The following is a 288358-nucleotide window of genomic DNA, read 5'->3' as shown; positions in this document are numbered from 1 at the left end:
TGCACACATGCATGCACACACATGCACATGCACACATATGCACACTCACATGCACACACACAAGCACATGCACACACACAAGCACACACACACTGACATGCACATGTACACACACAAGCACATGAACACGCACAAGCACACACACACTGGCACACACACACTGGCACACACACACACTGGCACACACATACACACACACACACACACACACACACACACACACATGCACGCACACACACACACACTCTCTTTAAAAGTAAACTGTTTTAAATGAATATTCTGTACCCGGGTACCAGTCTGAGACTGTGGTGTCACGTAAATGCCTTAATTGACATGTAGAACACTTCAGGAGGAAGTCAGGAGGTAAGCAGTAGATATCCCATGAAGTGTAGATTTAAGCAGAGTACGTTACAGATGAGCAGAGGAAGAAGAGGAGTGGGCATCCGCTACCCAGGGAGGCTAGATGTACCTGTGTAATTGTCACTCATGGAATATAGAGGGAGAGGGCAGGGGTCAGAAGACATCAAAAGCACACCATGCAGGCGCAAGGTTCCCTGCATGGCAGGCATACAAAGAGGAAAGAGAAGACACAACATAGCTCACCACCCCCTTTATGGAACAGAAAGAGAAAAGTAAAAGAAGACTAGAGGGAGAGAACAGTGAAGAACTAGCAACATGAACCGCCCACCAATATGGAGAATATGCCATATTTATTTATTTTATTTTTTCTAACGCACAATACAGCCATAAGTCTCAGGGTGCACACAAGACAAAACTGGGCTGACAACCAAAATCATGGTCCAGTGAAGGGGGTAGAAGAGTAATCAGTAACTGAGCAAGGTTAAAGAGATGGCTCTTGATCATTTTCTTGAAGTCAGTCAAGATTTGTATCTTTCTTAGATCAGGAGGGAAAGCATTCCAAGCTAAGAGACCCTGGACATTGAACTTAGTGCCACCAAACTCTCTGAGCCTGAATTTGGGTTGGTAGAGTCTAGCCTGGTCAGAGGACCTGAGAGTGTGGCTCGGTTGACAGACCTTAGTGCGATCAATGAGATATGAGGGTGCCACGTGATTCTGGCACTTGTGACTGAGCGTTAGGACCTTTGTGTATAACAAAGTGGAGCTCCCTTGTAGCGTTGATGATGTGAACGGGTCTTGCAAGACCACGAGTGGGGCATACTGCACCATGTTGAATCACTTGCAGCACTGTGAAATTTGCCTGAAGGGTGCCCAGGAAAAAGCTTTTACAGTGGTCCAGGCACGAGTTAGAGAACTATTCTTAGATGACTAGATGACACGAAAGGGCGAATGTGGCCGAGACGTTTATTAATATAGCCACAAGAGGCCCGAAGGAAAGCAATATGAGGTTTCATGGTGAGTTCTGCTTTGAGCATGACACCAAGAGTCTTCACGATCTTGGCCACCGTGCTGTTAGTACCAGTGATAGTGAAACTCTGATAACCAGCCGGCAGTTTTTTTAACCTGGGCCCAGAAGCAACTTTCAAGAGTTCCATTTTATCACTGTTCAGGGCGAGGGTGCTAGTTGCCATCCAGACCTGAATGGAGCCATAGATCTCAACAATGGTTGCTGCATCCTGTGCATAAATGTCTGAGAGCTTCAGGACTACCTGGGTGTCGTCGGCATAGTTAGCATATTGAACACCCAGGTCATCTAGAAGCATTAAAAAAGGCAGGATGTACATGTTGAAAAGAGTCGGTGAGATACAGAATCCCTGTGGTACCCCATAGGAGACGGCAGTGGGATTGGATCCTGCATCATCAATGGCAACCCTTGCGTTACAAGGCCTCAGGAACGGGACAACCCACTGGGCGACAACTCCTGAGCAACCTGCCACATCCTGCAACCTGATGACCAGAAGTGAGTGATCAACCAGGTCAAAGGCTGTCTAAAGGTCCAACAGCTTCAGAAGGACAGGTTGATGTTCATCCACGGTACTGGATAGATTAGATTTTAAATCTAGAAGGGCACTTTCTGTTCCATGTCTACCTCTAAAGCCTGTCAAGGGTCAAGAATATTGTGTCTCTCATATAACTCTGCAATTGGAGATAGGACACTCGATCCAGAATTCTAAGCAAAAAAGGCACTTTCGTAATAGGACTATCGCATTTTGCCTTGAAGGAATCAAGATTGTTCTTTTTCAAAAGCGGGGTGATCGAGGCTTATTTCTGGAACTGGGGCACGTGACCTTCAGCAAAGGAAAGGCTCACCAGTTTCGTCGCCCAGGGAGCTAGAATGTCCAGACAGGTTTTAAAAAATACTGGAGGGGCAAATGTCACCATGACAGACAGAAGTAGTTGTAGATGTAGAGAGAAATAGATGGCGGGTTCACTTTCATGGCCAGCTAAAAAGGAAAGCACACAAATTCCAAACAAAGACAGCATCACAAGGTGCACAGATTATGAGAGATCCTGGTAGAACCCATTCCTTCCTATACACGGAAATGGGTGCCTTTCACACAACTAATAATGTTAAGGTATCGCTGTTGGCAAATGCTGCACATCACCAGTTGCATATAGCAGGTGTTATTAAATATGTTTGTATGTTTTAGTAAATAGTTGGCTATGACATCGGATTATTCTCTTAAACTCTATCAAATTCCCTCTACCCGTCCTCACATTTTAGTAAAATAGTAAATCAGATTCAAGTACATATCATAATTTGGCAACAGTGAAGCATTGCAGATCACAAGGGAATAGACAGTTAATTCATGGTGATAGTTGTACCTGTGGCAAGATGTTAAGTGGACATTGAAGTTAAATTGGTAGTTCATGTCAAGCAGGAGGTGAATGGCGTCTGATACAGGGTGAATGGTGTCTGATGCAAGACCAATGTAAGGAAATACGTCAGTTCTGTAAAGGGACTGTGAACATAGCTGCAAATACATTATCGTTTAACAGCGCAGGCAATAGGATGCTTGATTGTGCAGCCGCATGTCATATGCTGTGGTGATACCATGGGGGTAGCCTGGCTGAGGAGGGTAGCGTTAGTTTGCGAGGCACAGAAGAGACATAGATTCCCATAGAGATGAAGGAATCTGAATTTTAAGACACAGAGGACTGTGCATCTATTACTTAGGGAGGCTACATGTTACTGCCTAATGGATTCTGATGGAATGTACCGAGACCGACGATATCCCCCACGCCCACACAAACACCACACAGGCCCACGGTTACATGCATGGCGCCAAGGTTACATGCATGTAAGGCGTTCAAGGAGAACAGAGAAAACCCGATATGACACACACCTTTCGTTGTGGGTGTGGTGTGAAACTTCTGTGGGATCTTTAGCCTTCCCTAAACGGAATCAAGAAAATCAAGTGTTGTTTGGTAACCTCTTTCTGATCCCTGGCTGGGGGATCTAATAAAGGTGCCGAGTAACACTCTCGCTATCTGCACCTCCAGCTAGGGTTCGCTTCCAGTAGTCATAGATATATGTGAATTGCAATGACTGCTCCTTGCAAGTTCCAAAGTGGGTGGCAGGAGGCTCCAGGAGATGGAGGCGGGGCCCAAGGGGGGGTGACCTCCCCTAGTTCCGACACCGTTTCCCACCATGTTGTTTATGTGTGGGAAGTTTGGGAGTAAGTTCACATTTTGTGTGTGAATAAAGCCTGCATCACTCCAGCTCTTGATCTGTTGTATGTAAAACCTCTAGGATAACATGTGGATAGGAAACTCGGAGGGATGCAGCGATAATCTACAGCTCTCAGAAGCACGGTTACAGCACACCGTATGGAGTATAGCACGTGATTGCGACTACTGGATTTTATAAACAACTAAACAACTGTCACATACATAAATGTGACCACCCCCCGCTTGGAGGGAACACTGTACTGGTTAAAAGTTGAAGACAGCCCACAGGCAAGCAATATACGTGTGCTCACAAACTCATAAAACTTTGGACAGTTTATGGATATTTTAAGCATTGCTCTACCACAAATGTAGAGTGGTCTTCACTTCGAACAGGCACCTCCGTGTGTTGGGTTCATTGAGTCATAGAGGGTCGGCCGGAGGAAGGGATTCTCCTCAGGTTTAATGTTTATGTGCAAGTCTCTTATGGTTTTTGACCTGAAGAGCGGATGGACTGCTCAGGTTTCATGCTTCTGTGCGAGCCTCTTATGGTTTCTGGCCTGAAGATCAGATGAAGTCCTTGGTTCCATACTTCTCTGCAGGTCTCTTCCAGTTTCTGGCCTGAAGAGAGCATGGAGTGCTCAGATTTCATGCTTCTGTGCAGTCTCTTCCGTTTTGTGGCCTGAAGACCGGATAGAGTGCTCAGATTTCATGCTTCTCGGAAAGTCTCTTCCAGTTTCTGGCCTGAAGAGTGGATGGAGTGCTAAGGATTCATGCTTCTGTGCAAGTCCCTTCCAGTTTCTGGCCTGAAGAGTGGATGGAGTGCTCAGGTTGCATGCTTCTCTGCAAGTCTCTTCTAGTTTCAGGCCTGAAGAGCGCAAGGAGTGCTCAAGTGTCATGCTTTTGTGCAAGTCTCTTCCAGTTTCTGGCCTGAAGAATGATGGAGTGCCTCAGTTTCATGCTTCTATACAAGCCTCTTCTGGATTATGGCCTGCAGAGTGGATGGAGTGCTCAGGTGTCATGCTTTTGTGCAAGTCTCTTCCAGTTTCTGGCCTGAAGAGTGATGGAGTGCTCAGGTTTCAGCTTCTCTGCAAGTCTCTTCCGTTTTTTTACCTGAAGAGTGCATGGAGTGCTCAGGTTTCATGCTTCTTTGCAAATCTCTTCTGGTTTCTGGCCTGTAGAGTGGATGGAGTGCTCAGGTGTGATGCTTCTTTGCAAGTCTCTTCTCGTTTCTGTCCTGAAGAGTGCATGCAGTGCTCAGGTTTCATGCTTCCGTGCAAGTCTCTTCCAGTTTCTGGCCTGAAGAGTCATGGAATGCTCAGGTGTCATGCTTTTGTGCAAGTCTCTTCCAGTTTCTGTCCTGAAGAGTGATAGAGTGCTCATGTTTCAGCTTCTCTGCAAGTCTCTTCCGTTTTTTTACCTGAAGAGTGCATGGAGTGCTCAGGTTTCATGCTTCTTTGCAAGTCTCTTCTGGTTTCTGGCCTGTAGAGTGGATGGAGTGCTCAGGTGTCATGCTTCTTTGCAAGGGTCTTCTCATTTCTGCCCTGAAGAGTGCATGGAGTGCTCAGGTTTCATGCTTCCATGCAAGTCTCTTCCAGTTTCTGGCCTGAAGAGTCATGGAATGCTCAGGTGTCATGCTTCTGTGCAAGTCTCTTCCAGTTTCTGTCCTGAAGAGTGATGGAGTGCTCCTGTTTCAGCTTCTCTGCAAGTCTCTTCCATTTTTTTACCTGAAGAGTGCATGGAGTGCTCAGGTTTCATGTTTCTTTTCAAGTCTCTTTTGGTTTCTGGCCTGTAGAGTGGATGAAGTGCTCAGGCGTCATGCTTCTTTGCAAGTCTCTTTGGGTTTCTGGTGCTCATGTGTCATGCTTCTTTACAAGTCTCTTCTGGTTTCTGGCTTGTAGAGTGGATGTCAGGTCAGGTTTCATGCTTTTGTGCAAGTCTCTTCCAGTTTCTGGCCTGAAGAACGGATGGAGTGCTCAGGTTTCAGCTTCTCTGCAAGTCTCCTCTGGTTTTTTACCTGAAGAGTGCATTGAGTGCTCAGGTTTCAGCTTCTATGCAAGTCTCTTCTGGTTTTTTACCTGAAGAGTGCATGGAGTGCTCAGGTTTCATGCATCTTTGCAAGTCTCTTCTGGTTTCTGGCCTGTAGAGTGAATGGAGTCCTCAGGTGTCATGATTCTTTGCAAGTCTCTTCTGGTTTCTGACCTGAAGAGTGCACAGAGTGCTCAGGTGTCATGCTTCTGTGCACGTCTCTTCCAGTTTCTGGCCTGAAGAGTGATGGAGTGCTCAGGTTTCAGCTTCTCTGCAGGTCTCCTCTGGTTTTTTACCTGAAGAGGGCCTGGAGTGCTCAGGTTTCAGCTTCTCTGCAAGTCTCTTCTGGTGTTTTACCTGAAGAGTGCATGGAGTGCTCAGGTTTCATGCATCTTTGCAAGTCTCTTCTGGTTTCTGGCCTGTAGAGTGGATGGAGTGCTCAGGTGTCATGCTTCTTTGCAAGTCTCTTCTGGTTTCTGACCTGAAGAGCGCACAGAGTGCTCAGGTGTCATGCTTCTGTGCACGTCTCTTCCAGTTTCTGGCCTGCAGAGTGATGGAGAGCTCAGGTTTCAGCTTGTCTGCAAGTCTCTTCCGTTTCTTTACCTGAAGAGTGCATGGAGTGCTCAGTTGTCATGCTTCTTTGCAAGTCTCTTCTGGTTTCTGTTCTGTAGAGTGGATGGAGTACTCAGGTGTCATGCTTCTTTGCAAGTCTCTTGTGGTTTCTGGCCTGTAGAGTGGATGGAGTGCTCAGGTGTCATGCTTCTTTGCAAGACTCTTCTGGTTTCTGGCTTGTAGAGTGGATGGAGTGGTCAGGTTTCATGCTTTTGTGCAAGTCTGTTCCAGTTTCTGGCTTGAAGAGCGGATGGAGTGCTCAGGTTTCAGCTTCTCTGCAAGTCTCTTCTGGTTTTTTACCTGAAGAGTGCATGGAGTGCTCAGGTTTCAGCTTCTCTGCAAGTCTCTTCTGTTTTTTTTTTACCTGAAGAGTGCATGGAGTGCTCAGGTTTCATGCTTCTTTGCAAGTCTCTTCGGGTTTCTGGCCTGTGGAGTGGATGGAGTGCTCAGGTTTCATGCTTCTTTGCAAGTCTCTTCTGGTTTCTGGCCTGTAGAGTGGATGGAGTGCTCAGTTGTCATGCTTCTTTGCAAGTCTCTTCTGGTTTCTGGCCTGTAGAGTGCATGGAGTGCACAGTAATCAGGCTTCGCTTTGTTCTACATTTGTTCCTTTAATGATTTCCCTCATTCTTCTATCATGTCTTTCACTATAAGGGGTTGCTCATGAACTTGCTTCTTTGCAAGTCTCTTCTGATTTCTGACCTGTAGAGTTGGATGGACTGCTCAGGTTTCATGCTTTTGTGCAAGTCTCTTCCAGTTTCTGGCCTGAAGAGCGGATGGAGTGCTCAGGTTTCAGCTTCTCTGCAAGTCTCTTCTGGTTTCTGGCCTGTAGAGTGGATGGAGTGCTCAGGTTTCAGCTCCTCTGCAAGTCTCTTCTGGTTTTTTACCTGAAGAGTGCATGGAGTGCTCAGGTTCCATGCTTCTTTGCAAGTCTCTTCGGGTTTCTGGCCTGTAGAGTGGATGGAGTGCTCAGGTGTCATGCTTCTTTGCAAGTATCTTCTGGTTTCTGGCCTGTAGAGTGGATGGAGTGCTCAGGTTTCAGCTTCTCTGCAAGTCTCTTCTGGTTTCTGGCCTGTAGAGTGGATGGACTGCTCAGGTTTCAGCTTCTCTGCAAGTCGCTTCTGGTTTTTTACCTGAAGAGTGCATGGAGTGCACAGTAATCAGGCTTCACTTTGTTCTACATTTGTTCCTTTAATGATTTCCCTCATTCCTCTATCATGTCTTTCACTATAAGGGGTTGCTCATGAACTTAAGCCTCTTCCCCTGGAGAGTCTGTCCTGCTGATGGAAGGGTTTTTAACCTTTAAGCATTGCTTTACATTGTGATCCTTTAATTCTTAAGATACTTAGCCACTCACCCTGGCGTTCAGGTGCTTTATTCATGTAACATTCAATTTCCACGAACCTACAGTCTTGTCTGTTATTTTATTTATTTTACCTCCTTCTTGCCTTTACTGCTGCAATGATTAACTCGAATCGCTTTCAAATAAAACGTGATTAGAGAAGTTCATATTAGTCTTGAGTCTTATTTCAATCGAATTGTTCTGAAATCCCTCAATGAGTAATAGGGGAGTTTCAGGCTTTCAATTTCATAAGATATCGTTTGCTCAGAGTATATATGGGCAGCGTGGGTAGAGCACACCACAATCACTAGGGCAATGCAAAAACAGAAATATTACAACTGACCATATGACTGCCTCTGCAATTTCATATCCTCATACATACGTGACCATCCTAGGGCCCTTCACTGCTTCACAGTGAGTCTGGGTGGTGGTTAATTGATGGCACATCAGCGTGGGGTACAAAATGGCTGTTTTTCAGAAAAGAAATGTCTGAAAAGGTTGATTAATGGGCCGGGGAGATGCAGACTTTGTCTGGGCAAAAGAACGTATCAAATGATGCCTGGTTAGGGAAGTGAAACATTGCTCTGCCAGACATGCCGATTATACTTCCATTTAACAAGGCACCTCACATGTTGAGTGTTTTGGACCACAAACTAGGTACCCGAGGAACGATTCTCTTTGAGCTTCTTTTTAAGTCTGCACTGGCTCCTGGGTCTGGAAGTGGATGGACGGTTTGGAGGCCAAGCTTCACTTTGTTCTACATTTTTTCCATTTCATTACTGCTCTGATTATTCTTTAACTAAAGTATGTATTTCCTTTATTTTGCAGGCGTAAGCCTCAACACCTGGAGAGACTGCCCTGTTGGTGGATGCGTGTTTTGCTTTCGTGTATCATTTTCTAGTAGGATCCGTTCCTTCTTCTGGCACGCAGACATCTCTCCCTGGCCACGTGTAGCTTTCTTTAATTTATATTCTCATATTTATGTGCATCTGCAGGACTCTATGATATTTTATTTTACCTCCTTCTTCCGGTCCTGCTACGTCGACTGCACACTTGATGCCGAGCTTCGCAGGTCTCCGCTTGCAGCCAGAGGTGCACCGGCGGCAACATTGTCACCTCTCAACACTTTTCACATGGACAGAGGGTCCTCGGTTCCTCCGCTCCTCTCGCCACTTTCTCTGGTCACCTGGAGTTGGCATAGAGCCAGCTATGCTCTGTTCAGTTTGAGATGCCATGAGCCCAGCCAGTCTGAAGTGGCTCTTTCTTGATTTCTGGACGAGTCCCTAGTTGGAGGATCAGCTAGGCAGGTAGAGTGTCGGCCTGAGGTTAGTTCGGAGGCCCTGCTGCAGCTCATCCTGATCCTGATGTGCTGTAATCCTGATTCCAGACGCAGGGAACTGGGGAGGTTTCCCAGTAGGCCTCTCTATCATGGGCCCCTTTTCTGTGGGTACCCTGGTTTTCTGCGGCTCTTATTCCATGTTTGCTTTTTTGTAGAAAACACTATCATCAAGCTGACCCAAAAGATATATGTTTTTAAAATGCATAAATAAAGGCACAACAATTGAAAAGGAGTTAAACAAATTAATTCCAAAAGTGATTACTCAAAGGAAAGTATAGCAACAGAAGTTCATGCAGTACAAACAAACGTATACATTAAAACTGAGATATTTTACAAATATATCACTGAGGGGCGTAGTTAGCAGCCACCAAGTTGGCCACTTAAGTTCCCCCTATCACTAACCATCCCATTTATGTGACTTTCTCACAATCTACTAATGCAGATTTCACTTCCGGCCAAGGGTGGGCCAATCTGTGCAGAGCATGATGATACATCTTGTTCCATTATGCATATTCTTAACCCCTTAACTGCCAGGCTATTACGCAACTCTATGCAAAAATGACGAGCATACTCGTCCTTGGCACGTTATCAATCCCTGGAGTTTCGAAAATAAACTCCCATGAATTTAGCAAAGTGCTGAACATAAAATAACTATACACAATTCAGGATGTACAAATACACATCACCAAATTAACGAGAAGACATAGATAGGAAATCATTTTTCAAGTGGGAATGAAAAAGTGAGAAAGAGGAAAGTGAATGGAGAACAAGAGGAAGGTTATTCCACTATCTGGTAAGAAGCAGGGAAAAGCGCCAAAACATGGTTAGGCACAGGGAACTGTCAAAGAGAAATTGTGATTGTGATGGAAGAGTACGAGGCGGAGATCAGCAATATACCAAGGCAGAGGGTTAAGGAAGAACCAAGCCTCCTTAAAGACATTTGAGAACAATACAAAGAAAGTAGAATAACAAACCAGTTTCAAAACTCAGCCATCAGAGGGAAGACAGAGAAGGATAGATGGGAATCACGAGTAGAAAGACAGAACTGCATACAAAGAGCCTAGTGATAGACAGAGGAAAAAGCAGCCTGATGATTACCAGGAAGTCCAAAATGAAGAGCAGAACAATAGTCAAGTAGTAAGAAAACAAGGGCAGACATTAGAAGTATTGCAAGGAGAAAGGTACAAAATGGAGGAGCTTTTTGAATGCTAAACAGATTAAAACAACAAGGTCTAGCAACAGCTGAGACATGTAGCGAGAAAGAGGGGATGCAATATATCAAATAAGATTAAACATTTGTGTGCACAGATGAGGAAAGCGAGAGAAAAGAGGGAGGGAAAGAGATATAGACAGGTGGCAGAGATGATGGAATAATAGAGGCAAGAAAGAACATGAACTAACATTTAGAAGGATTAGGGTGAAGGAAATTAGCTGACATCCAAGATCGAATTGTTATCAATCAGATGGAGGGAGGAAAGTGACGAGAGAAATTTAAGGATGTTAAAGAGAAAAGATGTGTGAGTTAATAGCATAGAAGTGGTGAGAGAAACCAAACAATGCGATAATAGAAGATTGTATAAATGGAGTAGAAAGAATGGCTGAGCACAGATCCATGAAGGACAATCTAGCGTGACACTTTTTTCTAGCTCAAGTGACAAAATAAGTCAGTGAGGTAATATCAAACTGAGATGGGACAGAGTAGAAGGAAGAACAGCATGGTCCACAGTGTGAAAAGCTAAAGAGAGGTGAAGAATAAAAAGCGAAGAGTGTTTGCCATTGTGTGCAGAGCGGAGAGATAGATACATAGATTATGATATGGCCATTTAAGTGGAATAGAATGGATGAGAGAACTGATTAAAGTGATCAGAAACATGAGCGTAGACTATGTGCTCAAGAAGTTTAGAAATCAAGGGAAGAATAGTCATGTGATGTGACAGAAACTTTAAGGCAAGGAATGATCAAGTGACCATTTTATAGAATTGGGAGAAAAGATTCATGTTTGAATTCAGTAGGTAAAGAAGCCATCGACAAAGAAGTATTCAACAGAAATGTTAGATAGGAAAGAATGAGAGGATAGATTTTAGGAATAAATGAAAGAGGAAACCATAGTTGAGCCTGAGATAGAGAAACTGTAACATCTGACTCAGACAGAGAATAAAAACAAGTTATAGAGGACGAAGATAAGAACAAGAATCAGTGAGGTCTGATTGTTGCGTAGACAAAATAGAGGAAAGAAGGCGTGCACCTTTAGAGATGAAAAAATTGTCAAAGTCAAATGCAGAGAGAGAGGAGGATAGAGAAGGATCAGGAGATTGAGGGGACACGATATAAGTAAGACATTTAAATAGACAATGAGAGTGATGCACATTGGTCATTAAAAGGTAAGCATAATACTGCCATGTTGTTGACAGTAATGAAGTATTATAGGAAGCGTGAACAAAAGAAAGAAGATAAAGGTCATCGAGAGAATGCAACTTCTTCCAACGGTGCTCAGCGTGGCGAAGAACGTGACAAGAGGTTCAGAGAGAGGTAGCCCTCCAGGGCTGAGAGGGCGTACGAGAGGGAGAAAACGGTATAGGTTGATAAAGCAAGTCAATAGTAGTATGTAACATAGATGTATGAGAGAACGATGTGGAATCAGCCGACAGATATGATGAAGCATTCAAATGAGCAAGAGAAGGGATTGTAGTACAAATATGGGAGATAGGCTTGAAAGCTTAAAACTTATGACTATAAATAAACAAGGATGAAGAGGTGTGTGGGGAGGAATTGGGAACCATAAAAGACAGTCAAAAATAATGGTAGGAGTAAACTGGAGAGGCAGAAACCGCACAAGACAGAAAGATAACACAGAAAATTATTCTTAGGAAGGTCCTGAAGTATAAGAAGGAGGAGTAGGAATGTGTGGACAGGTAACACGAATCTAGAATGGAAAGGAGAAGAATAGAAGTGTGTGTGGGACCAGGATGGAGATTGAAATCAACAAGTAGAATAACAAGAAAGTCAGAGGGACAAATAGAGGAAAGTAAAGAATGCCTGAGCTGCCAAATGTTTGATTCGGTATAATCCTCCATGATGTCATCATGAATAATCCTGTTTGATGGATTGTGTTAATGATATGATATGATATAGCATTTATAACGCACCAATACACAAGTATTATGAGGCAAGGGAGAGGGGGACAGGGGGGAGACAGACAACAATCGTACTAGGCCAGGTGTCATTCAGATTGTGCAAGTGCATGGGAAGGGTGAAGGGGGAAAGTGCAGTACAAAGGATAATAGAACAAATAACAATAAATAAAAGTAAGACCAGCAAGTGCAAGGTTAAGCGCAGACAACAGATGTCAAGTGCTGGTGGTGGGACTGTAGGGATACAGAAACAGTCCCCAAGTGCGGGGTTTGCCAGGAAGTCAGTGCAGGTGTTTGTGACTGGTGGGGAGGGACCTGGGCCCGCGTCAAAAAGGGTGGTCAGGTAACCAATGCAGTTTTGGTTTCAGTCAGGAGATCAGCAGGGGTGAGGGGGAGACAAAGCAGAAGCAAAGAGAAAGGTTTTGAGGTGCTTCCGGATGATTCTCCTCAAGTTTCAGGGAGGCAGGGAGTCTGTTCTAGAGGGAGGCTCCAGCCGAAGAAAGAGATCTACCACCAACTCGTTGCTTGGAGAAGCGACTGACCCTGAGGGATTTCAAGGTGGGTGAGCAAAGAGCTTGAGAAGGAAGATATTTAGGAAGAAAGAGTTGGAGGTATTGAGTTGGAGGTATTGAGGCCCCAGGCCCCAGACAGCCTTGTGGAGAATGCAGAGGGTTTTGAACTTAATCCTTGCAGCTACTGCGAGCCAGTGAAGAGATTTCAGTCCAGGAGAGATACGATCCCTGGGATTGAGGCTAAGAACAAGTCTCACAGTCCTGTTCTGGATGAGTTGCAGAGGGCGGAGAGTGGAAGTAGGCAGATTTAGAAAGAGGCTGTTGCAGTAATCCAACCTAGAGAGAGTCAGAGTTTACTGCATACAATCAATATTGCTAATTCCCTGTCTATTTCCATTATTCAAAATCAGCTGCCAAATGATCATTGTAGCTAGCAGCTCCGATACCTGATCATCAGTATTGATAACTTGCCCATTGTCATTATTATAAATACTCCGCAGGTCAATATTGCTAATCACTTTTCTTGCTTTCATTTTTTCTAATCACTTGCCATCTGGTCAAAATTGGAAATTCTTCTTGAGAACACTTTTTCCCAATACCGTCAAATGTTAATCCTGTCTGAAACCATTATTGCTTTTCAAGATGCAGCACTGTGGGTATTGTTAGCCAGTACACTTACAAATGTGCTTGAAATGAAGAGGTTGGGTTATAATGTAAACATGCCTTTGGTGTAGAAATACCCTTAAACTGCTTTAAGACCACATTCTTTTGTTTAAAATTTGGAAATATGTCACAGTAATTCATGGTTTGTGGGAGATTTCCTGTTTACAGAAAGATTGTGCAGGGCTGCCTAACACGATTGATCCCAACATTGATTGACTCATGTCCAATTTTTACTTCAGAAAAGGGGGCTGAGTCCCTTTTCTATTTCTATTGTGGTGACTGTGGCGAGAGCCGAGAATGGAACGCGAAGCTCCAGTGCAGCAGGTAAGTGGGGAGGAAGGGCGGGTGTGGGGCAAGAGGTGCAGGATGTCTTTGGCACCGGTGGGGAGGGTATGGGCATTGAGAGGCAACATGGAGTGGCTCCCCACAATCAAGATGGTGGCACCCGGGAAAGTGCTTGGAGTGGCTGGAGAAAAGTGGGCGGTACACAGTGTTTTCTCGCCACCTGCTTGGCTGAGCACACTTCCCTGGGTGCAAATTGATTAGATGCCCCTTCGTTGGAAACCGAGTCATGGAAGGTAGTTTTCCTACACACATAGAGCAGAATGAAGGGAGTCTCATTACTAAGTAGGGACTTCTTCAATTTCCGAGATAAGGGAGCATCAGATCATGGAGTAAATGTAACAGAACTGACAAATGCCATGAAACATACAAGCACATGATATTCAAACTCTTAGTAGAATACATTGAGGCTGCATTCAATTAGAAGCACACACTTTGGATGAAATCATAAGTCTGTAAAACAGAGGAGCCTAGTGAATCAAGTGGACAAATAGCAAATGTTGCTAAATAATCATCTACCTTGAAAAAGTGCCTGCGAGGCACGAAACACATGTTGGTAGGAGATAGCAGAAGGAAGAACTTTGTGACCGGCCATCTAGTAACAATTAGGAAAAAAGAACTGCGTGATAAAAACCTGCATTAATATTTGTGATGAAATGTATAGTTTATACGATTTTGAAAATCTGTACAGATTACAATTTGTGTTTTGAATAAATTACTATAAGTAATTCAATCAATTAATTGTCGGATCCACACACAGTGTATTGAGTGCGGCTATATTGCAGGTGTTAAACGTGTCATGAGGAATTGCATTCCATGTGCATGTGTGGTCAATTATTCGGGGATGACATCCCCATGTATACAAGTGAAATGTATTTATTTATGATTTGAAGCACAGGTCCTTATACAAGTTGCTTCTGCTCACAAAAAAAGAGCTGCAGATTCCTCTCATGAACAACAGAGGAACTTTCATCAGCAATTGTATATTTATTCGGTAACTCAGTCAATTTGCCTGCTCGCTTTCCAGGAGACACGGGTCTCTTGTTTACTGAGGAAGAGACCCCTGCGGTCCTGAAAGCTAGCACATATGCATAGATAGCCTAAGGAAGGTGAGATCCACTAAGGTTTTACCACATAAGCTTGTAACCCCACCAAATCCCAATGTCTGCAGTTACCTGGGAGCATCGGTCCTACAGTACACACTCATACTAAATTTGATTGCAGTTGATTGAATTTGTTGCTGTGGCGCTTGCTCGGACAATCCCATATTGGGCTTTATTTGTATATATATTTGTATCTTCAGGAATGAAAGGGTAAGTGATAGAAACAGAATGTGTGAGGCAAAGACAGAGAAAGAGGAAATTGACATTTTAGGGGAAGAGCACGTTTGCAGAAAAATATCATTGCATGTATTAGAGAAGGCAGGTCATGGTATGATAGCATAGTGTGATGTGCTATTATTTGATTTTTTTTGTTGGCATTGTGTTTTAATGTGTTAGCAAAGTAGTGCACAGATAACAGACTGTTTATTGTTTTTCACAGTAGTCAATACTTTTCAGCCAGTGGCTCTTCTTCAGATGTCTGCTAGCAGCCATCTTCCTTTTGCTTTTCTGACCTCTGAGAAGTAATCATGTCGCTGTGCCCCATACGGGATGCTTGCCTGCCTGCCTGGGTTTTGCCGGAGGCATATTCTGTCACCGTCTTGTTTGCAGAGAAGGATGACATGTTATATCTTCTTTCCAGTAGCCTGGGGTTGCAGCAGCAGGAGCTTTCCTGCTTGAGGGTCTGTAGCTACATGCTTTTTTTCCCAGCCCACTGTGTTGCTGTAGCCTACAGTGAGTGCCCCCTGCCCCGTTTCTAGGGGACTGGTGAGGCTACATATGGAGGGATCGTTTCTATAGAACATGTTCCATGGTAATTAGTTTCTACATGTCGCCTTCTTTATGTGATGAGTTAATTGCCTCTCTTTAGTATCCTAATCGGTGCTACTCTAAGGGGCTGGTTGTAGATTTGGTGGCATTCGCAGTTCTAACACCCCCAGTCTGATTTCCTATTATCATAAGAGATAATGGTAATTCACCAGCTCATTTAGGATTTCTTTATTTCGCCATTATGGACTCCTTCGTGGATAGGCTGATTTTATTGCCGGTGCTAGTTGTGCCTGTATCATTACCAGTATTAGCATAATTGACCTAAAAACATTTGACCTAAAACATTTCATCGCATTTGTTTGACCTTTTCTTAGGTCAAATTTAATTACATATGTATATATGGGGGTGGGTAAGGCTATAGATTAGGTTGATGGGAAGTGGGATGGTTTTGTGAGGGGGTCTCCACCCACATTTTAGACCGGAAAATGTGCTGAATGGCATCATGAGTTTTTATTAACGCCAATACCATCTTCCAGTTTGAGTTGGAAACTAACAGCCTGAACCAATTTGTGTACTTAGTTTTTAATTTGGCAGTTTCCAATTTCAAAATATTTGATGAAAGAGGTACATCTCTCTTGGTAATTGTGATGGGCAAAAAAAGTTTCGCTTTTTGCCATGTATGACCATATCAAAAATTGGGAGGACTCCTTTATGTTGCATATAAAAGTTTAGGCCCACCGATTTTGGGCCACAACAATGATAGCAAAACTAGCATGTCTTCATTTGCAGCCAACAGTAACACGGCAGGAGTATAAGGACTAACCAATGCTAAGGCATTTATTTTTCCTACGTTTGCTTCTGTCCATACAATGTGGTTACCCTTCCCATTGCAGGTGATACTGGACAGCTCACTTGCTTTTTTACTCAACATTTTGAGATCCAGAGTCACCTGCAGCATCGCCTGGTCACTAAGGGTGGTGTGTTTAATCACATGTTTTGTAACTAGGCAGTGAATGGCCCTTGTGGCAAAAAGGCAGTCAAGACAAGTAGCACTTGCCCCTGCTTTCCTGGTCTTTACGCAAAGTAAAGTATCACAATTAGGCAACAAAGGTTCAAGGCCAAAATGCAGAAGCCCGTCGGACCATTTACGTCACTTCCTGAGTAACCCCAAGCTATGTTTATTGAAAACATCTTCCCCACATTCCAACCTTATTTCACCCTCAATACCAATACAATGGGCATTCAGGTCACCAGCCAATATAAAGTTTGTTCCACTAGGGAATGGCTCCCAGTTTTCCAAGTTCTTAATTACCTGGGAAAGCAATGCTGTGGTCTGGACACCGTCCGGGGGATCGTCGATGTTAATAACAAGGGTCTTTGTGTCTGCCGTGGGAAATCTTTTAATCACTACTGCCATGTAATTTGTATTGGCTATGCCTACATCATAACTATAAGCATCCAAACTCATAGCCATCAAGAACTAAAGTGGGCGTTAACCTATTTTCCTGAAAATGGAATATATCACTGGAACATAAAGCCATCCACCCCCCTAGGTTGCACTAAGAAAGAGTTATTCCCTCTGGTATTCCATGACAATAAAACCAAGGATGATGAGATACTTCTCTGTCAATTTCCAGATTCATCGGTAACGCTGCACTTACTGCACCAATGTCCTTCATCTATTTTGCCCGAATAATAAGGTCTATGTGCAAATTGTTTTTTTGCATGCTGTACATTGTTATAAGGCAAATAGCTCTTTTTCTCTTCAATTGGTCACAGTGTAATAGGAGAACTCGCTCGTTTGGCCTATGGCGCTATAGCTGTAGCTCGTAGCCAAATGTCCTTATTTGGTCAACCTATGCCAATACATGTTCTACGACCACCGGGGAGACAAATGTCACTGTTGCCCAATTGCTTGGACTGAAAATGTTCGGTAGCACTATATTAACAATGTCATTCGTGGTCACAATGCTCACTTCAGGTATTTGTTAAAACAATTGAATTAAATTTGCCCAGTTCAAAAGGGGCTTGCATCTCTAGGGAGATGTGTCGACTATTAACAAGAACGTGGACTGATGTTCGAGTGTGCTGTAGTTTGTCGGCATCAGTACCAATGGAACAATGTAGATGACTTAGTTTTCCAGCCTCAAATTGGCAATGTACAGGTTGTAAGCAGGAAGGTCCCTTGGTTCATTTATTTGTAGACTCGTATGAAGACTCGCTACGCTAGCCGCGGTTGCCACACATTCCCATTGTGTTTCCACATTGCTAGTTGTAATCACTGAAGTGGGTACTCGCGTAACAGCCACTAGATTCTCCAGCCGGGGCTGAAGTGGTATGGTCGATGGTGAAGCCGTAATAGAGGAGTCGAGCACCTGTAGCCATGTGTCCAGAGTCCCTGCTTTTATGACATTTGTGTCAATAAGCCGAGAGTGCTGCGTTTGGGCCTTGACCTTTTCTAGATCTGTTTTTCTATGGTCCTTTTTCATATTTGCAGTTTCAGCTCGGCTGCTAGAGTTTGGTGGTCACTTGAAGCGATCCCATTCTGGGTTTTATTCCTCCTCTTTTTTTGTTTTTTTGTGGGTTTGCCTAGATTTCGTACTGGGGTCATCTTGCTTTGCTTTAAGACTAGTAGCTGATGTATGTAAAGACTTCTGCTCAAGAATACTTGCCCCTCGACCACTGCATTTTCTATATCACCATAATGTGTCTGGGATTGTATCTACATTGAGGGTGGGGTGTTCAGCATACTTGAATCAAAAATATACCCTCCAGGTGAGGATCCAATCTCCTCGTCTTGTAGAGAAGGCGATGGTCCAGGAACTGGGCTTACACTATTAGTCAATATACTGTTGACTACTTTCACGAATTAATGTTTGATGGCCTGTTGTTCGTGCACTAATATCGAACCTAAACCAAATATAGCATCAACCATAACAGCCACTGTGTTTAGTCTGGGATTAAAAGCAGGGTCAGACTAGGACAAGAAATAGGCCCGGTCACCCAAAAAAAATGTAGCTCTCCCCTTGCGTCAAAAAAGTGGCCCACCCTTCGCCTAACGACCCTTGACATCTGATGAGATCACTGGAAGTGATGTCTTTTGACACTACCGCAAAGTGACATCCCGGGAAGCGATGATACACGAACTTTCAGCCCTTGACAAAACAGGAAGTGCCATCAAATAGCGTTGTTCCTAACTACACTAAATTACTGTGAATCCTAGCAGACGTCCAAGGCCAAATGATGATATATTATTGTCTAGCACTTACGCTTAAACTCTTTTTTATAGAACAAATATGCATACAATATCTCCCAAACTGTGTTGGTACTCCTAAGGATGAAAGGCTTTTTTTTCTTCTAATCCGGCCCAGGCATGGACAGAAACCAGCCCCCACTTCCCAGGGACGATTTCAGCCCGGCCACGGGCCAAAAGGCCGAGGGTCCAATGCGACCGTGATTAAAAGAGGTTACTTGATTAATCAAATTGTTTGTTTGAAAAGAGGCACTATTGTCGGTGATACTAGTTTCCAGCTCCATTTTGTGCGACTCGGCTATGCGCTCTAGGTTGGGACTTGCAGACAAGTTGGGGCCAGTGATGTTAATAGACTCATGTTGTTCAGTGTTTATCTCACCACCCAGAGATTTGCGTCATAGGTCTAAACACAAATTTAAAAAGGAGTTGCAGTTGTCAATGTTGTTGTTCGAAAAAGGGGAGCTGGCTGCATTTTATAAGCACCTTTCGTCACAAGTGTCTCCCATAACAGCATCTGCTGGAGAGAAAAAACAGTGATATTATGGTCTCCAGCTTTGCTGCCTCCACTACCCTGGCCTGCTGCACTTTCGATTACCATAGTAACTCCCTGTGGCATTCTAGTATTTGAGGACTTGGTTGCCGTCTTCGTAGTGTGTAGATTTAGTCTCATTTTGTGTGAGGACAGTGTGTAATGTTGAGCTTCACTCCTCAAAATATATGCTCGTGGTGGTGAATGTTTACCCAGCGTCTGTTTATTTTTCATTGTTGTTGAGAATAGTTTCAAAAGACTTTTTGAGAACAACTACTCCTTCCAATGAAAAGATGCCGAGGCAGCTGTGCCTTTACCTCAGTGTTTTTATGGTGTTGGGTATTTAATTTTAAACGTGTTTCTGCAAATGGGGGATAATCCCAACTTTTTAGACCTCATCGGGTCACCTCAAGATCACACCTCTCACCACTCCATCTGTGTTTTTTATGCCGGTGGCTACAGGCGATGATTAGCAACCGAGCCCTCACACACTCAGGCAGCTGACCATGCCAAGAGTGGAAAAACCACTCCTCTCCCGGTGAGCATGTGTCAACTGGCTATCAAGGGCTAATGTCAAAATGTGTGTGGGGCACCCAAAGTACTTGGGGAGGGGAGGTACTTTAAGCTTTTAGGCTTTAGATAATGTTTAAGCACTCAACATGAGCGTTCACCCCAAATTAGATACATTTACACAAGCTTAGGGTTTCAAATAATTTGAGCAGTCAACGTTGGCCTTCACCCAGAGTTGACTCGATTTACACAAGCTCTCTTCACACCGCAACTATGTTCCTAACCGTAGACCAAAAGCATGGTGTTCACCATGCGAGAGCCGTGGCAGCCCCGCGCCCATCAAAAAGCCTTAAACCAACTGCCGACTAGCCACACAGCACCTGTCTCGAGGTTTACAGTTACGCTTTGCCTGCGACTCTTTGCCCAGGAATCAGGGTCGACAGCTGATAGCAGTATGATGAAACAATGGCGTCAGCGTGAACTTCAAAATCAGCAGGATGGCTAGTCACACGCTTACCTCAACCACGAGATGACACCCTGCCAGAACAAGCCCAACAACACCAGCAGGAAGCCCGGCATACGAGACACCTACGCTCACCAACAGCCGGATCAATCGGATCGCTCACGCTCCCCTCCATTTCTTCACCAAGACTAAAGGAATGAACCTAGAAGCGTGCACTTGCGTGTGTCAAGCCACACTGAGCCTGTCAACAGCTCTCAGCCGCTTCCGACACAAGCCACGGAAGAATAAGGGATTTCTAACCTAATATCTAGGCAGCATTATGTGTTCAATCTTAGAAGCAGGTTGGAATTTGTATCTACATTATAGGATTATTTGCAGAACAATTGTAGACTTGGGTGGCTTTTTTTTCTTGCTTGTCCATTCTTTGATCACAATATGTAAGACTGTCTGCAAATTGTTTTCTCCTTCAGTATGTACTTTTCAGGCACTATGGCCCTCATTCCGAGTTTGGAGGTAGTCATGGCGCTATTAGTAAATCCCCATTCAACAAACCATTCCCCATTCCCATTCGAGCCCCCATAGGGAGCAGGGAGACCAGGGAGCAAATAGCGGTACCCTTATTTGCTCCCTGGTCGCTTTGCGGCTCCCGCTAAGGGACCTCGGAATAGGGCGCAACCAGCACCGGTGTCCTTACTGGTGCCGGTAATCCCTTTGCGCCAAACCTGGAATGAGGGTGTATGTGTGGTGAAACATTGTGTTTTTTTTCATACTGTACATCTTGAATGCTGGCCATGATGGATCCCTATTTTAGGTAGTCTGCTTCCTGACTGTCAGTGAGGGGGTAGCTTCTTAAAGTAGTCTGCCTTTTTTCTACCACCATCTAATGCACTCCTGCATGTAGTTTAGCTCTTTCATTTTAGAAGCAAGCTGTGCTAGCCAGTGCCTTGAAGCACTTGAGTTCGACGGTCCCAGAACATTGGTCGGTGGATTGTGGTCTTTTTGAAGGCAGAAATGTCCACACCAGATGAACATGTGAATATGGATCACAGCTATTGGGCAAGTTAATTGGGCAAGCCGGTAAAACAGCTCAGCGGGTTGAGCACTCGCTGCTGCAATCTGAGCATGATCTGCAGGTCGCAGGTTAGAATCCCGGCAAGGCCAACTCAGCCTTTCAACCTTCCGAGGTCAATAAATGAGTACCAATTTCGGTTGGGTGATATTGTATGTAAATATGTGCTCTATATAAATAACACATCATTATCATTAATATCTTCATTTGGATAATTGAGTAGTGCCTCTTAGTGTCTGATAGGGACTTTGATGCCAATCAATTTGTTCTCATGGAGTGTATGCCTTCATGTTTAAGGGTCACTCCTAACCCTTGCACTGACATCTATAAACACAATGGTTGCAAGCAATGAGTTCAAAGGCTGCAGGCATGGAGTCTTCCAAGTGGATGCATTGTCTTTGAAAATGCCTCTCTGCAGTCTTCTGACTGCATTAATTGTGCTCCTTTGCAAAGAAGGGCCTGGATGCACCAAGTGGTGGTCTTTTCATAATGCTGTTCATACATTTTGAATAATATTCAGCCAGCTCCAAGAATTACTTCTGTTGCTCTTGGTCAGCAGGCCTAAGCACTTCTGTATTGCTTTAAACCAAGCTTTCCAAGGGGTACACTACTTCTCGTAAGATTGATGAACCAACTGTGCATATGCTTCTGGAGTAAATGGCATTTTTCTCTCCAGGAGTCCAATCCATATGTCTCTCCTCTGGTCAACGATTAGTAACATTGCATCATGATTGTAATTTGATGGGCAGTAGATCATAGTGTAACCTTGGAAATGCTTCAATGCGCTTCAGCACAAGGGTCATTAGTCTTTGCAACATGTGCTGTGGAAAGCAGTCCACATAGGCATTCTGATGTCCTGGAAAACCCTTGATGTGTTGGTGAATGCTGTGAGGTGTCTAGAGGATGAGTGCAGTTTCACCTGGTGATAGGTAGTCCCCATGGCCAACTTCAGAAGAACAGTGGTGCCCTTCAGGAGTAAGGGAAGTTCTGAGATGTTAAGAAAAAATGGACAGTCATCACAGATGCCATCTCTTTTCAAACTGGTGATGGTCCACACACAGCCAAAAGGTTTTACGTTTTGTATTTCTTGTGTCTATAATTGGGTGGCTTCCACCGGTTCTATTACATCTGAGTAGATCACTTTGGACCATATACAGATCAGTTCTTGCCATAAGAGGAACTCCTCCAACATTTTGCTTTCCTGAATGATTTACGCCCACAAATCATGGTGTCCAGTGATAAAGTTGCCTGATAAATGGCCACCAGGGGGCGACATTTCCCCAAAAATGCAACCTCATTAAAATCAAACACTTTCCCCAAATAGTCTACGATGGAGTTTATAATATGAAATTATATCCCTCCTAGAATATTTAGGGAAATATTTTAGGGGTGCAGTGACGGCAAAGGCACTTACCTTGCGGCATTATCCCATGAAACTCAAATAATTTCAAGGTTTCAATCGCCAGGAAAAATCCAGCCATATAGAGCTATATAATGTGAGTGTAGAGCCATGACTTGATGCTCTGCTTTTGGGTCCCATTTCACATTCACTCTTGCTTGGTAAGGCACCCAAGGAGTGGGCTGTTCCATTCCATGATAAAAAAAAAAAACCTCTACCATGCGTGGTTCTGTCTTTGAATCTGATGTCACATGTAAAATGCTTCCTATCAACGGGTGAAGGCTCCTCATCACAGCTGACCGGAAGCTTGCTTCCACCTATAACTTCTTGTAAGTGTCTTGGAAAAAGAAAGTGAAGTAGGCCTCTGAATCATCAACCATGTGTGCTGGACCGTCCCCCAAGACATATCTTCCAGGGGCTTTGATAAATGCAAGGGCTTGGATCAATGCTGATAAAATAAAGTTGCCTGTCTTCTGTGTGCTTCAATATGTTCGCAGAGCATGACCCCTCTGCTGCACCTATTCGGTATCTGTATCTGCAGTTGCTGTCATATTTGCTGGCCTACATGCCTTGGCATGGTGCCTTGCTCTGGAGAACTTTGTGCACCAGTTGTTGTCTACCACGCGTTGCACACTGTTATTGGCAAGATGGCTCCTCCTGCGGCAGTGGAAACATTCTGGCTCCTGCCTGTTGGCATGTGTCTTGGTTCTCTGTTGGCTGCCACAATAACCTCTTTAATTTCTGCACCCTCGATTGACTTCAAGTCGATCAGCTTCTTGTTTTAAAAATGTATTTATAAAAAAAAAGGTAACACTCTTAAGATTTAATATAGGGCAATAAAAGTACAATATCAAGGCTAATATACAAGAATTAGGTCAAATAAATTCAATAGAACTTTATACAGTATTTACAGGGGGCATGTCCCCCAAAAAGATAGAGAAAAGAGAGGGATAGACAGAAACAGGGGGCCGAGGAGACAAGGAAAAGAGAACAAAAAAGTGCCCGCAGAACAGAAAGAGAAGGAAAGGGAGAGGATAAAAAAAGGGGGGAGGGGTGTTTCGGAATTTCACACATAACGATAATTGAAGACATTCCAGTTACATTCATGCTTCTCTTGTTGCCATGGTGGGGTCCTTGCTTCCCAATTCTTTCTTTCAATGTGCAGGTTCCTGCACCCGAGCAGTCAGTTCGATGTGTCTCAGTAGCTCGCCAATGTAGGCACCAAGGTCGCAGGAGATGGCTAATTCTCACCGAGTGGTTTTCTGCCCATCAGCAGTCTAGTTAGTGTCTTATTTCAAGTTGTAGAAATTGATTTTATGCTTCAAAGAGGTTCCTTTATCCCAAAGTGCTTCTTCCCTTAATGGATGGCCTCCTCATATCTGTCTCTGCCTGTCGTTTAGGATCCATCAGCATCAGGCAGGAGTGTGTTAAATATGTGTTGGCATCAACTCTCCAAAGCGTTGATCGCGCTCCTACGTTTTGATGGTCAGTCCAAACCAAGCACCTCCATGTACTGCGCCTATCCATATGTACAAATTGGCGGAGACATCATTCATACATTTATCTGTAATGTCCCTCTCATAAAACGAAGCACCGATCCTAGGAGATATCTACATTAGGCCAGCATAAGCTTCAGGGCATAGTAGGCCCTCTTTCACGTATTTTTTCACTTAGAGACGAGAGTATGGTAGGAGGAAATCCTGTAGCTTTTTAAGTTTTAAGAGGTTGAGCCCAGGGATATGTGTGCATGGTGGGTAATACCAATTCTGCCAATTCTGACTTTTCTAAGAGGAGAAAAGGCCCTTTCTTGAGATTGCATCCAAAATTGGTGAACGTGTTATCCTAAGCCTAGGGACCACAGGCCCATGATGCTCTCTTTAAAGGAAACGTATTTAAAGATGTCATGGTCCAAATGCACAATTTTACCTCACTGAACAAGGGTCAAATATGTATCAGGAAGGTTCTTCCCTCAAAGGTTTCAACCAGCGCCTGGGAAAGTTTTCACTTCACGACAGCTTTCTCAAAGCTCATTCTTCCCACACCAATGTAGAACCAAAGAAGAGACAGAGAACAGGCTACCTCTCCCTCAAACGCACAGGGGGTGCTTGGCAAAAACCTACTAAGAGCTAGTAAGTATTTAGACTAGCTATAGAGGATCACACTGGCATCATCGAAACATGCAGATAAAATAAAGTTTAATTAAGAACAGAACAGCATGTTAAAAAGATGAACAAAAGGGCATAGGTACACTTTTGTCGAACAGTATCAACATATTTACACTTGTAACATCATGAGTACCAAATACAGGGTGAATAAATGTGCTGTAACATATTCCAGACACATTTTGTACTGTCCAACCCATGTAGAACAAGAGGGTTACTCTCAGGATCCGCTCTACCAGTGGGTGCCATAGCTCCTTCGATGCCTAACACAGAGGAAACTGCAAAGCAGACAACAGCACACACAAGATCATCCTTTCTCCTGTAGATCAATCCAAATACCTCAAACGATTCTTTCCTGATGGTGGTTTATTTCAGACACACACTTTCCCTGCACAATTGCAAAACAACAACATCAAATTCTTGGTTTCTGAATATTATTGTGAATGTCTTTATTGTTTGCTTGTTAGGGTTCTATTCTCCAGACCTTTGAGCTGGTCCCTCCTTTTTCTTTAGTTTTTGACAAGGACAGTTGAGTGCTAATCGATTGGGAAACTAAAGGGTACCTCAAAGAAAGTTGTTCTACCATCTCCAATTCATCCCAAATCTTCATCAACATCTTTCAAGGACCAAAGCGTGAACTGGTGTTTGCAGACATTTCGGAATAGACAGATTCATTATTGAACAGTCACTCTTTAACCCTAAGAATGGGTGATGATGATGGACCTGAAGGAAGAAAAGCTGGTGGTATAGATTTGGCTTCCCATCAATCCTTCGTTCATTTTCGATGCAATGATATGATATGATATGATATGGCATTTGTAACGCGCCTATACACAAGTGTTTCAAGGCGTGATGAGGCAAGGGAGGGGGAACAGGGGAGGAAAGATAATGATCCTACTAGGCTAGGTGTCATTCAGATTGCGCAAGTGCATGGGAAGGGGGAAAGGGAAAAAGTGCGAGGGTGCAGGGGGAGGGGAAAGTACAATACATGGGATGAAGGGTATGTATAAATAATGGCCAGCATGTGGCAAGTGGAAGGTAAGTGCGGGTAGGGGGACTCTAGGGGTACATAAACATTCTCCAAGTGCAGGGTAGCCAGGGAGGCAGTGCAGGTGAGCAACTGGCTGGGCCGGGCCTGGGAGCAGAGAGGGAGGCCATGTAACCAGTGCAGTTTCAGCCAGGAATTAGCGTGGGGGTGGGGGAGAGAGAAAGCAGAAGCAAAGAGGAAGGTTTTGAGGTGCTTCCGGAGCCGGAGATGGTTCTCCTCAAGTTTCAGGGAGGCAGGAAGGCTATTCCAGAGGGAGGCTCCTGCCGAAGCGAGAGATCTACCACCAACTCGTTGCTTGGAGAAGCGGCTGACCCTGAGGGAGTTGGAGGCGGATGAGCGAAGAGCTCGGGAAGGACGATATTTAGGCAGAGAGAGTTGGAGGTATTTCGGCCCCAGTCCCCAGAAGGCCTTGTGGACAATGCAAAGGGTTTTGAATTTAATCCTCGCAGCCACCGGGAGCCAGTGCAGAGATTTCAGTCCTGGAGAGATACGATCCCTGGGCTTGAGGCCAAGGACAAGTCTGGCAGTCCTGTTCTGGATATGTTGCAGAGGGCGTAGAGTAGAGGCAGGCAGATTTAGATAGAGGCTGTTACAGTAGTCCAGCCTAGAGAGAACCAGGGCTCAGGAGACAGTGAGCTTCTGAGGGAAGGTGAGGAAAGGAAGAATACCTCTGAGGAGGTTCAGGTGGTAATGGGACTTCTTAGAGACGTCAGAGATGTGAGGGCAAAAGGAGAGTGTGGAGTTGAAGATGACCCCTAGGTTGTTTGCCTTACAGGTGGGAACAGGAAGAGGGCCCAGAGAGGCAGACCAGAGAGTTGCAGGAAAGGAGGGAGTCGGTGTGCCGATGAGTAGAATCTCAGTCTTACTGGCATTAAGGCAGAGGTCATTGGCTGCACACCACTCCTGGATAGCAGACAGACAGTCACAGATGAGAGAAGGAGAGGAGGAGGCCGAGGGTAGCCTGAAAATGAGCTGGGTATCATCCGCATAGCACTGAAAATTGCGGCAGAGAGCGGCGATGCGGTGGGCAAGGAGTGACAGGTATTGGTTGAAACGCCAGGGAGAGAGGTTGGATCCCTGGGGGACACCACAGGTAGAGAAAAAGATATCAGAGAGGAAAGACCCAAGTTAGACCTGGGAGGGTCGATCGGAGAGGAAGGAAGTCAGCCAAGCCAGAGCCTGACCAGTGACACCCAGGTTATCATGGAGGCGGTTGAGCAGGGTGGCATGGATGACAATGTCAAAGGCAGAAGAGAGATCAAGCAAGATGAGGACGCAGGGGGTGTTGGAGCCAATAGATGGACGTGGCAATTTTTATCCCCCTCCCTCCCATCATGTTCCACCAAACTCCACAGATCGATCATGACTTTCTTAAGACCAAGAGGGGTAAGGATGATGATATAAGTAATTGATACGCTACTCTTTCTTTATGATCGTTCATCTCTGGAACAGCAGCTCCAAACAACATTCTCCCTCCTTCATCAAATTGAGCCGGAAAGTATTTTGCTTTAGGAACTCATAATCGATCGGACGGGAAATACAGGCAGTAATATTATTCTCATCTGTTTTTTGAGTTACTGTTCGACTGATACTGAGGCACCTAGTGTTGGTGATTTCAATACGTCTGACACCTTTTCTAAACAGTCCATTCATATCGGGGCTTTGCTATAGATTCAAAGACGTGCACCCATTTTCCGGCAATAAAGAATATCTTGAGAATGACTACCCTCCAAATACTGCCAAGAGTAGAAGTCATGCTTTATGCTTCAAAGCAAGGAGAGTTGGAAACAAGACAAACACAAACACATCTTTCTTAGTTCCATGTTGTGTCTCGCCAGGAATACGCAAGTGGAACTCCTCTGGTGGCTTAACACATAGAACCCTGAAACTCCAGACCCATTTTTAGTCCTCCTCCAGATATAGTCTTAAGCCAATAGAGGGGTCTGATGTGCAAGCAAAGGAGATGCTTCAGCAGTCACCACGTCAGTATCAACATGTGCACACTCATTGATTAGACCTATTTTGGGGTTCTTTAATTCTACAGAGTCTAGTATAAAACCAGGTCATTTACTCTGTGTTGACTTGCAACTCAGCATCAGGTACATATATCATCGGAAATGGATGAGGACAAGGAATTTGCTGAATTGGGAATATTTCTCTTTAAACAATATATCTCCTAGGTTCGTCAATTGTAGTAGGGTAATGTCTTTCCAGATAGCTATTTGAAAGGATCCATAGGATGCTCCACCACTCCATTTGTGCTTCAATTCATAGCACTTTGAGGGTATTATTCAAATCTATCTGTTGCCCCGAACTCTGAATCCCAACTAATGCATGTGTTCAGATTTGGGCCAGATCCAGAGATATGTATTCTAAACACTTCCCTTTCAAACAGAGGGACCTTAGTTTTGATAATCTGATACATTGTTTCCAGCCCCACACATGTGTCCATCAATTTGTATAGACTATGGTTTCCTTCTCTTCAGGGAGAGGCATCTGGCAGTGGTCATGAGCTACTTCTTAAAAATAAATCACATTTGATGACATGGAATATTTAATGGCTTTGTGGTTTCTGCCAGACTTCCAGAGTTTGCATTACAGATGATCAAAGACTCCTGAACTCCAGCAAAAAATATTCCAACTACAAGTCGGCATGTGTCAGCTGGGTACCACTTTCACAGAAAGGGTCACCAAATCCTTATCTGACACTCCCGTAGAAAGGATACATTTCTTAAACCAGTCAATTATTTTATGCCCAGCCATTTCAGCAGGCCATGAGTTATTGCAGAGTGAACCTATCGTTAAACAGCACTCGATTAAGAGCGTTTTAATGTCTATTAGTGAAATAAAGCAGCTCTGCACGCACTTCAGGTCACTTACAGGTAACTTCCATTATTCTTCTTATCAAGATACCAACTGGCTCCCATCACCCAGGCTTGATCTCTCCAAAGGCCTGGATTTGAACACTTTTAAGTAAACACTCTCCCACTCAGACATACAGAAAACTTCTCTCAGCATTCTCTCTGATATCATATGTTCCATGCATCCATCAAAGCACACTAGAACACATCACCCAGCTCTCATCACATGCTAAGCAAGCACTATACAACAAATCTCCCTTCCTTTCCCAGCTCTCATCACATGCCAAGCAAGCGCAACACAACAAATCTCCCTTCCTTTCCCAGCTCTCATCACATGCCAAGCAAGCGCAATACAACACATCTCCCTTCCTTTCCCAGCTCTCATCACATGCCAAGCAAGCGCAATACAACTCATCTCCCTTCCCTTCCTAGCACTCTCCAAGGGTGGTCACTGAATAATGGGATGCACAAGCAGCACTCGCACACACACATACACATGCACACACACCACTCGTCTCTCACACAAAATCAAACACAGACATCTTTTTGTGAACAAGCGGTGTAGCTCTACAGCACATAAGGGGGCATGACCCTTTACCGCCGACCACCTCTCACGCAAGAGAGCATAATCCCACACAAGTTAATACTCCACACACTGAAAGTGATAGTCCCATACCCAGCACCACATCCTCGGCATGTTTTTAAAGAGTGAGTGTCGCTCATTTGCCAACCACTCTCACAGCAGTTCTACACCAATGCCTACCCCACACACCAGAAGCAATAGTCCCAAAGCTTTACTAAACTTGGGCCCAGATTCACAGAGAGTTTTCCAATGGGATTTCACCATTTGTAAAATACTTCTGTGAATCAGGCGTGGTGTTGTGTAAAGAGCACAAGGTTGCTCTGTTCCATTGACTACCACACACAATGGAAGCGGTAGTCCCATACATTCACCATATGACTAACCCACACACCACAAGTGGTAGCCCAATATTTTCACCATATGACTAACCCACACACCACAAGCGGTAGTCCCATAGTTTCACCATATTACTAACCCACACACCACAAGCGGTAGTCCCATACATTCACCATATGACTAACCCACACACCACAAGTGGTAGTCCCATACTTTCACCATATGACAAACCTACACACCACAAGCGGTAGTCCCATACTCTGCACCATATAAACATGGCACACTTTTACTCAGCCTGGTGTGACTCTGGGGTTACCACAAACTGACACCTGGTGCAGACCCATACACTTTACATCTGCCTGTCACAACATAAGCATTGCAATCTTGACATGTTCTAATATTCACCCCACTACAAAATTGCAATGTTCTGCGACAAAACTAAAAATCCAAACTGTGTCAACAGTGAAGCTGCTAATTCTCAACATGCTAGCCTTACTACCCTACACAGTCATACCAATGACATCCTAACATTGCACTTTCACATGACATCCGACAAGGTATCCATTCCGTAGCGGTCCTTGCTGCTTTCAAGCCCACATCATTCCTAAACCTGCAATTTCGAAAGGAGTCCAGCCCTGGCACATTTAAACACTAACAGTTCTCGTGTCAACCTTTCTAACAAATGCTCATTCACACCCCAGACACGAAATACGTGCAATAACTATGCCATACTGAACTGTTGTTAAGCAATAAACATGTCACCCCAATTCCGGCGACCCCTAACACTTTAGCCAAATTGCTTTTCCCCTTCACATAACATCTCCAGAGCAAACCGTCATTGTTCCGTGCAGGCACCACTCCTTCTCACTGCTCGGTCGCTTTGCACAATTTCTTTTTCTTTCCCGTCATGTTTCTCCTTGAAAAGAAAGAGTCCATACTCCCGACGTGCTCATTCACGTGAGGAATGATCACGTGCCATTGACGCCGAAATCCCTGCACAGCAATGCCCTTAATTTTCCATTGTCTCAGACCTCACAAAAAGAAGTCTCCAGCGCTTCGATACACTTCCAACATTTTTTTCTTTTTAGAGGCAATACAAACATCGCGTTGACTCTGCTCTACCACACGTCGGGCACACGCAGCAAGGTCATTTTCTTTTATGACAGTGGGGCATCGACACAACGCCATCACTACAGCCATAACCCGTGCATCTGTCCATTTTTGACCCATTACTTAGCAATAACTCATTCCTCTTTTTCCTCCAGAAAAGTGTCACATGAGTCTTGCTTTGTTTTTTGGCATAAAAAGGCTGCAGATTTATTTTCCACAATATCATAAAACACACTGCACACATTAGTGGAAATAATTCTGAAGATGCGGCGACTGCTCCGTGTCCAACAACCTGCTTCCCCCTTTCCTTCCAAAAGTCCATCATAGGCCCACACTCCCAGCCCTTTGCGCCTGAGCCTCGCCTGCCCATGCAGGTGTTTTTGGGCGGGGAGAGTGCTGTTTCCTTGGGGGAAACTGAGCCCTTGTTCCCCCAGACGCCCTTGCCGTTTAGGCTCGCAAGGGGCGCTGGTCTGGGAAGAGCGAAGACCCTTCCAGCTTTCTCCTGGCTCATCCGGAGTCTGTCTCTTGTGTTTGGTTGCCCAAACACCGCCACGCCACAGGTGGGTTACCGCCCACCGTGGCTACCCCCTGCTTCCTTCCTTACATTTCTTGGATTTCTGTGCAAAGGTTCCAGAAGAATAGCTCCAACCCCATTGGTGATAAATGTACCCCATCTTTCAGAAAATACTCAATTAATCAAGCCGTGCCTGCTCTGACCAACACCCCTGCCCGTGTCAGAGCCCCCCTTCCCAGGCTTGTCGGGTCGGTACTTCCCAGGTGTATGGCCAATATGTCTGGCTTTTGCTGTTTCCCTGGCAATATGCGCACTTGCCTCTGCAGCTGAGCCATTTCATCCCGGCACCCTACCCAGACCAATCTCATTTTCCCCCCAAAGCTGCTGGTGTGGAGAAAAGGTGGCATGTCGATTTTATATTTTTTCCGGCCTGATATACCTCTTAACCCCCCCAGACCTCCTTTCCCATTGCTAACAGATCAACACCATCTTTTTAGAGATTATTCAGTGGAATTTAAGATGCTAAGGCTATGTCTGCTGTACTTCTGCCTTCGCCACCTTTCCCTCTTGCTCTGCCTTACCAGGGCGTGCCTGCTCTGGGACCCTTTTTCCTCTGTCCCCTTTCCATCCTGCTCCGCCTTAACCAGCGCGTGCCTGTTCTGGGACACTTTTTCATCTGTCCCCTTTCCATCCTGCTCCGCCTTAACCAGGGCGGGCCTGGTCTGGGACAGTTTTGCCTCTGTCCCTTTCCATCCTGTTCCGCCTTAACCAAAATGGGCCTGCTCTGGGACACTTCTGCCCCTGCCACCTTTCCAACTTGTTCCTCCTACTGCACCCGCAATAGGTTCCTCACCAGTTTTACTCGGCTAAAGCTCCCCAGCTAACTTAACATTGCTCTGCCTACCCTTGCAGGAGTTACCATGCTGAGGGAGCGCCGTTCTTGCTGGGTGAAGTAGAGCTTTTGTTCCTTAGTTAGAATTTCAGGCGCCACATTTGCTTTACTTCCCCTTTTCTCAGTCCTCTCCCTTTGTTATCAGGCTAAACTCGCCCCACAAGAATCCCCGGTCTTGTGCCGTCTTTCCTCATTTTACATTTCCAGGAGTTTTTACTGATTTCCACTATGGAGGTCTATCCCTATTGCTGACCACTGTCTGCCTTCCACTGGTTTATACTACGGTGGATATTGAGTTAATCCGCCCATGCCTGCTCTGTTTAACACATCTCCAGGAGCTTAGTGCACATTGTGCCCAATTTCCAGTGAAATTTCCCCTGCCCCATGCTGGCCAATGCACTCGCTCTCTTGTATATTCCACCAGGGGCTACATACTCCACCCATAGAAATTCATCTACCCCATTATAGACTAATGCTCCCCCCCACCTTAACCTTGCTCCGCCTGCTGCAAGCTACCAGCTGGGGGATCGCCGTTCTAGACGGGCGAAGCTGACTTTTTAGTCCTTTGTTAGACTTGTACCTCTTCATTCTTTTCCCCCTTGTCCCAGCCCAGGTTCCATTTTTACTTGTCCTGCACGCACTACCTCCCAACTTTCACATGAGGGCTTCCCCTTTGCATTTTACTTACCATGTAAGGCAGCTGCCATAACCAAGAAGACTGCCTCTCTTCAGGCGTACCCAGTAGTGCTATCCCACAACTTTATATTGCTACCTGCCATGTACACCTTTACCACTGTTACTTGATCACTTTCATTGGTCGGATGCAAGGCTGCACTGACCCTGCTACCTGTGCCTTTAAACACGTTCCTGCTGCTCTCGGTGTACCACACAGCGTTGTTTAATAACAAGTACTTCTTAAGCCCCAACCAGACTGCTCCCCACCTCGCATCATGTTACAGCTTTGTTACGTGTGTACGCCTGACAACTGGCCCCCCGTCCTAACTCAGAGCTCTCGGTATCCCCAAACCAGTGATCAGATTAATCTAATCCCAAACCTATAGAACGGGCTGGCCTTGCCGAACTGTTAACCTGTCCCGCATTGAATATTTTCTTTGAATTCATGCATTAAATCTGACCTTGGGTCTCGAGCCGCAGTTAGGTCTGTCGGCCAGCCACTTCACCACTGCACTATATAACATGATGAAAATTACAAATAAGTGAAGGTGAAAGGTCCCTTTTTGATGCTGCGAGTTTCGGGGAAAACATTTGTATTGGTTCTTGGAAGTTAAAATGCACACCTTTAAATGTTTTCCAAACACTGGTAGACCTTGGCCTGCTAATTTCTGGCGATGTCACATCCCATTGTAATTGTTTCCGGGACCCCCTTCCCCCTTTAATTATTGGGACTTGACCCTGGCAGCAACTGCAACGCTGTGTGCCCAACTGGGCACAGCAACAGTCCGTCTCTGGTTTCCCCAAATCGTGTAATATGCAATAGCCCTGCCACCCAGAGTTGTTTTATAGAGTTACCCCCCTACCAAGCGCCTCAACTTGTGTTAAGTGGCTCTGGTTGCAAGAAAAGGAGAAGGAAGGAGGGTCATGCTCGCTCGGCCCACCAGTCTCAATTTGGCATGCCTGGCTTACAAGCGTACTACAGTACGCTGTCCTGGGCCTATCCCGCTCAGAGGGACGATGTGCATGCCCATAGAAGCTCTAACTGAGCCGTCGACCAACAGTAAAAATAGGGAGGGAACCCCAAATCTTCCAAACAATCACAAAAGGGATAGGTCTGCAGCTACCAATCCAGCAGGGTGGATGATATTAAAACCCACTCGACCCAAGGCTTTCGCCACCCATTCTATCCCTTGGCCTCTTCTGGTTGAGGTTGGCGTGCCGCTTTGCAAGCTAAACCCCATCCTGGCCGGTCGTACTTTGCAACTTAACTACCACCTTCTACCCCCATTTACCAAAACATTCTTTATGCCCCTGCTGCAAATCATAGCCTACCCCATTCGTTTACCAAAGCCTGCTAACTGCTTCCCATGGGCGACTCTTAATTCCTGGAAGCCCATGTCAGACTGACTGTAACCAAGGCCCAATTCTATGTCCTGTCGCCCCGTTCCTTGCATCTGAGGTAATAAAACACCAATTGCTTCACCCCTTCTCCCCATGCAAGTTTTTTCTGTCCGTTGGTGACCCAGAAGTGTCAGCATGCTGCCCTTATTTGTCCCCCACCGCCAATGCGTAACCGCGCCCCTTCGCCCTTTCTCTCATCTAACAGTGGTAAGTACACCCACTTTCGAACATGGGCCTTGACGCACCACGCCCCACACCGTGCAATTCACAAGTAATAACTACCTAAGCACAGGCATCCTGCTTGCAGTTTGCCGCTCCGCCTTTCGTCCTCCCTGCCTCGTGGTGCTCCCCCAAACGTTGGAAAGAGGCATGCCATCATCCTTGTAGCGCACCTTTGCGCTCCCATACTTAAGGTAAGGCGTCATTCCATACTGTTTATAGCACCCATTTGCCTTCCCTGCCCAGTGCCGCTCCCCCATCCCTTGGGAAGAGTAATATCTGCTTGTACCGCCGTTGCAACCGTCACATCCTCCCTTTCGAACCGAATGTTTAAATAGTTCCCAAGGTAGACTTTGATGGTAACAATTGTCGCAACTTGTGCCATTTAAAGACTACTGTCCCGTAACTGGTCAAAACTACTAGATGCACAGTGAAGTAATACACCCTAGAAGCTTAATCGCATTGTCACCTTTGTGACGCCCATAACCGAGCAAATAATACTAAACCAGTTGCCCACTAATACTACCGTCAGTACAACCGTAATGGAAGAATACATGGCCGCATTTCTAAAACATCTATCATATTTGAGACACAAGTATTAAGGTTATTCATAACGTGCTTCATACCCAGAAGTTTCTATGCGCGGACCGAACCTGGGGTGCTTTGTACCGTCGTGCTTCCAAGATGACCACGTTATCCCTTGAGCTATCCCCCACTTCTTTCCTAACGTTAGAATGCAGAATTAAAACCAAACTGCTACGAACCACCCCAGATGGCACCCGAACCCACGACCCATGGTTCCTTAACCATTAGGCAACTGAGGCCACTCGACAAAAGCTTTACCTTTACCATCTGGCAGACCAGCCTGCTGTGACCGCCTGATCCCAACTGCAACATTCCCCGCATCTGAACCCTGGGTGGGCATATGATCCATACCCCTTAGCCTGACAACCCCAGGTGCAATATGCAAAATAAAAATGCACGCTCTGCAGCCGTCCTTAGTGTGCATACCTTCCTCTGTGAACACTCGCGCATTGCTGCATACTGGGCTCGCTATAAATGACCCTAATGTTCCTTATGGTGATAGTGTGGACCCTCCAGCCTGGGCGCGTTATCCTTCACCCTACAGTAGGAACATATTACAACTACCTCCTCCTCGCATTATTAGTAGACCCGGCGCCCTATCCGATGCATCCTGCTTACCCCCCGCCGCACTTTCATTCCCATCGTGCGAGTTGACTATGGAATGCATTATGAATTGTTTGTTAAACCACCGGCATTACATGGCCGTTACCTCTTGCTGACCCGCGGCATGGGACTTTTTCACTATACTTTATTCCATGCCCCACAAAGGCACCACGCAGCGCGGGGGCCGTGTCGTGCTCGGAGACCATGACACTCCTTCAAAAGCAGCGCCTGCTGCCAAGCTGCAAATCCAAGCCCGTGAATAATAACGTTTCACACAGTGTAAGCCGTTCCACATTACCCCATAACTGCTTCTCTGTTCCAGTGCATTTTACCCTGGTGCCTAGCAGCCATGCGGTCGTAACCCGCAGTACAGCAAGCCGCCTTTTCCTTCTTACAATGCCCCTGTGTGGCAACCCAGATTGAGTCCACGCCGGTGGCCCCCCCTGCCTCACGTGCTGCTAGGAGGGAATGCCCGCCGCACCTAGCCCTCGCGGCAAAGGCCGGTGCTCGCACCGCCCTTCACTCCCACTTTCTTCTAGTCGGGTGGAGGAAATGCCGGGCCTCCAGGCCTCTTGACAAGGATAGGCGCTGGCCGCCACCCATCAACTCCACACCCTACCTTAGTTAGGCCCGCAGAATTCCGGAATCGACCGCTGCTCTTCCAGCTACACCACTCCCGGACCTCTTCCTGGGCTGGATGTTCTGGAACTGCTCTTCATCCTGCGCAACCGGAACCAGGAGCTGAAAACGATGTAATTAAAGGAGTGCACCCAACTTATGGAGTTGTTACATATTAATAATAACGTGTCAATTCATATATATCACACCACAAAATTCTTTTGATTAACACAGGAAAACCTTGCATCCAGGATGGGCACAATACATTTATAATCACATTCTTTTACCTGACCTGTTTCGATAACAATGTGTATATACTGTTGAGTTATTGTATTATGTGGTTAATGTACTTTTTAAGTCATTGCCAGAAAATAACTATTTAACCTTTTGACTACCAAACCTGAGCAAATACTGTCATGAATTATACCAGGGAAGATAGGTGTCATACATCAAAGTGTGTAATCTTTGGAAAATCATGCAATCTCATCATGCCTGAGCTACCAATATTGGGAGCCCATAAAAACAATTTAGTTTGCAACTTTCGCAATTAAATAGAATCTGCTCTCAAGTCACTCAAGTCACTAAACTTTAGTTAAGTATAATTATTGGTTATTTAAATAGTGCTTTTGCCAAACCACTACACATAGAACATATTCTCATACAAACAAAAGTTGGTACTGATTTATCGACCTTGGGAGGATGAAAGGCAGAGTTGGCCTTGCCAGTTTTAGAGTCTTCGACCTGCATATCACACAGACAGTGCAGACGTGAGCACTCAACCTACTGAGCTACCTAGTTACATATTAATAATACACTGTTCATTCATATAGTGCACAACATAAAGTTCTCTTGGCTTACACATGAAAACCTTGCATCCCGTATGGGAAAAATAAACATATCACATTGTTTTTGCCTGACCCATTTTCATAATGTATATAACATGTCAGGTCAATTTATTGTGTGATTTCTCTACTTTTCCAAGCCATTGCTAGACAAATAAGTATTTAACATTTTTATTACCAAAATTTAGCAAATACTGATTGATATGAAGTATACCTGGGAAGATATGTGGTTAAGTTCTTACATTGCCGGGTGGGACACAATCCTTGTTTCGCTACTTATACAAAGTGTATAATTCTGGGCAAAACATGCAATCTCATCGTGCCTGATCTACCAAAATTGGGAGCCCAAAAAAGCAATTCAGTTTGCAACTTTTCTTATGAGATCAGATCTACTCTCAAGGGTCACTAAACTCTACTTAATGATAATTGTTGGTTATTTAAATAGTGCTTTCCCCAAACCACTATAGATAAAAAATATTCACATACAATTATCACCCAACCAAAGTTGACACTGATTTATCGACCTCGGAAAGATTAAAGGCTGTGTTGGCCTTTCCAATATTAGAGTATTTGACCTGCAGATCACATGCACATCATAGAAGCAAGCATTCAACCCACTGAGCAACCTTGTTACATATTAAAAAGATAGTGTTGATTCATATAATGCACAGCAAACACCCCTTGGCTTACACATTAAAACCTTAATGTTAACACCAATGATGCCATAGAGTACTGAAGATCAATGTCACTTTTTGTAATGTTATTTTCTGTGATGTTTCTCATGTCAAGCCATACCATAGGCATTTGGGAGCCTGCATGCATTTTGTAGTACAGGGCTTTCAAAAAACAAGGCAGGCCACAAAGAAGAATCTAACAGTCAGTGTGTTATTTCACTGTGTTGTGTATAAGCAAAATTCCTTTTTCCACAAATGATAACATAAGAAGTATGTTTGTATGATGCTAAGTGTGCAGACACAAACTGCTTCTGATGTGCCACTGCCATCGGTCCTAAAGTGGCCTGAAAAGTTATTTTGTCAAGGGAAGGTGACTCCCGCTATGTGGTGGAGGGGAAGGAGAGGATTGTTTACAGCGTGGGGTACAAAGGCTGCAAAAGAAACCTCAAGGCCCGGGAACTGATAATGAAGGAGTGCAGCTTGGGCAGAGGAATCTGGGCAGAGCCCCAGGGGACTGAAGTTGTGGATCAGCCAAAGTAACCCCCAAGGTCAGAAACAGGGGGTTTTCAGGGGGTGGGGGGCTTCAGAGTTCAAAGGCCTAGAAAAGGGAGGATGCTCAAAGGGAATGAGATAATCGACCCAGCCCCAGCGAACTAGAAGGGGAGCGGGAATGGTGCAGTGGGGGCTAGAAAAGAGAAGAAATGCCATGCAAAGAGTGCAGGGCCCCAAGGGATGGGTGTGTGGCTGGGCCATTAAAACCTCAGGGACCGGGTCACACCAACCTGGGTCAGTGAAGAGTGCAATGCAAGCAGACAGGAAGGGAGAGACAGGGGTAACACTTGTGATGTGCAGAAACAAACTTCACTCTTCTTTGCAGCGTCTCCCGGCCCTTCAGCATGCACGCACCTTCAGGAACATTTACAGGGTGCAGGCCATAACCACAGGCACCCTGCTAAATATAGGCCCAGTTGCCATGGCAGCTCTGTCCTCCTTGTGGGAGGCATGTCAGCCGCACCTGCTCTCTACTCAGGCTCGGACTGGCCTATAGGGCAATAGGCCCATGGCCGAACCAAAAACGTCAAATGCTGGTGTGGGATAGTTTTTTGGATCAAAGTGGGCCACTTTTTGGCCAATGTGAGTCAGTTTGATGAGTTACTTCACTAGGCGGCTAGTAGTTGTGACCAGTGCTGCTGAATAAATATTCTTTAAAATGCACAATTTGCATCACATTTTATCACAAAACTCCCCCTTTTGGGTACTATTCAAAAAGTTTAACAAAAGGCATGATTAGCCATTTGATACCTCCTTCCCATGCCCCTTCTCTCTCTCTGCACTTGCAAGCTCTGAATGCTCACAAGGCCTAGTAAAACTGCCTCTGTCTCTGTTCATCATTGCTATTTAATTTGCCTTCTATCGCCGCTGTTCCCTCCACTTTGCCCGCTGGGCACTTGGAAACACAATTTCTTGATGTATAAGCACCTTAGAAATGCACAATATATAAAATGAATACATTAATAAACAAAACTCTTATTGCAAACCAGATTTTTTACTTGTCTATATCTTTGATGGTGGCATTGTTACATACTAAATTATTAAACGGAGGGCCTTGAAAGTAAAATTCAACATAGGTAAAACATAATGGTGTGCATATTATTTGGGTGGGATTTAAACTTCCTTGAGAGAGATGCTTCATCATTCATATAGTCTCAAATTATCTGACAGATGAATTGGGAATAATTCCATGAAGGCATCCTTTTCCACCTCCTCTTATTGGGACAGAAGATTGTTGGGTGTTGAAGGGGTGACCTATTTATTTATTTTTTTTGTGCATTTTTTTAATGCGCTTACACAGCCCGGGGGTATCGAGGCGCTGTTACAGGAATATGTCTCTTAGTTGCGTATTTATAACACGCTTAATACCCAGAGGATTCTAAGCGTGGACCCGGGGATCAAACCTGTGTTGCTTCGTGTCGTCTTGTTTTCAATGCGAGCACGTTGCTGCTGAGCTATCCTCCCCACACCCAGTAAAACAAGCTTCTGAGGAATACAGTGTTGCCCTTCCAATCAACACAAGGTATCCTACAACAGGAGAAGAATATATAGCTACAAGACCTACCATTCATTTTTGACCTGCTATGAGAGTGCCCACCTGGGATCACTTCTGGTTTTCCACTGAATACGCTCTGCTACTTTTGAACCCGCATGGGACCTTCCATTGGCGTTTCTCACCTACACATCTTTCTGCCCATCGCTGCGCTAGAAGGGTCTGGGAAGTGGGATCCCTTCTCTGTTCCTTGCAATTCCTACCTTGTCGGGCCTGTGTGCCTGGTTCTACCCCCTAGCTCAGTGTCTGCCTAATGAGGATTTCCTCCCTCCATTTTAATAAGGATAGCTGGCTTCCACTCCGGGGAACCAGAGAAGAGGCAGTGAATAATCTGCTGGAAGTCAGCATGACAGTCAAGATGGATCTTGAATGTACGAGGGCCTCCACATCCAGCAGATCCCTGCTGGTGACCTTTGCTGCTGGTCATGCAGATCCAATTCCTGCTCTTCAAGTCATTGGGTCAAATTTGCGAACACCTAGGCTAATGTGCTGGCAGCAATCCATTTACTGCAACAGATTCTTTAATAGATCCACCAGGTGGGTGGTCTCCTCCTCCCTGGTAGCTTTCCAGGGGTCTCAATATCTAGTTGCCAAGCTACCACTAGGTCTACTACCCCAGAAACCTTTATTGTCCACTATCATCTGTGCCTGTCCAGACATTACTCTCCATCTGGTAAAAATGTTCCAAATGCTAAACTTTACGCAATTGGGTATAATATGATATGATAATATATGGCATTTATACCGCGCCTATACACAAGTGTTTCAAGGCGTGACGAGGCAAGGGAGGGGAAATAGAGGGAGGGCAGAGACAGCGATTCTACTAGGCCAGGTGACATTGAGATTGCGCAAGTGCGGAGAAGAGCGAGGGCAGTGCAGTGCATAGGATAACAGTAAAATAAATAAGAAAATAAATAATAAATAAATAAAGTGTGGCCAGCTGATGGCAAGTGCAGGGGTAAGTGCAGACATCAGGTGTGAAGTGCTAGTAGGGGCTGTAGGGATACAGAACAGTCCCCGGGTGCAAGGGATGCCAGGGGGGCAGTGCAGGTGTGCAGCTGGCGGGGAGGAGACCTGGGCCTGAGATCAGAGGTTAGCCAGGTAAGCCAGTGCAATTTCAGATTCAGCCAGGAAATATAAATAAAATGCACTTGAGTGCATGGACGCTAAACTGGTGGTTTTTATGCTGTGACTATGTGTACCCAACCCTGCTTGGTATATCCTCTTCTTCGAGGACTGGAACAAGGTATCATGGGTATATTCAAGATCCAGTAATTGCCTCACACTGGTTCCTGCTCTTTCTCATCCCAGTCCTACTCGCTGATCCTCCAATCCTGGAATGTCAGGACCCAGTCACCTGGCGTGGTAGTACACAGGGATATGTTTGAGTGGTTGTGGTCTTTATCCCCTCTGGACGAGGGATGAGCCATTAGATGACAGAGAAAAACAGTTTCAGAAAATGTTGCTTGTCTCTGAGGTGTGGTTCACTACTTCTTTGAGGACCCGGTCAATTAGGACTTGCTGTAATGAAGGTTACAGGCGAGAAATTTGAGCATTATCTGGCGAGAAATCTGAGCATTATCAGGCGAGAATTATCAGGCGAGAAATCTGAGCATTATCAGGCGTGAAATCTGAGCATTATCAGGCGAGAAATCTGAGCATTATCTGGTATATCATTATGTCCCATTCCGTTCAGGAGATGGTAGTCCAGTCTGTTTGTATTTTTGCTATTAGGTGGCACTTAAGCATGATCTATAAGACACAACATTTTAGGGTACAGTTAGGGGATTGATGAGATTCGATGGAGGACACACAGCTTGTGGGTGTTGTTTCGGAGTATACCCACCCATTGACTAGCCATGGCCATAGTAATTCCTATAGCCATTACCACCCATGTCCCGCCACATCCTCCTGTGATCTATTTGAGCTAGCTCAATCAAGCAGTAACATCAATCGTTGTGCTGTGATGGCATGCAACTGTTAACTCTAAATATTTGTCTGAGAATTAATGGCTTAATTGAAACTGTATATCCGCTACTCTTGTAATGAAAATGAGTTAAACAAGTGTGCCTTTCTACCACTTGATGTATAAGCACTGAAGTCTTGTTAAAAAAGCCAGAATTAGCAATGGCAACAAGTGTAGCTTGTTTCTGGGTATTCGGCAGCCATTTGACATGCTCTGCTATCATAGATCCAGGTACTCAAACCCCTTTCCAGTTGTTGGCAAGGGTGTATGATTATAGTAGTCCCTGGCAAATGTCTATTGCATGCTTATAGTTGGCATAGCCAATACTTGTTCTATCTGCATTCTGGGACTGGTAACAAACCTAGATTTGAAATGGGGAAGACCAGCACTACAAGTTGCAGCTTGCAAAGAAACAACTGGGACAGGAGCAGCACCTTGCATATGGCCACAGAATGCAGAACAGTGTCTGCTCATTCTTTGCCTGAACGACTATAACCTGTAAGTGTTGTTGCTAACAATAATAGTAAAGCAGACAATGCAGATTACTCGCCTCTTTGCTCTTTAATAGAATCTCAACCTCCACTCACTCTATCGCGACAGATGCTACCATTCATAGAAGAGGCTGAAGGATTTGCCAGATGTGGTTGAGAGGAGTCGCACTTTGAAGATGTTGCTTCTGAAATATGGCGCCTGAGTCAGAGAGCCTAAATCAAGCAGTGCAAAAGGCAGAATTATGACCAAGCAGCAGGGGCATAGGCGATGTTTACTATCAAGGCATGGGTCCAGAGCAGTCCCACAGGATACATACATAACTGCTAATTGCTTCCATCTGCCACATCCCTGCACGATCCATGTGGATGCGGGCTGGACGAGCGCGCACCTGTTCCCAATAACTCGCTTCTGTTCGATATAGAGGGACGAGACAGACGCACAAACAGTAGCAACAGCAGAGAGAGGGCCATTTCAACCCCATGAAAACATGTAATCCGGACCAAAACCACAGAGCCGTGTCAAAAACAGCAAAGCAACCTCATCCCTCAGCCTTGGAAAATGGCCCCTCTGGAACAAATGACACATTATTTCCAGAGAAAAGTGATTTATCTTTGATGTCAGTGTTTAAATTGCGCATTGCAGAGCTCTAAGTGTTCCTATGGCCATGCGCAAGAAGACCATCCAGTCTGACATTTGCTTTGAGTTATGGGACTTGTAGTTTTCCATGAAGTCAAAAGGGGGAGGGGAAACAGCAAGTCCCAGAATCCAAATAGAAAAAAAAAAAAAGAAAATAACAAGACTGCAAGCCCTTCTCACGGCTGGCCACAGGAATATTGAGAGCTCTGCCATTCTGAACGATTGACACACAAGTGTAGCTTTTTTGAAAAAGGCACAGGAAGGTTTCCTGACACTTATGGCAATGGTCCAACATAAAACAAGCAAGGTGCAGGGTTTGTGGCTGCCTGTGAGCGTTCAGTGTGACCATACATCTCCTCTGTTATTGTTTCATTTTATGAATGATGTCACTTTTTGTTTTCTATCATAATTAGTTACATACATTAGGAAATGTAGTTCTGCTTTTAGCATGAACAGTAAATGTCCCTTTCGAGTCATTTACTGTTCAGTTGAGTATCATTAAGTTGAATGACAGTGAGCTCTATCGTGTGCTATGCTACCCAAAGGAAATACTATGCATTTAAATGACGGTATAGAACATAAGGGAATCAATGAGGTCCACACGTCTGATCTGCATCCCAACAGCATCTCATGTCGGCACTGTGCTGCATCCTCCGCCTTCTCTGGGATTATGCAATCTCCATCTCTGCCAAGGCAGCAGTCAGGTCTCCTTTATACTGATGCTACCGACCAGCTCTTTTATAAACACACTCATCCTGAAATTGGCTCTGTGATGAAACAACTTTGGGGGTACCCGTGGTCCAGGGAAAAAATATCGGTTTCTAAACTATCAATCAGCCCCACACCTCCACTATACCAGAAGGGATCCGAACAGATTGGAAACACATGTAAATTATAAACTTCCTTGTCCAATTTTGGCAACGTGGACGGAACGGCAGGCTTATCTCTGCAAGGTTGTGGATAGTTGGCTAGTTGCAACACAGCAAAAATACATTTATTACCCAATGATAAAAGGGCCTATCCAGTCAAGGTTGTATACAAATATCTAATTAATTATTATACAGGCAGTTCTAGCACACTACAAAATACAACCCACACTTTAAAGGAACACAGAAGACAGACAGTTTCACAAAGGAAAGGGATGCACTCTGGATACTGACAGGAGGGCAGTCGGTTAAGCAATCAGTCTTAACTGTCAAGGTTATTTGGTTTCAGCACCAAGGAGCAAAAGGTTGTAAATGTCACTAGGTGCTTTTGGAGAAGGTCCAGGGGGACAGAACCACAATGTACCTGGTGCTTGAGATGATCCTGATGCTAGACAGTGTCAAGTCGGTTCCAGGATGCTTTGCAGTTCCTGCCACAGATTTCAAGCTGGGAGAAATCTGCAGGTATCAAAGGAGCAGTCAGTTTGGCAAGCAAGACTGCGTGGATGACTGCAGGCTGGCCTACACTGCGGCTTAGGGCCAGGTATCGTTGTCTCTGTGCTGGTTGGCGGATCTGAAACGCTGGTCAAGGCGTCTCGGATGGCTTTTGTGACTGTAGCGTGACAACAGTAAGTGGTGCAGCCGGTCATGGTTGAAGGGCTTGACTGCCTCGAAAATGTCCTTAAAAGATGGACGCTGGTTCATGCTTGTTGTGGCAGTCCTAGCCTCTTCGCAGGGCTCATGTCATCCTTTAAGGAGGTTGGCCCAAAGCTGAGTAGAATGTTTTGCAGGCAGCAGCCTTGACCTTTGTTGAGAGACTTTCTGGAACTTCCCACCTAGGAAACTTGCTGGCAGAACCTAGCAGGCATGCTGTGTGCTGGCTGGGTACCGGTTCTGGAGCTGCTGGACATGTGCTCTCTGTCCGTATCTCCCTCTATTCCATGGCAGATGTTTAAGAGAGGGATCTTGCTTCCCTCTTGGAAATCCTGGCCTACCTTCACTGGTGTAAGATATAAGGCAGACTGTACCTTGAGCCAAGTTCCAAATGAGTCCTTCTTCTAAGCCCTTTCAAAGTCATTGAATGATCTGCTAAGTGAGGAGCTCAGCCCTCTTTTAAAGTCAAATGGGCCCCAGTGATTGGTGCAGGCTAAGCATACCTTAATGAACTAATCCTGGGTTCCTACCAACAATCTTCTGTTATGCGTGAGGTCAGGACCAGAGTGCTTTGCAACAGGAAAGGTAAGAGGTGAGAACATGTCCTCCTAAGTCCCACCCATCTTCCTGTCTGTTGTAGATCAAATTGTCTCTCTGATTAACTGAGCCCTCTGTGGCTCTTGATCAAAGCACATGTCTCCCTTGAAGTTGTGTGTTGAGAACAGACTTCTGTCTCCCTCAAATCACATACGTAGTCCCTCTGAAAGTGGTCCTCTATGCAGGGGTTGCCTACAGTAACAGTGGACCCAGACATGCCTTTCACTGTCCTTCATACTGAGGGGTGGGAACTAGCTTCAAGATGACACATTACATATCCAAGAGGTGTTAGTCCTGCCTTCCTCTTGTCCATTCTGCATTCAAACCTGACACAGGCCTGTTCCAATTAACTCCTATTAGTATGCGCTGCCACCAGCATTTTTGACAATAGGAAGGCATATCCATGGAGCCTTTTATATTTGTATTAGGCTACCCATGGCCTGAGGAAGGTGGTGTCTTCCCCCTTCTTAAGATGCTTTGATGTACCTGTGGCTGTCACATTCCAGCTGAACATGACAGGGGAGGATGGCTCCTGTAGGCTTTGTCCTCCCGGAGTAATGTCTCGAGAGGATAGCTCAGGGGCAACGTGCTTGCCTTGAAAACAAGACAACATGGAGAAACACTCGACTATGTGTTTGGTGCGCGGTGAGCAGGGAAAATGTGTGCGGAATGGCCCCACACATTTTCGGATGCTGATCTCTCATTATTCATTTTCATTTCCAAAAAATCCAAAAAGCCCAGACGAGCGCACACTCATCATGCGGGTGGTCGAATTCCTCAAAGGCTCACCATGCACACGCTTCCTCATCTACATCAGGGCTCTGAAACTTTTGGCTCTCTCCATGTTTTGTGCTACAACTCCGTTTGGAAATAGCCAGCAAAGGCACGCAGAGGCCTTGTTGTAGGATAGCATAAGCATTAGTCCTAAACATCTGGAAATCCTCAGCACTGTTCTACATCATGTTGATAGACACCCTGGCATATGATTGCAGCACTGTGGCATGGAAATAAGCAATTCTCATGGCAGTTTTTTTCAGGTATATTAAATGTTTTAGCTTAAAGGAACAAAGAAAGGTATAATAGATGTTGCAGTCATAATGTTCAAAACTGGTGTAATCTCTCCAGGAATGTATTTAATAATTGGTTGCCGTTTTTGATTGGGGAGACATCACTCTGCTTCTGACACTGCTGCAGTGTTAAGGCATACACTTTCCCTTTTTGTGCACCCAGTGTCTCAAACTGGTGAATACATTTCTTATAGCCCTGCACATGGTTTAGGAATGTGAAGAAATAACACGTTTTAGAATGTTGTAGGCCCTTAAAGTTTGGATTACTATGTAGAGCTCTCAATTTTCTCCATGACTGGTGTGAGCAGCTCATCCAGTGTGGTTCTTTTTTGAATTGTGGCACAAGTATTCTTGCCAGTATGAAACCAGGGACTACAACTACCAGAAATCTTAGAATAAAACGCAGTCTCGAGAATTCTGTAAGTAATGGTCACCTCTTCTAAACTGCAAGTGCAATTGCTGGCCTTTGGGGACGGAATATATTTGGAAAAACTTGAGCAGTTAATACTGAATTAAACCCATGATAGAGTAGCTTGCCCAGTCCTGTATCTTCCTTTGATGTCTGATATTTACAACCCTGCGTTTATCAAGGGAAACACAAAACTATAAGTACCAAAATGCAAAGCAAAGTATCCAAGCATAAATGCCAACATGCACAAAGTCATATGGTATATTTTCATTCAGTCCTGCTTGATTCTTTGCATTCTTGGACTTTCAATCCTGGATTTATTATGGGAAAAGGGAAAACTACACGTCCCAGAATGCAAAGAGAAACTCTGGACTCGATTCACATTTCCAAAATGGCATTGAGCATGCTGCCTTGTATGCTTAAGTGAACAAACTGTTCCCTCTTAACAAAACAAAAAGATGAGATGGCTGCCTGAGATCCATTAGCCACACGTCCCTTCACATCATGCCCAGTACGATAGTCGCTTGCTTTGTTCCTCCCCTCCCTTTCTGTACCCCTCTCCCTCACCTTGTGTTTTTCTCCAACTCTACCAGAAATGTAGTCAGGCATAGTACCGTACTCTCGTGTCTGTTTACATTTCCTTCCCACTCTCCCCCTCCCTTACTTGTCCATGTCTTAGCTCTTGCACTATCCAAAATGTCATCAGGCCATGCCATGTATCATGCCCTGTAAGAATGTCATTGTATTTTCCCTTGTTACCTCCCTTGCCTTGAAGCACTTGGAAACACATTAGGCGCTATATAAATAAACTATCATATCATGTGATTTAGCTAAGACAGTGACAAGGCTGTTTAGGAGCAAGATTCGAAGGGTTACCAGGAAGTAATCTAGGCATTCGTATGTCAGGGGGAGTGGTTCGCATGTTCTGAATTACTAATCTCACTAGTTAGCCGGAGGTGCCTTACATGATATGCAGAGCTCTCAATCTGTCAAATGCGGTCGCTTGTCCGGTACTGTTCTTTTATGAGTTTTGGGAATGGCTCACATGCCAACATGCCCCATTCTATTCTAGAGATGCTGGTAGCAACTGTTTTTTTTTTACTTTGAATTCTGGGAAATGTAGTTTTGCTTTAAGCATGATAGTTCCAGATTTGCACGTCGCAGAACTCGAGCAAAATGATCTGCTTCCATATTTGGAGGTACGACATTCCCAGTGTTGGCATTTCACTTTTCCATTAATTGCCCGTTGCCAGTTGGTGTCTTGGCACTCTGCAACTGAATACAAGGACCGAAGTAAAACTAAGGTGAAGGCAAAGACAAGGAGGGGAGTAAGAGTCATCTGGCAACCCCAATATACTGAGTTAGTCGTACTGGGATAAGAGAATGCGACCTGCTGCAGGGCAATCGCTGTTACCTGCATCCATTTATTTTAAACAGGGTTGTTTTGAAATGTACACAAGAAATTAGGACTTCACAGGTTGCAGTTGTCACATATAATAATAATTTGGCATTTATATAGCGCTACGAACCCTCAGGTACCCACGGTGTGCCGTGCTCATTTATCGACCTCAGAAGGATGAAAGGCTGAGTTTGCGTTAGCAGGCTCTGCAGGGATGTCTAAGCGGGCGCTCTACTCGCTGTGCCACTTGACCGGTTAGAAGAGTATATATAACACACGAAGAGTCTGCCTTGAGAAAACTGCAGACATGCGCTGTGTTTACCTTCTGGAGCTGGGTGGCAACATCAGCAGCACAGCAGTGCGGCCATGATGAGGCCTCAGCAGCACAGCAGAGCCGCCATGATGAGGCCTCAGCAGCACAGCAGTGCGGCCATGATGAGGCCTCAGCAGCACAGCAGAGCCGCCATGATGAGGCCTCAGCCGCACAGCAGAGCCGCCATGATGAGGCCTCAGCCGCACAGCAGAGCCGCCATGATGAGGCCTCAGCAGCACAGCAGAGCACAGCAGAGCCGCCATGATGAGGCCTCAGCAGCACAGCCGTGCGGCCATGATGAGGCCTCGGCAGCACAGCAGAGCCGCCATGATGAGGCCTCAGCCGCACAGCAGAGCCGCCATGATGAGGCCTCAGCAGCACAGCAGAGCCGCCATGATGAGGCCTCAGCAGCACAGCAGAGCCGCCATAATGAGGCCTCAGCCGCACAGCAGAGCCGCCATGATGAGGCCTCAGCAGCACAGCAGAGCCGCCATGATGAGGCCTCAGCCGCACAGCAGAGCCGCCATGATGAGGCCTCAGCCGCACAGCAGAGCCGCCATGATGAGGCCTCAGCCGCACAGCAGAGCCAGCCGCACAGCAGAGCCGCCATGATGAGGCCTCAGCCGCACAGCAGAGCCGCCATGATGGGGCCTCAGCCGCGCAGCAGAGCCGCCATGATGAGGCCTCAGCAGCACAGCCGTGCGGCCATGATGAGGCCTCGGCAGCACAGCAGAGCCGCCATGATGAGGCCTCAGCCGCACAGCAGAGCCGCCATGATGAGGCCTCGGCCGCACAGCAGAGCCGCCATGATGAGGCCTCAGCAGCACAGCAGAGCCGCCATGATGAGGCCTCCGCAGCACAGCAGAGCCGCCATGATGAGGCCTCAGCCGCACAGCAGAGCCGGCATGATGAGGCCTCAGCAGCACAGCAGAGCCGCCATGATGAGGCCTCAGCAGCACAGCAGCCGCCATGATGAGGCCTCAGCCGCACAGCAGAGCCGCCATGATGAGGCCTCAGCAGCACAGCAGAGCCGCCATGATGAGGCCTCAGCCGCACAGCAGAGCCGCCATGATGAGGCCTCAGCCGCACAGCAGAGCCGCCATGATGAGGCCTCAGCAGCTCAGCATGATGAGAGCTGTGAGGGATGTGAACAGCACGGGCTGCGTTGACAATGCAGCACTGGACGTCCACACGGATGAAGCTAGAGGACACATTGGTTTGTACGAACAAAGAAAATAACACCTCCCCAAGCACATAAGCAAGTACAAGGTTAATAGCTTCTATGTTTCCCCAGGACCAGACACATTATTCATATTTGAAAGGCTGGCTATACGCTTTCACATATAGTCTAGTGCTCGGTCTCAATTAAGCAGCAGCAGCAGCAAAGGAAACCCGATATGAGATGCTGACTGCAGGAGGGGGGCTTTCAGAATATAATATGATAGAGAGGCTCTATGTTTTAACATGTGAAACAATACTTTGATAACTGCACTTCTGTTAGTTCCAGCTCAATTTAACATGTGTATGCTGTTATTTTGAAGAAGATCATATTATATAAGTATCATTTTAATAAACCTATACTTTATTTGTAAAATTGCTTTCTCAGTGATGCCATTTTGCTGAGAGGGTGGACAGGCACAATGGATCATGGGATCTCTTCTCCAGTAAAGGGAAGGAGACAGGAACACGTACAGGGAACCATTCGGGGTGGGGATTGGATTAACGCATGTGAAAAGAGGAAGGGATATAAACTCTACAGCCAGATTTGTATTGAGCATAAAAAAACGGGGTACACTGCAAAATTACTTGAATTCTTGTCCAGGTGGGAGGTATATGAGAGCATTTCCGCGGATGAGGTGCAATATGATTTATACTGTTGAGATTCTGTTTATTATAGGAAAATGGGCGAATTATTTATTTATTGTTTATTTATATAGTGCTTATACTCAGGTGAAGTACTTCAAAGCGCTTCAAGTTGGAAAGGGTACTAGGGAATACAGTAAATACTCTTAGGCCTTGAAGATTCTGAATAATCTAAAGAGAAAAACTAACATACTAGGCCTCATGACCTTTCTCCTAGTGCAAGTGCATGAAGTGGGACAGATGAGACCAAGCTCAGGGGAGAGGGTGGAGAACGGTGAGGAGGGGATGGGGGTGACAGGACAGATGAACTAACTGGTCCTAGTACATTTCGGTCATGAATACGTACAGACGGTGGTGCAGAGACGGAGGGCAGGGAGGGGAACAAAGAGTCTGGTCCAGCAGGGCCCTGGGTTAAGTGCAGAGAGGTTGCCCCGCTCAAGAAGCGTAAGCTCAAAGTGCAGTAATGTTGAACAAAGTGCTGCGGACCGAGGCAAGTGCAAAAGACTGGCAGGGAGCCTGGGACCTGTAGGCTCTGGAGGTGAACCAGGCAACCAGTCAGAAAAAAAACTGAAAGGAGTTAGGGAGGAGAAGGAGGGTAGGCAGAAAAGAAAGGTGGTTAACAGGGGAGAGGGAGGGAGAAGGAGGAAGAGAAAAGGAAGGTCTTGAATAGTTTCCAGAACGTAAGGTGCTCTGGCTCAAGACGGAGAGAGGCAGGGAGGCAGTGCCAGAGGGAAGCACCTGCTGAGGATGCAGATCTACCCCCCCAAATCTCTGTTTGTGAGAGTGGCGCACCGACAGAGAGTTAGAGGAGGACGCGGCGAGGACTGTAGAGGGATAGTGTTGTAGATACCCCAGCCCCAGAAAGTCTTGTGGTTTATGCAGAGGGTCTTGAACTTCATCCTTGCAATCACGGGGAGCCAGTGGAGGGATTTCAGCACCAGAGAGATGCGGTCCCTGGGCTTGAGGACAAGGAAAATTCTTGCAGTTCTGTTCTGAATGAGTTGTAGAGGATGGAGAGTAGAAGTAAGAAGACTGAGAAAGAGGCTGTTGCAATAATTCAGCCTAGAGAGAATCAGAGCATTCGAGGTGATGAGCCTCTGGGGGAAAGCGGGAAAAGGTAGAATACCTCTGAGGAGGTGCAGTTGGTAGTTGGACGTTTTGGAGATGTCTGAGATGTCAGAAGAGAAGGAGAGAGTGGATTCGAAGATGAACCCAAGATTTCTTGCCGCATTGGTAGGTGAGGGCGCAGGGCCAAGGGAGGCAGGCCAGTGAGAAAGTGGGAAAGCGGGAGCAGGGGTCCCAATGAGGACAATCTCTGTCTTACTGGCATTGAGGCATAGATCATTAGCAGCACACTAGGACGGAATTGTGGACAGAGAGGCAGGGATGAGCAAGGTGGAGGAGGCCGAGGGTAGTAATAATGTCTGTAGCTATTGCTCTGGTGTAATAGAAACACTGACAGGTCATTTTTAGTATGCCATTCTGGAAAAAGATCTATTTTTTTTTTTAAAGAATACATCCACAGAGGCGTGGCCTTTGGATACATAAGAGGAATGCAATTGTTAAGACATGTTTTGTCATACTTTGTTGTATACGGTTTGTAATAAACCAATGCATAATAAAAAAACACAGACGGTAGCATTTTGAGTTGAATCTTTCATTCCTAAAAAATGCTCATGCTCTTTGTGAATCAGGAGGTAGAGGTGTGATGTGTTATGCATTTCGAGCACCCAATCGAAATAGCCAATAATTTCAAAATAATGTCATCATGAATGTCTTGTAAGGGGTGGGATAATGACCTTGAAGAACTCATGCAGACGAATGCAGGTTTGGGAAATATCCAGAGCAGACAGAAGGAGGGTCCAGGGAGAATACCATTGATGTATATATAGACAGACTGATTTTAACAGACTTAACCATTTTGGAAGAGGAGTTTCAAAAGCTTTTGGGGGAGGTCTAGTCCAGATTGGGACTGAAGGAGAAGGGGTCCATTTTTAAGAAGCAGAACCATAGAGTGGGAGTTGGTTGCTGTAAGTAAATGACGACCACACTGACGTCCACGAATCGAGGGGAGATTTGCCACAGGGAACCAGTAGATTCACCACCCTGCCCAAAATCCTGGGGTCAAGTGCCCATTAAAGAAGCCTTGTAAGTAAAAGAACGGATACATTGAAATAAAATTTAAAAGTTATATTCTCATAGAATCTAACATGATGCCAGGAGTATGGACCGAGGCTTAGTAGTAGTAGTAGTTATTGTCATTTATATAGCACCTTTTCCCATTTATATGGCCTCAATGCGCTTTGTGGTAGGAATACCCTCACGGACTAAAGTCCAGGAATGGGAACATTCTCAGAAACAGATAAGATTGCGTGTGTTGAGATGGCCAAGATTAGGAATTAGGTAGGCTGGCTAGGCTCCAGTAAGCAACAGCAGGAGGTCAGGCATCCGGATGGGTGCTGACAAAGGTCATGACAGAGCGCTAGTGCAGGAACCTCGATATGTGACCAGCTAGCCCGAAAGCTATCATACGTTGTCACTGTATTTTAAGGGCAGAGGTGTGGCGGCAAGTCTGGTGTAAGGGGAGAAGCCGTTACGTGTCTAGCTAGACCAAACTTGTCATAGACGTAGCTGCATTCTAAATTGTGTGGATGGATAACTGTGCCTGCGGCACATGTCCACCGAAGTGGTGTGTTTATACGTACCTTTACCTCAGATGGAGCTTATGTTTCATCTGGCAATGTCATCCGATCATCCAGGGATGAGAAATGAATTAATGCGCCTTGTTTTCACAGAGGCAAAACTACATCTTTGTCTGTGATGTATGTCATGCAACAATCATACAGATTAGCAGCGATTAAGCGATCTGTTGATGACCATAGTGTAAATAATAAGTCCTCAATGAACCTATTTGCAAGTATTTTAAGGGTCTAATAAAGGAGCGGATAACAGGGGGAAAAGAATCCCAAAAATCACCTGTCGGAAGGCTGGTTTTTCCTTTCAATTTTTTCCCTAGAAAATGCAATGTCAATTTAAAAGGACACATTTGAATTGCATTTCAATTTTAGGCCACACAGGCATTAAAGTGCTTTGCCATAAGCTAACTCCCGAGTGTCCTATTGATTCACTCACTATTTTGATTTCCTAATTTCGCAAATGAATGCCATTTCAAAGCTGCTGTACCTTATGTTTACCAAAGCATTTTAAAATGTAACTGATTTAAAATTAAGCTGTGGTTTTATCGCGTTTCATGTAACGTTAAACGGTCTTGTTTGGAATCAATGTCCACTAGTCATTCCAAACAAGACCAAGGTTTGTATTTGTTTTGACTAAAGATTTCTAATGCAATCTCATTGTTTATTATTCATAGAAAGATAGAATCAGGCAAAGTGAATTCGTCTGGGATTGTGATGTGTCCTGCTTCTCTTTGTCAACAGTCAAATATGATGTACCCCTTAACTGCATACTCGTCCTCAGCACTATAACTGCTGGGCTATTATGTATGTCTATGCAAATAGGACGAGCATACTTGTCCTCAGCACTATAACTGATGGGCTATTATGCATGTCTATGCAAATAGTACGAGCATACTCGTCCTCAGTTAAGCAAGCAGCTTGTTTTAAGAGACAGGGTCGAACTGTCAATTATTGTGTGGTTTATGTTTAAATAAAAAGGAATAGTTACAACACAGCTTGTTTCTAGCCCCAGAGAGTGGGGGTGAATTCATGCTGTGCCAGACCACCAGACTGAGGTTACCCAGGTCCGTAAAAAGGACCTGAAATAATGTTTGGTGTAAGTCTTATTTTGGAGTGGATTGTTAAGCGTTCCTGAATGGGACAACCTGTGCTCAGTTATTAACTATCATTACATTATCTGCATGAGGAAAGTAACATCAAAGCTATACTCTGAGAGGAATTAAAAACAGGCATTTATTTGTTAAATGTCTCCAGTGTTTACCGTTACAGCCAGACTCCTAATGCGGACCTTATCAAATAATTTGGACCTGTAGAATGCAGTGTTTTTGTTTTTTCAGTTACTTGTGCTTTGATGAAATTACATTGAGTCATCAACACACCAGCCTCTTTAACTTCCCCAGTTTATACTATGGTGGTTGGGCCCCCATTTCCTTTAACTCCATCTCAATTCTAGGAATGTCAAAGATGTAGTGATTCTTCCTTCCTTTCTAGTACCAACGTCATCCCAAACTCTCTTGCCATATCCTGGAAGTCCTCTTTAATTACTGCATGAAATGCTGCAAACTACCAGCTTTCCATTTGTCATAAGTATTCCACCTAAACTGTTTGCCCTACATGATCTGGCTCACCTGGCAGCAGGAATAAGGCAGATCTGACACCACACTGAACCATTCTTACCCCTTCCCCTGGGTAATGCTCTGAGACCACACTCAAGTGTGCTAATTTACTTGGCTGGAAGGTCCTCTTCTGCCCCTTGCCTGCCCTGTACTTTCTTCCATTACCTCTAACCATAATAGCATAAAACAGGCGAATATGCACAGTGTTTGGATCTATGTCACAACTAAGAGGCTGTGCTAGGGCATGAACCTATATTAAATTATTAAATGCCCAGCACGCTGCCCTCACACATTCTGTCTGCTGTGTGCAAACTCACCCTCACCTGTGTGATACATCCCAGGAAAAGTTTAAAACACAACAAACGACTACTGGGTGTTTGGACAGCAGCCACCAGATTAGTATATATATATATATATATATATATATATATATATATATATATATATATATATATGTTATGGTTAAGTTGCTCAGCCCATCGGAAGAGAACTTTTTGGCGGCTTATAACTTCACCCCCCCCCGGCACCCTGTACGAATCTTCAGAAAACTCAGAAAAAAACAAATATGGCCCATCAGATTGATTCTGCGAAGTGTGGTGAGGTTTTGTCCAGAAGGGGCAAAGCTATAGGCGGGTCCTACAATGTGTGGTTTTTACCCATGGATGCAATGGAAAACAAATTTGCTCATGTCTACAGCCCAAACTGCTGGACGGAATCTCACTAAATTTGTGGCAGGAGCCGAGGCTTGGTCCCGAAAGCATGCTTTTGTAATGTTCACCAAATTTGTGGCAGGAGCCGCAGCTGGGTCCCAAAAGAGTACTTTTTTAAAATTTGGTGTAAATCCGTCCAGTAGTTGTTTTTAAAATGGGCAATAAGTAGGTAAAAAAACAATTAGTGATTTCTGGGTTTGGTCCGTGGACTTACTTCTCTGGTAGGGCCGCAGAGGGGCCTCCAATTGGTCCAGAAGGCGGTGTGAAGTCCATGGACATCAGACGCCTCCACTGATTGAATGGTGAAAAGCGTGAGGTGCGTCATCTTTTCTGAAATGCCCACCATGGTGTATCCGCAGAGAGTCACAGGTGACTGCAGTGGGGAAAAAGTCTGGAAAACACATTTTGGGTTATTTGGTGGTGAGAGAGGGGGTGAGAAGGGTTGGGGAATGGAAAAAAGATGATAGATGATATGGGGCTATTTTTATAGGTGGAAAAAGGTCGGACAGGTGTCATTGCGGTCCACGAACACCACAGTAGCTTGCAGACAATGCAGTGAACGGACGGCCTCGGAAACACATTTAGAGTTATTTGGTGGGTGAAAGAGGGTTTGGAAAGGGTAGGGGAGTTGAACAAAGTTGATATGGAGCTGTTCTATAGGTGGAAAAAAGGGTGTGCAGATGCTGCTGAGTCCGCAGTCTATTTCAGTGACTGTGGACATCATTTTGATTGCAGGGTGTTCAAGGACAGCTTAATTAGTTGACGATGTATGAGGGCCCCAAGAATATGACCACTGGCCACAACCACTGCAGTAGTAATATGTGTATAGTAATTATAGGTAAAGTAGTGGAGGCATAAAGTGTTTGTAATATGGTGGACTTATATAATAGAACTATTTATGGTACATATGATTGTAGTACAATTGAGGATAGTACTTATAGAATATATGTTTGATTATACTCGGTATGGTTCAATTCATGAATGGTGTGCCACCAATGATCTCAGCCTTAATACCAGTAAGACTGAGATCCTCCTCATTGGGACACCCACTCCCTCCTTTCCTCTCTCTCTCTGGCTACCAAATCTGGGCCCTTCCTGCTCCTTCCTGTGAGGCTAAGAACCTTGATTTCATCTTTGACTCCTCCCTCTTCTTCTCTCCTCACATCTCTGATATCTCTAATAAGTAAACCTATCAGCTGCACCTCCTCAGAGGTATTATTCCTTTTCTGCTCACTTTCTACAGAGTGCTGGTCCTCTGTAGGCTGGACTATAGCAACAGCCTCTTTCTAAATTTTCTTTCCTCTACTCTTCAAACTTTACAACGTATCCAGAACAGGACCTTAGCCTTGGCCTTAAACCCAAGGATTGCATCTCTCCAGCACTGACATCTCTTCACTGTCTCCCTGTAGCTGCAAGGATCAACTTCAAGACCCTCTGCATTGTCCACAAGGCTTTTGGGGGCCTGGGACCACTCAACCTCCAAATTTCTCTTCCAAAACATCTTCCTTCTTGAGCTCTCTGCTCATCCACCTCCAACTCCCTGAGAGTCAGACGCTTCTCCAAGATCTATCTCCTCTTCTGGGCCCTCCCTCTAGAACAGCCTCTCTCAAAATTGAGCAGAACCACCTCTGGTTCTGGAAGCAACACAAGACCTTAATTTTCTCTTCTGCTTTCTCTCTTCCTCTCCCTGCTGATGCACCCGACTGCTTTGCGCACTGGTCACCTGGTCACCCTCTGAACACGGGCGCAGGCTCCTGCATGTCCAGTTGCCTTTACACTGCCTCCAGGCTCCACAGCACTTAATGCTCTGTATCTACAACCCTACATTCCCTTCTCTCTGCACTTATGAGCTGCCTGCTGGCTGCACTTGTGAGTTAATTGTACTTCCTCCTTCCCCTCCCCCCTGGCACTTCTCCCCTTCCCTCTTCCCTGCACTTGCGTGTTCTGAATGACACAAGGCCTCGTAAGATCGTTATTTTGCCCACCCTTGTTTCCCCCTCCCTGTCTTGTCATGCCTAAAAACAGGGGCATTATAAATGCCACATCATATCATATCATATCATATCAAATGGATAAATATACAAATCGTTCCTTATGGATGTGATGTTGTGAAAAATGGTTGCAGAGAGTGCATGTATGTTTCCACATGTATGAAATCTAGACAATTTCATTTACAGGGATATTTGATGGGCCTGCAGATTTTTCTGGAGAAGAACCATGTGTGTCTTAGTTTTCTGATGGACATGCAGTTGTCTTTGTATTAGACAGATTTGTGGTTTTATTTTTTGATGCAGAGGAGTTGGTTGTTGTTTCTTTAGCGGTATTAGTGGGAGACCTGTTATAGATTCTGTTTGTATTAGTTCTCTTTTTAAAGGTATCCTTTTTTGAGGTACAGGGTACATTTCTAGATGGGGGTGTATAGTGCACATAGACTGTTGTATTCCAGGATGCAAGGAATGTCAGGGTTGACTTTGCATCAAAGTTAACTAGGAATAGACCATTGAGTGTAGGCTGACGTGAAAGTGCTATGTGACTCATACCTTCTTTAAAGACTGTGCTGCCAATGTCAATCAATGCTTGTTCTAGGGTTAGACCTTGTGATTTGTGAATAGTGACATCATATGCAAGAGATAGTGAATATTGTTCTCTGTATCTGTACATATTTTTGAAACGAAGGTACCATGCTATTGTGCAGCCAATTTCTTTAACGTCTGCAAGTTTGTCAAAGTGAATGTTGACAAACTGAATGGTGTTGTTATGTGGTCATGGTTGAAGCCAGCAGCTATACCAATTGGTCCATTGACTAAACTTTGTTCTATGTCAAGGTTACATTTTGGAATTATTCTCCATTCCAGGCGTGTTGGAGATACATTTGTCTAAGCTATTTAGTTGTGCTGTTGCTTGTTAACACATGACAAGTGTCATGCTGTGCACTTCTAGTTTGTCCATGGAGCTGATATGCAGAATGGATTGCGTTTATTTTTCAAAATTGTCTTGTTGAATTGTCTACAGCTTGCAAGGGTTGGCATTAAGGACATGCCTTTTAGATGGTGTTGAGTTAATTGTTCCATGGCATGAGGAGCAGATGTGTTTCGTCCATATAGCTCATGGATCAGTCTACTATTTAAGATGGATTTTGCATCTTTGGTAAGCAGACCAGTTCTAATGCTTTTTAAAATGTTAGCATAGCTGAGGTCTGCAGATTGACTCATGTTTTGAGTTAGTTCTTTGTAGTGAAAATGTTGCCAGAGATTTACATTTCCATTGCTGCCGAGCGCATTGTGGCATTGTTTGTGCTCTTATGATTTGAAATTAGGTTGACCTTTTACTAGTGTTAACTGTACGGAGTCTCCAAAAACAATAACAGGTTTTCCTCCAAACAATACTTTGTTGTTGGTTTTTAGGTCTTCTTGCATTCTGAGATGCATTAAAGCCAACTTGAGGTTGGAAACCATGCTTACTTCATCTATCAGGAGCATGTTCATGTGTTTCAGAATTCTGCATACTTCAGTAGCAGCTTCTGATGATGATTTGTAGCATTCTAATTTGTTTTGGTGTTCTACTGGGAGGAACAGTAGTAGGTGTAAAGTTACACCTACTATGTTACACCTACTATGTTGTAGGCAGCTAAATCTGTGGGGGCTGTTACTACAGCCGAAAGGTTGCTGTCCATTAAGTTTTGTAGAAATGTGCTGATTATTTTAATTAAGAATATTTTACCAGAACCAGCTTCACCACTTATATAGAAGAGCAGATCTGTATAATGTTTACAGGTTTTAGTTTCATGTTTAAAAGAATGCTCAATTTCTTGAGTGATCTCTAGATAAATGGTAGCGGTTCATCATTTAGCTGTGATTCGAACACTGACAAGTATTCCTCAGATTTTTTATATTGATATGTTGTATTTTCTACCTCATTCATGGCTATTTCTTGTTCATTTAGAATGAGTGGTTCTCCAAGTGGTTCTTGATTTGCTGTAAGAGAAGGTTGACTACCCTCAGGAGTACCTTTATCTAGTTGATCTTCAATTTCTTGCTCTTATAGGCGTTCATTGTCCCAGATTTCTTTGTATTTTTTGAAATTATCATTTGTAATACTGCTTTCATTTGCTTTGAATGCAGCTTACATGAGTAATAGTCATCTAATAATTTTCTTTTCTTTTCTCCAAAGTTTAGAAAGTTGGAGTAGGGCCATGTAATACAGTTTTCTATGCTGTGGAGATTCAAACTTTATATGATTAATTAGACTAGGTTTCATGAGTTTCACTGGGCTTCCTTCATAAATTGAGACTGAATATTTGCCAGTAGTCTCCTGTAGTGTGACATTGTTTTTGTACGTGTAGTTTTAGGCAATGTCGTACAGACAACTGTTTTCCAAAGCAGTACTTCTGTTTGGGTAGCATGTGTCAATTAAATTGCTTTTTAAATGTCCTAGCTTTTGGGATAATTTGTAGCTATGTTTTATATCTCTTGGTCAATTTTAGCACTCTTTTCCGGGATGAAGCAGGACCAAGGTTCAGCTAGACAAAGTGTTCAGATTTGTCATATAAGGCTGTGCCTGTTAAACGGTCTGTACTAAGAGCATTCACATTCTCTGTGGGAGAGCATGTCTATACCAAAGCTGTAAAAACGTTGTGATCATATTTTGTCAGATATGTCATCCCAGAGGTTTTTTTTAGCTCTATTTTGTCAGCTTTGGTGAGATAGGCTGTGACAAACTTTTTTGCAGAGGAATTATCTGCAATGTATTGTATGACTTTGTTTGCATCCCACAAGAGGGTAATGATTGCATTGTAATCAATAATGTACTTGGATGTTTTATTCATTTTAATGTTGTATGTGTTTTTTTTGGGATTTGCCTTTTACCTTGTGTCTAACAGACGACATCAAGATATTTACAAGTCCTTTTGTGCAAACTGGTCTAGGGAAGCCAAAGCGACATTTGGTATAGTATAGTATTTGTTTTTATAACTACGTTGGCAGTATTTGCCACACTTATGTTTTTGGAAGTGCAAGATTTGTGTATGTAGGTCACTGTCTGTGGTTTCTGAAGGGATGCCGCAGGTAATGTATTTTTCAATAAACTGTAAAACAGTAGCGTCACTAACATGGCCAAAGTTAGGAGCATGTTCTAACCACAAAAGCATGTGCATGTTTGGTGATCCTCTAGATTGATATTCTTTCTCCAAAAGATGTGTTGTACTTCTCAGAGCGGAGGAGAAGTTTTATTGCAGATGAAGTGCAGCATGCTATGAAGCAATGGTGAACGTATCATTGAAAGGGACAAGAGAACAGAGTTCTCCGGCTATTTTTATATCTATTCCATCTTTGTTTTGGTTTGTGGTGTGTAAGAAATAGTGCAAGTAATTCCATGCATACTCTGCACAAACCATGTCAGTAGGCCTAGGTTCCTTAGCATACAATGTACATCAGCGTGATGTCAGAACCAGTATTCTTTTGTACCACGCATGTTTTCCAAGAGATTTGTTATACTTGTCTATAAATCTTCATCTTTGTCTTTTATTATTTAAAGTGGTTGGGTAGCAGACATGTTTAAAAAGTTAGAGCCTGTTTTCAATATGTGTGCAACTCTGTAACATTGAGTTGCTAGTTCGCTTTTGAACAGGAGGTGGAAAATGTATTCAACATTTTGTCTGAATCTGGGGTCTTCAGAATACATTCTTAAAGAGCGATATTCTGATGCACTAATTTGTGTAGACCTCTCATCATATCTTCCTTTTTTTCCTCTAGGAAAGAGTAGAGGAAAAGAACATACTTCTACACTTTGTCCCCATATGTTCATTGGGGATCCTCTGGCTTCACATTTGATATGTTTCTAATGCATCATCAATGGTGTCTTTGGAGTGTAGTGGGTGAATTGTATACTGGTATAAAATGTTGGTTGCCGTAACAGGATCTACATGTTCAAATTGCTCAGTTGCTGGTGAGTTGTAGAGCTTGTCTAACTTTGTTTAAATCAACTAGTTGTTGCCAAATTGTGTTGACTTTTGTTGGCACACCATTAACTAGTAAACTCAAAGATTGATATATTGCTCGCTGTACTCCTAGAGTTTCTACATATTCTTTGAGATCTAATGGCAAATATACTACTCTGCCACAGATGCCCTTTAGTAACTCGGATGAAGGTAATTTGGCTGGAGTCAGTTGAAAGCGTATTATATCTTGAAATGAGTTTACTGTTTGGATTATAATGTTCTCATACAAGATATGTTTTTGAGGAGCTTTTGGAAGTGGTAGTGTTTCTAAGTTATTAGTGATAGCACATGATGGCATTTAGTTATTTTCAAGCTTTGTGCTGCAGTACACGCAAACTATTGAGCGGTCCGTTATTTTGTATTTAGTTTCTGCTGTTAGATTTAAAGCTAATTGGAACCATTGGAATTCCCCATTGTCCTCTATTTTGTAGGATACATCATTCTGCGACAACAGACACATTCATGGTTTGGTATTCCAGCAGATGTGTTTTCAAACTTGGATATTTCTCTTTTATATGTCTTCCTTAGGAGATTGGTGTTCATGAGGTTTTCGGTAATGTTTTCTAAAGTTACAGAATTTTCTAAGTCAACTTTAGTTCTAAAGTATTTACTTTGGTTGTGTCCTATTTCTTGAAACATTTCTTTGCCTGTTCCATGTAGGAGAATGTTATTTAAATGTTGCAGTTCTAGAGCAGGACTTTTTGCATAGTATAGTCTATGCACAAGATTCCGTGTAGCAGAATGGTCTGTTGCTAACATTTTGATGTGGTGGGAGGTGCTTTTGCAAGCAGTTCCCGAAATGCAGGCTAATGAATGTCCCCGCAGACCAGTGTGGCTGCACACTGGACAGGAGTCCATTGCTTGTAAAGTTTTCATTCTACTTTTGTATTCTAGCTTAACATAGTGATAGAGGAATTGTTGTAAACATTTAAAGGATTGTTGGCATATGTTAAGCTGCATGTCCATGTGTACACTGGATGGTTTGTTTGGTGAAAGAGGAATTTGGTTGAAAGTTTGTTGGGGACGTTTTTTTTATAAGGGTTCTTTTGCCATGATGGTGTCTTCTACCATTTCATACCCTCGACCATTATTGTCTAAGGCTATTGTTTTTTGTTATTCTTGTTTATAAGCTTCTTCATTAAAATATTGTTCTGTACTGCTTGAGTGAATCAATTCCCCATCACATAAGTTTGACAAGATCTCTATATTGACACTGTGCATGTTAAGAAATACTTTTTTGTAATTATACATTGTTTATAGGTGGATGACTATATGGTTTGGTTTTATTCTTTTCTGCTCTATTTTTCCCTTCTTTTCCATGGAGTTACTTTTAGTAGGCATTTTTTGTGTCTTTTGGGAAAAGAGAACGTTTGGGGTTGAACGTTGTGCAATGTATATGCATGTATTGTGAATGGGTGTGTGAGTGTGATTGGAGAGCTTTATACAGTGCTGTTTGATTGTGAGGTGACAGATGAGATGTGGTTGGGAAAGTTGGGAGAGTTAGAGTTTGTAGAGGTGTGCTGGCATTGGGTTAGTGAGTAAGAGAGTAGTGGTGTGATTCAACCAGTAGGGAAATTGTGCTGGTTTTAGGAAAACAGTGGGTGTTGCAATGGTGGTGTTTGGATGGGAATAGGGAGAGTGTGAATTATGCAGTATAATGAGTTAGAGTGAAAGACATGTTGGTTTGAAAACAGTAGTCTGAGGTAATACATAGTGGAACTGTGCTGTTGTAATTACATACATATACATGGTACATTAATGTACTTTGTAGGATGCGAAGGGTATTCTTTTTCTGGTTGGTTTTTGTCTTTGGCAATGTGCCTCTTTCCAGTAATTGTAAAATAAAGTTAGTGGGTATATGTGGTAATGGTGAAGTACTTTAAGTAAGCAAGGTTGATATCAATGAAGGTAGGAGGAGTTGTTGGAAAAACAGTTAATGAAATTGCTGTACTTTTAAAAAAAATGTTTTTTGGAGCATTTTCATGAAAGTTGAGAAAAACTCTGTGTGTAACGTTTTGTAAAAGAGAAGAACAGTTGATAGAAAAGATTTGTGGTACACTTTTAAATGGCAGTTGGTGTGTGGACATTTAATATGTCAAATCAAAGCTGCCAAAATGGCACATTTTACCACCAATATTGAGTCCTCTCTCTCTCAGCCAAGGGCCCTGTTCACTGCTGTCAAGGATCTTGCGTCGGTCTCATTTCTTTATCTCTAAGATTGATACTATTAGACAAACCATCTCTTTGACAGTGACAAGATCCGGACCCATAGACAACACCATCCCTTTTCTCGCTGTCTCTATCCTACCACTGCTAACATTTGGTTCACCTTACCGATTTATACAGAGGAAACTGTCCTGATGGCTATTGGAAAAATTAAGTCATGTTCCCCCTCGGATGCTATCCCTCTACGGGTTATGAAAGATATTGCTCCTAATCTGTTATCAGAGATTACTAAAGCTATAAATGACTCTCTTCAAACAGGGTCTGTCCCACAGGAACTGAAATATGCTAGGGTGATCCCTCTTTTGAAAAAACCTACCTTGGACCCTACCACTCACTCTACTTTTTGCCCTATTTCACTTCTCCCCTTTCTGGCTAAACTCTTAGAGTCACTGGTGTCCGCCCCTACTATCTACTTTCTTAGAATCCACTAACCTTCTGGACCCGGTTCAGTCCGGGTTCCATCCTGGTCGTGGCACAGAGAGTGTTCTGGTCACCGTTCTAGTCGATATGACCAGGCTGGTGGATGCAGGTGGAGTGGGTGCCCTGATTTTGTTAGACCTATCAGCGGCCTTCGACACGGTCGACCACTCCATCCTGCTATCTCGTCTTGCCCAGTTTGGCATATCAGGGCAGGTACTAGCATGGTTCAGTTCATTCCTTGCAGACTGTATTCAGACCCTTTCGATGCCCCCTTTTCTTTCTGCTCCTTGTCACCTCAGCTGTGGAGTGCCACAGGGCTCCTCCGTGTCGCCAATATTGTTTAACATCTACATTTGGGCCCTTGTGTGTCTCATCCGCTCACCCAGATACTGATCAGATTAGATCTTGATCAGTCTGAATTGTCGTCGTGCCTACGGGAGTGCCTGACAGCTGTTGGAGAGTGGATGAACCACAATTGGCTCAAATTGAATGGTGATAAGACTGAGGTGATGGTGGTGGGCTATCCCCCTAATCCCACACTCTGGCTGTCCTCCTTTTGGCCCTCTTCCCAGGGACCCCTGCCGATTACAGTTAAGAAAGTGAAACAATGGTGGTGTGATGCTATCTGCAACTCTGTCCAAGGACCAACAAGTCTCTGTGGTCTGTGGTCTGTCAGGCTGGCCATTTTCAGCTGACAATTCTGAGGAGAGTACTACCTCTGATTCCGGTCCCATTACACCCTCCAGTGGTAGCAGCCATGGTTCTATCACAAATAAACTACTGCAACTCCCTGTATCTAGCCCAACCCAAGCGCTTGATCAAACATCTGCAGCAGCTGCAGAATTTGGCCATTAGGGTAGCTACGGGCACTCCTTTTGGAGCTCACATCTCCCCTGTGTTATGGACCCTGCATTGGCTTCCTGTGGCCCAACTGGTAGAATTGAAGGCTCTGTGTATTGTACACTGTGCCCTCCATGGTCAGGGAGAGGAGTATCTCCAAGCCAAGTTTATGCACTATCAGCCCACCCGTAACCTGCGATCAGCCCCTTCCGAACAACTTGCTGTGCAAAAGCACAACAGAGATCGGGTTGGTAGCCGGTTCTTCACTATCGCTGCAGCAGTTCTGTGGAATAGTTTCCCACTGACCATCAAGAAAACCCCTAACTACTTAGAACATTAGAAGGCGGGTCAAAATCTACTAATTTTAAATCTTCATGGGGCTGTCTCTATCTCTTCTAGCGCCATTTTGCCTTTGGGCGACTGTGCACTTTATAAGAACTGTTAACATAACATAACATAACATAACATAACATAACATAACATAACATAACATAACATAACATATGTTAGGAGCATATGTATACTTGCCAACATTATGCATTTTAATCTGTAGGTGTTTACATAGGCCTACATTTTTTGTTTGCATTCTGGGATTTATAGCTGCACTTTTCACATTATAAAAGTTGCAGTACAAGTCCCAGACAAGTCCCAGATTGTAGAGATAAAATCAGGATTGGATAAGCACCTAAACATTGGAATGGGTGATGTTGGGATGTATGCATGTACTGCCAACAGATTAAACTAACACACTATAACTGCCACTTAAAAATGGTTTACAAATTTATTCCATTTGCTTTTCCTTGCTTGTATAAAAAAAAACATTGTGCTGCTATAAATACACATATGTTTTTTTAAAGTTTTATGACGATGCTTTTAAAAAGAAACATTTTGAAATGCACAGCATTTTATATTTTTCATGCTATATAAATGTCACAGTTCCTAAATCCATTAAAACTAATTTCCCTTTAAACATATTGTCTAAAAATGTGACAATTGCAATCACATATAGGATGTTACTTCCCGCCATCAAAGCACTCCACCATGCTTCCATCCCTTGTATCCGATACTCAGATAAGAGGTGTCCACATTGTTTTGTACGTCTCTCTTTCAGAGCTGGGCCTGAAATAAGTAGGTGTTTCAAAGTTTCAAAGTTTCCAAAACAGAATCGTCATTAAAGAAATGACACATGTTTCCTTCGGTCAAGCCACTAATCGCCAGAATCTCATTTGTAGGATGACCTCCAGCTTTCGTTGCTCCGGCGAGATATGTGCTACCGATTGATAGTTGGCAGATGATTTCCGTTTCATTATCCAGTCCAGCTCTTTCAATTTAGTCTTGATCCATGTGGGATTAGCGAGTAGTAGCCCCATTGAACCCCCAATTTCTTCCTGTTTACTACTAATTTTAATTTTCCAGCTGTTCAACATGTCATTTTGAGACAATGTTATTTCCATGTGTAACATTTCTAGAGTTTCTGGGCGTAACAGGGAAACACATTTCCAGAATAGGGCAATGCTTTTCCAGTCCACCATTGATTTCAATGAGGAAAGGCTAAACTCCTTCCAAATTATTTGAATTAGGGTCGATTGAGGGATACCCAAAACTCTTTTCCAGAATAACCCTTCCAAGTGGGGCCATACCGACTCTGGAATACTGGGCATTGCCTCTGATCCATACGTTATTGCTGGGACCACCTTGGATTTATGGAAAGTCAATACTGGCACTATTGAGAAATGATCAAACCTCCAATTCAAGGCACATGCTTGACTAGTAAGGGCTTTTAGTTTGGCTTTTAGATGGGAGATCATTGGGGCCTCTGATTTTGTGTCACTAAGCCAGGCACTGAGGTACATGAACAAGGTCAATTGTTCAATACGCTGTTCGTCCAAGAACCAAGAGTGCTGGTTCTTTCCCCTGTCAGTCTCCAAAACTCAAAATGTTGGTTTTAGCCTTATTGATCTCCAGGCCGTTGGGTTTGATGAAGCTCTGCAAAGAGTCTAATTGGCGTTGGAGTCCTGCTGGTGTTTGGTCTGTTAAGACTACGTCATCCGCATGCTGTATGCGTGGTAGCTTGACTCCCCCCACCATTGAAGGAAAGGCTCTTGTCAAATCAGGCTCCATTATATTGGCCAAGACAAAGTTAAACATGGCTGATGCCATTGGACAGTCCTGCTTGACTCCTTTAAATGTGGCAATTTCATTGGATAAAAGGCCAGATTTATCCAACCGAACTCTCCGGGTGGTTGTATTGGAATGCATGGCCTTTATCAGATCCAAAAGATCTGTTGGGCAGTTCTTAGCTTCAAATTTTCTCCAATGTTTCTGGCAGTTGCTCTGGTCGAATGCCTTGACCAGATCGACAAAGGCCATTAAGATCTTAGGCTTTGCATTGCGGGAACGGGCCTCAAGTACATTGAGTATGAATATGTTAACTGAGGTCCCAATACCCTTTATAAAATTTGTTTGGAACAGGTCATTAAAGCTTGATTGCGTGCACCATTTACAAAAGTGGTCCAGTATTATTGCACCATAAAGTTTCCCGATTATATCGAGGAGGGCAATGGGCTGCTAGTTTTTAGGATTAATACACTCCCCTTTTTTGAATAAAGGTACCACTATCACCCACATCTAGGAACTTAGAATTCTGTAGACTGTAGTTACCTGGACCAGCAATGCGTTTATAAAGTTAGCTCAATCTTCTGGGTGCTCCTTCAACATGTGATTTAATAGACTGTCTGGGCCGGGTGCTCGCAAGCTGCTCAGTTGGCATATACGCTTTTGGATGTCACTGGAATTGACTGAAAGAACCCAAGGCTCAAGCCCAATGACAGACAAGACGGTAACATTTTTATTTGGCTCCACAGCATAACATTATTTTAAATGCTGGATCCAACAAAGATCACTAATAGGGTTTGTTTGTTTGTTGTTTGTCTGGACACCTACCACTTTTATGACCAAAAAGCCCTTAAATTTTTGCCTGCAAGTGCCCTGAGCATATTTTTGTAGTCATTCTGGTATGTTATCAGTATACTAGAATAAAGCCAGTTCTTAAACTTCCTTTTTTGCAAGTGGGTATTTTCTTGAACTTTGAATGATGATGCTTTACTAGCCACCTTAGGAAGCCTTCTGACCACGTTTCTGCGGGCAACCAATTATTCATTGAAAACATGGGGGTGATTCACCAGGGACCGGACCCTCTTACTAGATTTGGTAGAGTAAAGTTCCAAGAGTGGTGTATACTCCACTGTAGAGCCCACCACTTTAAAGTCTGGCAAGAGTTTTTTGATGTTGTCGTTTGCAAGTTTTATCCTGGCTCCACCATTGCAGCATTACACTTCCAGGAGCATCCTTTGATGGGGCGTATGAAGAGCCGTCCATTCCATGCATAACATGTGTGGGTCACTGTTCTTTGTTTTGACCACTTTAAATGACACAACCAATTGAAGAAGCTGTCGAGGGACAAAGATATAATCTATCACAAAAGAATGGTCCTTACTCTGCCATGTTGCCTGAGGTGGTGTGTCTTCCTTGGTATTTCCGTTCAACATGGGCATGTCCTTTGTGTCCATCAATGAACCCACATGGCACCTCTGATGTATCGAGGACTTCCATAAACCATGTCTTGGTGATGGGAATTGTTGATCAAACATGATGTGTTTATATCACCACATATAATCATATTTCGTGTCTGTTCATTTATGTATGTGTCGTCGATCAGGTCAGAAATCTGATCGATAAAACACTCATTGGATATTGACACAGGGTTCTAATCAAATTTGATTACAACTAGTTTAACTGGATTCTCTGGACCCTGTAAATTGTCAGCAGTTTCCCTTCTAATAAGAAGTTCTTGTGACTGGGGAGTCAATGAGATTGATTTAGTTAAGTTCAGTGAGCTACCAGATTTGACAGACATCAGGAAACCAGAAGATGGACGTCCTTTTTTCCCTTTGATGGCTGCACTCAGTGATGTCTCAAAACCATCAAGAATCGGGGTCTCAGACGGCCATGTTTCTTGCAGGCATAAAAAAACGAAGTCTCCCAGGTTTGTTTCACTAATTTTGGTAAGATGACTAAAGCTTCTGGTGTGTCACAAGGCCATTTTTGATTGCTGGATCGTCACACTGTTTTCAAGATCTGGTGAGGGCTGGGATGATATTACTTTGGGCAGCTTGAATTGCTAAAGCCTGTCTCTATAGGGAGAGCGCTCTCAGCAGCCATGACCAATCCTGTGTTTCACTGCTCACCGACTGTACTGATGGAAGCGCTCTACTACTACTAACTAGATGGGAAGAGAGTTCTGGTTTGATTGTTACATTCAACTTTGGTACCACACTGACCGGTACTCTTACTGTATGAAAAGGATCTAGGTAATTTCCGCCCGGGTTTGTGCACCAGGCTTCTTTGATAACAACACTGTTGATTGAGCCCTTAGCTCCAAGGTTTGTTCCAGATGATCGAGCCAGAGACGCTGGTAAGGCCTCCGTCTCTGAGACCTTGACTGTTGTCAAATCAAAACCCAGCATCAAAAGGCTGCATCCATCAACATGTTCTTAACAACTGGAGAACTAATGTGCATATAAATCTGATCCATTCTATGTTTGTCACTAAACTCGATAATCCTCAGACCTTCGGATGCCAATTGCTTCAAATTCGGAATACAATGGAAAAGATCTAACATCGTTCTTCGGTTGAGGATTAAATTGTCATTTTTATCCAGGACTCTTTCAAGCTTAAGAGAATGATGTTTTGAATTTTGAGTTAGGGGCCCCTGCGCCCTTTTATTTGTTTGCTCAGAAATATTAGTCCGTTCACCGTTCGTCCCCGAGAGCTCTTTACTGGCTTTGTTTGTGAATGAGATAAACCCGGATTACTATCTTGGTTCAGGTTGGGCACCGTCTTTGTTATTCTAACTTTATTTGTTGTAGCCAGAGAAGTCGGGGCAAATCTGACATTAAGATCAGAAGTCTTTTTCCCCAAAGCTGGTTCTATGCCACAATTTGCCTCCAATTTGCGCGCACCACAGCAAGTACACTCAAGTACTGTTGGCTGTTTGGCTGGTCCTGCTGTTACCACACCTCTGCAACAACTCTTTCACTGGATTGAACTCAATTGGGTTTAATCACTTACCCCCAACTGGACTTTAATGTGGACTTTAATATTACGCTTATACTGTGTTTTATAATGCTAATCTCCCTTTTTTAATCTGTTTTTCTGTTCAGTCACGCCCACTTCTTGACGTGCCTTCAAATACTAACTCCTGTGCGCAGCAGCGCGCGCGCACCATAGCAAGTACACTCAAGTACTGTCGGCTGTCCGCTGTGCCGCTGTGCTGCTGTGCTGCCACAGCACTCTGCCATACCACTGGGCTTTCTTGTGCCGCTGTGTTGCTACGGCACTCTGTTACACCACTGGGCTTCTCTGTGGAGCAGTTAAACGCTGCCACTGCCTTGCCGCCCTGCCCCTCGGTTGAGTTGCTGCTTTTGCCTTGTGGTTTCCACTGTACTGCACTGTTTCCTGGGAGATTTGCTTCCTTAGTTCCCCCTCCCTTTTCTCTCCTTCCACCTTGCTTGTGTTGAGCTTGTGTGGCCCCGCTGCATTTTTGCCGTCACAAAGCTCCCTGTTGTTTTCGACTGCTCGGGATTAAAGTTGTAGTAATCCCCCCCCCCCCCTGGGCCGTTAACTGTTAACTCAACGACGTGTTACAAGGTGCCCGCCCCCTGTAGGTGAAATCATTTCTTTTTGTGCCTGCCCTTCTTATATTATCTCTAATTTGTCCCTCAGCTTACGGAGTGCTCGTCTGCTTCACCATCTAAAAATATTGAAGCACTGAATATCATCCAAACTATCCAAAGCGCAGCTACCAAGTTGGAAGTTTGTAACAGACCTTAAGAAATTCATGTGCACTTAAATTATTCTACCAACCAACATAAAGTATGTTTAGGTTAACCTCCGGAATGCCACCTCCACCTCCTTGCTATGCTCCTTGATTACCAGTACATATACGACTGGGGTTCCATCTCTCAGCCATTGCTGGCAACCCTGTAGCTCCAGGCTCATTATACATGAGACAACCTGTGCCAACTTTGACTCATTTTTTTTCCTCCAACCTTAAGGAGACCTCAGAAGCAAACATCATCCACCTGAAAAATCTGGGAGAGAAAACTCCCGTAACTTGTCTGTCTGACAAAATTATGCAAGAATGTTATGACAACCAACCCTCCCTCCTTGATGAACGTGTATTTCACACTCCCTGCTTCATTCCCGAGACACACTTTAATTCTATCCATGAGCTAAGATCATTGCCACATTCAGCCTTGTATTCAGAGGTCCTTAATGGAACGAATAACGGGTCTCTAAACAATGCTTTCCATAATGTGAATTCAGTAGGTGGAGAAAAAAAAAGACAAAAATGAAAACAAAAATGATGATAAAATAAATTCTACTCTTCTCCCTCCCTCTCCACTCACTCAATCAACGCAAAATCTGACCAAAGTGATTTGTATGCCCCCTCCTTTCATTCAGTCAAGAAGGTCACAGTTAATGAACTCTCTGAATCCAGGCTTTCCAATTCCCCAGAACTGTTTCCAACAGACTGTCCAAATGACATCATATCCTCTCCGGACACTGCAATGTCTGATAACTCTGAAGTTCCATCATTTGCCAAACCTACCCCTCGTCCCTACTTTGGCTTTCCCTCACTTCCTAATTCAGCTATAGAATCAGCCATCACGGCCATAAATATCTTGATATTTACATTGACTAAACTTTTTGAAATACTTGACTCTCGTGCTAGTTCCCAGGATTTAACACTAATTAATATCATTAGCAAAATTGACGCAAATGTTGTATTCCTTCCTGCTGCGAGTGACGACATACCTGAGGGTCCTGACCCTGAAAATGAGAATCAAATTTCCGATCAGATCAGTCTCTAGTCCCCCTGAGATATCAACTGTATTCGAGGAGGAAATGTGTGCCAAATCTGAATCAAATCCTATACCTCCTACAGAAAAACAAATAAAAATAAAATCCATTATATGAGATCTTTAATCGTCTTTCTCGGAATAAGAGATGAAAACGTAAAAAGACACAATAAGACGAAATCCTGTCAACTTTCAAATACTGTATTAGACCCTCCAGCTGAAAATCCTCAAGCAAAAAAACAAAGAACCAAATTTTCACAAAAAAAACAAATCAGCTGCATCAAAAACCAAAATGTTTGTAGCCAACATTACTCTACCTCCTCAGCAAGAACTTTCTTCTGCTGCTTTCCGTGGCAGAATCAAATGCTGTACCCCTGAAACCTCTCATCCGGGTCTTGGACTCCCCTTGTCAGGTGTGCCGTCACTTAAAGGTAAGGATTCTGATTCTATAACACCATGTTTAGAGCCTGTACCACCGATAAGTGATGCTGAAATAACAAATAATGATCTGCCCAATGATGATCTTATGAATTAATCAGTCTATTCAAATAATGACATGTCTGTTTTGGAAACTGTCCATCAAAGTTTGCACCAAGACAGATCACGACCACCATCCCGAAACCCAACATTTTGCATTATTTTAGATCATGACTCAAATCCATTTACGACTTTGGAGCAAAAGACAAAAAAACTGGTGAAGCGAGCTCCTTTTTCCAAAGATTCTCCGCCAAGAGCTCAAGGTAATACAGAGAATAACAAATTTAACCCTCTACCTTCTTCCGATAACATAAATGCTGAAGATCCTCTCAATCTACCACCTGCTGGGGATATTCCTATTACTACTTTCCCTGACAAAGAAGCCAAACACGAGGATGAGTGGTTACCCAAACTCCTATCAAACGAAACCTTGAGGCTCACCATGATTGATATAATTTGCTACAATCCCTTCCCGAACAGGGTGACAATATTAACAATATTTCATGCCATCCCGCAACTGAAACACAGCAAATCAGCAGACATCGATGGTGTTTCTTACCCTATTCCAGCCTATCAAGATATTGTCGAAATCAAAATACCCTCTCTAATAGTCAAAAACTATGTATGGGACCAAAGACAGTTACTGCTTCAAAAGGGTCTCCTAGTTGAACCTATACCTGCTCCGATCCCTAATCCTGACCAGCATCAAATGCCTGGATCTAAAAATCAAAGCCTGGCCCAGACTCTCCCTAATCCATCATGTAGCAATTGTAACACAAACCCACAAAATCCACTCCACCTCAAAAATCTAAATGGGCGTGGGTATCTAGTTCCAGACACTTTGAAAATGAGAACTGTTAGCCACCCAATGTGCCCCAACATCAGTGCACCCTGATCTCCTGGAACACTCGTGGCTTCTCGCACTTACTCAAGTCCAAATCTCTTTTATTTAATAAATATGACAAAGTCATATTACAAGAAACGTGGATGACCACCACTCCGGTTTGGCCTGACCATCAACTATTATCAATTAGTGCCTCTAAACCAGCTAAGGGCAGACCAGCAGCTGGTCTTCTTGTAGCAGTAAGAATTGACGCGCAACTATCTATTACCTCGTGGAAGAGCCCAGATCCTGGGATCCAGCCAGTCTTAATCACGACCGTTAATAAAGACCACCCTTCTTTCCGAAGACTGTAATTATAAATATATACTGGAACCCAGCCTCTGTGACCTCCTCCAAATTTGCTGATAACATTGAGTCAATACTTGATCAGATTCTTTTAGAGACAGATATTGCCAACACAATAATTGCTGGGGATTTCAATAGGAAGTTGATATGCCGTTCTGATCACTCAATCAATTTGAGATCAGCAAACTAGTTATCGCTAATGAAAACTAGAAATTTCGCAACGATAAATGGTACCTTCCCATATGAGGTACCTCCAAGACCAACTTGGACTAGAGGTAATTCTCAGTCTACACTAGACTATGTTTTTATCTCTAATGATTCAACTAAATCAATACCCAACTTCCAACCACAGCTAGCGATCATCATTTAGTTGGACTATCTTGGAGACCCCACACCAAACAAAATTTTGAATATTATAAAGGCTCAATCCAAATAAATAATATGATGACTCGCATTCAGTGGATCCCTTTTCGCATTCATTATTTATAACAACTTCTGCAAGTAGACCAAGAGGCAGTAGAAAAAACTCACTATAATTATTTAATCCAAATCATTATTCAATCGACTACGCAATATAACAAACCAAGTTTTGTTCACAAACACAAATGGAACCCTGATATAGCCAACCTTAGATCAAAATTACGACGTGACATAAGATCACTACCTTCACACGATAACCAAGCAAAAACTAAAAAACAAATACAGAAATCAAATTAAACAAATAACAGCAGCACTGAAACAAAATAATGCTTAAACAATGCTAAAAGCACTCCTGTCTAAAAAAAAAATAGGAGAAATATGGAAAGTAATAAACAGAACAGAACCAACAGCCCAAAAAGCCACGTTATTAAATACCATTGATCAGAGGACATGGACAAAACACTATGAGAAACTTCTACTTAAATCTACAGAAGAACTAATTGGCAAGAAACCAGTCAGTTCTGATACCAAAGGCCTAGAGTTTGATAATCTTGATAGAATCATAATAATCAAGAAACTAAATAACTTGCGGGCTCCTGGTCCTGATATGATAACCAATGCAATTTTAAAAGAAAACCCGGAAGCCTTGGCTGATGTTTTACACTTCATTTTTAAAAACGTTATAAGCCAAGATAAATGTCCTCCATCATGGCAGGAAGCAATTATAATTCAGATTTTTAAAGCAGGTGACAGACTTGACCCTATGAAATACCACCCATTAGCTCTTTTGGGTGTGCCGGGAAAAATCTTTGCAAGACTAGTGGTTAGAGATTTTACAAAATGGCTCCACGAACAGGAATCTAATGGACCCTTATCAATCTGGTTTGGTTCCAGGCATTGGTACTTCTTTACATTTATTTATCATCTCTGCACTCAAATCACAAGCTATTCATAAGAAACAAACAATATATCTTGCTTTAGTAGATTTTAAACAAGCGTTTGACTCCATCTCTCGTTCCTTGTTATGGGAAAAACGTTTAAATGCCAACTGGCCTCCTTACATTTTTAATCTGATCTTATTTTTTTACTCTAACACGAGCATAAAAATTAAACTTACAACTGGCGGCCTTCTGGCAAACACAATAAGAACAAACACTGGGCTGGAACAAGGCTGTCCATTCGCTTCAATTCTTTTTAACTTTTATATTTCTGATTTTTTTAAGGAATTGATCAAGGTGCAGTCTTTTTCACCCCGCTTGACATCTCTGACCATCCCTTATCTGTTATATGCAAGTGATATGGTTATTTTCGACAAAACCCCAAAAGGTCTTCAGAGGAAATTAGCTGCATTATCACAATATGCTGAAGTAAACAAACTAGAAATCAACATCAAAAAACAAAAATTTTAATTTTCCATCACTTAGCGAAAAAAACAAATACTAAATTTAACTGATTTATCACAAAATATCCTCTTAAAAAAATGAATCAGTGCAAATATCTTGGAATTAACATCAACTCAGATGTACCGGATAAACCATACAAAGAAGAACGTATTAATAGGATGAAACTTTTATCAATTCAAGCAAAAGCCATGCAAAGGAAGTATGGTCTGTTTTCACTGATCCCTGCTCGTATGTTTTATTCACAGAAAGCTGTTCCCATAATCACATATGGGAGTCAGACTAAAATCATGACTAAGCAAGTAAATTGGTACTATCTAGAGGGACAATATTGATAAGCAATACTGCCGGTCCCCTAAGCTGCCCAATAGTTATAATTCGCTATGAACTAGGCTTGTCCTCTCTATCTGTGGTTGTTTCCTGGGCCATGATAGCTTCATACCGAAAGGCACGTCTTGCCACAGATTGCTCTAAAAATGTATTCTCAGCTTTTAAAGACATGATGCAATCTGTAAACAATACTTCAATATCTTCTTGGCTACAACAGTGCAAAAAGTCTCTCTCAGAAGCAGACATTTCTCTCAAAGAACTGCTTGAATTTCCAGATAAGGCGAAACTTAAGCTGCTTAGACACGACTAGATTAACACAAGAGAAAAATGTCTCCACTATTCAGCCTTTAAAGCAAGTCATTTTATTGAGAAAGCATTGAATGATATTCCAAAATATATCCTTACATTCCCAGATAGATCTTATGTGGATATTTTTTTACGCTTTAGGCTAAATTTACTTCCAACTAATATCAAACTTGTACAATATTCTAGAGATCTAACGTTAAGCTCAACTTGTAGATTTTGCAAAATATCTAAGAATGAGGAATCCTCCTTCTATCTAATTCTGGAATGTCCTTCTCTGTTGGAATTAAGGATAAAACATTTTTATAAGTTTATTAAAAATAGAGAGTTGTTGACTAAAGAACAATTATGGAATGAGATATTCAATACATCAAAGGATTCACTAATTATAGCCACTGTCACTATCTCAATGAACTGAATTTGGGAGAAAAAAAAACGATGCCCTCATAATTTCTCATAGAAATGAAAAAAATGTTCTAATCTATGTATTTTGGATTTTGTATCTAATTAATCTAACTGTGTTTTTAAGATTGGTCACACTGTTTTAAATGTATGATGTATTATTCTTGTTTTTAATAATGGAGATGTCTGTTTTAAACATATTTGATATGAGATAACATATGTACCCATAGTTGTAACCGATTGAAAAAGTTGAATTTTCAACTAAAACAATTTCAATAAAAAAATTAGAAAACAATAGTTTTGATCAAGTCACACTTTGTGGTTTCATTCATTAGACATCCTTTTTCTCTTCTTCGACATAGTGACAAAGGGGAGTGAGGCGGGAACCGTGGGCTAGGGGCGTGATGGAGATTCCACCCCTACCACAGTTTGGAGAAGCCCTGTTGCCCTGCCCCCCTCAAATTGTCCATTTCCTCATTCATCAATGGAATATTTCGAGAGGTCAATTAAGATCAGAAGCGTGGGACTCATCTCACTAGCAATGGCCTCATGGAAGGGTACTGCATCCTTGGCCACTGGAATGGTTGAAGGGGCACTAATACTCAGAGGGTTATTTACTTTTAAGCTTGATATTATCTGAGCTGGTTTAGGGGCTCCTCTCTTAAAAGTCTGTTGTTGAGAGAGAGGAGCCATAGATCTTGTTTGTGGAAGATCTTGAAGGGGCTGCTCTTCGAACAACTCATTCCTACCATTCAAGGAAGACTTTTTGTGAGCAAAGATGGCAAAAGCTCGGTCACTTGAACATTCCACCAGGCACTGGATTTGTTCTGCATCTTGTTCTCAAAGAATGCATGGGCTGTATTTTTTCACTAATACAGCAGCAATCGTCGCCCGAGGCACTGTTTGTGCACACATTGGGATCAGGTCTGCTTGCTCCTCTTGTAGATCTACTTGGTGCAAAACACTTATTGTTTGTGTGGAGTTCGAGATCTAGCTCACTGACATGTCTCTAACTGGGCTTTCCCACTCCTAAATTCGGGTTTTCAGTACTTGGATGCCACCCGATGCTCGTTTGCAGTGACAAATCCCTCGAGAAAAACAAGTTTTGAGTGCATCATCGCCAACAAGGTTGCATGATCCTTAAGGTATCATTCAGATGTTCAGACAATTTTTTAAACGGCGCAAGGGCAATAGTAATTGTAGACATCATTGTAAATAGATTGCGTTTGTCTTTTCTGGATGATGCATTAATTTGTAGTTTACGAGGGCTTTGTTCGGGGTGGTTGCCGTTGGAAGAAGTGATGACTGAGGTCGACAGCAGGGACCTGTCCCCTAGAGCCTGGGTGATACTATTAGAATTATAATGTATTTGATTGAGCTGCAGGCTCTCGGATTCTATCAGTGCCCCACCGAGTCCCGCCTGAGGCATTTCAGGCATCTATGAAGGGCCAGACCAGTTAATCTCATTATGCTTGTTGATGTGGGAAGATCTCTGAGGTTCGTGTTGCTCCCGGGACTTGTTGAATGTCCGATGGTGCAGAGGCGTTAACAGCAGCAGTCCCATGGAACCTCCTAGGACGACCTTTGATCGCCAGAGTTCTCCAAAATCACGTCCATAGTCACTTCCATATTGTTTATTGAGCACTCAAAGTCATTCACCACTATTTGTTCTTCATTAGGAAGAAGAGACTGATTTTGGAGGCTCTGAATTGGACATGTCGTTGCAGTTTCTTTACACAAACCTGGCCTGATAAATGGGGCAAAATTGTAGGCTTCTGTGGTTTTCTGTGTTAGCACCACAGTGCTTTGCTTCAACTGATTTTCTTTGGATTGGTTGGCATAGGCTTCTATGCCTTCTGGCATTTCTGCGTCGAATAGATCTCCTGTCACCCAGACACTCTTTGAGGTGGCAGGCTTAGACAACCTGGATGATGGTAATGTGATACTTGGTTGACGGTCCTTCAGCGTCGCTTTCCGATATGTCCTTGGTTGCTTCCCACTTTTACTCACTTCCTTAGTTGGCAAAGGGGTGTTTTTATTAGGTCTGTTGGGCACAAAGCATGGAAATTGCTTCACGGTGTTTACAGCTGGTGATAATTGTTTGCCAATATATTTAAGAGAGTCCAGGCACACCATCAAAGAAGCTGGGTCGAGTGAGGGTAAATTGTCATTTTCACGAGTCAATTAACTTTTTTCAAATTGAATGGTCACATCATTCAGCTGCAAAGTTACTCTCAAAAGCCCAGGCAGCAGGTCTGGGTGCCAGGTGCCGTGTTTCCCAGAGGAAGTGCGCCAAGAGGGCTCCCTGGGCATATGGGCCCTCACTGAGAACGTACCTGATGCCACAGGCAGTCCTGGTCCCTTTAAAACTAAAGGAGTGTGGGAAGTCTAGGTCACTTTGACGTGATAAACATCCTCCATGGCTGCATCCGGCCTCTTCTCAATGATAAGCAGGGCTGTGTGTGCAAGTCCGAGAGCCCCACTTGCAGCGTTTTGAGCACACGCGGCAGTGGTGACCCACCTGCTGATTTTGCTGTTTCAATTTCCTACAAGCCTCCCAAGACAGCGCTTGTGAGGATTGGGCTTCCACCAGGGGGAAGTAGTGAGGTTCCTGCATAGGAAGTATATGAGCATAATGTCTCAGATAGTTCCCCCCTCCATACCTCTTACAGCCGGCAGATTCTCCAAAGACAGAGTGATTATTAACATGTGAGACACGGGCAACTGAGGGAATCGGGAGATGGGCAGCTCAGTCAATATTAAAGATTGTGGGTTGGGGGAAGACAGCAATGAGATGGTCAAAGTTGTCATTTTGCAGTGTCTTACCCGCCTCAGTCACTAGATGCATTCTGCTCTCTTATATACAAGGCTGGGGCAGCCTCAGGTCAAAACTGCCTGTTGTCAACATTGGAGCCGGATAGCCTTCCTTCCGGCTCTTCAAATTCCTTAGAGTCCTACCTTCCTCCCTGGGGCCCACCTTACACCAGACACTCAGCCACACTCTGCTACTCTCCACTCTGCTCTTCTAGTTGGTAATGAAGGCAGGCGTTTGCTGGAGTAGGTGAGGTCTCCAATGAAGCTAGGCAAAAGACTTCCGGTGGCAGCAGCAACAGGGAAAAATATGTAGGCAGCATTCCCAGGCACACCAGACACAATATTTTCTAAAATACAGGCATCTCCGCACTATGTCTTGTTAGATGCCGATCTTGTTGAACCTTGAAATATAAATCTTGGATAGTTTTACAGTAGTGTATGATACAGAGGCCATGGATTAACAGGAGACATGTATTCTCAGAGTTCAAGTGTACATCTGAAGTGTTGAACTGAGATGACAGGGTTAGCTGTAGAGGTTTTCACACTCTTTGAATGCAAACAATATTGAAATATTGATAACATGAAAGTGGAAAGGGTAGAAGGGGTTCACCTGTGTCTCAGAGTCCGGGGACAGCGTGGTAGTCCGTGGACAGCACATGCAACATCTCTGTATTTTGGGGAAGAGGACATGTAAAGGGGACTATGGGGATTGGCCGATTAGGTTTTCTGGGTGTGGTGTACAGGAAGAGAGGGTAGCAGGAGTTTGATTTGCAGGAGTTATGAGAGCACTGAAAATGGGTATCGCTATGTGTTTGAGAAGGCAGAGACTGTTGAGTTTCTGGGACCCTTCAATTTAGTCATTGAAGGTTTATGCTGTAAATCATGGCATCTTTGGAAGTATTGGCTTGGCAGAAGTGAAAGTTTTGTGGCATGTAGTTATTTGCTTAAACTAGACAAGTTTGTTTTTTCATTTTGTGAGAGTATGGCTCACTTTAAATGTCCAGACATTGCAATTGTGCAAATGCAGATGCGACAGTGTGGAGTGTCTGACTCCAGTATATTTGCAGGTTGCCCTGAAGGATTTCTTTAAAAGCCTTATATATTTTTTTCCTGCTGCCAACATTATATTTTCTGAATAAATAATAGGCAAACATGGAGCTGTCCAACAAACATTTTCAGTCCACAAATGAAAGAATCAAGGCAGATTCAATAACTATGTATCTGCTTTTTTAGATGCTGCAGGAATGTCATCTTTTATTGAGAGTGACAATATAAGGTTGATGGTGTGAATTGTTTTTGTGAAGATGGCGTTTATTTCACAGATGGATAGGGGACTGTGGGGATCAGCCAATCAGGTTTCCTTGGTGTGGTGTACAGGAACAGAGTGCGGCAGGAGTTTTGTTAGCAGGAGTTGTGAGAGCTATGACAATGGCTATTGCTATGTGTTTGAGAAGTCAGAGTGTGTGGTTTTTGGGAGACTCTTGGGTCCATTGTTTGAAGAAGTATGCAGAGCAGTGTGGGTTGGTGGATAATCTTGGATTCAATGAATGTGAAGTTTCATGGTATGGAGTGGGAGAAATGAAGCGTGTGGACTTGCTCCCATTTTGTTCAAATTTGGTTCAATTGAAACATCCAGGCATTATTATTCTTCATTGTGGAGGAAACGGTTATGTCACTGGAATTTCATTGCAGTTTGAAATGAAAGAGACATCGGGAAAGTTGAAGAAAATGTTCCAAAAATCAAAAATAATTTTTCTCGCATTGCTCACAAACAGATGTGGATGCGTTCAAGTTCATTTTGTCTGCAAATGGAAAAAGGCCAAAACGAGGTACAACATCAATAAAGCTGTGTATGCTTTTCTGCGAGATGTTGGCAAGAACACTACATTTGACATTGCCAACATTTTCAGAGAGATGGAGTCCTTCTAACCGATGTGGGTAATCAGATTTTTCTGGAAAACATTCAAAATGCTTTGAAGCAGTTTTTTTGTCAAAGTGTGAAGAAATAATACAATTCAGTAAAATATTTCTTAGTTCAGTTTAAAATATGAAAAAATATATAAAAGCCAAAAAACAGAACCATCATTTTTTAACCCAAAACAATTAAAATGATTTCAGTTCTCCCACCCCACGCTAGATTTCCATGGACTGCCATGCTGTCAATGAACTATGCAGGCTGCTTTTCACTTCTATCTATTTTTTAACAGTGAAAGGTGGCTCCTAAAGGAACTTTTTAGTGTTTTTATGGTTTTGTAATTTCTTTAGATTTTTATCTTTTACAGGAGAGCAAGTTGATGTCATCTTTGATGTCCTGGGTGTTAGTCTTACCAGGGCACAGAGGTGCCGTGAGTTATGGTTACTTAGCGTTTTTTGGTTTGCTTGTAACCATAACGTCCCTTAGTGCAACTTAACAATAAGATCCCTTTAATAAAGGTTTTCAGTGAATATATGTATATAAGTATTCCCGAGGTTTTTTTAATTCATTACTTCATTTGAAATATCATTGATTTATGAAACTAGCGATACTTTAGCAACATTTGATTGGATGTATGAATAGTCAAAATATTTCAAGATAAATGTGCATATAAAGCTATTTATACTATAAATAAATCCTGCTTTGGCGCATTGTTCATATCTCCATTTCAGCCCTCCGCTAGCTCGCCTCTTAAGTATCCCACTTTCACAGAGCAGCTGAAATACTAATAGTCCACCCTAGCAAGTAGGCACGTTCTCTTCCTTGCAGAGCTAGTGGCGTGTTCAGACTCATTTAATTGGTGTGGCCCAAGTGGGGCAATGACTTATGCAGTGGTGGCATGAAGCGCAAGTGCACACATACACAATGATCATAGTTTAACATAATGGGGTGGCACCTGGGGTGGCCAATCAGATTCCAGGGTCAGCATGTGCCACCCCAGGCCACTCCCTGGACATGCCACTGTGCAGAGCTGCACACAACGTGAGTGGTCTCCTTCTGCCCATGCCAGCAGCAATGCTTGCACATGGTCGGGGCGTGTCAGTGCCACCCATCTCCCATGTCTGCTGTAGGGAACGCGTCATCCTGATCATTATTTATTTACATCGTCATCATTCAGCGTGCACCATGCAGCAATGTAAAACAAATGTATAGTCCCACACAAAAGAGGCCCATCCTGAAATCTCCAGACACCCCTGTAGGGCGCCCCGACACGCGGAGTAGGGGGGGAGATTACCCTCATTAAAAAGTTAAATGTTATAACTTGCAGCATGCTTGGACTAGAGCTGTTTCGTTGTGTGTTTTAACTTTGCAATGGACTGCTAGAAAATTCCGGCCACAGGTTGTGCACAGTTTGTCCTTTTCTTCACTTGAAAGAGTTTCAAATAGATTGCTTTTCAGCCCTTTCAAACATTTCATCTCGGTTTATTGGCACCAATACAGCCGCAGCTCCTCCCAAGTCCTTTAATGAGTCTCTTCTGTCCCTGACTTGAATTCTACTCCACACCAAAGGCAGGCTGTTATCTCAAACTCTATCTGGGCTTTTATAGTCCACCTAAGATTTCAGATTCAGAGCAACTTTCCTCCAAGGCTACTTTCCGAAATATAAGCTTGCATTCACGAATAGTGCTCGCTCTTTGCCCGCATGCCAACTCTTTCTCTGTGTCTTTTGACCCTTCCTTGCATGCTTTCTGATGCAATAAGTTAAACATGGCTTCACACTTTCAGGCCCTTAGCTTTGATAGGCATCCATTTTAATTCCAATGGCTTCCGTATCCCAACTGTGGAAGGCCCTTTATGAGAATGCTCGCCTCGGGATGTGTTAGCAACTGCTTCCTCTCACCACAAACTCTACATCTTTGTAGCAGTGTGTACTTACCTTCTCAAAGCCCCACTTAACCTATCCAACCAGGGGCATGACTTCCTTCTTGCCACCTACACTGCCTGCCTATGTATTTGCTCCTTTCCTTTTGCACCCTTCCCCTCCTGTTCCCTACACATTCTCCCTCCCCAGCGCTCCACCCGCTACTCCTCTCGTTGTTGTTGCAAGGCATCTTTCAATGTCTTATTAAACTACCACTGGAGTGCTTCCTTCCCTCACCTTGTGCTCTGGTCCATCACCAAACCTGAATTTTCCCCATCCTTTCTCACCATCTATGAGGGCATCCAACCCCTGCTTGCAATTTTCTCTTATATTTCTATCTCTCAGCTCTCTTCCAATATTGCCCTCATTCCCCTTCCCCTGCCCACATCACCAGCCATTTACCCTAGCTTCTCTTCATACTCTCATCTTGAGACCCTTTCTGAAGCTCCTTCCACTTGTGCCAAATTCTGTGCTGTGCAACCTCCCACTTGTCCCTCCTCTCTTCGTATGCTTTGTTTGCCTTGACCTTTCCCAAATCTCTGATTTCTTTTCCTTCCTCCCTTCCCCTGTTTCCCAGTGATACTCCTGTGACATGTATGGTAACATTTCTTCAGATCAGCACTTGGGCCACCACCGCATGACATGACCGCCTTTCTACATTTGAGATGGTTGTCCTATGCTAAGCACCAGCTTGTCCTTCTGTGTCTTCTGTCATTGTCAGCATCATGGGATAAATTGCTCTGAATGTTGCCTGTATTCCCCAGGTATTCCCTTCTATCTCAGTCTGATAGCACAGCGAGTAGAGCGCTCGCTTTGACATCTGTGCAGAGCCTGCTAACTCCCGGCAGGGCCAAACTCAGCCTTTCATCCTTCCGAGATCGATGAATGAGCACCATACACTGTGGTTAATAAGAAGCAGCGCTCAGATGCCTGAGGGTTCGTAGCACTATATAAATGCTAAATTATTATTATTATTATTATTATTATTATTATTATTATTATTATTATTATTATTATTATTATTATTATTATTTTCTGCAGGTGATTCGTTCCTCTGCTGCCACCTTTTCCTGCCCCCCTGACACCCTTCTCCCTCTCTTTGTTGGAGAATGTCGCGCCCACAAATGCATCCCACCCACTCTTGGAGCTCCCTAATGAATGCTTGACCTCTCCCATCTCATGCACACTGCTCTCCGGGCTGCCTGGCCATTCCCCTCTCTATTTCCATGATTGCTCTTATTGATCAGTCACCATACTCCACGCCATAGTTTCATTCCCTCAAATGTCTCTCATCATCTACTTGTGGCAGTCCTCCCCCTACTCCAGACACTGAGAACACTGCTTTTCTGACACCTCCGCTACAGCGATCCTCACTGCCTCTATCACACATGGGTGTAACAACCTCCTCAAGCCGTATTCCCAAATTAGCTGGGCATCTCAGGAGCTCAGGGGTTTCTAACATACGTGACCCCCAGCTCAGCCATTCATCTGGAATGGCAGCCAAGGGATTGCTGCATGAACCACTGCTTCCAATGGTGTTGACAAAACCCTTGCGCCCCCAGAACTCCTCTCACACACTGCCACCATCCCAAAGCAAGGATACTGGAAGCACCACACTCCATTGTTCCATAAAACCAGTAAAAGAAAAGCGAGTGGGTGAGCCAGCGACCTGCTCAGCGATGTAAAAAGAAATCAGAAGACAACATGCAAGCTGTCGATGATAGTGATGGATTTTCTGCAATAACCTAGTCAGATAATGCCAGTCATTGATCATAGTACTGCTCGCATGCGTTGCATGCATTACCACGAGGCAGCCTCTAGAATGAGACAGGCACAGATGGGCTGTTCCCGCTCATAATGCAAGATTAACAGGCAATAGGGAGAGGCTCGTTCATTTTCATCAGAATTCATTTACAGAGGTGACAGCTGAGGATTCCATTGCTGCTTCGCTCCGAACTGAGCGGTCCAAGGACAGGAACGTTCAGGATGTACAGAACCTGCCACCCATCTTTATACTGCATATTCCTCATCTATATCAGCTGATGTAGAGGGGAATGTATTGCATTGCAGTTGCCAATTCTTATTACAACAAATTGCGACACAGGATTTCATTTATTTTGTAAGAAAGGCAGTGGCAAGAGTGTCTGTGCATCACCGGTATTCGAACATAAACAGATTCGACTATTAATTTATTTCTTTGATCAGCAATGAAAAGATCAGTTATTGCAGTGTGATCTTATTCTTGATCAGAAACATAGGGATCTGTGTGCTAGTTTTCTCTGCTCTAGCTTATCAGTGGATATAATTTGCTTCTTAGAGAGGCACAGCTCCAACTCACTGAACAGGCCCAACCAGGCCCAAACACGTGTCTGGGGTTGCTGTAGGTACTCTTGTTCAGTAGAGAATTTCCTGGCATTTCGGTGCTGGACTGCCACTTGGCAGGACAAAGACTGATATGTAGTGGACATTTCTCTTCTGTGAAAGGATGGTGAGCTAAAGACTCTTGTTGAGACTCTAACCCGGGATATAGGCCAGTAGAGAGACACTGCCAGGACCACTCTGGTTTGTTAATGAATCGTTATTACAGCATCTTTCCTGGACAATGTGCCAGAGTCCAGAGCTTCAGCCTTACATATGTTTCCAAATAGTCTTTCAATATGACAAGTGATGGTGATTATGGATCGATACCGGAGACTGATATATCCTTTGTTAGGTCTTGCATAACTCCCTGGGATGAAAATTCATGAATCTGAATAACGTCTGGCTATTCCATGTCTCCTCCTTTTTGGCCAATTGACGTCTCTATCAATGTCTAAAAAAATAAACATTCAGAGAAATTGTTTTATTTTCCATTGTAGATGTTATCATTGAAGCATCAATGTATGTTTCCTCAAGAGAGTTGCACTCAAACTCTGGACTTGTATGTGACTTGGTGTCTCAGTAAAGCAGTTCACCCACCTAAATGTGGATGCGTCTGACTCATCATCTCCAATCCATTTATGTCTTCAGTTTCATTTTTGGGTAGTCATTGCTCAGTTGGATAACTCAAAGAAGAGATTGAGATTGGTAATTCAAGATCTTACCCGCTAATTTGGAAGGACCTCCCAGAAATACATTTTAGTCTTGAAGCCGCTCATCATTCCTATAACCTTCAACACTTACCCCTTGAGAGAGTAAGACGTTCATGAAAGATCTTGACCTGGTGGCACGATCAGCACACTTTGATACTAATACTGTGGTAGCTGACGCTGTAGTGAATGATCCAAATCAAAATATGATATTTTTATTGAAAAACTTAAATTAAAGTCTACATATGCATATTCCTGGAAAGTGTGACCAAGTGAAAAAATGAGAAAATAGAAACAATGTATTTTGAGAGAAAAGTTTGATTCTGAATGTGGGAAAGGGGTGTTGCTCCTAAATAGGCATTAGAGACATGTGACGAGAGGCAGCCGGGTGGCGGGGAGGTTAAAGGCGGGCATCATCTAGAGAGTCAGGTGGAGCGAGGGGCGAGATGATGGCTGACTTGTTGAAGAGGAGAGACTCCTTGAAGAGGTGGGTTTTGAGTTTGTTTCTGAATTGTCAGAGCATGGGGGCAAGTCTGATGCCGATGGGGTATCAATGGCCCCCTTTCACAAGATATTTTCAAAGATTTAGCCATGATTGACAACCTTGGAAAAATAATCAGAGATATCACCAATATGTGTTTGAGATCAGGGATAATCCCAGACAAATTACAATATGCAGTTGTGACTCCCTTATTATTTAAAAAAAAATAGCATGTCACATCAGGAAGCCCTGCCAACTTTGCGAACCTCTGTCTAATTTCAAACATTCCACACTTATTAAAATTGCTAGAAAATGTTTCAGTTCACCAATTACAATCATTTACAAAAGTAAATATTAGACGTTCTTTAGGATCAGGGATGTCATTTCACCAAAATGTCTAGGGTAGCGGAAGTGACATCACACGCCCCTTGACCTCTGATAACATCACAGGAAGTGACTTCATTTACCATGTAACCAAGTGACATCACAGGAAGTGAAGGCACACTACCCTCAGATGCGTCTAACACCTGTGTTTCCAGGCACTCTCATTTCAGCTAAATATCAGAACCGAGACACAGCTTACAAACAAAACTCCCAGGGTCTGGGGAGTGCAGTTTTTTTTCCCCCTCCCATGAGAATTTTTTTTGAATAAAGGCTTAAAATGGTGCATTACACAGCACACTTTTTGTGAAAACTTGGGTAAAAGGCCAGACAGTTTACAATCGGTTTTGTAGGGTAACTCATGGAAAAAGTACAATAGATGCAAGTCACCAAAAGTGCACAAGCGCATATCCCAATGCATTGTCATTTCCATCCCTTCAATATATGCCAGTATTAAAAACATGCTCATGCTGTCTGTGCCCATACATTTCCATGCTGACTCCACTAGTATTCCCATATAAGAACATACTCCTGTTTGCTTTCAGATGTTTTTTCTATTATCATTATTGACACTAGGCACAAAGCTGGCTCTGTCAATATATAGCAGTACTCCTATGTAAGAAATTACTCCAGTTAGTTTGGCCATTAAAAGTCATATATCACAATAAGAAAACATGTCCAAACTGGTTCGAATGTAAGCCAGTCTAGACCCATAAGCACACATCATCCTTACTTCATCATAGATGCTCAGTTAATCAAAAGTCCTGCTACAGTAAGAAATATAGAGGCTGTGTCGAAGTAAGCAATGGCTCGACTGGCTGTGCCAGCTGCATGCTCATACTTGGGCCGTGCCTGTCCTTCATCAGACAAGAAGTCCACTGCACTATGCAATGCCATGCCTCGCCACCATAAAGTTAGACAGAGCACAGAACAAAACAAAACACATACTGAACGAATAGACTGCCAATGTCTTCACTTGCCCCCACAAACCAATGAAAATTAATGCCATTCCTCACTTCGACACCCCCACCTGTTCGCACCTGACTTTCAGCTTTACACCCCTTTGATGGGCACCACAATTAGTATGCGATCATCTCTGTGGAACAGACAGAGGTGAGAGTGTGTTTAAAATCCCAAGCCTTATTTCAATGTATCACCGTTAACTCGGTATTGGACTACTCTCCGACCATGGAAGCAAAGAACTTTAGGAAGGTCCGTGCTCTGTCATGGAAACTCTGCTTTGATCGGCTAGAGCTTGGGGGGCCACTGACATCCTGTTGCCCAAGCGCTCCAAAAAGCCACCCTCCAAATCTGCCAATATGGAATGCAAGAACAATGAAATGTGTTTATTGTTTATTTATTGTAATCCAATGATGTAGTTCTCTATCAAAATACAATAAAGTAGAAGGGCAATTCAAAAAAAGCATTGGCGGAGGTGGCAGTTGAACCCTGTTCTCAGGAGTGCTCAACGGAAGGCCAAGAACACTTGTATTTTGGGAAACACCCTGCACAAGGGCAGCAGCGATTCCATCTAGCACCATACCATGCAGCATATCATGCACCATGCAATGCACCATACCATGAGGAGAGTGGAGAGCTGCCGTTACTTACTCATTAAGGATATCTGCAACATAAAACAGAAATAAATCAAGCAGATGTCACTTAATGAGGCGACAGGCCTCACATTGTGGCAAAGGTCACATCACCTGCAGCTTGTTATGACAGCTCTCGAGGACAGGAACTGAAAAACTGTTTTAATGTGTAAAGGCCCATTAAATGTCATGCATTTCTACTGCTTGGATCTTCACTACTGGGGGCCTGCCCTTTTGTTTACGATGTGCCAAGTCAGCGAATTTAAATGATTTAATCATCATCATCATCATCATCATCATCATGTTTATTCGGATTCACAATCCATGAAACCACAAAAGAAGACATACCATTTAAAAAAACAATAACACATGCCATATCACAAATCTAAAGAAGATGGACAACAGAGGGGAACAGGGAGGGAATTACAACATCAATTCATTAATCAGCATACAACAACACATTCTCAGGGTAGTGTATCAACCAGTCATTTCCTTTGACAGAGTGTATTTTTAAATATGAAAGCAGCGACCAGCCAACTTGTGGTGAGTTTGTCAGTAGCAAATAAGTTGAGGCTGGCCTATGGTGCACAACACCCAGTTCCCATAGCAGAGGTTGTATGAGTCTTTCTCTTGCCTTCGCATATGCATATGCAGGTCGGGCAAGATCTGACCGAACCCCCCCAACCCTGCGGCCCATGCTGCCACCATGGCCTTTAGCGGTATGCAGTTGCATCTTGCCCTAGATACAAGCACACGAACCTTAGGGAATTCCACCCACAACAAGTAATGCTGGACTCCCGGGTGCATGATAGTCATCAAACCATGTTTTTTTGGCTTCATGATGTCATTGCTTTCCCTATCCAGGTGCACCGTCTCATGGAAACGAGCAGTTCAACGTTTGACTTCTCCCCTGGAAAGCACACTGGTGGGAGGAGATAAATGAGTGCAGTTTATCTGCCTCAGCTGCTTCCTGATATTAGCCAGCCACGGGATCGTATCATCCGTGTCCTTGGCTATCAGGAAGGGGATCATTCCCTTAGTGAGTGTCGCCCTACTATTGCTCGGCAATCTGAGCCAGTGTAAATCTGGCTGCAGTGAGATCATGTCACTAACTGGAGTACAGCCCAATTCCATCCATACTCCAAAATTGGGGGTAGAGGTCGGAAGCCCCAGCAAGTATTTAAGGAATTGGTTCCCCAAGGTCTGTACTGCACCAATATTTGAATAACCCCACAGCTCCCTTCCGAATTTAGCAACCAATGCTTCTTATCCCTTGTACAGCTGGAGCATGGGGGCTATAGGCTTAGCTTTAAAGATATGCATGGCCCTGGACACCCCACCCATAGCCTGCTTGAACTGAAGTGCCTGTTTATTTACATGTGCCAACACACCCATAGTTTCCGAAAATCTGATGCCTAAATAGTCAAAGTGGTCAACCATGGGGATAAAAAATTCCTACAGTACGTTTGATGTTTTTGTATTTATAAAGCCTGCTGACAGTCCATGGGCTTCGAGGCGCTGTTACATGAAAATGACTTAGTTACACATAGAGGATATGTGATACACAATGAAGGCTTAGTTACAGAAGGCATAGTACAAGTGATACAGGAGCGACATTGCTAGCAAGAGTGTATAGAATAGTCTAGGCAAGGAAGTTCAGACAAATAGCAGCATTTTGATTGCTTTGCGGAAGGCAGTGTGGGATGAGATCGGGCTCTATGATGAATAGATCGGCCAGGATGTTATCCAGCCCCGGGGCTCGATTACCTCGTTGGCACCCTATGACCTTCTTTATTTCATCCACTGAGAATAGAATGGTTTCCTCTGTACCCATCTCATCACTATGTACCAGCCTCCCCCTTTCTGGTTGTACCTCCCCCACCTCCAGGTTCCCCATACTAAAAACTGACGAGAAGTGGTCTAACCAAGCCTTGTCTGTAACTTTGTTCATTGGGGTCTGTGGATTTATAGAAGGGGGCCTTCTGTGCTATTTCCCAGAACACTTTAGAATCATTGTTCCTTGCGGCTATTTAATCAGTCACTGTCTTGTTTGGTTTTTCTGATGGCCGCTCTAAATATGAACAGAAAAAGTTGCAGGAAGTATTATCCTCTTCAAACCTACTCTCCACACGCCAAACCTTTAGGGTCTGCAGATATAGTGTATTCACTTATTATTTAAAAGTATTTCATGTACCTATTCATTTCATTCTGGCATTTGTCCATCAGCATCTGGATCTCCTCATGGTAACCAAAGACCATTTGTAAAGGCAGTTCAGTATTTATACTGTCTCCAGTATTTCCTCTCTGACATTATCACACAATTCACTTAGGGCTGAAAATAACTCGTATGTAATGACATAACTGGCGTTTCTTTCAACATCTCCATCATTTGCAAACTACCGCCATTAGACTTTAGATGTGTTCTGTTTCTAACATGGTGATCAATGATTTAAAGTGGAGGAATGAATGTGTTCTTTCTCCCATGCTTGAAACTCTCTGTAATGTCCGGTCAGTGATGGGTGGCCATTTAAACTAAGTTTGATCTATGCCTGGTCCAAAAATGTTTGTGGTGAAGGACATTTTTAACACTACTTCATTTTTCCGAACCAAACCTTCCTTATCAGGAAATGTTTATTCTTCCTCATGACATTAAATGGTTTTTCCAAAATTAATATTTTAATGTCTATATTAGTATGTTATTTTATTAATCATAGTACAAACATAGTTTAAGAGCAGCGATGTGCCTGAGGCAGGCGGTAGCCAACACTGGGCTTAGGATTGGATAAAGTAGAGCAGTACTGTTGGTGAAGGGAGAGCGGGATTTGTATGTGTCTGGCCAGTATTGTTGAAAGACGCATCATTTTATTGTTTTGCAGAACTAAAGGATTGTGGGGCCATTTTGAACTGAGATTGAGTTCTAGATTTTGGGGCATTGCAGGAGAAGGGCTGCTTGCAAGTCCTCTCTTTATGGGCTAGCTTAGGCCAACCTTTTTATAGTTTGACTAGGTGAAGTGGAAGAAGGTGTGGTGTTTAGCCACCAAGTATTGTGGTGTTGGGTTTGAGACTGTTCTGCAGGTGATAGATGCAGTTTTGAATATAATCCTTGCAGGGAAACTGAGACAGTGAAGCGTGTTCAGTGTTGGAGAGAGATGATAGAATTTGCCGGCACCTGTAATGGGGCAGGTCATCTGGAGTGCAACTGGAAGCCCAGTAAGGAGTGAGTATCCCCCTGTCAAGATGTGAAAGCAAAAGGTCTAAGATTAACTGGCAGAAGTTATGCAGGTGGAGGAAGGCTTTGATTTTGCAGAGTACAGCGATCTGTACCTACGTGATTTGTGCCTTTTTGCCCATGTGCTCTTGGTAGGCTACTGTCAACAATCAAGCACAGGGATTTGGCTAAAAGGTCTGAGTTACTAAACTGGTGGAAGCCCCTTAGATTGGAGTGATTGTCTGTGGAAAGAAGACGTTTGCCTCTGGTACGTGTTTAGTCCACGTAAACCCAGCATTCCACACACGATGACAGATTAGTACTCAATCAGATAGCCACAAGGCCTGTCAGCGAGCAGCCTCAGAATCTAGTGGCATGCACCTGAACTCACCAGAAAGGGCCAAATTATATTAATATTAATACATTATGGCGTCCATGTACTTTCCTTACCTGAGACGAGGTGCAGAGAGCTTCTCTGCACTGGGCTCATTGCTTTAGTGTCATCCGCGGTCTTTGCTTGCTTTTCCCAAACTGCAAGGAGACATCCTCAATTCTCAAATATCACCCTTCGCCCCACGATAGGCCCGGAAGGAATAGTGCCCCTCAACTGCAGTATCTGCAGAAATAATGGAATGCAACATTACCTAATGAGAAATGACTGAATTATTTTGATCGAATTTGATATGGGTTTTTGTACATTTGTATAATATATAGATGGGAGTGGGTTAAGGGAATAGGTGAAGGTAGGGGGAAGTGTCAGGTTGTGGGGGGTCTCCCCCACGTTATTAAACAATTCGACCAAAAAGAATTTGGTAATTTATCATTAGGTATTTTATTTTCGATCATTTCCTGGTAAACCCTCAACTGCCACACCTTGCCCCACAGTGGCACTGTGAGGAATTCAACCATCGTGGGTGTGCAAACACCTAGGCTTTTTTTTTTAAATTGTATATGAAATTGAATGAGGGTAGGCCAACCTCTGGAAAATGTGTTGGGCTAATCTGCACACATTTTCCTCTGTTCACTGCATGACATACACATCAACCTGTGTACTCTGGGTGGACACAGCCTACATGCGCAGTCTACCCTGTCTTATTTAGTAGGAATGTGACACCCAGCAGTACATCAAGGCATCTCAAAAGCGGGAGGGCAGAAACTTCCCCCCTGCAATGACCAGCCTGATTAAATAACAGAGGCTCCATTGATCTGCCCTATCCGTTGATGGCCCTACAGAAATGGTGGCAGCAATTAAACATAATCATCATACTAGTAGAGTATACTTCAAACAGGCCCACATGGGGCCTAGCTGCAGAGCTTAACAAACGACAGGAAACCCCAACGACTTTAATATGCATCTGTGTTAACCTGAAGGCAGCTCCTGACTCTTAGTATCAATGACAGTGAGCTGTCATGTCTGGTACATGTGTTTACAGTAGGCATACCCTGCAGGGGGACTGCATTCAAAGGGTTGGAGTGTGTGATTTAATGGAGGCAAAGTTCTCACCACAACTTCAAGGGTTACCGGCCACTTTAATCAGGAACCGCAGAGAGCTCAATTAACCGGAGAGATCCTTTGATCCACAACAGACAGGAAGATGTGTGGGACTTAGTAGTACATGTTTTCACCCCTTCACCTCTTTACCTATCCTGTTGCAAAGCACTCTGGTTATGACCTCACACCTAACAGAAAATTATTAGTGGGGACCCAGGATTGTTTCATTGAGGTAGGATAAGCCTACAGCAATCACTCGGGCCCATTTGGCTTTAAAAGAGGGTTGAGCCCCTGCTTTGGCAGCTCATCTGAAGGCTTTGCAAGGAGTAGCAAGGAGAACTCATTGGGACCGTGGCTGAAGGTGGAGTCTGCTTTACATCTTCCACCAGTGAAGGAAGGCCAGGAACACCAAGAGGGAAGAAAGATTCCTCCCCTAAACATCTCCTAGGGAACAGAGGGAGATATTGAATCCAGAGGACCCTCCAGAAGCTACAGAGCCAGTACCCAGCCAGCACACAGTGTGTCCTGGTAGGATCTGCAAGCAAGCTTCCTAGGTGGGAAGTGCCAGAGAGTCTCTGAACCAAACCAAGGACAAGGCTGTTGCCTACAACACTCTCCTCAGCTTTGGGGCGTCCGCCATAAAGCATGACACAAGCCCAGTGAAGAAGCTAGGAGGAGTGCACCGACAAGCATCAACCAGCATCCACCTTAAAGGACATTTTTGAGGCAGTCGAGTCCCTCGAGCTGCAACTGACTGCACCTCTGACTGTTGTCACGCCGCAGTCACTCAAGCCATCCGCGAAGCTTCGACCAGTACTTCAGACCCTTCAACCAGCACTGAGACAATGATTCCTGAACCTTAGCTGCCGTATAGGCCAGCGTGCAGCTGTCTGTCCAGCCTTGCTTGTCGAACTGCCTGCCGCCTGATACCCACAGCTGTCTCCCGTCTTGAACTCTTTCAAGTGCCCTGAAACCAACTCTAGACTGTCGAGTACCAAGAACTTCTACAAGCACAAGGTACATTGTGGTTCTGTCCCCCTGGTCCTTCTCCAAAGGCCCCTAGTGAAATTGTATGACCCCTTTAGTGCTGAAACCAAGTATCCTTGAACTACTGTGATTAATTACTTTACGACTACCCTCCTGTCAGTATCCAGAGTGTCTCCCTTTTCCTTCTTGAAACTGTCTGTCCTCTGCATTCCTTTACCAGGTGGGTTGTATTTTGTAATGTGCTAGAACACTGTTGAATAATAATAAAGTAGATATTTTTATACAACCTTGACTCGACAATCCCTTTTATCATTGGGTAATAGTTCTATTTTCGCTGTGTTGCAACTAACCAATGATCAGGGTCGGATTGGCCCATCGGCCACTTGGCCCTTAGCCGGACCAAAATCATTTATATTTGGGCGAGTCCCTGGGGGCCGGTTTCTGCCCACGCCTGGGCTGGTTTGGGCGAGAAGAAAATGTTTGTTTTTAAAGCACCCGCAACGACATGGAGTAGGGGGGGTGAAGCAGCTCATTGCTGTCATGAGAGCTCTTCTGGCTCCGCCCACCCACGTGTACAGCAGGACAGTGGACACCAGGACAGCAGGCATTCTTGAAGGTGGCTGGCCTGCATACGGGATAAAGAAAAAAGAGTTGCTTAAAAGCAAACAGAGGAAACAGCAACTCAAACAAACAAGAAAGCAATGCGCCTATGTCACACTGCCACCAAGAACACTGACACAAACGAGTATGTTAAATCCGAGGTGGTGTGGCATCGCCCAATCTTCACACATGTGTGCAATTATTTAATGTCCACATTTGGACATGTTTCCGTGTGGCGTTGTCTATGTGGGGAATGTTGCTTAAACGCCAAGGCCCACTTCTAGCAACATTCTTTCAGGGGCATTGCTGCATTGCCTGCATGCAGTGAGAAAAGAGCGGGACCTCCAGTGCGTCAGCTCTTCATTCTGGTAAGTAGGCTACTTACTGTACACATCGATGCAGATACATTGAACCTTCTGATGTGTGGCAATTTAAATATCAGATGGCCCGCTGGAGGCTAAATGGATTGATACCGTAGAAACGAAAGCCACAGATGGGGGGGGGGGGGATAGATGTGCAGGCACGAAAAACACAAACACAGATGCACATCGGAGCCCATGCAGGTCACACGTACAATAACACAGAGACGAAAAGAGTTACACACATCCACCAACCATGTGGAAGATTGTTGTTTGTTTAAAAGTATAGGTTTTAGTAACCATTTAAGATATGCTCGTCCAATAACGACCAACTATTTCTAATTGAAGCAGCACAAACATTGTGCAGTCTCTTCTCTGAACAGGCACTGGCAAAGCCAACAGGTTTAACTTTCTTAACTTGAGGGAACAATTTTTAAAATTATATTATAGGTTATTTATAAAGCGCTTAATACCCAGGGGTTTCCAAGCGCGGACCCAGGGATCGAACCTGTGATGCTCCATGTCGTCTTGCTTGCAAGTCGAGCTTGTTGCCCCTGAGCTATCCACCCTAGACAATTAATGAGTACGGCCCTATAGGACAAAAACAACTTATCCTTTACATTTTCGAATCCTTCCATTCCATTAAAAGCATAAGGCCTGCACTGTGGCACATGCTCAGGTCACTGCAGAAACACACGTGATGCTGCTCCAGTCAAAGTTAGAACAATATTGAAATCCGGCCTGAGTGACTCACCTGAAAGGCCCTCGCCTCACTAGCATGTCTTGAACCTCGGTTGAGGATCCAGTTTGTCGTTTCATGCATGGCAGCACCTGCACTTGCCAACACCAGCCCAGTCTGCCTCGCTTAGCCAGCAACAATTGTCATGCAATGGAAGGAGCCTTGTCTGGACTGTGTACATATTGGTAAGCATTGCAGCTTGTCCAACAGAGGCTGCTGGCAACTTGCTTTTGTCTATGAGGGTGGCCACGTTGAAGGAGGCCTATGAGTCATGATGAAATCCGAAACAAGAAAGGAGTCCGGCCTTACCCAGGATGAGCAGGAGCTCCGCCTGTGCCAAGGTGGTGCCTACCAATTCCCAATAAAATACTACTGCAGCTACAGCCTGGGAAGTGATTGCTGGGACTGATAAGAAGTCCATCAATGTGTGGGAGCTTTCTGCTTCAGGTGGGAGATTTATTTTTGAGATTGTACTTTGGAGATTTTTGGTGTTAGGTTGGGTGTATAATTGTTGCCCGTACATTTTTGGAGACATTTTGCTTTATAGTGGAGGTAGGATATTTGGGTCTGAACTTTGTAAGCTCTTTGGGTTAGAACACAGACAATGTCAAATTCCGTCTGTGTGAGACACATTTCTGTTTGAAATCTATTTTGTTAGGTAAAATAAAGCAGAATCATGTTGTAGCTGATCATTGTGCTATCTACTCTGTTAACTATCCCTGTTGGCACCTTTGGCACATGGTCATCCTTGCATAGTGGCAATGTGCGTGACTTGAAAGCAAAACGACACGAAGGAACACGGGTTCGATCCCTGAGTCCGCGCTTAGAAACCACTGGGTGTTTAAGCGCGTTATGAATAGCGCAACTAAGACAAAATAAAAAAACAATTACTCATAAAACCAAATATTTCCTGTAACAGCGCCTCGATGGCTGTGTGAGTGCTTTAAAAATGTTAACTAAATAGATAAATATATAAATATGCTTCTCCATCTCCTGAGGTGGCCAGCGGAAATACTGTGCCATACTCCAACATTTAGCACGGCAATAAGGCACACTTTGCTTGTCTCTTTTGGAGGCTGTCTTGATGGAGGAATGACCACAACTGTTTTTCAGGACAACAAAGCCTCCTTTGATCGTGTTGTGGGTCTTGGTTTCTTCAGAGCTGTATAGTGGTGGTGGGGGCATGACAAGTTAGCATAATTTCGCCATCACCAATGGGTGCTTGCTCAAGATATTGGAGAATGCAATTCTGGTGATGCGATGAGGGTATCCATACTCTAGATGGGTCACAGGGCACAGAAAACTGGCAGTAGGAGATGGTTGGCAGAGGGGATGTTGTATCTTTGGCTACAAGCCATCCAAAATGAACTCAGTGATCTCCTCCATGACAGCCATCCATCAATCTTAATTGCCAGTGCTCTAAAGTTTTGTTCTGTTTGTCATTTTCCTGAATACAAATTGTCCATATGATAAGCGTCTTCAATTATGCAAAACAATTAGAGAAGGTATTGCGCAACGAAATGTTGCTGCAAATGTTAGGGTACACTTGGGGACAATCAATGGCGTTGGCTGCGGGTGTTTTGTTGGCATCCTGTTTGCATGAGGTGATGCTGCCTTCATAGATATCCCAGTGCCCGCGAATCTGGTCATGCGCTTTCTGTTTCTAAACGGATACAATGCGGGTTTGTGTACGCTAGTTTAGTAGTTGTGTCATGCTGTTGACAGTCAATACATCATGTTCAAAGCGTTGCCCAGATAGCCAAGCTGCCTGCATTGTTCAGTGATGGTTTGGTACGGAATTTGTTCTCCTAAACAGTAATTCATCGTCCACTCGGATTTTCACCATCCTAAACGGTGTTATTATGCACGGGCAGCGCCTTCAAAAACACGCTTCCAGGGCCAATTTGGGGCCAGGGTCGTACTGGGGCATACAACGTTCGTGGGCACAAATTACAAAGTGTCTCACAGTTGCAAAGGGCAATTTATCCAGGTGTGAGTTTTTGGGATAGAGTTTTCTATAAAGTCGTGAATTGACGCGATTCACAGATGCTGGTTTGAGGGCCACTTTTTTTGAGGCGAGAGGTGGGTCACTTTTTTGAGGCGAGGGGAGGGCCTCTTTTTTTTGGATGTCCAGGCCTATTTCTTGTCCCAGTCCGACCCTGCCAATGATCCACGAGCTTCCAGCGATAAGCCTGCAGTTCCGCCCACGTTAACAAAATTGGACAAGGCAAATTATAATTGACTTGTGTTTCCAATCTGTTCGGATCCCTTCTGTGTACTGGAGGTGTGGGGCTGATTGATGGTTTAGAAACCGACATTCATCCCTGGATCACTGGTGCCCCGGAAGTTGATTCATCACAGGCCCCAGGAAAAATCTCCCACCTTCTGGAATGTTTTACAGAAGGCTGCTTGTAGGAATAGTGACTCCTCAAATCCATAAAGTGAAGAAATGTTATTGTGGCATGTAGCGAGCTACAACACTCAGGTCCCTGTCCACAGTATAAGACTTTTTTATAACTGTGGATTTGTGGGATAATGGGCATGCTTATACTTCTTGAAAAAACGGAGCAGGACCTGAGTAACTTAAAAGTGTGTCCGTGTCATTGAGACTGGTTCCTTCTAATTAAGTACTGGGATGTGGTGGGATGCGGAGGTAATGGCGTTTTAGTTTACACCTCCTGTTTGCTGATAAAAATTAGTCACTGATGGTGGCGCTGCATATTTGTGGGGGCATTAGGTGGCGAGGAAGGGTTATGCTGAAAGAACTATTTAGTTGTAAGTGTTTGTATGTATACTTCTGTGACAATGAAGCACCTTATGAGGGCTATGCACGAGTGCTGTGCACCTATAATTGCTAGTTTCTCTGGAAGTAGGGGTGCTGCAGGACACCTCCCCTCCTATGTTGTCGGTGGTTTTCGCCCTGGGGTCTCCCATGATACCTTATTATTGATTGTGCTGAATCGGGCTGATGGGATTTGTAGTCCAAAGAATCTGGTGAGACAAAGATTGTACACTCCTGCAGTTTAGCAGCAGGTGAAGCGCGGATCCATGCCATGTAGCATTTCTTCCACATCTCCCCGTGCGTTTTCTTAATAAAGACCCTGGACAGTAAAGCACAGCCGAGTGTACCTGCTGCAATGCTTTCACTGTTCTAGTCCCATCACTGCCATGGCAGTTCAGAGTCTCCAGTGCATATCAAAAAGTACGCTTGGAGACAGATTAGTGAATCACATTCACCCTGCGAGATCTGAAAATCTTCAGAGTGTGGTTTGAACTTAGAGGGCCAGGAGGATAGCTCATGGGGAACATGTTTGTCTTGCAAGCATTGAATCCCATGCCAGTCTCTGGCATGAAACTCAATACAAAAGCTCCAAAAAAAAAACTAAGCACCTAAACTGGCCTCTCTGGATTCCTATGAAGGGAAGCCATTTGTTCTCATAAAATCAGTGTTGTAACTCACATTGGGCCTCATTACACGGTAGGAGGTAACCATGGCACAATTAGTGCCATGGCTACCCCCTTACCACATTCTGGGTCCGTGTTCCCGGAATAGGGATTTACCAGGTCATTCCGACCTTGGAGGACCCGGTAAATCCCCATTTCAGGAACCATTCCCCATTCCCATTTGAGCCCCCATAGGCTCAATGGGAATGGGGAAGGAGCTATTAGCGGGCCCGTTATTAGCTCTGAAGTCCCTCAACGGGTCCCTTCCTTAACGCCTGGTAAAACCAGGCGTTAAGGAAGGGACCCGCTAAGGGACCTCGTAGTAGGGCGCTAAGGGATTACCGGCATCGATGCTCTTACCAGTGCCGGTAATTCCTTAGCACCTACTGTGTAATGAGGCCCATTGTCTTCTAAACGAGTAAAAGGATTACACATTGAACCATCACGTGTCAATCAACGCTTATGGTTTGCACTGCAACTGGCAGTGCAGGCTTGAGTGGAAAGGCACATCCCCATTGTCCCAGGCCATTGTGGCTTATAGGTCAGCTGTGTTCAGAACTGTTAATGAAATCTCATGATGGCAAATGACTGTGTGTTGAATGCACAATAAACTATCCACATTTATATGCAACTGCAAATGTAATTGATGTTATGCATAACAACAAGCTGAATGCCCATGTCAAACAATGACTTGTAGGAGGTGACTTTATTGCACAAGCCTTGGAAGTAGTATTACCCATTGGACAGAACCTCCTGTTGTACTATGTCAGGTTTTCAATGTTCACGCAGTCCTGGCTTTAGAATGCACATCTTATTGCATCCTGGTATTTGTATTGCTGCCTTTATAATCTATATAGGGATGCAACATGACATGACATACATTTAGCCCTAATTGATGTGTATATCCATGAAAGATGCCATGTTGTATGAAGAAACATCCAGTATGATGGCCAAGACAAATCTTATAAGTTTAAACCTTCTTGTAATCGATGAAATATTTATTGTAATGTGTGTTTTATGAAATGTTGGGAAGTTTTACTGCTATGTTGTTTTTATCCTTATTGATGTACTATAATATTGATGTACTGTTATAAACCCGATACATTTTTTGTAAAGGTTCTGTTATCATGTAATAGAATCAAGAACAAATAAAAGGCTTAAAAAAAACATTAATAACACGCTTAATACCCAGAGGTTTCTAAGCGCGGACCCGGGGATCGAACCTTCTTGCTTCCAAGGCGAGCGCGTTGCACCTGCGCTGTCCTCCTGAGGCATGTGATAGCAACTCCATGACTCAGAAAACATGACTTGAGGGCTCTGTTTCAGCATATTTTTATGATACAAGAACCTGATTGAAGAAGTTTTGCGAGAAAAGTGGCCAGTGGTTTCTATGCGTGACTAGACATTCCATCTTCAGCACTTATTTTGCAATCAGGTTACTGTTGTGGGAGAGAAATGAAAACATTTTGTCATACCATTTAAGTGGCTTCATTGCATAGGGCAGTTACACATATATATTCAATGAGAAAACTTTGTTAAAGGGACTTTATGGTTAAGTTGCGCTACTAACAACCTTTGAAATTCAGTGAAAAAAACTTTGTTACAGGGACGGTATGTTTCCAAGTAAAACCGAAAACCCCCTGAAATTCGCCAGTTATGGTAAACTAAGCAACCATAACTCGCGGCACCACCGTGCACTGCTAAGACTAACACCCATGACATCAAAGATGACATCACAAATCTCTATATAAACCAATTAATAACCATTACTTTATGTGTACTTAACACATTTTTTAACAGCCCACACAGACATTAAAAATAATACAGAAACAGAGACCTTAGAAAATCATCTGCAGCAAATGGAGTAAAAAATAGTTCTATTAAAAGAATAGTACGCTCAGCAATATTATTGTTACCAAGGGTTCGGGCATGTGTTTTTAAGCATACATTGATCGATCGTACAAACATTTCCATGCTTTTCCTCTTTATTATACATGCAAAATCAGGGAGCAGGGCTTGGCCATCTTGTGATAATCCTATCCGTTGCCGCATCCCCAAGGTGGACTGCCTTGGCGGCACTACTTCATATGCCCTGCACAGGAGGCTGACATCACCAAACCATGTGATATTCTCCACCTATCTCCAGAACGTTACTGTGCAGCGTAGCCAAACGTGCCCAGTCATCACCTAAGTGTTACGTTAGTTGACGCACAACCTGGAATATCAACACACATCATCTCCCAACTCAGCGCACCCCGATTTGGAATATAAAACTATACTTTTAAAATAAATGGCAAAACTGTACTATTTGTAAAGTACTTTTATTTCACAATAAACGCTCCAAGAAGATCCGGCGATTGCCATATTCAAGCAAATGGGTAATTTTTTTCTTTGTTCACGATCCACAAATGTTTATCGCGAGTCTTGCGGTGTTCCTTTTGAGTATAGGAAGCACATTGGGCGCACCGTGAATTGCAAGACCTGGGCATCAGCTTGGCGTAAGATGTCAGGTTGCTCCTTATCTCTGGTACCGCGTAAGCGCATATCGCTCAATGTCGATTGTCCAAAAGATCATCATTGTGATATAGCCATTCATGTGGCTGCCGATTAAAGAACCCGTCAGTTGTTATCTGGAATCAATGACAATCGCAGAAAGGTAGGATGTAGCTATTTGAAAAACATAACAGAAATGTGTCTCAGTAGCCGATCTTTCTTACAATTGATCATTTTACTCATTAATTCAGCCCTGAGTCAAAACCAAGGATGAACACACACATGAAACAATTTGTTTCAGAGGTTAGTGCTATGAAATATGTGTAGCGCGAAATGGGATGTGAAGGCTAAAACTACAATCAGAGAGCAAGCTAAGTGCAAGAAGAACACATAGCAAACATTTTAATTAAATATTAGCATTGAATTATGCGTTTCTGGAACGTGGGGAACCCACTAGTGGACTACACGCATCTCGATACAGAACTGCCCATGTAGATGAGACGAAGGCCACTACAAACACACCCTGTATGTGCGTGTCATTGCTATATGACACATACAACAACCGAGTACAATGTAAAGCAACAATAACGATCAGTGAATGATAAGTTGACTCGTTGCTCTATAAAATAGTTGAAAGTAAAACGTACATAATATTTGGCATTTCCATTCTCTCGACATAAAGCTGACACTCCCTTCAGGGCAAACTTTTTTTATAAAGTAAAATTACATGTTCCTTTGTCTAGTTTTGCAATTGTGAACCTTATCATACTTGACTGTGTTACATCCCTCCCTTCATGCATTCCTTTTCGAATGTTAGCTTTGGTTCAAGGTCGCAAAACAATTGACCCTTATAATGTCTATGATGCGTGGGTTTTCTCAGCGCGGAAGCAAAAATTCAACGCTGCTAATCTTCACTCACAATGGCAGCAAATAGCCCTTTACAACGTAGTGCATTTGAAATATATTTTTTAAAGATATGATTTTTTCCTACCATTCACCACCAACGCGGCTGACATTTCTACGGATTTACTTTGTTCCTATTGAGAACTTTGCACTCTCCCAGAGACTCCCACAGGCAGGCCAGATCACCTGTCACCTCAGCCCATCTGCTCTTCACACGCCAAATCACATGAACATTTTTCGCAAGCAGCAAATCTGGAGCCCTGGCAAAATGTGCTCGTACGCGAATGTCCTATAATGTGCACATGTATGTTTGTACTATCCCACTTTGTGTCACTAGTGAGGTGAACGGTGGGGGGGGGGTCTTGCCACCTTACAAATACAGACACATAGTAAATATGTAATAATAATGTCTGCATTCCACAAGTAACTTAGGGTAGGACACAAACTTACATAAATATGCAAAAAACAAGGGGGATCTTCGGAGTCTCTCTGCCAGACAGTAGTCCTGGGTGTGAGAGCCTTACCCATATTCTTTAGCTCACTATCTTTCACAGAGAAGAAATATCCCAAACATATCACTCTTTGCCCTGCCCAGGGGCAGTCCACCACCGAGAAGCTAGGCAATTGTACTCCGAACAAGAGTACGAACAGCAACCCCAGACACGTATTTCGGTCTGGTTGCACCTCATCAGTAGGGTGGAGCTGTGCCTCTCTAATAATAGTGACCACAGGGTCAATGTCTGGATTGCACTAGTAACTTACAGTGAGACCCAAAGTTACTTAAATATGCAAAAAACAAGGGATGTCCTGGAATTGCTATTGGTACTCTTCTTCAGAGGAAAATTGGACTCACAAACACCACAGCAGAAAACACCGGACCATACACCGCAATCCAAAATGCTTGGTTCCATGGTTATCTTATGCTGCAGCGCTTGTTGGCATACACTACAATCTTGACTGCATGGCCTGGCCAAAACATACAGCCTCACCAAAAGAAACACCAAGTATATAATAATTAAACTCACCACCACCACAACATATCACATCCATGCAAACGAACACCTCACCAATGAATAGAACCCAAAATGCCTAGATGCTTCAATAGCAACATTCTGAACACAATCCAACAAACAAACTAAGGCACATCATCTCACTGTCCTATAAACAGTATTACACAACTACCAATCAGTACACACATTTTTAAAAACATATCCCCTAAGCAGCCCAAATCCCACAGTCAAAATCTTTGGTAACATGGATGTGTTATGCTGCGGAGGTTGTAGCCAGGGCCTAGAGTCTTGGGTGCATGGCCAAAGGCCTACGGCACTTTTGCCATGCACCCAAGACTCCAGGCCCCGGCCACAACCACCGCAGCATAACACACCTATAGAAACAAACACCTACCAAATCACCACAACCCAAAAACATAATACATCCACCTCAAAACCTACCCACTACAAATAACATTCCAAAGAATAATTACAACCATCATAGAAACTCTTCAATACATACCCTCTTCACCCAATGCTCTTCTAACGACCCAAAACCAACATCATAGTTAAACTTATGCTGCAGCGCTTGTTGGCAAACACTACGATCTTGACTGCATGGCCTGGCCAAAACTCTTCATACTGCCTCACCAAAAGAAACACTAAGTATATAATAATTAAACTCACCAACACCATGCAAATGAACACCTCACCAATAAATACAACCCAAAATGCCTAGAGTCTTCAATACCAACATTCTGAACACAATGCAACAAACAAACTTAGACACATCATCGTACTGTCCTATAAACAGTATTACACTACTACCAATCAGTGCACAACGTTTTAAAAACATATCCCCTAAGCAGCCCACATAATATAGGCAAAATCTTTAGTAACATGGATGTGTTATGCTGTGGTGGTTTTAGCCAGGACCTATAGTCTTCAGTGCATGGCCGAAGTGCCATTGCAGCATAACACACTCATACGAACAGACACCTACCAAATTACCACAACCCAAAAACATAATACATCCACCTCAAAACCTACCCACTTCGTTTAACATTCTAAAAAATAATCACAACCAACATAGAAACTCTTCAATACATACCCTCTTGTCCCAATGCTTTTCTAACGACCCAAAACCAACATCATAGTAAACTAAAATAGCCAGTAGTGCGCCCACTGTTCATTATGTCTGCGGACATAGTAAACACATGGTAAACATATCACACCCTTCACCTACCTAAAAAAATACAGCATTTCACCCAACTCTTACTCCACCACCCTCTCCAAACACTCATACAAACCAACAGACTCTCCAAAATTGGATTTATGCTCACTTCCAGCACATGTCCGCGCATCCAATATGGCGGCGCATTGAAACAATTTGACGCACCTCACGCCTCATCCCAGCCAATCAGAGAACACGTCGAGTGTCCGCAGACATGACGCAAGCCACTCATCCAATCGGTGTCCTGTCCGCGGACATAGATATCACTAATTTTTGTGCCTTATGTTTTGGTTGTTTAAATAGAAACAACTGGATGGATTTACACCAAAATGACAAAAGCTCGCTTCCGAGACCAAGCTGCTGCTCCTGTCGCAGATTTGGTGAAAATCCATCCAGCGGTTTGAGCTGTAGGTGCGACAGAAATTTTTTCCCGTTATGTCTATGGGAAAAAAATACATTTTGGGACACCCCCTATAACTTTGCCCCCCCTTCACCAAACATCACCGAACTTTGCAAAACAATTCAGAGTGGGCCATATACTTTCTTTGCACAGTTTGGCGAGGATTCGACTAGGGGAAGCGAAGTTATAAGCCACCCAAAAAGTGCTCTTCCTATGGGTTTAGCAACTTAACCATAACTACACAGCCTCCACCACGGACTGTTTAATGAATCCCTGCAGATGTTTGTGGAATTTACATGCAGATTGAGTTCTGGCAAGGCACTTTCTGTCTTTCGTCCTTGCACAGTTGATTAAATGAGAAGCTTTTGGGGAAATAATAGGGACATCTGTTGTTTGCAATGCAATGATTTATGCATAATTAAGCTAAAACTTCAACCTAGTGTGACGAAACAACTTCCGGGGCACCAGCGGAATATCGGTTTCTAAACCATCAATCAGCCCCACACCTCTAGAACACCAGAAGTAATCCGGACATATTGGAAACACAAGTCAATTATAAACCTCATTATCCAATTGTGGTAATGTGGACGGAACAACAGGCTTATCTCTGCAAGGTCGTGGATCATTGGTTAGTTGCAACACAGCGAAAATACTATTATTACCCAATTATTATTACTATTATATATAAATACTGTTATTACTGTTGATAAAAGGGACTGTCCAGTCAAGGTTGTATACAAATATCTACTTTATTATTATCACAAAAGACAGTTTTAGCTCACTACAAAATACAACCCACACCGTAAAGGAACACAGAGGACAGACAGTTTCATGAAGGAAAGGGATGCCCTCTGGATGCTGACAGGAGGGTAGTCGATAAAGCAACCAGTCTTAACTGTTCAAGGTTATTTGGTGTCAGCAACAAGGGAGCAGGGGTCGACAATGTCACTAGGGGCCTTCAGAGAAGGGTCAGGGGGCCAGAAACACAATGTACCTGCTGCTTGAGATGATATTGATGCTCAACAGCGTTAAGTCATTTCCAAAATGCTTTTCAGTTCCTGCGACAGAGTTCAAGATGTGAGGCAGCAGTGGGTCTGCTGTCAGAACCTATCAGGGCACAGTGTATGCTGACTGGGTACTGGTACTGGAGCTGCTGGATGGGTCGTCTGTGTTCGGTATCTCCCTCTGTTCCCTGTGAGATGTTTAGGGGAGGGATCTTGCTTCCCTCTTGGAAGTCCTGGCCTTCCTTCACTGGCGGAAGCTGTAAGGCAGACTGTACATTCGGCCAAAGTCCAAATTAGTCCTTATTCCTACTCCTTTCAAAGTCATCGGGTGAACTTCTAAGTGAGGGGCTCAGCCCTCTTTTAAAGCCAAATGGGCACCAGTGATTGGTTCAGGCTAAGCCTTCCTTAAGAAACCAATCCTGGGTCCCCACCAAAAATCTTCTGTTATGCCTGAGGTCAGGACCAGAGTGCTTAGCAACAGGAAAGGTAAGGGGTGACAATATGTAATCCTAAGTACCACCCATATTCCTGTCTGTTGTAGATCAATGTTTTTCTCAGGTAAACTAAGCCCTCTGTGACTCTTGATCTAAGCACAGGGCTCCCTTGAAGTGTATGACAAGAGCAGAATACCTGTCTCCCTTAAATCACATACTTCTTACCTCTAAAATGGGTCCTCTCTGCAGGGGTTGACTGTGGTAAATAGTGGACCTAGACATGCCATTCACTGCCTTTCATACAGAGGGATGGGAGCTAGCTTATCCAAGAGGTGTTAGTGCTGCCTCCCTTTTGTCTGTTCCGCGACTAAGCCTGTTGAATGCCTGTTTCAATTAACTCTTATCTGTATGCTCTGCCACCAGCAGATTTAGATGATAGAGAGGCAGATCCATGGAAGCTTTGATATTTTAATTAGGCTGGCCATGGCCAGAGGAATGGAAGGTGTTGCCTTCCCCTTCTGTCATGCTTTTGATGTAACTGTGGCTGTCACATTCAGCTGAACATGACAGGGGAGGACAGCGCCTGTAGGCTGTGTCCTCCCGGAGTACACTCGACTATGCGTTTGTTGTGCAGTGAGCAGGGAAAATGTATGCAGAATGACCCCACACATTCCTTTTCATTTCCAAAATTCAAAAACAGCCCAGGCGAGCGCACACTCCCCGTGCGGACGATCGAATTCCCCACATCTCCCCAGCCTCAACATCTGCACCACCACCCTACTGAGGGTCTGATTCGTCATCAAGGTGAAAGTACCGGCTGAGGCCACCTGCATTTCCATGCTGGGTGCCTGCCTTGTGCTGGATGTCCATATCTAATCCCTGTAAGGATATAGCCTAACGCAAAAGCGTAGGGTCCTCTGCTTGCATGGCCATTAACCATCGCAGAGACCGGTGGTATGTCTGGATCATAAAGTGAGACCCAAAGAGGTAGGGTTTCAGCTTCTTGACAGCCCACATGACAGCGTATGCCTCTTTTTCTAGTTCCTTTCCCTTTTTTGTCAACCGACTGCTAATGTAGGCGACAGGTTGCTCTACCCCTTCAGAGTTCAGTTGCGCTAACACTGCTCCAATGCAAAAATCACAGGTGTCTATCTGGATAATATACCCCTGACCAGAGTCACTTTTAGAACTGGGCCCCTGCACAAACCATCCTTTAATCCTGAATGGAGGTTTGACAGGTGGGGGTCCAAGCCACCTTCTTCGGCATCTTCTTGGAAGCTACATAATTCAGGGCGATGGCAAGGGTGCCATACCCTCTGATGAATGATTGGTAGTACCCAGTGAGACCTAGAAAGGCTCTCACCTGTATGTCTGTGTGTGGTGGGGATGTCCCAATCGTTCAGTCTATACCTTTGCATCGAGAGGTTGTTTCTTACCACCACCGACCAGGTAGCCTAGCTAAATCACTGTGCCCAGCGCTAAATGTCACTTTGTCGCCTTGATAGTCAGACCTGCCTTCTGCAGCACTGGAAGCACTTGTTTCAGGTGGGATACGTGATCCTCTCAGTTGTGACTGAACACAGCAATGCCATATAAGTAGGCGGCACTGAAGCTTTGCGGACCAGAGAAAACCTGGTTAATCAACTGCTGAAAAGTGTCAGGGTCATTCTTCAATCCAAAGGGCATCATACTGAACTTATAATGTCCTTCTGGGGTTGAGAATGCTGACCTCTCTCTCGCTCCATCTGTAAAGCTGACCTGCCAATACCCCACTGTGAGGTCAAAGGTACTCATGTACTTTGCAGCCCCAAGCATGTCAATGAATTCATCTGCCCGAGGAATGGGGTGAGCATCTGTCTTCGTGACAGAATTGGACCCCCTGTAGCCAACACAAAAGCAAACTTCAGTCTTCCCACTACTGGTCTTTTTAGGGACCAGTACTAATGGACTAACCCTGTGGCTGTGGGATGGCTCTATCACTCCAAGGGGCATCATCTTGGAAATGTCCTCCTTGATGGTGTCCCTGACCTTACAGGACATCCAGTGAATCCTACTCTTCACTGGCTTACTGTGTCCAGTGACCACATCATGGGTGCACCAATCTGCGCGACCTGGAGTCAGAGAAAACAGACCAGCAAACTGTCCCAGTAAACAGCAACAGTATGTCCGTTGGTGTTCTGAAAGGTCTGTTGTAAGGTTGACACCTTTAACTGACCCATCTATGGCTTCGGTGCGCACGAGGTCTGGAAAGGGTTCGACCTCCTCCTAAGTCTCTCCATCAGTCACTAAAGCAACGACCAAGTCATCTCGGCTATAATGCTGTTTTAGCCGGTTGACGTGAAAGACCCTGCACAACTGTTTAGGTGCTTTCATGTCAATGAAATAATTCACCTCACAGACCTTTTCTAGCACACAGTAAGGCCCAGTCCACTTGTCCTGAATGGTGCTGGATTTGACAGGCACCACAATCCTCACCCACTAGATAATAGACTGTCCCTGTGGCCTTCTGGTTGTGCCAGTGCTTCATCAGCTCCTGATTGGCCGTTAGAACAGAAGGCACGGAAGGAGAATATCCCAAGCCACCTATCATGCCTTTCAAAGTCGTGTTGAACCGCTTAACAAGCCCATTGGTTTGTGGATGGAAGGAGGTAGAGAACCGGTAGGTAACTCCACACTCTCCCACATAGCCTTCATATATGCTGATATGAAGTTTGATCCCCTGTCTGACATTACTTCCTTGGGGAATCCAACATGGGGAAATATCCCAATCAGAGTCTTCGCAAGCACAGGGCGTTGATGTTCCTCAGAGGGACAGCCTTACGGTATCTTATGGCATGGTCCACCACTACCAAGATATTTCTGTTCCCTGAGCTGGTTTGAGGACCCAGAGTACCCACAATATCCATGCCTATACTCTCAAAGGGCCGACCAACTAAGGGTAGTGGCATTAAGGGGGCCTTTGTGGCACCACCTGACTTGCCAGAAGCTTGACAAGTCAGGCAGGACCAGACAAATTCCTTAACTTTTACACCAAACTGCGGCCCGTAAAAGTGCTCAGGCAACCGGTCTGAAATCTTAGTCACTCCTAAGTGACCCGCAAAAGGAATTTGGTGAGCCAAATCCAAAGAGAACTTTCTGTGGCATTGGGGAATCACCAACATTCTGGTGTCCTCGTCCTCAGAATCCTTTGGCTCACTGTACAGGAGTCCATCCTCTCAGTACACTTTGAACTGTCCAGGGGCCTCGCCCTAAGCCTGCTCCCGGAGACCTGCCAGAGTGGGACACTCTTTCTGGGCTGTGTAAAAGTCAGTCTGATCTGGGCCCCGAATTGATGCATACTTATCCAGCTTTGGCAGACCCTTCAGATCTGCGCCCACCTGGTCCCCCACCTCAGGTTCCTGTGCTGCACCAGGCAACTCTGAAGTCACAGATTCCCCTGCTACTAAAGTAATGGTCCTCTGTGGCTACTAATGCCTCTCCCGCAGGAGTAGGTGACTCAGTATTCTGTCAAACTGGACTAGGTGCTACCGGCCACCATGGTCCTTACAACACGCCCTCTGGAAGCACTCCAGTCCCTCAGGCTCTGAGAGAATGGTCTATCTGGCGATCTCTTTGGTCCTCGATCGTGTAGCCACTGTGAATGTTTCGGGATCAGGAAGATCATTACCCAACAGACATGGGACAGGGAGGAGTCTTTCACCGCTACACAGTGCTGGGTCGTTACACCTTGCCAGCTGAATTATACTATCGCCAAGGGGCACTTACTCTTACCATCAAATCCACTTACACACAACTCAGGCCCATCAATATAGTGGCCTGGCTGTACCCACTGCCGGGTGACAGAGGTGACGCTAGATGTGGTGTAACGGACCGCAGGAGTTTTGTGTCCATTGATGTGGACATGCTCTAGATAGAGTTGAGTATTATTGGGAACTGGGGTCTCTTCTGGAGATCTGGTACTGTTCCCACTCAGTTTAACAAATCCACTTTCAGCCAATCCCTGGCCTAGTGGAAAATCCTCCTCTAAGAGGCCCACACTAATGATGGACTCCTCCATGCCCACAATATTCACTATGGCTTGCTTGGGTAAGCCCTTGCAAACAGAATCCCCTTTCCTATTTCCTATGAACTAGAGTTTGGGGCTTTCCCTTAATTCTTTTGGGGACTTGACTTTGAAGAGGTTTGGGTTGGACCTTTGTCCTTCCCATCCTTGCTTCCCACTGATTCCTCTTCCAGCTTGTGCATGCTTGCCTGGGCCTTTTTCTGGCTCGAGTGCTCACAAACCTAACAGCAGCTCTTGCAAGCTCCCTAGGGTCTACGGTAGTATTGTCCACAAGATTCCGGTGTAGGTCAACCTCACAATTTTTAAACACACACTCACTGCAAATCAAATTGTACATCCCTTTAAATGTGTCAACTTTGTCACCAGTCATCTACCCACTCAGATATGTCAAAGACAAGTGTGTGAATGCTTAAAATGTCTGCCCACATTTCTTTCCAAGCTCTCTGAATCTCTTGAGATAATGTTCTGGGGTTTTACAAAAACTTTGTGAGGAGGGCTGCTTTCATGCTACCATGCTTTCATGCTACCATAAGGCCTTTGCTCAGGAGTTAACTCACAAATTTCATCAGTCCCTGGTGTCGGTAAGTGACTCATCAGTGCTGCACCCCACAGTACCTCATCCACCTGCTGCGGCTGGAATGCCAAGGTTGGCGGGGTGGTAATTCCCCCTTCCACCATTGCCCTTCCCCATTCCCATTTTTTCCCCATAGGGGCCCTTACCGCCTACCGTGTAATGAGGCCCATAGACATTTCTCATGGTATGTGCTAATGCCAAAATCATAGATTTCCCCAGTCCAAAACAGTGTCCTTTGAATAAGCAAAAAATAACAGTTTACCAAAATGAATTCAAAACAAACGTCATGGGATAATCCCTGAAATGACAAAACACATTTGTCTAGAAAACATACAAGTTCGGTATCAGGGTGTCCCAAATCATAAAGCGACTGAGTCATTGTTAAAATAAAATGCAACCTAAAATGCAAAAGCACTCCCTGGATTGTAGGCTAATTTTGTTATACTGATGAATCTGCAAATATAGATCATAATGAAACCTGCTTTTTGCTAACAACGCTTGACACCAAGCTATGTTTGTCCTGATCGTCTTAATGATCTCGAATTTCAAAACGGGGTCACGGACATAAAATAACGTATAACTTGCCACTCTTACCTTCATAGACGGCAAACATCGTTCCTCGCGTCGGCACTGCTAGAGAAACGCTGCCACGCGAGTCCTACTTGTTATGCCTAGTTTCCCAGGCAACCCAAATTGCCTCTTCTCTCTGTCTGGGTCATTCCCAAGGGCCACCACATACCATGAGAAATGTCTATGTGTATATCTTTTAATGACAAGTTACCAGTTGCAGCACGTTCATTAGTTGCTATTCCTTCTATTTGGATCCATAATGACTATGGTTAATTAGATATGCTTCAGATTAACTTTGATGCAAACAGGTTATAAAAACTGGTAGACTTTGTATGGTATTTGACTCAGTAATGTGGACGTTTCTGTATTTATGGAATGGAAGGACATCCAATGGGGAACTTGATCTATCTTGTATGTTTTTGCAACCCATATGCCAGGGTTGTTATTTATTTCCTCCGCACCTTAAAAATACTAATTCTCAGCGTATAATCCTATGAATTACTTTTTCGTAAATGTCAGGTGTGCAGATTGATCTGTCTTTGTTGTTTGAGTTCAGAAGAGAGTCAAAAGCTAACCTGGCATATCTGCACCTGAAATCTCTTATAGTAAAAGATTTGCTCCTAACTGCCATCACAAGCTTCTTAGCCATGGGCTTCGAGCTCACAGATCAGGCGGACATTTCAGCTAAGGACACAGTCCCACGAGGAAGCACACTAGTAAAACTAGCCCAAGAACCACAAGCAAGGGACACCACGAAGATATCAGGAGTGCCCCAGTGCAAACGAATTCCGGAAGGGAGATCCCGACAAGCAAGTCATCAGACATCTCTAGGGCCATTAAAACACACAGCATCGGATCAAGAAGTATCTATGAAAATGGCTAGGAACATTAAAAAGCTTAAGTCTTAAAGGACCGTGCAACAGATCCAACATGCAAAAAGATATATGGCCGAGACAATATGGGCTTGGCACATGTCCTTTTGGGCCCGACACAAAATCAGTAACCACGACCACCAAGAAGATCCCTGATCAAAAGGGTTTTCCTTTTATCTTGGAATACAAGAGGATTTTTGCATTTACTGGAACCCATTGCCCTTTGCTGGGATGATTGGGATAGTAAATGCTGTCAAGAATCCTGGTTACTGCTGGAACCATCCTTAGATGGCTTCTCAATATTTTTAAACCCGGCGAATCAAGGGCCTACTTGCCGACCCTGCGCCGGCCTTCTAATTCTGGTTAATAACAACTCCCAGTATAAATTGATAAAACATTCAAAGATGAGTCCTTATCTGCATTATGTAGTATTAAGAAGGAAACTGGGGGTAAAGAAGACAGACACCGGGATGGCCCACCTCATTCTAATTAACATCTACTGGAGCGCAAAAGGTATTATCCCAATAGAGATGAGGGACAACCTGGCAGCTGCCATTGATGAGGCCTATAACTTGTCAAACTCGTCTATCATTCTTCGTGGAGACTTCAATGTGACGTATCCCTCCATGAACCAACTCCAGGTTATGAGTAATGTGGAAGGGTCAGGAATCAATAGCGATTAGACTAGCTTTTGGCTGGAACTGATGCTGAGCCGTGACCAACACGTACTTAATGGAAACAATGAACTGAATCTAATAAGACTGCCCAAGTGGAAAAGAGGGTCATCAACATCAATAATTGATTACATCTTTGTATCAGAAATTTAGTAAAGAACATGGAACATCTGAATGTGGTGATCTCCGAGAAAAGGGACCATAACTGGCTAAAACTCATCTGGCATGGAGATCGAACAAGCTCAAAGCCGGAATCCAAAGTGCAATTGGAAGTGACAAACAGTGGCAATCATCTAAAACTGAATACCTACATTGTCACGCAAATTTTGAAATCACTGTCAAAACAGATAAAGGATAGGCCCTCGACTGAGACCGAGAACCTCATTGACTAAACCACCATTCTTCAGACTTATTGGAAAGCAAATAAAGCGCTGGCCAAGATAAAGCCACAACTGCATGCCTATGACGAACCGTTGGTGAAGAAAAGAACTGACATTGCTTCTTCGTAAGCAGTATAAGCTTTCCCCATAAATAATGGTGCATAAGCCATACATGCATCTTATACCAAAATGACGCGGAATTGATGTTACGAGCTCTGAAGAACAAATCCTCAGCTGAAACTTGGTCTCTGATAAGGTCTCTGAATCAGAACCAAACATCATTACAGAGAAACTGTGTGTCGGAGGCAGTGTGGGCTGTATTTTTTAAAATCTTACATGGAGGTACACACGCATACACGGTAAAGGCAACTTCTACATGGGCCCTGCCGTACCATCTGGACAACCTAATAACATTAATCAAGGGTCTGAATATTTCGAGGACCCCCGGCCCTGATGGCTTATCATACATCATCCTAAAAGAGAACCCAGATCAATGGGCTCGGAACCTGAATTTGGTGCTTAAAAATATACTAAAGTCTGAATCCATTCCTCCTTCATGGAAAACAGCGAACACTATTCCGATCTTTAAAAATGGCAGCTATTCGGATCCAGCAAACTATCGACCCATAGCACTGTTAGATGTGCTGGGGAAATTATATGCCACCTTATTACTCAAAAGGCTGTCTACCTGGACCCATGGAAAAGGTCTGAACGACCAGTTTCAAGCAGGGTTTGTAAAAGGCCTAGGCACCACTCCACCGGCTTTGCTGATAAATCTACTGAAACATAAAGCGAGAGAGACAAATATCAGAATCAGAATCTATGTGGCTTTTGTAGATTTCACAAAGGCATTTGACAGTCTGAATTGAGACCATCTATGGCATAAATTGGCTGCTAAAGAATGTCCACCGGATCTCTTAGAGAAGATAAAAAGCCTAGATACAGACACCTTAGTACTTATTCGCCTATCCAGGAAAGGCGACATGATCGAGGAAATTCCTGCATACAGAGGGGTGAAGCAGGGGTGTGCTTTGGCACCCCCTCTATATAACTTCTATATCGCTGATCTGGGAGACTTTATGAATGCCTGCATAAATTTCCCACCAAAGATAGGACACATTAGAATAACCCATCTTTTACACGTGGACGATCTGGTCCTGATGGATCATACACCAGTGGGGCTGCAAAGGCCATTGAATCTACTCCAAGAATATGTGAAAATAAACGACCTGGAGATAAATAGTAAAAAAACAAAGATCATACAACTAGGTAAAGTACGGCAGTTAAGATCCAATAAAACACATTGTTGGTTCTTGAACAACATAGAAATTGAACAGACCAACAGTTTCAAATACCTAGGGATTTGGATTACCACCCGTCATTTTTGCAACATCTTAAGAAGACCGACATGCTAGGCGCACAGGCATTAATATGGAAGAGGAAATACTGCAAATTCTCCCTGAAAACCTTAAGCAATTTCTATACTGCGAAAGTTGTCCCAGTTCTAACATACAGGGCTGAGTGTTTTGCAGATCTGCCACCCATACTTTGAATCCGTATGGAGGGTGCATTTGGAAGAAAGTGCTGGGGCTGCCACGATCGATTCCTATCCAGGTGGTGAGGAAACTACTGGACTTGCGATCACTTAAATCAGCTGCTGATTGGAAAGTGTTGAGTCTGCTTCGTAAATGTAGGTGTCCAAATCCCCCCTACCTGATTGATGGGATCAGGAAGGCCCTTGGATCCAACTCCACTAAATATCTGACCAGCTGGGGAAACTATGGCGCCAAACTTCTGGAAGACATAACCTGCTTGTTTGATGATTTGATAACTAACCCAACTAGGGTGAAAACAAAATTATTTGAAGCAAACTGGATCAACACTTTGGATGAAGTTGGGAAGCTAACGTTGCACACACAGCTGGCAAAGGAAGTAAGGAAACAAGGCATGATCCAGCCGTACTTGCAGACATGCCCAAATCTGAAAATGAGGTTTGCCTTCATGAGGCTGCGACTCAACCTGTGTCGAACTAATGAAATCATTGCCGCAAGATCTACACTTAATAAAGGAACAGCAGACTGTAGATTCTGTAAACAAGCAAAGATGAAAGAAAGCCTCTATCATCTATTTACAGTCTGTCCTTACTTCACTCAGAAACGAGTGGAGCACTTTGGATGGTTTACTGAGAAATTTCGGCCGCTTTCAGCAGATGACTGGTGGCAACGGATAATTGGCGGTGTACAAACAACTTTTCTTATAGCCACGGTTCAATATTATTGGAAGGTGCTCGAACCAGCTTTGGAGAAATTCTAACGGTGTATTAGATCCTGCCGACCCAGATATATGGCTAAGCTTATTGAAGAACACCCAGACGAATGGCTCTTACTGGACTCAGCCTTTAGCGTCTTACTGAAATGTTGGACCAAGGAAAGATGATGGTTGAGGACTTAATCAAAGATGGATGAAGGATGCATGACCGTTTTGATTTAGCTAAAATGTTTATTTTAACATAAAAATGCAAATAAAAAAAGAATACAAATAAAATAAAAAAATATATCCTTCCCCACTTCATAAGCCTGTACTAAATCTTTGGGGATGTGCTATCAGGGCTTATCCAAGGCACTCTGGTTTGAGCCACTACTGCTGTTTTCGCTAGAGGCAGATCTGTTGGCCTCTTCCTGCTCTTCAAGCACCAGCTTGCGCAGCTCTCCTTGGTGACCTTGTCCCGCTGGTTCTGTTCCTCTAGCACTAGTCTCCGGTCCTCAAGCAAGAGCTTTCTAGCCGTTACCTCATTAACAGCCGGAACAAATACTGGGCCATTTAGAGACTGTGCTGAGGCCTGGGGCCTGTGGGATGCCACACTAGCCCTTATCCTCACTGAGACTCTCGAGTGTTGAGAAACCACACTTGCCCCTCTGCAGGATGACCTCCTCCGAAAGGTCTTGTCCGTCCGGGTACACAAGGCCTAGCCCGTCCCCTGGAGGTCTTCTCCTCAATCGCCCTCGCTTCTACCCAAGCTTGGAGGCTGGTCAGTAACTCAGGTTTATTAACCTTAGTGCTGTGGGGAGGTGCGTTCTCTTGATATAAGACGCGCAGGACATCCTTGGTCATGCCTTTTATAGTCTCTATGTAAAGCTCCACGACTATTACTATTACCTAGCAGTGACTAAACGTTGCCTGCAACAGTACTTTTATTGTTGTGTGACTAAGCTGTGCACAAGGCTTCAACTGATCTGACCGCTTGCCACCAATGTGACAAATCAACTTCCATTGCACCAGTGGTCCAGGGATGAATATCGGTTTCTAAACCATTGATAATGCCCATACCTCTAGTACACCAGAAGGGGTCCGAACAGATTGGAATACAAGTGAATTATGCGACTTCCTTGTCCAATTTTGGTAACATGGACGCAACAGCAGGCTTATCTCCGCAAGGTCGTTCATCGTTGGGAAGTTGCAGCACAGCAAAAATACAATTATTACCCAATGATAAAAGGGACTGTCCAGTCAAGGTTTTATACAAATATCTACTTTATTATTACTATAACAGACAATTCTAGCAAACTACGAATACGACCCACCCTGTAAATGAAACACAGAGGACAGACAGTTTCACAAAGGAAAGGGATGCACTCCTGATACTGACAGGAGGGTAGTTGGTAAAATAATCAGTCTTACAGTTCAATGTTATTCGGTTGCAGCACCAAAGGGGCAAAGGGTCATAATGGTCTCTAGGGGCCTCAGACAAGTACCAGGGTCAGAACAACAATGTACCTGGTGCCGAAGAAGTTCTTGGTGCTCAACAGCGTTGAGGCAGTTCCAGGTAGCTTGGCAGCCCTTGAGACAGAGTTAGTGGTGGGAGACAGCTCCGGGTACCAGGCTGCAGGCAGTTCAGCAAGCGAGGCTGGACAGACGTCTGAAGGCTGTCCGGCCCACCGGCTCAGCCCAAGAATCATTGTCTCTGTGCTGGCTGGTGGATCTGGAATGCTGGTCAAGGTGTCTGGGACAGCTCTGGTGACTGCAGCATGACAAAAGTCAATGGAGCAGCCGGATGTGGTTCAAGGAATCGACTGTATCAAATATGTCCTTAAAAGATGAACACTGGATTGTGCTTGTGTGGCACTCCTCCTGGCTTCTTCGCAGGGCTCATCTCCTTTCAAGGTGGATGGCCCAATGCTCAGGAGAGTGTTTGCAGGCAGTTCCCTTGTCCTTAGTTCAGATACTCTCTGGCACTTCCCACCTAGGAAGCTTGCTGACAGAACCTAGCATGGCACATTGTGTGCTGTCTGGGTACTGGTTCTGGAGGTGCTGGATGGGTCCTCTGAGTCTGGTGTCTCCCTCTGTTCCATGGGAGATGTTATCGGGAGGGATTTTGCTTCCTTCTTGGAACACCTGGCCTTTCTTCCCTGGCGGAAAATGCAAGGCAGACTGTACCTTCAGCTCGGGTCCAAATGAGTCTTCAGATGATGTCTCATTATTAAGCACTGTCACCAGCCGGAGAACAAAAAGGAATGCAGATCCATGGAGCCTTTGATATTAAACTGAGTCTGTTCTTGGCTGGAGGAAGGTGTACCTTCCCCTTCTTGGAATGTTTTGGAAACATTTCCGCTGAATATGACAGGGGACGACAGCGCCTGTAGGCTGTGTCTTCCCGTAGTACATGTGACTATGATTTTGGTTGGGGAAGCAGATGAAATGGGTGCGGTATGGCCGCACTCATTTCTCAGAAGTTAGTCTCCCATCATTCATTTTTATTTATCTAAGAAATCAAAAAGTCCAGGTGGGCGCACTCTCCCCAGGCGGATGGTCGAATTCCTCACACTAAGTCAAGCTACATTTTACACTTAATCCTCTTTGACTGTGGTTATTTCTTCCTGCCAATTGCACTTTACTCCTAATAACTTTTATTGTTGGTTGCAGATTTATATTCTATATAATATGTATTGATAAGAGTGAAGCACAATCGTTTCAATCTGCATCTATGGCCAGTGTTTTAATATCTAATGTTAATTATATCAACTTGTTAATTACTTATTATGAACCTTTATGGTGGCAAATGCTGAATAAAAGACTATTGATGGATTGTCTTCTACAGGGAGCTGAATGCCACTTAAACATTTGCGAAGTTTGCAACTTGCAGATTTGCAGATGTTTAGGAATACGAATCCCATGATTCCTTGTCATTAAATAAGCTGTCTACGGTTGAAGGGAATTGTAGTGCAAAGTATAAGGAGAGTGAAAAGTTACAGGGCTCTGTATGCAGTGGATCGTATGATCTGCCACAAGCTTTTCCTGTAGTCAAACAAAAGGCATTAGGACGGGGGCATTTAGATTGTATTTTTGGTATATATTTTGAAAAATCAATAGCTACTAAAGGAAAGAACAATTAAACCGCGTTTAGCAGAACCATTTCCTTGAGAAGAAAATATATCACTATAAGCGCCTCTTTCCGATCGTTTTACAATTAAAAAGGCCTTCAGTGAACAATCTCCTGGCTTAATCAATTTGTGTGCGTGGCATTGTCTTAGCTAATTGAGAATTATTGAGCAGTAAATAACCTTTGCACTTCGCCTTCCTGCTTGCCGATAAATGTCCCTTCGGGGGCGCCGTCTTTTCGGCTGATGGACAGATTCATCAAGTACAAGGGCGCACCTGAGCGCCTTGCACAGCAGCTACGGTCGCCTGTTCCTTGGGCTGGGACACCCACAGGCAGAGGAGCGCTGCTTGGCTGCCTTTTGTTGTCTGTTGTTCTTCTGGGAACAAAACAAAAAAGACATTCACAGCCGAGCGATCCAATCTCGCAGAACTCACTTTGCACAGACCAATCCATACAGCCTGCCACATCCCACGCCTTGCAAAGGTCGATAGAGAAGGCTCCAGTAGGTTTTACGAGAGCCCATTCTGCAACACACGGTCCGCAGTGACATTTAGTGGATAATTCATTGTGGCGCTGTGCACGTAAGTGGCCGGTTCATAGGTGGCAGAGAATTGATTTTGTATGATGGAAACTAACCATTTCTTTATCATTTCATCAATTGGCAAAAACATGAAATGCAGGGAACATCTCCTTATCCTGATGGAGAACCAATTCACAACTACACTTCAGCTTCATCTGTACAGTAGTATTATGTGTGCAGTGTGATCCGCAAAGACAATCCCTGTATACAACCTGTAAGTCCCTGCCGTTAGCAGTATAGCCTTATTGACAGTTGAGCGGGACAGCCAAGATAGTCATTTGACAACACCTGACCTCTAGTTAGTACACTGAGTGAGTTTGCCTTCAGAGATGGTGATATTAGCTACTATTGGTCGATTTATGGTGTTCATGTTTTAGTTGGGGAAGAAGAACAACTACACCACTTGCATCAGTACACGGCAAAGGTGAACCTATTCCAGAAGAGAGGAAAGGAACACAGTGGAACACCGCAGCCAATCAGTACTGCATGAGATGAAGAGGGGCATTTCACATGCATGTACTCTGGTGCCCACACTCCGGTCGATGCCCAGCACAAAATGAGCATTGCCGCAAGTGTGGGAAACAGCATCATGTGCAATAATGTGCTGCAGTGGTCCAATATGCGAGAGACAAATGTCCCAACAGTGGAGGCCATGCCACTGACTGAACGATTATGCTGAAGAGCAGGTAACCCCCGCACTCTGGAACAGGGAATTACCACATCTATATGAGCAGAATGAAGGCCCAGAGGACATCATTTTATACATCTGTATCAAAAATATGTATTTAAGATGATACAAAAATTGTTAATGAAAATCAATCATGAATAAATCAAAAGCAAGAAAAACAGAATTGAAGGTAAAATCACATCTATAAAAATGCGAATGAGGTCAATCATTCCCACTCAGAAATTGGAGCTCATTCATTCAGCAACCATACTTCTCCAATCATACTTGCACAGATATCAAAGATGACATTTAATAACAACACAAATTAATGCACAGTATTCAAAGAGGTATATGCATGTTGTCTTTTATTTGGAGTAGATCTTGATGGCAGTTAAATGCAACAGAATCACATTTCAGGACCCACTGGTTTTGACTTATGGGTGTGGTTTCACCACATCTTCATCAGGGGACCACTTACACTCTAATGTGCTGGGAACTCACTTCAATAGAGCCAGGAAATTGAACAGCAATTACGTCTAAAGTTGATGACCTCGCATTGGGTTGGGTGGAGGCCTGTCATGGGTACAATTGTTACTCCTCATGAACAATATCAATGATGACAACAACAAAAGCGAATATGGAACACGCGACGAAACCCAGAAAGACATATCTCTACATTCCAGCCGTAGACCTGGGGACAAAAGGGCAATTGTGTTTGGCATCACCGTGAAACTGAATCAGGTGACGACCATGAAGATGTAAGCCCTCAATGCGCCAATTAATCAAAAGACATTGATGCAGCACAACAAATGTGCACTAAATGGCACTAACAGCGAGACAGTGGAAGGATAACATGACAGCCTTTACTTTCAGAAGTAAGAAACCATTGGCCCTGTTTTGGAGACTTGCAAGAAGAGTTGGAATGTCAAAAGCAAACAAGCCAGTCACTTTATATGTCACAGTGAAACGAGGACATATTTTTCTCAGCTATAGTAGAGCAAAGGAATTAAACTTGCTAGTTCTAGGAAAAGATATTAGGAAGTATAAACAGCAATACCAGGCCCTATGCAAAGGAATTGTCATGTGTTTCGGCTAATAATTAACACTTAACATTAAACAAAAATACAACCTGGTCAATACTGCATAGATGCATAAGATTCATGCAATGGAAGAAAGTGGAGACAGTTCTAAATAGACTTTAAGAAATGGATGTAGTTGAAAAGGTATCCGGGACAATAGCATTGATACCACCAACTGTCATTACCAGCAAGCTAAAATAACCTGGAGAGATATGGCTATGTGTTGACATAGAGTGGCCTAATCGGGATATTCAGAGAGAACATCATATCAGAAGAACAGTTAAACTATAAACACAGACCAATACGGCCCCTGCATCTTCTCAAAACTGGACTTAAGAGCAGGATATCATTAGCTGGAATTGGACAGTACCAACACAAAACATTACCACTGTTAAGTACTAATGTGGGTCTCAGGCACGTTTTGTCATATTCCCAGTTGCAAAGGTATTTTTTAGAATGCTTCTTATGAATTACTTGAAAATGTTCAAGTCATCTAAATGATACAAGCGGCCGGGCTGACCCTAAACAAGGAGAAATGCCATATATGCATAACCCAGCTACAATTCTTAGTTTTTATTTTCTCAGCACATGGAACATCTCCAGACCCAGCAAAGGAACATGATGGGCACAACACGCCCCCTAGGCGAAATGCAAGTGAGGTGAGAGGGTTCCTGGGTTTAGTAACTCATCATCACATTTAGTAAGGAGTTTGATAGCATTGACATGGAAATGGACGGAATGTGAAGATGAGGTTTTCAGGAAAAAAAGGACAGGGACATCACTTGGGGATCACCAGGGGTTGTGACCCCTGTATTTAAAAAAAATAAAAAATATATATATATATAACAAAAATAACTGGAGCTCCAACGTTTGTTATTGCCCAAATGCAAAAGCACTACATTCAGCAAACTCTGTGATAGGTGTTATGGAAATGTGTGAGTGTGGCAGGGGTGCAGCGAGATTCTGTTTTGAAATGACTGGAAGTGAGCGAAACACGCCTGCCGGTGAGACTCCTGTGTAGAGTTTGGCTTCTTTCAAGACCTGCACATGTGGGCATACAGCGTAAACCCCTGCAGGCACTTTCTAGCAGTCAACATGAACTGGAGGTAAGAAGTCTTTGCCATAACTTGAAAATGTGGAGTATATCGGGGTCAGGACCCTGTGATCGCGCATGTCAAATACTAGTCCAGCATGTAGTGAATAGAAGTATGGATATAACGCTGACTCTGTTAATTGTCTTCCGCCATAATCAAATCCCCAGTGTACTGCCTTCTGCAGTGACAGCAGGATTCCTTTCTTCCCCAGTGACGTCGTGATAGCATTGTTCCCTCTCCCCTCTTCTTTTGTGATGGTATGATGTCACCTCTTATCACCCAATGATATCATATTTCCTGTCTACAACTAATGTCTTCGTAACTCTTTCTTCTTTCTGTTTCAGGCTCAGCATGCAGCCTTCCAGCACCCACCTATAGTGATGCTTCCTTCAGTCACTCACATCATAATTCTCTCTCCCACGTATGCGGCCTATACCCCATCTGGTGGCATACAAACCTCTCTCCTTCTGCCACTTTCTCCCATTCTATCTCTCTCGCCCCATCCCTCTCTCTCCTGCCCTCCCCCTTAGACTTTTATCTCTCTCCCACCATCTCTCTGCAGCCCACCCTCTCTGTCCGTCCTGTCTCGCTCTCTCACTCTCTCTCATTCACTAACTCTCTCACGCACACACACCCTCTGTTTCCCTCGCTGGCAGTCTCCTCAACTCCTTTCTCTCTTCCACTCCCCCCTCCCACTTCTCTCTCTCACCATTCCTGTCCCTCCTCGCCCGCCTCTCGCTTCTGTCACAGGTATCATCACCCCTCTCTTCTGCAATCTGCACCGCGGCTCTCCCTCCCAGCTCATCACAGGCTCTTTCTGCCTTCAGTGGGTCAAGATCCCATCTTCCTTGTTGGTCCATCGTTTCGTTCCGTCTGTGCCGAATTTTGCAGGAGAGTTTTTTGTGGGCTGTCGGCAGGATCAACAGAACTTGACACAACTGCCACTCTCGCCTGGGCTCACAGTAGGTGGGGCCAGAAACTCTCAGGGTCCCTGTTCCCCTGTGTGCTCACAAATGCCAAACATATCCACTACATTTAGTTGAAAAATCAACTCTCTGTTTTGCATGACTGGTCACAAGAAAAGTGTGCTGGGGTTCAGGGGTACCTCGAGTACCTTAGCATCTTGGCAGGATTTGCCCAGACACCACAAATGCAGATTATACCCTTTGGACGGGATAAAGTAGCCCTTTTACACTTGATTAATAACTTGTTTTTGGCAAGTTTGCAAAAGATCCAATTCAATATGTTGTGCTGCTTTGATTTTCCTAATTATTATTATTAACTTGCTGCTTAGTTTGCAACAAAAAAAGCATAAACATGACTATTCATATTACATTCACGTAAAATACTTAAACAACCACATTCTGAGAAACATTGTCACCTTTCATTCATTTACAATGTTGAAAACATCTAATATAAATGTAGTAAATAAAATAGGCCCACGAATATCCAATAGGCAACAATAACTATCAGTTGCCAGTAATGGAATTGAACTAGCATGGCAAACTTGTTGTGCAAAGTGTCATTTGAGTTGGGTATGAAAGCATATGGTGCCACTTCCTGTAATATCAAGTGGCGAAAGGTCGTGTGCCCCCACGTCCTGTGATGTCGAGTGGGGGTGGGGTCAAATGACATAATTTCCTGTGATGTCATTGGGGAAGTCAAGGGTCGTGTGATGTCACTTCCACTACCCCTGGAAGTTTGGTGAAATGACGTCCCTGAAAAAGGTTGCTCTGAGTAACATCATAACACTAGCATCCATTGAAGCAGACAAGAAAATAACATCTCTTGTACATTTGAGCCCAGTTGTACAGGGCTTGACCATAATTCAGGTGAATTAAGGTGGAGCTGTAGCAACAGTTGTCTGCACAAGTTGTGCACACCTAGAAGTGCAACTCTCATACAGCAAGAGCAGTGGATTAATACTGTGGTGCAACTACTTCGACCTGTGCATAGCTGCTCATCCATTCATACCAAGAATAGAGAGATCGATGCTTCCTTTGCAACACCATCATTATGGAGAGGCATATTGCCTGCAGTCACAAAAACCCAGACAGTTTTTCAAGGCATCAGAGACAGGTCACACTGGCTGAGGAGAGAATAAGAAACCGAGTCTGAAGCATGCGTGAACACATTACACAGAGCCATAATAGTAGAATACAAAGGGAGACACAACATGATAGCTTTATAAAAACTGGTACAGGAAATCATTTCCAATGGAGCTAGCGTGTCGATAATATTTACGCTTCACAAGCATATGTTGGAAATTAAAGGGATTATGCAGGTGGGGAGTGTTACCCAAAAGAATCATACTGAAAGGAACGAAAATAGTGGTATCAGAAATGTTAGAGCCTTCATCAATTTATCTTGCCTGGTTGCACACTCTGGACTGCTGGGAGGCTCCTTTCTCTTTCAATGAATGCTGGCCCACTTGGCCCATGAACTGCGTTAACATTTTCTATAAAAGCAGACTCTGCACACTACAGCGGCGTGGCATCGACGCATGCACAAAGCGTGCAAATTGCGTCACGGTCAAGCCATTGAACAGCACAAAATAAGTCAGATCGGCTGCGGCTGTGTCTGTGGCAACTACGGCGGTTCTCTTGGGTAGCGACTCAGTTGCAGAGGTCCTTGAACAAGCTGGAAACCTGGTAAGCCTTTCCTTCATCCCTCCTTTGATAAAACCTTCTGCTGAACATAAATATGACCATCGCAAACCTAGATCTTCCAAAACTTTGTCATTTGTGTCTAGCTCTGACTCTAAAATTACAACCTTTTTCTCGCCCATGGTAGAAGGAATCATCCATCTTAGTCCTCATCTAGATGCCATACTTCTCTGCTCGCTTGTTTGGGCAGCAAACTGACTGAGCCCATTGTTGACTCATTAACGGTGGATAGATACCTTGGGTCCTCCCACGGCCTCGGTTCTAATTCTCGCTCCCTCCTGCTGTGAGAGGCTCATACTACTAGACATGTTCGGGATCCTTGCCAAAAGTCTTCTTTCTCGGTGCCTGCACATCTTAGTAGTTCCACTACACCACTTGATTCTCCACATGAAAGTAAAATGATTAACGTAAATACTTTGTAGTATATCATTCTGATGGAGTGCTAATGGACAAAGGTTTACTAAATACGCTGCAATTACCTCTGTTAAATACCACTATTTCTGGAGACAATATCACTTTAGGTTCTGCTGCCTCGATTACTCAGACTGATTGCCAGGATGATTCTGTGGGGCATGTGAGCATTACTCACCCCCAATTGCAGTCCCTTGTCAATTCCGCAAATGTATGTGACCCCACAGTGCACTAACACCATCCTGGGAGAATAAAATAATGCTGGCCCTCATCGATAATCTAATCACTAACCGATCCCTGAAGGATTTCAAAACCCATCATTTGATCTGACCCAAAAATGGCATAGGAGCGGAACAGAGACAAATGACACGTTAGGGATCCAGAATGGGATGATCAACCTTTTTCTTGATGTGTTCAGGATCAAGGGATCTAGAAAGGGGATCTGCTTTGGTATGTGCGATCCCGGAATGGAAAGTGATCATGGAATAGTAGGTGGACAAAAACAAATACCTCTGGCTTGGTGAGCATTAGAACAACAAGCTGAACGTAGATGTTGTGTTGGTATACTTATCCACTTGGTGTGGTGTTCGTATATTTTTCCAGGTGTGTGGCGTTGGTATACGTCTCCGGGTGGTAACCCATTTAGATTGTTAGTATGGTGTAAGTCAAGATGGCAGGCTCGAGCATACAGATTTTTGCTTCAGTGCCAGTCTCAAGATCTGGAGGTTACAGCTCCAGATAAAAGGAGTTTTTGTTTAAGTTAGGTGGTTGCGGAAGTTTGATTTTGTTTTTCTTGGAGCAGGCATAATTCACCTCAGTGTGACTGAGCTTACGAGAAAGGTATGCTACTGGGTGCAACTCACCTGTATCCATACTGCTTTGGGACAACACTGCTCCTACGGCTATAGAAGAGGCATCCGCCTCCACCATGAATGGTTTTCTTTGATCGGGGTGTGCCAAAACAGGCACTGTGGTGAATGCAGTTTTATGAGAGTGAAGAGATGTAAGGAACTCAACAGTAAAGACAGACACAATTGATCATAGTTCAAGGGTGTTTATTAAACTGTATATGCAGGTTGGAAAAACGCCTAATCTAAACCTAGATGGGCGCAACCTACGACCATCAAATAATAATAATGCAGTCCTAGTGGCGTCTTGTCAAATAAAAGGGATTACACTATAAAAAAAAAAAAAAACTTTTGCCAATCTGTACAACTAAATACAAATGAGTGTGGGATAGGGTTCACAAATGATAACTCAGGATGTGGTAGCCGGGGGTCTTCCTTCCTCATGTTTTGAGCACGGGACAAGGCGCGACTCTGGAGCACAGAACATGCTCAAGCTTTCCCAGCACGATACTAAAGTCCAGTTCCCAGGTATCAGGACCTTTGGTGGTTAAGTCTCTTTTCTACAAAAAGGCTTTTTCATATGAGGAGCTGATGTGTTCAAAATAACAAACAAAAAGTTCCCTTACACATGTACGTTGGGTGATGACTTTTCACCCTCTGACCCCCCTCTTCCAGACTAACATCCTCAACATTTCTTAGCGATATCAGGACCTTCGGTGGTTATGTTTCTTGCTTCTGAGGACCTGATAGGTTCAACATAATAAACATACGTTCCTTTCTGATTGCACTAGGGTGATGGTTCTTCACCCCTGGGTCTCCCTCTTCCGAGCTCAGACCCCTCTCAAATGTCGGCCTCCCTCCGTCGGGTTCACTATGGCTTGCATTTAAAAAGATAACATCTGCTACATTCATGTGCCATTGGGTGATGGCTTTTCACCCCAGGATACCCCTCTTCCGGGATCAGACCCTTCTAGAGTTCACGTGTCATTGGGCGATGGGGTCTCACCTATGGATCCCTCTCTTCCAGGACCAGACCTAGCTAAAATGTTTGCCTCCCTCTGTCGGGTTCACTATGGCTTAGTGTCCAAAACCATTTCACCTTTTGCATTCACAAGTCTTGTCTTTTTAAACAATCCACTGTGGACATCCTTCTGTCGGGTTCACTCTTGTCACCAAAATGTGAATTTGGGAATCATGCTTCAACCTTTTTTGTCGGCATCCCTCCGTCGGGTCCACTCTTGCCAACACAATGTTCCATTTCCTTTATCACTATGTAGGATTCATCTCCCTTAGCTTTTCCATTACTTGTCGGTCAAAGACTTCAGCTGTACCAAGGATTTTTCTAGTCATCTTTATGACCACTTGGACCTTTCCCTTGTGGCTTTCCCAAGGCCTTCTGGTATCAGTAGTTTCAACAATATGGAATTAGCCAGCCTCTCTTGAGTGAATACCAATATGGTGCCGTACCTGTCTGCAGCTGGTTTCCCCCTTAGTAGTTAAAAGTTATTTGATCTTCCCTCAATTTGTCATTGGAACTTTCGTTCAACACAGTTTTGTTTCTTATCGGTTCTCCTCTCGGCTCACCGGCTATGATGAACCTCTTGGCTTTTCTTGTCTCTGGAGTCAAGACCAGTACCACGGAAGCAGGTGTCTCTCCCTGTCCTGATTATCAGTGTAGGAGGGCTTTGTGTACCATGGACATCGGCTGCAACAAAAGCTAGCTATTGTTCGTGGCTTTATGATTCCTTTCATGGAGGATTTGCTGGTCAGGGTCGCAAAGGGAAAGGTCACTTCTCTCCTTGTTGCCCCTTCAGTTCTCGCTGCCATTCTCCTCTGCTTGAATTGGCATACTGGGATAGCTGTGTCGTTTTGCAGTCTGCCTTGCTCGTAGTGTGCTCTCACGCTCCATCTTTTATCCCTGTGGGCAAGAGAAAGGGCCGTCAGGTATGCATGATTCCTGTCAGTTGCCTGACTTTGCCTGACCCTTTTGTCAGGGTATGTCAGGCAAACGACTCTAGTGTCAGCCCGTTGTTTTCTACGGTGTTAAAAGGTGTTTGTGTTGGAAAAGGGGCCCGGGGGTTAGAGTATCCTACTGGGTAGGCTGGGGAAACAGTGCCATGAGAAAATATATTTTTCGTCCTATGGGGGTAGATGAATTTGGAAGGGTGAGTTTGGTAGGTTTTGTGAAATGAATAGGGGGGGACGAATAGGTGTTGTCAGAGTAGATTGGGAGTTCAGGAAAAAATAACCAGAGGGACCGGAAGGAGAATGACTGGGAGTATTTTGGTAGGACACAGGAAAACAGGGATTCTGGGAGACATTGTTTCCAAGTGCAGTGGGGTTTAGGTTCCTAGGGGATTTACCATATAAGGAGGGGTTGATGGATTTAGGCAAGGGAGATTCATTGGGAGGAAGGGAGGTATATGTGTTACAGCCTACAAAAACTGAAGGGACGCCGTCCTCCTCACCTTCTTCCTCGTTATATACCACGTCTCACCTGTGGCATTTCCATGAGAATAGCCCCAGGTTCCCCTATCCAGGTGATCCTCCCTCACTCGTCCACCCTCAGCGTTGGGATCTGAGAGTGCCAGCCCTTCCCTGTCCACCTGAATAAAGAATTCTAATGGTTTACTCGGTTTAATAACCTCAGGTTTCTCACAGAGAACACTCATAACGGACATATGGTTTGGTAAAATGTGCAATGGGCTCTGCAAGAGGAGAAAATTACAAATGAACCGTCGGTAGAAATTGGAAAACCCAAGAAAACCCTGAAGGTTTTTTCCAGTGGTGGGTGGCGGCCAGTCTAGAACAGCCATGATATTCCTGTCATCCATGTGAACTCCCTTGTTGACTTAACATATACCCCAAAAACTCAATTGATGTTACATGAAAATTACATTTTTTCCAATTAGGCCTACAAACATTGTTCACGCAAGATCTCTAGGACGGTACTGACATGTTGGATATGGATGACTGGATCTTCCAAATAGATTGATACATTATTCAGATACACCACTACGTATCGATCGATTATATCATGGCAAATATCATTAACACAATGCTGGAAAGTGGCAGTTGCAATACACAAGCCATACGACATCACCATGTATTTGTATACACTGTATTTAGTGTGTTTAGTGTGTAATGCCATCTTCAATTTTTTCGCTGCATGGATACAGATGAAGTTGTAGGTACCTGTAACATCTAACTTGATCTATACATCTAGGTGGGCTCACTTGATCTAGTAAGGAGGTGATAAGGAGTAAGGGGCATCTATTTTTTAACATGAAATCAATATTGTGGTATTCAGCACAGGGACGTAAATCCCCTTCTTTCTTGCGGTGAAAAAAGGGTTGAGGCTGCATGTGACGTGGAGTGCCTAATAAACCCCCTGCAAAGGTTGTCATCCAAATATTGTAGCATGGTTCAGTGTTCCATGTCAGTAAGAACGTATATATTACCACAGGGAATCTTGGCATTGTCTATGAACTTGATTAGACAATGAGAAGACCTATGTTGGGGATTTGGTCTCTGCCTCTTTTTTTTTTTTTACTAAGTACTTCCCTAAAGCCACCCACTGAGACACCAGACATCTCACAGGTATAAGATGCAAACAACCTTGTACCGCCATGGTATCCTTGTGACAGTCAGGAAATAACGTATACACAATGTGTTCTGCAGTTGATGGTAGGGTTATGTTGCATCAACCAAGGAGTACCTATGATAACACCAAAATGGGGATCCTTAATAAGGTCAAACCTGTTTTTTGTTTAAGTGTGCTCTGGGCATGACTAATAAGATTGGTTAATGTTTTACGGGTTCCCACATTAGGGGTGTGCCGTCCAGTGCCTGGACAGCCACAGCTGCTTCTTTTTTATCCATGGGTAGCACTTGCATCTGGACCTAATTTGTTTCTATATAGTTGTCTGTAGCTCCTGAATCTATAAGGGCAGTGGAGTTCAAAGACTCATTGGCACCCCATTCTAGGACAATGGGGATGTGCACCTGAGGAGAAACAGAGGACATCATTTCTGTACAAGCGGAAACCGCATGAACGACAAGGCCTGGTACATGTTTTCACATTATGTCTGGGTCTGTGCTTCTCCGAAGGGTCTAATCAAGCACACAGGGCATTCATGTATAAAATGTCAATGTTTGCCACAATGTAGGCAGAGGCCCTTTTTGTGTTGCCCGTTCCGTTCAGCAACTATCAAGATTGTACGGACATCTCTAAGTTGCATGGGTTCAGGTGGGTTATCCACCATTGGTTTACCTAAATGGCCACCACCCGATGCAGGAAACATGAAAAAAAGAGCAGGTGACGTTTCTCACCTTTCTGCTCTCGTATCGTCCAGTTAACCTGTAAAACAATATTCAGGAATTCATGGAATGAAGAAGGTAATGAAGGAATTATTGAGAGGGCATCTTTGATGCAATCCCTTATAAACCAAGGTGGTTCTTTTGGTGTCAGGCAACACAGTCCGAACCACTAGCTGGTTAAAATGTCCCACATACTGTGGCAGGTCTTTATCACCTTGTTTGAGTTTCAGCAACTCCATTTCAGAAGTCTGGGCCTGGTAGCATGTGCCAAAGACACAAGCAAGGGGCTGGGTCAAAGATTTGAAATTATAGAGTACTCGGTCTGCCCACTACAATGCCACAACACCTGGATACTAGTGTAGAGAAACAGAGTCAGGAAATGCAGTTGGTCTACAGATGAAGTGTAGTTTACATTGATTGACGAAGTTATGATAGGTTTAGGTATCACCCATGAGTCCTTTGGGCGGGGCTAACAGAAAGGGTTGTAAGGTCACATGTACCAATATAGAGTTTCAGTTTGGCAGGAATGGTAGTGGCACAGCGGTTCCCAATTTGAGTGCATTGTCAGGTAATGGGTGCTGGTTTGCCTGTATCTGTTCCACGTGTGTTCATAATGCCTGTATATCAGTGCACAGTGCAGTAAGATCCTGAGTGATAGCCCCCACCAAGTCAGCTGAGGCATCCACAAGGGCCACAAACAAGGCTCCCCAATATATCAGGTCCAGCTTTTGGCGTGACTCCACAGACACACAGTGCACCAACAACATCCTCGGGGGAATAATAGGAACCCCAGGGTGGAGATGGTAGCCCTGGTTATGGCGAAACCAGGAAATGACAACCCTCAGGATCTTAAGGAGAGGATACAATGAGATACTATTAGTACCAGAAATAGAATGGTGTAGGAAAGCTGTGGGTATATGAACCAATGAGTACCTGTAGAAGCAGGAGGAGGGTTCAGATCAAATACAGGTTAATCCAGCCAGGCCAACGAAATAAGGACAACCCATCGGCACAAGGATGCAAGGCCAACGAAACGAGGACAACCCATCGGCACAAGGATGCAAGGCCAACGAAACGAGGACAACCCATCGGCACAAGGATGCAAGGCCAACGAAACGAGGACAACCCATCGGCACAAGGATGCGAGGCCAACGAAACGAGGACAGCCCATCAGCACAAGGATGCAAGGCCAACGAAACGAGGACAACCCATCGGCACAAGGATGCAAGGCCAACGAAACGAGGACAGCCCATCAGCACAAGGATGCAAGGCCAACGAAATAAGGACAACCCATCGGCACAAGGAAGCAAGGCCAACGAAACGAGGACAACCCATCGGCACAAGGATGCAAGGCCAACGAAACGAGGACAACCCATCGGCACAAGGATGCAAGGCCAACGAAACGAGGACAACCCATCGGCACAAGGATGCAAGGCCAACTAAATGAGGACAACCCATCGGCACAAGGATGCAAGGCCAACGAAACGAGGACAACCCATCGGCACAAGGATGCAAGGCCAACGAAACGAGGACAGCCCATCAGCACAAGGATGCAAGGCCAACGAAATAAGGACAACCCATCGGCACAAGGATGCAAGGCCAACGAAACGAGGACAACCCATCGGCACAAGGATGCAATAGGCAGCAATAATCTAGAAAGGTGTCCAGATAAGTGTCCCGGGAAGAAGAAGGGTCGAAATGGTCCAAATGTCAAGGATGGATTCTTTAGAAGTTATGTGGACTCACGCTGTTTGAAGCATCATTCCATTTAGGGCTCTTCAGGAAGGAGAGATAAGGGGAAGTAAAGCTCCCAATGTGGTGTAGAGTGAAGAACCCAACAAGACAGAGAGCTGTGAGTAAGGAATGCAGCAAGTTGAATTCAATGACGGTAGGGAGGGTCAGAATCAGCATTGATGCGTAATGTGGTATTAGAGGATGGCACCTTTAAATGCATTCCTGTATGTGCCTTCCATGAGGGGATGATGGGCCATGAAATCTCCACTCACAGAAGCCACACAGCATGTTACCAGTGGGGCAGCACTCCCTGAAAACCCTGTACTATCTACTCACATCCCTTGTTAAGCTGTGCAAAGATTTACACAAGACTTTCTCCAGTCATACTGCAGTTTTAAATGCTATAGTAGAAAGTCCTAGGAGACCGTTAACTAATTTAGCCTATGATGTGTTGCACTCCATCCCTTCTGTTCAGGCAATCTATAAGCTGGCAGATCTCAAAAACCTCAGCTGTAGTTGTTAAAACTACTAAGGGTGGAACTAATATGGTTCTTGTTCTAGATGTTTCCGATTGTCCTGGCTTACAAACTGATCTGCGTGAAATTCCATCTGAGCATTTTCACAAATATAACAGGAGAGATGTTGCTCCAAAGCTTTCGTTATACGGCGCATATGATCTTAGTAATGACTGCAGGAATCAAGATCATCAAGCGAAACAAAAAAAAGAAAACGAAGGGTATGAAACTTTAAAAGGTGTTTAGACGGGTGCCTACTAGTCGACCAATAAACTAGCTGTGCTTCTTTGACCCGTATTACTAATGAAAAAGGCACCTATGGCATTCATTATTCCCGAGGCAAGGCAATAAAGTTAATAACAAGAAGTAACATAATTCTATCACCCTGGCCTGAGTGAGTGGAAACGGTATCTAGTCAGTTCATCTAAACCCATTCCATCTAATACCATTCCATCGAAATGTTTCCATCTACAAAAATGTCCATCTGATGCATGTTTTTGGGGGATAAAGGGTCCGTTTTTGTTCAGGTCCATTTTAAAGGGTAAAAAATGGGGGTTTGAGGGGGGACCCCCCAAAAAAAGAAAAGAAAAGGCATTAGATGGAAATTTTTTAGATGGAAACATTTCTAGTCGTTGTCCCGTCAAAGCAGCCCTGCTAATTTTGTTGAGTTCCCAACCACACATTCTTTTATGGAGCATCACCCCAACACAGAGTGCCAACATCGCAAAAGGCTGGACACTCGCTAACCACGTGCCTTAGGGTGTCCTGTACCTCTAAATTAACACCATAGGGGTATGAAGGTCGGGGGTATTTCTGCCTGTTCCTCGCTTAAAGAATATCCCTAGTATTTAACAAGTTCATCCTGGACCTCATGCAGAGCGTTCTCTCTGTGGAGTTAGATAATTTCTGTAAGCATTTAGGCAAGATGATCTGTTTTTTGGTGTTCAAGATTTAAATCCCCAATCATCTTACAATTCCTAAGCTCTGAGCATGTAGTTGGCCAATCCATTTCCCAATCCCGCTACTTCATTGTGTGCATGCAAACTTCCAACAATATTAATTTCCTACAGGATCATCTCACATTTTCATACCCACTTCCCCAGGTATTCACATTCATTGTTTTATAAAAGAGTGTTCAAGTCACAAAAGAGAGTATCCTGGGGGAAATCTTATTTTCCTCAACAGAAGGACAGCATTCCAAGAGAGTCTACACTGTAGTGAAATCAATCCCAGTTAAAATCGTAATGCAGTTCCCGGCAAGCCCCATGGAAGCCGCAGCACCTTACGCCACAGTCCATCTTCAAGGGCATAAAACTATCCCCACTCAAAGTACAACTTTGTCTCCATGCCATACATTATGCTTGGTACAACCTTCATAGTGTAATACTTACCAACTGGCACAAGGGAGAACCTATCAAATGTCCAGTATTTCCCAGATTTTTGGGAATAAAGCGGTCTCTTTTGGAACCAACGATATTAGCATTAGCTCCCTCACTTCTCCCTCCATAGAGCGGAACCCCCAAGTAAGTAAAGAATGGTGTTTCTTCCAGAGACTTATTGTTGAAATGCCATTTCAGCCCTGCTTTCCTATCCCCAGCCGAGAGCCTCGTAATATGCATTTTTTACTCTCTTCACTTCATATCTTTGTAGATCCTTCAGCATTTTTTGAAGTCTAATTTGGGTTTGATCTAATAATACTATGTTGTCCGCATAGGCAAGCCAACATGGGCGGCGACTGCCCAAACATGCATCGTATTATTCTCTTAGCACTCTTGCTTGTTTTAAGTGGTCCTGTTCCCGCAACTGAGGGAATTACAGGTGCACCCGTGTGTATACGTCCACCTTCGCACAGCACAGATAGCATAACGAATGTGGCTTAAGCGAATGGTAATAGGCGGAGGGCCGGCCGGCACAACATTGACAGCGTTGCCCATGTTTCTTCAGACTACACAATGAGTAGACCCTAGCAACTGCCTTTCTGTTCTTTCTTGGAACACTCGTGGATTTAAACATTTAATTAGGAAGGACAGACTGTTTTCTGATATAGATTAATTCAGTTTTGTTGCCTCAAAGGAGACCTGGCAAGTTTATCCACTTGACATAGATGTTAGATGCACTGTTCAAAAGGCGGCTATAATAGGCATCAATGGGTGCTCATCGGCTGGGCTGTTAATAGGCATTAAAACACTTTTCATTTGGATAGTCTAGAAGTCCCATCTGAACAGGTCACTGCAGGCCTGTCTTCCTCTTTGCTTATTATGAACAATACGAACCACCTCGTAGCATGACTCCTTGTAGCCTCCTCAATACCATCAGAGACTTTATAGAAATATATCACACTACTATTCCCATTATATTTATCGGTGATTTTAATGTCAAAATGTAATGCTGATTTCTTTTCTAAACGATGTTGTCCCCATGTAGTGCCAGATTATTATGCAAGTCTATGCAAACATGACAAGCATCCTCGTTCTTGGCACTTAAGGGGTTAAAACAAATCCTTAAGGAGGTTCTAGCTTACGAGTAGCAGCACCCAAAATGTGGACTACCCTGACCATGCACATTAGAAACGAGCCCTCACACCAGCGCTTTAAGAGGCTCATCAAAACATGGCTATTTAACACATTTAATTAGTAGGATCTCATCCATGGCCCACTGCCATGGCCAGCGTGACCCTCTCTACTGTGTGTATGCATTTCACTACTGTATCCTGTATGACTTCTTTGATGTGTAACATATTTTGTAACCAGATAAGTGTTCTAAGCAATCTACGCCGTGATACCTCTGGGTTTGGGTGTGTATTAAATGCAATAAACAAAAATAAATAAAATAGAAAAATAAAATAAAATGCTAGTCGACAAGGCTGGGTTAAAGTTTTGAATTGCTACAGCCTGTTCATGTTGAGCGTTCGATGCCCTGGTGATACTCCTGGCCAATATAATAGGAACACTCCCTTTAGTGCTACCACTATACATTACATTTTTGCTCACTATTCCCTGTTCTCCTTGTCTGTAGATTTGGAAATTCTCCATCACAAAGGAAGAGGCCTCTTTCCTTTGTTCACCACAGTTGGCCATGCACGATAGAACAAGGTAGGTGGCAATTAATGCGGGTAATAAAAGGACAATGTAATCTTATCCAGTTTGGGTGTTCCATTACTGGCTACCATTAGTTGGATGGCTTTCAAATATCTTCTTGGAGTTGGTGTATGGGAGGACAGGTCCAAGAGACCCCCCCTCCCTTACAGTCCCCTCCTTGTGACGTCCATGACTCGTCAGGGGACCCTCTGTCACCAGTGCCCAGGTGGTGGGTGGACCACTGGCTGACACATTGACCAAACGAACTGTATTAGGCTAGGTCCTGGAAACCATTTTGAAAACCAGAACGCCATCTTAAGACATGATTCCTCGTGTGCTGCAGCACGGCCCCCACCTTCAGAGAGTCCTCGCCTACCCATGTTGCCTCCACTCCCTGGCAGATCCGCTGAAAGCCCGTTCCCACGAACAGTCAGACACGAGCTAGTGTTAGAGCAAACACTGTATCATTCACCTTCCGCAGTGCATCTTTATCCTCAGCGTGACCCGGGTAGCGGGGCTGGCTTGGAAAATAACTGTAAATCGTCCCTGATGAAACAAAAGCCTCAATCCTATACAAGGAAACTGTTTATATATATATATATATATATATATATATATTGCATCACAATGATATTCCTTCTGCACGACCCCCTTGTCAAAAATTTACAAACACTGTAAGAATAGAAGAATGTGTTATTATGTGACAAAATGGTCACGATACTCAAACCTCCTCAGTTATGTGCAAACACCCAGTGCCCCTGGCCTCCTACTATGTGCTTCTCTAGGGGTAATGTAAAGAGAGCGATACCCAGTCCTTATGCCATGACTAACCTGATGCTGCTAGAGTGCAAAGGAACACAAGCGTAACAGTATTGTGAGCTCATGTAAATTGCTTAAAGAGATAGATAGAATGCAATCAAATGTGGATGTACAAGTTTAACGTGTATTACTGCTGTCAACCATAATGGTATGTTTTTCCTGCGTACTCCACCAACCCTAATGCTACCTCACGTATCGTGTTTACCATATAATGCAAGAGGTGCTATTTTTGGAAATACTCACCCTGTAGTGATTAATAGAAACGTTGGTATAGTTAACATATTTGAAATGATTATGTAAAGGTGCAAAGAATGTAGACGTGTAACCCTTTAGAAAATTAATAAGCATTATACATTATACGAATCCCTTTGTTTGCAATATAATTTGCTGCATACGAGAAGAGTATCATTGTGGGCATATCCAAGGTCACTTCCCCTCCCTTCCCTTTGAAGCCTGACAGAGAAAGCAAAAGGCCCGAGCTACACCGCTTCACCTCCCGCAATTCGGCTGGAGCCGCTTCAAGCATTCATGTTCCCCCGCAGCCCACATGGCCACGGCCAGCCACCTGAATTATTTACAGCCCAGCAGTAAAAACCTGGCCAGAGGTGCCCCCTGATAGGTCCCACGGCCCACCAGTTCACCTCAGATTAATGGCGCTTGTAAAATTAGACACCTAATATTGCGCCAACATTGTGTAAAAGCATCCGTCATTACTTCTAACGAGACCTAAAACTCAGACAGCTCACCCCGTGCCCTGTGACCCGACCCCATGACCCATGATACCTAGTCAACAGGAAAACAGTAACCATGTATTGATGTATCGTCAAAGTATTCCGCTCAATGTGCATTCCTCCTGTGTTGTATTAACCTGTAGAATAACCTATTGCAGGATTTACAGGACAACTGACATTGCAGTATTGAATGAATGGGGTGTGCATGGCCATTAGGGCAGAAAGCCAAGAAAGTCGTCCATCAATGACACTGACCACGCCTGGCCTGGCAGCACCTACCGGATGAGCCCAGCTGACCTGCCCACACCACGTTGGCACCCGGCGTTGTCCACCAACCACGAAGCGACGCATCACAGCTGCACATATAGTTAGTCGACGCCACTCAATCCCCATGAACGTGTGCCCCCTATAGTGTGTAGGTTCTTATGACACTGTTTGTAAATATAAACGCCTGTCTTTGCAATTGTCAGGCAGAGCGCTCTCGAAGTTTGCAGAGCTCTTTGCATGCCCTATTTGACTTAGATAAAACTTCCATCAAGCTCACCCGCACTTGGTCCTAGCCTTATTCCCACTTTTGGGAGAGTCCATTATTGCCTCCCATTGCGGGGAGGGTCATGCTATTTGGGGACGCTCACCTTCATTGGTCATGGCAACATGTTGGTGGGGACACCCTCTACTGGGGTTGGTAGAATTGTCTTACCTCGAGATTTGAAAACGCACCCTGAACTAGCCCTTTCCGCTTTGCCAGCATAAGACAATGTGATCAATAAAATCACTGGCTGCATTTCTCGCAGCAGGTGGCTTATAATGCTCTGGTACATAAGAAAGGCAGTCATGCTCAACCCTTTAATATAGCGGTTTGTGATGCTAAAACAGATCTGAGAAGAGATCTTCGTAGAATTAGTAATAGTTCCTGGAACTGAATTTACAAGGGTATTTGGGAGCAGAAAAGTTGTTCATTGCAGCTGGATGAGGTCTCACAGTAGGAAAAACAAAAAATTGAACCCTAACAACTTTTAAGATCTTTAAGAGTGTATGCGCAATACAAAAAATATACAGGCTATTTGGAATGAGTTAATTCTTCACTCACTCCTCATACCACACTGGGACAGGCCTCAAATGCCACTATTGTAGAAATGGCATGGCGGCCACATCAACAATTTATTTATCTTGCTTTTATTGATTTCAGGTCCACATCTGACACCATGAAACGTGAAATCTTGTGGCAGAAGTTGCAACTTTGGGGCATTCCCCCTGGGCTTCTTAAGATGATTGTCACTTTACATACAAATACCACAGTTAAAGAGGGGACTATCCTTATCTGGCCTGGTTACCAATTCCATTTAAACTGTGTTTTGTAGGATTATGTAGGATACTGTGGTACATGGCATTATTTCAGTGGAGACAGTCAGTAGAAATAAGTGCAAATAGAGTCAGCAAATGATTTGCTAAAAGTGGAGACAACAAATAAAAAGGTAATGCATTGGGCTCATGGGCGGCTGTGAACTAGGTCTTCAATGGAGTCAATAAAATGTATGCAAAGACAGCAGATTTAAATGCACTGAGCACATATAAAAAATGCTTCATGTTATAAATGAATTCGCCATCTGTGTAGTTTTGCATTGAAAAACTAACCCAGATTAATCCATTGATAAGTTCCTATTAAATAACATGGAACTCTGATTAAAAATAAGATGTAACACTGATTAATTAGTGTTCCCTTTAACAATGAAATGCAAGAGAGCTCAGATGGAATATTCTGTTTGTTTTTCTGTGAAAATTGAACGTGCGTGCAAAATGAATGGGCTGTCTTTTCCATTCAGAAAGGCTATTGTCCTGTGCAGGAAGCAAAGTTCATACATGTATGCTCTCGCTGGGTGATTGGACAGAGAAATGCTGTGGTTCTAGAAGCTTACTGGGGCGATAGAAGACATCAGGAAAAAGGCAGAAAGTAGTTTTGACTGACAGGGATGATCTATAAATGTAGGAGGCAGAGAGGGTGTGGGGTTCTTTTTGCCTCTGGCTGTCCGGAGAAGAAGGGGAGAACAGCAGACAGAGGGAAGAGCCGAGCTGTCCAGGCCTTTAGAACAGCTGGGGCTGTGAGCTGACCTTCGGGGGTGGCGAAAGTAGAGCGGAATCTGCAACACTTTTTTTGCTGATAACCCACAGCAGAGAGGGGGCTTTTCCTGATAAAGCACAGAGACTTCACAGTCTAATGTGAGTATCTGTGGAAATTGAGGAGTACAGACGATTGCATGTGCGTTTTCCATCAGATAGTCAGGACAAATGTTTATTTTTAACAAGTGTTTGCTGTTTTCTTTCACATGTTTAATGGTGACTTACAAAAGCCAATGAAAGAAAATGTTCCCATGTATTGTGATGTGCTTCATTTCTCTTTCCTTGGTTAACCGCGTCCGTTTCGAGAGGTTGGTAAGAACAAACAAATCTTTTCTTTGTAAACCGAAATAAGATGTATTATTGCAACTAGTGTTATTTTAACACATCTATACAAATGGCAAAAGCTGAGCTTGTGGGATTGTTTTATTGTGTCTCTGGTGATTATTTTTAAAGGAGGGGAGGTAACAAGGAAGTGCCTTAGTGCATATACCACAGCAGTAAAATATTTACCACAGGTGGTAGAGTGAGAAGTAAAAGTTGGATAACTATATAGCAAGCTAGAAAATCTGTGATGCACGTGTGTGTGTGTGTGTGTGTTCAGCTGCGCATGTTGGAAGCTGAACAGAACCATAAAATATGGTAGGCTGATGTTGTATATAAGTCATCGGCATAACAGATGTTGCTATTATGTTCCTATAAGTGTAAGGTCCAGTGATGTGTACTTACAGTCAACCCTAAAACAGAATATAAATACAAAGGGGGAAAGGCTGGTCTCATCATATAGGGCAGTATTATAAATATGCTCACCATTTTTATCCCACAATATTAAAATACCGCCACTTTACTGCCAATTGACCACACAACTAAAATACCACCCAAGTTTTGACAAAACTCCTAACAGTTTAAAACAGGGTTGTATGATATCTCCCACCCTTATCTTGCTGACCTCTCTTCCAAATTTGTAACCACAAAATGTACCCCCCTAGATTGTGCAATAGCCGTGTACAGTGGCTCAGTTATGCAGATGGCCTAATTCTTATGGACTGTACACTGAAAGTGTTAAATCACAACATAATTATTTAAATTCATATGCACAAAAAAGGATTATCAATAAAAACACTGAAGGCCAACATGATAGTCTGCCATCCTTCCCACAGGAACATAAGTAATACATATTCATGGAGACTTGAACAAAGTGAAATAGGCATAGCCCAACATTTTGATTATTTGCCCATGACCATTGATGATACATTAAACGGGAAAGTTCAAATGATAGAATTGAAGTCATGGTGCACCAACAGCTTTGAGTGGTCAGAGTGGTCACTTTGAAATGTGGTGGTATCTCTATTAATTCTATCATTAAGTTTTTTGAGGGGAAAATGATTCCCGTGATGCTATAAGGAGCAGATGTATCCAGTTCCAAATTCCAAGAAGGTGGAAAGCTACTTCCTACAAACTTTGACCAAAGCCCCCCTTAGTCTTCCCATTGATTATCTTTATACAGAATTAGGATTACGCAGGTGTAAGCTGTGCACTGATTTCACTACGGCTTAATGTTTCATGGAAACATAATAATTCTGCGTCTAATACTCCTATGCCTTTGGGCCATAGTGTCTCCACTATTAAGGTTTGTGGCCTCAGAGATATCTGTTTGATTAGCTTGTTGGGTGAAGCCAGTGGTTGGTGCCATCATTTCACTATTGACACCCACCCCTAACACAACATATAATAATGTTCAAATCTTAACCAAAATAGGGATTGCTGAGCATGACAACCATCAAATTCTTGTCACTGTGGCCAGTAAATCACTGTGTGGCGATTTTATCCAACAATTTCTAATCCAAAGAAAGATTCCTAGCCATTTGTAAGAGTTCACTAATAATTTGTTTTCAGGAGAATATATGCAAATCAAGTTCAATTTAGTGATGGCATTGAAAGTCACAGGTGCGTCAAATCAAATTAAGAGAGATCCGAGAAGTTGCAGACTCTGTGGCTCCAATATTCTGAAGACAACTAAACACTGATTATTGGACTGTGAGAGTCGTATTATCATTCCTAGAAGATACTTTTGGCATATGAGAATCCTATGGTGGCCGCTAGTTCGAATGAATCAATCTGGGAGGGCTTTTTTAGGAGCTACGATGCTTCCTTGTCATATCATTTTGGTGTTTATTAAGCACATTTTCATCAATAGCTACGTGATTTGGTGTATTTTTACTTTTTTAAATTCATGATTTTGGTGTTTGTATTGACATTATGTAGGAAAAGCCGGAATTGGCTGTAAAATACTAATAAACAAAATGTGGGAGGAAGTGGTAAATTTGGTACATGGGAGCCACCATGTGGTGATGAAAACCAACGCAACCTTACGAGAGAAAATATGGTTCCATGGAATTAATGATTATTCCATCAAACAGTGGAACACGTTCCACTATGTCAGGCAACAGAAGCATCTCGGAAGCCAGCACCGGTTGTTACAAAGTCAGTGTTGTCAGGAATTTCGATGCATGTCATTGCAAACCTGTGTGGTTTGCCTGAAGCAGGGAATCTCTTAGAAGGAGTGGATGCGTTTTTGTGGTACCTAATGCAGGAGGAATTTAAGACAATTGAAGCCTAACATGTTGTAATGGCACTGAACACAATTCTGAACACAATAAACAAAATGTGGGAGGAAGTGGTAAATTTGGTACATGGGAGCCACCATGTGGTGATGAAAACCAACGCAACCTTACGAGAGAAAATATGGTTCCATGGAATTAATGATTATTCCATCAAACAGTGGAACACGTTCCACTATGTCAGGCAACAGAAGCATCTCGGAAGCCAGCACCGATTGTTACAAAGTCAGTGTTGTCAGGAATTTCGATGCATGTCATTGCAAACCTGTGTGGTTTGCCTGAAGCAGGGAATCTCTTAGAAGGAGTGGATGCGTTTTTGTGGTACCTAATGCAGGAGGAATTTAAGACAATTGAAGCCTAACATGTTGTAATGGCACTGAACACAATTCTGCCAAAAATTGTTATTCTAATGATAATGGATAGTCCTCCCCCTCCTCCTCCCATGTGAAATAATTTCGAGAGTATGCCCATACAATAGGTTTCCAGCTCCAGATCACACCATGTTGGCCACAAGACAATGGGGAATTGCAAAGACTGATGGAAACTATGAAATAGACAAGAAAGATTTCTAATGCAAAAAGAGACTCCAGGAAGCAGGTGATCTTAACATTACAGGGAACATATAAGAAAACATCTCACAGCACAGCCGGTGTCTTGTTCGCATAAGCAATATTGTGGGCATCAGGTATTCAATAATTCCTCAGACACTGAATCCACCAGTGAAGAAAATCAACAACAAGCAAAACAAGAGTGAACAAAAAAGAAGAAAAATGATCAAGCCTCACGTTGGCAAGGCGCAAAACAACCTCAAAATCAAGAAGGCAACCCAAAATAAATTACATTTGTTTCTTATATCGTGCCTCATGCTGGACCGCAGCCTCTAAGCATGACCGGGACTGGTTATCGCACTGCATTGCCCGTGAGATATCCTTATGTTTAGTTCTAGTCCTCCTATGAAATGTTGTCAAAATGGGGAAGCTAACACTGAATTTTGTTCAGAGGCAACACATGGTGGTCAGGGTGTTAAGAACAATCACCACTCAAAGTGCTGGGCAGACCCTATTCAGACAGAAAGAAGCTGTACCCGAGAACACAGTGCAAAACAGGAAAGGCATGTCAGCCAGCCGGGTTTACACTGGTCTACTGTGGGACGGTAGTGAAGAGCCAAACACCCAACTGGGGGCCAGGCTGCAGCCTGAGAACTGCCCCACTGCCCACCTGAGGCATCGAGCCAGCAGGATACCGGGATACATGGTGCGAGTTTGGAAGATATCCTCAGGGATAGAGAAGACTCTCCATACTCCAGAATTTTGCAGCATGAAAAAAAAAAGACTGTTTTCATTTTGTAGGTCATTTATGTTTGATGAGAGTATCTTCTGTACAAGGAAGAGGGTCATATTGAACAACAGCCACTCTTAAAAGGTGTGTCATGAGCACCACATGCTGGACAGCCACAGTAAATCAGATATGTCAATTATACCAATGTTAGAAGGGCAGGGATGTTGTGTATGGTGCATGCACCCGTGCATCTATGTTGACAATAAATATTTGGACCGACATATTTTACACCATTCCATTATGCTCCATCACTCTTTGCTCTGAGACATTCTTGGGTCACTCTCTACTTCCCAACTGTTTTCGTGACCATGCTGATGTGGTGTGATCCTGATTTGTTCCCAGTTGGTGGCAGTAAGCCAGAGATGAAATCACCTTGTTCTCATGCGCAGAAGGCCATGATGACAAAATAGCAACCGTGAGCGGTGAGTTGCACCAGTGACAGAAATGTTCTCAGCGTTGGTTGGGGGGATCCCTTTGCTGCCTGGTCCTTCAAGGCTCTCCTGAATTCTGTCCTCGGACAGGGAACTCACTTGCATGCAGTGGCAGAATTGTATTTATAAAGCATGCAAAACCCGGAGGCATCAAGACTCTTTTACAACCATTTACTCAGAAAAGATCTTGGCATCAGAGAATTAGAAGAATAGTGAAGGGAGACAGAGCAATGAAAAGCCAGTGTGCAAAGGGTCAAGCTGGGTGAAGCCCTCGACACAGAGTTAGTTAAACAGCCAGGTTTTCAGTGTTCTCCTCAACAGCCAGAATCACTGTTCGGCCCTCAGCACAGGTGGGATATGGGATATGGAATATGCTGATCAGATCACCAAAATAAGCTAATTTGAGCTGGCATCCCCAACAGGTGCTGCTGACACCTTACAAGGCTGTCACAGAAGGGCAACTCTCTGCTTCCACCCATTGAAGGTTGATAAGAACGCCTCTCCACTTCCACTCATTCTGATTGGGATCGGGACTTTTACCACCAGTGATGCAGGGGGGGCTGAAGTACATCCTTCTTGCAGAGCATTTCTATCAAAGATTGTAACTAATCAAACCTCACTCTGTTGCAACCATTGTTTGGTCCTCAATACAACGGTAATTTGTGCCAGAGTGGATCCTGGTGGTGGGAAAAGCCATCACACTAACAGTTCTGTGACCAGATGAGGGCAGTGCACTTCTCCCATGCCACCTTTCATCTCTCCCTTACTCCACATTTCATTGTCTCACAGAACACTTGTGTAAAGTCCACATCCTGGAGTCCACATCTGCTTCTCTACTGGGGATTTTTCATGCGACCCACAATAGCCAGAGGCATCACCAAAGTGAGAAGAGTGGAACAGATCCCTACACTAAATGATAGCCTCCACTTGCCTACATGCAGCGCTAGGTCACAAAAGGCCTTTCATCACTAGTTGACTCCTCACCCTTTCATCCACATAAGATGAGCACGACTTTAATGCGGAATCAAAGACCACTCTTCCAAAAAAGAAGGACCCCCCATCAGTCATGGGGCAAGAACATGGCAAAGACTGCATCTGATAACAATGGGATCAAAGACTTGTTGATCACAAAGGAATCACTACTCACCCCCTCGGTACCCAACCCCCAACCATGTAACAAATCCCCACATAGCCCGCTGGATAAGATAACATGGATGGGAATATGCTAGCCACAAAAACTGATCTGAAATCATATGGGGCACAACTGAATTCTTGTTAAACGTTTCCACAATAGATAGATAAATAGATCAATACTTTATTTCAGTTCTCACCATTTACAAATAAAATACCATACAATACAAAATACATTATTAAAACAATCATGGTTAAAATATAGAATACAGCAATTGGAGGCGAGACTTGGTAAACACAAGAAGAATATAGACTTAACATGTTCTTGCCATGCGCTTAAGAGGCGATAATATGTGTGCATAAATGTTTCACAAAGCAAGCATCAACACAAGGCAGAATGAAATTCAATGCAACTTTAAAAGTTGTCTAGATGGGTTTCTACTAGTTGATCAATAAACTAGCAGTGCTTCTTTGACCCTTATTACTAATGAAACTGGCACCTATGACATTCATGATTCCCGAAGCAAGGCAATAACGTTAATAAAAGTAACATAATTCTATCAGAGACAGGCCTAATATTGTTAACCATAAAATAACTTCCCAAGTGCTGACGTCTCAAATCTAAATGCATTTCACAGATACATAGAAAGTGAAATAAATCTTCTAGGGCCCTACCATCGCAAGTACAAAGCTTACTATTACACTGCCACAAGATCCGGTCCAAAAACGAAGTGAGGTGTTGCCCCCATGCTGTGTCGGTGCAGAGTGTTGCGCTCGTCACCTGACAGCTGACTGAGGGAACTCGGGCTGCACTCCTGGCCTGGTTGGCGTGGCTGTGTTGGGCCCTGTTTGTGTGCCCTCGGGATGTGGCGTCGATACCGGCCCACAGAATGAAGGCTGAGGGGCTTTAGGAGTTGTTCGGTGACTGTGCAGTAGAATCCAGCATTGCAGAAACTTACAGTGGGGCATAGTGAGGAGGTTTGTTGCCTCTCCCTCCACCATCCCCCCACCCCCAAGATGTGGGTCCTTCGGATTGCTGGCTTTGTCTGGAGGTATCGGAACGTACTGGACGATCTGCCCAGACTTTGAAATCATGTTTCATCTCGGTTCTCTTGCCTTCATGGCCTGCTCACTTTCAGTATTTTAAAAGTTTTAGTCTTGGCCTCTCCCCACCATAGTCGTTACATCCGTTTGGTGGCATGACTTGGTCCTGCATGTGCATATTGTTGCTCGACCATCGTCCCATCTGTTGGTATATCATGTCATGTAATTTCTCCCTTATTTATTTGTTTGCATTTTTAAAGCTAACATAGCCCAGGGGCATCAAGGCGCTGTTACAGATTTTTGTTTTGTTTTTGTTGTCTTAGTTGCATATTTATAATGCACTTAAATACCCAGATGTTTCTAAGCGTGGACCCAGGGATCGAACCTGTGTTGCTTCGTGTCGTCTTGCTTCCAATGCGAGCACGTTGCTGCTGAGCTATCCTCCCGGGACTACGTAGTTTCTCTTTGTTCTTGCTCTGCCTTTTTCCTGTTTCAGTTTATTTTCTTCATTTCATATTTTTGTACAATCTCATTAACTATTGAAAAGCACTTTGGTGTAAAGTGCTATAGAATCACATTAAACCATAAACAGTGCCAGCATCTTCATGAAAAACTTGCTGACACTAGAATTGCATGTTGGGGAGTGTCTGGTGTTAATGATTTGAAGAAACAGAGATACAACAGAAAAAGGTAGGCCTTAATTTGCTCAGATTAAGGCCAGTCCAACCCTTGCATGGATTGAATCAATCAACAAGTATTGTGAAATGTGAGTAATTAGCCGTAGAGGCACAGGCTTAAAGAGGTGTGATGTTAGATGAGTGAGCTAAGGTGAGTGTGCAAGAGTAAAACTGGATAAAAAAGAGGAAGGATTTGGGGTGAAGGGATGAGAGAGGGTGTTTTGAAAGAGTGCTCTTAGAGTGTTTGGGAGTGAGTGTGCGAGGAAGGTGTGAGAGCGGGTGTGCAAAAGAGGAAGGCTATGGGATCTGAGATAGACAAGTAATCAGGGAAGATATGACAAGGGAGTGGAGGATAAATAAAGTGCAGGCCAGAAAGGTAGAAGGACACAAGAGACAGGAAGAAGCGACGAAAATAATGAGAAGTTGGAAGGTTGACTAGATACAGGATAAAGGGGCCTGGTTATTAAGACAGAGGATGGGAAAGATAAAGTGAGGGGAAAACCAAGAGGGTAAGGAGGGGGGGTCAGAGGGAGGATGTAGAGACAAATAAGATAAGAAGAAAGACAAATCTATAGTGAAGAGACCGAAGGACAGAATGAAAATCTAGAGTACAAGAGAATTTCTTTAAAAAAAATAAAAAAAGGTGGACATAGAGTGGGGATTTCTCCATTGGAGCCCTTTATTTTGTTTCGAAGTTGTCCATCTATACACCGTGTTGCTCCAATGATCAGCGCTTCCACCTGCGGCCTGATGACTCAATCCATCACTCCTCTTTTCCATTACTAATTCCTCATCATCAGTCACAATACGAACCCGTACACAGCCAGCCCTGGACACTTCAAGCCACTCTGCTGTCCACCGCCACTTAATTCCACTCATAAATAATTAATTAAGACAAAAAGCTTCATAAGTAAAAAAAACTTTAGGTTAGAAATAATGCAGCAAGAATAACAAAATGTAAACTTCATAAGTACAAAAAAACGCATGAATACAAAAATAAAGTTCAATGAACAACAGAGTTACAATAAAACACATTTAAACAACATACATTTGCCTGATTCATCAAACAATGTATTGCTTCTAACTTCTTGTTAGCAATTAATTCTTTAAAATTTCCTTTCAGGAATTCACTTCGTGAACTATGAGAAATCTGAGCCACTGATTAGATTTCTTATTGACACAGCCTTGGTTTCCTCTTTCACATCACGCCTGATTCTTATGTAGGCGCAGTGAGCCTGCTAAATAGCACGCTTCACTGCGCCTTTTCTTGATGACCCGGCACCACGAGTACTTTCAAGTGGTCCTGGGTGTCATCACAGTGCAGGACAGTGCTCTGCCTGAAATCCACCTGTTTCTGTCGAGAACGTGGGGTATTGCAGAATCTTGGCTTCACTTTTGTAAAATAACAAGGGATTTGTAATTTTACAAAAGTGCCGCTGAGATCATAACAAAATGCACGTGCCCTGCGGAGGCCGGCAGAGGCAGAGGAAGTTGTGAAAGCCTTGCAGTTTGTAACGCAGACAGCATTAATATATTAGGTTGAAAGGTTTCCAGGGGCAATAGTGACATCTGGCAAGCAATTGCTCTCGTGTAGGTAGCAGGAGGAGAGCAGTGCACAGGAGTTTGCCGTGCAGAAGTAAGGGGTGAGAGAGGTGCTACACCCATTGGAGGGCAGGGATAGGTGTGAGGAGTACTGGGGAAAGCACAGGCAGCGGCCCAAACATTTCAAGGGGAGAAACTGCACTGTACCATGAGGGATGCAAACGAGATAAACGAAAGGCCAAGTTTAGTGAAGTGGCCCTGGGTATCTTTGTGGCCAAGCTGATAGCACATGAATCAGTGGTACTTGGTGCTATGGCCCGCCAAACTCCTCTGTAAAAACAACCGGTGGGACAGCATTGCTGTGAAAGTGAACGCAGTATTAAATATCTTTCGCACAGCGGATGAAATGAAGAAAAGGTGGTACGATGTTCGGCGTAGGGTCAGAGAAAAAGATCTGGAGAGCAAGGAGCACAGAAAGGGCACCAGTGTTGGTTCTCCATATGACCGTAATTACTCAACCGCCAAACTGAAGGTGCTTGCTGTCATGGACTCTGGGAGCCTTGAGGATTTTGGAGGCATGAATACACTGAACACAGCTAAGTGAAAAAGCATCTGCTACTTTCATTACTTGTACAGAATAATTTGTTGCATGCCAGCTGTTCTACGTTCATACTTGCTAACCCGACCGATGAGGGCTCATCACTTCCTTTGGGGTACACAGAAGTGTGATGAGGAATTTGTCTTGCACACCAGTTCCTTCACAGCAGGCCTCTCCTGACATGGAAGGATATTTTAGCTTTTTGGGGGCTTGTACTTGTTTTACCTCTGTGCTACCTTGCATCATCCTATCCTGTGAGGTTATAACTATGCAACTTACTACTTTTTGCAATGTTACAGACTTGTAGGTCACAATATGTTGGCATGTATGTACGTAGCATGTGTACCCATGTGTATTGGGTGTGAGAAGTTGCCAATTGTAGGAAAGTAAGTTGTAGCCTCAGCTATTTGTGTGGAGTGCTGCTTGCAATTGTTAATAATGTCCCTTTGGGATGGCAATGGTGTGATGAGGCCTCACTCTGTCTTCTTGTCTTGATTTGTGCAGGCGCCTCATTGGCAGCAGGCAATGTGTATGTGGAGGCCGTTGCAGAGTCTGTAAAAAGAATCCCTCAAGAAGAGAAGCATGTGACTCTCTCACATGCACAAAAGGAGGATACTGAGATTGCACTGTATGAGTACTTTGAAAAAGAAAACAATGCACAGACCATGGTGGATTATATAGAGGAAGCACCCATCGAGCATTCAATGCCAGAAGATGTATTCCCCACCCATCCACCATTGTTGTTGGAGGAGGCCAGTGTGGGCATGGCCCTGACGATGACGTGCATTTGCTTGCCTGCACTGAAAAGCAGTCTTCTGCACTGCAGCAAATCCGTGGTTATTTCAAAAGTCAAGTGCGTACTCTCAGGAAAGGAGGAAAGGGAATTTGGTGTCACATGCCGACATGATAACTGTTGCGGGGACCTTGAATGACATAAAGGGTGACATGAACAAACTGTGTTCATCTGTTGGTCATGACGCAATTGCTGTTGCCAAGAGTGCAGAAATGCAATGTGAAATTCTAAAGGAAAATATCCCAAATCACTGACGCCTTTGAGAAGGGCATACAAATGTGCTCTGCCGCTGTAAAGGCGTGTTACAAGTACAGGAAAATGAGTACACACTACTGACAGCGAGCATGGCTGTGCCTGTTTGCAAAGATGAGAGTACCATTATTAGTACAGGGTTATTGTGTGATGCACCCAGTACCTCTAGCGATGCTGCAGAGAAAGTTAAAATGCCAGATAGACCGCAGAGAGAGTTCAGGAGGAAACAGATGAAAAAGGGACAATAACTCGGCACACATTGTGCAAAGGAATGTGTGTACCGTTGGTCAGTTAGTCGACTTTGTTAGTTTGGTATTGATTTCAACAGTTGTGTTCTTTGAATTTTCATGGAGTTGGAGGGGTGTTTGGTGAACACCTACTTTTTCTTTACATACATATCATGGTAAGGATAGGTATTTGCACGTAGACATATCAGGACATATATCCATTCCACTTGTCCATTGAATTTTCACTCGTTGTTCAGGAATGTACTAATAATGCCATGTTGTAAACCAGTAATAGACACCAGTACATGAATTTTCTGTAGAATGCTCGCTGCCTGCACACTGTTCAATAAACATTGTTTGATGATGCAAATGTTACATGAACCTGTTAGGCTTTTAGTGCAGAGGTTGCATGTACATATGACTTCACAGAGACATTGGACACTATACTCAACCAGCACATTACGAGTCACATGCCATCAGCGATGAGTATTACATGAACAAATGTGCAATGACAACACTATGAACATTTTGTCCTTGCACCATGTACTCCGGATTGTGTACAGGGTCTTCCACCTCCTCCTTCAATATTCCATCTGCTGGGTCGTGGAATTGGCGGCCAATCCCTAAATTGTATAGCATGCAGCACAGCACTATAATTCTGCATACTTTCGATGGAGCATACATGAGGTCCCCTCCAGACACATGCACACACCTAAAACAACTGTTCAAGCATCCAAAAGTCTGTTCTATTGTGTTCCTTGGTTTAATGTGTGCAGCATTATATTTATGTTCTGATGCAGTGCTTGGATTCAAAATTGGGGTCATGCACCATGGTTTAAGTGGGTATGCTCCATCACCGAGCATCCAGCTTCCATCTGCAGACATGCCACATATCACCACAGGCAGTGTTCTGCTGCGTAAGATATATGTATTATGTGTAGTACCAGGAAAATTAGCATAGCAATGAGTCAATTGCAAGTCAGCAATGCAGGTCATCTGAATGTTAAGGGAGTGGTGCATGTTCATGTTTCTGAATATGTGTTCCCTTACACAGGGTGTTATTATGCAGACAGAGGTGCAATCATTTGTCCCGACAATGTTTGGAAAGCCAGCTATTGCAAAGAACCCACACTTCACAGTGGACAACTCTGCTGCAGTATGTGGGAAAGCAATGAATTTGGGCATGTGTTGCAGAAGTGCAGGCAGAACCGTAATCAAAATTTTACAAAAAGCTGCTTGTAAGACCCTCCTGCCATGGCTACAGTGCCCAGTTGTGACCCAGTATCACAAACATGAAGAACTACAAGACCTTAACCCAAAGGTGGGATGGCTGTCCTCTTATTAGTTGCAGGTTCCAAGTCCCCCTTTATCAGTCTACCAAGTTCAAAATTGCATCAGCATCCATCCGGTACTGGCAGATAATGTGTTCGGGTGACATGTTAAATTCAGCCTGGTTCGATATATACGTTCTTTATTTGGTCGTGTCCTTCCTTGTCTGGCCTGTTGCACTTCAGGTTGTTTATTGTCCACAGATGGATTTACTGGTCTGTGTTCTTCGTTGTACACATGCCTACATCAAACTAAAAAATGGGCAGCCACAGCACCTGCCATCGGTCCACACTGCATACCACATTGTGATTGCTGCAAATGCTGGACACTGTAGGGTATATTCACACTTGCAGCCAATTTTGTTGTCACACCTACACATGGGAAATGAACTAAGATACATTACACATAGATTGTTTCATTGCCCTTTTGTCCATGCAACAGGGTGAAGACTTGTCTAAAGCTGCACTTCTGGTGGAGTTACCGACAGTTTTAAAAACACAGCACATGCAGGAAAAGTGCTGGCTGGCACCATGGCGGCTTTGCATATGGTATATCCCTTTCTGAAATGCCTTAGCGTGTTACAAAAGGAGTGCAACCAAACAGTGGCTTGGTTGCATGTCAAACCTTTTTATGCTGCTGCATACAACTGAAAGTAAATGATGGACTCTTTAGTGTAGGGTGAACGTAGAGCACAAAAGAGAAGCAAGGGCTGTGCTTATGGCTTGTGGAAATGAGGTCACAGAGGTACCTCTGCAGCTTACCACCCACTAATTAGGGGCACACTTGCGAGAATAACAAACCTATCATGTAATGAAAGCTGTCCCACCATGTCATTGCCACATAGCAAGCCTATTTGTGAAGGCTACTTGGCGCTGTACATTATTAAATACAGGGATTTTGCAAACATTACAATATGCATCAGAAGCACAACATTCATTAATAAAAAAACATTTTATAAATATAAAAACCAAAGCACACTTTGCTTTAAAATACACACCAGCAACCATGAGCAATATCTTGAAGACATTTTATAAATATAAAAATCAAAGCACACTTTGCTTTAAAATACACACCAGCAACCATGAGCAATCTTTTGAACCAAAAATCTGTGCTTTTTGTAGCACTCCTCCTCACGAACAACACCAAGATGTTGCCATACATCAGTGCAAATTTTAGGCAGTTCCGAAAGTGGAAAAGTGTCACAAGAATTGGCATGCAAAATGCCAAAAAAAGAAAGTGCTGGTTGCTAGGTCGGTTCTTAGCCCTTCCTAGCAACTGGCATACATATTCCGAAAGTGGCGCATTCATTCTGACTTCGGGCCAATGCACCACCTTCAAAATAGGTCTTAAATACCGAAAAGGTCTCTAGCGCTTTCAGCAACCTTTTTGGTACTTAACATCTTGATCAGAAAGAAGCCCAAAGTCTTCCCCTTTTCTAAATTCGAAATATCCAGCTGATCGAAATTTCGTATACTCTCCTGCCATGTCTGAAAATTATCCTTGGGTGAAAATGGTTGATTTAATGTACACAGATGGGCGTTTTTCCTAATGGCATTCCTGACTATTTGTGCGCCATCAGCCCAGAGACAATGCTACAGTAATACATTTCTAGGCGACTGCCAAGGGCCAGCAGAAGGGCCCAAAAGGCTGCCAAATCATGACATGTGGCCACACTGTAATGGGAAGACCATCAAATTGGTCTGGGGTGGCATACATTCTTGAACCAGCCCTGCATCGCCCGCATCCTTCTTCTTAAGTCTAGTCTACCTCAGCCGCTCTCTGCATTGCTGCTAAAATCATTCTTGAGATGCCTTGTTGCTTTTGCCTGCCTTGCTCTTTTTGGTGAGGGATCTTTCTATCTCAGTCCTGGAGTACATGGATGCAATTTTGGTTGGAAGTATGAAAAGTACCATATTTACCTCCCCCAGAGCAATCACAAAACCTCTCCAGTCTACTCGGTTTCAGATTTTGTGCGAGGTCTTCCTCCTAGGTGACCAGCAATCACAGCGTTAGGATGCTGGTATAATGGCGCCAGCAGTAATGCTTGTAAATCCCTTGAAAAGTGTAATTTCATCAAATAAGGGGGAGGAGGGTGGAGGAATTGAAATTACATGTGTATTGGCCAAAAGACTGGCATCCCACAAACCTTTGACACTAAAGACTTCAGGAATGGTGACAACACAACCTTTGCTCTGGTAAAAATCACAAAAAGTGAATATAAGAAAATCATAAAAAGTTAAATTATAAAGATATTACAGAGGCAATTCAAAACAAAACCTAGAATTCACAAGGTTGGTACAGGACGCCATATGGACCTCTAATGATGGCATTTTCCCAATATTGCACCACAGATACCTGCCTTTTACTTGCAGGTCTTGCTGGTATACCGGTGCTCCTGTAAGGAAATACATTTGAAAGGCAAAGTCATCGGTCGCAGTGAACGGAGAAGGCGAAGATCATCAAAGGCGAAAGCGAAGATCAACAAGCAAGCAAGAATGGGATCGGTAATAAGAAACCTGCCCAGAGTCCCCAAGAGAGACGCCGGAAAGCATAGGTCTAGCGGCTTACTGGTGGCATTCCTTGGATGAGTGGTTAGATGATCTACACAGAACACCACTCAGGTCTGCAAACTCACCACAAAGGTATTCATTCATTCAGTGCCCAGGAACAGAGGAGTGAGAGTGCAAGAAAAAGCCTAAATTTCCAACCTGTCTATTGACATCAGGCGCACCTGCATCCAGTACTGGATTTCAGCCGGGCAGTACTTTGCAATATAAGCATGTGCCTATAGCATGCTAAGTTCTGTTGCCTAAATATCCACTGCTGGATAAAGGTGTCCCTGATGAAAGGTGGCCAATTACCAACATGATCGAAGTCTACAGCAGGCATGTGGGGTAACAGAGCATGACTACCACTTGTGCTTTGCAGGCACATCATGGGAATTAATTGAACATCTGTTTTTAACCAGCCGACATAGTGTAAACATGGGTTGTCAAACTCCGGGCCTAGAGGGCCGGATTAAGAACACATTTTCAGGATATCCCTCATTAACATTGATATTGATATTGATAATGATATTTTATTTCTATCACGCTCATACACAAGTGTTTCAGAGGGCGACAAGGCAAGGGAGGGGAACAGGGGAGAACAAAACAACAATCTTACTAGTCCCATGACATTGAGAACACGCAAGTGCATAGGAGAGGGGGAGGGGAAAGTGCATTAAAGGGGGGAGAAGTGGCAAGTGCAGAGCAAAGGAGAAACAGAGAAATAATAATAAATAAATAATAAAGGCAACAAACAGTGGTAGTGCAGCCAGCAATTGGCAAGTGCTGGGTTTAAGGCGGCAGACAGGGTAGGTATGATAGGTGCAGCAAGAACAAGGGGGGGGACTGTATAGGTACAGATACAGACCCCAGTGCAAGGGGTGGCCCGGAGGCAGTGCAGGAGGGTGGCAGGGTGAGCAGGTACCTGGGCCCGGAGGACGGAGAGTGACCAGGTGCATGGTGCCAAGAGAGAACAGATCAGCAGGTGGGAGGGGGAGCAAAGGCAGAAGAAAAGAGGAAGGTCTTGAGGTGCTTCCGGAACTGGAGATGGATCACCTCGAGTTTTACAGTGGCAGGGAAGCTGTTCTAGAGGGAGGCACCAGCCGGAGACAGAGATCTACCCCCAGCTTGTTTCTTTGAAAATCAACTGACCCTGAGGGAGTTAGAGGTAGAGGAGCTTGAGAGGGGAGGTATTTGTGAAGGGATAGATGAAGGTATTTTTGACGCAGGCCCCAGAAAGCCTTGTGGACAATGCAGATGGTTTTGAATTTAATCCTTACATCACTGGGAGCCAATGGAGAGATTTCAGAGCTGGACAGATACGATCCTGGGGCTTGAGGCCAACGACAAGTCTTGCAGTCCTGTTCTGGATTAGTTGCATAGGGCGGAGAGTAGAGGCAAGTAGATTTAGCAACAGGCTGTTACAATAGTCCAACCTAGAGCGAATCAGAGCTTGTGAGACCATGAGCTTCTGGGGGAAGAAGAGGAAAGGCAGAGTACCCCTGAGGAGGTGCAGTAGGAAGTTTGACTTTTTAGAGACATCAGAGATGAGGCGGAGAAGGAAAGTGTGGAGTCAAAGTTGACCCCGAGGTTCTTAGCCTCGCAGTTGGGGGTAGGAGGAGGGCCAAGGGAGGCCAGCCACAGAGTGAGGGGAAAGGATGGTGACGGTTTGCCGATGAGGATATCTGTCTTGCTGGCATTCAGACAAAGATCATTGGCGGCACACCAATCTTGAATGGCAGTTAGGCAATCAGAGATGAGAGAAAGAGGGGGAGAGGAGGTGGCCGAGGGCAGCCTGAAAATGAGTTGAGTGTAATCAGCGTAGCACTGGAAATTGTGCAGAAAATGGCAATGCAGTGGGCTAGAGTTGCAAGGTATTGGTTGAAAAGCCAGGGTGAGAGATTAGACCCCAGGGGAACACCACACCACAGATATAGAGGAAGATAGATGATAGGAAGGACCCAAGTTGGACCTGGGAGGGTCGATCAGAGAGGAAATAGGTCAGCCATATCAGAGCCTGATCAGTGATACCCAGGTTATCACAGAGACGTTTGAGAAGGATGGTATGGTTGGCTGTGTCGAAGGCAGAAGAGAGATTGAGGAGGATGAGGACAGAGGGAGTGTTAGAGTCAAGGTTGGAGAGCAAATCTTCACAGAGGTTCAGGAGAGCAGTTTCCGTGCTTCTGGCATCTCCGAAGCCAGACTGGTGGTTATGGAGACAGACAACACAATTGGAATGAAGGTTAAGCTGAGAGATGGCCAACTTTACCAGGAGTTTGCCCAGAAATGGAGTAATGGAAATTGGCTGATAGTTAGGATCAGCTGAGGGTTTCTTGAGAAGACGATGCACAAGTGAGTGCCTCAGAGGGCAGGGGAAGGATCCTGAGGCAAAAGAGTGGTTGCAAAAAATCAGCAAGGGCCAGAGCGAGGGTGTCAATGTGGTCCTTGATGTTTTTTGAGGAACAGGGATGAACCTCTTTTGACAAGGCTTTCATAGATCGAACTTGTCTAGCGACCTTGTCAGGGGAAAAAGAGGGAAGGACGAGTAGGCTGAAGGAGGGTCAGCAAGCACAGATGGAGAAGGGAGAGGAAGAGGGGCGGAGAGGGTGGACAGTGTAAGAGGATTCAATTCAACACTACAGCTAAGTCAACGCCTAGTCTATAATACTGAATGAAAACCCTTATTGATATATCTTTATGTCCAGTTCATGCGTTCTGGATGACTACCCCTATATAACACCCCTCTCTTGGAATCCTCCTGACCCCACTGAGCCAAGAAGTAGTTCTGTTTTGCAAGTTAAAAGGTTTAATTGATAGTTTAAACAATAGGTATATATATCACACTTTATAATAAATTAATAATTGAATATCACACTTAATCTGATATGATAAGGATTAACAAGGAGAATCTGGCACTAGCACACTTCTTTATAATCACTAAGGAGTTGACATGAAATGGATAAGATAGCAACAATACTTTTATGGTTTCAAATGGATGCAATGTGGAATGAAATGCAGTACAGAAAATAACTTGATAGGATTTCAGCAAAAGACAATGTAATCACTTTCTTGGACAATTCACCCCCCCTTTTATGCAATGCAAGGAAATGGAAGGGAGGCACACAATTCTCAGAAATGCAATTCAAATGTAATTCAGTTCACCCAGCAACTTAGACTACAGAAGTTTAAAACACAGGCAAAATGCTTTTATATGTGCTGGCAATAAAGTGAAAAATATGCTAAAATGCTTTTAATTCCCTCTAGAGGTTCAGGGTGAGTGGTATCTAGCTAATATTAGTCCAGGCTCACACTAGCAATGATTCAGGGATAATTAGCAGGTTAAACGAATTTCTGGCAAATGGAAGCAAGAAGCTTCTGTTTTCACACGTGGAGAAATTTGCAAATCGCAGCAAAATTCGCGAGTGCGTTTTTCACGATTACGGCAAAACTATAGGGGGTAGGAATGCTGTGCTAGGTTCGTAGGAAAGCCACGATTCTAAGCTTTCTGAAGAAAGTTACTGCAAGTCTCTAGCACAAACGGTCACGGAGATATGAGCGATTAAATAAAGGTCGTTTTTCAGATTTGAAATTTTAAAGTTAAAAAAGACAAGTGCAGCTTGCAACTAGAAAATGACAAGTGACAGCTTTACAAATGACAGGTGACAGTTAGCAGGCAGTTCTACTTAGATTAAATAGATTGAATTATATTATTTTAACTAATAGATTGGTTCTGCACAGTTTTGCTAGGTACTCACACTATATTCTTGAATTAAATGGGCCTTGCCACGGATCTGGTCAGGTTTTAGACTGGACTCTGGTCTCTGCACTTCACAGTGATCTGGGTCAGCTCTCTCTGGTTCTGCTAACAGGTCAGCTCTACTCTGCTGGTCTGGTCTGGGTCTCTGAAGGTTGATGGAGGTAAAGTATGGATTTTCCCGGCAGAGCTTCCAGCTGCAAATGGATTTAAGGTCCCTATCTGTCCTGTCTCTCTGCTTTTATGTGTTTTTAAAATGGGTGTGTGTGAGCAGCATCACTAGCCAGCCCCTCTCCACTTATCATTGGCCAAGCTTTCATTTCTCCCCTGATTGGGGGAGCTAAGTTGTGTCAGAGTGATGTCATTTTACAGCCTGCAGAAAGTCCACTCCTCCTGTCAACTTGCACACAAATCTAGATTTGAACCAAATACATATTTGCAGAGGTACATATTGTTTTAAAATCATATGCACCCCTCACATATCACAGGAGGTATCCCCTGTTCAAACTCTGCTCTTCCTGGGGGCTTGCATTCAGAAATGGCACATATTTGCACTTTTTAACTGATTTTGCAATTTCGGACATTAACCCAAATTTACACACATGTGCGCAAGGAGTATGGACATTAGTTGATGAAGTGTCAGATTTTTCACATGCACACATTTTGAGTAATATCCTCTTTTCCGCTAAAACTCCCCTGAACATACCACCGGTTCTAAAAACCTCTTAAAATGTGGGCAGAAAAATCACAAGAATTATGGTATCATTTATAACATTTTCACATGTCCGTACTATGAGTTATTCATCTTTTTAGAGTTAGGTTCTGGCCCCAAAGGGGTGTGGTTTCCCCCCAGCACAAGGTTGAATTTCTGGTTTTTCCAGTTCTGCCAAGCCAGCTTGCTCTCACAGGAAGTGCCCCTCCTTTGTCCTTCCAGGAGGAAGCTACATTTATGACATCTGCAATAAACCATCTGCCTGGGTCAGGACAGGGCTTTGTTCAGAGCTCCTGTATTCTGTGGGGGCTCCCCTTAATTCAATTATCAGAGAGATGGCATATCCTTAGTGTGGCCAGCAAAAGGCAGATAGGCCTGGGAACACAGCTGTGACTCAAGTTTCACTTCTGATGGGGGGTAGTTGCCAGGCAAAATTGGAATCTCTTTAAGCCAGTTTTTAGCTACATGTCATTTCTGTTCCCCAGTTTTCTGCATTCAAATAAAACTAAACATTTTTACATATGCAGCTAGAATGCTGATTCTAAGTTTAAAACTATGACATTTAAACAATTGAAACCTATGTGACACACAAAAGTAGGTCACTCAGTCAATTTAAACATTTAGATTTTTTAGTGTCTTTCAGTCCAAATTTACTTAAACTGCTGAAATCCACAGCTCAGCCAGTCTTGTTATAAACCTTCAAGTCACTTCAGAATATAACTTTACATTGGATCCACCTCTTAAAATGTCTTTCTTTGGCATGTTTTGGGTTCATTTATTCAGTTTTCTACAAAATCTGGTGGTTTTAAAACGCCGGCTTTTGGATAGTGGTGAGTACTGGTACTGCACCCCTTTTTGTGATTTAAGAAAATGAATTCCCAACAGTTATGGGTTTGCTTTTGGCAATCAGCATTGCCATTCCCAATGGTTTCAGACTACTGTGTGGGTAGTCCAATGGTGGTTTTAGGCAGTGTCCTTCTGTGCCCATAACATCGTCAAAAATGAGTGGCAGCCTATTCTTCATGCATTTCCCTGTGCATTTTCTGGGAAGCTCTGGCCATCATGATGTTTTCCATGTCAGTACTGCACAGTTTTGAGGTAGGGCTTGGATGCGTGGATAAAAACATCCCACAAGCCCCCCTCTTGCGATGGCCATTCTGTTTCACTGATGGGACTCGCAAGACCTGGGATGTTTCCTCATCTTCCTCCAATAGATGGCACAGTTCAGCATCTTTTTCTCCATCCGGTCGGATCGATCAGTTCTCCTCGCCGGTCCTGATGGGAATATTGGGCGGTACACTGGGCCCCCTTGCGTCATCCTCCCAGTCTCCGGATCGTCCTCCTTGTCCCGTCTCCAGGTTTTCTTTCTCCTAGGACGACAAAGGAAGAGCGGCAATACCTATTCATAGACATTTTTCCACCACTGTTGAGATAGTGGGGCAGCATATGCATTTCATCATAACAAAACATTACATTCTTATTTTGAAAAAAAAAAAACAGTATAACTAAGAGACAGTTTCATGCAAATCACAATATTTTAGAGACTAGATGTGGTATGTTTTATGGTTGGAACTGAATTAGTCTGAGACAGTACCCGCTAGGATTCCAGAGGATTCCTCCAGTTGTTGCAGAGTGTGCCTGGGATGGCAACATTTCAACTGGTTTATGTGGACCCACTTGTCTTCCCCCGCTGCCAAAGGACCTTTGGGGATGTGGATTTTGTAGGCCACAGGGGAGATCTTGTCGATGATCTCAAAGGGTCCCTTCCACGTAGGCAAACATTTCCGCTGTTTTGCCTGGTTTCTTTGGAAGTTGTATAGATAGACCCGGTCCCCCACCTGATATTCCTTCCTGGAAGTCTTCAGGTCATAGTGGGTCTTCATGCTATCAGCCGATCTTTCTAGATTCCGCTGAGCGTAAGCAAAAGCATGTTGGAGGTGTTTCCTTAAATTCTCCACATACTCATGAGTAGTGGAGGCATTTATCAGTGTCTGCTCTTGGGTCCTGTAGAGCAAATGCTGAGGAAGCACCATCTTGCGCCCAGTCATCAACTCAAATGGTGACATTTTGGTTGCAGATGAAGGGGTAGATCTGATGTCCATTAGGACCAGAGGTAATCGGATATCCCAACTTGGCCCAGAATCTGCCACAAACTTTTTTAATATGCTCACAATAGTTCGGTTATATCTCTCTACTGCCCCAGAAGAAGCTGGCCTGTAAGCAATATGTAACTTCCTTTTGACCCCCAGTATCTCCCACATCTTTGTCATTACTTCACTGGTGAAGTGGCTACCTCTGTCTGACTCAATCCTTTGAGGTAGGCCGAAACGGGAAAAGATGTGGTTAATCATCAGGGCAGCTGCTGTTTCTGCCTTGCAATTTGGGGCTGGGAGACATTCCACCCACTTGGTAAACAAGCATGTCACAGTCAACATGTACTTAGTCCCCCTAGCCGAGCGAATCACAGGGCCTACAAAGTCGATTTGTAAATCTGACCATGGCAGTGTCATCCCCCTCTTTTGGAGGGGTGCACGGTGCGTGAGGGATGATGGCTGAAATTGTGCACACACGAGACACCCCTTCAAGTATTGGTCAAGGTCCTGCCCCATGTGTGGCCAGTATGCAACCTCTCTTAAGATTTCCAGTGTTGTGTGAAACCCCCTATGACCGGCGGTGGCCGCATCATGGGCGTGACTTAACATCAGGCTTCGGAATGAGGTAGGAACCACCCACTGATCGTGGCCAGCTTTGGATTTCCTTACCAACAAACCGTCTTGGATTCGGAACATTTTTGGACATTTCATCAACACTCTTAGGTCCTCTTTCCCAATGTAATCGGTATCCGTCAAGGGAAAGTTCTCAGGGTCCTCAAGGTGTTGGTAAAATTTACCAATTATTGGATCCCCCTTCTGAGCGGTAATCAAATCAGCATAAGGGTCTCCTTACTCCATTGGGCAATTGAAAGGTCGTTGTGAGGATTTGTCTGGGACCTAGTGATAGCAGTGACCTGGATTTCCCCCAACAGGGACTCAATCTCAATTAGATCCCCTTGGATGGCCCCGGTTTTGGCCAGCTGATCAGCTAAGTCATTTCCAGTTTTGTCTGGTCCCTCTACTTTGGAATGACCCTTGATCTTTTTCCAATAGATGGTCATCTCATTCGAGGTGACCAGATCATCAATGTTTTGGATCAACTTCCCATGTTTCAAGGGTTTGTTGTTAGCACATAACATGCCTCTGGTTTTCCAATTAACCAGGTGCTCCACGAACCCGTTCCGTACATAATCCAAATCTGTGATTATGACCAGTTTGTGGAGTTGATGCTGGACAGCAGTGAGGATGGCCTGATGCACAGCCATCAATTCTGCCACCTGACTACTTCGGGGACCAATTTTGTATCCAGCGGAGGGTTCTGGGGACTCATTCACCCATGCATTTCCTACGCCGGCCACCAGTTCTTTCTCCCCGTTGTTGTCAACATGGTAAGAGCATCCATCCACATAGACAGTGGGAATTCCCTCACACTTGTCCTCTTCAAAGACTTTGTGTGGGGAATTAAGGTATGCCTCCGTGTTGTCCTTGATTTTTAGACTTTTGTCCTCGAGACAGTTTTCTCTGGCACAATCATGCAAGTCAGCCAGACCTTGCGCGAGTGGACTCTTCTTGTTTTGGCCATATCTGACCTCCACAGGAAAGCCTTGCATTGATAGAATCCAGGAAGTAATTCGGGAATTACTCACATTTCCGGCCCGGATTCTGTCACTTTGGAGATATTGCAGAGGCTGGTGTGGAGTCTCCACTATGATGTGTTCCCCCTGGATAAACGGGCGGTAATTCTTCAATGCCCACACCGTTGCCAGGAGTGCCTTCTCACAATCGTTGAATTTTTCCTCCACAGAGGATAAAGTTTTGCTCGCATAGGAGATTACTTTATTGACCTTGTCATGCTTTTGGTATAATACTGCTGTCAAGCACGTATTAGAGAACCCCGTCTCCAGGAAGAACTCCTTGTTTCTGACAGGGTAAGCTAGGCAAGGCGCTTGTGAGAGGCTTCTTTTGAGTTGTCTTACTGCCTCGGCTTGTTCTGGACCCCATTCCCACTTGACCCCCCCCCTTCAGGAGATGAATCAGGGGTCTGGTGATCTCTGCGTAGCCCTCAATGAACTTTCTGCTGTAATTAGTCAGTCCAAGGAGGCTCCTTAGTTCCCGCAGAGTTGTGGGGTCTTTCAGTTTCTGAAGTGCTTCCACTTTCTTTTCCTCTGGACAGAGGCCCTGAGGAGTAATCTCATGCCCCAAGAAATTAACACGGGTTCTACACCACTGTGCTTTCTGAAAGGAAAGTTTTGCTCCGGCGGCCCTCAACTGCGTCAGAACATAACGGATCTCCGCTATGTGTTCCTCCACAGATGAACTTTTGATGAGGACATCATCTACATAAGCCAGGTTACCCCTCGCACCCAGGTCGGGCATGGCCTTATGTAGAAAAATGTTGAATTCATTGCCGGAGTTGAGGTATCCGAAGGGAGTCCGGGTCCATGTATACTGCTGGCCCCCAAAGGTAAAAGCCAGCTTGTATTGGTCCTCCCTACTGACAGGCACGGTCCAGTATCCATTGGTCAGGTCTATTGCTGTGAATACCTGTGACCCCTGGATCTGGGCCAGCCCTTGGTCAATGTAGGGCAGAGGCCATCGGGAAGTATGGACCCGTTTGTTGAGCTCCCTGAGGTCAGCACAGAGTCTCCACTGGCCGTTTGGCTTCAATATTCCCAGCACCGGATTATTGAAGGTGCTGTGGATGGGACGGATTATTCCCCTGGACTCAAGGTTCTTAATTATTTCAGTAAGGGACTCCATTGATGCGAGAGGCAAGCGATATTGCTTCACAAACACTGGAGTCATGCCAGGGTCCGTGGGGATTGTTGTTGTGTGGATGTCAGTGCGACCGCAGTCATATGAGTCTACCGCAAAGAGATCTTGGAAATCCAAGAAAACTTGTTTCAACTTTTGCTTTTGTTCCAGAGTCACACAGGCATCAGCTAGGTTGACTCTCTCTTCCACCATCTGCCTGAAGCCTGGAAAGACTTCTGGTTTGGCTATCTCCGCGGCCTCCTCCAGCTGGGTGGAGAAGTCCCTGGTCAGAGTGCTGATTTGGACCGGAGGCTTCAGGTGGGAAAGGCAGCCCTCATGGACCTGGAAAATCACCTCATCCCTCCTGAAGTCACAAGTCACATCTTCCTTACCATAAGGGCAAGAAGTGTACACCAGGAAGTTCCCCCCATGCCGGGTAAAAATCCTGTCTGGTGTTGTATTGTCCTCACTGTCACTGTCAATGCAGTCCTTGGGGATTGGTCCTAACAGTTCATTTCCAAGATCAATGGAGAAATGTCGGTCATCAACCGCCATTCCAATAATGGTGCCTGCGGCTAGAGTAATACTCTTTAAGTCGCTGTTATCCACCTCTATTGGAATGGTGTCATGTTCTATGTTGACTAATGGAGTTGGGTTTACCCCCAACCCTTGCTGTTGGAGAGAAGCGTTTAGATGTATGTAAGCATCAGGGTTTTTCAACTCTTGTCCCCTTTTAACTTTCACTTCCAGGGAGAATTGTCGGGTCCTTTCTGGGATGGTGACTTCCTCTTTAATCTGAATTTCAACTGCATAAGGTAGCAATTGAGCTGACCTAAATGCTTTTTCTGGATCATCAAAGCCCATGGGATTATCCGCTAATCGGGACCAAGCTTTGAAGTTTATTAGGTCCAAACTAATGGCAAAGCGATTGAGAATGTCACTGCCTAAGTAAAAGGCGGCAGTGACGTCTCGCACGACCCAACAGTTATGGACTATGCTCTTGTTGCCAATGGAGATTTTGAGCATACACCTGCTTGGCAGGAGATGTTTGGAATTAGGTGCTTCCAGGTCCATTTCCCATTTGTCTATCAGTTTGAATGTGGGAATGGCTGGATCTTTTGGGAGTTGGCGGAACATGGCTTCGCTGATGAAGCTCTTACCGTTGTTCACACAAACTCGAGCGAGAACAGAGTCCTTCCCATCATTTAACTGAACAGGGATTAACAACTGCTCTCCAATTTGCTGAATATCAGCCAGGCTCTGAGCTGATTTCACATCTTTCTGGACTATAGGAGTGGGAGTTTCTGATTGTGGATTAGTATAGAATTTCAGAGTGTTTCCTTCCAGCGTGGAGTACCACTTTAGGCTGGAAGGAAGGTTGATTTTCAGAAATAGAGAGGACCCTCCATCACCAGTCTGTTGTCCTACTGCTATTACTGTCACGTCTGGAATTTGGCTATTCTGGAAGTGAAATTCTACTTGGTCAGATTTTTGTTCAACCATGTGGCAGGTGCCGTTTAAACTAACATGGTTGACACTCTGTTTTAATTCTATGGGTCGGCTAGTCTGGGTCCAGAGGACCTTGTTTACACAATCTATTAGGGGTGACAACCTTCTCAGGAGGTCATTCCCTAGTAAACAAGGGGTGCCCTCTGGAGTCACAATTATGACCGGGTGTTTCAACTTGTGTCGCCCGATCTTAATGTCCAAGTCTGCAGTCCCCTCAACGGGAATTTCCTTCCCGTCAAAGTTCTGCAGTTGTCCAGGAAGAGAGGTGAGAGGAATATGATAATTCTCTCCCCTTCCTGCATTCAGTTTGTCAAAGGCCCTTCTGGACAGAAGGGTAGCTTGAGATCCAGTGTCCACCAGTGCCAAAATTGTACCCTGCCCCTGTACTTGTACCGGGGCATAGTATCTTCCCTCCTTCTCCTCAAGGGGGCACAGATAATGCACATTTTTGGACAACTGGTGGGCTAACTTTCTGGTTTTGGACATCGCTAGCGAAGAGATTTGGGCAGAATTCTGTGGAGAGCCTTGGGAATCTGAAAGAAAAATTTGGCAACTGGAGATCAGAGCCATTGTGGGTTCCCCTGGCTCCGGTTCCGGGCCGCCCCCCCCTTTTTGGAGGCAGTCACCAGAATGGGCTTGAACCAGGGGATTTTCTTGCTGTTGGTTCTGGGATGAGATGGTGGGCAGCGGTAGCTCAGTCTCCACATCTCCCCAGTCTGGATTTGCATCCCTAGGGACCCATTTTTCTTTGGGAGGACTTCCCCCCTCGCTGAAGGAGAAGATCCTTTTCCCAGGATCCTCTGAGGATCCCTCTCCCTCAAATTGGAAGATCTGTACCTCCTCCTCAAACTGAGTCTGTTTGGGTCTTTTGTTTCTCCTACCCCCCCTCTGCTCCTTAGGAGGCAGACTTTCAGGGGCAAGAGATTTTGTTTCCGGTTCCTGGGTTTCCAGGGGCTGTTTACAAGTGAGGAAGGAAGCTTCCTCCAAGGCTTTACACCCCCCTTCCCTTTGTGCCTCCTTCGCCCTGGGAACCGGTGAGTTATCGGGGTGCTGCCCCCGTCATTGTTCTGGAGCACCAGGTCCAGAGTTGGGTGCGTTCTGCGCCGGCACGCCCATCTGAGGGTTCTGCTGAGCCCTCAGTATGTGACCCAGATCCCGCGCCATGTTTTGAACCTGGCGCTCTAACTGGGAAACCCGCTCAGGCTGATACGGGGCCCTGTTTTCTCCCCTGGGCTGATCCCGGGAAGGGTAGCTGTCCCTTCTCTGGTAATACCCCGGATTGGGAAGATTTGGGTACCCCTCCACCCTTGGCCTCCCCTCTCCCGGATTAGGTTGTCTGGGCTCAGGGAATTGGGGAAAGAAGGATGGATGATTTTGGGGTTGGAAATTGGGTGGATACCTGGGGAAAAAGTTCTGCCCAGGATTTGGAGAATTTCTGCCCTCCTGTGGGAAGTTGGGAGGGAAGTTCCCTGGGTTAGGTGCTTGGCTGGATCCCCCCCTTGGGCTGGAGGAGTCCACACATAACCCAGGATGGGTCGATTTCCCTTGTAACGGGGACTTGAATAATCAGGAGAGCGAGGGACCCCATTTGTGGGGCTGCCTCCCTGGCTCCTTGTCTGTGACTGGCCCGAGGACCTTCTGGGCCTAGCATTATTAGGTGCAGGTAGGTTTTTAGGCCCCCCCATCTCCAAATCCAAAACGGGGGTGACCTTTACCTCTGCCACCTTGGCAGCAGCAGGGGTGCTGTTGGCTTTGGGGTTTTTCTGGGCATTACTTTTGCTATCTACCGGTTTCTGCACCTCATAGATCCGGGTAGCCTGTTCAATGACCCAGTCTAAAGATCTTTTCTCATGAAAATCCCTCACGAGCTGGGTCATTATGTATTTGGGCAAGGCATGAAAAAATGTATTAATGAATTCTCTACTGTCTGTGCGCACCCTTCTGGTGGTCTGCGCAAAAGCACGTTTCAGTTCTTGCACAAATTCTTGTGGGGCCTGATCCTCCCCACATTGCAAATTGTAGGCTGCCTTGCGAGCCTCTTGAGGATTTCTGTGAACAGAAAAATGTTTCAAGATGGCCGCCTTATAGGTGGACCATCTTAAATGATTTTAGTCCTCCAGCCCCGCAAAGAAACTGGAGTATTCCGGGGGGAGAAGGTCCACTTTACATATTGAATACAGCTTTGGCTGTCCTTCAAATGGAAAGTCTCCATCATTTGCTCAAACAACTCTAAGTGCTCCCAAACAGAATACTTAGCGTTCTTATGGTAAGGCGTGATGACGCTCCTGATCGCCTTAATCTGCTTTAAGGGGTCCTTAAGCAAGGCCCGTTTTGCCTTATTGGCCCTTTTGGTCCGGGTAACCCTGGTCCATTCATCTTCTGACTCAGAGGCACTGCTCCCAGAGGTTGCCGTCTGCTCTTCCAGGTTTTCCCGGATTCTGCGAGCCTGGGAATGGCTGGCCGAATGTGGGGACCTGGTCTCCTGTGTCCTGCGCAGTTCAGAGGAGTCTTCAGATTCCTCCTTGCTGCCAGAATTTGATGGGTACCCCCCCCACTGACCTAACTGGGCAGAGGTTTTCAGGATGCCCTTAATGGGCCTACTCTCCTGGGGTTCCCCATTAAATTGCACTGTGCTGGGGTGCCCATACCCGGATGCCCGCCCCTCCATACCTGGGTGGTACTGGCCTATGAGCCCCATACTTTTGTCTGGATAGTAGTCTGCCATCCCTGTGGCCCGGTGCTCATGTGCGCCAGGGAATATGGGGGTGGCAGAGTCCAGTGACTGAGAGGTATGAGGGCCTCTGGTACTAGGGCTCCTGAGGTTATGCTCCGGAGCTTCCCTTTCCCAGCGAACCTCATCTCTATCCGCCCCTGCTCCCTGTTGCAATGCAAGAGCCTGCATTTGTGCCTTCAGTTCCTCAGTTAAGGCCTTACTAGACTCTATCAGTCTCTCCTGCATCGCTACCTGTTGCTGGAGCCTATCATTGTGCTGGCAGAGAGCCTCATTCTCTCTCTGTGTTTCCTGATTGGTCCTGGAGCACTGGGCCAGTCTTTGCTGCAGGAGGGTTACCTCCTGAGCTGTGTCCCTATTGGCCTGCTCCTTTCTTGCTAGAGCATCCTCCACCCTCCTGGTGTGCTCTAACAAGTTCTGGTGTTCTTTTTGGAGGTCACCCAGTCCCTGGTGGGCCAGGTGATTTTCTTCCATTTTTCTTTTTAAATGGCAGACTTCCTGGCCTAAGGCGTCTCTTTCCTGACCAAGAGCCTGCATTTGTGCCGCCAGGTCGTCCCTTTGCCTTTGGAAGGCACCAGCTTTCTGGCGTTCTTCATCAAACTCTGCCTGGGTATCCAGGTCTTTCATAATCAGCTTGTTGCTCTCTACCTTCACTCTATCTAGATGACTTTGCAGGGTGGCTACCTGCTCCGTGCATGCCCTGTTAAAGTCTAATTGTTGCTCCAGCTTTTTCTGGCTCTGCAGTAAGGAGTCCAAACTGTCTTGGTGCTCCTTCTGCAGGGCCAGAAATCTAGTATCCTGGTCAGCCTTTTCCTGTTTCAGTATATCCATGTCCTCTTTTATTTTAATGATATACTGCCTACTATCATTTTCTGACTCCTGGCTCCTCTGCAGCCTCTGCTCAGAAGAGTCCAGATCAGATTGGGCCTTCTGTAATGCCAGCAGTTGCCTACTCACCAAATCTTGGCCTTCAGCACATTTGTCCTGCATGGCTCCCATATGTAAATATAAATATGCCGCTACCCTGGCAATCTTGTTGTGCTCATCCTTGGCCTTAGAGGACATATATAGTTCACTCAGGGCCACATGTAAGGGACCCTGGTCTCTCCATGTATCTGACCCTGTTTCCGTGATTTGGGGTGTGATGGCCTGCAACCAGCCTGTTTGGTCCTGGTGAGTCCACTCACCTCTCACTAATAACTTATGTAAGAAGTGCTCTCTGGCTATTTTCATGTCTACTAAGGTCGTCATTCTAGAGATTGGTCTCTGTCCTGACTTACAGAAGTTTGTATTTTATTTTTGCAAAACAGACCTTTTTCTTAGAGCGTTCCTTTGAGAAGTGCTTTACAGCGTAACACAGCGTGTGCTCCGACCGGATATGTGTATCTGGTCAGCTGGCACGCTGTATTAATCTGCACAAGTGATAGATCTAATCCAAACGTCCGGCACGAGCCCCCAATTTGTAAGAGGATTCAATTCAACACTACAGCTAAGTCAACGCCTAGTCTATAATACTGAATGAAAACCCTTATTGATATATCTTTATGTCCAGTTCATGCGTTCTGGATGACTACCCCTATATAACACCCCTCTCTTGGAATCCTCCTGACCCCACTGAGCCAAGAAGTAGTTCTGTTTTGCAAGTTAAAAGGTTTAATTGATAGTTTAAACAATAGGTATATATATCACACTTTATAATAAATTAATAATTGAATATCACACTTAATCTGATATGATAAAGATTAACAAGGAGAATCTGGCACTAGCACACTTCTTTATAATCACTAAGGAGTTGACATGAAATGGATAAGATAGCAACAATACTTTTATGGTTTCAAATGGATGCAATGTGGAATGAAATGCAGTACAGAAAATAACTTGATAGGATTTCAGCAAAAGACAATGTAATCACTTTCTTGGACAATTCACCCCCCTTTTATGCAATGCAAGGAAATGGAAGGAAGGCACACAATTCTCAGAAATGCAATTCAAATGTAATTCAGTTCACCCAGCAACTTAGACTACAGAAGTTTAAAACACAGGCAAAATGCTTTTATATGTGCTGGCAATAAAGTGAAAAATATGCTAAAATGCTTTTAATTCCCTCTAGAGGTTCAGGGTGAGTGGTATCTAGTTAATATTAGTCCAGGCTCACACTAGCAATGATTCAGGGATAATTAGCAGGTTAAACGAATTTCTGGCAAATGGAAGCAAGAAGCTTCTGTTTTCACACGTGGAGAAATTTGCAAATCGCGGCAAAATTCGCGAGTGCGTTTTTCACGATTACGGCAAAACTATAGGGGGTAGGAATGCGGTTCTAGGTTCGTAGGAAAGCCACAATTCTAAGCTTTCTGAGGAAAGTTACTGCAAGTCTCTAGCACAAACGGTCACGGAGATATGAGCGATTAAATAAAGGTCGTTTTTCAGATTTGAAATTTTAAAGTTCAAAAAAGACAAGTGCAGCTTGCAACTAGAAAATGACAAGTGACAGCTTTACAAATGACAGGTGACAGTTAGCAGGCAGTTCTACTTAGATTAAATAGATTGAATTATATTAATTTAACTAATAGATTGGTTCTGCACAGTTTTGCTAGGTACTCACACTATATTCTTGAATTAAATGGGCCTTGCCACGGATCTGGTCAGGTTTTAGACTGGACTCTGGTCTCTGCACTTCACAGTGATCTGGGTCAGCTCTCTCTGGTTCTGCTAACAGGTCAGCTCTACTCTGCTGGTCTGGTCTGGGTCTCTGAAGGTTGATGGAGGTAAAGTATGGATTTTCCCGGCAGAGCTTCCAGCTGCAAATGGATTTGAAGGTCCCTATCTGTGCTGTCTCTCTGCTTTTATGTGTTTTTAAAATGGGTGTGTGTGAGCAGCATCACTAGCCAGCCCCTCTCCACTTATCATTAGCCAAGCTTTCATTTCTCCCCTGATTGGGGGAGCTAAGTTGTGTCAGAGTGATGTCATTTTACAGCCTGCAGAAAATCCACTCCTCCTGTCAACTTGCACACAAATCTAGATTTGAACCAAATACATATTTGCAGAGGTACATATTGTTTTAAAATCATATGCACCCCTCACATATCACAGGAGGTATCCCATGTTCAAACTCTGCTCTTCCTGGGGGCTTGCATTCAGAAATGGCACATATTTGCACTTTTTAACTGATTTTGCAATTTCGGACATTAACCCAAATTTACACACATGTGCGCAAGGAGTATGGACATTAGTTGATGAAGTGTCAGATTTTTCACATGCACACATTTTGAGTAATATCCTCTTTTCCGCTAAAACTCCCCTGAACATACCACCGGTTCTAAAAACCTCTTAAAATGTGGGCAGAAAAATCACAAGAATTATGGTATCATTTATAAAATTTTCACATGTCCGTACTATGAGTTATTCATCTTTTTAGAGTTAGGTTCTGGCCCCAAAGGGGTGTGGTTTCCCCCCAGCATAAGGTTGAATTTCTGTTTTTTCCAGTTCTGCCAAGCCAGCTTGCTCTCACAGGCAGTGCCCCTCCTTTGTCCTTCCAGGAGGAAGCTACATTTACGATATCTGCAATAAACCATCTGCCTGGGTCAGGACAGGGCTTTGTTCAGAGCTCCTGTATTCTGTGGGGGCTCCCCTTAATTCAATTATCAGAGAGATGGCATATCCTTAGTGTGGCCAGCAAAAGGCAGATAGGCCTGGGAACACAGCTGTGACTCAAGTTTCACTTCTGATGGGGGGTAGTTGCCAGGCAAAATTGGAATCTCTTTAAGCCAGTTTTTAGCTACATGTCATTTCTGTTCCCCAGTTTTCTGCATTCAAATAAAACTAAACATTTTTACATATGCAGCTAGAATGCTGATTCTAAGTTTAAAACTATGACATTTAAACAATTGAAACCTATGTGACACACAAAAGTAGGTCACTCAGTCAATTTAAACATTTAGATTTTTTAGTGTCTTTCAGTCCAAATTTACTTAAACTGCTGAAATCCACAGCTCAGCCAGTCTTGTTATAAACCTTCAAGTCACTTCAGAATATAACTTTACATTGGATCCACCTCTTAAAATGTCTTTCTTTGGCATGTTTTGGGTTCATTTATTCAGTTTTCTACAAAATCTGGTGGTTTTAAAACGCCGGCTTTTGGATAGTGGTGAGTACTGGTACTGCACCCCTTTTTGGGATTTAAGAAAATGAATTCCCAACAGTTATGGGTTTGCTTTTGGCAATCAGCATTGCCATTCCCAATGGTTTCAGACTACTGTGTGGGTAGTCCAATGGTGGTTTTAGGCAGTGTCCTTCTGTGCCCATAACATCGGCAAAAATGAGTGGCAGCCTATTCTTCATGCATTTCCCTGTGCATTTTCTGGGAAGCTCTGGCCATCATGATGTTTTCCATGTCAGTACTGCACAGTTTTGAGGTAGGGCTTGGATGCGTGGATAAAAACATCCCACAACAGGATGTCCTGGGTTTTTGAGATAAAGTGAGAGGCAAATGCATTGCAAAGAGCCTGGGAGGCAACATGAGGTGTAGAGACTGCAGCAGGGTTGGCAAGCTCCTTGCAGATTTGAAAGAGTTTGTGAGGAAAAATGTGCATACGTTTAGAATTATTGTATGCAAATATACTTCATGAATATTAATGAGGGGCATTCTCAAAACTCAAGATGGATCTGGCCCTCGAGGCCTGGAGATTGACAACCCTGGTGTAAACAATCCCATACAAACATTATTATGAATATTTGTATAAGGCACTTATAACACTTGTATAATACATTCTTGTAAAGTTCCCAAACCCCACTAGTTTCTCACAAATTCTTAAAAGCTACTTAAAGGAATTGTATGATATTTTACTGGGTGTGTTCTGGCTAAAATGGGCCAATGTTTCCAGCAATCAGAGCTGGCATTAAGACCAGTGCCAGACCTGATATTGGCAGCGGAGTAGACAGGTAGGGCCTGAGCGGGCAAGGCCCACCCAAAATCTGTAAAAGCCCACTGAGCAAGCCTGCGTAGGCATTTACAGATTTTGCGGTAACAATAAAATAAAATAAATTACAATTGGGCATAATAGAGAATGATACCTGTTTATGGTGCAGGAGACCTGGGGGTACCTTCTTTCATATGCTATGGGAATGTGAGGTGATTCAAGATTTTGGGTGGAAATGCATTGACAGACTATCAGCGGTACTGGATTCTGAGGTGCCAAAAGATCTGAAATTGGCACTACTTGGAATATGGGGGAGGCTGGATTCACCAAATATGAGAAAGTGTTTTATCTGTAACGATGGGTCTGACAAAGCAGATCATTGACACGTTGTGGCGCTCAGGGGACCCGCCACGCACCCGTCATTGGACTGCTGAAATAGACAGGTGTATGTTAAATGTTAAATGTTAAAGGTATTTGTACCGCGCACCGTCACCAACGGAATTGGTCCCCAGGCGCTCTGGCGGATCTGTAAATGATAAGGTGGGATGGGTTAGTAAGGAGAAGAGGGAGTAGGATAGTGAGAGGAGTGGTGTTCTGTTAGCAGCTTCAACTCGGTATACACCGGGTGCTGAGCTTTGGTGCGGGTATTGGATCGGTGTCAGTCTGCGTGTGCTGTTGCTCCGGCTTATGTGTTGTTGCAGTGTTGTGAAGTGCGTGCGGCTTGTGGTGCGAGAGATGGTTGTGTGTGTTTTTGAGTGTGATAAGTATGCAGAGTTTGAGGTTATATTGGTTAGTGGGTTACCTGACCTTTAGCATGCTAACATTCACAGTTTTGTCTAAGTGTGGCACTTGCTGGCCTTCACAGTCCTATCTAGAAGCGGCAGAGGCCAATGTCCAGAATTCCATCAAGGTGTGGGCATGCCAACATTCACAATCCTATCAAGTTGCGGCGCTGGCTGGTGTTCACAGTTCTAAGTGTGGCACATGCTCACATTCCGTTTCATCTAGGCGCGGGCATGCTATCCTTCAATCAAAATCCTATCTGGATGTGACGCAGTCTAATGTTCACAATTCTATCTAAGTGTGGACATGCTAATATTTATAATTCTTTCTAAATGTGGACATGCTAATATTTACAAATTCTATCTAAGTGTGGACATGCTATGTCCACACTTAGATGTACCGTATGTCCACGGAGAGAAGAATCTATAATGCACGGGTTTTCCCCTTAACATTCTGAAGGTATGGGATAGGTGGGTGTGTGGAAACAGAGAAATTGACATGAGGCCGGGAAGCCCAAAAGGAAACACACCAACACAGGTTACAAAGGACATACAAAGCGCTTTATTTCAAAGTTACAAAGTTACCAAAGTCAATTGACATGCGAATAGCTATTCGGCTCTCTGACTAACACACGAACCTTCAACGTTAGGTTCGCACTGAAAGTGGGAGAGACCGATCATCGGGATGCTTGGGTTTTTTATACATTTAGTACTGCATTGGCCAGCCCTCTTACAAGTTAACCATTTCTGGAACCATGGCTAGGGTTCGTAGCCAGGTCGAACACACAATTTCCATACATTAGATCAGTTCCGCTGATACGGTTATATATTTACACATAGGTTAAACAGAGGACAGGGTCTTAGTTCATGACCCTAACAAGTAGCCTACAGACATATTATTCATTCACGTGTGCGGAGGTCACCATGGCCGAAGTCTTACTCGAAATGTCATTCGGCCTCCATTTTGTGATTCAGGGTGACTTCCACACTGCAAGAGTACCTAAAATGGTGGCTAGATCCAAGATGGCGGTTTACACGATACATTAAGGTCAAGACCTTGCCGCGGAACCTATGTACATAGTATCCTTTAGACAGCTTGGCGTAGGCCAACATACATTTAAACGATGCGATTGGGGTCATAATATTATATCGATTTCCACAGACCCTCCTTTTGGCCTATGCCAAGTGCTAAAACATTATTTCCTAATACTTTTGAAAATACTTGAAGGCATCAGCATCCATAGGTTCCGCATCATTGTCTGAAATGTCAATAGCCATAAAGTTGTTCATAAGAACTTCTTGCAACATGAATTCTTTAGATGCTGTCTTCGGGGTATATATTCTACGCCCTATTGCGCTCATAACTTGGGCACAACATCCCCCTATCATTCAGCATATGCTCGGGAGGCATTGAAAACAGCAGCAAAGGAATAACAGAGTCCCTAAAATACCTAAAATAACAGAAAGCACCTTCCACCCCCAAGATCGTAGAGAATCCCAAAACCAAGTTCTAAGGCTCCAGTCTCCTACGGGGATATGGACTTCAGAACTAAGAGTGTGTAAATTCTGAATTGCTTTGAATATTGTTGGTGAAGAATCTGGTACAAAAACACAGCAAGCGGACCCCACTAATTTACATACTCCACCTCGTTCAGCTAAAACGACATCTAATGCCATTCGATTTTGAAGTGCTACCAATCTTATCGCCTTTTGCTCTAAGGTCATATTGTAAAGTATGTCCGTGGTCCGGTTGATTGTTTTCTCCAACACCCTCGCTAATCCCCTGATGTTTTCTGAATTTGCTATTTGTCCCCAGAAGGGAACTACTGATTTGGCTATATCCCCGAACACTTGTCCAGGGGTATCTCCATCATTATCCCGTCGCGGGCGACCCTTAGATACCTCTAAGGTACTGGCTATAAATACGCCTGGTAACAATATCCCTAAATAACAAGTCCCCTGCCAATCCTTGGGCAACCAGGGAAAAGCTAAACTACCACACACAAAATAAACCGGTCCCCCTACATACAAAGGCCTATTTTCCCCAGTCAAATTTACAATATTTATACAAGGCTCGAAATCTCCCATTGTCCTAGTGCCGTTTCTTTGTACACAGAAAGGGACAGAATCAGGACTGTGATTTACAGAATAAGAAGGAGGCATGGCATCCTTATTGCCTATCGGAGCCATCTTGAAAGAAACTAGATTTTGAAAAGGAAAAGAAAGTTTATCAGACGGCCTAATAGAAGCGATATTAGGTCTACTCCTATTTGCGAAAAGCGAGCATCCCAGGGGAGTCAATTCCCGTTTTTCAAATTCATTCAAATTAGTCCCATCGAAGTTCCCTGAGATGCTATCATTCCATCGGCCAAAAAAGAGTGCTCTAAGAGAGGCATAGCAAGAGGTTGTTAAAGGTAAGGGATGTACATACCATCCCAGTCCCTTGTTCCCATGTTGTGGTAAGTGATTGCAGACCCAACAATTACTCCTATTAAAAATTGCATGCGTAGCTTTCATCACTATCATCAAAGTGTTATTATAATATTTCTGTCTATGCCGAGAGTCCCTAGGGGACAGAGTGTAAAGATGTACAGAGGGAGTCAAAACAGTTGGTACAATTTTGGTCGGTAACAGAGGCTTCAAAGGATACATTTCTTCAAAGTACCAAAGTCCCACGGCAGCAGTTGCAAAACTAACAATAATCAAAACGAGAACACAACAGTACGTTTTCGGGGCCCAGGCACATTGTCCATTGTTCGAATTGGTCACCTCCTTATCTAATAGTTCAATACGAGGAGCAGCGGTGAAGGCGGCAGGCATCATGGTTATCCCGATCGACGGCCCCAATGTTCGTTGCTGGCGGCACTTCGGCCGCGCGACTTCTTAGTCCTTCCCAACCCTGGCCAACAGAACCCCCCCTTTTCTTTGTTCCAAAAAAAGGGAAGACGATAGTATTTCAATCACTCCTTTTTCTTCCAGATGCACGATACTCGTGCGGCGATTTTATTTGCGTGGTCGAAGGTTGTACCGGATGGTACCCAAGTTTGTTGAATCCAAAAGTAAAGTATCGTCGCTCCCTGAGGGGAGCGTCGTATCAGTAGCGACGGAAGTCGCAGAGCTCGAAACAAGGTTTTCCGGAAGTGATTGATCAAGGGAGTGTGGAGACAAAATGGACGGCTCCCCGAGCTCCTCAGGCTCAGAGAACTTCTCCGACGCACTCACAACGCTGCCTGCTACTCCGAGATCAGAGAGTGTAGCACCAGCGAGGGGTTCTGTTTCTTCTGTAACGTGTGGTGTCGGGTGAGGGATCTTCTTGATATGTGTTGCATGTATCCAGTTCTTCTTTCCTGCCACCCGCACTGCCGTCCTGGTGACCAATAAAACCTGGTAGGGTCCCCGCCAGCGAGGCGCGAGACAGGAAGACCTTTCGTAGGCCTTCACCAGGACCCAGCTGCCGGGCAATATATCGTGTCCTGGGCCCGTAAACCGTACAGGTAAGGCAGCATTCACCTGGTGGTAAATGAAATACAGATTTTTAGTCAACTGATTACAATAGTCTATGAGCAATACATTCTCCACATCCCTCAGGGCTTTAGGTTTAGGGAGACCCCAAATATTCGCAGGCCTTCCCATTACTACCTCGAATGGAGAGAGCCCAGTTCTAGTCTGGGGTGTGGTGCGCATAGCTAACAACACAATAGGTAAAGCATCTGGCCATTTTAATTTAGTGTCGGCACATGTTTTTGCAAGTTTGTTTTTCAAAATACCATTGTGTCTTTCTACCAACCCCGCACTTTGAGGGTGCCTAGCTGAATGAAAACGTTTCTCTATCCCTAAGGCAACACATATTTGCAACATTACGGCTGCGATGAAGTGGGGGCCGTTGTCTGACCAAATTATGCTCGGGAGCCCAAATCGAGGAAAATAGTCTTTTACCAAGATCTTTGCGGTGGTCATGGCGGTAGCATCTTTGATGGGGAAAGCCTCGACCCATTTGCTAAAAGCACAAATGATAACAAGAACATATTTCAAGTTATTACATCGCTCCATTTCAATAAAATCAAGGTGAATGGTTTCAAAGGGGACAGAGGGGGGCCCGAAACTTCCCCTTGGAGTCACTGTCCCTTTACCCACATTGTGCTGCAGGCAAATCATACAGTTCTGGATGTATTTTTTTGCAGTTTCCAAAATTTTATCATTCACCCAAACCTGCTGTAATATCTTCGCAATTTGCTGGGCACACACATGTGTTGGACCGTGTGCCATCGTAACCATTGCTAATACATAAGAATCAGGAAGCAACCATTTCCCGTCAGATGCGTCCACCCAACACCCTTCGTCATCCAATTTCCCCATGCCTTCAGCCCATTTCCTAGATTCTTCAACAGAGGCATCAGTCTGAATATCTCGCACAGACCCAATGCCTTCATCTATTATACAACCATCTCTCACTTCCCTCGAGGTGTACATGTCTGTGCTAAGGTCTGTAGCTGTTTGTCTAGCTATCAAATCTGCAAAAGCATTTCCTCTTCCCACATTGTCTATGACCTTGCGATGTGCTGCACATTTCATGATTGCTAATTGTTCAGGGAGTGAGAGCACAAAAAGTAGTTGTACTATTAAGGGACCATGCTGAATCTTGGTCCCGTGTGAGGTCAGAAACCCTCTTTCCGACCACAGTTTTCCGAAATTGTGAGCCACCCCAAAGGCGTACTGACTATCCGTATAAATGTTAACTCTATGCCCTTGGGAGAGCTCACAAGCGCGGGTCAACGCTATAATCTCTGCGGCCTGCGCGGAGTTATGCGGAATCCTTTTAGTTTCTACGATCTTGTTCAAAGTAGTAACTGCATAAGCAGCTGTAGACGTGCCATTCGGAAGTTTAAAACAGGAGCCATCACAAAACAGCTCCCCTTCCGCATTCTCCAAAGGAGTATCTGAGAGGTCTATTCTGCCCTTTGTTTCTTGTTCGGTGGCATACAGGCAGTCATGTGATCCGTCATCGCCGCAAGCAATAGTTTGCGGGAGAGGCAAAAGTTCAGCCGGATTGAGAACACAACACCTTTTAATTTGGATATGAGGAGCAAATAAAACTAATTCGTACCTGGTCAACCGGGCAGAAGTAAGGTGTTGTGTTTTAGTTTTATTCAATAAAATATCGACAGAGTGAGGTACCATCAAAATTAAATCGTGGCCTAGGACCATCCCCTCACTCTGTTTTACAGATGCAGCGGCAGCAGCAACAGCGCGCAGACATCGCGGCAAAGCGCATGCAACAGGATCGAGGGCGGAGGAATAATAGCCGCACGGCCTATTCTTCCCTCCATGTTCCTGTGTTAACACAGACAAAGCACATCCATTACATTCATGCACAAACAACACAAAGGCCTTATCGTAATTTGGTGTACCCAGAACCGGTGCTGAACACAGCGCGGCTTTGAGAAGCTCAAATGATCGTTGATGTTCCGATTCCCATGGCAATGGCAGAGAAATGCCCTTCTTCGTCAAAGCCAACATCGGTTTTACCACTAGGGCAAAGTTCGGGATCCACAGTCTACAGTAGGACGCCATCCCTATCAGGGCTCTGACTTCCTTCTGTGTTTTTGGGACAGACATGCCAGAAATGTGTTTTATTCGTTCAGGTGTCAATCTTCTCCCCTCCTTTGACAGGAGGTAGCCTAGATAGGCAACCTCCTGACAACAATATTGAAATTTCTTAAGTGAAGCTTTGTGACCATTTTCAGCTAAATGAACAAGCAACAATATAGTGCCTTCTTTACAAGCTTTCTCAGAGTCTGCAGCCAGGAGCAAATCGTCTACATATTGAAGCAGCGTGCAAGTAGATGGTAATTCAAGGGTGTCGAGCTGCTCTTTTAAGGCTCTACTATAGATACTAGGACTTTCAGTATACCCTTGAGGTGCCCTTGTGAATGTAAACGAGCGTCCCCCCAAGGTGAACGCAAACAAATACCTGCTCTCCTCATGTATCGGAATACTAAAGAAGGCGTTTTTTAAATCTACAACACTAAAGTGTGTAGCCGTAGCAGGGATCATTGTTAAGATCGTTGTTACATCAGGCACGATTGGAAATTGTGGGGCTACCACCCGGTTAATAGCACAAAGATCTATTATAAACCGGTACGGAATTGCATTGTCGCCTTTCTTATATACTGGCAAGATCGGGCTATTACATAAGCTACCTGTAATCTCTTCGATCACTCCACGATGTACAAAATCGGAGACAATGCATTTCAGAGCGCGCTCTCCTTCAATTGAAATTTTATATTGCGGAATGCGCGGTAGCTTAACCCCATGTTTCAATATTATCTTAACAGGATCGATGTGCAATATCCCGACATCATTATCGTCTATTGCCCACAAACATTCTGGGACAATGTCAAATTCGGGAGGTAGAGGTCGGGTCAAGTATTGGGAGTTAAAGGGTTGCTGTGGTGAAACTGTTAATCTTATTCCGTCAGGGGAACAATGAATCACTGCATTCAGTTTCTTCAACAAATTCAACCCCAGCAAATTTTCTCCACAGTTTGAAGTAAGAAGAAAAGGGCACTGGTCTGTAAAAGGACCCAAAGAAACGGATACCGGCTCAGAAACCGGACAAACAGTTGGTATGCCAGAGAACCCTATAGAGACGTTTGTTTGCCCTGACAGTGGGATGTTTGGAACCCTCGAATGGTCGATGGAGCACTTTTGTGCTCCAGTGTCGATCAAGAACTGATGTTTCCTATTCCCCACCAATAATTCAACATAGGGGCCCTTCTGAATAACGGGAATAGGTAAAGGTTCCAAACGCTGCTTCGGGCAATCCTAGTAAGGCAGAACTTCATCAAAGGGAAGTTCCTCAGAAAGATAGGCGGCGGAAGGGTGATCAAATATATTTCTCGAGTCCATACTCGGAGTCTGATTTTCCCGTGAAAAAGGTTGCTGTGGATCTTGTAGAAGCTGACCCCTATCAGGGCCCCCTGCTCCGGGGCGGCCTCTTGGTCACCTACCCATACCTCCAAATGTGCCTCCTGACCTCTGACGAAGGGCAGAGCACTGTGCTCGCCAGTGACCTTCTTGGCGGCAATAAGCACACTGATTAATATTTATAGAATTTGGAGGAGTATTTCCTCTTGGAATGTACTGACCTCTAGTCTGTGTCGTACCTCCTCTGGGGTTTCTGACAATTTGCTGCAACAATACCTTAGTCTTTAGGTCACCCCTTCTTTTTTCGATTTTCTCTTTTTCGTTATTAACCCGATTCTCGTAATACTGAGCCATATGCAAGACCTCTGACTGAGATTTTGCCTGCCAAGCGCTCTCTGAGGGCATAATTTGTGACTGGATGTCGGGCAACAATCCACGCACAAATTTGTCCACAAACAACCTCTTCCCCGACTCTGTACCTAAATCCTGTCCACTGAAGTCGGAGAACACCTGTTCGAATCTATTAAAGAATTCAGTAGTACCTTCAGTTTTCCCTTGGACGCAGGCCGTAAGCTTGTCCCAAATAATCCTTTTTTCCGGGATTATAGTTTTTAATTTGGCAACTATTCTATCAGGTAAAGTGAGTATTACCTGGGGTGGTTTCTCACCAGCTAGTCGTTCCCCATCTATTCTAGTTAAGTTTACCCATGTATCCCCTAACCCTGGCACATCATCTATTGTTCGTACCTGTTTCCATACATCAACAGGTAAAAGCACTGGAAACAATAAATCCATGTCACTTAAGGTGAACACAGAAGACTGCAAAACGGATTCTATTTCTTTGTAAAACCCTGTCGGGTTCTTCCTGATATCAGGGACTGATTGTCTAATCGTGTTCACTTCCTGTCGAGAGAACGGGACGTGAACAAACTGTGATACGTAATGTGCAGGGATATCCACCGCGGCAGCACCAGTCGCCGCGTTGGCGGGGATTTCTACTTTTGGGACAAAGGTCGGAGGGACCTCTCTCATAGGCAACTGAGATATAGGGACCTCCGACCGCTTACTGAGTAATAGGGCCAAATCGAGCGCTAAAGCAGCTGTAGAAGTGTCGGGCGAAAAAGCTCTTTTACAAATACCCAATAACTCTATGGGGCACCCAACCTTCTTCCTTATACATTCCTCCTGTAAGTGCTGTACCATCACTTGGATTACCTTCCTTTGCATCTCTACCGTGTATTGACTATATGTGTCATACACCTCATCTGGCGGTATCGATGAATCCGAGATCCATCGAATCGCGTCTTTGGTACAAATTCGTACTTCCTCAGGTGCTGAACTTCGGCACGAAAGGAACCGTTTTTGTGCATACATCCTGTCGTCCTCATCATCCTCGTTTTGTAACCTTTCAAAATCCCTCCTAAACTCAAACAATCTGTCAACATGTCCATATACTTTCTGCTCTGTATCCCTTGAAAGTGCCAAGGCATTCAGATCTCTCACCCCTTGTGGGAGATCCGAAGTCTGCAATCTACCCCACATTACACCTAAATGAATCCCCAGTCCTTCAATAAAAACGTTTTTCTCGGGAAAATCGTGCAAATTAGATAATGTTGAAAGTACATCAGTTTGATCACCTTTTTCCATACAATGTTTAGCCCAAGCAAATAGTTCCTGTTTCCTGCCCGCAGGAACAGTACTACGAGTCACAATTTTCGACCCTGCACCGGGATCTGATTTAGTGAACACGGGGTTCCCCAGAATCGGAGGTGTAGGTGAACCTAACACGGGTGCAGGGGAAAGAGGTAATGTAATAGATGAAATAGACAGAGGAGCGACAACCAAAGAACTAGGGGCAGTAGGCTGCGCAGGAGGAGTAGGAATAACGATAGGAGCAATAGCAGGAACGGGCAAGGTGCCCACAACGGGAGCATACGGAGGTGGCGCTGAAGAATCAGGCCTCCGTTCGTTTAATATTTTCTCAATAAACTCCTCGGAAACATGAAAATCTTTAGAAGGGTAAATTTTCTGGACTCCAAGCGAGAAAGCTCTATCCATCTTCTGAGTTTCATCTAATCGTTTTTCCTTGTCATACAACAATGCCTTTTCGGCATTCGTTTTATGACGTCGTGCATGTTTATCCCTACTTTTAAGCTGCTGTAATGCTTCCTTTTTCCAATTTTGTAACACATCAAAGGCTGCTGGCCTAGCCTTCTTTTTAAGCAAGATCGACTCTAAGTATTCAATACGGGGGATCTCAAAGCTACCATTGATTGGCCACTGAAATTCGGAGGCATTTCTGGTCTGTCTGTGCCAAATGTCATTAAATACAATACTACCAATGCCATACTTACAGTACATAGTACACGCCGGCGACCCCTCCTGTGGTGCCGGACGGCTAAATTCCAAAGATTGTCGATCGCTGCGGAACAGAACCCTAAAGCAGCTAGACAATTTCCCAGGCATTTCTCAAAAAATTGGTGTTACCTGGTCCAATAATTGTGTCTGCAGATACAATACGCCAAATTCAAATTGTCAGGGTTAAATTAAGAGCAGGGTCACGACTGCACCTGACCAAACCTAAGGAGGACTGTACGGTTTACAAAGGACTTCAACTAACAAATTTTACCTGCGTTCGGTGGTTTCGGCAAATCTGCCCGCCTCGGAATTGGACCCTCGTCAAGATGCCGTGTCAGACCGCACGACTATCGCCCAAGGATCAGATCGTGCAGCGCTGCCGAGGTATCGCGTCTCGATCGGTCAGGCCCACAGAATCACACCGTCCGATCCCGATTCGATAGTCTGCGTCAACCTTCAATGATCCGGCATCAATCTTGAGGGTCCCTATTCGGGCGCCAACTGTGGAAACAGAGAAATTGACATGAGGCCGGGAAGCCCAAAAGGAAACACACCAACACAGGTTACAAAGGACATACAAAGCGCTTTATTTCAAAGTTACAAAGTTACCAAAGTCAATTGACATGCGAATAGCTATTCGGCTCTCTGACTAACACACGAACCTTCAACGTTAGGTTCGCACTGAAAGTGGGAGAGACCGATCATCGGGATGCTTGGGTTTTTTATACATTTAGTACTGCATTGGCCAGCCCTCTTACAAGTTAACCATTTCTGGAACCATGGCTAGGGTTCGTAGCCAGGTCGAACACACAATTTCCATACATTAGATCTGTTCCGCTGATACGGTTACATATTTACACATAGGTTAAACAGAGGACAGGGTCTTAGTTCATGACCCTAACAAGTAGCCTACAGACATATTATTCATTCACGTGTGCGGAGGTCCCATGGCCAAAGTCTTACTCGAAATGTCATTCGGCCTCCATTTTGTGATTCAGGGTGACTTCCACACTGCAAGAGTACCTAAAATGGCGGCTAGATCCAAGATGGCGGTTTACACGATACATTAAGGTCAAGACCTTGCCGCGGAACCTATGTACATAGTATCCTTTAGACAGCTTGGCGTAGGCCAACATACATTTAAACGATGCGATTGGGGTCATAATATTATATCGATTTCCACAGGTGAGGGAGGATTGAGATGTTTCACTCACTCTCATTTTGTATTTTGAATCTAATTTATAAAACCAGAATATGCCTCCCTTTCTGATGCGATGCGCTGTTTGGGAGCACTGTGATGACGGACAATTAAACAATGGTATTTGTTTTGTCTCATGCTGTATTACATTTTTTTTTTAAATCACAGGCCCCACTTGTTAGCCAATCCTGGCCACGCCTTAGGCAGAGCCAGCACAGTCATCCCCAGACCCCTGATATATATGCGCTCGCGGCCTGCAGATCTATTGCACACAGGCTCTGGTTAAACTAATCAATGTCCTGTATCCGTTTTTCAGAATCCATCTGAATTTAATGACACCAGAGTTAATGGACTTGAAAAGGTCATCTGCAGTGCTCAAACGTTGAGTCTTAACCAGAATGTAAATAATCCGGAAGGCTGTCTAAGCCTGGCAGCCGCAAACCTTCAAGTGTGTTATTTATGGGCTATTTTCAGCCTGTGGCAGAGCTTGTGATCTCTCAGTGTGCGCTAAATTGCCCCTGTCCCTGCTGGTACAGATACATAGGATTAAGTGATACTGGTTCCATGGTTTACGTATTTGTTTCCATATGCGCTCATTACTTTCCCTAATCGTTTGTTTTTGCCTGAAAATATATCCTCAGCTCTGGCGCTTCCATCTGTTCTGATAAGTGGAGGATAAAAAACAGCATTTCACAGTGCAGGGGGGCATCCCTTTTACTGCCTCATTTTACCAACATTACAATGGTAGTGGTAGTGGCATCATGCCCTTTGACCCTTTACTGACATCACATTAAGTGACTTCACTTGACGTTTGACTATGATGACTTCACTAGAAGTGGAATCACGCAGCCTTTCACCCTGAAGAAATTATAGCATGTGTATAGTGACGTAGGAGCGCACTGCATCACTGCGCGGACATTGGGTGAGGTGGAAGTGAGCGCCCTGGGATGAGGAGAGGATGTCCCAAACATAGCTACTCGCATGATGATATGGATGCCTAAATAAATATATATCTTTATTTGTGTATTTATTTATTTGTCTATTGTTGTTTTTAGTTCAATTGAACTTTTACAACAGTACAAATACAAATTCATCAACATATACATACAATTATCAAATTTCATCAATTCAGCTCAGATTTCCTCACATTCACATTATCATCTAAAAGAACAAATATTAACCTACTTACTACAAGCAACCTAAAATATACATCCCTATGTCCGCATATTCATATTTAAACACTCTCATTCATGAATTGCCTCATCTAAAAGGAACAGACTTCTCAAACATCCACTGCTATTCAATTTTCAATTTATCATAAGACATGCATGATTAATAGCAACTGTTGACCGCAATACTTTAAATGTTAGTTTCAGATTTAAACTTGACCAATGCTTCAGACCATACATTATAAATAGCAATGAACATAGGTTCAGACGGTGTGTTTAAGCACATATTCCAGAAATGGACAGTTGCTACTGAATTAAAGTGATAGTAGTAGCGACTGTGGCTACTACTATAAAGGTACTCCATCTTTGGACACTCAGTTAAAATACGGCGTACAGTCTCCAGATTACTCTTAACTTCACATATGCGACACATGTTGGTTAGGAGCCAATTTCCATTGCAATCCATATATGGCTGTGACGGGTAAAAGATTGATCCGCATCAGAAGTCGAACTCTGCGGACATCAGAACAGGGGCATCTAACCAGGTGCATCTGGGGTCGAAGGTACTCATTTATACTCACGGTACCAGGGTCGTTTGTGACGGGTTGGACTGCAAAATCTGTGCAAGAAAATCCTGCAATATGCGTGAAACTCTTCAATAATTGTAAAATCTCAGAGAAGCAGTTAACAGACAGGTACACAGGTGGTGAGGTGAGCATAGGATCACATTTGACACGAAAACATCCTCTCCTCCTCCTAGTAACTGTTGCCACAGTTCCGCACTGGCTCCTGCTGGATGGTGTCCTGCACCAAAGGGCACACATCTCTGTTCTGAGGGGTGCAGAGAACTAAGACAATGACCTGTCTGAAAGCCATTGTATCTGATTCCCAAAGGAGCAAAATGGCCGCGAGCTGTGGCAGCACCTAAATGTCATCCATGATGCCTTCATCATTTACATTAAGGATATGACATAGGCGTCACGCACCACTTCAGGTCACGTCCACACTAGACCATCACTAAATTGGAAACTTGCCGACGACTTGCATATTGGAGAGGTTACAATTTTGCTCATAGTCCAGGTCAACCACTTCTAAGATCTCTAAGGGCTGCTACTTTGGATTCCTCGGTTGATCAACTCAAGTCTAACTGGGATAAGTGGCAATGCCCTGCTTTGCGATGATATCTACATGGTAAAGCAGGCAGCCAGGGATCCGCCTCACTCGCTTTCCTAATATCTTAGGGTGCAGAGGTCTAAAGTGTGCATCATTATCATCCTGGTCAGAGGAAGAAGAATTGATGCATCCATGGTGGATGAATGAATCCATGGTGGATGAAGGAATCCATGGTGGATGAAGGAATCCATGGTGGATGAAGGAATCCATGGTGGATGACCTAAACCCTTAGCTAGCGTCTAATGGTGCTCAGCTATGCATGTTTTGGGGTGGCGAGCTCATAGAAAGCAAAGAATCAGCATTTTCATTCTTTTGCAACTATTTGTGGGTCTTTCTGAATGTGGATAAAAATCTGACTCTAGTCATGGGCCTTATTCAGACCTCCTGCTGTGCGTAAGGAGGCCTGTTAGGTGGTCAAAACAAGTCAAGAGATGAAGGCAAAGCCAGTGAAGAAAAACAGGTGAGTGCTGAAATGTCTCATCCCAGAACCTGCACCGCTGAGACCAGGGGTGGACTGGAAACCAAAAGAGGCTTCGGAAATAATTTTCAAAGTGGCCCTGTATTACACATTTTCAGCAAGTCCAAAACTTTTCCCATGGGAACATTTGGAAATATCACACAAAGGAGGGCCAGGGTGCAGAGGCCTACCAGGACATTCCGCCCCTGGCTGAGAGGAACAAACACACATACTGAGTGCTTCAGAGAGAGCTGTACAACCTTAACTACAGATGTCAACCTCCACACACATTACCTTCATGTAAGATCTGGACAATGTTTCGGAGTGCCCAAGGGTGGCACTTGCGACTCATTTCATTTCCTTTGCTACAGTGGTTCTTCTGCCACCCTCTGCTTTTGCATGAGCAATCGTCTACATCGCTAGACCCCCCAGAACCCTAAGAGGTATCTCTTGGGTAGTGTGGGCTTGTTTTTTATTTCCGATCCCATTATTGCTCGCTTATCTTCACCCGCTCCGTTCACTGCACCTGATGACTTTGCCTTTTAAATGTATTTCCTAGCTGCAGCCTGCCATTTGTACTTGGCCAACTTAAGCTCCTGCTCTGCACACATTCTTTGCAAGGCGATAGGTAGAATTTGGATTGTAGCTTTTTTAAGCCTTGCCTCCTTTTATTTTCCAATCTCTCTCGGTGCATGTGTTCCTCCTACGCACGGAATCTGGGTAACTAGTCTAAGATGTTGGCAAGCTCGAGTACCCCATAATTTCCCAACAATTCCTTCGGGTCTCAAACCTGAGAATGTTGTCGAATCTAACTTGATTTGGGAACATATAGTGCCCATCTGACACCAGCACTGGAGTCTGTGAGCTGGTACTAAGGGCTCTCTAAACTTTTTGCTCAACTATCACTGGTATCTTCTGTGGGGCTATAATAAAACATAGCACCATGGTGGAATGCTTGCCTCCCCAACAAGGCCCTCCTACCATATCACCTATGTGGATCCTTGCTGAATAGAAGGGAGAGGATGAGGGGTGGTGGTGAATTATTGAGTAACTGCATCTGCAGCCCTGTGCAGAACGCTTGGCCTACCACCAGTTTGTGGACTGTCAGATCCACACCTACCTAGTCCCAGAGGAGATTGTACCAACTGTGATTTTCACCTGGTGCCCTCTCAGGATCTAGATCTAAATCTTTACCAATGATTAGACAGGCAAAGGTCATCTGATTACCGGATGGGGTTCACTTCTTTGGTACAGTCTTGGACTAGCTATTTCAGGGTGAATTCTAACCTGCAAAACAAAGAGAATGTGTGACTCCCAAACCGCTGCTCAGAAACCCCATAAAAGCATAGCTGGTGCCTCCTATTAATGCCCCTAGAGGATACTGTCTGTGGGGGATCGGGGTGGGTGGTGGAAGGGGGGCTTACTCTTGAACCTCCCATGCAACTCGCTAACAACTACCATTACTGACTGAAAATCATTTGTCTAGCTCAACCATGCACTCCTTGCTTTTACTGCAGGCAATTTTGCTCTCACTCTGAGAGGTCAGCGCTCTGATTAATTTCAAGCACTAGCCACTCACACACGCTGTGCACTATGCTTAGCATTCCTGTAAACTCATGGTGTCTATCCCAGTGTGACTATCTTGTCCAGCACCTCTAATGATTGTCTAGCTCTAGTGCATCCCACTGTCATGTTGGGTGAACAGGGACCCTCAAAGAGATGATCCGCAGGTAGACAACACCAATATTTATATTTACTTCTCTAGGTGTCAAGGTCCCTCCAGAGGCTCATCTAAAGATACTGAACACACAAATACTGCATGACAGGGTACTACGCCTTGTACCTCCACTGTTGGGTGGGTCGTTCCAGAACTGCCCATCACTTTACAGAGGGAGGCACTCTCTTCCTTCACCTCTGAAATTGTTATACATTGCCTAGCCCATCCCATCACCTGAGCCCCCACACCTTAACCATTCCTAATGTTTTCTGCCCCATCTTCCTCACTTTCTAAACCATTCCTGGAAAACAAACTCACTACATTACAATAAAGTCCCTAACTCTCATAAATAATTAGTGACTACACCATGCTTGCTCTTGATCATGTTGTTTTGAAGAATTACTGGCCCATACTGCTATGGCCATCTAAGTGTTGGAGATGTATGTTGGAAAGTGTTGAGAACAGTAACCAATATTGTATACACTCCTTTTTGGAGAATAGGATTAAGAGGGTGAAATCAGGCTCCTTCCTTTCCTTCCCTGTTATATCAAATATGGAATTCACCAGGATTCGCCCTTGTTTCCACTGTTATTTAATAGCTACATCCAATAGGAAGAACATTTCTGTCATGTTCCACAGAACACGCCCCTTTTGGACTTCCTGGTCCTTAACACAACGGGGCTTGCACTCCCTGGTACTCCCAACATGGCCGTCTAACGTGGTACGCCTTCCACCAGCCGCCACGTCGGACGTAGCGCATTCTACAAATAGACCACGCCCCTGCGGCCCCGCGCGTCTCAACACTATCGCTGGTAGTGGCTAGACATGTGCTCCGTAATTTGCTGAATTATTCTCCTGTTCCTGGTTCCCGGATCCTCTAAATCCCATCTCCCTTCCTCCCTCTTCTCTCTACCTTGCTTCCTGGATTTCGTGTGCCGTCTTCGTGTACACCTTCCTTCTTTCCTGGCCTTCCCGGAGCCTCAGAGTATCCCGGAACACTGAACGCATGCTGGAGCCAGAAGAGGCTTGCACGGGCTTGTACAAAACCCGATCCGTGCACAAGAAGACTCCTCCCAAGAAATCCTACAAGGATCGATGTCAGGTGAGAAAGGGGGAAATCCGTAACAGTTTGAGACGCCAAACGACCGAAGTTGAATTTAACATGGAAGCGGCCGTTCAGGATCTCATGCGTGGCATGCAAGAATTAACGACCGAGGTGCAGAATTTAAAGGCGGAAAACACTGCATTGAAACAATTAGTTTTGTCCTGTGATTCTGCCACAAAGGAAAGCGTACTACTGGGCGGCATTGTAGACAAATACGATGGGTCTGAAAAATCCCTTCGTGGATTCCTTGATTCCTGTTTAGTCCACTCTACCTTTAAACCCTACTACTTTTCAACTCCCAGGGCTAAGGTGGGCTTTATAATCTCACACCTCTCCGGAAATGCACTAACCTGGGCTACACCTTTGGTCAATTCTGGAGATGCTCTCCTAGATGATTACGACGGATTTATACAGGCCACCATGTTTGACCTCCCAGAACAGGTCTGTAGCGCCCAGGAACGTCTACTTGATTTTCAGCAAGGATCCCAGGACATGCTTATGTATGTAACTCGATTCAAACAATTGGCTAAGGAAGCGGATTGGTCTTCAGAAGCAAGTTTTACTCTTTTCCGAAGGGGACTAAATGAAGAGATAAAAGACGAATTAGCCAGAGTGGCTCGCACAAGTTCATTGCAGGCCCTTATGGATCTTGCCATGCAGATAGACTTTCGTATCCAGGAAAGGAAGGCAGAGAAGAAAAAGTCCAAGATGCCCTTCCAGAAGGTGTCCTTTGAGACCTCATCGAAACCTGACCCTACTCCAGTCTCTGTCAACGATCCAGAACCCATGCAAATAGGGGCTTTCCGTGGACCCATATCCACGCAAGAGAGGATGAGAAGGATCCATACGGGGTTATGTATGTATTGTGCCTCGGATAAACACCTAGTTAGAGAGTGCCATCTAGCCCCTCCACGGCGTTCGGGAAACGCCAGCTCCCGATCCTAGATGCAGCAAGTCTTCGGGAGATAGATGTTTGCTCCACATCTATTCCATCCTTGAACTCTCCTTGACAGAACAACCTAGTGATTCTACAGGCCTTCCTATCGCCATCCAAGAATGAGACCTACCCCATTTTGGCCTTGGTGGATTGTGGGTCTATGGGAATATTCATTGATCAAGATTGGGTCTTTAGCCACCACATTCCATACGAAACACAAAGCATCATGCAACCTGTGGAGGCGATCGACGGAAGACCTCTCACTTCAGGACCTATAACCTTGCAGACCACAGAGATCCAACTCTCGATAAACCATCACCAAGAGGTGATCAAATTTGACATCATTAAGTCGGCTCATTACCCCATGGTACTGGGCATGCCCTGGTTACAGAAACACAATCCATATATCAACTGGGCAGCAGGATCCTTGTTTCTTGGTTCTGAGTTTTGCATGTCTCACTGTCTATTCCTGGATTCCTCCTTGACATCTTCCGAAAACATGCTAATAGACCATCAAGGCCCACTCATGGTTTCTAATATAATACAGGTTCCTAAGGCCTATCAGGAATACGCTGATGTGTTTTCAACTGCTATAGTCCAGGCCCTACCCCCTCACTGACCTGAAGACTGCGCTATAGATACAGAACCTTCAGCAGTGATTCCTTTTGGAAGGATGTTCATTCTATCCGAACCGGAAAAAAGGGCCCTTCGAGAATACTTGGATACTAACCTTGAAAATGGCACCATAAGACCATCTAAATCCCCAGCTGGAGCTTCGTTGTTTTTTGTTCCCAAGAAAGTCACCAAAGAGCTTAGACCTTGTCTTGATTATCGTGGATTAAATCAATGCACCCTCAAGGACCGCTACCACTTGCCCTTAATCTCTGATATCCTGGAAGTGGTGAGAGGAGCTGTAATCTTCACGAAATTGGATCTCAGGGGTTCCTACCATCTGATCCGTATTAGGGAAGGAGACAAATGGAAAACAGCCTTTAGAACACCCTTTGGTCACTTTGAATACTTGGTCATGCCCTTCGGACTTTCTAATTCCCTCGCGGTCTTCCAACGTTTTATGGATAGGGTGTTTTCTCTGACATGCTGTTCCTCTTCGCCATCGTTTACCTGGACGATATCTTGATTTATTCCAAGGACACTCTAAAGCATGAAGAGCATGTAAAGACAGTCTTGCAATGGCTACGTGAACATACACTCCTAGCTAAACCTGAAAAATGCTTTTTTTATGCCACTTCTGTTCATTACCTAGGATTTGTCCTTAGTCCAGAAGGAATTGGAATGGACCATTCAAAGGTAAAAGCCATACTATCTTGGCCGGTTCCCTCTTTGTGAAACAGATTCAATCCGTCCTGGGGCTTGCCAATTTCTACCGGAAGTTCATACCGTTCTTTTCTGAGGTAGTTCAACCGATCATTGCTCTCTTGAAGAAAGATACTCCGTTTCTCTGGACCTCAGCTCAAGACAAGGCATTCCAACGATTAAAAACAGAGTTTACTCAAGCCCCCATCCTAGCTCAACCCGATATTGATCGACAATTCCTAGTGGAGACGGATGCCTCTAACTACGCCATAGGAGCAGTGCTAAAGCAGGAATTTGAGGACAAATTGGAGCACCCCATTGCTTACCTTTCACGAACCCTAACTCCCAGCGAGACTCATTATTCCGTCTTGGAAAAGGAGCTGTTAGCCATCCGTCAAGCCTTCACAGAATGGAGACATCTACTTCTGGGAGCTAAACATCCTGTCCAGGTCCGTACGGACCATCAAAATCTCCAAGTTCTACAATCTTTGCAGTGTAGGAACAGTCGTCAAGCCCGTTGGGCCTTCTTCTTTGCCCAGTACCAGTTCCACATCCATCATGTCCCTGGATCACAGAATATAATTGCTGACGCCTTATCTCGACGTCCTGATTATGAAACTCTTGAAGATCGGGCCTACCCAAAGATGTTCCCCCATACAATCTTTGTAGCCCAAGCAGTCAGTCTCCTGGAAGATATTCAAATGCAAACCCAGTCCTCTGAGATCGGGAAAGAATTCACGGGGAAAAATCGGTGGAGTCTTGGAACTAGAGACGGGCACCTGTTCAAGCCCTGGTCATTCCCACACAGAGACTGCAACTACGGATCCTTAACCTCTGTCATGACACTCTTCACTCTGGGCACCCTGGCATCACCAACACCCTCCATCTAATACAAAGACAATTTTGGTGTCCTAAAATGAAAATTGACGTTCAACGGTACATTCAAGCCTGTGCAGTCTGCAATCAAAACAAGCATGATAACAAGAAACCGGCAGGTCTCCTATTTCAACCTATGTTACCTTCTAGGCCCTGGGAAATCATCGCTATGGACTTTATCGTGGAATTACCACCATCTAGGGGCTATACGACTATTATGGTCACCATTGATTTATTCACCCACATGGCCCATTTTACACCCTTATACAAGTTGCCATCTTCCTTAGAACTCTCTGGCATTTTCCTGGAACATATATTTCGCCTTCATGGACTCCCTTCCAAGATCATATCAGACTGAGGACCTCAATACGTGTCACAATTCTGGAAACATCTATGTCGTATTCTAGGAATCCAACGTGCCCTCTCATCAGGATACCACCCACAGACCAACGTATCTACGGAATGTGTGAACCAGACCCTGGAACAATACCTTTGTTGTTTTGCCACCAAGGTACAGGATGACAGGTCGCTCCTTATACCCGTGGCTGAATTCGCCTACAACAATTCTCATCACTCGGCAGTCAAGACCAGCCCTTTTTATTGCAGCCAAGGATTCCACCCGTCAGCTCTACCTTCCATTCTCCCACATCCCACACCAGTACCAACCGTCGACTCCTGGATTGAAACTCTCATCAACGTACACAAGGAAGCCAAAGAACATTTAGAAAAGGCTCGAACACACACTAAGCGTTATGCGGGTACCAAAAGAACACCAGGGCCTTCTTATGCCGTCGGTGATCAAGTCTGGCTGTCCTCGAAACTACTGCCTCAACATTTACGACCAAACAAACTGGCCCCCGATACTATGGCCCCTTTTCCATAAAGGAAATCATAAACCCAGTCTCATTCCGGCCAGACTCCTGGAAGAAGATTCATCCAGTTTTTCACACTTCTTTATTAAAAACGTACATCCGATCCTCCCGGAAATCCTGCAGACCCAACCCCGTGGTTGTGGACGACCAGCTGGAATATGAAGTTTCCAGAATATGCGACTCCTGGTATAAACGGGGTCAACTCCAATACCTGGTCGAGTGGAAAGGATATTCTCCTAGTGAAAGAACCTGGGAACCGATTTCTAATCTGAATACCCCTCGATTGCTCAGAAGGTATCATCTCATACACCCGGGCAAACCTGGTGGAACAGGTTTACAGAGGAGGCATGCTGTCATGATCCACAGAACACGCCCCTTTTGGACTTCCTGGTCCCTATCACAACGGGGCTTGCACACTTTGGTACTCCTAACATGGCCGTCTAACGTGGTACGCCTTCCACCAGCCTCCACGTCGGATGGAGCGCATTGTACAAATAGACCACGCCCCCACGGTCCCGTGTGTCTCAACGCTATCGCTGGTAATGGCTAGACGTGTGCTCCGTAGTTCGCTGAACTATTCTCCTGTTCCTGGTCCCCGGACCCTCTAAATCCCATCTCCCTTCCTCCCTCTTCTCTCTACCTTGTTTCCTGGATTTCGTGTGCCCTCTTCGTGTACACCTTCCTCGTTTCCTGGACTTCTCGGAGCCTCCGAGTATCCCGGAACACTGAACGCACGCTGGAGCCAGAAGAGGCTTGCGCGGGCTTGTAGAAATCCTGATCCGTGCGCAAGAAGACTCCTCCAAGAAATCCTGCAAGGATCGATCTCAGGTGAGAAAGGGGGAACTCCGTGACACATTTCTACCAAACATGAGCTCTAGCTCTCGTACACCAATGATAACCAGCGTTATCTTCGTGTCAGTGTGAACTGGATATCCCAGCCCCTTTGATGAGTAGCAATTACCCATGAGATGGCTGGGGATGCACATTTTATTCATACATCAATAATCGAAATGACTCAAGTAGTTTGGCAAAAGGAAGTCTGTTTTAATGTTAATTATCTAAAACAGGGAGTACAATGAACATCAGCTCTGGCTCGATACTCTTACTCAACAAATCTTACAAAAAACAGAAGTTATATTAATCAAAATCGTCATGAGTGGCGTGTTAACCTGCGTCATTACCAACGTCATCCTCTCTGGCAAACTACAAAAACCTATTGAAGGAAGTGATAGGCTCTATTTGAATATCTAAGTATAAACTCCATATCAGTATAGAACAGTCAAGGAACGTGATAGGGTACTTAACATCAGGTGGTGAAACTAAGCCCTCCCCTTAAAATGGCCACTATGAATGTCACTAAATACACAAAGCACCATTGGCTACTCAAACTATAGGACCCTTAATTGCGCGGTCCTCTACAATTAGTTGGCTTCTAACCGCTGTCAGTACTTTTACACCTACGTCTAGCAGCTTGCAGACTAAACATCCAGGTGCTGGTCAGCTCGTCTTAACACTAGCTTCCCAACAATTAGCTAATCAATGCATCATCAATTCAATGGTCCAGTGTCAATTAGGGCTTTGAAGCCTGGCCTTGAGTTTGTACTGTGCTCTGAGAAATTTTAAGGAGTGTGGGCACAGCCTGCCCTTGTGCGTAGGTGTGACCACCTCATTCTTCCAACTTCATTCTTCCAGGTGACTGGAGGCCATGGATTCAATCCTTTTCATATATTTAATATTATTTTCTAATCGTCCTCTGATGTCTTTTGCTTTGATCAAGCCTTCTGAACAGGAGTTTCTGTTCTTTCACACAAATTGTATCCAATGTCAATTCACTCCAGTTTGATAAAACCGTGGCTTCTTTGGCTCATCTAACTCCTTCTGCTGAGATTCATTTTGCTTTTTAAATTTGACACACTGAAATGAGGCCTTCTTGCTATTGTCCAGCAGTGCTTAAAATGCGTAGTGGAAACATCCATCCTTTACTCGTCCATATCCATATATCTATATATTGGTGCTTGCTGCAATCTATTAACTATAAAGCTAGCCTCAAGATTACTTTGTCTGCTTGCATTTCTTTTGCATCTGTACATGCATAAACTAGCTTAATATCTTCATCTGGTTCTATGGGCTAAGCTTCTTCACCTTGATCGCAAGATGTCACTTATCCTTGATACTTTCTTGTTGCCTTATCGAATATCTGCAGTCTCTGGTCGCTGCATCTCTTCTAAAGACATCAGCTCGATTCTGTGGGACATCACCATTCATCTTTGCCATTTATCGGCTCTGCTTCTTCAGGAATCTCATTCAAATGGCCATCATATTTTCGTATAAGCAAGTACGGTTTTCTCAATGGGTACCTTGCCTCCCAGATCTTCTTAGGTATCAGTACTTTCAGTGGTATTGCAGAGTCCATACTCTGCTCTTTGTCTGTTCAACTGCTCTGTGTATTTCTCATACTCTGGTTTCCAACAGACAGGTAATATGGGTGGGGCGGTTGGAGCAGGGGTACTTGGCTCCTCCTCTGCACCCCCCGACTGGGCGAATCATCAACCACTTTCTCATCATCCTTTACATCCTTGTCTGAAGAAATGCTTCTTTGGCATCCATATCTTTATGACTCACTTCACATGCTCATCCTTACTCCATGTCATGAGCATGCATTGTCCACTTGGACTGCAATAGATCCATCTTCCCACATACTTCTTATGGTTTTTTGGATAGAGGAACTTCGTTCCCTCAGGTGCATGAATACTGGCCTTCACAAATTCTCTGATTTCTTCATCTGTCAGGTCTCTGGCTTTCCATCCTGGCTCAACATCGATCATGATCTTCACCTATATGGCTTTCTTTGCTGTCTTTTTGCACTGTGAAATTATTATCTTGATCACACAGAAGCCAAGCAACACCAACGCTATCAGGGCTTTAAGACACTTGAACATGTCTGCCATCCATTGTGGAACCCAAGAAAATAGCTATTTAAACCAGCTATCATCAGCAATGTCTTCCACTTCATCTATCATCGGACCATGGAGTTTCGTTAGCATGTCTATGGCCGCTGTCAAGGTTCCATTCTCGTCATCATGAGAAGGTATAAATGTGCAACATGATTCTCCAATTTTTGCACAATCACCTCCATCCATTGCTGTGATCATGTCCAAGACGTATCTATTATGGAGAGTTATTTGTGTTAAGGATTTCAATTAGGCGATATACCCTGGTCTCAGCCTAGTATGCAGTGCACAACAGAAATGCTTATGTTATTATATATAGGTTCAATATTTGAGAGATACACCAATCATATGACACCCCTTTTCAAATAACCCGGGTCACGATGCACCAGGAATCAGGCTGGTTGGTAAAGGTAACATTTATTTATTTAAAATTAAAATCAAACATATACTTTTTAATATGAAGAAGCAATCACCAATTTAGTGACAATAACAGATAGGTATGTGAACAATGCAATTAAATTAACCCTTTAGCAACACAGATGGAAAACACCAGAGAATAGAGACACTTTAAAATTTTTGGGAAAGATAGCACTCAAGTTAGGATTTCCTCCTGCAATATTCCTTAACCCACAAATAATCAATTCTAAATAGATATAAGGAAGCAGAAGGTAATCAAGAATGAGGGATAATAAGCAGAATTTGAATCCAACCTTCCCTCCCCAAACGAGAGAACAACGAATTTGAACCCTTGCAATGTTAAAGTGACACCCGGAAATGGCTGAATAAAACAATGAATGTGTGCAAAAATCCTTAATTAAGTACAATTCTCTACGGGAGCAACACTGGAAAGTTGCAAACAATCATAAGCAATCGATTGAGCAAAAGCATACAATTGGAAAATAAATGGAAGGTTTAAAACAATTGATAGAAAAAATAAAACTTTGCCAAAATACTCATTGCCGCCTGAAATTAACCAAACGGTTTTTAATAAAAATGGGTGAAATATTGTAAATCTGGATTTTAGGTTGGGGATAACTAGGTACCATATGAAAGTGAAATGAGGTCTCTAGCTGTTAAATTGAGTGAGTTATGCAGGATCTAGTGAGGTGCGTTTTTGGAAAATAAAGGCGTGAAAAAGGAGCAGAAATCACATTTTTACAGGGTCAGTTTTAGTTTACACAAGGGCATTCAGGCTAGGCGACCAAATTGAGACAGATTGAGGCACAGTAAGCTCTGCAGAATCAACCCCAGCATCTCTGCGCCTGCCCTGGCTGACCCGGTCCGATTACCCGAGGGAGGACTAAGGGTTTAGGATTTAAACAAGATAAAAATGACTAAAGAAATGGCGCTTAGCAAGATAAATCAAGGATAGGATTACAATAAGGCTTCTGACAATGTTACAAGTTGTTAAGTTATTAAGGTAAGGATAGGATGGTTTAGAGATTGGGATATGACAAGGCAAGGCAAATCATTTTAGGCCTAACTGAAAATGGGGTCAGCAATGCATAGGCCTTAGCTTTGTAATGAAAATCTGGAATCAGGATCAAACAGGTTGAAGAATTCAGGAACCGAACGCCACGCAGGAATTCAGGAAGGAAGCCAGGAATCAGTGTGTACCCTGTGTACTGTCAGGGGCCCTTATATATCATGCAAGATGACATCAATACAGTATATGGCAGGGACAGGCTTACTACCCGGGCCCCTGATACTAGGATTGGGCAAGAGCCTAGTTTCCGAAATGCCCACAGCTGATTGGATCACAGAAAAAGGATGTAGTGTTTATGGGCTGATTTTTACTGTGTTTAGAAACCTCCCATAGCTACTGGAACCAAAATCTAATTTTACCACAACCACATATGTATGCAGTTGCAACCTCTGAGAAAATCAGATACACAGGTTTTGTGCGTCATATTTCAATCCAAACCCAAGTTTGTGGGACCTGGTTTCACCTTGCTGACACACTTTGCTAATTTTAAACATGAAAGATTTGGCCTAAAATTCCCCAATTTTGTACACAGATGTGCATTATCCCCAGGGATGTCTGTACAAAATGTTATGCTCGCAACATCAATACTTTCCCCGCAATCTGTCATTTTTTATAACTTCTGTTCCTCATGCAGTAATGAGTTCTACCAAGTTTTCAAAGAAAGAGCATAAAATTAGAACTACACATTTTTCATATTTTTCCTAATTCTTGTTGCAAAGTTAAACACTTTTAAAGTTCAGTTACAAAATAGCCTTTAAAGCCAAAAGGAAGTCCATTGTCACTTGATCATTTTTTTTTCTTTCCCCCCAACTGCTGTCAATTGTCAGTTTCTTTGAAGCAAAGACAAATGTCTGATGAGCTTGTGAAGTTTCTTTGTCCTGGTACATTCAAAGTCTTTCAAGCTGGCAATTAGCGCTGTCCTGTGCCGTTAGTTTATGAGGGGTCACCCTTTCTCAAGGCTAGCAACTGGCAGAGCAAGTTTTTTTTTATAGCTTGCCAACTTAGCCTACGAGTTTTAGCTTCTATTTTCTCATTTTACATCTTGACTTAAACCTGTGGCATCAAAACAGTTTATAGGTGTACTTTTACCAGCAACAAATCATTTTACATTGCTAAGTAAGCAGGCCTCCACACAACAATTTACTTTTTAAATAGGCGATTTTCTCTCTTCAGTCAGAAAAAGCAAATGTTCCTATTTCTTTCAATTTCGGTTTTCCTCTCCAGCAAATACCCACTTTATGCAGCTATAGTTCTTTTCTTGAGCGCTGGAGTTGTGTTGCAGCATGGATAAATTTAAACAGGCATCTATTTAGAGTCTTTCTCTGAACAGCTGATTTTTAGATACGTTTGCAGAGAAAATAGACGTGTTTCCTGTGTAAAATGAAAACAAAGCCCTGGTTGATTTTTCAAAGATACTTTTGACAGAAGCTGTCATTCAAGAACTAGGCCCAGTTCTGCTGAGACACAATGGATGATCTTGTGCATTGCAGGGCCTTTTTAATCACAGTGGTTCATAAGGACTGGATGAGTATAGCGCCAAGGCATTTTGGGCTTTCAGCAAAGTAATGCTTCCTCTTTCACTTCACTCCATGTTAAATGTTGCAGAGCACACTGGCACATTCCTGTAGTGAGTACTCTGTTCGACCCCACCTGAAATGTGTGTGGCAGGGTTGTGCAGCCATTTTCTGGGTGTTGCAAAAACGCAGAGTAGAGATCCTGGCACGCACAGGAGTCAACACGGCCATTTTGCTGTTTCTTGCACCACTGCAGCAAAGTGATGTAGTATGGCACAGCTGAGTGGGTCAATATATCCCACATCAATCGTATGGCTCTCATCTCTTCTCTGATTGCATTGAATCCCTTTATTGTAGTGTTAATTGTCTGCAGCAATTCCCACCTGGTTATCTGTAACTACTTGGTGTTTCCTCCAACCTGGATTCTCGGCATGAAGATCAACGTGAACACTGAAGAAGTCTGGCTAAACAGTCTGTGCTCATACAGGGTAGAGTCAAAAGCTTCTATTGGTTTGGCTGAGAAATAGTTCTCTCTCTTCATCCTCTTTATCAGTTCCACAGATCTCTTCTTCCTCAGGTGAGCATCTGCTTTTTGAAAACTGTCAAGATTCAGATCTCTCTTTGGAATCACTAATGCTGGAACATGGACATTCACCAGTGTGCATGTTCCTCCCCAGTCTTTAGGTAACTTCATGTATGCCTTGGATCCACAAGCCCAATAGTGAGCAATAATTACTGCTGTCCCAATGTTCATTCCTGGTGCTTCAAATATTCATCCACATTTCCGGTTGTCTCCCATGTTTCTTCTTCCATTATTTCTGAAACACAGCTTTGCACTTTCTAAAGGCACTATCTGCAAGGATCCTCCTCTGTCTTCGACTCATGTCAGTAGCCTGCAAGATTTTTCCATTAAGGAAAATTTACACCATTTGTGCATTTTCAATCGTGGGCTGGTAGTGACCCATTATTTCCCATTCTCTGCAGATCACCATACCTTCTTCCTAGCCATCTGGTGATAAGGCAGTTCCCAAAATATGCATATGGCCTCTGTTCTTCCATCTATTAATGTCTTCTGAAGACTTTCCTGGAACTTTCAGTATTTTATTAACTTCTAGTCCGATTCCAGTTCCATTAACTCAAGGCTTCTCATATCTGATCACATGATTCCTAGTTTGGGCTTTGTTCCTTGTCTTTATGTCTTGAATATAGTCATCTTCATCTGGATCTGTCCATTCAGTTGCCCATTTGAGAGAGGCTGTTTGACCCATGAACTTGCCCCTTGTACTACAGAATGCTAAATGCACTATGCAGTGTGCAGTTGGACATCTATTTCAATTGCTATGAAGATGTTTGATTTCCCCATGCTGTATGGCAGGAGTGCATGTATAAAGTATTCATCCTTGAAGTTCTTCTTCCAACTTCCTTCATATGTTGATGCCATATGTTATTTCCCAAGTGTGCTGTGCTGTCCAGATAATCATTTAATTCATAATTATCTTCCTGGGTGCTTCTTTTAGGGCTCATTCTTTTCATATGAGCTTCTATAATCATTTCATGAAGTGCACCAGCATAGTCTCTTCCAGCTGGCCTTATTACAGGAACATCCATCAGTGCTCCCTGTATAGGAGAAGTTTCGGCAAGTTTCATCCTTTCAAAATACCCTTTAGGCATAAAAATGTCTTGTAAAATCTCCATGTGTGACTGTCTTTTGGGGATTATCGTTGGGTCATTTAATACAGGCCCAGGTGTATTTGCATGCATTACTGGTGTAGGCCCACCCTCTAACAACCCTTTGTCTTGCCTTTCTTGCCAAGCCTGTCTCTGGTGTCCAAAAAGAGTTTCTAAGACACCTTTTGCATATGAATGTTTAGTAATGTGACTTATCTCAGGCTCAGGCAATTTGTCATATTTTTGTTGGGATAGGAATGACTACATAGGGTCTGGGCTGCCTAGTAGTTGCCATGTTTACATTTTCCTTCTGCTCAGGAGCTTTCTAAGTCAATCACTGTGAAACATTGTGCTTCAACAGGTATATTACATAAGATTGTAGACAGGTTAGGAAGTAGAGGGAACTCAGCTTCTACAATCTGGCTTATCGGCCTAAGATCTTGAATTAGTCTCCAAAACTCCCATTTCCCCCTTTTCACAGGATAGATTGCTGTGTTACAGTGTGACTCTGACATCACCAGACTACCCTGAGCCATCATGGCGGTAATCGTCTTAAAAATACCTTCATCTGCCTCTCGAGACATAGGATACTGTCATGCTCGAGGTAAAATTGCTCCTGGTTTCAATTTAACTTCACCTCTACCACCCCCTTCAGTAGGCCTATGTCATAGGGGCCGGTGTTCCATAATGAAACTGGTACTTTTGCCATGTCTTTATCACAATACTCAGGACTCTTTTGTGCTATCATCATCTTCCGAGGAACTTCTATTTTAATTGCTCCAAACAGATCTTCATCAGTGACATCAGTCAATCTGTTGATTATTGCGTGTCATTGTCTGCCATCGTCATCATTTCCATCAAGCAAAACAATTTCTCCTCGCACTATGGCTGCTTGCAGCTTTAAGGGGAAAACTCATCCATCCTCTTCAAGCATAGGTATTCTTGGTCTGAACATAAATTCATTAGGTGTTCTCATTGCTCTTCCTGCTAGGCCTGGTAGCCATGACAACAGAATACGTACTCCATAATGAAAAACCTCTGATTCTAACAGCATTTTTTTCACAGCTATCTGTACTGAAAAAGCCATAATAATTTCACATACATTTAAATAATGCATTCCTGGTGTTGAACACACTATGCCTTTATCAGTAAATGAAATGGTCATATTCAACTTTGTCATTACATCTCATCCCAATATATTAACAGGTGTTTGCCTCGAATATAGCAATGACACCTTCATGTCACATTCTCCTATAGAGACTGGTAATTCTTCAGTGAAAGGAACTCTGCTTCTAGTTCCTGTGAATCCTTGAGTATTCCTAGCATTGGCAGACATTGAACATTTTCCCTCTCGTATACATGAGCATGTTGCACCCGTGTCTACTAAAAATGAAAAACTTTTGCCTCCTATACTGACGTCTACCCTCGGTTCCTTGTGAGGAATCTGCATCACGGATAGTATTGAACACATCAGGTCTCCCAGTGAGCTGTCCTATTGTGGGTACAGCCTCAATTTTGTTACCTGTAAAAGGATTCCCTCCATTAACAGTGGCACCCCCTACTCTAGGTGTTATTAACTGTCCGGTGCTTGTGTTTTGCTGAAGTTTCATAGGTGACTGCTGCGACTGTCCTTGTGGCGGATTAACTGCTACCTGCTGTGGTTGCAAGCCTTGCTGCACTCTCGGCGCTAGCTGCTGCATCGTTTGATTCTGAGCAAATCCATCTCCATTCTGCTGCGAATAGGCAGGCAATTTTGGATACCCCCCTCTCAAAAACTGGCCACTATGCACTAACCCTTGACTTCTACACATGCGAGCAAAGTGCCCTGTCATTCCACAAGTCCAACATTTAGGTGGTGGTCTCCCAACCTGCCCATTTTGCATATTCGTATTACCATCCTGCATATTCTGAAACCCACTTTGGTTATCCTGAAAGCTTCCCTGATTATTCTGCCATTTCCCTTAATTACCTTGCCAACCTCGTCCTCGGAATCCTCTTCCCCATGGAGTAAATCCACAATTGATTTGATCGAAATGCCTTTGATTATTCACCTGCAGCATGTTCACTATTTGCTGTGAATTCGATCCATCTACACTCATCAACATTGCCCCTTCAATGGCGTACTTGGACAATTTCTTCTGCACTAGCTTTGCCTCTTCGTCCTTCCTAATATCGTCTTTTTTGTGATTCTTTTCCTGCCGGAGTCTGCAGTAATGTGCAATGGTCAGCTGAATTTCCGACCACGGTTTTGCTTCTATACCCACTCATTTCTTGAACTGCTTTTGTACTGGCTATGGCAGCCCTTGGCATAATATATGATAGAATACGGGTATAGATTTTCCCCAAGATTTGTGCATTTCCAAACTCCAATCCTCCTGAAAATTCTGAATATAAACAAGCAGGTGATCCCCATCCTGCATCTTTTTCGTCATTATAGCTCACATATTGTACGTGTCCGGATACAGTACTCTAAGCGCTTTCCAGACTGCCGCCCTACAATTATTGAATGGTGCTCCATCGTGAGCAATGTTGATTGCAGTCACACCTGGTACCTCCTGTAATTTTTTCTAACTCATGTATCCATTTTTCAGCACTAGAAGTTAAACTCCTTTCTCTAGCAAGGGAACTGCAAAGCCCCAAACTCATTTTCATCTCTCATCAGTTGTCTGTAATCTGCTTACATAAGGCTGCAACTGCCCCCTCTCACCATGGAGTTGCCCTTTAGGACTGTCCGACTATGTCAATGGTTCTGACGCCCTAGATATAGGTATGTTTAAATCCAACCATCTTACTTCCTCATCCATAGGAAACAATCCCTCAGGACTATATACGTCATCTCTCTCTTCCCCATGGAAGGTTTCCCTGTCTACGTCTGACATTTCTTGCGCCCAACGCATGCAACTTTTCTCTTCGTCATCTCTATATAGAGTTAGTCTATCTAGAGATAGCTCCTTATGCTTCGTACTACATGAGGCTTCCTCTGTGTCATACAACTGAGTGCTCTCAAGTCGATCATTTTTCCCTTTCCCCTTAGCTCTTTCTGAACTCTCATTTCATGGTATACTTTATCAATCGCTTTCCCAATGCTCCTAGAGTCAAACTCGTCTTCTATATTTGCTCTAGACGGGCCTGGTAATAACTCGTATTCTGGAAAGAATTCCTCTATATCCTCCTATGCTACTTGTGGATTAGGATATCTTACTTCCTTTTCCAGGCGATCAAAATCGTGTGCTCTCTGCCTTCTTTTGCATTCCATATCATTGTCAAATTCTCTTCACTTTCTCGCTTCCTCTCTCACTCTGTCTTCCTCCTTTTTTTTTCTTCATATCCCTTCTCTCATTTGCCCTTCCTCATCCATTTGTTGCTGTATTCTTTTTTTCTTATATTTTGCTCTTCCTCTTCTATTCTTTTTCTTTCTAGTATTTCCTGCTCATCAATAGTTCTCTGTCTATTGTCACGTTTCCTTTGCTCCTCTGCTCTCTCTTGTTTTTTTCGTTTGCTTAACTTGATATAACTGCTCTCCTCTCTGTTTATATTTCCTTTTTGCCCTTTCATCTTCCAATCGTTCCTCTGTTTCTTTATCTTTTTTATCTTGCCCGTCTTGATCTTCTCTTTGTCTTACATCCTCAATGCTTTTACCAACGAGTTTAAGCAAAATCTGACCACCCATCCATTTGTTCTGTAAGAGCGCTATATCATCAGATTTATCTCTTTCTCCATTCCATCTCTTTATTTCTCTTCCTACATCTAGAGACATACTTGCTCAATCGCTTCTTTCCATATCGCATCTCTCCTTGTCCCTTTGGGCCCTTAGAGATTACATCGTTCTGAGTATTTTTCTCTGGGCCCTCGTCACTTCTTTGCGTAGGTGACTCATATGCCGGGTTGCTATACCCTGCCACTGCTTTAAGCTCCCTCAATGGGTATAACCCATCATCTTTCTTATTCTCGTCTTTTATTTCAGGCGGGGCGGCAAGAGCAGAGGGCTCCTCACCCCACTATTTGCACACATTAAGTATCCAATCTACAGGGGGCAGTTCATGTTGCTCCTCCTGGGACATTTTCCAGAGCTCTAAGCCCGCTATGCTCTTGTCTAGCTTCTTCCCAGTATATGCTGCATGCAAATATGTCATCATATGCTGCAGGACTGCCTTCGACAGTGACCCTCCTTGCGGCCACGGCATAAACATTTTGTCTGCGGTTCCTTTAACCCATTTTGCACTATACTGTCTAAGTTTGGGTGCATGTTTCGGCAATTGCTTGCAGAGGTGCATAAGTGGAGTAACAGCCTCGATCCTTAACTCTTCACTCTTAACTTGTTAACACTTGCTTGCTTTAGTCACAGATTTAAAAGTATGTTTCAGAAAAACAACACAATATGAGCGAACACCAACCGTTGCAAGCTCCAATGCCTTTGGTCACAGTTTTTACTTTAATCTTGCTAAAAACAGCCACCAAGTGCACTAAAAACAATCAATTTTTTCTGTTTATGATGTCATCGTTCTTCAAAACCCACATAAAACAAACAAACAAACTTGACCGGTCACATAAATCTCCTACAATCTTTTCTCTCCGACTCATCTTGCCTAAAATACTTCATACGAAGTGTAAATTACCCCTTTATATTCGCCTTTAATCCATCCGTTTTCTACGTGTTCCACTATGGGACTCTGGGTTAAAAAAAATTCTAACATTCTTTAAAACTTAGGTTTAGGGCGTATCCTCTTTATCGTGGCCTCTCTCGTGATTCTTATTGCTTGGCCACACTCAAGTCAATATCTATTCAATATTTTAACACTCTTATTCTCATGTTATGTTTATCCCACCTCCCTCCGTTACTCTCCTTTTCCCTTAACAATTCCCTTTATTTACTACAAATGCATAAATTTCCCACTCTCTTCAGTTTCTATTCACCGTTTGCATGTTCGTCTTCTGATTCTCGGAATCGCACAACACTTTTACTGCCTCTTTAAATTGTCATCCGATCAGCTTCTCGTATGGAAGGGGATTCTATGGAAACTAGGGTGCCCGTTACACCCGCCTTGCAAAGTCTAGATAATTACACTAACCACTATCTACGGAGAGCTTCACATCTTGTCACGTCTTGTCAGCGGAATGGCAAAAGTCATGCAATATTTCCGGGACTCTAAAGTTTACTTATATCGATGGATTTTTTAATAAACCATGCTCTGCTACTAAGTGAATTGGATATCCCAGCCCCTTTGATGAGTAGCAATTACCCTTGAGATGGATGGGGATGCAGATTTTATTCATACATCTATAATCGAAACAACTCAGGTAGTTTGGCAAAAAGAAGTCTGTTTTAATGTCATTAACCTGCAACATTACTAATATCATCTTCCGTGGCAAACTACAAAAACCTATTGAAGGAAATGATAAGCTCTGAGTGAATATCTAAGTATAAACTCCATATTAGTCTAGAACAGTGTAGAAAAGTGATAGGGTACTTAACATCAGGTGGGGCAACTAAGCCCTCCCCTTAAAATGGCCACTATGAACGTCACTTAATACACAACATCCCATTAGCTACGAAACTATTTGACATGTAATTACGTGGTCCTCTACATTTGGTTGGCTTTTAACCCCCGTCAGTACTTTTCCACCTAAATCTAGCAGCTTTCAGACTGAACATCCAGGTGCTGGTGAGCTCGTCTTAACACTAGCTTCCCACCAATTAGCTAATCAATCCATCATCACTTCAATGGTCCAGTGTCAATTAGGGCTTTGAAGCCTGGCCTTGAGTTTGTACTGTGCTCTGAGAACTTTTAAGGAGTATGGGCACAGCCTGCCCTCGTGCGTAGTTATGACCACCTCGTTCTTCCATCTTCTTTCTTCCAGGTGACTCGAAACCACGGAATCGAGCCTTATAGTGTAATAAAATATAATTTTCTAATAGTGCTGTGACGTCTATTTGTTTTGATCAAGCCTTCTGAACAGGAGTTTCCGTTCTTTCACACAAATTGTATCCAATGTCAGTTCATTCCAGTTTGGTAAGACCTTGGCTTCTTTGGCTCATCTAACTCCTTCTACTGGGATTCATTTTGTAAATCAATTTGCTATTTAACTGCAACACACTGTAATGAGGCCTTCTTGCTCATGTTCAGCACTGCTTATAATGCGTAGTGGAAACATCCACCCTTCCAATCTTTTATTATAATGCTAGCCTCAAGATTACTTCATCTGCTTGCATTTCATTAGCATCTGTACACATATAAACTAGCTTAATATCTTCATCTGGTTCTATGGCATAAGCTTCATCACCTTGAACCCAAAATTCCACTTATCTGTGATACTTTCTTGATGCCTCATAGAATATCTGGATTCTCTGGTCTCTGCATCTCTCTACAGACGTCAGCTCGATTCTGTGTGACATCACCATTCATCTATGTCATTTATCAGCTCTGCTTCTTCAGGAATCTCATTCAAATGGCCATTTCATGTATGCAGGTACGGTGTTCTCAATGGGTACCATGCCTCCCAGATCTTCTTAGGTATCGGTACTTCCACTGGTGCTGCATAGAGTCCATACTCTGCTCTTTGTCTGTTCAACTGCTCTGTGTATGTCTCGTACTCTGGTTTCCAACAGACAGGTAATATGGGTGGGGCAGTTGGAGTAGGGGTACTTGGCTCCTCCTCTACAAGTGCTTCTGTGGAAAACTCCAAAATGGCGCCTGGATGATACAGGGTCATAGGCAATCTAGAATGTTCTGCAGCTCAATGCCTCCAAAACAGAGGTTATGATTTTAGTCTTGTGATATCTACTTGGTAGCAAACAAAAGTTCCCCTTATTTATTTTGGACTTCAATATACTTTTGTCAACAAGGTGAACAATCCAGGGGTTTATTAGCAGTCATATCTGGGTGGAAGGCACAGATGGGTGCACTGTAAAAGATGTTCTCAATGCTGGAGTTTACCACCAACTCTGCCACACCCTTCCATCTTCCCACAGACAGAGGAACGGAGCAGTGATTGGAACATTAATGAACTTGAAATTGGATTATAGCAAGTCCATGTATGCAGGCCTCCCCGCCTACTAACTGCATCAGATGCAGCTGGTTCAAAATGCATCAATTTGGCGCATATTTGACATTGCAAAAGGAACTGGTTGTTGATCTTAGGACATGATTGCACTGGCTACTGGTGCTGTGTAGGCTGTTGTCTAAGATCACGCCAGCTTGCACCTCTATATTTGTAAATAGGTTAGCCCTGTATTTACTGGTTCATTTGAAAACCACTTATTTCTAAAAGTGCCAACATTCTGATATACAGCTAGGGGTAACTGTTGATTCTCAGTTGTTGCAACACAGTCGTGGAATGCGTTAACCCTTGGGATTCAGAGAACAGATACATTTGTCTCTTTGTGTAAGACATTCAAGACCTCCCAAATCATTTCAATCCAAGTTTGCCTCATCAATGCTCCTGTACTATGAGATAGAAGCTCTTTACTGCTGCACCCATCCGTACTTTCAACACACATCTGCCTGCCACTAAATCCCTAGATTATTTACCTTTTTGTCAAAACCCCTGGCTATCAGACGATGCTAGCACTGTGGGAGCAGCTCACATCCTGCATATTCTAAAGCAATAGTGAGATGTGGCAAGACATTTGAAGAAGTATCAGACTCCACCAGTAATCATGTTGCAGGGGAATATGAAGTGCTGTACAAGGTGGACACAGAATTTCTGTTTTAAAGTGGAGCAGTGGTAAGTATGACAACCTGGACTCAGCAATTCAAATGGGTAGCACTGGTTTTGAGTCTGAGGTAGAACTCCATACATATCTCGAAATACCCATTTGCCTAATTGAAGAGTTCCAAACGGAACTAGAATTCAAGAATCGCAAAAGAACCACCCCAATTTTTTTTTATCAGAGAAGGGAAATAATCTCCTGTCAAGTGTTGACTAGACAGAGCTAAAAATAAAATTGGATGCGGGCGGTCTCATACAGATTGCTATGACTGATGAGCCAGTTGATCAAGGTGAACTGACTACAAGAGATGTAGCAAGGGGTTGCCTCAACTATTCAGGAAAGGATGTGTCCATCTCATCAGATTAAAGGCGGGAGCAGTCCTGGTGGTCCCCAACTGAAAGGGGTGCTGCTAGCTTTGCGTGACGACGTACAAAAGTAAATGCAGAGACTTGAATAATAAGGCAACATAGCAAGGTTGAATGCTTCTGAATGGGTTTGCCCAATGGTAATAGTGAAGAAAGGCAGTAGTGACAACAGAATATTTATTGAGTTGCAAGGAATAAGCAAGAATTTTGTGACTGAGAGATTTCCACTTCTGAAAATATCAGACTTGATCACTGACATTCAAGGGGTGGTGATATTTCTACTGATTGCCCCAGGCCGGCCTATCACCAGGTTCACCTACACTCAGACTCCATGAATTTAACAACATTAATAATATCAATGGGCCTTTTAGATGCAGAAGGATGCCATTTGGCCTAAAATCTGCAGCTAGTGTATTCCGGAGAATAATGTAGAAACTAGTGGGAATGCTGCAAGTAGTTAAGGCATAGCAAGATGTAATATCACTATGGGGATATATATTGTTATATATATAACAAACAAGACAACAATCATTGCTTGATGACAGTTCTAAAGTCTCTGGGAGAAGCAGGTTTCTCAGTCAGTCTGTACAAATGTAAATTTCATCAGAGGAACATGACATATTTGGGCCATGGGTTGTGGATGCTGTACATGCCATAAGGGAGATATGCACACAAAGGAACAAGAAGGAGGTGTCATTGTGAGGAATTCGACCATCTGCACGGTGAGTGTGCATTCGCCTGTGTTTTTTGGACATTTTAAATGAAATTGAATGATGGTAGATCAACCTCTGGAAAATGTGTAGGGCTAAACCACACACATTTTCCTATGCTCACCGCACGACATACACATAGACCTGTGTACCCTGGGTGGACACAGCCTACAGGCCCAATACCCCCAGTCATATTAAGTTGGAAAGTTGGAATTTGACAGCAAAGAATACATCAAGGGCTCTCAGAAGGGGGTGGGCAAAACGTTCCTCCTGCCATGGTCAGCTAATTAACTAACAAAGGCTCCATGGATCCACTCTTTCCTTTGTTAGCTGCTGGTGGCAGTCTTGTATGCTAATCAGAGTTCATTCGAACAGGCCCACAGGACTAACAAAGGACAGGCAAACCCACAACAACCCACAACAACCTTTGATATGTACTGTATCAACCTGAAGCCAGCTGTCATGCTTTCGCCTACCTGGCGCATATCTGATCGGGTTTCGCTTTGTAAATGCCATCAGATTCCATCCCGATCCAAGATGGTGCCTCTATGCTCTTGTCACGTGGTGATGTCATTGTGTTCACGTGCTTGGCAAGGCCTGACACCCGTAAACAAATAGAGCATTTTCGAAAAGCTCTGTGCGTTACAATTGTGTATTCATTGCAGAACGCTAGTTGCCTTGCAACCTCGTGAGTCTTAATTCCTTCCTGGAAATTCCTGTTCTCCTTGACCTCGTGTTGTGCAGGGTTCCCTGTTTCACGGCTCTGCTGTTCCTTTCCTGGTTTCCCGAGCTTTGCTCCGCCTTCTTCCTGTTTTCTCTCTTACCTCTTTGGAGCCTCTGCTCCTTCCGTTGCAATTCTTCTAATTTAGCCAGAGTTTAGCAGTGAAGGTGGTTTTAGCTACTACTGTTTCCACTCTGGATTTGAGGGATACAGCACTTGGAGTCTGGGGACCACTTCCTGGTTCTGGAAAAGACACAATTCTGGATCAGCATACTTACCTAGAACCAGTAGTCTGCACCCTGTGTTTTTTCCCCAACAAAGGGGAGTTTTCCTCTGGGACCTGGCTCTCGGCTTAGCCGTAGTGCTTACCTGTTAACCAGAAATCAGGTTGCATGGAGGCTACCTGGAATGACAGGCCTTACCTCTTCTCAGCCTAGGAGTCCAGAAGCAAAGAGTTAAGGACTGATCCTGACACCATCTCGCCTCTCAGTATCAAGGGCAATGACTGCTCATGTCTGGAACTATGAATTTACAGTAGTCATCCCCGCAGGGGGGCCCCATTCAGTAGGTACAAGTATGAGGTTTGGAAGGGACCATAAGTCTTGTCCTGCCGTAACTTCAAGAGAGACCTGCCACTTTAATCAGGAAGCACAGAAAACTCAATTAACTAGAGGGACCCTTTGAACCACAACAGACAGGAAGATGGGTGGGACTTAGTATCACATGTTTTCACCCCTTTACCTTTAATGTTGCAAAGCCCTCTGGCTATGACCTCATGCATACAGGAGGTTGTTGGTGGGGACACCGGCCTGGTTCATTGAGGTAGGCTTAGCCTACACCAATCACAGTGGCTCATTGGGCTTTAAAAGAGGGCTGAGCGCCTCTTTTGGCAGATTATCTGAAGACTTCTTAAGGAGTAGCAAGAAGAACTAATTTGGATTCTGGCTGAAGGTACAGTCTGCCTTAAAGCTTCTGCGAGGAAAGGAAGGCCAGGATTTCCGAAGAGGTAAGCACGATCCCTCCACTAAATATCTCACAGGGAACAGAGGGAGATACTGAATCCAGAGGAACCTCCAGCAACTCCAGAAATGGTACAAGATAGTTTCCTCGGTGGGAAGTGCCAGAGAGTCTCTGAACCAAACCAAGGACAAGGCCGTTGCCTGCAATACTCGCCTCAGCTTTGGGCTATCCACCTTATAGGACGACAGAGGCCCAGTGAAGAAGCTAGGAGGAGTACATCGACAAGCAACAACCAGCGTATGGCTTAAAGGACATTTTCAAGGCAGTCGAGCCTCTCGAGATGCAACCGACTGCACCAGTAACTGTTGTCATGCCGCAGTCTCTAATGTCGTCCGAGACGCCTTGACCAGTGATTCAGACCCTCTAACCAGCTCTGAGACAACGATTCCTGAGCCTGAGCTGCCGTGTAGGCCAGCCTGCAGTCATCCATCAAGCCTTGCTCGCTGAACTGCCTGCCGCCTGATACACACCACTGTCTCCCATCTTGAACTCTGTCACAGGAGCTGCAAAGTGCCCGGAAACCGACTTGTTCCTGTTGAGCACCAAGAACTTCTACAAGCACAAGGTACATTGTGGATCTGTCCCCCTGGTCCGTCTTCGAAAGCCACTAGTGACATTTTATAACCCATTGCTTCCTTTGAGTGGAAACCAAGTATCCTTGAACTATTGCAATTAATTACTTTACTGACTACCCTCCTGTCAGTATCCAGAGTCCATCCCTTTTCTATCTTCAAACGGACTGTCCTCTGCATTCTTTTACAGGGTGGGTTGTATTTTGTAGACTGCTAGAACTGTCTAATAAAGTAGATATTTGTATACAATCTTGACTGGAAAGTCTCTTTTATCCTTGGGAAATGATTGTATTTTCGCTGTGTTGCAACTAACCAACGATCCACAACCTTGCCGAGATAAGTATGCCGTTCCATCCACGTTACCAAAATTGGACAAGGAGGTCTTAAATTCACTTGTATTCCAATCTGTTTGTATCCCTTCTGGTGTACTAGAGGTGTGGGCTTGATTGATGGTTTAGAAACTGACATTCATCTCTTGACCACTGGTGCCCGGAGGTTGATACGTCACAGTCATCATTTCATTGGCTGGTGTAGTTGTGCTCTAAATTTGGTAGCAACATGGCTGACAAGACACAGGAGCTGAGGAAACTCACCATAAAAGTAATTGATTTTGTGTGATCTCGGGAGTGTGATGCAGCAGTTCACAATATCAGGAGAGTCATTGCCACAGTCCTTATTTTAGAAGCATTCCATGAGGTGAAGCAGATGATTGTGCCCACTGATGTGAGTAAAACCCATCTAGCAGCAATGTTGGTCCAATCTAACAGTTTTCAACAAAACACAATGGTATTTGCTTCTAGAACATTCAGAAGGGCAGGAACACGTTACGAATGGGCAGTTCAATACATTGGGATAGACCTTTTTCATTGTGCCAGTGGATTCATTTTCTCAGTGTACTGAAGTGTAATTTGTGTGGTCTGTATCGACTAGGGAAGTTGTTCAGTACTTGGAGTCATTATCAAATGCTTCATTTCAGACGCTGGTCCTCAGTTTCCCTCAACAGACATGGAAGATTTGGTATATAAGTTAAGGATGTGGCATTCTGTCATCTTATTGTATCACTCTCAAGGGAATGATTTTGTAGAGAGATTTAATATAACCTTGATGAAAGTGCTATATCTAGAAGTAGGAACTGGAGATGACTGGTTCTAAGTTGTGTTGAGTAAATCAGTAGAGGTTCGGACCACACTCAATTACCAAAAGGTTCCAATTTGAGGTGATGTGAGAGCAGACACATAAAACCAAGTTGTGTCCTCCAAATATGGGCAGAGCCAAGATAATGAAAATTGAGGAAAGAGAGGAGACAAGGATGATTATGACAAGTACAAGATGAGGTCCAAGGAGTGCTTTCATAGACTCAGTTCAGTTAGGGAGATTATTCCCACCTGAGTGTGGTGTGAAGGTGCTTTTGCACTGCGTAGTACGAAAAGAGGCATCAACATTCTCAGGGAAGATGGTAGTCGTAGAAGAGCTGGGCTGTGATGTAAAATTACACAATGGACACGTGTGTTAGAAAGAGAGAATTGTGAGAGTGCAGTACGGCTGATGGGCTTAGGTGACACTGACGCGATGTGGGTATGATGGGATGCATGCAAGAGCATGACTGTGATGTGTAAATGGAAGCAAATGCATTGTGTGCTTCAGAGTGTGAAGAGAGGGTATGAGAGCAAGTACACGTGTTTATGCTCATATGTGATAGGAGGATGGAAAGTGTTGCAGCGTGTTGCATGGCTAGTGCAGTGTGGATGTGAGCATGTGCATGGAATATGTGTGCTTGTGCGAGTGAGGGAGTGTATGGTTGCAAGGTGCCCTGCGTGTGCTCAGCAGCTCCTGATGAGCAGCAGGCAGTGCATGTGTGTACGAGAACAGAGCTCACAGTTTGCTGCTCCATGGGGGAGGCGGACATAACTGAGACGCAGGAACGGTTGGGACAGCAGAGTGGGCATTTCTGAGGAGGCCACCTGGAGAGAGGGGCAATGAGAAGAGGCCAGAATGGGTTACTCTGCAGTACGTTTAAGGTGCATGAGCTACCAAGTAAATAAAAGAGATGATTGTTCACAATCTGTGAGCCGCTGCCACTTCATGAGTTGGGAGAGCGTTAAGGAGTCACATTACACACACCCATTCATTATCAAGAATGCAGATCTCCAGTATCATGTTTTTATCGGGTGTCCGAGACATTTCACGAATGGCCTTAAGGAAGGGGTCACAAGATGTCTCAGTGGGGATGCCTCAAAGGTTCTCAACACAATTTCACATTAGGCGCACCAAGAGACCATGCCTTGCCAACCATGGAGTGTCATGGAATAGGCATAATAAATTGTCAAGGATTTTTACTCTACTTGCAACTTTGGGTCCATGCCAACAGGTGTTATTCCTGCCTCTACTCTCCGCACTTTGCAACTCATCCAGAACAGGACTGCAAGACTTGTCCTTGGCCACAAGCCCGTGGATCGTATCTCTCCAGCACTGAAATCTCTGCACTGGCTCCCAGTCATTGAGAGGATTAAGTTTAAAACCCTATGCATTGTCCATAAGGTATTCTGGGGCTTGGGGCCTCAATACCTTCAACTCTCTCTTCCTAAATATCTGCCTTCTCGAGCTCTTTGCTCATCCGCCTCCAACTCCCTCAGAGTCAGTCGCTTCTCCAAGCAATAAAATGGTGGTAGATCTCTTTCTTCAGCTGGGACCTCCCTCTGGAACAGCCTCCCGGCCTCCCTTAAACTTGAGGAGAACCATCTGTGGTTACGGAAGCACCTCAAAACCTTTCTCTTTGCTTCTGCATTTTCTCCTCTTCTCCCCTGCTGACCTCCTGGCTGTAACTGGAACTGTATTGGTTACCTGGACACAGTCAGATCTCGGGCTCAGGTCCCTACCCCACCAATGTCACACACCTGCACTGCCCGCCTGGCAACCTCTGCACTTGGGGACTATTTCTGTATCCCTACAGTCCCCCTACCAGCCCTTGACACCTGATGTCTGCACTTACCCATGCACTTGCCACATGCTGGCCGTTACCTTTACTTATTGTTATTATCTATTCCCTTGTACTGCACTGTCCCTTCCCCCTTCCCAGGCACTTGCGCGATCTGAATGACACCTAGCCTAGTAGGATCGTTGTCTGTCCTCCCTTTGTTACCCTTCCCTTGCCTCGTTGCGCCTTGAAACACTTGTGTATAGGCGCGTTATAAATGCCATATCATATCATATCATCCCCTTCGGTCAATCACTCAGACTTACCTTCACAGAGAATACATCCTATGCCAGGCATGCATTTTATAAAATGATACATTAAAGGTAACATACAAATCAGAAGTAGTGGTGAGAGAAACCTTATTCTGTTGGCGTAATTGTGTGAGTTTATATATTTTTTCAGTTATACAAACAGCAATGTTTTGTGCCAAGAGCATTAATGTAATGGTTGACATTTCCCGACCATTCTAATTGTGATAAAAAAATCACTCAATACCTGTCTGTTTATGAAGTAGTTTAAAAAAGTTGATCTGTGCAAAGAATTGCTAAGCATAAGCCTAAGTGCCTAGTCAATAACTTGTTAAAGTACATTCATCAGAAAATAAGACATACACAACCACATTTTCAAAAATGTATAAGCTTAATAGACCTAGCCTGAGGGCCATACCAGGAATTATGGGCTCTGATGACCGAGTCTGTCTTAGAATTCTAAGATGGTAGTGTGTGTTTTTCGTCACATATTTGACATGAGCGTCCACATTTGGGGAGGCTTCAAATATTGTGCCCAAGGTTTTTACCTTTTAGACCACTTTCATGTTGCAAGAATCAATCGTAAAGCTTGTGTAGGATAGATCAAGTCTCTTTCTAGCCTGGGCGGATCCAAAAACCATAAGCTCAGTCTTAGAACTATTAAGATACATCCAGTTTTCCGTCATCCACTCCTGGATGATCGAGTAGATGTGATTGAGAGTTTTACAAATAAATAAATGTAAATGTAAACATTTTTAGTGTCCTTTGTGTAATCACAGCTGAGATCCATGACAACTTGGAAATCGTCTGCTTTGTTTGTGAAATGGAAACCCATCCTTTCCGATTTATCACACAGGAGTCTCATACAGATATTAAATAAGATGGGGGAAATACAGGCTCTCTGTGGTATGCCATATTTGATAGCAATAGGGTCTGAACATACAGTGCACTTGCATATCTTAGATGTACTTTCACCTAAAAAGGAGCCAATCCATTCCACAGCATGTTTTGAGCAGTTACCAACATTTGCTAGTGTTTCCAATAGTCTAGCGTGATCAAGAAGATCAAACGCAGTCGAAAGATCCAATAAAATGAGAAAGTCCGTTTTGCCCTCATCCGTGCTTCTTAACATTGGCGTTTACAGGTCTAGTAGTGTATGTTCGGTTCCATAATGTCTACAGAAAGCAGATTATATACATATTATTTTATATTTTAATTCTTATAACATGCTGCATGCCCGTAGGCCTCAGGGCGCACAAAAAACAGAGACATAGACAGGACAACAAGAGAGAGAAAGCAGGATCAGAAAGGGGTCATAAGGATTCCTCCATGTTAAAAAGGTAGGTTGTTATGGCTTTTTTAAATAGGAGGTAGTTTTTGATTTGTCGTAGCCCTGCCGGCAGAGCATTCCAAGGTAGAGGGCCCTGAACGTCAAGCGTGGTGGTTCCAAACTTTGCGGTCTTAAATCTGGGGGAAGCAAGGACTATGGCAGAGGATGAATGAAGATTTCTTCCATTGCTCTTGATGTTACTGCGTTCACAAGTAGATGGGACTGCTGAAAGAGAGGCATTTATGTGTCGTAGTGAGCATTTTATGTGTAATGCGATGTTTGACTGGTAGCCAATGAAGTTTCTTCCTGAAGATGGAGATATGGGAGCGACGAGATTGAGTGAAGATGGTCCGCACAACATTGTTCTAGGCCACTTGTAAGGATTGGATATTTGCGGCAGTAGTACCAGACAATAGGCTATTGTAATAGTCCAGTCTGGACTTTATCAACGCAGTGGATAGAAGAGCACAGTTTTCGGCTGTTAGAAATGGACGGATGTAATTGATTCACTTATTGATCAGTCCGCAGCTAGACCTGATGTAAGAGACATGCAGCTTCATGGATAATTTGTCGTCTAAGACAACTCTGAGAGTTTTTACCTTCCTCTGGACTGTGATGATGTTGCCGCAATAAGGAAGTTGGCGTAATCAGTATATAGTTTGCTCCGGGTGTTCTTGGAGGATACTATCATAAGTTCAGTTTTATCCTGGATGGCTTGTAGATGTTATTGATGGCCTCAACAATACTGTACTGACCACTAAGCTGTATGACCACCTGTGTGTTGTCTGCGTAGTTGGTATACTGAACACCAAGTTTGTTTAAGAGGTCCAAGAGAGGGCAAATGTACAAATAAAAAGCAGTGGCAACAGGCAGGAGCTTTGTGGGACACCACAGGTTTGAGAGATAGGAGTGAAGTGGTGACTCCTTACACAAACCCTAACCATGCAAGGGCCCAGAAAGGAGGCGATCCAGTTAGATGCCATTGAGGAACAATTTATGACTTCTCCGAGCCTTGTCACTAGTAAGCTGTGATCTACCAGATCAAAGGCTGCGGAGAAGTCAAGAAGCATCAGTAGCGCGGCTTGATTCCTGTCAGCAATGCTCACCAGTGTGGATTTAAGGTCGAGCATGGCTGTTTCAGTACCATGCCGAGCCCTATAACCCGACTGTCGAGTGCCGAGGATCTTGTGTTCTTCAACATGAGCCCAAAGTTGTTTGTAGGCCAGTTTGTCCAGTATCTTCAGTATAAAAGGCACGTTGGTTATTGGCCTACAATTATCCTTATTGGTTGGGTCTAAATTTTCTTTTTTCAGCAAGGGTGTTATCCAAGCTGATTTTAGCACATCTGGTACCAAACCTTCGTCAAAAGATAGGTCTATCAACTTGGTGATCCAGGGTACTAGCAAGTCAGTCGATTCTTTGAAAATGTTCATGGGACAATCGTCACAAGGGCAGGAAGTAGATTTAAGATCGTGTATGACCATGAGCACTTCCTTTTCAGAATAGTGGGAAAAGGAGAATTGGGGTATTTTATCTTCATTGTTATTGAGGTGCTTGGCATTTTTTGTGGGCAGTGGTTGTGTTACGTTGCTAAGGGCTTTATTGATTTTGGCCCTCATTACGACCCTGGCGGAAATCGTGGCGCAAAATGCACCATGGAGCACGGCGGAAAGCTGCCGATAGCGCCATGGGGGTTGGCGGATTTACCGCCCCATTCCGACCTTGGCGGGGCGGTAAATCCCCATTCCCCATTTTACCCTTCCCCATTCCCATTTTTGCCCCATAGGGTATAATGGGAGTGGGGAAGGCGTTAATTACGCCACCGTAAAATACGGTGGCGTAATTAACAACAAGGTCCCGTAGCGCCATGGATTTCTCCGCCCGGAAAAACCAGGCGGAAAACGCTCCATGGCGCTACGGGAACTCGTAGTAGGGCGGACGGGTCCGCCGCGAATACCGCTGGCGTAAACCCACTCCGCCAGGGTCGTAATGAGGCCCTTTGTCTTTATGAGAGTCAATTTTCGAAAGGAAAGCATTGTGGATGTCTTGACACCATTTGGTGTCTTTAGTTAAGTTATTGGAAGGTGGAGGCTGGTCCTGAAAATCAGATAGAATTTTAACAGTTCACCAACATTGAATTTAACATTTATAATTATTTTATTGTAATGTGTGGCTTTGGCATTAGTAATAAGTTTCTTGTATTCATGGGTGGATTATTTGTAGGCATCTAGTGTGTTGTTGTTAGGGTCCTTTCCCAACGAACTTTCCAGAGCCCTTTTGTTTTGTCTGGCCCTAACAATGTCATCGGAGAACCAGGTGTTTTTTGTAGTTTCAGACTTGATGGATTTCATTTTCATAGGTGCTAGTTCATTCACAGCTTGTTTGATAGAGAGAGTCAAGTGGTTAACTAAGGCGGAGCAGTCTGCTAAGTTAGTTATAGGTTGAAGCTTAGATGCTACTACGGATGAGAATTTAGGAGATATAATGTTTTTCAAATTACGAGTTAGTTTTAGCAGGTGCGGGTTGGTGTTGAGTTTATGTGGAGGACCTGGTAGTGAGATTTGTACCTGGATAAGAGAGTGATCAGACCATATACATGGTGTAACCAAGATGTCTGAAATAATAGCATTGTGTGAAATAAGCCAGTGTGTGTCCACTCTTTTGTGTGGGTGTTTTAATCCACTCAGTTTGTCCAATAGAGGTGATTGAGTCCTCTAGACTGAGTCCTATTTTGTCAAGAAGGTCATTGGCCCAGTAGTTAAGATCGCCCATGATGATAAGAGGGCTTCTACCTTGACAGATTTGTGCTATGAGGTCAATGAGTTGTTCTTCGAAAAGTGGCATGTCCTTGGGTGGCCGATAGACGTTGAGTACATTAACAGAGGTATTAGAGGACGTCTTAATTTTTTATGATGAAACACTGAGGCATATTCAAAGTGAGTCAGCAGTTTGTTAATAGCTGCTTTATCCAGTATCTTTAGGAGGAAAGCAGTGTTTGTTATTGGGTGTAGGTTTGAAGGGTCCTTCTCACGAAGCCCTGTTTTTTTAACAATAGGGGTAACTGCCAATTCGTTAATGGAGGTTGGAACTCTTTTATGTGAGAAAGAAGCATTTATAAAGCATGTAAAAAGTCGTGCAAATATGTTATTATGCTTGAGTATGATCTTAGAAGGAAGGGTGTCCGGATAAAAGTGGTGGGTCTAATATTCGCAAGAAGCAAAGTGTCTGCCGTGGTTATCGCTTGAAAGCTAATCTTTGGTGTGTTTATTTTAAGGGTGTTTTGTGGCCCCATGTGAGTTATGAAGATTTTCTCGAGCTAGAAGGATTTTATTTTGGGAAGCCCTTTGTACATTCTCGCAGTCTTCCTTATTAGGGTTGATATCTTGAGTAAGGGCACAAGGTTTCTCCCAAGATCTATATAGTTCAAAGAGCATTTTGGTGCAGTGTCCTGCATGTAAGATTTGTGCATCACAATTTGTTCTTTTTGCCTCAAGAATCTTTTTCTTGTAGTTTCTTTCGATGATTATCCGTGTGTCTTTTTTGTCAATGGAATGGTCTTTAGCCCATACTCGCGCTGCTTTTCTTTTATTCTGTTTAAGAGTTTTTAAGTCTTGTGTGAACCAATTTTGCTGGTTCGTTCGGTCCCTAATAGTCTTGCTTTGAGTGATGCAACGTCTTCTAACAATTGGAAGATTCAAAATGTGTACCTTTCTGCAAGTCTATCTGAGAAATCTAAGTCCGAGGTTTCAGTATTGATAGCTTGCATACACACTTCAAAATCCCCTGCCTTGATGTTAATATATTTTAAATTTAAAATGTTCTTAGGTGTCTCACACATCAGTACTTTGAATGTTGGCAGTAAGATGATGCATTCTATTTTCCAATGCTCAGACCAGATACATTGGTTGGTGTTAAAATGGCATATTTTGATGCTTTCGAGGTGCCACCCAATCAAGTATGTGGCCTCCAGTGTGGGTTGCTTTATCATTGTGAATAGTTAGTCCTGCATTAGTGAGGAATTCTTCCAGCACCACAGCTTCATTGTACTTGATGTCCCCTTACCAGTGATTTAAGTCTCCTAAGAGTATGGTAAAAGTGTTTGGGTGATTAGAGGCATTGAGTATGGATACAAGATCTCCATTAAATGAGGGCATGTCAATAGGTGGTCTATAGATTAAACAGATTTTTCTCAGGAGTTGGCTGTCTGGGTTATTTTAGCACAGAGGGCTTTACATCCCTTTGCATTTGTGATTCGAATATACCAATTTCCTTTCTGCTAAAAATATCAACTCCTCCCCTTTCCCTTCTCGACAGTTCTTGTTTATCATTTTGTATCCTTGTGGGGTTGTTAAGTCAATACTGGGGCCACTGCTTTCTTGTAACCATGTCTTGGTGTGACATAGGATGTCAATCTCATTCTCAAGGATATAATCATGTATATCCAGAGAGTGTTTAAGTAAGGACCTTATATTAAGTAGGGCGAGTTTAAGGGTGTCAGACGCTAGTTTAGTGTTTGCAGTCTGTGGCATTAGGTTAGAAGATCCTAGGTTGTCTTCTGCAGTGTTTTTGATGTGAGGTCTGTTTGAAGTGGAGATTAGGTTTCCTAATGCAGTGCCATTTTAGTATTGCACATGCCGCAGGCTTACATGTGTTACCATGAGAAAAAACCATGTCAGATATACAATTGTATGAGAACTAAAACGTGTAGATGGAGCTTACCTTGGGCACAGGAAAAACGGGCAGAGTCTGGCACCCCTTCACTGCGTACAACGCAGACCAGCGCAAGCGCCACAGCGCTAACGCACCGAAAATGAAATTATATATCCCACGCAGGGAATTGTAGTTTCCTAGAACTACAGAACACGCCTTAAGAGCAAATCTTCCTGAGGTGTCAGAAAGTATTACAGGATGAAATAGCAACCTCTAGGTGCCTTCCAGAACTAAATATCAATTTACGTGTTAAGATGGGGCAAATAACAATCTGATTTTCAAAGTTGTGCAAAAAATGTAACTGTGGTCGCACTTAGTGTCTAAATAAACATAACAAGACGTAGAAACTCTGTACAATTATACAATCTTTTCAGGCAGAGATAAGGTAATCAGACACACTCTGACAAGCTGAAACTAGGATTATTAATTATTAGCCCTAACTTTCACTTCGGCTGCACGCTCAGTCACACAGACGCAATAAAGAGGGTTTGATATGATATGATATGGCATTTATAACGTACATATACACAGGTGTTTCAAGGTGCAACGAGGCAAGGGAGGGGGAACAGAGGGAATACAGACAGCGATCTTGCTAGGCCAGGTGTCAATCATATCGCGCAAATGCAAGGGAAGGGGGGAAAAGGAAAGTGTGGGGGGGTGCAGTACATGGGATAATAAATAACAAGATTAAAACAAGAACAGGCAGCTGGTGGCAAGTGCAGAGTGAGTGCAGACATAAGTGCTGGTGGGGGAACTGTAGGGATACAGAAAACAGTCTCCAGGTGCAGTGGTTGCCAGGGAGGCAGTGCAGGTGTGACACTGGTAGGGCATGGTCCCAGGATCCGAAGGGTGGCCAGATAACCCTGCAGTATCAGTATCAGCAGGACTTCAGCAGGGGAAAGAGGGGGAAAAACGGCGGAAGCAAAGAGAAGGGTCTTAAGATGCTTCGGGCACTGAAGATGGTTCTCCTCAAGTTTCAGGGAGGCAGGGAGGCTGTTCCAGAGGGAGGCCCCAGCTGAAGAGAGAGATCTACCACCAACTCGTTGCTTGGAGAAGCGACTGACCGTGAAGGACTTGGAAGTGGATGAGCGGAGAGCTCGAGTAGGAAGATATTTAGGAATAGGGACTTGAAGGTATTGATGCCCCAGGCCCCAGAAGGCCTTGTGGACGATGCAATAGGCCAAGGATAAATCTTGCAGACTTATTCTGGATTAGCAGCAGGGGGTGAAGAGAGGAGAGAGGGAGATTGAGAAAGAGGCTGTTTCAGTAGTCCAGCCTGGAAAGGACCCGAGCTCTGGAGACATTGCACTTCTGGATGACTTTGATAAAAGGAAGAATGCCTCTGAGGAGGTGGAGCTGGAAGTGGGACTTTTTGGTAAAGTCCATGATGTGAGGGGTGAAGGAGAGAGCACAGTCGAAGATGACCTTGAGGTTTTTGGCCTAACAAAATGGTAGGGGTAAACGGCAGAAAGAGGATGGCCACAGGGTAGGAGGAAAATAGGGCACAGGTGCCTCGATGAGGACGATCTCCGTTTTACTGGCATTGATACAGAGATTATTAATTGAGCACCATGTTAGAATGGCGGACAGACATTCAGGGATGAGAGAGGGGGAAGAGGTGAAAGTAGAGGGAAGTTTGAAGGAAAGCTGTGTTTCATCAGCAAAACACTTGGAATAAGGAGAGAAGGTTGAGATCAGGTGAGCAAGAGGGGCACGATATATATTGAAGAGCCAAGGCTATAGGATAGAGCCCTGAGAACACCACAGGTGGAGACGAAGGTGGAGGAGGAGAAAGAGCCCAATTGCAGACAGGAAGGGCAGATAGTGAGGAAAGAGGTCCTCCAGTCCAGTGCCCAGTCAATGATGTGCCCAGTCAGTGATGCCAAGGGTGTCACAGAGTTGTTTTATGAGGATGGAATGGTTGACCATGTCAAACACAGAGGAGATATTGAGGAGAATGAGAACAGCAGGAGATATGGAGTCGAGGTTTGCAAGCATGGTTTCACAGGTGTTCAGGAGAGCAGTTTCCATGCCTCTGGATGCCTGGTATCCAGATTGGTTGTCATGAAGGCAGCCAACAAGATCAGTGTGGATGGACAGTTGGGGGAGTACCAACTATTCCAAGAGTTTACCCAGGAAGGGGGTAGTAGAGAATTGAAAACAGTGTGGGGTAGAGCACTAGACTACACAGAACACTGCGCTGATCATGTTGTTTGAGGGTGGGTCCTGCTGCCGGTGGAGGCTTATTATGAGACGGTGCTCTTCCATCTCCGTAGTTAGAAGCGGTTTGTTTATAAGGACCCCGTTCACCCAGTCATTCTAATCGGATGGGTCATGACTTAAATTGTGTGGTCAAGCATGAAATGAGAAGTCTTGTTACTTGTTTTGTAGGTATATCAGTTATTTATTAAACACTTCGAGCCAACACATGTTTCGAACCGACATAGGTGTATGTCAGGGCTGTAGTAAGTTTACATAATGAGCAATAATATTTATGTTTGTATGGAAAAATCCGATAGTGAGTGACAAAATGACACATTTCCTGTGTTGAACATTGTTGCATACAGTTGTTTTTGTGGAATATTAGCACAGATGGACAGTGGGGATATTGACAAAGCTTCACATGACATATGGAAGAGAGTGTTTCATAAGTGCCATGGTGCAGAGTGATATAGGATGTGATAATGCATATAAAGTAGGTGATGTGATATACATTTCATTTAGTGGCAACATTGTTGAAAACATATAGATGTCCATGTAAAGTTCAAAGGTTGCATCAAGGAATACAAATGAAAAACAAATGTTTTGATAGTTAACGTTGGTTGTTTCGGGTATGTGTACTCGGTCAGATGTGGCTCGGGGTACAGGGGGTTGCTAAATAGTTAAGTTACTTACAGTGTGTATTGATCATGGGGATGTGGAATAATGAAGGATGGAGCGCTTGGAAGAGAAAGGAGGTATGTGGTTAGGTACTGGCCATTGAAGAAGGTTTGGAGAACAGAGTATTTAAGCCAGAAAGAGAATTTTCTTTAGGGCTGCTTGGAGGGGCGGTCATTAGGCGGCCATAAGGAGGTCCTACATGGAATCCAAGATGCCAGGTAGCGTACTGGTTCTGAGCGAGTAGGTATGATGTGAGAGACTGGTTGTGTCTCTGTGCTGGGCTCCTGGTTGGTGCCTGATGTGCTAATAAAATGGAGCAGAGTTTAAGGCCATGTTGTGTTGTGAGTCAAGGGTGTTTGGGCAGGACTCAATGCTGCAAGTGCTGCCCCTGACCTCTGTATGTTGCCATATCTGGGAGGGCAAGAGTAAAGCAAGTGTTGTGTGGTCAGGATTAAAGGGGGCTAGTGTGTTGGGTTGTGTTAGCATCTTGTAGGATGCAGTTAAGGGGCACCGTCATACTGGCGAGAATAATGACTGGCATATTGCAAATGATGGGATTTTTGGATCAAGTTGGGTGTCAGGCAGGGAGGTTCAAGGTGGGGTGGTGGGAGGAGGAAGGTTTTGGCGGGCAGAGATGCCTGGTATTGATTTAATTACCCATGGGCTGTGAAGAGACTAAGAAGTATTGGGTGCGGTGGGTAGTGTGATGGTCGTGCAAGACTTACCTGATAAGTCTGGGGGTCCATAGCACAAAGATGAGCAGTCACAGTGACCATACGATGCCGGCCGCCATCTTTGTGTGGGCTATAAGTAAAAGTACAGATCAATCTGATTGGCCATGAAAGTGCATGCTAATGATTGGCGTGTTGCTGTGGTGCGTATTCAGAGGAGCGAAGGACTCTGGTACTTGGAGTCAAATGTGTCATGGCAAGGTGTTGCCCGATATATGTAATTTGTGATTAATTACCAATTGGTCATAAAACATTTGTTTAGGCGGGGCACATTCTATACTTGTGAGACACTTTGGAATAGGTCCAAGAAAGTCTGTACAGCGGGGTGCATTCTGTACTATTTAATGTCATCCCTGCTGTTGAACAAATTAGCAAAATAGCTGGTGGCAAGTTTGGAAACTTGTGTTCTGTAGTCACATTTGATTTTCTTTTTTTTTAACCTTTTATTTATTGGCATAAGGGTCAAGACAGGCACAATACGAATTACATGGCATAGCAGCATCTGACATCATGGGAAGGTGATAAACCGTTCAAGGAGAAAGCAAGGATTGAAATACAAAAATAGAGGATAGTTCACACGTGGCCTGTCTGATTGTCCTTGGGGGGAGATGAGGTCAGCTCCACTACCTCTCTGCCATTTAAGTAGCTGCAAAATTCCGGCCAGACATTTTGGGGCCGGGATGTCGGAGGTAGGGATCCAATGTACTCCTCCTCGCACATTTGTGTCCATGTAAGAGCTTGCAGCCACGTCGTGAACGTGGGGGGATTGCGGCGCTTCCAGCATTGTAATATGCATCTTTTGGCCACCATGATACTTACATTTAGAAACTTTGACATTTTCTTTGCATTCTCACCCTCCCATAGACCAAACAGTATGGCAAGTGGTTCCATAGTTAACTGGAACCCAGCTATTTCGGAGAGTGCCTCTATCACGGCCGTCCAGAATGTGTCAAGGGCAGGGCAGGTCCAAAACATGTGTATGTGGTCTGCCTCGCACGATTTGCATTTGGGACACACGTGGGTCGGGGTGCCAGTGAAAGATGCCACTCTATACGGTGTGTAATAGAGTCTGTTGAGGAGTTTAAATTGTATACATCGAAATCTGGCGCTCAGGGAGAGCCTACGTGTGTGTGTGCACATCTTACTCCAGAGCTCGTCTGTGATTTTAACTCCAAGCTCCTTAGCCCAGGATTCGCGTGGTCTAAGAGAGTTGTCCGCAGTGTTGTTCACTTGCATTTTGTACAAATTCGAGATTATGCCTTTGGCGCTGCCGGAATTTGCTATGTATTGTATTTCCGGAGAGTCTGGGGGTTCAATAGGGTATGAAGGCCACATTGTCCGTATTGCAGCTCTGAGTCTATAATACTGCAACATTTCGAGTGCAGAATTGGAGTGATCAGGGCGCCATGTCTGGGGGGTGATGAAAACCCCATCGGGGAAGAGATCTGCGAGGGCATGGTATCCCAGGTTTTCCCAGTGGCGCATGAGAGTGGGGTCGTGTGTGGGGGGGAGCCCAGGGAACTGCCATAGGGGAAGCCATTTGTAGTATGGGTGCTGTTCCCGGTCGGAGCCCAGGATGTTGCTCCAGGCCCTAAGTGTAGTGGCCACCGGGTCCGCCTGAGCGTTTGTTTGGAATGTGCGGTTTAATAACAAGGACATTATATTGGTTCCACCTCCCGCCTGTTTTTCAAGTTTTACATGCACGGGCGGGTCTTGGAATATGTACCAGTGAGAGGCGTGATGGGCTTGTGCAGCATTCCAGTATAGGCGAAGGTCTGGGGCCGTGAACCCGCCTTTGTCATAGGGCAGTGTCATGTGTTGCCACTTCTTGCGGACTGAGCCTGGATGCCAGAGAAATTGTGCGCACTCTGAATGGAGCTTCTTGAAGTATTGGCTCCCAGGCCAAATCGGGACGTTAGCGAAGACATAAAGGAGTTTAGGGACCACCACCATCTTTATCAGTGATAGTCTGCCCGCTAGTGATAAAGGTAGTTTGCGCCATCTGGAGAACCTGGAGCAGACAAGGCGAGCTGTTGCCTCGTAGTTGTCTGAAAGTAGAGAGGGTCTGGCTAGTGATATTTGTACCCCGAGATATCTCACCCCATCCGGGGACCAGCGCAGCGGGTACTCACAGGATGGTCGTGGGGTCGCCGCCGTGAGGGGGAAGATTTCGGACTTAGAGTAGTTGATAGTGAAACCTGAGAATGTGCCTATCTTGGTGATGTCGCGGATGATCGGGTCCAGGTGTGTGGAAGGATTTCTAACATACAGGAGGACATCGTCTGCATATAGAGTGATGATCTCTGGTGCATCCATTAATCGTATGCCTTTATTGCCATGCCGTCCCCTTACATGATCCGCCATAGGTTCTATGGCGAGCGCAAACAGGAGGGGTGAAAAGGGACATCCCTGACGAGTGCCTCTGTGCAGCGTGATGGGAGAGGAAGGAGCAGAGTTCACAAGGACCCTAGCTCGTGGATCTGTGTATAATAGTTTTATGTAAGAGGTCATTTTGGGGCCTACACCCATTTTCTCCAGCACGGCCCACAGATATTGCCATGAGACCATATCAAAAGCCTTTTGGGCATCCAATGTGACCGCCACAGCTTCCGCGCATGGATCAATTCTAGCCATCACGTTAAACAGGCGACGTATGTTCAGTGCCGTGGACCGGCCCGGGATGAACCCGCATTGGTCCTCGTGAACCATGTGGGACATGAAAGGGAGAAACCGGAGAGCAATTATTTTAGCGAAGATTTTCATGTCGGTATTAATAAGGGATAGAGGCCTATAAGATCCACACTCGTCCGGGGGTTTACCAGGTTTGGGGAGGACAGTTATCAAGGCTTCTCTGAGGGAGGGAGGGAGGCAATTCAGACGGAGTGATTCGGCCCAGACCCCATGTAGCACAGGCGCCAGTATAGCCACATGTTCCTGGTAAAATTCGGAGGTGAGCCCGTCTGGGCCTGGCGCCTTGTTTTTGGGAAGGTTCGATATCACCTGAACTATCTCCTCTAGGGTGATTGGGGCGTCTAATATTTCACGGGTGTCTTGGGAGATAAGGGTCATAGGGATGCTCTCCAGGAGGTCATCTAGGTCCTGTGCCGAGTGTTCTGGTTGGGGGCTGTACAGATTAGCGTAGAAGTTAGTAAAAGTGTCTAGTATGGACCGATCCGACCAGTGTCGCACTCCGTTGCTATCAATGATGCTGTCAATGCGGGTTCCACCGGTCTCAGCACGGACTAGCCTGGCCAGGGTTCTACCTGGTCTGTCCCCCTCCCCATATCTGCGGGCCGCAATCGGGCGTGTAAAGTATTGTACCTCCCTTATGGCGTGTGATTCAAACTCTTCCAGCTCTGATCTGATCGCAGCTAGGGTTATTGGGGACCGAGTGGTCAGATAGTCTTGTTCGAGTGCTTTAAGTTTGGTTTCCGAGTTGGTTAAGGACTGCCTTATGGCTTTTAGGACCCCAGCTTCCCTGGAGATGCACATCCCCCTGATGTACGCCTTGAATGCCTCCCATCGAATCCCCTCGGGCGTATCGGTTGTTTTATTCTTTTCGAAGAATGTGGTTATGTCAGCTAGGATCTCAGCTTTAAAGACTATGTCTGACAGGGCGGTGGATTTGAATCGCCAGTGGGGTCTTAGGGGCACTGCGTCGCCGAGTCGGATCTGTAGGAGTACCGGGGAGTGGTCAGATAGCGTGCGTGCAAGTATCGTGACATCTGAGACTTTCCCTACCAGTCTGCCGGAGAGTAGGAACAGGTCTATCCTAGAGGAGCTGTCGTGGACCGTGGAATAGAAAGTATAGTCCCTGTCGTGGGGGTGGAGCGTTCTCCATATATCATGTAAATTGAGGGAGGCCATATGCGAGAGAAGCCGCTTGGTCGCTCTTGGTGTGGGTCTGCGACTAGACGTCGTCCTGTCCAGTAAACTGTCCAGTGTAAGGTTCATGTCCCCCCCCCATATTATGGGGACGTCTATGTATTTCATAAGTATGGCCGTCACTTCATCAAAGAACTCGGGGGTGTCAATGTTGGGTGCATACACGTTGACCAGCAGGCATTCTTCGTGAGCCAAGGTGCAGTGTAGGATTACATATCTGCCTTCAGGGTCAAAGTGTGATGTGCGGAGATTAAAGTGGATAGACTTATGGATGAGAGTCAGGACCCCTCTAGCTTGGGTGGAGTATTGGGTGAAATATCTGTTGACACCCCAAGTTTGTGCAATGTTCGATGACAGATGTTTGTTTAAGTGCGTGTGTCTCTTGTAGTAGGAGAACCTTGACCCCGTGTCGCTGTGCGTAGGCCGCGATCCTTCGGGATTTCGTGAAGTTTGTTAGGCCACGTATATTCCATGACATCATTTTAATTGCCATGTAAGTGGCTTACGGGACATCCCAAGTAAAAGCCCTGCCTCTGATGTACGCTATGAATGCTGCCATGCAGCACCGCTGCCATCGCGTGTGGCCCGTCTCAGCCCCCATGCCATTTTGAGTATAACCTATCCCAACTTTCCAACCCGCCACCCTCACCGCCCTGTCCCAACTAGCAGTGTGTGTATACCCACCCTTAGCGTGAACCAATAACTGCCATCCCCAACTTGGCAGTGTTTGAAAGAAAGCCCAACTGGGGCAAGAACACAAACATTTAGATCTCACAGGAATTGCAGTTGCAGTGGGGGCCACCGCTGCCGTCTTGTCCACCAGTGTTGATACGAGTTCTGAATAAGTAGCATAATCATAGGTTCGGCTATCATAAATGAGGTTACAGAGCAAGGATGCATAACTTAATGGGCAACAAAAACAGATTCATATGATAAGGGCAGCAGTCAGTTTTGATCGTTGTCCATCGGGATCGCAGGCGGCTCCGCCAGTGGGATCTGTGCCTCGATGAATTTCACAGCCTCGTCCGGGACTGTGAAGAAATAGAGCTTGTTCCGGTGAGTGAATTTAAGGCGTGCGGGGAAGAGCATAGCGTATTCAATCTTCCTATCCCGTAACATTTTCTTCACCCCAGTGAATCTGCGTCTTTCCGATTGGACACCTACTGAGAAATCGGGGAAGATCCTGATTGTTTGTGAATCCATCCTTAATTCTCCCTTCTCTCTGGCCAGGCGGAGTATATGATCCCTGTCCTTGTAGCTAAGCAGTTTTGCTATAATAGGTCTGGGGAAATCCCCGGGTCGCGGGCGGGGTGCCAGGGAGCGGTGAGCCCTTTCGATCGTGAAGAATGGTGAGAGCACGGGATCATCCAGGAGGTCTCTGATGAGTTTTTCCACCGCCAGTTCCATACGGCCTTTAAGTGCATTTTTGGGGACCCCAATTATGCGAATGTTATTTCTTCGCGACCTCGATTCGAGGTCATCGCATTTGGACTTGACTTGCTTCATGTCTCGGACAAGCTCTGATACTGTATTTTGCAGTTCGTGAACATTGTCTTCGGTGGAGCCCGTCCTCTGCTCCACTTCAGTGATTCTGGCGCTGTGTTGGTCGAGTTTAGCCCTTAGTGACGCTACATTCGCATTAATGTCATCCAGCTTTTCATGGAATGCTGCAAAGTTTTTGGCCATGGATTCCATCATGGCGGCCAGGTCCGGCTGCGGGGGGTCCGGCCTAGGGTCGCCCTCCTCCTGGGTTGTAGCGGATGATGCCTGGTCTCCCCTGGGTGTCGCCCTGGCGTATTTGTCCATAGCCCCGGCTTTGTTAGTGTTACGCGATCTGTTAGCCATTCTTCGGGGGCAGGGTCAGGGCCAGCACAACGGAATAAGTGGTGGAGGAGGCCTGGAGCGCACCTCTAGGAAGGTAGGTGGGATGTGGCGTTGGAATCTCGACTAGACGTGTCCCGGCGGCACCGCACCCCTCCGTGTTCCCCTCCACGGGCAGCCCCCCCCCTTACTTTAGGGATACGGGAGAGGGAGCCAAAGTGTCTTGCTCCTTAACAAAGGAGGTTAATTCAACAGTCCTTATCAGTCGAGAATATCTGGGGGAGGTAGAGCCGGGCTATCCGCAGGCATTGATATTAAGCAATAGGCAGCCACAATAAAGTTTAATTGCACCCACCTCTTTCCGTTTGCAGGGTGGCATATCCGCGTATCTCCATGGGGACGTACGAGGGTTGTTGGTGGTGATGTCTGGCTCGCAAGCACAAGCCTCCCTCCCGACGCGGGAGGCCTCGCGGTAAGTACTGGAGGCGAGCCGGGAGGGCCCGTATGCCCAGCGGGAGCCGCAGCCGCGGTGATTTATCTGAGCACTCCTGGGGCCCTCCGACAAGGAGGCAGTAAGGGCGGAGGGTCCCCAGGCGAGTCCGGAAGGCGAGCCGGGAGGGCCCGCGCGCCTAGCGGGAGCCGCAGCCGCTGTGATTTTTCTGGGCACTCCTGGGGTCCACCGATGAGGAGGATGTCAGCGCGGAGGGTCCCACGGCGAGTCCCGAAGGCGAGCCGGGGGGGTCCTCCTGTTCAACGGCCCGAGGGCCAACGAGAACGGCGATGTCAGCCGCGGCCCGGACCGCCAGCGCAGGCAGCTCCGGGGCCGGCCGGCGCGGCGGTGACGCGCCCGCTCCGGCGAGGCACGGCGCCCGGCCCCGGGCGCGCGGGCCAGGCCGCTCCGCCCGACAATCACCGGGAGTCCTACGGAGCACGGGTCAGAGCGCCCGCGGGCCCAAACTCGGAGCGGACCACAGGATCGAGGAGGCCGCCCGCAGGAGGCGGAGCGCTGGCGATCACCGGAAGGCAGCGGCAACAGGGTCCCAGGAACCGCCAGCCAGCCGCGCAGGCCGAGCAGCCGCAGCAGGCCGAGCCGCCAGAACTCGCGGATGACAGCAGCGCTTTCCGCCCAGTTTTCGGCCACAGGCGCAGGAGAGTTTTAGCGGCAGAAACGCTGCAGTAATTTGACGAAAAGTTGTAGGTAAACGCTGATATGTCGGATGAGCTGGTGGGCAAGGACGGAGCTTACAGACTAGGCAGCCATCTTCCTTGGCTGCTCAGCAGCGCCCCCCACATTTGATTTTCTACTGTGTAAAGCAAGACATGCATGGTCTCTGGGAGAAAGTTATCTGCTAAATTGCACCAGCATTCCCTAATCAGTTAATACTCAGGAAATTGCAAAGCCGGAGTTGGTCACGTGGTTGGTGTCAGGCCGGTTTTTCTATGTATGGGTGAGTGGTCGAAGGGGGAGAAGGGGGAAAAAGCCTGTCCTACATCAACGTGAGTAGTGCATGAGGAAAAATGTGTTAGGAAAAATTCTAGTGGCGGGTCTCGGACAGGGCAAGGATGGCAGAGCGTGATGGGTATCAGTGCGGGAGCACAGGGCTTACCTGAGGGGCCTCGTCACGAAGATGAGCGGTCATGGCGATCTTTCAATCTTTGTGTAGGCTACAAATAGTGGTGTGGTTAGATCCGATTGGCCTAGAATTTGCGAGCTTTTGCTTGGTTCAGAGCGATGCTACGAGCCAAGTGCTCCAATAAGGGGAACTCTGGTATTTGGAGTGAGGTATGTTCGGTTGAGTTCCTGATTGATGGATGTAGTTGATAGGCAAGATGCTAATGGAAATAGGTCAATAAGGGTAAGTATGGCAGGAGTAAGATACAATTATATCCAGATGTTTTGCATATTGGATGGACAGGGCTTGTGAGTTCCAAATTGTGGTGTGGGCATAGCAAAACAAGGGTAAGGAAGGTAGGGAAGGGGTTCCCAAATATAAAAGGGGCGCCATGTTCAAGGGCGATGTGGATTGGGGGGAGTTGCTTGATGTGTTGAGTTCGTATCAGTCAATTATGTATCCAGAAAGCAGAAAACTGTGCTAAGTTCGGCAATTGAAGATGGATTGTTGGCGAGACATGCATGGTTGGCTAGTTACCCTTTGTGTTGGACTGTACTCATAGGATGGTGCATGTGTGTGCCTGGCATGGTTAAAATTTACTGTGCGGTGGGCAAAGTGTTTGACCTGGGGGATGGTAATATATTGTTGGCTGCATTGGGTTTGTAACAAAAGGAGCATGTAAACGTATATATGTTTCAAAAGAAGACATTAAGTTTACTCTCAGTATTTCAGACCTGGCAGACACGTATATATTTACAGATGAGTATAGCTTCTCTTTGTCGAAGTCTCAGTTCGCGGCCCTCTCCTCTTGTGTCACATTTAAATGTTTTAATCCTGATGAATTGTATGTCCTTCTTGTCATCCAGGTGGTGGCTACCTTGCAAGTGTGCAGCCAGTGGATATCTTGCATCCTGCAAGCTTAGGAGGCTTAGGTGTTCTTGGATTCTTTTCCTTAGTTCTCTAATTGTACTACCAATGTACTTAAGCTTGCACACACAAATGATACAATACACAACACAATTCAATTTACAATTCATAAATTGGTCAATTCAATGCCAATGGGTATCGCTGAAATTGACAGGCTGGGCATTTAGGGCTTGATGGCACATAGAGCAAGTTCCTCATTTGTTGAAACCTGATGCTCTCAAGGTAGACAGTCAATTTTGGCTTGCTGCTTGGATAGATGCCATGTATTTCGCGCTCTGAAACACTTGTGTACTAGCGCAATAGAAATAAAATATCAATATCAATATCAATGTATGATGGGCTAAGGATTGTTCTGAGGGTCAGTGCTTTTGTAAATTAAAATGGTGGTCTCGGTGCTATCCATTTTTGAATGTCTGCATCAATAGTTAGCAAATTCCAATGTTTTTGAGGATTTCTGCAGCTGGGAAGGATGGTTAGTTAGGAAAGAGGTCAGCCAGTCCAGTGCCCAGTCAGTGATGCCGAGGGTGTCACAGCGTGGATTTATGGGGATGGAATGGTTGACTGTGTCAAAGGCAGAGGAGAGATTGAGGAGAATGAGAACAGCAGGAGAGTTGGAGTCGACGTTTGCGGACATGGTTTCACAGGTGTTAAAAAGATCAGTTTTCTTGCCTCTGGATGCCCGGAATCCAGATTGGTAGTCATGAAGGCAGCCAACAAGATCAGTGTGGAGGGTTAGTTCTGGGAGGACCAACTTTTCCACGAGTTTACCCAGGAAGTGGGTAGCAGAGATAGGATGATACTGAGCCGAGCAGAGGTGTCAACAGATGTTTTCTCTTAAGAGAGGTGCACACAGGAGTGCTTGAGGCATAGTGGGAAAGAGCTAGTGGCAAAGGGGTGGTTACAGAAGTCTGCGAGGGGTGGGGCGAGAGAGGAGATGTTGTCTTTAATGGTTCTGGAGGAGCATTGTGCACCTTTTTTCGAGTAGGCTTTTATAGAGTTGGCCTCTTTAGAGACCTCGTCCGGTGTTATGGGAAGGAGGGAGGATAGTAAGGGGGTGGTAGGAGGGGAGGCCATGGGAGGCAGGGAGTAAGAATGGGTGAGGAGATGGGGATGGAGGAGAGTGAGAACAGGATGTCCTGATTTTTGGATGTGAAGTGGGAGGCCAAGGCAGTGCAGAGGGCCTGGGAAAGAAAGACAGAGTTGGGGACTGCAAGTGGTTTGGTGAGTTCCTTGCAGATTTTCAGCTGTGTTGTTATAGGCTCCAGTGATGCAGGCTTGGATGTGGGCCAGCTTTTTGGAGCGGATAGAGAAGCAATATTGCCTTTGGAGTAGGTGGCAGACAGTTTGTCAGAGGAATTTCCGTTCAGCAACTCTGAGAAGCAGAAACACTTGTGAAGCAAAATCTGAGTCATATCAGATGTTCTTGGTAGCAGGTTTTCGACAGATCTTCATGGCAGGGGAAAGGATGTCGAGAGTGTTGGAGATGGCAAGATGCAGATTAGCAATAGAGTCAGTGGGAGAGTCAGGAGTGGGGGCTCAGAGGGGGATGACGTCAAAGGCAAAAACAGCAACTGACACTTGCATCATCAGTTGAATGATGGTGACGGAGGCTGGCAGTGCAGAGAGTGTTCATACCAGGAGAGGGGGTGGTGACCGGATTAGAGAAAGGGATGTCACCAGAGATGAGGGCATCAAGAGTGTGGCTAGCAGAGTGGGTAGAGCCGGAAGGACCAATAGTGAGAGGGAGGGAGCCCCTGAGGACCCGGAACTGAGAGGTGGATAATTGAAGAAAGTCGAGGTGGACGTTGAAGTCACCAAGGTGAAGGAATTTGGCAGAATAGGTTGAATGAGATGAGGCAAAGTCGGCCCATACAGATAGTGGCGAGGGTGAGAGAGAAAGTGGGGGAGAGTCACAGCCTACAGACAAGACATTCAAAAGAGGGGTAGGATTGATTAGGAATGATGGAAGCAGGGACCCACTCAGGGAAGATCATGGCCACCCCTCCACCAGTCCTAATGGGTCGGAGTTTGGGTAGGATTTTGTAACCCTCAGGAAGGAGAGTGTCAAGAGCAGTGACAGAGCTGGCATTGAACCACGTCTCAGTAAGAGCGAGGACGTCCAGGTCAAGGTCTTTGAGAAGAAGACAGATGTCAGAGGAGTGTTTCATAGCAGAGCGAGCATTAAGGGTAGCTAAATGTGTTACAACCCCAATTTAGGGAGTCGGGGGGGGTTTCTACAACATTTCAGATTATTGCTGCATTGTCATTTTTGCCCCAAACATTCTTGCGAAAAACCATTCATTTGTACACCTAAAATAAAATGTCAGGATAAAAAGGGAAAATCTCCAAAAAACGGCAAATTGTGAAGTAATCCGCCACACGGGCGAATCAAAATAGGAGGCTCATTTTGCCAAGTTTGTTTCGCCAGCGGTAATTTCGCCCCACTCATTAGCACTGGTAAAAAGGAATGCCACCTGATGTACATTGCTTTGCACACTATCAAAATCGTCAGTGTCTACAAGGTGACCTTTTCCGAGCTGTAAGAGGCAACACAATAATTCATGTCAGACATTGTTTTGCATTCCAGACTTGTTGCCCTCGGGGCGTGGGTCGGGGTGCCTGGAGCATACAACTTGGTGGGGCACAAGTGTACTTAGAAAGAAATGCAGACATTTACAAGGGAATACAACCCACAATAGATCTATCAGATAAACATCCTCAGACTTCTGCCTTGCTTGTTGACCAGCTGCTAACATTTAATGGAAGGAAAACATACGATAGGATTCAAAGCATCCGCAGTCTTATCAATCCCGGATAAAGCCCTCTTTATATTCAGCTTTTGACAGGATGTGCAGAGCCATTCCTTGAGTGACAGCTGAGCCGCAGTGCCACTTCCTCTAGGCATTGACATTTTCGAATTCCCCTGCAGAGTAAAGCCGTGTACCACATGGGTTAGGACTAAAGAGAAGAGCTTATTACACGATTATCAGATCACGGGTCTAGAGTCCCAGCTCCCACTGCCTTCTGCTAAAGTTAATCTTTTCAGATTGAAGCGCGGGGCTGTGGGTTGTGGTCATGCGCAGTGTTATGGCCAGACACACACTCCATTTTAAACAGCCCTTTGGATAACTGCAATGGCCCTACCGTATACCATCGTCTTAAAACGTGAGTCCATGCATATAACAAACGTCGGTGCATTGTTAATAGCGGGTGCCTTTAACATTTCAAAAGTGATTTACAAAGAAGTTGCAGAAGTATGGATTCTAATTCCACCTTCAGAATTTAGACCAAATAAACTGTTTCATTATCTCACTGTACCTCAGAAGGTACCTGCATGGGAAATCTAAATACAGTACAAAAAATGCACAGTGTGATGATTAGTACTGCGCCGAATTACACAATCCAGCTTGTGACCATCTCGGTTTCTCTTATTTGTTATTGACCAGTTGCTGTGTATTATATCATGCTGCTAGTAACCCGTTCCACGGGCTATAACGGGGGGTAACGGCCCTGCAGCCCGATTTAAAGCACTGAGCGAAGCAGAGATTTTAACGAGGACACTGGGACGTTAACCCCCAGTATAGCCCCTGCAACGGGTTATTAAAGCCTTTAGCACCCCGGGTTGCCAATCCAGTAACTCAGTGTGCTGATAGCGGTGTGTTTTCTATGAATGAACAGGAATGTGTTGAGATGCCCGTCACAGAGCTGTTAGACGGGGCTCCAAGCAGAGTCCCTCTTTCATTTCCATGGTGGCAGGAATAAGGAAGTCAGAGCAGCAGCAGCAGACCGGGCTGCCGCAGTGACATCCATCAAGCAAGTGGCGGTGAGAGGGAAAGGGAGAATTGTGCTAAGGGAAGGTGGGGGGAAGATTGTGGGATGGGGGAAGCAACCACCAGGATGCTCGGAATGCGCGCTTGGGTCATGGGATTTAGCACATGATCCGAGCAACCTGATTGGCTGTGCCCCTTGCATGGGTGCTAATGTTCCATGTACAGCATATCATGTTTCATACACTCACTCTGCATGTCAGGGTGCTTCCTCACAGCGCTGCATTCAGGAGGTTGGGGTCACTGACCCACAGATCGGTTTCCTGCAGACTGACCCTGTCTCACCTAGTGGCAGCAATGGGTGAGAAGTCTAGGTCAACTCCTGGGAGGCGGCAGGGTGTATTCAAGACACAGTGTAACACCTACAACACTAAGAGAATGACTACAGAGGGATGGTAATAAAAATAATGTTATCTTCTGTGAAGGTAAGTACAGTAGATTCAGGTTATAGGTAAGTAGACTTTGTTTAAGAAGACTTTTTTTCTAATTCAGGATCACAGGCAATTTCAGTAGTCAAACAGATCCCTTCGGCCCCACGTGTGATATTTAGTACCCCAAGTGTACATTTTCACCTGAAGCCTCTCAACTGGAACTTACTCTCTAATCGAAACCAGTAGTAGAGATGTACCGGCTTCTGATTGGCAGAATGGAATACTAGTACGGAAGTTGTGTAGCCCTCACTCCATCTCCAGATCAAGCGGACCTCAGCATCTATCCCTCATCTATAGGACAACCAATCAAAGGAAAATATACCCAACTAAAACAGAAGTCATGCTCTGTGGGGTCAAAACAACCCAGAACACAATCATTCCTTTTTCTGAAGAAATGGGAATCTGCCCCAAACGAAGACCAAAAAATCAAGAACCTCAGATTCCTCATGGATTCCTCCCACATGCTGAAGCCACAAAGTAAAGGCATAGTAAGAAGCTGCATCTTCTGGCTCAGATGCCTCCACCACATCATGACATGCATGACTTTTTCAGACAGAACCATGGGCCCAATTCTGAGTTTGGTTGAATTAGGACTCTATTCGGGACAGTAATTCTGCCCACAGGAAATCTCACAAGTCTTCCATTTCAAGGTCAAACTTAGAATTCGGTGATACAGTGAAAATGGCAGCCATTTTCCGACTCCCAACAGAGAGGTATTAACAGAATGACAGCAAGAGATTTACTGCAGCACCAAACTCATGATGAGGGTGAGTGTACTCTCCAGTCTGGATTACTTCAAAATCCTTTACCTAGATATCCCAGAATATCTACTAAATTACTTACAAACAGCTCCAAAGCAACAGGCAACAGCTGGTCTCCTTCTTCCAACTCTGGAATGATGGACACACATTGGTCCAACCCTTTAAACACTGAATTGACTCTGTGTCAAATATTGAATTAAATGCAAATCCATCTGTACCACACATCGTGTAGTCCATGGCAGTGGCCTGAATCCACAAAGAAAAAAATGCAGCCTCTACCTTCTGGAAAGCATGCTTCAATCCAGCAATGCTGGCATATTAGCATTCCTGCACTCCAATTCAATCGTTAAGGAAGATCGTGATTTTCAATCTGTATTCTAGATTACAATGCCCAAGAGAGTCTGCATAGGGAAAGTCTACCTGGCCTTTAGAATTGATTATTAAAATATTAATGTATTGTTTAGGTACTATAGGCCTCATAACAAGTTGGCCAGTATTCCGGTGGTAAATCTGCCAGAATACCAACCAATGGAATTTCCGTTAATGCCCCTTGGTCTGGCGAATTTACTGCTGGATTACAAGTGGTGTTGGGCGTGTAAATCTCGAATAATTGGGGATTTGTGTTGAATTACTGCCGGTGGAATTACCACAGTGGTAATTCCACAGATTATTCAGCAGAAAGTGGGAAGATTTACCTCACGCATTATGCTGGAGGTAAATACCCCACTCCAGGGCCAAACTCGTAGTATTGCGGAGCAGGAAAGAGGTGGTAATTCTATTACAGACACTTTTCTCCCACACTGCCATACTCGTAATGAGGCTCTATCTATGTTATGAAAATATATATTTAATTATTTATAATTGTTGCCATTTTCATATTTTATTACATTTCAAGATACTCGCCTTAAACGGAGATGTATTTCCTCCAAATCGTTCTTTAGTTGTTTTCAATTTCTTAATGTTGACTCTTTTGTTAATTCTAAAACTGGCAATGTTAGTTAAAACGTACCTTGGGGTATATTGGGGGTGTATTGGGGTTTAATTCACCCAAGCCATCTTCGGTGTTGTATCCAATGTAGCTCTATGAGACTACCGTTTGTTTACTGTCAGTTGTAGGCGGATAGGGTAGATGAGGTTGGAGTGGGTGGTCAATGGGAGAAAGAAACGGCCAGGGTGGCATTTGGGAGGAGAGTGAAGGATGGTGAGAAATTGGAAGTGGTGAACAGGGAGTGAAGGGAAGAAAGGGGGATGGGCTGGGGCCGTGGGACAGACAGAGAGGGAAAGAACAGTAAAACAATAAGGAGCAGGATTGGCCGGAGCATGGTAGGAAAGAGAAGGTTTGGAAATTACATGGAACCAGGTGACCAAAAAGGCAACTAAGTAGGAAACCAAACACTTCAAATGCACAGGTTTCTAATAGACCAAAATTGCAATTTAAAAAAACACATGCTCTTAGGCGACCAAAAATGCAATTGAAATTGTGCAGGTAATATAGGCATGTGTGGCAGTTCATACACATATTTGCATAGATGTAGGAATATTGATTCACATGGTAGTTCTTCATTGTTGAGAAACTTAATGGGGGGTGGTAGGACACGACTGACTATCTGGCCTTAGTACCTAACATGAGCCTTCAACCTTTGGATTTCCAGATGTTTCGGACTACAACTCTCATCAACCCTTGCCAGCATATTCAACGGTCAGGATCATGGGAATTGCATTCGATAACATCTGGGGAGTCGCAAGGTTGCAGATCCCTGAACTATGAGGTCTTAACGAGGTCAAAAAGAATTTGCCATTTGCTATGAATCCCTTCGATGAGATGAATCTGTGTGACATGTAGGGCTTGTTTAATATTGGCCTCATTGTAAGGCCATGAGCAATCAGGGATTGGGATGATGGAGGTGAAAAAGGAGGGTGGCATCTCTGTGCTCAGCCCAGGGCACAATTTACCGTGTTCGTAAACGGCCACCAAAAGTGCTTTAATCTTATCCATTGGGCAAGTACCTAGTCTCTAATGGCTGATGGCATTTCTCCTGCTCAAGGGGGAGCCGACTGCTCAACCGCTCTTCTTGTCCACAGAATCTGCTCTGATGCAGTGCCAGCAGCTACATTGGTGCTGGATCATACAGGTGACGTGGGCGGGCCGGGGTATGTTCTGTACCCAATAACATGTTTTCAATTTTAGAAAACATGATGATGCTGTTGATACCAATATAGACTAGAATTGAGACTGTAAGAGCACATTCATGATGCGGTGCCAATCAATGCCATATTACCACTGTAAGATAGCATGATGATTCTCTCTATGCCAATATTGACAATTAGTTCCCTGTGAGGGTGCAATCAGAATGAAAGAACCATTCTGATTGCCCTTGCCGAGACATTACCCGGCCGGGAATCCCTTGTTCGGGATTCCACTGCCATTGTTCCCGACGGGAGGCATGGCAGCCCCTCAGCCAATGAGGAGGCTCAGAGTGGGCATCCACGCTCCGAGCCTCACCACGGCTGAGAGGCTGCCTTCGTTCCCCACCGGGGACTCAGGTAAGGCTTTTTTTTTCTTTCCCCTATCCTCCCTCCTCCCTGCCACCCCACCCCACTTACCTTCTTGCTCCTTTGTCCCACGTGGGGGACGATGGCAGCCTCCAGCCGTGTGGAGACTCGTAGCGGGGCCATCCCCGCTCCACGCCTCCAGACTGCTGGAGGCTCCCATCATCCCCCACCGCGGACCCAGGTAAGTTTTTTATTTTTTCCCCTCCCTCCCTTCCGCTCTCCCAACCCCACTTACCTTCTTCTCTGTTTTCTTTCGGGAACAGACGCGCTGGGAACACTTCTGTTACCAGCGCGTCCGCTCCTGATGGCTGCCATGGAAAGGGAAAACGGACTCCATTTTCCCTTTTCCGGTGGCCATTTTCTTGGTCGTGTTTTTTTTTTTTCTGTCCCGAAACGCTGCAGCGTTTCAGGACAGAAAAAAATGCTTTTAGTGACCCGGTCACACAGATATTGCGGGCTGGGGTACTAATAGCTAAATGCCTTTCCCGGCGGGGGCATTACCGACTCTGGTAATGTCCCAGGGCCTTCGTTAAGGTTGTCTGGTAATGCCCCTGCCGCTCGGGGCATATTGCTTAAGTATTACTACTTTATTAATAATTAGGAGCTTATTGTGCACATGCCGGGCGTTTCCAGACTGTAGTCTGCAAGGAGGAAGGGGAAAAAGGGAGGATGTGGAGGAAAAGAAAAAGGGGTGAGACATTTACACAAACTTCAAGTTCTTCAAAATGATGTGGTTCATATTGTAAAGCATGTCCCTAAAAGAGGGCATGTTTCATGATTTAGGAAGGACTTTCACTGGCTCTCGATTCCAGAAAGAATCACGTTTAAACTTAACACCCTAGTTCATAGATGTGTTTATGGGCAGGCCCCACGTTACCTGAAAGAATGCGTGAAACTGCAACAATCGTCACGTGCAACTAGATCTGCAGGAAGGTTCAGACTGATATGCCCTCGAGTGAAGCGGATAATGGGTGGGGGGGCGTTCATTTCCTGTGCAGGCGGCCAAGCCTTGGAATGCACTCCTGACTGATCTCCACATGGAAGAGAGTTTTGCTGTGTTTCGTAAGAAGCTTAAAACCCTGCTCCTTGCGTAATTAGTTCTCTCTTTACCTTACCATTTCCCTGCTCTTTGACCTGTTCTGTGCCAGTTTATTTTTTGTTGTTGTGTGTTCATACCTGCGCTTTGATGCCTGTGGGCTTAAGCGCCATATTCATTTGCAAACATAAACATAAACAAATAAAGGAGAAACATGTAAAAGTGTTAACGAGATGTCTAAACAGAGAGTGTAATGTTTTTGAAATTGTAGGTGCATAATGCGCCTTGAACATGGGGGAATTGTGCAGAATATTCAGAGTAAGTTTCAAGGAGTTTGTAGTTTACGATATGTAGATTGAAATGCGCTCAATGACTGTTTGCTTAAAAATTCAACAAAGAGAACATTAAAAATCTGTTTCTGAAGATAAGGGAGAATTTACCCGGAAGCAAGGTGTAATATAGTACATTACAGATTGTAGTGTATTGCAGTGGTTTGGAATTTTGATGTGCTCAAATGGCCCCTTGAAACATGTCAGCTTTCCTTGCCTGGGAAAACATTTGATTTCTTCCACAAACAAACTCCAGAATAGACTTCTAACCCTATTTGCCAAGAGTGGTCACGTCAGGTAAGTAGGTACATAGTGTCTGAAAAGCGAATGTGTGCGGTGACAAATAGAACAGCGCATGCTGAATGCAGTGGACATCAAAGATAATGTAGCCCAGGGGTGTTGCTAGGTCTGGAAAACATCCGGGGCTATGCTAATGTCGGGACTGTCAGGACTTGGGGCTAGCTAGCCTTTTGGTTGTAGCCCCTAAACTTCTATCAGGGGCTACAACCAAAAGACCTGGGGCTATATCCCCCTCAACCCCCCCTCCCTAGCAACGCCTCTGATGTAGCCCTTCAACCAGAGTGACAAGCTTGCATGGCTCTATGGTGGCATCCAGGTTTGAAAGTGGTGGAATCTTGTCATTCAATTTTTCACTACTAGACTAGATAGGTCAAAGAAGACAGCCAGCATTAAGGTAATATTTTCTAGGGGGGCAATTTTTCATTTTAAGGCCTGCATGCAGAGACCGTCTGGCCCTTCAGGCCAAGGCTATGGGGCCTTCCTGCACTGCTTAGATGTGTGTAACCAATGCAGACGGGAGCAGGAGAGCACACACTCTTCTCATTACTCACTAGGTCACACAGAACCTGGTTATATAGAGAGGGAAGCTGGACAGAACTGCAGGTCCTTTTAAATAAGAGAAGTTTTTGATCTGTTGCTCCTCTGGCAGAAAGGCCCTGGACCGGCTCTTTTTGTGACCTGCTAGAAGCTTTATAAGGATTGTACTAGCAGTGTGAGTGGTTGGATTCCACGTGGGCTGAGGGTGGCCTCTTCTGGGAGTTTATCTGCATAAACCAGCCTTATCTACCCTTCTCAACCTGAGCTGCAGTCATCTTGCCTTGTTAATGAAGGGCAGCAGAGGAATTTTAGGGTCAGAAGGGTTACATAATCTGATTACCAGCTCACATGTGCTGGCCTTCTTTGGGTGATGTGGACATTTCATGAACTGAAGGTCTCTAATCTACATTGTTTGCAGTGGGGCAATTGTTGGCTAGAAAGCAGGTGCCCCCTGCCTTCTCCAGAAAACACGGAATTACAAAATCAGAAAGGACCCATTTGAAACTGCACTTTAAATCTCCTGGAAATACAGCTGGCACAATGAATAGTTAATTTTGCTACATAAGTAGGGACAGACGAGGCATCGGCTTCCACAATTAGTGTGTCTTTTTAAATAGATTAGACTAGGTAGTAGGTAAGCGTGTACCACGGATGAGGGACTCGCAACACTAGTAGGGCAGCATTTCTATAGGTAGGGATGAGGTTGCAGCGTACCCATATGTAGAAATGTTATGTGCCAGGCATGCACCAGGCTCGGTAGGCAGCAAATAAATGCAGAACAAATGTGTCCTACAGCGGAACAGAAGTTGCCATTTTAAATTGCACCAGCAGCAGAGAATTGAGCGCTGCTGCTTTAAGAAAAGCCCAGTTAAGCATGCTTGAACAAATCAGGGAAAATTCTGTAGCTGGCTAGATGGTAGCTACATTAAAAGCTATTTCAACAGCCCAAGGCCTTTAGAACAATCAATTATTGTGTGCGGTCAGCTGTCAGATAAATTGAGTTGCGAAGACACGGCAAACCATTTCAGGTTTATGGGACAAACTGGGCATCCCAGAAAGTTAGAGAGAGTTGCCAGAATAATGTTTCTGCAGTCAGCTTGGTGTGACTGAAGGAGCAAGAAGTGGCTAAGGAACAAACATCTAATTACAGAGATAAGATCTTAGCAGGTTAAAAGCAGGATGACTCACAAAATAATTATTCATAAATATGTCAAGATCAGGATGGCGAGCATGGATTGCGAACAAGGCCTTGAGCCACGGCGACTCATGGCATGGGAGGTAACATGTTCTTTTTGATTTCATTAAAATAAGGTGATGCACTTATCTCTCTCGCTCTCTCCCCTACATAAATGTGTCATCATGCAGCCAGTTCATGGATAGTGTGACCACATTCTGACTGATGAAGGACATGTTTTTTTTTTTTCACCACAGCAGTAATTTAGGGCCTACAAATTAATTTCCAGATATGGTCAGGTAGCAATTTTTAGGGGAAGTTCCATGGGTGGGATTTTAGATAACGAGTATCCAATCCATAGTTGTATACATATAGGATTCCATATGTAGCTTAGTAGAGGAAGCCAATTACCAGGAGCGATAGGTTTTCACAACTGTGACAACACAATGACTCATTTGTACTATATAAACTCCTGCTTTCTGTTCAAACTTTGGAGAATGTTGGAGTGAAACCTTGGCTTTTATCTTGCTTTTTCCCCAGTCTATTGCAATAAACTGGTTACCTTGCATTTGGCATACCACAATCACTCTGTGTTGTCTCTTTTTTGACAAATGCCAGTTAGAGGGCTATTTGGCTTTTGACCTCTGGTTTCTGTTTATTTATTTGTGTGTTTGTGTAGTGCTACGTGTCACCTGCCAGCTACTTCTCAGCCCTTGTCAGTCTTGTACAGAGCAAAATGACATTGCTGTGAAATTATGTAACAAAAGAGGGAACAACATGAAAAGACACAGTACAACATGCTGGTATTACCCAACTTCCACTGTGCCCAAAAAAATGAAAAGGGGAGGAAAAATAATTATGGAAATAGTTAACATGAAAAATCAGCAAAACCCCCTTAAAACAAAAATGGGGCTTTGGAATCAAAACACAATTTGAAAGGAAGAATTACAATAAAACACAAGGATAAAAAGAGGTGCATAGCAAATAGGTGTGTGTGTGTATGTGTTTGGGGAGGAGGGTCTAAATGAGGGAGGGACACCACCATTAATGCAGAGGGAAGGTGTACATCAAAAAGCATAATTTCATGCTAGTATGTTTGGCCAAAATGCATTTAGAAACACAACATATTGAGCTTAACAGGCTAACAGTGCGTCAGGCAGAGAGGGGACAACTAAATAAATAAATAATCACGTACATATAAATGAAAAAGTAGCTCAGCTCCCTTCAAAATGAAAAATGGTCTTTGTTAACAAAATCGAAATTCAGAAGAAGGGGTGTTTGTGTCTGTGGGGAGAAGCTATACATTAAAAATAACAAGGTGATGCTAACAACACACACACACACACACACACACAAACACACACACACACACACCCACCCCCCCCTCCACACTCACCCCTTATAAATATTTGTAGCAGATGGCCTGGTAAATGAGAACCATTCAAGAGGTTAAGTGAACCCACCTAAGGCAAATGGCTCACAGCTTTCATCTAAGAGGTGTTAAACTCGCCAACTGCAGACCATTTGATAATGATTTGTTATTTATATGTTATTCATATAGCGCCTTAAGCCAAGGCGCTTTACAGAGAACATATTTACATGCATTTATCATCCCAATCGAAGTTGGTACTCAATTATCGACCTCAGAAGGATGAAAGACTGAGTTGGCCTTGCCGGAATTCGATCTTGCGACCTGCAGATCACACAAAGATCGCAGCAGCGAGCGCTCAACCCAATGAGCTATTTTACCAGCATTTTGGGCAAATGTAATCACTTAAACACAACGGTGTACTCCATAGTAGTCGCAATGCGTGACAGGTGTCGTCATCATTTACCAGATGCTCAGACACATGTGCAAGTACCTCAGTACTCACCTGATGCTCCAGGAATTCACATTCTTTTTCTGATACACTTTCCAGGTTTCCCAATAATATCCCCAAGTAATCACATCAGTTGGCAGGTGTTACCATAATTTGCCCACATATTCACTCCATTTGCCACGCTCTGCCCCTTTTGTCCCAATTACAATGTTTGGCAGGTATTGTCTAACAGCGTCCATGTATGACGTAATCTTGCCAAACAACTGCCATTTACTTTGGGATTACAGCCATCTCTATGACAGTACTAAGGGCCACATTCATGGAACTTTTAGCCCGGTGCAAGGTGACTTTGCAATGCCAACAACACGTTGACCCGGCCCTGATTCACAGAGCGGAGCAAAGTGTATTTTTGCTGAGCAGAGACACTTTGCACTGTAAAAGTACTCTCTGCACCGCAGTACATGGGCAGTGCAAGGAGTACTTTTGCAGTGCAAAGTGAATTAGGCCCTAAGAGTCAGGATTTCCGAGCTCTCACCTAGAACCAGGGGGGGAAGGGGCTTGCATATGCCGCCATTTGCCAATCGTTGCCATCGTTTTCCAAAGGTTCTTACATTATTTGGCAGGTATTTACATCGAAATACCAGGAACTCACACCATCTTCAAGATATTGCCGTCACATGCCTCGAATGTCGGACCATTTCTCATGTCCTCCCATCATTGGTGTGGGTGTCACAGCATTTGCCAGGTTTTGACCTCAGGCAGCCAGCTACGCACGCCACACGACAGATTTCTATAGAAATGCCCGTGCGTGTACAGCATTTGTCTTGACATCTGCGTGATTTCTTCGAGAATATTTCCATCAAATTCTTGGGGCCAATTCACAAAGCATTTTCTTGGGGGGCAATGCTTATTTGGCCGCAAAGAAGCCCACATTGCGGCATGCATGCTTCTCACTGGTTCAAAAGAAATCTGTGGAGGAATCCATTTGCGACCAGTCACAGTCTAAATAAGTACTGTCAAAGCCAACAGTTTAGAAATGTAGAGGTTTATTACATTTTTGCATCTATATTTGAATGCAAAACATACGTGGGTCTTGTGGTTAGTCTGTGTGTGAGGAAGGGGCTGGGAGATCTATTGGTCTGTGTGCGTTATGTGTTCTGGGGCGGTGCGCGAGTGGCATGTATCCAGAGGTTTTATGTAGATAGTTTTATTTTATTTTAATTGTTTTTTTTATAACGCGCCTAACACCGTACCTGTGTTCGGTTCTAAGTGCCGATCCAGGATTCAAACTTGTGTTATCTTCCATTCACTATTAGCTGGAGGAGAGTGATTCATAACTGTGGTGGTTGTGATGTTGGTGTGGACAGGATTTATGTGATTTATGGAAAATCCCAACATACCTAAATATCTTGTTGAAAACTGCAGGGCATCGATATGGTAGAAATAATATTCCCATGTTTAAACGATAGCATTCACCGTTAATCGACATGCAATGGCTGCTACAACGTCTGAACAACGTTCTTGTGGATCAGGGCCTAATAATGGTGAACCTAAGGACTCTTATAATGAAAATGTACCCTGCCTACATCACTGCTCACTTGTAATAAAAAAAATGACATCAGTACTGAAACTGAAACTGTAATAACTTATTACAGTTGACTGGTTACATCACTATGCCTACCTCCTGTGCCAATGCAAAGCACACTTCCAGCTGTTGTTGTAGCACTTAACGAAAGATGTCAATAACTTGTCCAATTACTTTCTCCTAAAATATATTTCTATGACACTTTACAGGCTTTCATTAATAAGGAACCGTTTGTGTCAGTATGTTTGTTTTGTGCACTGCTGTAGTTTAACACAGGCAAGTGAGCGTCTATAATTATATTATGATTAATTTTGAATGACAAAAACAATGCTTAAAGTATTTTTCTGCAATACATTACAATCTGATTGTTCATTTTTTATCCACACCGATTTCACATTGATAACAGGTAACAACAACTGGAAGATCTGTTACATTAAAGCAGGATTGTCCAACTCCAGGCCTCTATGGCTGGAATCCCGACAGGTTTTCAGGATACCCCTCATTAATATTCATGAGAAAAATGTGCGTAGCTCTCGAATCAGTGTATACAAATGTGTCTCATGAATATCAATGAGGGTTATCCTAAAAATCCAACATGGATCCGGCCGTCGAGGCTTTGAGATGGACAATCCTGCTTCGGAGACTAAGCAAGAGGTCAGGTATAAGTTGAAAAACCCGCTAAACTACTGCCTAAAATTCCCGGACAAAAAATTGAGAACCGTGTTTATGAAAGCCAGATTAAATCTGTTACTAACGCGAGAGATTATAGCTACTCGAGGATCCAAGAGCGACAAGACTTGTCGCCTATGTGAAAAGGAATCAATGGCAGAAACACTAAAACACCTAGTGATAGATTGTCCAAAAACCAAAGAAAACAGAATGACTTATCTTCGCCCGCTGATTTCTAACGCATGGACGCTACAACCAGAGGATCTGTGGAACAGATTGATCTCAGGCGAAACAACTAGATGGTCTGTGGATATGGTGAAACTAATAGAATTAGCCTTGAAAAAGATAAACCAGCAAGTGCATACTGGTAATCTGCAGACAATCGTTGAGCCACCCCAGTAAACTAGACAAAGACGCAATTCCACGTACCCGTTCTCCAAGGCAGAATGCTAGCTCGACAGGGTGGTGGAGTTGCGAGAAGTGATCCTTCATGCATGAAAAGAGAGTTCAAAACTTTGATAAAACTCAGTTTTAGATGAGTAAAGTATCATAAGGAATACAATAACCCCTGTAATGTTGAAAACGAATACTGCACATCCCCTCGGGGTTCCTTGACAACGTACGGTGTGGAGGCGTGGGGGAGTTTTAACCATATGTTATCCATTAATATGCCATGGGCATGATTACATGACAACAGACAGCATGGGATATCTTCCCGTGCATGTTATCTGCATTCATGCTTAGCCTTGACACGGGTGTCTATAACGTGTGACAGGGTTGCCTGCTCGGATCTCTTCAGGAATGCAGACATGCTGCGCGACCAATGTGCACCTCCAACCAGGCCCTCGTTCCTTTTACTCGCTCGGAGAGCAGTAGCCTCTTCCAGCTCCCAGGACAAGCAAAGTCATTCAGTTATAATATCTGCAGGCAAATTGTATCAGCCATGTGCAATCTGTCAAGTGCAAAACAGCAGCAGAGCTCTTTAGTAATACCCAGCAAATCTCTTCCCATCCTCCTTACCCGGGAAATAAATGTGTCTTCGGAAAAAGTTATAATGTTTTCTCCTCGCAACAAACAACGCAGCATTTGTGCAGGAGATGGGTTTGTTGAACATGTTTCACGTCTGTTCTTAAAACAAGTCCAGACTGGGTCTAATTTACTACCTCACTCATTCCCCATCCTTCCTCGGCAACGCCTCACCACCGATCACCAGGCCTCCTATCTCTGCGCACAAGTTAACCTCAAAAACACCCTCATACGCATACAACCTGCACTGATTCACAAATAAACCCTGGCATGCATGCACACAGATAGGTAGAACGTTTTTTTTTTTTGGCTATACTTACCTAATCATTCAGCTGCACACTCCCGTTGCTACATGGCGATCTGTAGGCCTAACCGCTGCCTGTGCAGACTCCGTTTTTCTACAAGGCTTTCCTCCTGAATGTCCCCGGAGGTTGTGGAGCGGGGCAGGGGAGATTTGGAAGAGCACAGGGATATAGACGTAAGGAGAGGTAGGTGAGAAGAGAGGTGGTTCTCTCACAGGAGAGCAGGCTGGCTATGTGTATGCCATGAATGGAGATGGTATGGGACAGAAGGAATGCAGCTGGGCAATATATTGTGGGGCTGTGCAGTTGGCAGAGGAAGGATCTATGTGTTCAATGACATGACATGAAAGCATCTGCTTTCCAACAGAACTCCTAATTGGCTCTATCATTGCAAAAAAAAACACATGGGGCCTGATTTACAAAAGCATTTTACAATGGAACACTCTCTGTAGATTAGGTCACGTTCTTTAGTTTAAATGTTGCAAAATGACAGAAAAAAACATATAGTGCTTTTTCTATTTCATGCCACTAGCATTGAGAGTTACTGTGGCAGCCAGATGCCCTTCTTCTCAACACCACTTCTTCTTTCACTCCATTGTGTAGTAATGCTTTGGTGATATAAGTGGTGCCAGAACCACCACACATCTAAATCTCATTCACACAGACAAGAACAGCTGTGCTCTTGCAGCAACTTGCCCCAGTTCCACCAAAGCATAATACATAGACAACTTTCACAAAAAAATGTAACATTGCTTACCATGTTTCCCAGACAAGCAGTTCTTTCTCCCAAAGTTTAACATCACTTTGTAGTCAAATAAATGTTCCAGGGTATTGTACCTGGATTCTCTTCTTTTTTTCTTTTTATCCAATGCATTTTATCCTCTAAATTGTGGCTGGTGCTCATGGAGTCTATGCATGAGATTCTTTGTTATTCATCCAGCACATGCACTATGCCAATGGATTCAACCGCAACGTGTGCCTCCTGCAATTTTCACATAGAAATACATTTCTTCATGAATTGTTGCCTTTGCTTCAAAATTCAGAGAAAATTGATTGGCATTGTCTAAAAATGATCTATTTAAATATGTGAAAACAAGTTTTGGGGTTATCTGTGGGGTGTATTGATCCACTAGGCTCTGCCCTGCAACATCACTGTGTGCTGCTTTCATCAGAAACAACAGGATGGCCGCCAAAAAGCCCTATGCACGCTAAATACCTTTGAGATTTGTGCAGGGAAACCGGAAAAAATAGGCCGCTGATCTATTTTGCCTGTGTCAGTGGTAAAACAGGAGACCATACTGCCAAAACCTGTCATTGGGCTGCCCACAGAGTAAAATGGAGCTACCTGAAAAGGCAGTGCTTCATTGCCAGGAAAACCCAGAAGTGTTCTAAAATACATTTTTCTTTGGCTGTTAAAATTGCAAAATAATGGTACCCCAAACATCAGAAGAGATCCAACATCCTTGTTGGGTGTTAACCATCACCTTATTTAAGGAATCCCCATAAGCACAATGTCAGGAGAAGCACATTTCACACAAAAATATCCACATTAAAAAAGATACTTGCCTGGGAAAATATGTCAGAATATGGGCGCAGTACCGTCGCTCGCCTGTGTCAAAGCTGTCATTTACTTATACTGTTAGTTTAAACAGGTACACTAAGATCGAATTGTGGAAAAGAAGAGACTTGCCATCAAAAGCAATATAGGTTGCTACTATTCAATCTCTATGTTTTAGAAAGACTGGAGAAAGATATCTGTGTGTATATTTGTTGAAAATGTAAAGTTTATTTAGAAAAGACAATTTTAAACAAAGTGTTTTAAAGTGAACTGATGCCGTCACTGGACTTCAAAAGCACAGTTTGCCCCAAACAAAGGTGCCTTCCCTTTTGCTCTCTTCCCAGGAACTCTCAGTTAGATGCTAATTAAAGGAGGAGGGGGTTTTGCTCTGCTTCTCTGAGGAGAGACAATAGGCTTACTGGACTGAAAGGGAATGCAAATTCAGGTGTCAACAGAAACAACTGCCAGCAGGAAGAGAGCTCTGGACTGCTCTAGGCCCAGCAAACCATGGGGGCAGGACCAGACAGATTTGTGTATCTTCAACCACAAGGAAATATCTTTTTGAAAAAGACTCATAGAGAACCGTGCACAATTTGCAAAAATCTGTAACTTATAGGTTGTTAACATGAACATTCTGCTCACAGTTTGAAACTACTCTGAACTCTGTGTGATGTTCAGAGACAGGACTACCGAAATTGTAATTTTATAGCAATTGTGATGATGCTAGAAATACTAAACTTCACAGGATTATGCCCAGATGTCATGCGCATATGTAGAAAAATGTGGACAGGTCTGACACTGGGTACCCAACCAAAAGTGCGAAAAACTGTAAAATCTGAAACAAAGCTCTCACTAAGATGGGCCTCGGATGGATATGTGCTCTACTAAATCTGTGATGTAATTATGTATTGTTAGCAAGTTGGTTATATTGTAAGTATGATTTATGTGAAAAATAGAGTTACTGTACAGAAACAAAGGGGAGGTACTCCTTGGAGTGTAAAATACTGCATCATCATGAAACCATGTGTTCCTTCTCAAAACAGGAGAGAGGACATACCCTAACCAATAGGATTCCTAGAGGGTGTGCTTGGTATAATTCAGTCTTCCCATCCCTTAGGGAAATATATAAATAGGGACAGTTTAGGACCTAGGGACACACAGATTCATCCATCAACTCATTTACTGGCGAAGCGCTTTGCAGGAGAAAACCAGATCCAAGACTCTAGAACTTTGAAAGCAGAGAGGCCCAATTCCAAAGCTGAACCCTTCTCAGCTTGGCCTCTAAAATCTTGAAACCTGATTTTACCCCCAGACTTCCAATCCAAGGGGAACAACACCAAATAGAACAGCCTGGCTGTGCTGTTTCTGCTTTCTTGCCAAGAACTCTTGCTAGAACCCAGAGATCCAAACCAGTAGAGCAGAGCTGTAACCAGATAGCTGCAACCCAGAACCAACCCATCAAATCCAGTCCAGAGGCTGCGCAGTGTCCATAGTGCCGTGCTGAGTGCAGAACCTGAGCCCTGAATCCTGTCCGTTGGGCTAGCAGAATTCCAGTCCAAAACCTTTGACCAGTTCTTTGATGGGCCTATTCCAAACCATAGTTGTGAGTATCCGAGCACAGCATTGTCCATAGCCAATATCTTATCCTTAAGTAATCCTATCCAAACCATTCTATCCTATCCAGAACTGCATTGTAGAATCTCTTTTGTTTTTCCTGAATCTTTCCCTCATCCATATAGTCCTTTGATAATTGTAGTGATAACATCATCTTTGCGCTAATATATTTGCTGAAGGATGACAAGTGTCTCGGCGGGTAAAAGTCAGACATAGGTGCCGCTGTTCTGGTGGATGTCCTGTTGGGTATCTTGTATATTCATAGCCTCCCTAGTGTACAGAAATTCCTGTTTGTAATTCAAAAGCACATCTTTCATTTGAAAACCTTGACTCTTTCTGAGAAAAATCGACCTCTACTAAAACCTTCATAACTACCTTACCGTACATGCTAGAAACGAAATTTAAGTGTCAAATTTATTTTTTATTTCTCACGCGCAAAATGTTTGCCGCACATTTGCGTTTGGCTCAATTTCATCACCTGTAAAACAGCTTTTCTTTGCATCCGACCTCAGAATTCAGTTTTCAATCTGCTAGTTATTCAATCATCTTTGCTAGTGTTTACCTGAAACTATATAAAGTGGCTACCTTTAGTTTTGAATCCAATTTAGTAAATTAAATCAATTATTCAGTGTTTTTCCATTTATCCCAAGCCACACTCATAAGCATTTGACCTGTTTTGAAATCATTCCTGTTTCTCTCTATGCTTGCTGGGGGTAATTGGGACTGAAACCGTATTTGAAACCGTATTTGTTGAGTGTTTATTCCTGAAACCTGTGTTCTCTACTTCCATCTCTTTATACTGCATCTTTAAGTATTATTCTATGCTGCAATATTTTTCTTATCCATACTCCGTCTGAGTAAAGAGATTGTTGATTGTGACATCACCCCAATGGTGATCATTGTATAAATATTAATAGTGTGATATATATTTATTGTTCAAATTCATAAAATAAATCTTTAAACTTTGCAAAGCAACCTGCTTCCTGGTTCAGTGAGACCGGGGGGATTCAAAGAGAGGTACGTGATATAAGGGTACATCATTCAGAAATAAACAAACTTATAGACAAAAATATATAATTAAGGGTTTCAACTGTGCATCACACGCTAGGGATTGATTTAGGTAGAGTGCTGGGTTCACATCACTTACATATCCCACAGGGGTAACTGCTGCAGACGGTGCTTTGTCAGCAAAAGCAGTAATGGCAGGTGAGCTGAAGAACTGGTAAATATATTTCCTACCCTAGACCCAAAAACTAGAAAAGCCTATTATTATATTCTATTTACACTCCAGATGGTTACTAGACTTATCTGTTAGTAACACTCAATGGCGAGCACGGGATAATGGTATATTGCTTCTACTTTTTTCACATGTTAATATGTGGTTTTAAATAGTCTTTGTGAATTTGGATGGTCCCATTAAAAGACTTTGATCTGTTCAACTCCCAGTCTTTGAATGTTTCTGATTGCAAATGCTAAAGCTTTTGCATTTGAAAACATGCTTTGTGATACGACTTGTAACATGATTCCCCAGTATTGCCCTGAAAAGTATACTTTAAAATAATAGTGCACTGCCAGGCATTTTACAGTGACCAGAATTACCAGGAGAGGCATTGCGCCACACATATGTCAGCTCTATAACACCCCAGCCCCTCCGCCCCCATCTTAAATCATTAGCAACTCATATGGTACATTGTTCCTTCGCTGAGTCACGGTATGGTGTAGGATGGCACATTCCCATTAGTTACAAACATTGATAACATGAATTAGAACAGGTTGGGGATTAAGTTGCCACATATCAGGCATGTTTCCAAAATGTTTAGAGTGCTTGAACAGCAGACTCAGGGTGACGAACGTGGGGTTCATTTGGATGTGAGTCTGGATCCTGTAAGTTTCAAACACCTGCCATAGTCAATAACGAGAGATTGGAATTGGATTGGATACGATTGGATACGATCAAGGGTCTCCCGCCTGTTGGTCTCCAGATGTTTTGGTCTAGGACTCCCATGGTCCTCACTATTCACTATGCGGGCTAGGGCTGATGGGAGTTACAGGCCCTGGGTTGGATGTAGTGGTATAGAGACAGTGTAGTATCAATGGGAAGGCCGCCATCTTTTCCCGAGGAACTAACCTGCCATACTTGAAAGCACACATGTGTCCATGGAATAGGGACAGAAGCATAAGGTGCATGTCACCTTGTCATGACTTCCTGTGGAGAGGGAGACAGCATTGAATACTACTGTATGCAGGCACCAGTAATGGGGGTGGGGGGGATGGGTGACTAATTGATTATATAAAAAACAAATGAAGGCCAATGTCTACGGGACTGTGCACAAACCATCATTTTGGCTAGGGTGGTAAAACTCCTTACACCCTAAAGAAAAAGGTGAATAGAATGCATTTATCTCAGAAAGAACCCGATAAAGTAAACTTTGCTGTCCTTAGAGTCCCTGATGACATGTCACTGGTTCACAATAAACAACTCGCAGCGCAGCGAGCGTGCCAGAGTATTTGGGTTTCTTATCAATTGTCTGTCAGGCAGGAAACGAAATGCAATTCAGGAGAAACATCCAGGGCCAACTGCAAAATGAGTAGAATTGAAGGAACATGGGCAGATGAGCGACAAGGTGACCCTGTAATGAGAAACCGCGCCGTACTTCATCTCGCGCAAGTCTAGATATGGTGGCAGACATCAAAAGGGCAACACTCAGGTCCACCAGGGCTCGCATCAGGCATTTAATAAACCTGGTGTCTGTGCGGGAAGATGAAGATAAATAAAATAAAGCTGTTTGCAATTGAATACAAAATGGCAATCACGCAAGGCTACAGGGATGGAGGCATAGGAGGGATAGGGTGGCAGTCTGGCATTTCTGCATCCCTCCAGCTCATCCAGTTGGTTGTATTGATTTTCAAAAGTCAGAAAACTGAAGGCATGCCCCTGAACTCTCACGCCAGAAAAAATACAACCCGCTAGGAAAAGAAGCCAAGAGATTCTTGCAAGGATAACACATTTTATCACACAAAAATAGGTAGTCCAGAAAAGAACCCTGCTGCTCGCGAATGTTCTGTCGGAAAATGGTACAAGCAGAAGTTTATAAGGAAACACATTATCATGTGTGATGTCACATATACAGTAAAACACCTGTGTTGCTGTTTGGTGAGGCCCTATACATGGATGGCCTTCTCCATAGAGGATGCTAGGCTGCTAAAGGTCCCAGATCGTCCAACCAGCTTCCATCACGTGGGGCCAGCTGTGCTCATCTCTCCAGGGAATGAAGATCACATTCCTCATTAGTTACTATTCTAAAACCAATCTACTCTATCATTATGGTGGGCACTTGAAACACTTGTGTATAGGCGCGTTATAAATGCCATATCATATCATATCACCTGGGAAGCTCTGGGACAGGCACAAGGGGAGGCTTAAGATCATGCTGACCAACACATCCCTCTCTCTTTCCATATCACACCATCCGCACCCAAGGTTTCCCCCTTCGCTTTGGACTATAATGTATTCATCCATGTACCTCGTATTACAAAGTGTGATATTATTAAAGAAAGTGAAATGGGCGGGTTCTTTTAGATCTTTTTTGACCACTGGGTTTATGGTTGGTGGTCTAGGGTCACCTATTATCACTGAATTCAAGGTTCTTGGACTCGGGCAGTTGTGGGTGTCATAACTCCTGGTGGGCTGGGTGGGGGTTGGAGTTCTGCTTTTGACCTGGCTGTGATGAATGTGCAAAGTGAGACGCTTGGTTCTGTCTCCTGGCCTAGCAGGGCACATTCCTTCTTGTGATAACAAGTATTCACAACAGTTAAGGAACAAAGGGAAGTTTCTATGGGAATTAGCAGTGCAGGTCTTTCTACCATCAGTGCTTGGGCCTGTCCAGGTTTCTTCCTCAGGCCTTTGTTTACCGCGGGGCCATGAAGGCCCAAATGTTTCTACCATAACTGCAGAAAATGGCACTTCCTTATATGTGCGCACTAAATCTACACATTGTGTTTGTGATACCTGTTGAGATGAGGGTAAGTAAGTTCGGGAAATGGGATTTTGGCTTTTTTTGATTCTTTTTAGATTTATTTTGACACAGATGTAGCGAATAGCAGATTGTGGTGGGAAATGTTCATTATTATTGTTCTCCCTACAGAGTGATTGCAATATCTGACCAGACTCTTGGAAGATTAATCAGGAAGTGACACGGCAGTCAGAATTGACTATAGAGACCCTGCATATTTCCAAGGTCAGTGAAATTAGCTTAAAATTCATTCATGGGATACTGGCGCTCACTGGACCATAGAGGCAATATTGGTACAAATCTCTGATTTTTGTTAAATTTACTTTTAGGGTACAGAGAAATTGTTAAAAACAACACCTGAAGAAGGGGTGAAGATAACCCCGAATGCGTAGTGGACAAACATCATGTCATTGTGATGGTGTGGGGAAACAAAACCCCTTTTGTTAAATTGAAAATTACCTTAGAAATTACAAATTCAGCAAATTTGCTGAACAAAAAAAGCTTTTTTCTAACAAATATTGCTTGTGGTTAAGTATTTCCTGCTCTTGTTTGATGAAATATCTTTGTATTTGATGAAATCGTGACATTCAGATGAGCAAGAATATTCTAGGAATGATGAATACAATTACCTACTAAAAGACATTTACGGAGTATGTGTTTTTTATGTTTTCTGAAAGTTTGATTGAAAAGAGGCTATATTTTCTGAACTGGTTGAAATGTTTTAAAGAGATTCTTTCTCAATTAGAGTGACCAGGTATATGCCCGGTAGGTTTAGTGCAGCATAACGTTGTAGCACTAAATCTACACTGTTATATTATTGTGTTCGTGCAGGGTTTCTTAGGGCGCCCCTCTCACCCATGGTTTACTCTAAAGCACCTAGGTGGGTTGGAGAGCTTACTTTCCTTCCCAACACAACCAATGCTTCAGTATTTGTGGCCAACAAATTACTCTGCGATGAGGACAGGCCACAAGATGGCCACTTCAGGGTACTTGGTTTAAAGGCTGTGCACTAGGTCCAGTTGAATCATGCACAGAATTGTATGCATGAACGAGCAGCTGGAGTTACTGTGTGTGCAATAAGGCTTAATGCCTCATCATGTGTACCAGCATTAAGAAAACTAGCCAAGCTCTTTTCAACAATATTATCGATTCACTGTCTGTCACAAGCCCATCTCTGCTCTTTTCTATTGGTCTAATACCACACATATGGGTACAACTGCAAGCTAGAACTGGGGGACGCAGGTGGGTGGGGTGTATGGGTGGTATCCATTCACAATGTGTCCATTACTGTGGTCACAGTAGCATATTCTGGACCAATTGTGAGCTTTATTGTCATGTTTACACTCCACGGTGGTATTGGACTGTGTGTTGTACTGCAGAGATAAGGTTTCCAGAAACAGCTACCTAGGTGCTCTCTGATATTCTTAGGGTTGGATCTTGCTGCAGGTCAAGGGTAGCAGCAGGGTTTCAATTTCCTACTAGTGTCCTAATTGCACTGCCTTTCGGGGGGATAGGTAACATTAGTGAAACGAATGCCGCTGCACCGCGGCCGGCACAGTGATCCAGGAGTGATGCCCAATTGCAGTCACCCAGCAAATGCTCGAGTCACTACAAGGTTCATTGTAAACATTCCTCGGCTGGAACCTGAGCTTGCAGCAGCACGATCAGCCCTAAGGAAACTGGGATCTAGGCCACCTCATGCTTGTAACATGGTAACTTTATTAGTGTTGCTATATTTGTTGATAATCTGGAGCATTAGACCGAATGGCACCGGATCTTTGCTTCTAGGGAAGAGATCATCAGGTCAATACGAATTTGATTTCACTTTCATACATTCACACCTGCACAGATGCATATACTCGGACCCAGACTGTTATATAGGGCAATGCCTAATCTGCAAGTCCAACATGCTAGTCTGGGCTCGTTTTGTGGGGGCAAAATGATCCTGTTTTTTGTCGACCCTGGGCCAGTGTGAAGAGTTGCTTCACTGTGGAGCAAGTTAATGAACCCATTTTCTTTAAAATGCACATTTTGTAACACAATTTACCAAAAACCTCTCCCTTGTGTAGTGCTCAAACTCTTGCCATTTGCGACTGTGTGACACTTTTTCATTGGTGCCCAATCTTCAGTGGTCAAAGTGTACAAAAAGAAGTATGGAACTATGTTCCCTGTTGGTCTTCCCCCGCTCTCCACAAACCCTATCACCACACCCCCTCCAAATCGCAATCCAAACTCCTAAACACACCTGCTGTTTAAGGGAATATTCAATGCACTGCTCTGAACTGCAAGTTTCAACTTATTCCTACACATTTATTTGAAAAATAAACCATTTTTCCATGCCTGCACCGGCTTTAAACAGTTTCCTGTCGGCAGCCATGAGTTGCAATGATAAAAAGATCCAGCAAAAGTTGATGCTGATTACCAGCTACACCATGAATTCTGTCAATTCTCAGCTGGTAATTTTCAGTACACATTTTCAGTAATTTGTACCTTTCTAGTTTTAAATGGAAACGCACCTTTTAGAGTAATGCAACCCTTTTAGTGGAGTCTAACCACATACACTGTTACAAATGTATTGTTTCAGGTCTATTTCATTTCCTTATAATTGAATTCTCATAAATGTCTGACTCACCCTCCTTTATATGATGGAGACTTTTAATAAAAGTCATTTGTTAAATTCAAATAGGGTTTCTGTGGCATTTACTTCCCCATAATGGCTTGAACAGGATTTCTAATTTGTCACTGTCAACTAGAGTCAACACTATTTGCTCTTTGACATTTTAAGCGTGTGTTCAAAACCAGTTTTGATATTTTCAGCTTCAGTGGAAGCCATATTTTTAATGGGCAGCAAAATAATCAATTCAGAAGTATTGTTGAAATTAATGTTTTCAGTTTTAACTAGCCGTTCCCGGCGTAACATATGCCATTCTAGCAGATCTTAAGGGTCAATATTGTTTGGTAATTCATAGGGTCACCTCTGTACCCCTTCTTAAATATGCCTTTTAAATTCAAAAGGAGTCAGTTACATATATGTTTAGCCTTTTCAATGACCATTAATAAGTCACAGGGACCTACGGTATGAGAACAGTATATAAGTTCCAACGATTACACAGGTCTTTATGATTTGTCTTTGTAGATGCATAATTGTCAACCTTATTCCATGGCAAAGTCATTGTGACCGCATAAGATTGCTAAGCAGCAAAATTACAGCACCTACTTTCAGTTTTAGCTCGTGAGGAGGTATTTGCCCTGCAGCGTTTCGCTCTTTGGAGACTGCAACATTGAGCCGGTAACGCTGTGCACTGGAAACGCTGTGCACTGTGTGAAAAAGAGTGTGGGTGGAAATAAGTAACTTGAGATTATTCCGAATGTTTGCGATAGTGGAAGTAGAAGGTGACCGCATAGAACGTGTATGAAATGCATATATGTATCAGATGGAGTGAGAGGTATGCATGATATAAGAACAGGATCTAAGTTCCACTGATTATACAGTCCTTTATGATGTATGTTTGTAGACACGTAACTGTCAAACATGTTCCATTACAGCGTCCCTGTGATGGCATAAAATTGCATAGTAGCATAATTACAGCACCTACTTCCAGTTGTGATGCAGCATTCATTCTACAGTGCTTCGCTCTTTAGAGAAAGCACTTTTGAGCCGATAATTAACTGTTCATTGGCACTGGAACTGCTGTGCCCTGTGTGAAGAGGAGTGGGCGTGGAAATAAGTAACTTGAGATTTTTCCGAATCAATGTGATAGCAGAAAGTGAAAGTGACCATGTAAAACCGTGTTCTCTGTTTCTTAAAATTATAACTGTTGTTGAAGTGGATGCACTTTGCCATTTGGAGAACAGAGGGCAACCTAACATTGATGAATTGGATCAGCTGAGTACGGAAACATACCTACACATTTTTTATATAGTGATATTTAATTGCTGATTGTTGAAGTTCGTGCAATAAAAACCCTTTGACCTAAACTTCTAATAAGACCTGCCTAGACCTTAAACATTTTAAAATTAAACTTTTTATCAAGCTACTGGGCACCTGTGTCACCATAGAGCTCGCTCATGGTGAAATGATCATGGACACGCATACACTCTTTGCTCGTACACACTTCTATCCTTTGTGCCTCATAATTGTTCCAAATGAATGCTGCATTTGATTTTGTGACATCTATTATTTTGCGACAGTTAATTGATGAGAACAACTGCACCGCTCTTAATATTCCACTTTTTTTAAAGTACAGCTTCTGGCACCATTGTTCAGGTTTCCTTTTGCATGCAGACATGGCTCTATGGGCCTGATTCGTGGAATTTGTAGCACAGTGCAAAGTGACTTTGCACTGCCCAAATACACATCGCACTGCTCTGAGAATCAGGTTGTGTGTTGGCAGTGCAAAATTACTTTTCACTGTGCTGACAATTGCTTCTTCTGGGTGAATGAGTGTGTTTGGGTTTAGAAACCCATGTTGAACTGCTCCTTTGTGTGAATGTAGGGAAAAAAGCATTGTATGCAGCTGCTTTGCTCCTCTTTCTGTGTGAATGCAGCAGGCCGGGAGTTCAATGTCACTACTGCACTGCTCATTCTGGGTGAATACAAGGCAAAGGTGTTGTATGCTTCTGCTTTGCTGCTCTTTCTGTGTGAATGCAGCAGGCCGGGATTTCAATGTCACTACTGTACTGCTCATTCTGGGTGAATACAAGGCAAATGTGTTGTATGCTTCTGCTTTGCTGCTCTTTCTGTGTGAATGCAGCAGGCCGGGAGTTCAATGTCACTACTGCACTGCTCATTCTGGGTGAATACAAGGCAAATGTGTTGTATGCTGCTGCTTTGCTGCTCTTTCTGTGTGAATGCAGCAGGTCGGGAGTTCAATGTCATACTGCACTGCTCATTCTGGGTGAATACAAGGGAAATGTGTTGTATGCTGCTGCTTTGCTGCTCTTTCTGTGTGAATGCAGCAGGTCATGATGTCTATTCCACTGCGACACTGCTTCTCCTGGGTAAATGCAGGAGATGAGGCATTATATGCAACTTCTGCACATCTCGTTTGGCTGAATGATGGAGGTGGCCGTGTCCATGCCACTGCTGCACTACTCATTTGGTGTAAATGCAGGTGATCACGCTTTAGATGTTCTTTCTGTTGCTGCTGCTGAACTGCTCCTCCTGGAAGGATTCAGGGCACTGGAATGTGCACGCCCCTGGAGATTGTTCCTTCACAGTGAATGTATGTCACTGCTGCACTCTTACTTCTGGGTAAATGCAGGAGAATAGGTTTTCGACATCCACCTGACACTGTACCTTGTGGGTGAATGCAGTGTATCGGCATTGTATACTGCTGCAACACTACTATTTCCATGTGAAATCAAGGGATATGGATTTCTATTACCCTTTTGCACTGCTTCTTCTGGGTGAACAGAGGGGAAAGGCGCTGTATGCAATGGTGAGATTGCTTCTACTATGCAAGTGAGGGTGCATGGGTTTGAAGGCCCTTGTTTCATTGCACATTTGTAGGAAACTAGGCATTCCATGTTGCTGCTGCACTGCTCTTTCTGTGTGAAGGCAGCAGGTCAGGATGTCAATGTCACTGCTGCACTGCTTATTCTGGGAGAATACAAGGGAAAGGTGTTGTATGCAATGGTGAGATTGCCTCTTCTGAGTGAATGAGGGTGTCTGGTTTTAAAAGCCCCTGTTGCACTGCTCCTGTGAGTGAATGTAGGAAATTAGGCATGGTATGCTTCTGCTGCACGGCTCTTTCTGTGTGAATGCAGAAGGTCACCATTTGTATGCCACTACTGCATTGCTTCTTCGGGATGACAACAGAGGCATCATGGTGTATGCAGGACTTCTGGTTATATGGCACTGCTCCTTTTGAATGACTGCAAGGGAGTGGGCTTAGTATGTCTCTGCAGCATTGTTGTTACGTCCGAGTGGATTCAGTGAATTCAGGCTATGTATCCCACTTATGCAGTTAGGGGTGCCCTAATATGAGGGACACAGTGACATGTGCCATGGGCCCTCAACCTGCGATGGGCAGCCAAGGGTCTGACACAATGAAGTATGTGCACATTTTATTGAAAACATAAATTACGCAGATTGCGGCAGAGTGTTTCGGAGGAGGGCAGAATCACTGTGCTAATGCTGTTTGCTGTGGCGTGCTGACAGTGTTTTCTTTCTGTCTATTGGAAAGAGTGGGAGGTGCAGCTTATTAACACCGGCCACCCCGTGGAATGGAGCGGAGTGTGGCAGAGTGTTTCGGAGGAGGTCAGGATTACTGAGCTAATGCTGTTTGCTGTGGTGTGCTGACAGTGTTTTCTTTCTGTCTATTGGAAAGAGTGGGAGGAGCAGCTTATTAACACTGGCCACCCCAAGGAGGGGAGCAGAGTGTTTACCAGGGTGTTTTCCGGTGTTCCGTCTTTCCGGTGCTTGGAAGGGGTTCTGCCATTGACTCTTGAATGGAGGACATGCCGTTCCCAATCATCTCCCAAGAACCTGGCTACAAACAAAAACTAAGGTGAGCAGGAAGGGGACAAGTGTGCCTAACGCTAATCCAATGAAAAGAAAGTCTGAGTCCTCGGCTATGCAGATGAACTCATTCAAGACCCCATCCCCAGCCCTTCAGGCTAATATCTGTGCCTGGCCTAATGCCCCCAAAAAAGGGAACCACGTGTGATGGGCTTACCTTGGCCTTAAAAAGGAAGACTGCTGCCTCTACCATCAGAAAGGGGCAAGCACCGGCTGCTAAAAAAATGTCTAATTAGCCCCACTGGTTTGTCCTGGCTCAATTAGGATTTGGCCGCCCTGACAGTGGACCAGCCAATAATCAACATCCTAGAACTAACGGAGGCAGAAATTCTGAAGGTAATGAGGGTTCCGGAATCAAGTGGATGAAGAATCCCTTCGGGGCCAACGGGCAATTGAGAGAATCTGCCCGACTCGAAGAAGCCAAGGCAGGAGTGGGGCCACGACTTGAACAAATCAAGCAGTCAGAGGGCAGCACTATCTGTTGCTGATGGAGATGTCTAACACGGGAAAGAACAGAAGTGTTAACCCAGAGGCTAAGTTAGCCTCTATGATGACGGATTATCCTGCCAGTGCTGCCAGTGCTGCCTTGATCTCCAAATCAAATTCCATCTATTGTAATAACCTAGCACAAGGGATGGGTTCAGCCACTAGGGATGAAGATGTTGTGACTCCCCCGGAATCAACTAGCCAGCATGACGCCTGCATCAATTCGAAATCCTTGATCAAGTAGGGTAGCTCAGCCCAACTCGGCGCCAGAGGTGCCCATTGAAATATCGTCCTCCATTTCTTCCTTGGAGGATCACGTTTTCTCTCCGAGAACCTTGAAAGGCCCCACGCCTATCTTAAAGTCCACTGCTTTTAATCCACAATCTTCCTTGTTGACAGCAATAACATCATGCCTATCACCACTCTTGAAACTGTATGATTCCTTGAACAGAAATTTGAAGGATCACTCAACCTTGCTGGCCTTTACAATTCTAAATTGATTTATATAGAAAACGTTATTACTTCCTGGCTGTCAAGAGTTCACCAGGATGCAGAGTGCTCCAAAAGACTTCAACAAAACCTTTAAACTGCACTCAATCTAGAAAATGGACTCCCTTTTGGAATTACTTCAAGTTAAGGCTTCTATTCAGGCCCAGAGTGCTCGAAGGGCATCTATGTGTCCCATGGAACTTTTATCAATGTTACCATCAACCATCAACAAGCCTCTTGTGCAAGAACAACAGAGCATGGGAGCAGACTAGGCGGCCATGCCGATTGCCAGCCTGGAGATCATCAAGGATCATCAAGGAGCCTGTCTTGGATTTGGCGGTCTGCTCCAAAGAACCCCCAATCTGACTGGTCCCAGCCCTAGATACAGAGACAAAAGACCAATCAAATCCTAGAGAGTCCCAAAATACTGCAGGAAAAGAGGTGGACCCAGCTAAACCCGCTAGTAAGGAAATGCCAGCCAAATACCAAATGGGGGGCAATTTTTCGGAAGAGGAAAAAGTGTAAAAGGCTGTAAGCTACCTCCAAAGGCGAACCACTTGTCAGCAAGCCGAAATCCACGACACCCGTTAAGCCCAAGAGGAGATCTAATAGCTCCCGGGCATTCTTAAGGAATCTCACCACTCCTCCCTTGAATGCTATTGTGATTCGTAGAGTGAGCTTTGCGAGGGTGTGGGGGCATACCAAGCAAATGGAGGAGATCAAATCTGGCGAAACGGTGACTCTCTTTCCACCTATGGTTGAAGATCCCTCAGGTTTGAAAGTAGAGGTAGACCTCAATCTTTCCCTCTGGACAGTCCATAATGATTATAACAATGAGGGGGGACCTAAGTCACCCTCGGAGAGTATGATTTCCTCACGGGAAGAGGGCCCTTTGTCATTCTGTGTCGCCTTAAACAAAATTAGACCAGGAGTACAGTTTCAGACACTAGAAGATCGAAGGAGACTAATGAACTTTAAAAGACCTCTTCATTCTGCCCTACCTGAAGGCAGAAAAGAAGAGGTTCCACAGCTGTCTTGCTCTAAGGCCGGAAAACTATCTGAAGACCAGCCCATTCATTTTTTTAAATTCGAAAATCGTGGGAGAAGATCTTGTGCATGAGAGGCCATGAGGCTCCCACTCAAGCAGAGACTAGACAGTTTGCTCCACCTCAAGGATGGGCTGATTCAAAATCATGTTAATGTAATGAAGTTGCTCCATCATATCCCTGACTTCCATTTTGTCCGCTAAGAGGATATAAAAATTGTTGACTTTTGCAACGAAGGACGGACGGACAGGCTCTGTAGTCCTACATCTAACCTCAAGGGCAGCAAAATGGTCTCTTCTCCGGCTCGCTTACTTATTGCTTCCATGGGGCTTCGACTTGACAGAGCTCTCGGTATGAGAAAGTTCAATCAAGTCTCGACAGCAATTTCAAAGTAAGCCTAAAACCAGCCCAGCAGAAACAAATAGACTTCTCTATAAACGACCCGAGAGTGAGGCGGGATCCCACCACACAGTGGGTGTGGCCATGATATCCACTAGCCTGGTGTTTAAATGGGAGGGCCCCTTCAAAGTAACGTTGAAAAGTTGTCACCATAGAGAGCGGAGGATCTCATGGTTACAAAATAACGAAAAATCGGAAGTGAAAAGACAGTGAAATGGATAAAGGAACGCTCGAGACCTGAACTAACAACAAGCCCATGTATTGAACATTGGATTTTGGAACATGAGAAGATTCTCCCATTTGGCCAAGGACCAGGATATTATCACTGGAGAAATGGATATCCTCTGCCTGCAAGAAACATGGCTTTCCATCTCACCAGTTTGCAATGGTTATCGCTCTTATATTAATCCCGCCTTTGTGGGACAGAAAAGCAGGCCATCGGCAGGCCTACTGACACTGGTAAAAAAAGGGAAGGGACTTCTCTGTGGTCGATTCCATATGCCCCCATAGGTTTCTTGTGGTAGAATGGGAGGGCCCCACCCAGACCCACCCAGACAGTTATACCACCCAGACCCACCTAGACAGTTATACCTGGTTACTCATTATATACATTTATTTTAACCCTAGGGGATCGAATCAAGCAAGCTTTTGCAGTCTGTTAACGATCTGATCAATATTTTTCCTATCAAATTCTTGATCAATTTTATCTGTGTGGGTGGTGACCTCAATGCTTCTTGCCTGGCCTGAGGAGGAGAGAGGATGGAGGAAATGGTGAAACAAAAGGGAACTATAAATAAGCGGGTGATGGCCCGGCTACAGTTAATTGGAGCTTGTGACTTACACATGATGAAGGGTTTTGACAAAGGGGGCGGCTACCCGGACGTCACTTGGACAAATGGGGTGTATTCCTCTACGTTGGACTACGTGTGTGTTTGTTGTAATCTAAACAAACAGGTCACCTCATTAGGAATTTTTTCAAAAGAACGCAGTGATCACTCCCTTTTGAGACTATTGATACACAAGACAGAGATGCAATTACGAAAGGAGCTCTGGCAGTTCCATTTGGAGGTCTCAATCGGTTTGGAGGATAAAACCGATTCAGACTAACAAAGTTAGATGTCAGAGCACTTCAATCTAACTTTGAAAAACTAGGAGGTGCAAAGGAGGGATTGAACTATGCCCCTTTGTTACATGAATTTAGAATATCTATAACTCCTCGAAAGGTCGGGGAAGGCAACATGTACACAGTTATGATGTTGAAATGGCGAGAGAGAACAAGCTAAGAAGCGACATAGGGGCCTTGAAAAAAATAAAAGGGGAACTAATAAATAAATCAAGTGCTAAGAGAAAGCAACAATTTAGAAATTGGGCAGCAGCCCATAGAGATAAAGTTCTAGATGCAGACATTTATTTAGTTATTTATTTATTTATTTATTTATTTATTTATTTATTCACATGTGTTGAGCGCACAGCAGCTCTTAAGCATTGTGGTGCTTGTTACAGAAGGTGATCAAAAACTTACGGAGATATGAGCTGAGCTTTGTTGCAGGAAGGTAGCAAACATGTTACGTGCTTAAACACCATGGCCCTCATTACGACCCTGGCGGAAATCGCGGTGCTAAAAGCACCGCGGAGCACGGCGGAAAGCTGCCGACAGCGCCATGGAGGTTGGCGGATTTTCCGCCCCATGCCGACCTTGGCGGGGCGGTAAATCCCCATCCCCCATTTTACCCTTCCCCATTCCCATTTTTGCCCCATAGGGTATAATGGGAGTGGGGAAGGCGTTAATTGCGCCACCGCAATATACGGTGGCGTAATTAACATCAAGGTCCCGTAGCGCCATGGATTTCTCCGCCCGGAAAAACCAGGCGGAAAACGTTCCATGGCGCTACGGGAACTCGTAGTAGGGCGGACGGGTCCGCCGCGATTAACGCTGGCGTAAACCCACTCCGCCAGGGTCGTAATGAGGGCCCATATATTTTACCTCTTGCACAAAATACATAATTTAGTGCGAGAGAATGTGGGAAGGTGTGTGAAAAGTAGGATGTTGGAGTTGGGGGGAGGGTTAGTTGAAAAGGGCAGCTTTTTAGTTTTTCTGGAAGACAGTGAGGAGTGACTCAGCTCTGAGGTCAGAGGGGAGAGTATTCCAGAGTTTAGGGGCCAAGTGTGGGAATCCTAAACGCCCGGCTTTGGCCCTGTTGATGTGTGGGATGTTGATCTGGTTGATGTACTTTGATCTGATGGATCGTGTGGATGCGGTCCTAGTTAGGGTTTCTGATAGGTATGAGGGAGCAGTGAGATTGATACATTTATGAGTGTTGGTGAGAATTTTAAAGGTGATTCGGTCTTTGACTGGTAGCTAATGGGCTGCCTGTCTGTCTTGGGTGATATGATCTCAGACTCAGAGGCCATGCTCGCTACGATAGTAAAAGGAGACACTCAAGCCAGATGGGAAATGCTTAATCAATTGGAAACTGGGAAAATGATGCCAGTGTCATACATGATGCCAGAGCACAAATGGTTAGCCCACTACGAGAAAACCATTAATAAAAATGAAGGAGCACCTTTGACTAAACTCAGACAAAAGGGGGCTGGTGGTTGGTCCTTAACTTTTGATGAGGGCGACTTGCTGACACACATCAACAATGCAAGTAGATCCAGGAACCCCGGCGCGTATGGCATAACAAACATGATGTTGAAAGAGGTGCCCAAAGAATGGGCACCCCCTATTTTAAAAAATCATGATGTTTGAGACTATTCCAGAATCATGGAAGTCTGCAGTGATCATCCTGATCCAGAGGGGAGGCGTCAGGGTAGACCCTCAAAACTATCACCTGATCGCCCTCTTAGATGTGTTGGGGAAGATCTTTTGGGGGGGTCTTGCTATCTCACTTACAAAAATTGATAGAAATTGCTGGTAGAGCTGACCCTAGACAAACAGGATTCACAAAGGACGTGGGGACAGATCTGAACTTGTTTCTCTTAAATATCCTGAAGGGCAAAGCAATGAAAAAGGGACACAAATATATATGGCCTTTATAGATGTTAAAAAGGCATATGACAGAGTAGACAGGGAAACGCTCTGGAGAAAAATGGAGGAGTGGAGTTGTCCTCAGCACCTGTTAGCTGCTATTAGATTGTTATACACAGACCCTAATGTCAAAATCAGGCTTAACGCACAAGGGCTCTTGTCTGACCCTATTGCCAAGAAGAGGGGTCTGAAACAAGGGTGCCCACTTACCCCAACCCTTTTCAACCTGTTTTTGACAGACCTACCCCTCACGTTGGATGGTGCAAATACTTTCCCCCCGAAATTAGGTGCACATAAGATTGGCAGATTACTATTCACTGACAATCTTGTTCTTCTGGGCCAGGCACCTCTTGGACTCCAGCGATCCTTGAACACACTGCTGGAGCACATGAGGGAGAATCAACCCTACGAAAACCAAAATCATGGTATTTGGGACCTACAATAATTAGGGTGGCTTGAGACACAAATGGTTTTTGGAAGGTACCCCTCTAATAGAAACCCAGTCACTGACTTATTTGTCTGCTTTTGTTAATAGCAGGACAGACGATGGCCCTAGGTGTTTGGCCCTAAAAACGAAGAATTATGTGATGACATCTCAAGTCATATTGCTCCACAAGAGATTTGGTAAATTCTTCTTAGAATCATCTGTCACTTTTTTCGAGGCCAAGGTGACTCTGGTCTTGCTCTTTGATGCAGAAGGATTTCTCTTTACTCCCTACAAAGTGTGGACATCACTTGAAGGAACTTTCTCGAGAAAGCTCCCACAATTGCCAAAATTGGTAGCAACTTCAGTAATCAGGTATGAGCTAGGCCTTATCTCATTATATGCAAAAAAGGCATGGAAGTCATTATACTTATTCCGCAAATACATATTGGAACCTTCCGTACGTCCATTTGAAATCCTTGCTTAAGAGTCGGGTGGGATGGAGCCTGGTATTCTGGTTCATTGGAAGGATTACTGAAGAGCCCTATTAGAGTTGTTAGGCTCTAGCATTGAGCCCCTTTTGACCAAGCCCGACAAAGTGAAAGGTGAGATCTGGGCACAAGACTGGATAAAAACCCTTGAGGACAGAAACACCCACCGGTAGCAATTGGCACTGAGTAAAGAACCCAAAACATACGGCATAAGACACGATACCTAAAGCTTTTTCCGTCCCTGTGGTATAGAACTCTGTTTATGAGACGGAGATTCAACCTGCTCCCCACCACCGAAATCAGGAAGCGATATGGTAAATCAAATGTAGACTAATGTAGATTTTGCTGATGTGAACCCCAAGTGGAAACACTGTGGCATGTTTTGATGAGTTGTAGGGGTTTGACTGAACTTAGAAAAATTTCTTGGGCGGGTCTATAAGACCAAGACAAAGTGAGGACACGCCTTTTGGGTGGCAAATATTTTGCTTTAATCTTTGCTTCGATACAGTTTCTGAAAGAAGTGATCTATATTTTAATAAAAGAGAGGATTCAGGTTGTGGGATGTGTTGCTTGCGGATTTGTGTTTTATTTTAACTCAGGCGATGGGGAGAGAGTGTGGAGGATTTTATGTAGGATGGACAAAATTGTGAGGATATTATTTTGCAAATTTTTAAAGGAATTGATAAAAGTTTGTAATAAACTATGTAATCCAAAAAAAATGCATCTTATGATACTGTATAGTGTGCTTCCTGACTTCTATTGACAACTAAGGTCGAATGTTTTCAATGAAACCTAAAAGGCGTTATCTGTGCACTGTAATAAATACAGTGTGTGCATTCACAGTAGCACAGCGTGTGCAGCGTTTTCAGCTTTCTTTCTGGAATACATTGTTCATGTGCAATAGCCAATGTTGAAATGCATATTGATAAGCTGCGGTACCCAAGCCTTCTGGGATGACGAAGGTGGTGGGCAGTATAACAACTGTAAACATAAACTTGACATAGAGATTTGCTAACGCAAGAGATCACAGTTCTCAATCCCAGCAAAGCAGACGCAGCCTTTCATATCCCTGGATGTGATACACATGAGGATATAACCTTCGGTAATGAAAACAGATACAATGTTCATGCACCAGAAAACGCTAATATAGCTTCATTATGATGCATGACTAGAGCGTAGAACCTTGAAACGAGGTTTGTAAAAAGCGGGCAACCACCCCCCTACCCCCAATAACGAACCTAATACATTAGTTTGGGAGCAGTGATTAGGTAGGCACTTTTAAGACAGTGGAGTCAAAGTTTTAATGCCAGGTCTTGGCGTTGCCACTGTACGATACAGAGTTCCTGTATAGATCATTGTAGTTCGCATTATAGTCTTATGCTGTCTATGGTGAAAGAATTTGCCGTCAACCGTTCTGCTGGCATTGTTTAGCACATGGCCTGTTCTTTCCTTTCATGTAGGTCATTTGGAACGGGTCTTAGACAAGAGAGATAAAACTAAATGGCACATGCCTCTGGCAAGCTTATTTTCAGCTTCTGAAAATCTGCAAAACTATGTGGAACAATGACTATAACCAGGTAAACCTGTTGCACAGTTTATTTTGTTTATTGTATTTAGATATTTAAAAACAGTTGAACAACTCAGATCTCTAAGGCTCACATCAGTCAGTATTCTGATACTTCTAGGCTTCAATTAATGATGGAGAAAATATAGTTCCAATTTTTCTTCTTTTGATTTGCAGGTTTTTGTACAAATCTAAAAAAAATATTGTGTCATGTTGGTGTATCATGTAATATTTGTGCTTCCAAAGTGAGGTCTAGAAAGCTATGTGCTGATCTAAGTTCATGAAAGTCTAATATTCACAAATAATTGCAACTTGTTCTCTGATTATAACTGGGATCCAATGTGGTCAAGTGCTGAAATTGCAGAATAGTCTTAAATCACAGCTTTACCACTTAAATACAGTGGGCCTGATCACTAGTTGGGTGGTAGCCCTTAAATGTGGCGGTAATGCAAATACTATCCCATTTAAAGGCTGGCCTTTTCACGATTTGGGTGCTAAATGGTCTATGTTACCTCCAGCTTTTTGCTGGAGGTGAAAATCCCATTTAGCGCCCCATTTTCGGTGCAATTACCAGCAGGATTCGCGTGCGGAAATTGCATTGCACTGAAAATGAGTGGCGAATGGGGATTTCCCGTTATCACCCAACCCGTAATCAGGCACTTACAGCCCCAGACCAGGTGAACTAATGCAATTCAAGTTGGGAGGTATCCTGACGGTATTATCAATTCGATACCACCCAACTCATGATCAGGCCCAGTGTGTATTCCTGAGCAACTCAATTAATCTCAAGTACTTAACTGGAAAAATTACCAGTACCTAATTGCTCAAAATTCTAATTTACTTCTCAGGATAAGTGAATCCTCACTCGCAGTTTAACTTTCAATAGCGGTATTTTGTAGATAATAATGGTGAGTAGTGATATATTGGACCCCACAATTGTATTCTTGGCTCGCTGGTGGCAATACCATTTTAGAACCATTGCCTTCTTCTAATCTCTGCCCTAGTTTCGGTACGTGCCCCTTTCTGGTAACTTTTCATCTGTATCCCTATCTATGCTATGTATGCCCGCCTTATTGCTTCCAATTACTCGTCCGTGCCCATTCTTGAATATTGATGTGTTCTGTAAGGCTAGAAATCTACACTGTGCTATGTGTTTCTTTTCAGTAGTCTACTGGTGTCCCGCATCTGTAAAGCAGACGGTATACCCTCCTCGTGGCTGCTATTGTACAGATCTGTCACCCTCAGCTTGCCCTTAAAAATGCCACTCGTTTATTATTCTCATGTCACCTTGGATAATAGGGATAGGATATTTCAAACCATCTGCCATGCTTATTTTCTTCACTGCTGGGGCAACAGATTCATTTATCATCTCTAATTGCGACAAAGGGGAGGGGAGGCAAACTGAGAATCTTGGGTTACTTATTTTTTTATTTCGGGTGGATGGTTGGTGGTTGCAAAGTTGTATGTGTTCAGGGCCTCAAAATCATTTAAGATGGTCCTGGGTAAATGCCGGCGATGTGGCATGCCGCTGCAACGCTGCCCCTGTGGGATGAGGGCACTGCTCCTGCGAGGTGCTGGGGACAGTTTTTATATGCCACTGCTGCACTGCTCTTTCTGGGTGAATAAAGGGGATCTGTTTTTGTATGCCACTGCTGCACTGCTCTTTATTATGGGTGAATAAAGGGTATTCGTGTTTATATGCCACTGCTGCACTGCTCTTTCTCAGTGAATAAAGGAGATGTGTTTTTATGTGCCACTGCTGCACTGCTCCTTCAGTGTGAATAAAGGCGATCAGTTTTTATATGCCACTGCTGTCCTGCGCCTTCATGGGTGAATAAAGAAGATCTGTTTGTACATGCCACTGCTGCACTGCTCCTTCGTGGGTGAATAAAGGGGATCAGTTTTATATGCCACTGCTGCACTGCTCCTTCGTGGGTGAATAAAGGGGTTACATTATTATATGCCACTGATGCACTGCTCTTTCTGGGTGAATAAAACGATCGGGTTTTATATTCCACTATACACAGCTCTTTATGGGTGAATAAAGGGTATTCATTTTTATATGCCACTGCTGCACTGCTCTCTCTCTGAGAATAAAGGGGATCCGTTTTCATATGCCACTGCTGCACTGCTCTTTCTGGGTGAATAAAAGGATTGTGTTTTATATGCCACTGTGCACAGCTCTTTATGGGTGAATAAAGGGCACCCGTTTTTATGTGCCACTGCTGCACTGCTCCTTCAGTATGAATAAAGGCGATCATTTTTATATGCCACTGCTGCACTGCTCCTTTGTGGGTGAATACAGAGGATCAATTATTATATGCAACTGCTGCACAGCTCCTTTGTGGGTGAATAAAGGGGATCAGTTTTATATGCCACTGCTGCACTGCTCCGTCAGTGGGAATAAAGGCGATCAGTTTTTATATGCCACTGCTGCACTGCTCCTTCATGGGTGAATAAAGGGGATACATTATTATATGCCACTGATGCACTGCTCTTTCTGGGTGAATAAAAGGATCGGGTTTTATATGCCACTATACACAGCTCTTTATGGGTGAATAAAGGGTATTCATTTTTATATGCCACTGCTGCACTGCTCTCTCTCTGAGAATAAAGGGGATCCGTTTTCATATGCCACAGCTGCACTGCTCTTTCTGGGTGAATAAAAGGATCGTGTTTTCTATGCCACTGTACACAGCTCTTTATGGGTGAATAAGGGGCACCCGTTTTTATGTGCCACTGCTGCACTGCTCCTTCAGTATGAAAAAAGGGGATCCATTTGTATATGCCACTGCAGCACTGCTCCTTTGTGGGTGAATAAAGGGGATCATTTTTTTATATGCCACTGCTGCACTGCCCCTTTGTGGGAGGATAAAGGGGATCAGTGTTTATATGCATTGCTACCCTGCTCCTTCTTTGTTAATAAAGGGAATCGGTTTCTATATGCCACTGCTGCACTGCTCCTTCAGTATGAATGAATGTCATCAGTTTGTATGTGCTACTGCTGCACTGCTCCTTCCGTGTGTATAGAAGGTATCCGTTTTATATGCAACTGTTGCACTGCTGCTTCGTGGATGAATTAAGGTGATACGTGTTTATATGCCAGTGATGTACTGCTCCTTCAGTGGGAATAAAGGGAATATGTTTTTTATATGTCACTGCTGCACTGCTCCTTCAGTGTGAATAAAGGGGATCAGTTTGTGTGTGCCACTGCTGCACAGCTCCTTCATGGATGAATTAAGGGGATCAGTTTTTATATGCCAGTGATGCACTGCTTCTTCAGTACGAATAAAGGGAATCCATTTTTTATATGCCACTGCTGCACTGCCCCTTTGTGGGTGAATAACGTGGATCTGTGTTTATATGCCGTTGCTGCACTGCTCCTTCTGTGCTAATATAGGGAATCGGTTTTTATATGCCAATGCTGCACGGCTCCTTCAGTGTGAATAAAGGGGATCAGTTTGTATGTGCCACTGCTGCACAGCTCCTTCATGGATGAATTAAGAAGATCAGTTTTTATATGCCAGTGCTGCACTGCTCCTTCACGGGTGAATACAGGGGATCAGTTTTATATGCCACTGCTGCACTGCTCCTTCAGTGTGAATAAAGGGAACCCATTTTTATGTTCCACTGCTGCACTGCTCCTTCAGTGTGAATAAAGGGCATCCATTTTTATGTGCCACTGCTGCACTGCTCCTTCAGTGTGAATAAAGGGGATCAGTTGTATATGCCACTGCTGCACTGCTCCTTCACTGTGAATAAAGGGCACCCATTTTTATGTGCCACTGCTGCATTGCTCCTTCACTGTGAATAAAGTGCACCCGTTTTTATGTGCCACTGCTGCACTGCTCCTTTGCAGGTGAATACAGGGGATCAGTTGTATATGCCACTGCTGCACTGCTCCTTCAGTGTGAATAAAGGGAACCCATTTTTATGTTCCACTGCTGCACTGCTCCTTCAGTGTAAATAAAGGGCATCCATTTTTATGTGCCACTGCTGCACTGCTCCTTCAGTGTGAATAAAGGGGATCAGTTGTATATACCACTGCTGCACTGCTCTTTCAGTGTGAATAAAGGGGATCTGTTTTATGTGCCACTGCTGCACTGCTCCTTCAGTGTGAATAAAGGGGATCAGTTTGTATATGCCACTGCTTCACTGCTCCTTCACTGTGAATAAAGTGCACCCGTTGTTATGTGCCACTGCTGCACTGCTCCTTTGCAGGTGAATACAGGGGATCAGTTGTATATGCCACTGCTGCTCTGCTCCTTCAGTGTGAATAAAGGGAACCCATGTTTATGTTCCACTGCTGCACTGCTCCTTCAGTGTGAATAAAGGGGATCTGTTTTATGTGCCACTGCTGCACTGCTCCTTCAGTGAAAATAAAAGGGATCTGTTTTTATATGCCACTGCTGCACTGCTCCTCCATTGTGAATAAAGTGGATCTGTTTTTATAATCCACTGCTACACTGCTCCTTTGGTGTGAATAAAGGGGATCTGTTTCTATAATCCACTGCTGCACTGCTCCTTCAGTGTGAAAAAAGGTGATTCGTTTTTTCCACTGCTGCACCGCTCCTTCAGTGTGAATAAAGGGTATCATGTTTTATATGCCACTGCTGCACTGCTCCGTCAGTGTGGATAAAGGGGATCATGTTTTAGATGCCACTGCTGCACTGCTCCTTTGTGGCAGAATAAAAGGGATCCAATTTTATATGCCATTGCTCCACTGCTCTTTCTGGGTGAATAAAAGGATTGGGTTTTATATGCCACTGTACACAGTTCTTTATGGGTGAATAAAGGGCACCCGTTTTTATGTGCCACTGCTGCACTGCTCCGTCAGTGTGAATAAAGGGGATCTGTTTTATATACCACTGCTGCACTGCTCCTTTCTTGGAAAATAAAGGGGATCCATTTTTATGTGCCACCGCTGCACTGCTCTTTCTGGGTGAATAAAGGGCACCTGTTTTTATGTGCCACTGCTGCACTGCTCCTTCAGTATGAATAAAGGTGATCCGTTTTTATATGCTACTGTTGCACTGCTCCTTCATGGGTGAATAAAGGGGATCATTTATTATATGTCACTGCTGCACTGCTCCTTCATGGGTGAATAAAGGGGATCAATTAAAAGATGCCACTGCTGCACTGCTCCTTCGTGTTTGAATAAAGGGGATCAAATATTATATGGCACTGCTGCAATGCTCCTTCAGTACGAATAAAGGGAATTCATTTTTACATGCCACTGCTGCACTGCTCCTTTGTGGGTGAATAAAGGGGATCAGTGTTTATATGCCATTGCTACACTGATCCATCTTTGTTAATAAAGGGAATCTGTTTTTGTATGCCACTGCTGCACTGCTCCTTCAGTGTGAATGAAGGGGATCAGTTTGTATGTGCTACTGTTGCACTGCTCCTTCAGTGTGAATAAAGGGTATCAGTTTTATATGCCACTGTTGCACTGCTCCTTCATGGATGAATTAAGGGGATTCTTGTTTATATGCCAGTGATGCACTGCTCCTTCAGTGTGAATAAAGGGAAAATCTTTTTTTATATGTCGCTTCTGCACTGCTCCTTCAGTGTGAATAAAGGGGATCAGTTTGTATGTGCCACTGCTGCACAGCTCCTTCATGGATGAATTAAAGGGATCCATTTTTATATGTCAGTGCTGCACTCCTTCTTCAGTACGAATAAAGGGAATCTATTTTTATATGCCACTGCTGCACTGCTCCTTTGTGGGTGAATAAAGGGGATCAGTCTTTATATGCCATTGCAACACTGCTCCTTCTGTGTTAATAAAAGGAATCAATTTTTATATACCACTGCTGCACTGCTCCTTCAGTGTCAATGAAGGGGATCAGTTTGTATGTGCTACTGCTGCACTGTTCCTTCAGTGTGAATAAAAGGTATCATTTTATATGCCACTGTTGCAATGCTCCTTCATGGATGAATTTAGGGGATCTGTGGTAATATGCCAGTGATGCACTGCTCCTTCAGTGTGAATAAAAGGAATATGTTTTTTTATATGTCGCTGCTGCACTGCTCTTCAGTGTGAATAAAGGGGATCAATTTGTATATGCCACTGCTGCACTGCTCCTTTGCGGGTGAATACAGGGGATAAGTTTTATATGCCACTGCTGCACTGCTCATTCAATGTGAATAAAGGGCACCTATTTTTATGTGCCACTGCTGCACTGCTCCTTCACTGTGAATAAAGGTCACTCGTTTTTTTGTGCCACTGCTGCACTGCTCCTTCGCAGGTGAATACATGGGATCAGTTGTATATGCCACTGCTGTACTGTTCCTTCACTGTGAATAAAGGGCACCCATTTTATGTGCCACTGCTGCACTGCTCCTTCGCAGGTGAATAAAGGGGATCAGTTGTATATGCCACTGCTGTACTGCTCCTTCACCATGAATAAAGGGCACCCATTTTTATGTGCCACTGTTGCATTGCTCCTTCAGTGTGAATAAAGGATATCCATTTTTATGTGCCACTGCTGCACTGCTCCTTCAGTGTGAATAAAGGGGATCAGTTTTATATGCCACTGTTGCACTGCTCCTTCGTGGATGAATTAAGGGGATCCGTGTTTATATGCCAGTGATGCACTGCTCCTTCAGTGTGAATAAAGGGAATATGTTTTTTATATGTCGATGCTGCACTGCTCCTTCAGTGTGAATAAAGGGGATCAGTTTGTATATGCCACTGCTGCAATGCTCCTTTGCGGGTGAATACAGGGGATCAATTTTATTTGCCACGGCTGTACTGCTCCCTCAATGTGAATAAAGGGCACCTATTTTTATGTGCCACTGCTGCACTGCTCCTTCACTGTGACTAAAGGGCACCCATTTTTATGTGCCACTGCTGCACTGCTCCTTCACTGTGACTAAAGGGCACCCATTTTTATGTGCCACTGCTGCACTGCTCCTTCACTGTGAATAAAGGGCATCCATTTTTATATGCCACTGCTGCACTGCTCCTTCAGTGTGAATAAAGGAGATCTGTTTTTATATAGCACTGCTGTCCTGCGCCTTCATGGCTGAATAAAGGAGATCAGTTTGTACATGCCACTGCTGCACTGCTCCTTCAGTGTAAATAAAGGGGATCTGTTTTTATATGCCACTGCTGCACTGCTCATTTGTGGGTGAATAAAGGGCATCCTTTTCTAGATGTGACTGATGCACTGCTCCTTCAGTGTAAATAACGGGATCGGTTTGGTTTTTATAAGCCACTGCTGCACTGCTCCTTCATTGTGAATAAAGTGGATCTGTTTTTATAATCCACTGCTGCACTGCTCCTTCAGTGTGAATAAAGGTGATTTGTTTTTTCCACTGCTGCACTGCTCCTTCAGTGTGAATAAAGGGGATCATGTTTTATATGCCACTGCTGCACTGCTCCGTCACTGTGGATAAAGGGGATCATGTTTTATATGCCACTGCTGCACTGCTCAGTCAGTGTGAATAAAGGGGATCTGTTTAATATGCCACTGCTGCACTGCTCCTTCGTGGCAGAATAAAAGGGATCCGTTTTTATATGCCACTGCTGCACTGCTCTTTCGTGGGTGACTAAAGAGGGTATATTTTTATATGCCACTGCTGCACTGCTCCTTCAGTGTGAATAAAGGAGATCTGTTTTTATATAGCACTGCTGTCCTGCGCCTTCATGGCTGAATAAAGGAGATCAGTTTGTACATGCCACTGCTGCACTGCTCCTTCAGTGTAAATAAAGGGGATCTGTTTTTATATGCCACTGCTGCACTGCTCCTTTGTGGGTGAATAAAGGGCATCCTTTTCTAGATGTGACTGATGCACTGATCCTTCAGTGTAAATAACGGGATCGGTTTGGTTTTTATAAGCCACTGCTGCACTGCTCCTTCATTGTGAATAAAGTGGATCTGTTTTTATAATCCACTGCTGCACTGCTCCTTCAGTGTGAATAAAGGTGATTTGTTTTTTCCACTGCTGCACTGCTCCTTCAGTGTGAATAAAGGGGATCATGTTTTATATGCCACTGCTGCACTGCTCCGTCAGTGTGGATAAAGGGGATCATGTTTTATATTCCACTGCTGCACTGCTCAGTCAGTGTGAATAAAGGGGATCTGTTTAATATGCCACTGCTGCACTGCTCCTTCGTGGCAGAATAAAAGGGATCCGATTTTATATGCCACTGCTGCACTGCTCTTTCTGGGTGAATAAAAGGATTGGGTTTTATATGCCACTGTACACAGTTCTTTATGGGTGAATAAAGGGCACCCGTTTTTATGTGCCACTGCTGCACAGCTCCGTCAGTGTGAATAAAGGGGATCTGTTTTATATGCCACTGCTGCACTGCTCCTTTCTTGGAGAATAAAGGGGATCCATTTTTATGTGCCACTGCTGCACTGCTCTTTCTGGGTCAATAAAAGGAGCAGGTTTTATATGCCACTGTACACAGCTCTTTATGGGTGAATAAAGGGCACCTTTTTTTTATGTGCCACTGCTGCACTGCTCCTTCAGTATGAATAAAGGCAATCCGTTTTTATATGCCACTGCTGCACTGCTCCTTCGTGGGTGAATATAGGGGATCAATTATTATAAGCCACTGCTGCACTGCTCCTTCAGTATGAATAAAGGGGATACATTTTTATATGCCACTGCTGCACAGCTCCTTCATGGATGAATTAAGGGGATCTATTTTTATATGCCACTGCTGCACTGCTCCTTCGTGTTTGAATAAAGGGGATCAATTATTATATGCCACTGCTGCACTGCTCCTTCAGTACGAATAAAGGGAATCCATTTTTAAATGCCACTGCTGCACTGCTCCTTTGTGGGTGAATAAAGGGGATCAGTGTTTATATGCCGTTGCTACACTGCTCCATCTTTGTTAATAAAGGGAATCTGTTTTTATATGCCACTGCTGCACTGCTCCTTCAGTGTGAATGAAGGGGATCCGTTTGTATGTGCTACTGTTGCACTGCTCCTTCAGTGTGAATAAAAGGTATCAGTTTTTTATGCCACTGTTGCACTGCTCCTTCGTAGAATGAATTAAGGGGATCCGTGTTTATATGCCAGTGATGGACTGCTCCTTCAGTGTGAATAAAGGAAATATGTTTTTATATGTCGCTTCTGCACTGCTCCTTCAATGTGAATAAAGGGGATGAGTTTGTATGTGCCACTGCTGCACAGCTCCTTCATGGATGAATTAAGGGGATCCATTTTTATATGCCAGTGCTGCACCGCTTCTTCAGTACGAATAAAGGAATCTATTTTTATATGCCACTGCTGCACTGCTCTTTTGTGGGTGAATAAAGGGGATCAGTCTTTATATGACATTGCTACACTGCTCCTTCTGTGTTAATAAAGGGAATCGGTTCTTATAAGCCACTGCTGCACTGCTCCTTCATTGTTAATAAAGTGGATCTGTTTTTATAATCCACTGCTACACTGCTCCTTTGGTGTGAATAAAGGGGATCAGTTTGGATGTGCCACTGCTGCACAGCTCCTTCATGGATGAATTAAGGGGATCCATTTTTATATGCCACTGCTGCACTGCTCTTTCGTGGGTGACTAAAGGGGGTATATTTTTATATGCCACTGCTGCACTACTCCTTCAGTGTGAATAAAAGGGATCTGTTTTTATAATCCACTGTTACACTGCTCCTTTAGTGTGAATAAAGGTGATTCGTTTTTTCCACTGCTGCACCGCTCCTTCAGTGTGGATTAAGGGGATCATGTTTTATATGCCACTGCTGCACTGCTCAGTCAGTGTGAATAAAGGGGATCTGTTTTTATATGCCACTGCTGCACTGCTCCTTCGCAGGTGAATACAGGGGATTAGTTGTATATGCCACTGCTGTACTGCTCCTTCACTGTGAATAAAGGGCACCCATTTTTATGTGCCACTGCTGCACTGCTCCTTCGCAGGTGAATACAGGGGATCAGTTGTATATGCCACTGCTGTACTGCTCCTTCACTGTGAATAAAGGGCACCCATTTTTATGTGCCACTGTTGCACTGCTCCTTCAGTGTGAATAAAGGAAATCCATGTGTATGTGCCACTGCTGCACGGCTCCTTCAGTGTGAATAAAGGGGATCAGTTTTATATGCCACTGCTGCACTGCTCCCTCAGTGTGAATAAAGGGAATATGATTTTTATATGTCGCTGCTGCACTGCCGCTTCAGTGTGAATAAAGGGGATCAGTTTGTATATGCCACTGCTGCAATGCTCCTTCGTGGGTGAATACAGGGGATCAGTTTTATATGCCACTGCTGCACTGCTCCCTCAATGTGAATAAAGGGCACCTATTTTTATGTGCCACTGCTGCACTGCTCATTCAATGTGAATAAAGGGCACCTATTTTTATGTGCCGCTGCTGCACCGCTCCTTCACTGTGACTAAAGGACACCCATTTTTATGTGCCACTGCTGCATTGCTCCTTCGTTGTGAATAAAGGGCACTCGTTTTTTTGTACCACTGCTGCACTGCTCCTTCGAAGGTGAATACATGGGATCAGTTGTATATGCCACTGCTGTACTGCTCCTTCACTGTGAATAAAGGGCACCCATTTTTATGTGCCACTGTTGCACTGCTCCTTCAGTGTGAATAAAGGACATCCATTTTTATGTGCCACTGCTGCACTGCTTCTTCGCAGGTGAATAAAGGGGATCAGTTGTATATGCCACTGCTGTACTGCTCCTTCACTGTGAATAAAGGGCACCCATTTTTATGTGCCACTGTTGCACTGCTCCTTCAGTGTGAATAAAGGACATCCATTTTTATGTGCCACTGCTGCACTGCTCCTTCAGTGTGAATAAAGGGGATCAGTTTTATATGCCACTGTTGCACTGCTCCTTCGTGGATGAATTAAGGGGATCCGTGTTTATATGCCAGTGATGCACTGCTCCTTCAGTGTGAATAAAGGGAATATGTTTTTTATATGTCGATGCTGCACTGCTCCTTCAGTGTGAATAAAGGGGATCAGTTTGTATATGCCACTGCTGCAATGCTCCTTCGCGGGTGAATACAGGGGATCAGTTGTATATGCCACTGCTGTACTGCTCCCTCAATGTGAATAAAGGGCACCTATTTTTATGTGCCACTGCTGCACTGCTCCTTCACTGTGACTAAAGGGCACCCATTTTTATGTGCCATTGCTGCATTGCTCCTTCACTGTGAATAAAGGGCATCCATTTTTATGTGCCACTGCTGCACCGCTCCTTCAGTGTGAATTAAGGGGATCAGTTGTATATGCCACTGCTGCACTGCTCCTTCAGTGTGAATAAAGGGGATCTGTTTTTATATACCACTGCTGTCCTGTGCCTTCATGGCTGAATAAAGGAGATCAGTTTGTACATGCCACTGCTGCACTGCTCCTTCGTGGGTGAATAAAGGGGATACTTTTCATATGCCACTGCTGCACTGCTCCTTCAGTGTAAATAAAGGGGATCTGTTTTTATATGCCACTGCTGCACTGCTCCTTTGTGGGTGAATAAAGGGCATCCTTTTTAGATGCGACTGATGCACTGCTCCTTCAGTGTAAATAACGGGATCGGTTCGGTTTTTATAAGCCACTGCTGCACTGCTCCTTCGTGGGTGACTAAAGAGGGTATATTTTTATATGCCACTGCTGCACTGATCCTTCAGTGTGAATAAAAGGGATCTGTTTTTATAATCCACTGCTGTACTGCTCCTTCAGTGTGAATAAAGGTGATTTGTTTTTTCCACTGCTGCACTGCTCCTCCAGTGTGAATAAAGGGGATCATGTTTTATATGCCACTGCTGCACTGCTCCATCAGTGTGGATAAAGGGGATCATGTTTTATATGCCACTGCTGCACTGCTCAGTCAGTGTGAATAAAGGGGATCTGTTTTATATGTCACTGCTGCACTGCTCCTTCGTGGCAGAATAAAAGGGATCCGATTTTATATGCCACTGCTGCACTGCTCTTTCTGGGTGAATAAAAGGATTGGGTTTTATATGCCACTGTACACAGTTCTTTATGGGTGAGTAAAGGGCACCCGTTTTTATGTGCCACTGCTGCACTGCTCCGTCACTGTGAATAAAGGGGATCTGTTTTATATGCCACTGCTGCACTGCTCCTTTCTTGGAGAATAAAGGGGATCCATTTTTATGTGCCACTGCTGCACTGCTCTTTCTGGGTCAATAAAAGGATCAGGTTTTATATGCCACTGTACACAGCTCTTTATGGGTGAATAAAGGGCACCTGTTTTTATGTGCCACTGCTGCACTGCTCCTTCGTGTTTGAATAAAGGGGATCAATTATTCTAAGCCACTGCTGCACTGCTCCTTCGCAGGTGAATACAGGGGATTAGTTGTATATGCCACTGCTGTACTGCTCCTTCACTGTGAATAAAGGGCACCCATTTTTATGTGCCACTGCTGCACTGCTCCTTCGCAGGTGAATACAGGGGATCAGTTGTATATGCCACTGCTGTACTGCTCCTTCACTGTGAATAAAGGGCACCCATTTTTATGTGCCACTGTTGCACTGCTCCTTCAGTGTGAATAAAGGAAATCCATGTGTATGTGCCACTGCTGCACGGCTCCTTCAGTGTGAATAAAGGGGATCAGTTTTATATGCCACTGCTGCACTGCTCCCTCAGTGTGAATAAAGGGGATCAGTTTTATATGCCAGTGATGCACTGCTCCTTCAGTGTGAATAAAGGGAATATGTTTTTTATATGTCGCTGCTGCACTGCCGCTTCAGTGTGAATAAAGGGGATCAGTTTGTATATGCCACTGCTGCAATGCTCCTTCGTGGGTGAATACAGGGGATCAGTTTTATATGCCACTGCTGCACTGCTCCCTCAATGTGAATAAAGGGCACCTATTTTTATGTGCCACTGCTGCACTGCTCATTCAATGTGAATAAAGGGCACCTATTTTTATGTGCCGCTGCTGCACCGCTCCTTCACTGTGACTAAAGGACACCCATTTTTATGTGCCACTGCTGCATTGCTCCTTCGTTGTGAATAAAGGGCACTCGTTTTTTTGTACCACTGCTGCACTGCTCCTTCGCAGGTGAATACATGGGATCAGTTGTATATGCCACTGCTGTACTGCTCCTTCACTGTGAATAAAGGGCACCCATTTTTATGTGCCACTGTTGCACTGCTCCTTCAGTGTGAATAAAGGACATCCATTTTTATGTGCCACTGCTGCACTGCTTCTTCGCAGGTGAATAAAGGGGATCAGTTGTATATGCCACTGCTGTACTGCTCCTTCACTGTGAATAAAGGGCACCCATTTGTATGTGCCACTGTTGCACTGCTCCTTCAGTGTGAATAAAGGACATCCATTTTTATGTGCCACTGCTGCACTGCTCCTTCAGTGTGAATAAAGGGGATCAGTTTTATATGCCACTGTTGCACTGCTCCTTCGTGGATGAATTAAGGGGATCCGTGTTTATATGCCAGTGATGCACTGCTCCTTCAGTGTGAATAAAGGGAATATGTTTTTTATATGTCGATGCTGCACTGCTCCTTCAGTGTGAATAAAGGGGATCAGTTTGTATATGCCACTGCTGCAATGCTCCTTCGCGGGTGAATACAGGGGATCAGTTGTATATGCCACTGCTGTACTGCTCCCTCAATGTGAATAAAGGGCACCTATTTTTATGTGCCACTGCTGCACTGCTCCTTCACTGTGACTAAAGGGCACCCATTTTTATGTGCCATTGCTGCATTGCTCCTTCACTGTGAATAAAGGGCATCCATTTTTATGTGCCACTGCTGCACCGCTCCTTCAGTGTGAATTAAGGGGATCAGTTGTATATGCCACTGCTGCACTGCTCCTTCAGTGTGAATAAAGGGGATCTGTTTTTATATACCACTGCTGTCCTGTGCCTTCATGGCTGAATAAAGGAGATCAGTTTGTACATGCCACTGCTGCACTGCTCCTTCGTGGGTGAATAAAGGGGATACTTTTCATATGCCACTGCTGCACTGCTCCTTCAGTGTAAATAAAGGGGATCTGTTTTTATATGCCACTGCTGCACTGCTCCTTTGTGGGTGAATAAAGGGCATCCTTTTTAGATGCGACTGATGCACTGCTCCTTCAGTGTAAATAACGGGATCGGTTCGGTTTTTATAAGCCACTGCTGCACTGCTCCTTCGTGGGTGACTAAAGAGGGTATATTTTTATATGCCACTGCTGCACTGATCCTTCAGTGTGAATAAAAGGGATCTGTTTTTATAATCCACTGCTGTACTGCTCCTTCAGTGTGAATAAAGGTGATTTGTTTTTTCCACTGCTGCACTGCTCCTCCAGTGTGAATAAAGGGGATCATGTTTTATATGCCACTGCTGCACTGCTCCATCAGTGTGGATAAAGGGGATCATGTTTTATATGCCACTGCTGCACTGCTCAGTCAGTGTGAATAAAGGGGATCTGTTTTATATGTCACTGCTGCACTGCTCCTTCGTGGCAGAATAAAAGGGATCCGATTTTATATGCCACTGCTGCACTGCTCTTTCTGGGTGAATAAAAGGATTGGGTTTTATATGCCACTGTACACAGTTCTTTATGGGTGAATAAAGGGCACCCGTTTTTATGTGCCACTGCTGCACTGCTCCGTCACTGTGAATAAAGGGGATCTGTTTTATATGCCACTGCTGCACTGCTCCTTTCTTGGAGAATAAAGGGGATCCATTTTTATGTGCCACTGCTGCACTGCTCTTTCTGGGTCAATAAAAGGATCAGGTTTTATATGCCACTGTACACAGCTCTTTATGGGTGAATAAAGGGCACCTGTTTTTATGTGCCACTGCTGCACTGCTCCTTCGTGTTTGAATAAAGGGGATCAATTATTCTAAGCCACTGCTGCACTGCTCCTTCAGTATGAATAAAGGGGATATATTTTTATATGCCACTGCTGCACAGCTCCTTCATGGATGAATTAAGGGGATCCATTTTTATATGCCACTGCTGCACTGTTCCTTTGTGGGTGAATAAAGGGGATCAGTGTTTATATGCCGTTGCTACACTGCTCCATCTTTGTTAATGAAGGGAATCTGTTTTTATATGCAACTGCTGCACTGCTCCTTCAGTGTGAATGAAGGGGATCCGTTTGTATGTGCTACTGTTGCACTGCTCCTTCAGTGTGAATACAAGTTATCAGTTTTATATGCCACTGTTGCACTGCTCCTTCGTAGAATGAATTAAAGGATTCCGTGTTTATATGCCAGTGATGCACTGCTCCTTCAGTGTGAATACAGGGAATATGTTTTTATATGTCGCTTCGGCACTGCTCCTTCAATGTGAATAAAGGGGATCAGTTTGTATGTGCCACTGCTGCACAGCTCCTTCATGGATGAATTAAGGGGATCCATTTTTATATGCCAGTGCTGCACTGCTTCTTCAGTACGAATAAAGGAATCTATTTTTATATGCCACTGCTGCACTGCTCCTTTGTGGGTGGATAAAGGGGATCAGTCTTTTTATGACGTTGCTACACTGCTCCTTCTGTGTTAATAAAGGGAATCAGTTCTTATAAGCCACTGCTGCACTGCTCCTTCATTGTTAATAAAGTGGATCTGTTTTTATAATCCACTGCTACACTGCTCCTTTGGTGTGAATAAAGGGGATCAGTTTGTATGTGCCACTGCTGCACAGCTCCTTCATGGATGAATTAAGGGGATCCATTTTTATATGCCACTGCTGCACTGCTCTTTCGTGGGTGACTAAAGTGGGTATATTTTTATATGCCACTGCTACACTGCTCCTTTAGTGTGAATAAAGGTGATTCGTTTTTTCCACTGCTGCACCGCTCCTTCAGTGTGGATAAAGGGGATCATGTTTTATATGCCACTGCTGCACTGCTCAATCAGTGTGAATAAAGGGGATCTGTTTTTATATACCACTGCTGCACTGCTCATTCGCAGGTGAATACAGGGGATTAGTTGTATATGCCACTGCTGTACTGCTCCTTCACTGTGAAAAAAGGGCACCCATTTTTAAGTGCCACTGTTGCACTGCTCCTTCAGTGTGAATAAAGGAAATCCATTTGTATGTGCCACTGCTGCACTGCTCCTTCAGTGTGAATAAAGGGGATCAGTTTTATATGCCACTGCGCCACTGCTCCCTCAGTGTGAATAAAGGGGATCAATTTTATATGCCAGTGATGCACTGCTCCTTCAGTGTGAATAAAGGGAATATGTTTTTTATATGTCGCTGCTGCACTGCTCCCTCAATGTGAATAAAGAGCACCTATTTTTATGTGCCACTGCTGCACTGCTCATTCAATGTGAATAAAGGGCACCTATTTTTATGTGCCACTGTTACACCGCTCCTTCACTGTGACTAAAGGACACCCGTTTTTTTGTGCCACTGTTGCACTGCTCCTTCAGTGTGAATAAAGGACATCCATGTTTATGTGCCACTGCTGCACTGCTTCTTCGCAGGTGAATACATGGGATCAGTTGTATATGCCACTGCTGTACTGCTCCTTCACTGTGAATAAAGGGCACCCATTTTTATGTGCCACTGTTGCACTGCTCCTTCAGTGTGAATAAAGGACATCCATGTGTATGTGCCACTGCTGCACTGCTTCTTCACAGGTGAATAAAGGGGATCAGTTGTATATGCCACTGCTGTACTGCTCCTTCACTGTGAATAAAGGGCAACCATTTTTATGTGCCACTGTTGCACTGCTCCTTCAGTGTGAATAAAGGACATCCATTTTTATGTGCCACTGCTGCACTGCTCCTTCAGTGTGAATAAAGGGGATCAGTTTTATATGCCACTGTTGCACTGCTCCTTCGTGGATGAATTAATGGGATCCGTGTTTATATGCCAGTGATGCACTGCTCCTTCAGTGTGAATAAAGGGAATATGTTTTTTATATGTCGATGCTGCACTGCTCCTTCAGTGTGAATAAAGAGGATCAGTTTG

The sequence above is a fragment of the Ambystoma mexicanum genome, chromosome 2q (genome assembly GCF_040938575.1).
Source record: "Ambystoma mexicanum isolate Mex_15411 chromosome 2q, UKY_AmexF1_1, whole genome shotgun sequence".
Lineage (NCBI taxonomy): Eukaryota > Metazoa > Chordata > Amphibia > Caudata > Ambystomatidae > Ambystoma > Ambystoma mexicanum.
Note: the sequence above shows the minus strand (reverse complement) of the source record.